At 39.6% G+C, this 275,860-nt stretch overlaps 5 protein-coding genes across 20 annotated transcripts; 2 read left to right on the top strand and 3 right to left on the bottom strand.

Annotated features, from left to right (window-relative positions):
• Positions 1-5,637: 5,637 nt before the first annotated feature.
• Positions 5,638-30,317, bottom strand: MARCHF7 (membrane associated ring-CH-type finger 7). Of its 8 annotated transcripts, none has more exons than XM_059475692.1 (10): positions 30,191-30,317; positions 24,440-24,590; positions 20,202-20,360; positions 17,961-18,144; positions 16,214-16,381; positions 13,496-14,609; positions 13,066-13,235; positions 11,725-11,834; positions 10,232-10,345; positions 5,638-6,544 (listed from the first exon to the last, which is right to left on the bottom strand). In XM_059475692.1, the coding sequence occupies exons 2-10, from the start codon at positions 24,578-24,580 to the stop codon at positions 6,293-6,295; spliced, it is 2,412 nt and encodes an 803-aa protein (XP_059331675.1). In that variant the 5' UTR covers positions 24,581-24,590; positions 30,191-30,317; the 3' UTR covers positions 5,638-6,292. The 8 variants fall into 8 exon arrangements, 6 of the variants coding, with proteins under 6 accessions (XP_059331675.1, XP_059331676.1, XP_059331677.1 ...); XM_059475693.1 differs by lacking the exon at positions 30,191-30,317 and adding an exon at positions 29,861-29,902; XM_059475694.1 differs by lacking the exon at positions 30,191-30,317 and having other exon boundaries at positions 13,496-13,649; positions 13,815-14,609; positions 24,440-24,605.
• Positions 30,318-61,406: 31,089 nt separating this feature from the next.
• BAZ2B (bromodomain adjacent to zinc finger domain 2B) lies at positions 61,407-172,631 on the top strand. The gene is made up of 37 exons (XM_059475756.1): positions 61,407-61,443; positions 86,655-86,697; positions 113,365-113,520; positions 119,055-119,216; positions 119,584-119,777; positions 122,507-122,716; positions 123,366-123,764; positions 125,981-126,587; positions 127,703-127,999; positions 130,013-130,073; positions 130,607-130,715; positions 130,972-131,073; positions 135,865-136,075; positions 137,011-137,103; positions 137,219-137,280; positions 142,109-142,174; positions 142,916-142,981; positions 143,634-143,678; positions 143,935-143,967; positions 145,155-145,220; positions 147,583-147,723; positions 148,474-148,728; positions 149,480-149,694; positions 151,101-151,175; positions 156,303-156,546; positions 158,158-158,220; positions 159,431-159,575; positions 162,178-162,842; positions 163,347-163,623; positions 163,778-163,933; positions 164,403-164,563; positions 165,464-165,774; positions 166,160-166,295; positions 168,107-168,253; positions 168,972-169,234; positions 169,866-170,009; positions 171,173-172,631. Exons 3-37 carry the CDS (start codon positions 113,367-113,369, stop codon positions 171,324-171,326), a joined length of 6,489 nt encoding a protein of 2,162 aa, XP_059331739.1. The 5' UTR covers positions 61,407-61,443; positions 86,655-86,697; positions 113,365-113,366; the 3' UTR covers positions 171,327-172,631.
• A 2,325-nt stretch (positions 172,632-174,956) lies between these two features.
• WDSUB1 (WD repeat, sterile alpha motif and U-box domain containing 1) lies at positions 174,957-190,859 on the top strand. Of its 3 annotated transcripts, none has more exons than XM_059475997.1 (11): positions 174,957-175,332; positions 176,705-177,114; positions 180,310-180,494; positions 182,870-182,962; positions 183,669-183,762; positions 184,032-184,065; positions 185,752-185,792; positions 185,876-185,982; positions 186,907-187,086; positions 189,140-189,274; positions 190,450-190,859. In XM_059475997.1, the coding sequence occupies exons 2-11, from the start codon at positions 176,717-176,719 to the stop codon at positions 190,602-190,604; spliced, it is 1,422 nt and encodes a 473-aa protein (XP_059331980.1). In that variant the 5' UTR covers positions 174,957-175,332; positions 176,705-176,716; the 3' UTR covers positions 190,605-190,859. The 3 variants fall into 3 exon arrangements, with proteins under 3 accessions (XP_059331980.1, XP_059331977.1, XP_059331978.1); XM_059475994.1 differs by having other exon boundaries at positions 185,638-185,792; XM_059475995.1 differs by having other exon boundaries at positions 174,957-177,114; positions 185,638-185,792.
• A 141-nt stretch (positions 190,860-191,000) lies between these two features.
• Positions 191,001-253,688, bottom strand: TANC1 (tetratricopeptide repeat, ankyrin repeat and coiled-coil containing 1). Of its 7 annotated transcripts, XM_059475990.1 has the most exons (29): positions 253,601-253,671; positions 252,949-253,168; positions 243,207-244,461; positions 242,709-242,844; positions 238,322-238,396; positions 224,903-225,106; positions 220,976-221,077; positions 218,120-218,241; positions 216,968-217,157; positions 213,404-213,661; positions 212,705-212,824; positions 211,385-211,666; positions 210,354-210,505; positions 208,910-209,141; positions 207,725-207,891; positions 205,889-206,496; positions 204,505-204,613; positions 204,170-204,292; positions 203,105-203,341; positions 202,303-202,488; positions 200,346-200,424; positions 198,834-198,967; positions 197,969-198,092; positions 197,680-197,855; positions 196,533-196,665; positions 195,624-195,715; positions 195,044-195,190; positions 194,464-194,564; positions 191,001-193,602 (listed from the first exon to the last, which is right to left on the bottom strand). In XM_059475990.1, exons 5-29 carry the CDS (start codon positions 238,380-238,382, stop codon positions 192,240-192,242), a joined length of 5,502 nt encoding a protein of 1,833 aa, XP_059331973.1. In that variant the 5' UTR covers positions 238,383-238,396; positions 242,709-242,844; positions 243,207-244,461; positions 252,949-253,168; positions 253,601-253,671; the 3' UTR covers positions 191,001-192,239. The 7 variants fall into 7 exon arrangements, with proteins under 7 accessions (XP_059331973.1, XP_059331970.1, XP_059331975.1 ...); XM_059475987.1 differs by lacking the exons at positions 243,207-244,461; positions 252,949-253,168 and having other exon boundaries at positions 210,354-210,508; positions 253,601-253,617; XM_059475992.1 differs by lacking the exons at positions 242,709-242,844; positions 243,207-244,461; positions 252,949-253,168; positions 253,601-253,671 and adding exons at positions 233,272-233,373; positions 234,543-234,608 and having other exon boundaries at positions 210,354-210,508; positions 238,322-238,385.
• Positions 253,689-264,992: 11,304 nt separating this feature from the next.
• DAPL1 (death associated protein like 1) lies at positions 264,993-272,194 on the bottom strand. Its single transcript, XM_059476332.1, has 4 exons — positions 271,988-272,194; positions 268,445-268,532; positions 266,777-266,840; positions 264,993-265,262 (listed from the first exon to the last, which is right to left on the bottom strand). The coding sequence occupies exons 1-4, from the start codon at positions 272,031-272,033 to the stop codon at positions 265,143-265,145; spliced, it is 318 nt and encodes a 105-aa protein (XP_059332315.1). The 5' UTR covers positions 272,034-272,194; the 3' UTR covers positions 264,993-265,142.
• Positions 272,195-275,860: the final 3,666 nt, after the last annotated feature.

The following is a 275,860-nucleotide window of genomic DNA, read 5'->3' as shown; positions in this document are numbered from 1 at the left end:
GAGCTTAAGCATCCAGGAAGCATTTATCGACTCTTATCGGTATTATCAGGGAGTGTGAAGCAACAGGATAAAACTACAGGAAGAAATAAAATGTGTAGACCTCATTTACAGAACGTTCTGCAGACAAGTCAGAGGTTAAAACCAAACAAGAGATTTCCTGGAACATCAAAAAGTCAAAGGAATGTTTGAATAATGTGTAAGTTAATGAATATGCATGTAACCTCAGCAATGTAACAGTATATAGTGAACATGTTTTTAAGCTACCTCTGTGCTCTTTGGCTGTGTGCTAAAAGCATCCCAGTGCTGGATTATTTTGTCCTTTTATCCTTTATAAACTTTTAAAAATTTTAAAGAATGAACTCTGTTTATCACATCAGTGAAGCTTAAGCTGATCTGCATCCAGGTGTTTTGGGACCTGCTGGGGCAGGCCATCGAGGTAAGTGTGGGGCTACTGCAGTGGAGGCCAAGTATTTCAACACAATAGCATAATCAGCAACGTTAATTAATTTTGTGTTCCTCATGCAAGCCTCAGCCTTAAGAACTCTACCAGCCTCTAATAGGATTAATAATACGCATAGTAAGTGTTACTAGTATTAATATTTGGGTAAGAATTGTTAGTGTTAACACTGGTACTAAGTATGTTAGCTGGTATTTACTGTGAAGCTCTGCTCTCCCACAGTATGACAAGGTCCTGAAGCTGTTCTCAGGTGCACAGTTAGGTGAGCACTGCTGTCCTTACCACGATCCCCCAATGGAGCCATGCTCCAGAGACGGGCAGCAATGAATCTGCAGATGCCTTCCCAAGGTGACAGAGCTCGCCCTCCTTCCCATCTGCAGTCAGGGGATGTGAAGGCAACCATTGCTGTCCTCGGCTTCATCCTCTCCAGTGCAGCCAAGCACAGTATAGACAATGAGTCTCTGTCAAGTGAGCTGCAGCAGCTGGGACTACCCAAAGGCAGGGGAAGCCCTCAGGGTGGCACCATCAGCCAGACCTGCTGGGATGTTGCTTACACTTCCCAGCCCTGCCTTCTTCACACCCAGATGGAGGGCAGGCTGCCTGCTGTGCTGTCCTCCATCACCTCCCTTCTGTACCATCAGTCCCCGGGGGCTCCTCAGGTGCTTTGGTGAGGTTTGGCAGCTGCAGGTCTGGTGTGAGCAGAGGGATTCTTCTCTTGTCTCCCCTCATGAGCAAAGCATGCCAGCCAGCTGTGCTGTTTTACATGTGACTGACCCACAAAATTGCAGGAGACAGAGGACTCGTAACAGGTGCAGGACAGGTTCAAAAGGAACTTGGGACAAAACCTCTGTCAGTCCAAAGGGACAGCAGAGCTTACCTCTGCTTACAATAATCCTCTGAAGAGTGGAGTAGTGTTTGTATGGAAAGATTACTGGGGGTAAAATCAGAGGAAACTAAGTTACATTTGTATCCTAACAGGAGTTATAATGGGACAGAAATTTTACGGTAAAATACAGGTGCTGTTCCCACGATGGAACTGGGTTGGCATGCTCCACGATGATTCCCCATACAACCATAAGCACCTGCTAAGGAGGGGTGCAGTGGAATGGAGATACCTCGACCAGACTCTGCCAAAATCCCTGGCAGCAACTTGATGGTACTTTGAAGCTGATTAACTGCATAGCAGCTGTGAGAGAGGTGTCTTGCTGCTAAGCCAGCAACATGGCAAAATTGCTTTCCTCAGATGAACGTGGTTCATTATAGCCTAATTATAATATTAATGCACACCTCCATCCCAAAGTTAACTGCCTCCAAATTACAACAACCTCTCGTTGGACATGAGCTCTATACATTTTTGGCTGTATCATTGAAAGTGAAGTGAGAGGATTCTACACCAATCAGTAGCAAATATATGCATGAGCAGAGTCACTCAAGCTTCACCTAAATATAAAGAAATACTATAAAAGTAAGCCAAGAATGGAGAAAAAGTTAGTGAAGGCTCCATCATAACTGCTGGGACCAGTCAATGGGCTGTCTTCTCCCCTATAGGAATGCCTGTTGGGTTAGAAATGCACTCTCTGCCTGCTGAATATTTTTATTGGGAACTACAGCTTGTCTGGATAGTGCTTTGAATAAGCTTTTGCAGTCAAATACTATCACTGACAGATACCATCACCAAGAATCCCTGAACCTTAACCTGTCACCATTTTATATTTATAAAGAGTATAGTTCCATAAACTGTTCCATAAAATTCCAAAGTGGGACTCCATGGATGCTAGCAATTGCCAGCAGCAGGTAACATATTCAAATAAGAAGTCCTACTGAGGGGTAATAAAGTGGGAAGACCTACTGAGGAGTCTCCATTACGTTCTTGGCCTATTTCCGTCAATGTCAGTCAGACTTCCCCCCAATCCAGCAGGACTGCTTAACGAAGGGTCCCCGTACCAGGATGCCGACAGACTGGTCAGGCACAAGGGTCTCGGCGTTTCTGGGGCACTGACAGCTGGGCAGCTTGTTCTTCCTGCGATTTCTTGAGCAGCGAAAGTGCTCCATAAGTGCTTCTCAAGTAATAGCCTCCTGTGAAGGACAGCAAGGAAAGAACTTCTCAGAATGGTCCCAGTCACAAGTACAGGCAGTTTTCTTTGATATACCTAAATATGCACAGGGAAGCACCCAGCCACACACATAGATATGAGAGTCCCTGTTGCAAAATATTTACACACAAAAGTAAAACAGCTCACTGGCTTGCAAAACACTGGAGGGTGTGTTCAGAGAGATGCAGTGGTTGCATGTGCTCCATATTACACAGCAGTGCCCATGGCTGGTTCCTCTCATGCTGAGGAAAGCTGATTACTTAAATGACTCCTGAGTGCTTACTCCTCCACTCTTGGAACACCAGCTTTATTCTAAACAATTTCCAAACACTGTTTTAGTTTCTTCGCAAGCTTTGGAGGTGGATGAAATAAACATGGCTGTTCAAACAAAGTAAGACAGTCAACCAGTGTTCATCAACTTGAAAGCAACCACCCTCAGTGGCAATAAAGCCACGGCACGTTTGTTACAGCGTGAGGCGGCGGCACCCAGGGAAGGCGTGAGGTCCCGGCTGCGGTACGGCACGTTTGTTACAGCGTGAGGCGGCGGCACCTAGGGAAAGTGTGAGGTCCCGGCTGCGGTACGGCACGTTTGTTACAGCGTGAGGCGGCGGCACCGTGCGGAAGAAGCCGCGCCGTGCGCGCGGCGGTCCCGGGGCACTGCGCGTGCGCAGCTGCGGCCGCTCCCTGCACGCCGCGGCTCTCCCGAGTCAGCATCACCTCCTGTCAGCCAGCAGGTGGAGACAGCGAGCTGCACCAGACGCAGCTCCCCCGCGCATGCGCAGTAACTCCCTGTGCTGCGCGTGCGCCGCTCTGAGAGTCGTCGCTCGTCCCTTTGCTCTTTTGAGTCCTGCCGCTTACGTGCACGCATTTTTGCTGGGTGTTTTTATGTTTGAGTAGTTTTATTACTGCTTTTTAACTGCGCATGCACGGCCCTGCAGAGTTCGTGTTCACGGGTGGGATCCTCTGTTGTTATCTCGTTGTATTTCATATTTCTAGAGTCCCGTACTGTCCCAATCATATTTCTAAAGTCTCGTACCTTCTGTGATATTTCTTGGGGGCAGTTCTTCATAGTACAGACTTCTTCTTCTGCTTGTTGCTGCTTCTTAGCCAGGGCTCCTTCCAGGCTCTCCCTGACTGGCCAAGCCCACCCCCTTTAATCCCAGTTATCTTCACTAGCTACAGCTGCAGCCCAATGAAGGACATCGAAGTTGCAGCCCATCAAAAACAACCAGGGCTTATCAGGGCAAGGCCTATATACAGATATTCAAATACAATACAGATATTCAAGTACAATATTTCCCCTTTTACTTTTAACAATTATACAAATACAATACATATATTTTACTAGGACTCCTACTATAATCCTCTGTGCTGCACACGTACAGCCTTCTTATCTGCAGCGTTAACGAGCAGAAGAGCCCAGCCTGTGCTTAGGTTTGGGAGGAACGCATCAATGCACAAGATGGACATTTCAAACAAGGCAGGTCATTGCAGTGCAAACACCCCGGCAGGTGAGGGTGGCACAGAACAAAAGACTACTGCACAGTAGCAGAAGTCAGAATTTCCAGTAACGTGGAAAAGTATACTCTCCTTCTCACCCCCAACACAGAGGCCCAGGATAGACACTTGGAGCACATCCGGCAGAGCACCAAGGCGCTCTGCAGGAGCCACAGCCCTGAAAACTCACGGTGGCACTCAACACCTTTGCATCCTGTCAGCCTCACAGCTCTTAACTGGCTCCAGGACGGGATGAGGCACTCAATCCTGCAGCGTGTTCCCATCAGGTATGCCTATGAATTGCTGGAACCAGCAACCAGCCACAGTTATTCCTTATGTCTTGAAACCCTGGGAACTAGCAGGGCGCGTGCATGTGCGGACAAGACAAAATGCATGTTTGCACAGACACCTGCATGGACACAACGTGCGGTGTGCTAACAAATATCCGCTGGCATGGACCCACAAGAGCTTGCACAGATAGGTGTGCCCATAGACAGAGATTTCACAGCACAGCTACATAGATGACAACTAATCTGGCTGCTGCCAGGGTCCACCCATTTGCAAGGCAGCCCTCCTTGGAGAAGGCAGCTGGGTCTGGTGGCACCATTCTTCCCAACTGGTGCAATCAGACCCTCTACTCTTCACCAATTCACCTGGGTATTCACCCATGTCACCGTTTCTTTTGCAATAAAGCTCAACAAGGCTGTAGAACATCGAACACAATATCACTTCAACCACATTTGTACGTGGAGCTCCTTACATCGCTCACCTTCGTGGAATGGTGTTTTGTTACAAAGACTGAGGGAAAATTTTTTTAAATATCCTTCAAGTCATCAATTTATTAGGGTATCAGAACCCATGCTTGTAACTCTAAATGTATTGAGTGCATATAAAATACTGATTGCTTCACTGTATGACATTTTATTAAGCGGTACCATCTACCTCAGCAAGGATTGAACATTTATTATAAACTTCAATTCACCTTCTTCATAAATGAGTAGGAAAAATCTTCACATATGCCGGGACCTTCACTTTTCAGATTAATGTCCTGGAGCTGTATTTCAACTAATTACTGAATAATACTCGTAAGTGCTGGCACCAAATGCCTAAAGTTACCAGAATGGGCATAGAAATCTGCAGTTTCCTTAGTATTCCATTCTTTCAAGTCTTACAGATCACAGCCCAACTCATGTAATGCTAGCAAAGGTAACTCTGCAAATCACGAGTTCATTTCAGCTAGTAAGGCACATCCTTTCCTCTGCACAAGTTAGTTTTACTTACTGCAACAATAAACTAAACTCATGGCATTTCAACATACTGCACTCTTTGCCAACACATTGTTTACTGAGGTTAATTACAAAACTAACATGTATCTGTAGGACATACAATTCCAATACATGTTTAAGAATTTATTGTACCACCATTTATAGAAAGCATTTCAATCCAAAATGGTCAGAACTATCTTAAATATCTGGGTAAGAATTCAGAAACATTAGTGAAGATATCCCACAGACTCCAGCTTTCTATGTTTTCAAGTGTAAGTTCTGGTAGATATCCACATTTAAATGAAATGGACAATACCAGCAGAGATGCATACCTCTTTTGTCTTTATTTATAAAGAAGTGACAACACTAGAAAACACACTGATAACCGGTGCTTTGAACAGTGAAGGTGGGATCTAAAAAAAGTCTGATTAAACTAAACAACCTTAGGTCTTTATCAAGTTGCATATCTGCCAGGAATGCTGAAATGCAAGAGTTCACACCTGCAATATTCCATAGTGGAACAGCCACATGATATCAAATATAATCTCAGATTTCCAAACTGGTACATAAAAAAAGCCATCACCAAGTATTAAAAGACCACTGCAAGTTCTTATTGCTTTTTGAGTTAAATAATAGTCTTCATATAAGCCTAAATCCAAACAATCTCTACGGTATCTTGCTTATCCTCCGGTTCATTCATTAACAATGGAAGCAATCAGTTATATGATGCAGCAAAAGAGGCATTTAGGAACACCTTAACAAAACCTATTTAAGTACACGGGCATCCCCACCCTCCCCCTGAAACCCCCTATAACCACTTAGTGCCAGTACAGGAGCAAAACTCGGTAAGACAAAGCCAGAAGTCTGACTACAGTAAGAAGAAAACACAAAGGGAGATAGAGCTTCCTTAAATATTCAGAATCTGATGTCTTCCAAAACAAAGTACAACATCCTCATAATTTAAAAAGGGAAGTTGCTCTCTACGTATCTAATCCGCACACATGCTGAGTAGTTCTCAAGTCTACTGAGCTCCACTGTGCAGCAGTTGATTTTGAATTCAACAATGCTTCAAAAACTACAGTAATATTCAATGCGCATTTTACTAAGGAGAGGAATAAAACAAATGCATGTTGATGTTGTTCTTGCCAGTTCAGCATTTCTGCAGCAATTCTGTTTGTTTCTTGCAGTATGAAAGTTCTACCAGCATCAGTCTTCAGAGTCATCTTCAGAAGCTGTTGGAACAACACAGTGTAATCAGAAGCCTTGACAAAAATGTGTGAAAAATTAAAGCACTTTAGGATGAATAGAAGAAATAAGTGATTTTATAATATTAAATAGCAGATTGCAATACCCACCCAAACCTTGAGTAATCACATAACTTAATTCTTACATGCATCTCATGTCCTAAAAATGCAGCATTTTCAAATCAAAACTCAACAGAATATACAATATGCTGTGTCCTCCTACTCTCCTTCCTCAAAATAAGAGGGAGAAAACTTAATTAAGCCAGAGATTCAACTTTTATGTAGTGCTTAGCATGGCTAATTCCAGCAGTAGTCAGAGGAGGATATACTCAATCCATGACAGCAGCACCCAACCTAAGTTAAAATTAAGTTAAAAATTTGGATACTTAAATACCTAGAATGATCCAGCAGTGTAAACAGACTCTTACATTTTTTTTATATATATATCTTAATGCAACCCGGGCCTACTTGGAAGAAGCTCCTCTCTCCACTCCAGTCCTTTCAGCATATGCAAGATGAACACAATGCCCGCATATGCACAGGATTTGTCGTTGCAAGGTGAGTCAAAAGACAAATATACACTTGTCAACTATGGTAGAAAAGCCCATGCACACATCTACATTAGGTTTGCAACATGTTAGCCTCTCTGTAACAGGAATTTAACGTGTCCTCTTAAGCCAGGTCTGCAGACAAGAAAGTATTTATAGTAGAGTAACATGTTCCATTCCTGAACACAGAAAGAAGGAAAGTCTGACTCCTTGCTTCTTCAGTTCTTGGAAGAGAAATGTAACTGAAGCGCATCAATAATAAATCTAGAACTCAGTATTCCTCACCTGCAAGTTAGAGGCTGAATCAAATACAGACTGAACTAGGGAGTTAAATGACACTCATTAATTTTTCCTCTAGTAAGGATGCACATAACTTAGGAATGAATTCATAACTCAAGTCTACTTTTGACCACTCTGAATGCAGAAATAATCACCTTGAACCAGAACTCCCTCTTTCACACACACACACACACACTCCCTTTCTTTATAGTATTCCAAATGCATCCTGTGTACTGAAAACCCATATGAAGTTGACAGACACATGCACACTATGAAAAAAAGGGTAGACCAACTACCCTTCTACTGCCTATTCAACATGCTCAGAAATAGATCCAGAGTACATTTACCAGAAATTTAGATGTATCAGCATATAGTGTTGAATTTAAACACATTAAAAAAAAAAGCCATTAGATGAAAAGTAGGCTAATCCTTTGGTTTGCCAAAATTGGCAACCTTCTGACTTCATTCAAGAGGTCTGACAGATCTGATCAAGGATCCCACACAACCAAAAAGTGTGTATGAATGGAAAAAACAAAGGGGGGAAGAGGGCAAGAAAAAGAAAAAGAAGAAAACTGGCAACACAAGTGTCTAATTTAAATACAGTAATTCAATTCAATTAGTAAAATTCAATTCTAAATGTTTCTTTCATACTATTTTCCTACTTTCTCTTGTAAAAGGCAGCAACCTGAAGGTCACCATTTATCCTGTAATTATGAATTACCAGAACTACAATAACCAAACTGTAACTACTAAGGAATTTTGTTATCGATTCCAGATAACACTACTGTGGTCTAAACAAGTCAGTGCTGTTGGGAAGTTAATAATGGAGAATTAAATTGGTGCCTCCTCAGAATAATTCTACTGATGATGGAAAAAGCACTGCTGAGTAAGGTTTTCAGTAATCATGTTCAGTATTATGAATCTTGGCAAGGAGGATTGTACTCATTAGCTTTGAGTTGATCTAGTGGGAGGGGAGGAAAAGAGGGGAAGCACCTACTTTCAATATCTTCCATATGTGCCTGAAGAGTTCTTGCAAGGTTAATAAACTAGAAACAAGGCAGAGAGAAAGTAGTTTAAAAGTTGCAAAGTTATCTGCAGAAATTTGCAACAAGTTAGCAAATTTTTCTTCACTTTTTACATCCCAAAGCTTCATGACAGATCTTGGTTACCTAACCCATTTGCCCAACTTCCAAAAAACAATGAAATTTAACATAAATCCCCACACACTAGGCTTCAAATTGCTATTACACAGTTATTTCAGCTGCAAAATGTTCATGGTAGCAACTTGTGACATCATGCTCTACAGTCTGTAGAACACATCGATTTTGAAAGCAGCAAACATAAACAAGTGTCAGTTCAATGAAAACCATTCCTAGAAACTCTGATGCAGAGAAAGAATCACAGTAAGGACTTGCATTAGTTAAATCCATTTCATATAATTCACAACTAATATGACAAAACAGAACCCTCTAAATGAATGTGGTTCAGGAAAAATTCATAAATACACTTAAGTTCTTGTTTATAATTAAAATCTTAAGAGCATGATTACTATTGGGCACAGTGGTGGTTTGATGTAAGAAACACATGGTATCAAAATCCAAAGCCAAAATTCCTACGATTAAAAAGTCTCAGCCAAGTGGTTTTCGTCACTGCCAATCTTCATCACTGCTTCAGTTAAAAGCCCAGATACTGAGACACAGCTTGATAAGAGTTTCCACTCATATGCTTGATATAAAATATTATCATTGATGCTCTCACTAGTTTAAAATGCAGTGTCACACACAGAAGTATGTAATGCCTCCTCTGATGGGAAACCAGTAAAAACATATTCTGCAATACACTCAAGCTAACAATCTGTGCTGGATGCTGACTACAATTATATCATGTGTCTTCTATATCTCTACACTTGCAGCACAGAAACTGGAGCATGGAATACAAGCTCTATGTTGGATCTGTAGAGGAAAGAGGAGCATGCTCTAATACATTAAAAGATTAGATAGAGCACAGTCCTGCCTCTTCCAAATATCTACTACCTGCTAGCAGTCAACCATTCCCATATGCACAGGAAAAGGTTAATACTGTCACTCCTTTGTAAGAAAAAAGCCCTAAAAATAACTGGCTTTTCAGGAGCTCAGTCGACTAAGAGCACTGATTAATTATCTAATATCAAATAAACATGTAGCAAACTGGATTTATGAGTGAATCACTGTGCAGAAAGAACTCTGTATGCTGATCTCTTACTGGTTAAAGGTGTACTTAACATGTCCCTAAGCTGGACCTTTCCAGCAACGAGAATGCAGTCAAACGCACCTAATAAAGGGTTTGGACTAATGCCAGAGAACTCACACTACAGCTATAGGCTGTTGCAGAATGTTAATATTCAAGTACACATTTAGATGTACTCTGGCCGACAAGCACTAGTCTAGTGCACTAGACAAGCACAAGTTCTAGTCCTTTGCAATACAGACTTGCATAATGAGAAAAATTAAACAAATCAGGTAGTCCAGCATTCTTAACTGCATGTTTGGCACAGAGAGAGGTTTTGCATAAATTCACAATAATCACGACAACATGTATGCTAACTGTATGCTCTGTGCTAAATGTGTGCTAACTAATGAATTACCAACAACTTTGACAGAAACTATTCTGTAGCAGAGTACCTGCAATTATGTAGTACCTTCAGCTTCCAATCAAACACAGCACACTGACAAGCACAGCCCATTTTAAACCTAAATTTGTTTTAAAAGTGTGTTTATTGGGTATCTAGCTCCTAGGTCACTTAACGTAACAATCTGCTTCAAAATTCTTTGTATGAGTAATTCCTGCCAGAAAATCACTGCATACTTACTCTGACACGTGTGCTGGCCTCATTTGCAGTTCCTAACAAATCAGAAAAGCGCTGCTCGCATAAGTGTAACAACACTACAAGGTAGAGACCAGAGCTGATAAATTCATAGTCTGCCTTAAAGGAGATCAAAAGAAACATTCAGAATGTCAGTAATACATCTGCATATATTATTCAAGTAGAACAACAATTAGATTTTTAATGAAATCATTACAGAGTTATCTCTAGTTGTTCGAAAGAATTAGGAAAATGTAATACTAAAAAATTTAAGTTGCTGAAAAGCTATTTATACCTCTGGTCCTTCCCATCCACCCCAAATCTAACATGTTATCCTTGAAGATAAACAGAGCTCTACAAATTAGATCTGTCAGCCTGATTAGTTCAGAGGAAAGAATGTGCGAATCAGAGTATTATATCACTTGGGGAAATCAAACCAGGATTGCTGGTTTCTTCTCTGTGGTCTCAAGGCTTTACAGAAAGCCAAAATAAAGGAATATATTTTAAGAATGTTAAGATGTTATAAATATTTGAGAAATTCCTTTACCTGCTAAGATAAAAGAAAAATTTTAAAAATGCTACTGCTGAACAGAAAATTTAGTCAATTCTTTAGGAAAAAAATTCACAGTTCTTATTTCTATTAAAGTGCAGTGACAGCAACCAATAAGCACTAGCACTAAAACAAGATGTCTTGAGAAAAACTTTTCAGAGACTTCCTCGATTGACAGGAATTCGAGTACTAGGGTAAGAACTTACTTTAAATAATAAAAAAATTAGAGGTTCATGTTTTGCCCCAAAATTGATGTCACTTGACACGGATTCTTACAACTTGGTATTTTCTTTAAATATTTCAGGTAAGCTAATAGCATTAATCTTCATATATTGTCAGATTACAACCCAGAGAATAGCGAAAACCCCTCTGAATAAAGTTCATTAAAAACACCAGATTTGTGTTATTTACTCTTTTTTTAAATACTACACAATCCAATGGGTCAAAGATATTCTATTTTAAATAACAAAAGTTATACCAGGGGCCTTTGATTATTTTTAAGTTAGGAAATTATTTGAAGGAGCAGTTAGAAACTGCTAGAACAGAGGTTAGTTTCTACCACTCTAATGAAATAAAAGAAACTTGTAATTGTATGTTTAAAACAACTGCTAAACTGTGTTCAAAAACAGCTAAAAGTGACAACAATGCCTGACTATGAAATTCAATATAATCACGCTAGAATTCACACTGCACCTATGTGGCACAGACACTGGATTACAAAGCTAGATGACAGATATGCAACTAAGGAAAGAGGTATGTTACACTTACTGAAAGCTCAGCTGTAGGAAGCATAGCAGGAAGGTAGTGGTAGTTGGAATGTAGTTGATCCACATTAAAATTACTTTATATGCATAACAGCCCTTCTGAAATGGAGATGCATTTGGCTTCTCTAAAGACTGCCCTCCCAGCACTAAAGCAACACTTACCAAATAAGGTAAAATATACTAACTTGTTCATTTGCATGTGCCCTATAAAGTTCATGAATGTCAAAGTCTTCCAGATTGAGATGCAACTTCTCTTTGCACAATTCACAAGTTGTCACTGCTTCCAAAGAAGAACCTGGTGGGGTGGTGGGCAAGGGGAAAACTCAGTGTCAAGTTTCAACAGTCTATAACATACAACACACTCATATAAACATTAAAAACTCTACGTAATTTTTGACTTTATTTTGCAGAGCAAGATTAGAAGAAAAGCAAGCCTCTAATAGGAATGTAGTGACATCTGCTACTGTCAGAATTTAAACGCTGTAGAATGTTTATTCTCTATCCAGCTGCACCTATTTTGCCTCACATTCACACTGGGAATTAATATGCATCTTCCTGCAAGTATGGCATAAAATCGCTTCTGGGGCTTTCTGAATTTTACTGTGTAATTCAAATACACACAAAAGTAAGAATAAATACACCACAACAAAGTTATTGTTAAGTAACGTTTTGTCTTAAGTACCAGTTTTAAAAAAGACTCCTCCATAAGCAACAAGATGAACAAAGCAAGTTGATAGCGGACTTATGTCTTCATATATAGCTAAATAATTCAAATTATTTTTCTTCTACAAGCTGAGGCTTCTAAAACATCCCTTTACTGATCTCTGGTGCTGAGCAAAAAGGTCAGATACTAGCACCTTCCTTTGGTATAAAGTATTTCATGTATTCTATCAAGCCACCTACTTTTAAGAATACTGCAGGTAACAGTTACAAACCAGTCAATCAATCTGTTACAAAAATATTTCTACAGCATGCAATATCTGAAATGTTTCTTAAAGATTTATATATGCACTTTTAAGTAATTTTTGAACAAGCATTTTTAAAGTGCCTTGAATGGGAGTTAGTATCTTTAAGAAAAAATTAACATACTTTAGTTACAACTCAAAATAATTTCTGGATTTTCAAATTCCTATCACTGCTAACAGTTAGCTCAGCTATAGAAGTCTTGGAAAAAAGCACAATCATTTCCATAAGGAAGGGTGGGGAACAAATGCCACTCAAAGTGGTACCACTGAAGTGGCAGAGTAATTCTAAAGCTACACTTCTGCAACGTTATCTTTTGTTCAATATCTTAGTAGACAACCCCAAAAAATGCAGTTCTCTAAACAAAAAATACAGTTCTTGCAACTACTCACATGAGAAGCTGCACAGAACACAAAAAGCCTGGAAGTGCCATACTACTTTTTGTAGCAGCAGCAGTTTGTCCCCACTGCTCGCTTTCCAACTAAATACCCCAGTAGGTGCAATTCTTCCAATAAGCCTCCCGGTATAACTGGAAGTCCACCTTGGTCTAGAGTTTGCTTTACCTGAATTTATCTTCGACTGCAGCCATTTTTTCATGCACTCCTGGTGAACATACTGCAGACTTCCAGTGCATTTGCATGGCTCTATTAAAAGGTTGTCAGAACTTGAAGAGGACATCTGACAAATTCTGCATATGTCACCCTCTTCATCTTCAGAATCTTCTAAAAGCAGGCTGAATAGGATGCAATACCAACAAACGCTGTGACATTTCACGTAGGACTTTTTGAAGAAGGACTTTTTCAGAATTCCACTTATCAAACTGTTCTCAAATGCATGAGAATTAAAACAAACTTCTTCAAAGACAAAAGTGAGAATACAACTGAGTTGCCACCTCCTCTACAAGAAAGTTTTCTTTTAAAATCATGATTGCAGAAAGCCCTCTCAGATTAGAACAGGTACATTTTACTGTTCCAAAAGAACATACTAACTTACCTTTCCTTTATTTTCTGGAGTCTTTCCGGATCTCTTGAAGGTGGTATTTTAGACTTGCCACTTTCTTGTCCATCAGACTGATTCCAGCCAGAGGGAATAATATCTACAGTTATCATAAGATTGTCAGACAGACTGCTTCCTAATGTTGGAGGCACTGCAAAGCGAAAGAGAGAAGCAGGCAGAATTCCTGAACCTCTTCCACTGGAGGCTGAATCTGGTGGGGAGGCAGTAGCTGTAGAAATAACAGATACTGCAGGAGTTGGTCTGCCCACAGAACACTGAGGAGGGCTATCTGATGCTTCAAGAGAGATGCCCTCACCTGACTCTCTCCTTCTAAAGACATGTTGTGATCTAGCAGTTAAATCAGGGGTAGAGATCCTTGCAGATTCATCTCTTCCTTCTCTTCTTCTTCTGGAAAAGAGAGGTGTACATCTGTTCCTCAAAGAGGACGACAACCAGGATCCTGTGCTCCTACTTTCAGTGTCTGGTCTGTAACTTTCCCCATCAGAATCAGAGCTGCGATTCTGTGAAACTCCTGATAAACCCCACCTTCGTCCAAGAAAACTGAACCCCTGAGAAGTTTCAGATGACTGAAGTCCTGGAACCCCCGGAGTTGCAGCTCCATTACTACTTGACAGAGCAGTAGCTTGAACTCTTGGGACCGCTGTTGACTCTTCAGGGCCTAACGATCTTGTATGCAATGGGTCTTGGCTAGACCTTCGAGAGAAAAATGTGGATGACATACTAGATGCTAAACGAGACAGCAGCTGTCTGGTTGTGCGCCTCCCTTCACTGTCAGCTGCAGACTCATTCAATGACCTCTGAGAAGATAAAATCCTTTCGGAACCACTTGAGGAAAGCGTTTCATCTCTAATGGCACTAAGAGAAAATGCTGGCTGCACACTCCTCTGGGGAGATTCCAATTCATTTCTCCTTTGTCTTAAAGAATAGCTGGATCTTGAAGAGCTCACGTTAGAGTCTCTGTTGAAAAAAGATGGCTGATGATCAGAAGGCAACTGGCGGTTCATGGGTGCATTCAGCCTCAAAGTGCTTAAGGAGTTTTCTTTTGGTCTTGCTCCCTCTGCGTATGAAGAGGCAGGCCTGTCTTGAAGATCTGTTGCAGAAAAGCAAAGGAAAATACTATGATGATGCGCACATACACATCAGGAAACATGCAAGGTTAGGTTCAACAGGGCTCTAGGCAACCTGTCCTAAATGAAGATGTCCATGCTCACTGCAGGGGGATTGGACTAGGGGACTTTAAAGGTCCCTTCCAACCCATACCATTCTATCATTCTAACAAGAACGTCTTCTGTAAATGCTGCCTGAGCATCTCAACACACTGAGAAGAACTCCACTGTAAATGAACCATAGTTCACATGAAGCAGCTGAGGTGGCTAGAGCCCTTCCTCAAATAGCTGCACTGGGTGGTTGTGGGCGGGAAAAGGGGGAAGAAGAAACAAGCATGGACAGATGAAGGTAGGAAACAGAAGCTCTCTATGTAGTCTCAATTTTAAAACTTTCATCTTTGCAGTTTTGGTGACTTTCTTTTAATGGGTTCTGCATTGCAATCACAATTTACTGCTCAAAATGAGCTTTATTTATCTGGCAGATTCCAGCTAATGAAACATCTGCACAGATGCCAATCATCTACCATATGCTTTTGATTACACATCAGGGAACACAGTTGGGAGTTTTTTAATAGCACTTAATAGGACCACGACTGCTAGAAATGCAGCATAGACAGTACAAAGCAAGGCTGCTCCCCAGTCCACTTCTCCCATAAGGCTCTACCAGGTAGAGTAGCTGAACTGTCCACTTACTAAAAAGTGCTACGAGTATAATGACATTAAAATATACTCTTCTGTCAAGGCAAGACTCCAGGACAAATGCTGAAAGTAGTTTTTAGCTTTTCTGCTTAGCTTCTATACTTAGAAACGTGGCATTTTCTTTAACTTCTGCATTACAAAATACAACTAATGCATCTGCAAAAGGTTGCAGATCAAAACTAATGGTGAGCTTCCCCTGACACAGCTCTAGAACATCACAGCACTCTGAACAGAAAGTGAAAACTACACTGCTGAAGTCCTTACTAGTCCTAGCAGTTGCCACGAGACAAACCTCTCATGTCAAGTGTGTGTTTATTCATTTTTATTCTCAGTGTCCTAACAGTTTTCCCTAATAACCATTTGAGAACCCAAACAAAAAGAGATAATATGCACCTTTAAGAAAAAGTTCCCTGGGTCAAATCAACATTATTTCTCTTCACATACCTAAATACAAAGACATTTTAAGACAAATAAGAAATGAGCTTTACTGAGTAATCACAGAGTTACAGTGGCCATCATCAACACCACAATGCATCTACAAGCTAGACCATACATATATCCTTCAATGGTTTGGTCAACGCATGGGAAGTGGCCAACCAATTTTATTTAAAAGGATACTTTAACATCTATTTTGTGTTTGTGTTTTGAATAAAATGTTAAAAAAACATGCCCAGCGAAGTTTTGTATGTTCCATCCCTGGAAGTGTTCAAGACCACACTGGATGAGGCTTTAAGCAATCTGGGATAGTGGAAAGTGTCCCTGCCCATGGCAGGAGGTGGAACAAAAGGCGCCTTCCAAACTAAATCATTCTGTGATCCTATGAACATGTTAAGGTACTAAAAGCCATACAAACTGTAGGTTTATGAGCTTTCAGTTACACGAAACATACATGTTGAAGGTGAAAAGTCACTGTTTCTATAGCTGGGATCCAGCAGGTTATTAACAGACAGATCTGTTCTTCTTTCTAACGGTGTTCGTTCTCTAACCAGATCACTTCCAAGGGAGCCAAGCATTACTGATGAAGATCTAGGAATCCTACTGCATCTCCAGGAGGAATCTAGACAGAAAAAGTAAATAGATCCCGTTTTTGTAATCATCTAAAAGTCCATTAAAACTGGCACTTATACAGACATTTTTGCTATTCATATCAAGGGTAAGTTTAACATTGCCACTAGGCTGACCAAGGACCCAGCTGCCAACATAAAGCTAAGTGCACTCTGCTTATGCAGGCACTTACTTCATCTTGCAGAAAGTTGGCTCTGAAAGCTAAAAAGTAGTAATACTTTTGTGAAGAGTCAGACCCATTAATACTACTACAAGATACAAGAGGAAGAGAAGTAGCATCTTGCTTCCTAATGGTAGCTAGTTTTTAAAAAGGTTTCACATTATAGCAAAACAGCAGCTTAAGACTTAGCAAATACTGCCATTCCACTTGACATTACTTAAATGAAATTTCATTTCTCATAAAAACAGCTGATGAAGCTTAAATGCAGTTTAGACACAACTTCAAGAACAATGACTAGCACTCTCCTTGTTCATATTACAGAGTAAAACACTTCAGCGTAAAAATGGGTCTTGGTTTTTGTTAACAGCTACAACAACTACATAGCAAGCTGTATATACATCAGCTGGGGACAAAACTCTAGTTCCAAAAGAGTCTTCAACAGCTCTGAAAAATTCACCTAGATATCACTTCATTGCTAACTTAGAAAAAGAAATTTAAGCACTCATTGGTCAGCAGTGTGACAACCAACCAACATAGAAATGGAAAGATAAACAGCCCTACACCATGAGAAATGTTAATGGTTGCAGTTTTATTAACAGAGTAAGAAAGTATCAATAATACTGAGGTTTGAGCAGGAATTTATTAATTTTTATTTGGATATCTATGCAATTCCATAAGGTTTATTAAAAAAAAACATTAATCCATACTCACAAGGGTAATCTGAATTAATTTAATGATCTTTATCAAAATGGTTTAGAAATATTTTTAGCATAAGGTTTTGGCTGTTATTTCCTGAGCTTTAGACTTCTGCTGGCATATTGCATAAATTCTGTCTATCCAAGTTTCATGAGCTTTACCCACAGCTTCAATGAAAATCTCAGGTTTTCCTGAAAGAGCTCCTAGAGAATGAGTTCAGGCCCTGCTAAAAAAGGAACACTTTCTTCCCCAACCCCCTAACGACAGTGCTCTACCAAGCCCTGATGCAGTGCTTGAACATATTGCTAAGCATGGTAAAGATTTCCTTTCTGCTGTCCCTGGCACACATTGATGTATCAACAGTATCTGACTCATGAAATAAGAGCAGCTGCACGCATTCTTTTCTTGACATCCTAACCAATGAAGGTATGTTTGAGCTACGAAGTTCAGCCTGACCACAAACGGAATAGGTACAGGTAATAATTCTGAAATGGTATGAGTACAACTGGACTTTCAAAAGACCATGTAAACATCATACTCGGAACTTTGGACACTGTTATCATTGTGAACATACTTTTCAGACAGGCATAATTTTTCATTCATTAAGAAAGATAAAGGCATAATATTTGAAGCAAGTCTTTTAAAACTTGGTAAAACCTCATCTTACTACTCAGACAATTTTGATGTAGCTCAGCTCAAGGAATCAACCACTCACCTGAAAAGGCAGCCAAGCCATTACTTCTCGCAGAAGAGGTAGATGTACAAGATAGTTTAGGTCTCTTTGAATCACTATCTTGCTGCTGGCTATGCAATCTTGGACATGCTCCCATGTCCCACGCTCCCTGAGTTCTCTCAGACTCACCATAAGATCCAGATGTGAAATGAGAGGAAGATGTAGACTGAAATAACATTAAAAAATAAATTACATAGTGCATCAGATGCACTTACACTCCACAAAAGTGTACATAACGTAAAACTCACAAACATTGTAAAGAATAGCTTCAGATACAAAACCTTTTCTTTAAAAATAAAGTAGGAATTATGCTTGTGCTCTTGATTAGTATTTCTAGGTTTACTCAATACAGTCCTACCAACAAAACTCAGTTTCTGTAACATTCAACATTTTATTTCCTTTCCAGATAGATGTGGCTTACAACAAAAAATTGTTGCAAAAAGGGGGAAAAATTATATTCCTGGCCTGTAAGATGCTATAAACACAATCAAATATAGCTTTACAGATCCCCAAGGGAACACATCTTGCTGTCCAGAAATGGCCAAAACTTACTTTTTATCAACCTAAATATATAATTAGCGAAGGAGTGAGCTTCAGGAAAATTGTTTGAAACAAGTATATTTTGATTACAACAAGCTCAAGCACAACTGAAGGACTTCAGAGTAAAGAACATGTATAAAGCAACTTTTGCAGTGTACAGCACCGAAATAAAACAGTCTTCAGAAATTAGCACTATAGGACCTAGAAAAAAAAGCTTGGAATAGCCTACAAAGCTGTTTATCTGGTTACTTACAGTTAAGGCATTCATCTTCTATTTTAAATACTTCAGGTTTATTTTTTTCATATAAAAAAGAAAAAATTAAGCTCAATCAAAAAGCTGAATTGAGCTGTTTGTCTTTCCAGAAACTATCCACAACCAAGATCCTTTAAAGATCAACCAAATTAGAGTACATAATATCTGTGGTTTATTTCTACTTAGTTATGGTTTTTACTAAGTTTAAGCCACAACTTCTTACTCTTTCACACTAAGTCTTTTAAGTATTTCCCTCATCTCACCATAAAAAACAGGGAAACAAACCAACATTCAGAAACCAAGTACAAAGACAGAATACTTTCCCTTACTAATCTTCTATTTAACATATCACTTTTATTTCAGTAATTTACTACTTGATATGTGGAATTTTCAGAGTATCTTCTGCAAGGTTCACTTGCATTAGAATTTACTTCAAGAGAATAATCAACTTTAATTGGGGAAAAAATGGTTTTTACCTTGAAAACCATAGCACTAATTTAACTAGATATGTAGACCACTTAGAAGCACAGATTCCATTTGCATTTAAACTACAGGTAGACACCTACCATGACCTCCCCTGAAGACCAACACATGCACACTAGTTCCTCCCTCCCCACCCTCCAATATCTCAGTGTCTTCACCTTTGACTCACCTAAGAAAACCAACACCTCTTTAATGATGCGAGCCCAAACATCTTTCCCTTTGAAAGCGAGTAGAATTTTTATTTCACTATCGTCCCGCCAAACTTGTTCACAGTTTTCTGCTTTTCTTATCTTAATATTTCTACCATGCTTTAAAGTATTCTTCTGTCACTCTACAATGCATAAGCATGCCACAAGCAAACTACTTTATTCTTGGGAGTAACCACGGCACATTGCAGAACCCAGTTAAGACAAACTCTCAGGGCCTGAGTCTTGAATCTCAAGTAACCATTCTTTTGCTTGTAAGTAAGAACAATCAGACTATGAACTACACCTCGCAAGTAAATGTCCTAAAGTAGGTCTCCAAACCCATGAACTTTGTGTTAACTCACAAAGCTAGCACCACCCAAGAAACACACCCCCACCCCAGGAAATACCTGAGGGAGCAAGTGTAAGTAATATGAACTTTGCCATCCACAGGTCTATAACTTGTCTGAGATTCTAATCACCCCCTCCTTTTTTCTTTTTAAATGGACTTTTACAAAGCTACTGACTTTAAATGTATTTCTTAACTCTTAGTAAAACTAATATACATCATTATTTTCACCCTCTGAATGTTTTTAAACACTGCTATCTTCTAGTTTTTGCTCCAACTTGAATTAGTAAGATCTACTTATCTAAAAACATTACAGAGAGCCCCTGCAGGCAGCTTTTCAGACTGGGAAGACTAAAGTAAAACTCTGGGGTTTCAATCTTTTTTACCAATTATCACACATTAACAGTTCTCACCAATCTGCCTCTGCTTCCCAAAAATCTTCCAGAGTGAGGGTGATCAAGTGTCCCTGAGTAGCGCGTTGGAGACGACGCTGTAAGCTTCCAAGGAGTTTCACGGGTGTCCCTTTCTCCAATTCTCCAGTCTCTACTGGAACTATTCAATACACCGGATTCCTGAAGAACAACGTGATTATCATATGCATCTTGTAACTTAAAAATAACTCAGTATCTGGTCTGAGTATTGAAAATACAGGGAAGTGGATGCAGTAACAAATCTGGGAACATTTATTAAGAAACCTTGAGGGACAGCCAAGAAATGAAACAGGCTTAGAGAGAACCACTGGCAAAAGGGAAGTTTTGTTATTCCGTTTTTTTAAGTACTTTATAGCAGCTCCTTCATCTGTCCTCTGTTTTGAACTAGGACAATAAAAAGACAAAATATAAGGCTTCTGAGGCATTGGCCCTGACTTAGGTACTGCAGCAACTGAGCAGAATTAAGGGCCTGATTTTCAAGTGTTATGCAAAAAACCCCACAGGTGTAGAAAGGGTCTCTATGACAACAAAAGCACCTCTATGGCCACTAAAACAAGCTGAATTTCAATGAATAGGTTATAACTGAGGAAAGAGACTGCAATTTCATTTGCTCCATAGAATAATAATGGAGATTAGCAAAATTAATAGAAATAACAGAAATGCAATAATTTTATTAACACTAAGCAGCATTTTTGAGTGATTATTTGTCCATTCTCCTTCTATGAACTATGAGTACTACAAACACAGTAGTTGCTGTCACCATTTCTTAAAAGCAACAACCAAGCATTCAAAGCCAAACCAAAACAATACAAAAATCTCAGCTTGTTTTCTTTCTTCATTTCAGCTTCAGATTATTTAAAATCCCTTGTCAGAATTTAACAATTAAAGCTCTACATAAGGTATTCTGGCTATGGTGTGTGTTTTCAGCAGCTGAAAAATGTTATCAGGAAAACATTCCAAACAATTTTATTAACTGCTCTTGACCCTATGCCTCCACTGCAAAAAAAAAAAAAAAACTTATAATTCATTTGTCATAAAATGTTTACTATGTTGAATCATAAAGGATACAATTTTCTTTCTCATACCATGACACTAATTTGATTTTTTTATTTTAAAGTTACCTGGCAACAACACTATATCCCATACATCTGATTAGTTTACAATTAACCTCTTTGTTATGCCGCCTCAGATAAGCAGGGGCTAGTACCCAGATTGATCTCAAAAGTGCATGACGTACAATTCCATATGTACATGAAAAAAAAAAACCCAACAAAACAACAAACCCATCCAATAGAAACCTTTCATATTTGCTAGCCCTAATCAAAACCAAATATAAATTTGACTGATCTGTCCCAGAAGTTTTTGCGTTAACTTATAATCAAGTGTTCTCTCTACAGAAATTCTGTATTAAAAATCCAAGTCCTCCTTATACCTAAAGAATTACTGATAGTTCAAGTTTTTCTTCTAAATGACAAATGTTTAATTATTTGTAACTGAACTAGATCTTAAATATTTTATGGTAGATTTCTTAATGGATTAACAAAGTGAAAATGCCTCTCCTTTGTATTCCTATCTGACTGGACTTAAACTTTCTTGCTCTGTAATCTTAACCTGCCAGCAATAAGGCAATTTGTTCCTTCCAGCTCTGTAAATACCAAAGGTTAGTCAAGAGAGGGAGCTTCCTACAGTTTTATCACTAAGCACCAGTGTTGTGTAATGAGTTCTCAGACTACCTTCTACAAACTGGGAGTGGAAAAAAGGGATACAACATAATCTTTTATACAAATATTTTCCCTGCTGTTTTAACTGGCAAGTGTTATGAGATCATTCCTCAGCTCAGAATCACTTTGCTCAACAGGAAATAGTCAAATGAATACACAGTGCAGTGAACACACTGCAATTCATGTAATAAATGAAATAATTAAAGATATGTTGTGTCAAAATCTTTTAACAGCACTAGTTCAGCTGAAGACTTGTGATCAATGGCTTTCAGTACACGTACACTGTGTGGACTGTGTCCACATATCTCTACAAAAGAGTAAGATTGTTCAATTTGCTTTTGCTGAGCAGCCAGACAGCAAAAAACATGCAGGACTCCAAAACACAAAAATTACTGACAACTGCTTCCCCTTGTACTTTCAGCCTATATATTGTAGCCTATATAACAACAAGCACATGCATGCTGAAGATTACAAAAATGTAACACACACACAATTAATTGTGCTAAAAATAATGTTCTACTACTTGTAAAACTGTTTCTCAAAAAGGCATTATATAATACAATGTCCCAGATAGCTTGCCAGCAGGGACCAAACTCCTAACCAATTTTTTAAAATATGAACATTTAATCACAGAGTTAAGTTTCTGCAATTTCAAAGACCAAAATGGGCTTACATTTCTGGGCCCAAAATTGAGGTGAGAACTGCTGACAGGAGCACAAAAAAAGTACTAAGATAATTGAGCAAAACTGCTATCTGTTGCTTCCAAGTATCAAAAATAATTTCTACAGTAGTTTTATCTCTGCTTCCCATAATACCCTCCCAAACTGCAAGTACCTGCACAGCATGAATACCTCCTCTTGAGAACAGCTACCCTTCCCCACAAAAGTAGTTTGGTTAGTATAAAATGCTGCTTGTGAAATGGCAAAAGGCCTTTTTTAAGTCCCATGCAGTACACAGAAAGCCCAGCTGTACTAACAAACTGACATGACAGGCTCATGTGAGTCTCTGTTGGTTTTGCGCAGTGTGGCTTTTGGTAGCTGCCAAAAACCTTGGGGGCCAGAGAGGTGGCTTCTGTAATTAGCTGCTGAAAGCTTCAACTATGCTCGGCAGAGCAAATCCCTGATGGCTCTGAAGATGGATGGGCTGCTGGTCAAGGCTAGGCCAATTAGAGATGGTAGTAACACCTCTTGTGATGACAGATTTCAGAAATCAAAACAAAAGAAGGGATGCAATTTTAATTTGAGCCACAACAGATTAGAAGGTGAGAACATGTGAGGGAAAACAACACAGTGACACCAAGGTCAGTGGAGAAGGAGGGGGAGGAGGTGCACCAGAACCAAGATTCCTCTGCAGGCTGTGGCGAAGACCATGGTAAAGCAGGTTGTCCTCCTGCAGCCCATGGGTCCACTGGGAATGCAGAGATCCGCTCGCAGCCCATGGGGGAGGTGCTCACACTGGAGCAGGTGAATTCCTGGAGAAGGCTGTGATTCAGTGGCAGACCCGATGGAGATAGAGGGCCCCTGCTCCCAGGCTGCAGCAGCCTGTCCTTGGAGGCCTTCATCCTGTGGAAGAGTGAGCCACGCCACAGCAGTTTTGGGAGAACTGCTGCTCATGAGAATGGACCCATGATGGAAAAGTTCAGAGAGAACTGTCTCCCATGGGAAGGACCCCTCAGCCTCACAGGGGAAGGACTCTGGACCCTGAGCCAAGTGGAAGAAAACCTCAGGTGAGGAACTGACCAAAATCCCATGCCCTGTCTCCATGCACTGTCACTGGGAAGGAGGGAGGGGCTGGGAGAAGCAAAGGTGGTTTTCAGGGATTATTTTACTTCTTATTATCCTCCTCTGATTTTATTAGTAATAAATTAACTTTGTACCTTTAAGTTAAGGCTGTTTTGCCCTTGGAGTGTTTTGTCACAGTCCTTAACTCATGAACCCTTCACTAAGTTTTTCCCTCCTCTGCCCAGCTGTAGCAGGGGAGAGTGAGTGAGCAACTGTTGTGGATGCCTGGCATTTGACCGGTGTCAAACCACAACAGAGTCTAAAGCTCATCTTCTTACCTTTTCAGAGTATAAACACAGGAGGTGCTGCAGAACAGTATAGCCTTGTATGACAACATACTGTACTTTTTGCATCACCAACACATCAGGTATAATGCCCTACATGTGTCAAAGTTCAAACAAAACCCTCACGTCTCCCTCAACAAAAAACTCCATTTACCCAGATTTAGGATGGCAGTGGTTCATAAGAAAATAGATCCATATTATCAGAATGCCCTCTCATTCATTAAACAGCTGATTTCTAAAGGTGCAGCTACAAACAAGAGCAGGTAAAAGCAGAAAATCTAGAATTACCAGTTCACTGATTACTGTCACTGGCCTGGTTAGTAAATTCTTGCATTTTAGAAATTTTTTTGTCTAAGTTTTGGGGCTTTTCTTGGTTAAAAAAGACATTTTTAAAATTATTTATACTTTAAAAAAGGAAAAAAAAAATACATTACCTGGTATCCAGATTCTAATCTCCATGAAGATTCTCTTGTACTATATGCACCAGATAAACTGTTTCCAGTTCTAGATCCTACAGGAGAGCTGGAAGGCTGAAGAGATATCCTGCGAGGAATTCTTGAGGGTTTTGCCTCCATCCTTTGTATCCTGTACAATGACATACTGATCATTTTTTTCTCATGGAAGCAGGGAACTCATGCAAAATAGGCACAGGTCATTCTGGGTGTAACATAAATATGACTCACACATACAAATATTTACACGCTTTGGTCTGACTGCATCAGCAAAATGGGGAAAAAAGTTCTTATCCTAGTTTTTGTAACCTCTTTACATCTCCCATCCCTCATTAGAAAACTACAGTCCCTTTTATGATTTGGTTACGATATATTCTTGCAATTTTAAGTGTAAGAGGTACTCCTTTAAGAACCACACAGCACTCATATTAACGCAAAATGAGTCAGGAACAGATTACTCAGATTTCTCAAATTAATATATTACATTTTTGCTAATGAACTGCATCTCAACACTTGCAGAAATTATATTCAGATTTATTCCTCAGGGTTGAAATTATGAAACTTCACCCTCCTGTGAAAAAACACATCTGCATCTATCTGCCTTCAACTTCTACAAAGACAGCTCCCAGGGAAACTAACATAGGCAAAGGAGCACAGGTTATCTCATAAGTGTATTCATAAATTGACTTCTCACTTGCTGAGTGTTTATGTGCCTTTTGCTCTTTCTAGGCATTTCAAAAGAAATGCTCGTGCCTTTTCCACATGAGATGTGCTCCTATACTCATCCCTGCCCTTGAAACGGGATCTGACTTGATGTTTACCTAAAACTCAAGACAGCTAGTTTCTTCTTTCTCAGGACAGTAGAGACAGAAGCAGACCACAAACGTTAGCTCTTAAAAAAAATTTAAGGAAACTGCAGTATCCTCAATGGTGTGGTACATGAAAAATAGCATGACACATAACAAACAGATGGCAGAGAATCGCAGTGATACAGAGTGATTTGCCAAAGTGGTACAGTCTATTTAACCACTTCTAATTCTGGCCTACCCTTTTGAGAACAGGAGTAAACTATATTGATTAAAAAAAAACCCCTATCCATCAACAAAGCACTCTTTTTTCCCACAATTCAGTCATGCCCATCAGTATCACATTCTGCAAAAAGCTGCTACATCAATTCTGACACACTTCATGTCTGGCTTCAGTTTCAAGGTGAGTCCACATATTCAGGACATTTAATCTTTGCTCAAGTCACGCTGAATTAAATATTCTACCTGGTAAAAGCCAATTAGTTTGTACAGAACTCCACCGACCTAACAGTATGGACAGCTGAAGTTAGTTTCCTTAACCACTGCTCTCATGCATGTTTATTTGTTACCTAGCTATACAAGAGCAGCCAAAACGCTTAATATTGCAAGTAGGACTCTAAAGTATACCAGGTTTAAGTGACTGTTTACCTTTGTGTACAAAAGAACTACTGGCCCATATTACAGAGGACATCTGCTTCTAGACCACCCTTCCAACAGCAATAACCTGTGTTTGCCAAAGCCATCACCAGGTAAACAAGATCTGGTTAAGAATCTAAAATGCTCACTTGCCCAACTTTGCATCAATACACTGAAATAATTAATTAAATTAATTTCCCAGATTACATTTAAAACCTTTGGTAAACATTCAGCAATTTATGCAATTCTCAAGCTGCAAGCACATCTGTATCAATACGAATTTTCTAAGCAGTAGTCCAGAGTTCAAAAAAAACCAGTTAATTGTGGAAGTTTAAAAGAAATTGATTACAAGCCTAATTATCTAAACTACAGCACTTCAAGTGGATCATAGTTCAGTAAAACATAACAATCATATTTATTTTCAAACTGTAATGATAGTTAATTTATCCTTCAGAGTAATCTGCCGTGATGTGGTCTACAAGTTTAGTACTAGTATGAAGCTGCAATGAGTGTAAAAAAGTAACTATCAACGCTGCAAACTATAAAACTAAAATATCACAATAATATAGACTAGTGTAGGCTAGACAGGACAGCCGTACGTCTTGATGAGATCTGACAGTCAAAGCAACGTTCGTCTGTGTTTTAACCTGATATAAAATACAACGAACAAACACACAAAATAATGGATCCAAGTCTGCACTATTAAGTACTCAACAAAGAGTGCTGGCATTATCTCCTCTATTATGGATCATTCTGTTTCTGAATTACTTTGTTTCAGATAGGTGTGGAACCAGATGAATTAAATAGCATAGATAAAAGTCAGACATGGACACACATGGAAAATGCAAAGGTTCTAGAAGGAATGGAAGTTCTCATTAGTAGGAATTAATGTCCAGATGAGTCAGCGGAGTAGACAGAAGCGTAAGACAACTTCAAAGACTAAATTATAAATCATCTAATACTAATAAAATTGCTTATGCACCATCCACAGAACAGATTAAGAGCATTCAAACAGAACTGGATGGGGTGGAAGACTGGACACCAGAGCCAACTACCTGCTAAAGATGAAATGGAGTCCAAAATTAGCAAATTCCTTCTACAGATGTACATAAAAAGGCACAAGACTAATTTTCTCCTTCAATGGTAGCCCCAAGAGGACAGACAATGTTATTCATCAGCTTAATCTTGTAAATTAGCACAGGTCGTGATTTCAATCCAAGTATGTCGGGATAATACTACCTGTAGAGTATTTCCTTTCTACAAGTAAAGAAATCTTGCAGAAACTATAACCAAAAAAAGGTGTTTAAACCAACTTAAGGCAGCACAATAGGAAAGGCAAAATTTAATGCACCAGTTTATGTATACAAATTGTGATTCATTTCCTGCATACAACCTTAATTTTTTTCTGCAGTCTTTGCTTCAGCCAGCAAACAAGAGGATCTGCTATAAAGATCAATCAGAGTAACATAAGAATAAGCATTTTACATCCGCCATGTCTGATGCAGAAGTGAAAAGATGCTGAATAAAAGGCCTTATGATCTAGGCAAAGAACTTCAGGTCAAGGAAATCAGACTTTCCCTTTCAATAAAGATGTTGTTGAGATGAGTAATTTTTAAAAATCTGCTGCCCAAGAGCTCTTCAATTTCTGGGCATCCATTATAAAATTTATTTGCAATCCAACTAGCAGAAATCATAGAATAGTTTGAACTGGAAAGGATATTTCAAGGCCATCTAGTCCAACCACCCTGCAATAAGCAGGGACATCTTCAATGAGATCACATGGCTCAGAGTCCCATCCCACCTGACCGTCCATGTTTCCAGGAACAGACGATCCACCACCTCTCTGGGCAATCTGTGCCCATGGTTCACTATGCTCATCATACAAAATGCCTTCCTTTAATTCACTCCTTGTCCTATCACAACAGGCTGTACTAAATGTCTGTCCCCATCTTTCTTACAGGCCCTTTTTAAGTACTGAAAGGCTGCAATGAGGTTTCCCCAGAGGCTTCTCTTCTCCTGGCAAAACAACCCAAATTATTTCAGCCTTTCCTCACAGTCTTACCCAGAGGAACAGAGATGCAGCTGAAGTCAACGGAGCCATGATGCCCATTTACTAGACAGACAAAACTAGATCTAGGCACCTCACCTCTAGTGATCAACACTAGTAAGATGTCTTTTGGGTCTTGGAACTTTTTCCCCAGAGTTCTCCAAATACCATTTTAGGCACTGCAGCTTGAAAGCCTGAGATGCAACTGTCTTCATAGGTGGTTTGAATACAAACAAAACACATACAAGGCTTATGCTGAATCATAGCAACACAATGAGGTGGTTATAAATAATGTGAGCATGTTAAGCTATCACAGAGCACAGGACAGAGCAATACAATGCTCTCATGCTAAAAAAAACAACCACACTATTAAAACCACAATAATACTTGTCTGCAAGGGGAATATTGAGCTTGTATACAATATTTCAGAATGAGAATGGTTTCATTTTATGGTATCATTATCTTAAGGGTTTTCCTGAAGAAAAACACTCAAAACCTCAAACATTTTGTTTACACACATAGGAATTCAACAAACCCCAAGTGGTAATTAACATGCTATAGCAAGTTCTGTAATGACAAAGTAGATACCTCAATTTATGCAGAAGGTAGTGAGACCAAAAAATACTTAAATGTCTTCTCTGAGGAAACAATAACAATTATCATGGAACCAGAAACTGGGTTATAGTCTGAACTGATTAAAAAGCCTGTTGTTGCCAAAAAGCAAAGGAATACCTTACTCAAATATCACACCTGATGTGCCCTTCATTGAGAACTCTCAACACATCAACCAGTAAAAATGCACTTCTGGCTTCTCTATTATTTTAACACTACTCACACTCATACCCAACAATAGAAAAATGAGAACACATACAGCAGAATGAGCAGCACTCTTCTTATCAAAACAACGTATTTCACCAGCTTATGCCATATTACACTACTCAGCAATCAAAACCTCATGAAAAAAATTGAAACAATTCTAGATCCTCCTGAAATAAGGGACATATGCAATACCTCTCAAAACTTGGTCAGAAATCAAGTTCTGAAATAAAACTTGTTAGTCATACCTGAGAAACACATGGCCAACTTGAAAAAGGAGGTGGAGCTGCACAGCCTATTTTGAGCACACAGATCAAATGTCCTGCCTTCTTTGATCTGTCATCCCTCCAACAGCCTTGTAAAAGACGAACTAGACCTAACACAGCTACCGATGATAAAAGATCCAAGCAGTCCTTGAGGGAAAGCAATGCAATCTCAAAAGACAAAACCAGTTACTATCCTTAACTGTCCATTTTTATACCCCTTTACAAAAAGGGATTGACAAAACACAGAGAGCAAATATTTCTCTTCTGCCTTGACCCTCTCTATCAATAAAAGAGGAGCAATTTCAGGTAATCGCGTCTAAGAGTAAGTGAAGTGTTTGCCAGCTTCCATGATTACTACCAGTTTTAAGCAACCTTGTACCCTCCATTAGAGGGAAGCATAAGCTTCACTGCCTGCTCCTAAATTCATTCTTCTAGCTTGGAACTATGCACTGACACTTCTACCTAAGACTCGAGCTCTCATATCTACATGTTTTTGTGTGGTTTAAAATAAAACTATTCGTAAGATTTCCTCCCGAGCAACCTCGGGAGAAAACATGCTCACGTGTCTTCCTCGGAGCTTACAATCACGTTTTAATGACAAACGAGACAGAGCTCACGAGTCTTTCTCTCACTGCAATTCCTCGTTACGGCTATTTTCTCAACCTTCAATGTAGTGAAATTGACAAATAACTCGGGAGCCTCTCAGGAACCTCTCAGGAGCAAGAACATTTACAAATGTCGATGGCTGCCCACGCTGCCGCGGCTGGTGCCCTAAGGCTGGGCTGTTCTCGCAGCCAGCAGGTGCTCTGCAGAGCCGCCGAGGGCATCTCACCTCCGCCGCCAGGCCCCGGGAAGCGGCTCGCACGGCTCGGGCCCGGCCGGGCCCCGCGGCCGCACCCGATCCCGCTACTCCGGCAGCATCCGGCCCCAACGGCTGGGCAGAGGCCGCGAGGTGGACGGAGAGGAACAAGCTCGCCACGAGAGCGGGCAGGGAGCCGAGCGGCCGTTGGCGGCGATGGCGAAGAGAAGGCGGATGGGCCGGCCCCGGCACGGCACAAAATGGTGTCCCCGGCCCTGGCGTGAGGCCACCAGGGCGCGCGGGGCCCCGCAGCAGGCGCGGCCCGAGCCGCAGGCGGGCCCACCGCGGGCGGTCCGTACTCACCGTCACGGCCGGGCCGCCGCGCAGGCCAGGCCGGGCCGGGCCGAGCCGCCCGCTCGCGGCGCTCCCGCAACACAATGGCGGCGGCGCGAGACCGCCCGACTGCCCGGCGCGGCCACTCCCAGCTCCCGCGAGAACTGCTGCCGCGCGGGCCGGTCCCGCGGAAGGGGCGCGGCGGGGGCGGAGCCCTGAGCGGAGCCTGAGGGCTGTGGGCGGGGCGGAGCCGCATAACCCTCCAGGAGCGGCAGGATTCGCTTCACTATGTCCAGCAGCGTCTCCCGAGGCGTCCGAGGCGTCCTCCGCCTTCAGCCTGAAAACTGCATCACGCTCTTTGAGTTTTCTGTCTCTGTCACATTCTCTTCCTTGCCTGAACCCTGTAAATTAATTTCCCCGTCTCTCGTCACCGGGTACACCCGGCTATCCGTGAAGGACGCGGCGGGATGGGGATGTTGGGCAGAGCCCCCTGAACAGAATTGCAAAGCAACAGAATTGCCGTTTATTTAAATTGCATTGCGGCCTCAGTTATGTCCTCTTGAAAGTAAGACATTGGCAGCCATTTTTACTTGAGGGGAAGATGTTGCGTGATGTTTGAAATCAGGAGATAATCTTCCCAAATTCTTAAAATGCTAAGTCTTCACATAATCACAGCATTTAGATTAGCAATCCTAAACAAATTATGATTTCCAGTGTCCCTGGCCACTACAGAACGTGGGAGAGACTTCACAGTGTGTTTCTGAGCCAGGCCCTGAAGAAGGCAGGTTATGTTATTACTAACGAGTCTAGACTTGTATCACAACTGTCATGACCTTCAGTGATCCAATCTCCATCTGTCATCAGTCTGCAGCGGGCCTTTCCTGAATCCCAGTATGTGGGATTAAGTGGTGAATAAGTGCCATAGATCATGCTTTGCAAGTAAAATAAAGGAGTGTGCAACAGTAGCAGGCTGGCTATTCTTTAAGGGAGGATAAAAGGAAGAAAAAGAAAAGAAAAAAGAAAATTTTAAAAGGGAAGAAAAACACAATCAAGATACCCTGGCATGGGGCTACAAGACATACAAATTCAGTGTGTCCATGTCTAATAGGTCTGACAGATCTGAGACCTGTGTAAGACCAGCCTCGCTGGTTAGAAACTAAACAGTGGTGCCTAAGTTGTACACCATCCAATTGCTATGTTTAGCAACATCCCTGATTCTCTTTCCATTCATGCTTTCAAATATGTTTGGATTGTATTGCATTTTATTCACTTCTTCACACAGAGAAATAATGGGCAAAGTACTATTTAATTGGAGACAAAGATGAAGAGCTCAGAAGAGCTGTATAATTGAGCTGGGAAGAGAGGAACAATGGAACAAAAATTGATAGGGAGAGAAAGGCTGTTGGGTTTTTTTGCTGATGGGCATGTTGCTTTTCACCATCATGCCAAGAGCAATGCTTATTGGACTTGGGAAAATCTTGTTTATAGCACCCAGAAGCAGGCCTACTGCCCCAGACAATACCATTTATTTGGCATAACTCTCTCCGGGGGAAGAAGACAGCTAGAATTGGTTCATGAATGATTCCAGCAGTAGCAGCTACTCTTTTTTCTGGCTAGCAAACAAGAGCACTTACAGAAAGAGCACTTGGATCTATAATAAATCCAATCCTTAAAGACGTCATTCTGTGTTTTAGTAATGCACAAATCAAGTGTTATTCACACTTGAAGTGTGAAGTGTCTGTGTGAATGAGGAGGATGAAGCGTATGGCCTTCCCTGCAGCCAGGATAGATCACAGCCACCACTAATCAAGGGCATTATGCTTGTCCTTTTAGAAGCTAGTTCAAAGGTAAGTGTGGAAAGCCCCATCCAATACAAAACTTCAAGAGGTCTTCAACTCAGGATTTACTGGGAATGCTAAGATGTTATACCATTCATTGCATTAGCCCTGTCCAATGCAATGCACAAATTGTATTTGTGGAGGGTTGATGAAATAACCTTTTAGAAACAATCTGTGAACTCTGTGAGCCATTTGCTAGCTCACAGAAAAAAAGAAATTGGACTGTCACCTGAGTTCATGAACTTGCTTTTTTTGTTTGTTTGTTTTAATCAGCATAATGGATCAAAAGTCTAGCCTGTAACAACTAGTTTAATTACAAATATACAAAATCAGGAAATGTTAAGACATAGTGTTCAATACTACCACATAGTACAAAGACTTCTCTACATTCTGAATCATTGCTAAAATAGGACCATCTTACAAACATGCATATAGTTTCGGTTTCGTCTCAGGGAAAATATCTAATATTGGGCATTAGTAGCTGAAGTCACAAATCCTGTGTAACTGTGCTCGTAAATGGCAAAGCAGTACATTTAAAGTACCTCTGCTTTATCATGTTCTTTAACCATATCAACAATATGGAAACAGGCAGATTTAAATCACATCATTATTAACAGTTACTATCCTTAAATGTCTAGTCTTACATCTCTTCACAAAAAGGGAATCACAAAAGCTGTTTTTTCCACAAATGGCTAAACTTCTTCTGGTATCTGTCCTTCAATAGGTCATAGTCTGGAATGTTAGGATTATCAGAAATCAGTGTTTATACTTATCCCTATTAGTAAGTCATTCTTCAGAAAAATTCACTTTTAATAACCATTTGGAGATCGTTTCCATAGACTTTTTGTTAAATTTCTGACCAAACTGCGAGAATCTTATTAGAGAGCACATTTTTTAAAATGTGATTTAGACTGCATCTTGAATATTCATTTGTTATGAAGGATTTCAGGCAATATCCTAAGAATCTTAACCTTCGTCTTAGAGAAAAGGAAGCAAAAAGGTCTCAAATCTAGAAAATGGATTTTTATATGGCAAGTTATAGCATAGATGATCCTGAATATTACAATAGCCATTTCTGAAGGTGAGGGGCAGGAAGAAGACCTCCGTGGATAGCAGCCATTGTGTCCAAGATAAAGGAAAATGCATCCTTGAGACAGAAGTCCATTTATTCAACATGCACTATGAAATACAGTTTTTAAAATACATCACCTGCCATGGCTGTGTGGCTTAGACAGCAGAAAAGGAATAGGTTGAAGAACTTGCAGGCAAGACAAAAAACCAAAACAATCTTAAATCATCCTTTTAATGTGTTTTTTTTCTGCACTAAAATGTTACTTTAGTTTACACATGGACTTTTTCTTTTTACTGTGTCAGCTAGAACAAGGACTAAGAAGATAGTCCCTATGGTTGATGCTATGCACATTCCTGGGGCTGTCTTTAATGAATTGAACCCTTGCCTTTTCTTCTTTCTGCAGACTGTTGTGTTGGGCACTGGGCAGGCTCGCCAGAGCAGTGGCCACAGCTCCAAGGCTGCCTGAGCTCCAGGAGCATTTGGACAATGCTCCCAGGCAGAGGGTGGGATTGCAGGGGTGTCTGGGCAGGGCCAGGAGTTGGATCGAGGATCATGATGGGTTCTCCCAGCTCAGGAGGTTCTCTGATGCTGTGGGCACTAGAGCTACTGAGCATGACACTAAGTGTACTAGAGGTTCCCTGGTTCCTAGCCTGCCCTACGGGGTTGTGGGCTTGCTCCTGGCTGACTTGCTAAACAGTAGGTCTGCACCATATAGGTTGTACAGAGCAAGGAAAACTGGGATGTGAAGAAAAGCAGAGTTCATGTTCAACTGTCTAAGATAAACATTACACAAGAAAGATTTCTGAAAGTGGATGGTAAACCAGAAAGCTGTCCTCAGAAAATAAATCCAAATCACAGTTCATAGCTTAAACAAATATGGTAAATGTGGTGTCTGTAAAAGTCTCGTGATCTCTATCCAAACTGTAAGATAGACGCTGACATAAAAAAAAAAAAAAGGAAAAAATAAACATTGCAGAGAATTTAGAACAGATTAAGGCATAAAGAAACTGTAATACTGACAGTGAGAAACATAGCATAATGCTTATAGAAATAAATAATTTTTTTTTTTTTGAGGCAAGGTTAAAATAACTGCTTTTAATTTTTTGATACAGGAAATTAATTTAAAACCTAATTTTGATATAGGAAGCTTTTTGAAACTAAAATACTTTTTAACATTATCAAAATCAAGCTGTAATGATTTTGGCCTATATGGATCCCAGTTTTATAAGATAAAACACTGTGGTGCACACCCATATTAAAACATATTAAAAAGGTTTCCTTTCCCTCTTGTTGTTTTACTTTATAAATTTATACTTTTTTAATATCCATCTAAAATCATTGTCCAGGGTTCCTGAGAATTTTTTAAAGCATAAATAGATTTACTTTATCATGTTACCAATTTAATTTAATCAAGAAGCTTCTTTGTGCCTTCTGAATCACATCAGTGTAAAGTAAAAGGCAATTAAACCACATTAACAGATTAATTTTATATGTGTTGCTATACCTTGGGTAGACGGATCAAGTGTACCTGTATCTTCTTTTGAAATTTTAGGTTTTGGCTAAACTTATATTTTGGAAGCTAAAAGAACGTGCACTTAAAATTACAGAAATCATTAGAATTTTAAAAATTATTCAGCTCTATTTTTTAAAGGTGATGAGTTCTTTTTTTTTCCCTTGTAATTACTATTTCTGGAATTCTAATACTATAGAAAATGTCAATGTTTTAAAATCTTTCATTACTTCTTTTCTTCTTCCCATGTTCCAAGTCAGGAAGAAGACTAAAGCTCTGTGAAGCACAAAATTGTACTTCTAGTACAGTTTTATTCACCAGGGAGCTCTTACTGCTTATTTTAAAGAACACTGATCAGAATGCTTCAGTTGGTTTGTTTTCTCAGAATACCTACATGCTCTTTCATTCATTTTTGTGGTATAACCAGTTTTCTAAATAGAGACATATAAAGTTAAAACAAAAAAACTACTCAGAACTTCAGCAGACATCTGAAACAACTACCTTTTCCCTTTCCAATAGCTTTATGTTTAAAAAGAAAAATCTAAATATTTGTATACCTTGTGTATACCTTCCTAATAAATAGGAAGAATTCTTCACCTTAAATCACATATGTCAATTGTTTCTCATTTTTGCAATAGAAAAACCTAATAGTAAAAAGTCACAACACGTTTTAGAGAAAAGAGAGTGTTTAGACATCAGTGTTTTCTTTCATCTTCCTATCCAGGAAGATGTCTTCAACCCAGGCTAAAGCAGTGGAAATTACTCCACTGGAGATGAAAATATCTTTGTTTATTGTCCTTTATCAAGAAATTTTAGCTACTAAAAGCTTGGATAGCCTTAAACTGTTTTTCTATATACCTATTATAAAAATGTAATAGTTGCACAAAACCGACACACATATACATATATATATATATATATGTGTGTAAATATATATATGGGATTGAAAGAGTTTTTGAGCAAGAATAATAGCAGTGTAAGATTTTACCAAAATCTGAGCTCTGCTACTGAGGATAGTATGTAAGTAGGGTGGGGAATGCAGGAACACAATATGTTTTACTTCCGTTGATGAGCTGGACTGGATTCCAGATTCAACATAATTATTGTTATTGTCACATGGTGACTAATTCAGTGTTAAAGTAGAGAAGGAAGTGGGAGGAGCAAAACATCAGGAATTATTATTACAGTACATTCAACAAGGAGTTCATTCTGCTTTTCCTGTAATTGGCAGTGGAATTGTCTCAAAAGTTGTCTCCAATTAATTTATTGATTTACCTTAATTTTTATGTCAAACACTTTTATGGGTAGAAAAAAATGACTGTGATTAAAACATAATTAAAACCAGAAAGCATTTGCAACTCTTGATGAAACTAAACCTCTCTCTTGCTCTTGCTTTATGATTGATGAGATTAATATCCCTTTCTTAAGGTTCCAGTAGGAAAAAATGAAAATGAACATCTGTGTTTTGCTGGGCACTTAATAGGACCAGAGTAAATCTCTTTCTCTTGTGCCTTAAACAAATGAGAAAATAAATATCAACTAGATTTGACTTAATGAATCATGTGTAGGATTAGGCATATAGGCCTTGTTTCTACTGTTGTATGTACTACGAGTGTATTTCACCTGTGGAAAGAGGCTCAACTCCCCATCTGGCTGATTTTTTCTTTTGTTTTGATTTTTTTTTTTTTTTTTTAGGTTTGCTTTACAGTGCAGATGTGGTAGATACAGTGGTGCATTTAAAAAATAAAAATCATTCTCATTCATTTAAAACTAAAGGGTGCCTACCATAAATATAACAAAGGCCTAGCTAGAATTTACATGAAAAGTGATTTACATGTAAAAGTCCCTATATGCTCCACTGTGCCCATTTTTAACCAGCTTAAGGTAAAGAAATTGAAGGAGAAAATGAAAGGATTTTGTTTTGATCAAGGACAGGGAACCACCAGTTGGCAGAGATGGGAAGGGAGAAGAAGGTAAATGAGGTGACAGTCCTGCATTTGGATAAGGTATTATTCTTGGAGGTTTTTATCAGGGAGGCTCATATGGGTCTGAAACAACGTGTCTTCACCTTTGCCTCACACAGAGGGGACTGGAAATAACGAGAACACAACATAGCCACTGCCAGAAACAGTTCGAGAAGTGAAAATTGACTTCATGGGATATTTAACACCAGAGGTATTTTTGCAACCTTAATTTTTTTACTGGTGCTATGATAGGTGCTGCCCATGTTACACAGACTGTGAGACTGGACACCCACAGAGTTTGTGGAAAGGAACACCAAATACCAGACTTGCATTTCAGAGCTATACATCAAAGACAGGTAGTGGCACACATCTTTATGATGACTGGTTATTTTATCCTCACAGACACATCCTGTAGTAGTAATTCCAGAATTTAGCTTTGTGATGTGCAAAAAAAAGGATTCTCTTGTTGTTTTCTTAGAACTCATTATCTGATAATTTAATTTGATACTTCCCAATTTCTGGAATAAGTGAAAGAAGAAGAAACTGTTTCATTTTCAAGTTCTGACTTTATAGATACCTATCATCTTGACTTTGAGTTTTGCCTCTCCTGAATTACAGGATTCTAGTCCATTTTTCAGTTTGTGAGTTCTTCTGTAACTTTGAACATCCTTTTAGTTTATTTTAGTGGCTTCTGTGAAAAAACATGGGATTTCCCTCTTGTCCAACAGAGTTCCAGCTGTCTCCAAGACAGACCCACTGCTGCCTAAAGCTGAGCCCATCAGCAATGTTGGTGGTGCCTCTGTGATAAAATGTAAGAAAGTGTAAAAACACTGTGGAGCAGCTGGGTGAAAGTGGAGTGAAAAATGTGTAATAATCCTGCAGACAACCAAGGTCAGTGAAGGAGGGAGAGGAGGTGCTCCACACACCAGAGCAGAGATTCACCTGCAGCCCATGAGGAAGACCATGGTGATGTGTGTTGAGGCCCTGTGGACTATGGAGGACTCCACACCAGGACAGTGCACCTGCAGAAACTGTGCTCCAGGGAGAGGTGACAGGAGCTGGTTTTCTAGCAGGATCTGTGGCCTAGGTGGGAGAGGAATGGGGTGGGAAGGACCCACACTGTAACAATCTCTTCCTGAAGAACTGAGATAATTTTCTTCATAGTAGCTCATACGGTCCTATGGTTTGGATTTGTGATGAAAACAGTTTTGGTAACAGGAATGCTTTATTGTGATAGTGCAATCCTCATTCCTCATCCCCACTGTGCTGCTCATGGGAGAGGAGGTAGAAGAGTCAGAACAAAGGAGTAAAGTTGAGGCTGGGAAATAGGGGAAGGGAAGGGAGATTGATTTTCATTTTGGCTTTGTTTCTTACCATCCTGTTCAATTTTAAATTGGCAATAAATTTAATTAATCTTCCCCCAGTCAGTTCTGTTTTGCCCCTGATGGTAATTAGTAAGTGATCTGTCTGTCTTTATCTCAAGCCACATAATTTTTCATCTTATTTTCTCCCCCTGAGCTCTTGAAGAGGTGGAGTGGGAGAGTGGTTTAGTGGGCATCTGGCAGGCAGCCAAGGTTAACCCACCACACAGACACTGTTGGAAAAAAAGACTGTCTTGGATGCTCATTTTCTGATCTGATATAGGCAGACTTGTTTGTTTATTCCTTGAATGTTCCATAAGTAGGAAATGTGTCAAACTAAATCTCTGTCAACTACTGACTTTTTCTTTCTCACAAGTATGAGTTTGATAGCTCTACTGGGAAGATGGCTCTATTACTGCTATGCACATACCCCTAAATAAATCTGTATCTTCCTGCCTGGAAGGACTGAACCTGAAATCTGAATCTCTGGTTAGTTACATATGGCTTTTTCATTTGAGGCAAGTTCATGTGAAATTTGGCAAGTCTGAAACAAATTAATTAGATTATTTCCTTTCTAATACTGTGCCCAAACCCATTGGGTGTCTCACATGCAGTGCCTTACATAAAAAGGGATTAGTTTTTGGTCATATTACCTTGATCTGAAAAAAGGGGAAATTTTTATGTGTTATTTTGTGTTCCAGCTAGTGAAGATATCTTCTCAAAATGCATAAAGGAAGAGACAGTTGTTAATAACCTTCACTTCTTTCTTTTTATCCGCAGTCTCAAGGGTCACTTTTTGTCCTCTCCTGCATGCCAGGATGCATGTGTGATCCAGAAAAGTTCTAAGAGCCTTGACCCACTGCCTGAGAAGTTGTGCAGAGGGGAAAAGGATAGGAGGGTTACCCAGGATGGAATTGCGAGTTGTGAGTGTTGCAAGTGAGGTAGCATGTTCCCACCCTGCAGATCCCGTTTGCTTGGGGGTTTTTGGTCAGAGCCTTAGGAGAAATACATAGTCCTTATAGAATACAAGGCCTATTGCCTTTTTGTGTTCCATTTAGAAATCATACCCCAGTGGCTCAGAGGGCTCTGCTCTTCATTGTGGAAATCAAGATGTAAGATTCAGGAATAATTAAATGCAGACTTCTCCTGTTTCACATGAATCTTAATTTCATAACTTTGGCTGGGTTTGGGTTTTAGGGAAACAAGAATGGCTTTGTCTTCCACAGCTTCAAGTAGTTTATTTCTGTTTGTTTTTTTTTTCTTCCTTCTCTTAATTTTAAATATCAAATACAATATGAAAGGCTTTCATTTAGACGCTTTGTACAATTTTTGACTTCTGTAAATAACGAATTGGTTTTATCCAAAATTTGGTTTTATCCAAATTTGTACAGCCTAAATAACAAATATATAACATCACATTTAGAATAAGAAAACTTGGATTTTACATTTTAAATCAGATTCTTAATATAGTTAAGTAGCACTTAACCTTTTCATTCTTAGAGCTTGAGACTACTAACAAATCTATTGCTTCCAAAAATAGCCAAAGGAGATTTGGCTACAAGCTGTCAAAACAAGAAATTATCACAGCTAGATGTATCTGCTTTCTTTGCAGATGTTTGTTGAGTAGATGGGAACTAAAATGTTAGTGAAACAACTGCATTTTTCAAACCACAATTCAAATTAATATTAACATAAAAACCTTTGGTGTTCTGACTGATGGTTTAGTTGTGTTTTGCAGAAAGTCATAGAAAGAAAATGCATGGCAGACTATTAGCATATTCACTTCTAATCAAAGATGTAAAGGATAAAAAAATTCTAAAAATACAACCAGTAACATTTTACTTCTTAAACAATGAACTGTGGGGGAAAAGGCTTTTACAATGGGAGCAGCTCTGAATAGAAGCTGGTAGAGCCTATTTAGAAGACTTTTGTGTGAATCCTATGCTGAACAAAATGTGGAATTTAAGCTGTTGTTAAATGCAGATAAAGGTCAGAGATCATGATTTCCAGAGACAATTGTTTGGAGTATTTCCAACTTCTTTTATGTACAGGACACATGTGCAATGCAAAAAAGTAGACAAGTCACTGCAAAATAAGGTTTTCTTGGCAACAGAGAAGAATTTACTGCTCCTAACAAAGACCAGCATACAAATGGGTTCAAAATTCAGACACAGACAATTGTTGGTATAAAGAACTGATGATAAGCATTTGTCTTGCATCAGCTCGTGGGTAGGAAAAGGATATAATGTAATTTTTTTTCCCTAGGAAGTTGCCCCTGTGTCACTGGAGTCCTTTCATATGAGTTCACACTTAGAATCTGTAATTTGAATTTTTAGTTATAAGCATTTACAGAACCCGTAGTTCATAAATACTAACATGGCTTGTTATGTCCTGTGGCACTCTGTGGTATGGAGTATCCCTTCGGCCAGTTCAGACCCGCTGTCCTCAACATGTTTCTCCCCAGCTTCTTGTGCACCTCCTTGCTGACAGAGCACACGAAAAGGAAGAGTCCTTGACTTAGGATGAGCACTGCTGTGCAACAACCAAAAGCATCAAAACATCAACATTATTCTCATACTGAATCCAAAACACAGCAGTCACTGGACCAGCAACTGAGAAGAAAACAAAGTCTGTCCAGGTTAAACCAGGACACCTGTGCAGACACTGACATCTCTTCATATCCTAAGAAAACTAATATTGTGTCTAGTATCTGCTAGTGGTGTGATTACTGAAGTGGTTCTGCAGACTTCACTCAAGTAAATAAGTGATATGTAACTGACTAACACTAAACTTATACTTACAAATATTACATCCTCTGTAAGACAGCCTGCGACATTCTTTCTTAGCTCTCTGGACTGATTATCAAGCAACAGCTCTGATAGGCTGTGGGGCTTATGGATCTTCTCAAAAACCATAATGGTTAGCATACTCATAAATATTTGTAATACAAGTTGTTAAAAGCAGCAAAAAAAAAAAAAAAATTGATAGGAAGATACTGTCTGTTCCAGCACTGTGTTTCCAAGTTTGTAATAGGAAGTTGGGCTTGGATACCACTGACACATATTAAAATGTATATTTTACAATTTTTTGAAAACATATGGTTTTCTCTGGAAACAAATTTGGAATATCTGTTTTCACTGGTTTGGAAATGTAACTTTGTTTTTTTTCATTGATTACCTTGAGATGTGGCACTCTTCTGGACTAACTACAGTAATTTTTTTATTTCGGAAATACTGAGAAGCCTGCAGTCAGGTTGCTTGTATAATGTATGCTGTATTTCTTGTTCCCACTGAGACCTGTGCAAAACGAGAAAGCAATTTAATTTCCTTTATTTAAATGTACATAGTCCTAATGCTTTTGTATAAATGCACTAAAACTTAGTTCTAATTAATAGCAATCTAATTTACTCATGAAAAACAAAAAGAATGGACGGACACTATAAAACAAGGACATTGTACTCAGCCAAAAGGTTTCAAATAGAATGGACTATTTCAGCTGGAAGAAACCTACAACAATCATATAGTACATCTGCCTGACTTCTCAAAGGCTCACCAAAACTCGAAGTTTGTTTTTAAGGTCACTGCCCAAATGTCTCTTCAATACTTGGGACATACACTCCCTCTCCAGGAGACCTGTTTCAGCATATGACCACCCTCCTGGTAAAGAAATGTTCCCTCATGTCTAGTCTGAACCTTTCGTGGCACAGCTTTGAGTCATTCCCACACATCCTTCCCTGGATCCCAGGGAGAAGAGCACAGTGCCTGCTTCTCCATGTCCTTTGCTCAGGAATTGGTAAAAAGTCCAGCGGTTGCTCCTCAGCTGCCCTCTCTCCTGCCCAGACAGGCGCAGAGCCCTCAACTGCTCCTCCCAGGATGTGCCTTCCAGCCCTTCACCAGCTCGGCTGCCTCCTCCAGCAGCATCTGAGGAGCTTCATGTCATTCTGCAACGCTGGGGCCCAGTGCTGCACATGGACCGCGGGGTGAGGTCGCACCGATGGTGGGCTCAGAGCGACCATCTCCTTTGGTCATCATCTGGCTCCTGCTGAGCTGCTGCCACCCAGCACCCACGGGCTGGGAATTGAAAGTGTAACAGCCACTGATGCTCCTATACAAGAAGTAAATGAGGAACACAAATGCAAATACTCAGTTGGAAACTCAGGAAACACATCATTAGGCTAAACACAGGACTGCCAGATTATTCTTACATAATTGTATTGGTAAGAGGAATTAGCTGCGTAATACAAGAACTGCATCGCTTCATGATCAACTGATCCTTGCCTAGGAGAGGTAAAAAGCAAGTTCAGTCTCTTTCTAGGAAAGCTGTCCTTATCTTTCATGAAATGTCCTTACACTATTGGCTAGGTTGTGTATACAACAAAATAAGGAGGGTGGGTTCTGTCATTTTAAGCTGCTATGTAGAAAAACATTGAAAATCATTCAATATTCATGAAACCAGGAAACAGAATTATTTCTTTTAAAACACCATTGCCTTTACTATTAATAATCACACCTATTCACACATGAACAGTTAGGTTTTTTTTCACAGAAACAAACTGTTCTTCTAGATAAAAAGATAACTTTTACATACATATTTTCACATCCAAGACATTATTTAAAAATTTAGGACATATTTGGAATGTTAATGGGCATAAATGAAGGCCTCATCCAAAATCTGGGTGGAAAAATTGTTTGAAATCACACTTTTCTTTTGCTGATCTATTATATTTTCTTCCCTAAGACATACAGATTTTTGTTGAACATATTTCTCTTGCCTTATTGATGCTTCCTACACGATCCATCATGTTTTAGCCAATGCCTTCATAATACTTTCATATTATCTGTAGCATGAAGCATACATAAACTGTAATGACTCAAAAATTATATTTTTGAGATAACTGCTGCTCTAATATAGAGGGAGAATCAAAGATAGTCCTAAACCCCAATATCATTCAAAGTTGTGAATAAACAGCACAGGAGACTATGAAAGCATATTTCTCCATTGGACGGACAGTGGTCTCCGCAAAAGGCCATCATGTTTTCAAAGGCCGAATTCTAATCCTTAGGTACAGAAGAGCAATGTAAAGATTGTTGAGACTTAAGTGCGTAAGGGGTCTGTGATCCTTGCGGGTCGCTTCCAGCAGAGAATATTCTGCGATTCCGTGGCGCAGCGCAGGACTCAGGTGACGCTCGGAGACAAATCGCGGCTGTACCTCGGCAATCCACCCGGTGGCGCCCGTCCCCTCGCAGGGCCCGGGCCCGCATGTCGTAGTTATAAAACATATCGGCTCTGCAGGAGGAAAATTGCTAAATACCTATAAAATACCTACTGCTTTATTAGAAATCCTGGAAAATAAAAAATCCTGGTTAAATAAAATGCATTTAGCCTTTACCTGAATTTCCAAGCCTAAAAATAAGAAGAATTTAGCCAGAATCAAATACAGAGCCAACTCCAGAATTCGCAGGAAATGGTGAGTTTCAGACCAGCAGGTGGGGCTGGAAACAATCCTGCGGGGGTGGCATTTATCAGTTAACCACTGAAACGATACACTGCCAAGATGTCATGTACAAAAACTAAAGAAAGCAATAGTACACCAATAAAACAGGAAAAAACTTTCACAATATTTTATTTACTTTAAAATACCCATATGTAGCTAGAAGTAAGTTTCTAAAACATATTCCAGGCTCAGTTCCTCTATTGCGTAATCACATAACATTATATGAGGTTTTTTCTCTCTATCTCAGAACCCATTTCCCTCGCTAAGGCAGCACGGTTTCTTTCCTCTTGTTGTAACCGTTTATTAGCACCATTTGACACAGTAGCACTGACCGGTGAGATCATAATCAGACACCTTGGGCTGCAGTAACAACTGATTTTGATGTATCCCAGGACGCTATTTCTCCATTCTCTTATGAAGACTGCTGTTTACGTGATCCTGCTCTGGAAAGCAACACATTGAAGCAATTTTATAACTGAATGATTATTGATTAACTGATTCCCAGTGATGTACAAAGAGGGAAAAGAACACACTGCAAGACAAACTGTATCATCCCAATCCTAGTACTCTCAAACTTTTAAATACCCTTTGAGAAATTGTTTTGTTGCAACCCATTATGCTGCTTTTATTATGTTATTTGTGCATACTTTTTGGAAGTTATATGAGAAGGAAAAGGTCACCTATTGCACCACTGAAATAGCTGAGTGTATATACTAAGGATAAGTAAGCCTCTTTCATGTTTGAAAATACCCATGGCATCTGCATCTTCTAATAAATGTACTACTTTTCTTTGGGTGCCTTGCTAATAAGGCTTGCATCCATGTAAATGCATGCAATTTCACCAGACTGCAAAACACCAGATTCGCCTTGTTTCTGTGTCATTATCAATATTAAAGATTCTTTTCATAAAATATTAGAGCCTTTTATTTCCGTTAGTCATAAAGGCTGATGCCACTTTATGCCTTCTGAGTCTCAATCTATTAAGAATTGTCAGGTTTGAAATCAGTCATGGATTTTTTAACTGTCTCCTGCTTCTTCTTCAAGCTCATGTGTTTTCTAATCTCAGAGTACAGCAAGAATTTAGCATTTTGCTGAACAAGTAATATTGCCTGGAATTTAAGTAACTGCCTGGAATTTAAGATTCAGTAAGAAAAATATTTACATTTGAGGAAAAGTGGATTAAATTATGGATTATTCCTTATCTGTGAAGTCAAAATCCCAGATTTAGGCTAACTCTGGAGAGCAAAATAAAGAACTCACAAAAGAAAGCTTATATCTGACATTTTTTAAAACATAACTCAGCGTGCTTCTATTTATTGTGCAGAATTAAAATTTCTTACGCTAAAAAATTTAGGTTCCCATGATTACGCTTAGCACAATTAAAGTTAGAATGTGGTTTATTTTTGGAAGGTATTTTTTATACATACAGCCTCTGCATTATTGTCCCTTCTTAAAATAAAAAACAAATACAGTAAAAATACTCGTAATTTCTCATCATTCAAGGCACATTCATGGCATTAGTTAAATAACTTAGTATGGTAGCTATCAAAACTATCGGTTCTTTTGTTTACTTTAGTAAATAAGCATGACTGCCAGTATCATATGAGGAAATAATGCAGAGAAAAGCAAACACATAACTTTAGTTCCATAACCAAGTTCTAGCAGTTGAAAGTGAGAGGTGAAAACAAAATACAGTGTACTCCTTTAAAACCATTGGTCTGCATTCCTCATTGCCAGTTCTAACATAAGTGGTTACAGGTAATGTTTATTTTATGATAAAGAGTCATTCAAACAATTCTCCAAAACCAATATATGCAATTAACATTGATTCTGGCCCTGAATCCAAATAGTGATGGAAGGAAGGAAGTGTCGGAAGGAAGGAAGGAAGTGTCGGAAGGAAGGAAGTGTCGGAAGGAAGTGTCGGAAGGAAGTGTCGGAAGGAAGGAAGGAAGGAAGGAAGGAAGGAAGGAAGGAAGGAAGGAAGGAAGGAAGGAAGGAAGGAAGGAAGTGTCGGAAGGAAGGAAGGAAGGAAGGAAGGAAGGAAGGAAGGAAGGAAGGAAGGAAGGAAGGAAGGAAGGAAGGAAGGAAGTGTCGGAAGGAAGTGTCGGAAGGAAGTGTCGGAAGGAAGTGTCGGAAGGAAGTGTCGGAAGGAAGGAAGGAAGTGTCGGAAGGAAGGAAGGAAGGAAGGAAGGAAGGAAGGAAGGAAGGAAGGAAGGAAGGAAGGAAGGAAGTGTCGGAAGGAAGGAAGGAAGGAAGGAAGGAAGGAAGGAAGGAAGGAAGGAAGTGTCGGAAGGAAGTGTCGGAAGGAAGTGTCGGAAGGAAGTGTCGGAAGGAAGGAAGGAAGTGTCGGAAGGAAGGAAGGAAGGAAGGAAGTGTCGGAAGGAAAGAAGGAAGTGTCGGAAGGAAGTGTCGGAAGGAAGGAAGGAAGTGTCGGAAGGAAGGAAGGAAGGAAGTGTCGGAAGGAAGTGTCGGAAGGAAGTGTCGGAAGGAAGTGTCGGAAGGAAGGAAGGAAGTGTCGGAAGGAAGGAAGTGTCGGAAGGAAGTGTCGGAAGGAAGTGTCGGAAGGAAGTGTCGGAAGGAAGGAAGGAAGTGTCGGAAGGAAGTGTCGGAAGGAAGGAAGTGTCGGAAGGAAGGAAGTGTCGGAAGGAAGTGTCGGAAGGAAGTGTCGGAAGGAAGTGTCGGAAGGAAGGAAGGAAGTGTCGGAAGGAAGGAAGGAAGTGTTGGAAGGAAGGAAGGAAGGAAGGAAGGAAGGAAGTGTCGGAAGGAAGGAAGTGTCGGAAGGAAGGAAGGAAGTGTCGGAAGGAAGGAAGGAAGTGTTGGAAGGAAGGAAGGAAGGAAGGAAGTGTCGGAAGGAAGGAAGTGTCGGAAGGAAGTGTCGGAAGGAAGGAAGTGTCGGAAGGAAGGAAGTGTCGGAAGGAAGGAAGTGTCGGAAGGAAGGAAGTGTCGGAAGGAAGTGTCGGAAGGAAGGAAGGAAGTGTCGGAAGGAAGGAAGGAAGGAAGGAAGGAAGGAAGGAAGGAAGGAAGGAAGTGTCGGAAGGAAGGAAGGAAGGAAGGAAGGAAGGAAGGAAGGAAGGAAGTGTCGGAAGGAAGTGTCGGAAGGAAGTGTCGGAAGGAAGGAAGGAAGTGTCGGAAGGAAGGAAGGAAGGAAGGAAGGAAGTGTCGGAAGGAAGGAAGGAAGTGTCGGAAGGAAGTGTCGGAAGGAAGGAAGGAAGTGTCGGAAGGAAGTGTCGGAAGGAAGTGTCGGAAGGAAGGAAGGAAGGAAGGAAGGAAGTGTCGGAAGGAAGGAAGTGTCGGAAGGAAGTGTCGGAAGGAAGTGTCGGAAGGAAGTGTCGGAAGGAAGGAAGGAAGTGTCGGAAGGAAGTGTCGGAAGGAAGGAAGGAAGTGTCGGAAGGAAGGAAGTGTCGGAAGGAAGTGTCGGAAGGAAGTGTCGGAAGGAAGTGTCGGAAGGAAGGAAGGAAGTGTCGGAAGGAAGGAAGGAAGTGTTGGAAGGAAGGAAGGAAGGAAGGAAGGAAGGAAGGAAGGAAGGAAGGAAGGAAGGAAGGAAGGAAGGAAGGAAGGAAGGAAGGAAGGAAGTGTCGGAAGGAAGGAAGTGTCGGAAGGAAGGAAGTGTCGGAAGGAAGGAAGGAAGTGTCGGAAGGAAGGAAGGAAGTGTTGGAAGGAAGGAAGGAAGGAAGGAAGTGTCGGAAGGAAGGAAGTGTCGGAAGGAAGTGTCGGAAGGAAGGAAGTGTCGGAAGGAAGGAAGTGTCGGAAGGAAGGAAGTGTCGGAAGGAAGTGTCGGAAGGAAGGAAGGAAGTGTCGGAAGGAAGGAAGGAAGGAAGGAAGGAAGGAAGGAAGGAAGGAAGGAAGGAAGGGCCACAGACAACCAGACTATAAATGAGCCTGCATGTTACACCTTCTCAGAATTTCTGTCACAGCTCATTTAGATAACAGTTCTAGACTTTCAAAAGCCCAGTGCCATCTGAAGATTCACACAGGATTTTTGAAGCCTGGATAAAATTGATGTTCAAAGCCTTGGGCTCACTGGTACCAATTTACCTGGCATAATATTAAGTGCTTTATAAGGATCCAGACTGCTGGGTTTGGCCTCAGACTAAAATAAAGGTTAAATTATGCCTTTCCACGAATTTTTTTACTAATAAGTTTGGTGCTTCTTGCAGTGACTTTTCATCAGATTGGTAGTTATTATCCTGACCTGAGATACTGGTGACATTGGTGGGGCTTTCTGTGCTCACCTTCCCTGACGTGCTAAGACATGGCAGTATTTTTGATACAGCATTTGGAAAAAAGTCGTGCACTGTGAGCTAAGACCATTGCCCATAGAAAAAATAACATTATGACAAGGGTAAAAAAAAAACACACTAATAGCACAATTTACTTAATCACAGTCTGCTTACTCCATCCAACTTCTGTTGCACATCTCTTTCTGAAGTTGCTAAAATTGTTTTCTGTGTTCTTTGCTTCCTCTATGTTGTATATACATATGGATTGATTTGGGAGTCCTCCAAATACGAAGTAGGATAGCTTGTTTAACACTATACTAGCCCAAATATTTATTTTACTTTTTGCCTGCTTTTGCCAACTAAATGTTTCTTTCCACTGGTACTTTATAATGACAAAAAGGAGTATCCTGTTAGAGGCAACAAATCAAGACTCAGGAGAAACCATCATAATTGTCAAAGTAAAAAAGAATAAACATGAGAAACTTGTGTCTTTATCACATGGAAACAAAGCTAATGGAAGAAAGCTTAGAAATAACAAAAAAAATGAAAAAACAGTCTCATTATTTTGAAGAAATTATCTAAATTTTGTACTAAAAATATTGCATTAAAAATTATATCTATTTCACTATCTTATCCAATTATCTACAATAAAAATAGCAATATGTATGTGTTCTTGGAGGAGTGTGCAATTGTCTGTATGCATCCATTAAGGACAGCAAAGCAGCTAGTACCATGCTGCTAGGAAACTTGCAAATGCCAGGAGCCAGCAGGCCTCTTACCTATTACCTGCTTGAAACCTTTCCGAAACCATTTATGGCACGTGGCAATCGTTTCCTTTGTCTAGATGATTGCTAAAAGAGTTTCACACCTGAGTATTGTATAAAGTAAATTTACCTGCTTAGTTTTAAGTAGTAAGCCAGTCTGTTAGTTTGAGTGCTTTGTGTTAAAGTATACCTTGAGAATTCTGCTCCTGCCGAGGAAATTAACTTCAAGTGAAGATTAGAGTAAATATTTAAAAAATTATTTTAAACAAATTCTGGTAAGATATTTCTTTCCATAGCCCTAAGTAATTTTTCCTCTGTTTATATTGTGAATAATCTTTTGCAGATATAAGAAACTCACAGCTCTCAAAAATACGTGTGTGGTTATGCCTGCCTTCTTCCTTTGTCCTCGCACACATCTGCCTCCTGCTGCCTTTCCAGTAAGGTTTACTTTCAACCTCTGCCATTCTTGGCTGTCACCCTTTTTAGACTTGAAAAAGATAGGAATAATTATGTAAGCCATTCACCAATTACTTTTTCTTTCATACTTACATGTCTGATGTTAACAGTTAGCATACATAAATTTCAGTGTTTTGTAACAGACTTCTTGTGAAATCCTGGGCAATGGATGTGCCCAGGTCTGATGGACAGGCTTTGATGGAAGGTGTGTTCTGAAAGGGGGCAACTGCTTATCTCTGCTTACCCTGTATCTGGAGCCACTGACCCCTGCAGAGGTGACGGTGTTTGCACCAGCATGGTTGAGACATAATTCAATTGTGCATTCCCAAGGAAATGAGGCTCATACAAATGCCTGCCAGTCCCACTGTTTACTGTCTTGACCAATTTCAACCCATTTTGAAAGACAGATAGAAATCTGTGTTCCTGCAAGTTTCCTGAAAATCAGTGTCTGTGCAAAAGCGAATGCCAAAATAATAGTAGCTATTTGAGTGATAAACTCAGGGTGTGTAGGAGTGGAGATTACTAGATCTGAGCCTGAACAGACAACAAGTTACTTGTTGTGACAGAGATGCTAACTGGAGATCCTGAGTGAGCAGTAAAAGCAGATAGCAAGAAAACTTGTTGGAGGTCTCATTTGGCGGTCGTATCTTTCCAGGCATGAAGGAGAGTAATAAGAATTAATACTTTGAGTGAAGAAAAGAATGCAGGATGCATATGCTGTATATTCTGGTTGGGACAAGCCTCCTGGCCAGCCAACTCTCATAGATTTACATTAGCATAACACATGTTGTCTACAGTCCTGGAAAGGATACTGAAGGGATCATGAGATAAACAGAACTACTGTGATAAAAGAGGAGTCAAAGGACAAAACCCCCTTCTTGATTGTTCTTTTAACTGAAAACTTGCATTTTGTGCAAGCATAAATATTCAGATTTCTTTTAATGACATCAGTCAACACAAATTAAAATAGCTCTATGGCTAGTGGAACTACCAAAGCTTAGTTTCTTTTCCCTCTCCAGAAGGCCACATTACAGCTTCTGCTGTAGTTAACAGAACGTTAATAGGAGACAGAGCACAGAATCAATGCAGAGGTTATTACATAGTTTTTTAGACTAAAGTATCTATTTTTAAATTCACTTTCCTTGAACAAGTTGGATTTTTAAATAAGAATTCAGCTTATGAAAGACTAAATATTTTACTTATAGAGACAAAAATATTCCTGAAATTAGTGACAAAATAAAATAGATTCACTACCTTTTCACAGAATGAGGACTTAGAGAAAATATTTTTGATTTAATTTGCCATGCTTACAAAGCAATGGTAATGAAAATTACCTTTAGATTGAGATGCAAAAGTAAAATCATTCTGTCAAAAATGCCAGCACTCTGAGAACAGGAACCTCTAATGAAACACCTCTCTAGTCATGGGTCTCAAACTGCTGTTGTGTAATTGTAGCAATGGCAATACAGATCAGATTACAAAGAGGTATTTTAAATAAATCTTAATGTGTTATTGCATTGACTGTTAATCAAGTGATCTGCTGGAAAGCAACTGAAGTCAAAATACAAAGCCAGATTATCATAGCTGCTTGTGTGTGCAAAATGAAGGACATCAAGCTTCTACTTCTTGTACGGTAGTAACACACACACTATTAAGGTACATGAGGAATTTATCAATTCAGAGACAAGAAGTAGGCTCTAAGCAATGATTTTTTTTAGAGGTGAAAATTAATCTGGAACAAGAGCAGACATGAATTTAAACCTATTCTTTACAATATGGTCATTAGGCCACATAGGAGACCATGTTTATGTGATAATTGATTCTGGAATAAGTAGTCTTGATTTGGCATGCTAGTTTATACGTATTAGGAATGATTTTATCAGTTTTCATATGTGGCATATTACAATATGTATTTGCCAACTTTGCTTGATTAGTTTGGATGCTCAGGTCAAGCATCTGTGTTTGGTGAAGATCTTTGCTCAGAAAACAGCTCTAAATTTCTGTCAATGGAAGTTGGTGAATACCCAATACTTTCAGAAAACAGGTGGCCAAACTGCCTATTTAGGTAATAAAGATTAACTATTGAACCTTCAGTTTAATAAAAAAACATTTCACGTCAGAGGTTGAGACAGAAGGCCTGCTTTCCTGAGTGGTTTTCATTTTCCTTAACTTAACAACAACTCAATATTTCATTCATTCTGTGGTCCAACTTCTGCAGCAACTGGCTCAGGAATTGAATAGACAACTGCTGCCTTTGTCTACTGCCCTAATACCCCACCAAACTACACTAGAATAATAAGCTCATGAGAACAAAGAGGCCAAACTGATGTCATGCCTGAGTTTTAGTCCTGTTTGTTCTTAGCTCAGAGAGCTTGTCTGTGAGGTCTTGAAAATATTTTTTTTTTGTTACAGTAGTAAAACGTAAAGCCCATCAAGTAGTACAGGATTATTTCTATAATATGTTAATTTTCAGTCCTTAGGCTTGCTCAGCTTCATGGATGACTGACATTTAATTAGCTGTCAACTTTGTAGTCCCCTTCAGAAAGATGAATCTTAGATTTTTGTCTATTCAGTTTTTCAAAAAATTTAAACTGATAGAATAAAAATCAAGATTGTAGATTTTCCCTTCTCCCCTCCAAAAGTCTGTTCTTTCTCTCTTTTTTTTTTATAGCTGCCAACCAGAATTTAGGAAGCCAAATGCCTCTTTCTTGGCCATCCAAATCTCTACTGCCCTGGAGTGTTCTTACACATACACATCAATATGTAGTTGTCTTTTGTGATGAAGCTCTTGTGCATATAAGCAACCCCAGTAGTGTCCTCTGGTGTGGATTTTCGAACACTGACAAAATATCTGGAATTTTGAGTGGCTGCACTTACTGTTCTGCATACATCTTAACATTCATAGGATTTAGATGATCTTTCACTCAAACCATCTTATGATTCCACACAACTGAAACAACAGAATGTGATGACAGTTCAAACAGATCAGATTGAAGGGGATCTCATAAACAACAATGTCCACTCAAATTAAGAACATATCGGCAGGTGTGGAAGATTTAATTTCCAGGGCTGACTGCATCAAGCCAAACTTTCAAGACCTAAGCTGTTTAGTGCACTAGTTGTGCTGGGATTTCAACTCAGTCTTAGTTGAAATACAACTAATATTTGGACTTGAGAACAAAAAGCCTTATTTCTCAACTTACTCAAATGGTGTAGGAAGCTTCGGCTGGCTAGGCCAAGGAACCTGCAATCCCCAACCCCCCAACTTATTTTGGTTCCGTTACCTTCAGCACACAAAGAAGACAGCCAAGAAATCTACAGATGCTGGTGACCGCAATTGAGGAGATCAAGGTAAGTCTCAGACTACCGTAAGAAGTAACTTAATAGATAATTAAGAGAGACTGGAAAAATATTGGTAAAAAATAATGCATAGCTCTAACAGCAGAAGCATATACTTTTGTACTTTCTATGACAGAAAATTAATGCTTGGTAGGAATGGGCTCACAAGTTCAGTGAACCCTTAGTAAACATCTTTTCTTAATAAATACCCATGAAGGAAAGGACAGACTATTGAGGACTTGCTTAATGATAGGTTTCAAATATAACTATGGGAATTCTCTGCTAGCAGTTTCCTTGACATCATCTAGACCTCTTGACTGAAGAACTATAATGATACTATTTAGTTACCTCTTCAAGTTGTCTGAGACTTACCTTGATCTTCCCTCTTGCGGTCATCAGCATCTACAGACTTCGTCTCTGTCTTCTATGCACACCGAAGTACACAGAATGAGATCATTTCAGGTCAGTCGGCAATGGAAAATTGCCTGTTGTTAGCAGTTTGTTCTTACTCTTAAACAATGTCCAATGCTGGAAAATCTTGTTGAACTGCCTCTACCAACATGAATTTTTGAGAGCAGATAGTACATCAAGCCTTTTTTAATAATTCTTTGCTTTTAATAATTACTCCAGCTTCTTCATAGTGCTTTGACAAAACACAGCCTTTTAAGAAGCAAGTACCTATTTGCCTTCTTTGAAGAAGAAGAATCCTTGCCAGTGAAGTAGGTGAGAAAATTTAATTGTGCAATAAACCACTGCAGTTGAGCATGAGGTCACCTCCAGTCAAATTTGTATGAGCAAAAACCAACTTAAAGCAGAAATATAATTTAATAGCCAAGATGGGACTTGGACTCAAGTGCCTCAGTCACTCTGCAGCTAGTCTCCAAAAGGCAGGGTGTGCTCTGTCCGAACTGCCTTGCTGTGCAACCGGGCTGTGAGGCCACGGCTGTCCTCGTAGCTGTGTCCCAGCACAGGCCGTTTCCGCTCACCTGCAGGCCGGGCCCCAGTGCAGGCCATCACTACCGGCCATCGTCGCTTCTCTCACGGGCCCGGTGCGGGCTACAGCGGCCCATGGGCGTGCGGAGCGGCGCCGGGGAGCCGAGGCCGGCCGTCTCTGGGTTCCCTCACGGCGCCGGGCGGTGACGCTCCCGCCGCGCTGCCCCGGCCGCAGAGGCCCGGCCTCAGAGCGAGCCGTGAGGGCCGGCGCGCAGTGCGCGGCCGGGCAGCGCCGGGCCCGGCGGGCGGGGAGGCCCGGAGGCGCTCTCTGGCGTGCTGCTGCTCCTCTGAGGGGTAACGCTGCCAACAGACGGGTCGGCTCCAATGTGTGCACTGTCTTCAACAGACGGACATTACAGCCTCAGCTGAGTGTGGGCCAAGGGCCATTAATATGGTGAAAAGATGCAGGGTCTTGTCATGCAGGGATACCTCTAGAGGTATTCCACTATTTGCCCTTTAAAAAAAAAAAAGTATTTTTTAAAATAACTGTTTAAAGTTTTTCCTAAACTGCTAAAGTACTAAAGAAAATGAGATTGAATTAAGTATATATCAACTGCTAAAAATACTGGGAAAAGCATCGAGGTTGTTTTTAACTCTTGCACTTCATGAATATACACAGTCTTTTATGAGATGCATAAAATGCAGCTGTATTTATATCTGCTGAGTATGAGTTAATGTAGACATTCAAGACTAGACGCTTAGAATGTTTTTGGCTTTTTTTTTTATTTCTCTGTTAATGTTAAAACATAAAGACACAAGAAGCATCACAGTGATCTTTATTGATTTCTGTGATTAAAATGTGATCAGAAACCTGAATTTTTAGAAGCTAAAATTTGGAATGACATACTTAATTTGAGAATACTACCTGTTACAGTCATAAAAATTTCAAACACGATATACCTTTTCCATTTATGATCATTCTTATGAGCTTTCACAGAAGCACAAAACACCACACCAGGAAGTGATTTAGGTAAGGCTTTGTCATAGAGATCTCTGTGGTGGATAGTAATAAATTTATGCATTTTTAGCTTTCAACAAATGAAGTTAATATAATCTGGAGGGAGAGAAGTGAAAAGGTACAGGAAAGGCCAAGACTGGATGTTTTGTGTTATCAACACATAAATGCCCGATTTCTACTATTCCAGTTACATTAAGTAGCTTTTTGTTACTTTTTTCTTTTGGTCTAAGATATCCCCAAATATGTAACAATAAATGTAGGGCGTTTAGAATTTTCATTAGTATAGAAAAGGTCCTTTTCATGCGCGCTTCCTTGCAAAGAAATGTTAGTTACTTATGTAAAAAACAGTTTAAAATTTCTATGCTACATGGTGCAGTCTTTACAGAAACTCTAAAAAATATTCAGGTTCATATTCAGATAGGTGCAATAATAATCTCTGGACCTGTAGTTCAGCTTTCTGTAATCCTGAAAGAAGCCTGATCTTTATTTGGGTTATGTTGTGACATGAATGGTGATAATGTTCTGAGAGTTCTAAGATAGTACAAATAGATGTGACATCAAACGGATGATGCAGAAAATGTGCTCAGATTAAGAAATAACAGATTAGCAAGAGATTCTGAAGACATGGCTATAAGATAATAACTTTTTTTTTTTAATGGCAATAGTATTGCATTCAGGAATATGATTTCTGAACTCTCTGGCAAATTGTATTATTATAAATTCCTAGAAAACTAGTTTACGGAATGTGTATTTCTTTATCAACATATGCAACTAATCATGGTACAAACCTATTTCTAAGAAGCTCTTTTTAATATTTGGAAGGTGGAACTTCACAGGATTTAGAATCACAAGCTTATGATTTCAGCTCTTAGTTCTGTCTACCTCAATCCTTGTCTATAAAAAGGACATAACCATTAGTATTTTTTAAATTTAAGAGTTACTGTTCATGAGGCAATGTATGAATATAACTTTTAAGAGCCATTGTATATTTTATGTTTCAATATAGCTCTCATTTAGAATATAATTTATGATGTTGGTGGAGGGAAATTAAATATACTAATGGATTGATTCTGTTATGCTAAGGACATTCTTGGACATTAGACCTCTGTATTTCCTTCAATTAGTGGCATTGCTGTAAAAGTCATTAACTCAATGGCTGAAGAGAAGTGTCAGTGCATTTATTCTCCAGCTTAGTTTTTTTTGCAGTAATCCTTGTTCCGTTTTACATATTTTCTGGTTATGGATGCATCACCAAGGTCTTAAAATATAGGAATGTGTTTATAATGTCTTTAGCAACATGGCAAACAGAATAAGGATAAACTAAGAGAAGAGCTAGAGACTGAAGAATCTGAACTGTGTAAGTAAAGCCAGGTTCCGTCTTGAAACAATAGGTTTTGCAGGCATATGAGACCTTAATTAAATAAAACTTGAACAGCATGCGTCTCTTAAAAAAAAGAACAAGCCAGAAACCCAATCACCCAACCAACTAAAAAATCTTTGTTCTATCACAGTATTGGTGTTCTGCATAATTGTGTTTTAATGTACAAAAATCATCTAGACAATATGCATACATTTGATGTAGCCTTAAAGGTAGCCAATTGGATGGTATTTTATGGGTGAAATTATTAAAAGTACACTAAAGGCAACATCATTGAAAGCCTACGTGCACCTTGAAAATGTATATACTGACAAAATAATTTGCCACAGGTCTTTTTGGTGCATACAGCACTATCTATGCAGTAGTATTATGCTGTATTTTAAATTGAGTTCATGGGCAATTAACTAAGGAAGGCTGTGCTGAATTTTTTGCAAGAGCTTTTAATCGTTGTGACCTGGCCAGGTTCCAAGTTGGCTAATCGCATAAAATTATTTCCTGCTTAAATATAGTTTGATAAGAGATGCCATCACTTCCTGTCCTAAACTATTGTGTAGTCTTGTCTGCTATGTAACAGCTGTTGCGTTCCACCCTGAAAGAGCTTCTTTTCACTTGTGGGTGCAAGTTCTACACTACATCCTTTGATCAAACTAACTGTAGTTTTGGTCTTGAAGAAGAGACCTTCGGAGGTCTAAGAAAATTAACCAAGTTGTTATATAAGGTATTTTGTAGACTTACATAGGGAAGGGAAAATGCCAAATATAACTAAATAGTGAAAAGCATCAATTTTTTGGAAGAAGATAAAAATTACCTGAATTTGCAAGTTAGTATTTCCTTGCTTTAGTTCTTCGAAAGCACCTAGTGAAAAAAGTATACAAAAGTAATCCCTGTTTCTTTTGTTTTTATGTGTGTCTTTTAGACATTTTAATTTGCAAAGATTTTGATAGAACAATGTGAGCTGTCATGATAATCAAAGATTTTCAATGCCTTATTTGCTAACATTGCTGTTGGTGAGGTTGGTGCTCTTCCAGTCAAACAGAAAAACCTACGTCTTTTCTAATGTGGAGGTAATTTATTGCCTGACCGTAACATTTAAAATGACCCTGTTTTTCATTAATTCCAAGGGTAAATATAACATCCTGGATATATGTCCCAAACAACTTGCAGTTGAAAGCAGCCTTGTACTTAAAATCCAACATTGGATCTGAGTACAAGTCAGACCCAGATATTTTGACTGTAAAATTTGACAGGAATATGGTACAGAAGGTACCTAGTGATGAACGTTTTTTTATCTCTCTACTTCCAAAGGGTTAATATTTTAACTGTTTCGATTGAACTGGCATTTCCCACTTTCAGAGATTTAATTGGTTAATAAAAATACTATTTTGGATCATGGACATGAAAGAAATGCTGGAGGAGCTATGGAAGGCAATGTTGGAGTATGAGACTGCTGAAATGGGATTGGCAGAACAGATCACAGATTTCCCTATCTTTTAAGATGAGCAAAAGTATCTTTTAACAATGTATGAGTGACAGGAAGTAACACATAGCTGCTTTCACCACTCTCCCAGTGAGATGTGTTGTAAGAAGAGTGTGCTTTCTATGCAGTGTGTTTGGTAAGTTGTCTGTAACACAGGCTGATGCAGAAACTCCTTTAGGAAGATTTCTAGGCTTTTATAGAATGTGTGAAGTCTAGATTCTTGCAGTCTAGATTCTTTTCCATCCTTCAGAAGTTCTTATTTTGGTACTTCAAATCTATGTTTTCTGCACACCAGTTATGACTGCTCTGTAGATTAATTTAGTTAAGCACCTCTGCCCAACTTCAAAACAAAATTTCCCTTCATACTGATTGTCAACAATTACACAGCATTTCTTAATGAAAGCAGCTTAGTGGTGAACATATTGATCCAGTTGCAAAACTATTAAATTAGTTTTATACTTCTTATAAACTTATGTTTTTAAAGATTCCTTGGCCTTTTGTACTTCGACCGTCATTCATTGTAGTGCAGTAGATACTCATTTGAGCACTCCAGGACAGCATAATAAAACCACATGTATAAGAGCATAAAGCCAGGGATACTTAGACATGCTAAATTGTTTAAATAGCTGTCAGAGAGTGGTAGCATAACCTCTGCAAATGCTTCCAAGTATCTGTGATGACAATAAACCTCCTAAACACAGAGCAAAGTCAGCAAAAAGGCTTTGCAATATTTTTGAATGTAATATTTTAAAAACAAATTGCACATCACAATTGAATGATGTATTCAGGGTTTTTTTTTTAAATCAACCGTTTAATTTTTTATTAATAGTATTCATTAAATGATAACTACTTCAACCCTTAATTGGGGATGGACTAGCCCTACCAGCCTTGTAAAAATGTTGTTATTTTTGATTGATAGTAACTTCCTGCTGGTCCTTACAGTGTGGCCAATCGGTTTTAATATAGTTTATGATAATAAAATGCATGCTTCGCAAACAGTGCATAGCACACCTGTTAACAGAATTTTATAATATAGTCTCTAGTCCTTAGTGAATACTGCATCTCCCTTTAAAATACTTACAAAGACTTTTGTTTGTTTAGGTGTATAAGAAGATCTGTCTAGAACAGATCCTGTTACAAGATCAGAATTTGGAAATGTGTGAGTTTTGCCTTTAGTGTAGCCTCACAAACGTCTGGATTGCTACAAATGAAGGGCTGTAAACCTGTGCTGCTAGGCTGTGCATAGTGGTGCAGAAGAGAGAAACCTTTTGAACTGTCTGTGCCTCTGGAGAGATCATTACAGTGAACTCTACCTCTGTGGTCCCACAGGAATTTTGGATTTGACTTCCAGACATTTATGCATGGTATGTAAATGGCCCCTGTGACATCAGTGTAATTATTCAAATGGGAGATTACATGTCTGTAAATACCTTGCTTATTTTATTCTTTTTTCTCCCGATTCAGCAGTTAAGATTAGGAATGCATTGATGCGTGCAGCTAGTTAAAAAAAATATCGTGATAGGGTCAAAAAGCATACCAGAAAATACTAAGGGAACTACAAAACTCTGGCATGGTGTATCTTTTTTATGGTATTTACATTGGAGGCCTGAAAATGCAAAGGCTAGGAAGCAAAAGAAAAAAAGAATCCTGTTTTTGTAGTATACATACTGCAGGTTGAATTTGCATTTTTTAAAATTGAGTATTCCGTCTTTCATACTGCCTGAGGGAGAACAGCCAAATTTGAAAGCTAGGGACCTTTCTGATGTAATAGTTAATCACTTTAAATGCATCAATAATGTCCACTAGCAACAGCTTCTGTTGAATAAGCATATTAAAACAAAGGAATTGTAATATGTTTTTTTGAAACCTTAGTACATTTTGCAGTAGTAAAACTGATTTGTTTGTGACTAGTGGAAAAACTGTAACTTTTTAAACATATTTTGATGTAGACTATAAAATATTATATAGCTACCTAAGACTACATTAAATAGTTGACCAAAAACCAAATTAATATTCAGCACAATGAGAAAGATATTTTTCATATTTTGATGACAAATATAATCCAATGGTGTAGATTTGGATAGTTGACTGAACTTTGTGAAGAGAAAGATGTGTTGGAACCTGTTGTTCTGTGCTCACAGATTAAATTCTGTCCTGCTGAGCATTACAGAAAATAAAGATTACATAACATTGTCCGAACATGCACATATTTTTATTTGTCACAAGATACTGTAATTCCTCTTAGTAACAACAAAAAAATAGATTTACAATGGTTATTTAGAGAGGTTGTAATAATACAATTTCTATTATTACTAGAATTTCTTTTAAATGTTAAAAGCAGCAATATTAAATATGCACCAAACATCCAGTAAATTTGATAGTGAATTATCTAAATCCATTGTTTGTTCCCCCTTACAAAACTCTGTAATCTCATGACTGACAGTGTTGTTGTATTGCAAAATGTGTGAGCTTTTGATGGATAACATTCTGAGCAAAGCAGCTGTTTATTGTATCTGTACTAGTTCTTATCCCACACTGTTTTTTAGACCATTATTAGTAAGTTTTGAGGTTAGAGAGGTACTGATCCAATCAAACATGTACAGAGCTCAGCCTCTGAGTTAATTAAATGTGGGTTAATAGTATATTATAAGGAAATCATTGTCCTTATTACAGTTATTAGGTAGTTAGTCAAATTATAGCTTCAAAGGAATGCAGAGCATGGAAAATTTTGGACTAAATTATGCATTTGAACCTTAGGCCAGCTTTTACTGTTGAGGCAGTTTGCTGCTAAAAGAAATTGTGTGTCATTGAAATTAAATGCCTGTCTGGGGATGGAAGCTTCCATTTTTTAATGAAATTACTAAGTGTGGTGTAGTGAAATGATTAAAATCTGTATTCCGGGAATGTGGTGGACAAAAAAAAAAAAAATCAATAAATGCTAGGAAACCTTTGCTGCTGGATGTGAATCCTTGAAATGAAATAGCCTGGTACAAAAATAATAATTAAAAACATATGAGCACATTAATGTATTTAGCATGAGTCTCACAAGACATCATCTTCACGAATTTTTAGCATAAATTTTGCTCTGTAATGAGAAGCTTTTTTTTTTCCTCATATCCGTGTTCGGCAGTGTTTTTGCCCTTCCCCCAGTGCTCCTGCACTGCAATCATTGTGCTTGCACTTATTATGTTACAAATGACCGAGGTAAGGCTGACATTCTCGTTGCATGCAAAAAGAGCTAGTCTGCCAGGCTTTTTTTTTTTTTCCCCTAATGAAGCAGCTTTGTGAAATCTCCCCATGTGTTAATACTAATGAAGATCCTCCAGCACAATTAAAATCGCGGCCAGTGGCTGAAGAGAAAACAGAAAACAATGGCATCTTTCTACATGTGCATATTTCTTTGTGCATAGATCGACTTTATTTAGAAATATTGTTGATTTTTAAAATGGTTATATGTAGTATTTAATAAGGTTAACAAGCTGTACACATTCTTGAATTCTGCAAGTATGTTTTTACCAACTCATACTGAAATCAGTTAGATTTTCTTCATTGCACTGCAGTTTAACTTGATGGTGTTAAAGTTATGGTTTGTAGGGAGCAGTCCTTGCGCTCTAGCAGTGTACTTTAACCCTGCTTGAGTTTGAGATTATGCCAAAGAAGGAAGAAAAAAAAAAAAAAGGAGGATACCATGTGTGTAGTGTGAAGGGTTGGTGTAGGGAAGCGCAGCTTTTAATTTTCTACAAACAACCTCTATGGATTGTTTCAGGCAAGGCAAGATGATTTGTATTTAAAAGATATGTTTTTAATTTAAATTCTTGTGTCAATAGCTGGTGAGTGCTAATACTTCCCCTTGATTTTAATTTCATTCTGGCACCCTTGTTGCTTTCTTTCTCTATCGAGTACTTCACGAACTCAAAAGTTGAACGTTCTTTAAAATGTCTCCTTTTGGATCACCTTATTTTGTTTGTTTCGTAGACGTTATTCGTTTACACCACAGAGTCTATTGTTGATTTATTATTTTTTTTAACCTGAACTTAATCTGTAGATTCTTAAGGTGGGCAACTTGGTTTCTGCCCCGGCCGATAAAGTCATCATTAAAAAATGACCCAAGGTGAACTGGAACTTTGGGTCGCTGTGCGAAGAGCGCGGTTCAGAACTTTCCGCAGCCCGGGGGTCCCGCAGCGAGCCCCGCGATCCCGCCACCCGGCCCGGCCACGCCGCCAGCCCCGCGGGGAGCGCCGGCGGTGACGTCACCGGGCCGCGGGGGCCGCGACCCCCTCCAGGGTCCCGCCGGCTGGGGGCGGCCGCCGTGCGCGCCGCCGCCCGCGCGCGCCCCCGCCCGGCTCCGGGGAGCGCCGGGAAGGGCCGGCCCGGCGCGCGCCGCCCGCACAGCGCAGGGGAGAGAGCGGGAGAGTGGGAGCCGCGCGCCCCGCGCACCGAGCGGCGGAGCTTCTCCCAGGTGAGCGGCCGGAGTAGGATGGTGTTCTACCGCGCCAGGGCTCCCCAGCCCGAGTAGCGTCCGCCTCGCCGGCCGCGTTCCTGCCGGTGCGTATCGCCCCTTTGTTGTGTGGGCCGAACGCGAGTCCCGCTGCGGGGCCCTGCCCGGGCAGGGCTGAGGGCGGGAGGCGGAGTGGCTGCGTGGAGGTGAGTCCCGGGGAATGGCCGGGGCCGGGGTGTCTGCAGACGGGACGGCTGTGTTCCGAGCGATTTTAAACTTTGCTCATGGCCGCACGCCCGTGCCTCGGCCGGGCGGTGCCGGTCACGTCTCTGCCGACGGACGCCCGCAGCCTCCGGGGCGGCGCGGCGGCTTCTAGCGGCCACCGGGCGGCTCTTTTGTGTGGCGCTGTGTGGTACGCTCCGCTGCCGGCGGCCCTCCCGCCCCGTTCCCTTCTTGGCGGCGGGCGCTGCCCCGCTCCCCTCGGTCGGGGCTGTCAGGGCGGGCGCGAGGCGGGGCCGCGCGGAGCGGCCGCGGGGCAGTGGCCGGAGCGGGCGATGCCCCTCGGCGGGCGACCCTCGGCCCCGCGCCGCCGCCGCTCCCGCGCGCTGTGAGCAGCCGCTCCTTCCCTCCCTCTCTCCCTCCCTTCCGCGGGGCGCGGCGCGGGCCGGGAGCGGGCGCCGCTCCGCACACCCGGCTCGCTGCGGGCCCCTCTGTCCGCGGCTTTGTGCGTGTGCCGTCCTTGGGAAGAGAAACAAGCAGCTGCAGCGCTGGGCCGAGTTGTTGAAATTTATCCCTTTGTGTATATTACAATATCCTCCATTTTTCTGCCCTCTAAACAACAAGCCTTTCGCCATCTTGGGCAAATTTTTATTTCAAAGTCTGACCGTCTCTTTTACGAGGGAACGAGTAGAAAACCTGAAAGCACTTCTGGATAAGCATTAAAGTTTAGGGAATGTTACAGGGACAGACAGTGACGTCATGTAAAGTTTAAGGGGATTTTTAAAGTCCAAGACTCTGTGCTTTCCCCTGGAATCCCTGATCTAACGTGTTGTAAACCACACTTTAAAGAGAAAGGTTCCTAGTCGTGCGCGCACGTACAGGGGACACTGAGAATACGCTTCCTTACCTGGTGCCTAGTTTCATAGCAGGAAAAGAATCGTGGCCCCACCCTCCCCCCCCTTTATTTTTTTTTTTTTACTGCCCCGGCCTTAGTATTTAATGTGCAATGCTTAATTGCTGGGTTATTTAAAAAAACGTTCTGAAGTTACTGTGTTAAATAACAAATTATCTGGAAATCTGCACTGGTTTTGTTTATGGAAAGTATGAATCTGATGTGAAGTTTACATGGAACTCTTGGTACAGAATCTTCCCTGAGAAATAAACAGAGTCTTCTTGACATGAGGAACATGGCTAAACAGACCTCCATTTTTAAATTACAGACTTGGAGGTATGTTTGGAAGCAACGAACTTATTAAGGTATATTATTAAAAGGTTCCATCTGTAAAGTACCTATAAATATTACATGTAGTTTGGGTTGTGTTCCAGGTACTGTATAATGTGTGTGGCTAAACCTAGTAACTATGCTTAACTCATTGAAAGAACCAACCCTGCAACAACTCCTTACCCAAAACCCAACAGCAAATCTCTTTTCCTCTGACTACAAGTTTTGCATCAGCTGTTGTGAAAGGGAGAACAATAAAAGGTACTGTTCAACGTGTTAATTTGGTTCTCAATTGCCCTTTTTTTGATCTTATGAAAGTTTTTCTGGTCACATGACTTGGTGAAACATGTAATTGGTAAGCAGTAATTGTTGTAGATAAATTTTTGTTTTTCCATCCTTTTTTCTATGCTTGTTTCACTAGCTCCATATTTAAAGTCACACTATGGAGAACATGAAACTACTTGTATTTAATTCACATTTTCTTAGTCTTCAGGATTGGGGAAAATATTGACAGCATTTAACATACAAAGTAATAGGAATAGGTGTTTGTCTTGTGCATCAAGACTTTCTATCCAAGTCAGTATTGAATGCTGTACTTAAAGTAGCTTTAAGGTTATGTTAGAACAAATGTCAGATTCTTACTTTATTTTTCTTTTCTAAATGCATCAGAAAGTGTGGTTGGATTTGCTATTTCCTGCATGCGTGAATGCTGAGTAAATGAAAATGTTTAAACAGTGGAAAGCATGTGCAGCAGGTGATTCTAAATTATAAGTTCAGTGAAGGTCTAGAAGATTGGATTGGTTATAAATGGTGAGCAACAGAGGATAAGTAGTTTCCAAAAATGGCAGTATAACTTTGACATCTCATAATAAACCACATACAAAATCCTGCAAAATCAGTAAACTGCATAATGTTAAGAAAATGGTAGCCAACGTAATTTTTGTAAAGTATATGTAGAGAAGGGAATTGTTAAGGAATCTTCAGTATTCAAGAAATTCTATGTTCACTTCAGGCAGGTGATGCTGGTTTAATAATAGGGTCTACCAATTCCTGCAAGCAAGGGGAGTATCCATATCAGGTTGTGATGAAATTGTTCGTAAACAGAACTCTCTGGAAAGTAAAAAAAAAAATCTTTAGAGGATCAGGTATTGTTTCCTTTTCATTCCTGATCCAAAGTCTGTTCTGAATGTCACAGTATAAGGTTTTGTGACTGTTCTGTATTGAAAATAAATTGGAATTGTGATACCGTGTTCTAGTTCCAGCCAGGACAGGGTTCATTTTTGCAGCAGCCAGGAGGGGCATGGCCAGCACCCTGTAGTTCTGACCACCTTACCTCTGTTCGTTGGGGTGGGAAGGGCAGGCAAGGCACTCTGTTCCTCTTGGGGAGAGAAGGGCTTTCTTCCAAGTGAAACTAGGGTATTATTGTTTCCGTGTGAATCTTTGGACGCTTTTTTGTAGTCCCTGTCATTAGTATTGTTGCTATTACTATTCGTTTTCTTGTCTCATTGCTGTTTCTGGTAAATTGTGCTTATCTCAATCTGATACCTTTACCTTTTGTGCCTCCAATTCTCCTCTCCGTACTGAAAAAGGGGAGGGAGCGAATGAGCAGCGCATGGTTTCAGTGGGAGCACTGAATGGGAGATTACCAATCCTGAACCGTGACATACTGGTATTTCTCATCCAAATTATTTTCTCAAACTAAATTCCACTGTGCTGGGTTCCTTACAGGTCTGTGTTCCCACAAAAAGGTAATTGTTTTTAAGATTCTTGTAGGTTGTCAATGCCATTGTAAAATTTTTTGAGTAGTGTGAGAGGGAAAAAACCTAAATGCATAGTTCATACCTTTTGGTGAAAAATTCTTGATTTTCTTGAACATGTAATAAAATGTTTTGCATTTTCAAAAGGTAGTCTAACAATATCTTTATATCATGAAGGGAGAGAGCGTTGGCTTGACCACTGTAGTATATTTGTTTAATCTTTATGTTGACCTTATGTTAAGAAGAAAGTTCTACTAGACTTTTTTGGTCTTTTTTGGGAGACACGTAAAATGCAAATGAGAAGGTAACAGAAGCCTTTCCTATAGATCCTGTTGCCCTTTTTAATGTTTTCTTTGTTTGCGTGTTTATTGTAGAACTGCATTGTAAGGGAGCAGATGTTTTGCAAAACATCCTGATGTGTTGCTTTTTTCTTCTGGGAGTGCATAACTGTTCCTTCTGATGCATCGATTTGACAGCTGGTTGATTTCATGAAATTGCTAAGAAGCCATTAGTGGTGTCATTGAATTCAAGTAGAACAGTCCCTCCCAGCTTGAACTGCAATTGTTAAGGTCTTTGTTGCTACTTTTTGTTCCCATGCAAGACGTAGAATATCAGAGTTGCAAAGAAAATTAAGCTTGTGCACCAGGTCTCATATCCCAGAATGAGGGGAAGGAGTACCTCACTGTAGTTAGTTCTATAATTTTCTTATAATGGTATATTTGGGAATAAGAGATCTTGACTGTTGGGAGGTATAACCAACAATGCAGTTTCTTACACCCTTCCTCCCTCCTCCCCCTGGCACATGGAGGGTTTCACTGTGTGAACATTCTGTGTTCAAATCCCTTTACTGTGATCGTCTCAGAGATGCTAATGTATAGTTATCTTTAAATGAAACTTAAAAGTGTAGATAATGGTGGAATGGGGTTTTTTGTTTGATTTTTTTTGTTTAATAAACAAAACAGACCTATTCCATTAGAGTACTAAGAGTGATGCTTAGTGTTTTCATCATGTAGATAATTTGGCCCCAGGGAGATTCCTATAGTGTACCAGTTTTCTCCCAAGTGTGGATCAACTTCTGAGTTAATACTGTAGTTTTACTACAGTACATTCAGTGAATTATGTCATACTACATTATAAACTAGTTTGTGATTGTTAATTGCCAACACAAGGAACACTGAAGCAGTTATCAAAGTTAGCAGTGATTTTTGTGGTAGTTTAATAGTTTACAACATTCTGAATGTAGACAAAATGTAGTAAGTATATGTTGGTAAACATGTTTTTAGAAATGGGAAGTTTGTATTGAAGAACATTATGCACTATTTGGAATCTAGGTACAGATGATCTTCCCCATTGCATCAAAGAAGGAAATGAAGTGTCTTTTTTTTAAATGGACATCTATGCTTTTAAAGATTTTTTTGTTATGCTACTACATTTTTACTTTAAAAACAGTTTTACTGTAAATAGCCACAAACAAACCAGAAAGGAATCACCAGAAGATTTGTATGAGGAAAACAGTAGGTTCTCATTAGTTTTTTAGTTTGTCTTTCTTTGGGCTTTATGAAAGCAAGACAGTATTAGTTTCACTGTTACAGAGATAAGGACTCTTGAAGGGTTTAGTCTTTTACCAACATCACAAGTAGTTGGTGGTGGAGGATGAGGAAAGAGCTGCCTTCAGTGACTTTAATCTGTAGTGTGCTGGGTAGTTGTTTCCTTGAAAACGGAAATGCGTGGTTTGTTAGCCCACAGTGTAATTGCTATGGGTAGGTAAGCAGAATGCAGCGCGTAGTCTTTAAACAAAACTGGAACCACATATTCATTCAGCCTCTGCAGAAGGGCCAGGCAAAATGCAGTATTTTGCCATTGTTTTGTTTCTTAATCATACAATTTTAAGTGGAAAAGAGGTATGTAGAACATATAGTCCAGTTAGCACAGATTTCACCTATTCGCTGTGTTAAGTTCTTATCCGAGTTCTTTAGTGTTTAAGCTATTTACTGTCCTAAATTTGCTGTTATATAGTGCCCAGGACTCCAGCCATTCTTTAAAAGCAAAAAAAACATGTATACTTCGTTAAAGTCCAATACAAAAGTTCTGCTCAGATTTAAATGGAAATAAATAACAAAAGTAGTAATTTCATGGTATAAAATAGATTTTTGTTTCTTTTTGGGAAGGAGAAATTGTGGTTTATTTTGTGGTGGTAGCATTTCATGAGACATCAGCTCTTGAGACACCAGATAGAAACTCTTGGAGAGTGAGGAGGTCTTAATGGTTGTTTCACTTTCTTTAATGTAGCAATAAGGAAGAAAGGATACAAGGGTTTTCCCAGTTTAGTTTAACAGAATTAATTTATGTATTTGACACAATTCCTAATACCAGTTCCTTCCCTTTTATAGAGTATCTTTCAGGTCGTTGGAAAAAGACCAATATCAAAACAAGTATGCATTTTAAAACTTTGCTTAGTGACAGATGATCTTTCAAACATAGTCTCTGAAACTTAGGAAAAATGTGCTGGGCTTGTCAGTGTCTGTATGATGCCTGTTGCCTTTAATGTGAATTCTCTCCTTTTACCTTGCTACCCAAGCCCTTCAGGGCCTCCCGAATGTCTTGTTTTCTGTGTGTAAGGGAAATAAGACTCCTTTCACTTGATGTAGGTCAGGCATTGTAAAGAGCTGAATGGGTTAAGCCTTGGTAGTTTGCAAAAAGAGATTGCAGAGATTTTTCTTGCTGCTGAGGGAGGAATCACCCAAAACCTTAACATTCACACTACTAAAAATGTAAAGAAGAAACTACCTGAAAAATTGTTCTACCTGATGGACTCTTTACATTAGCAATTAGCGGGACTGCTAAATTTAAGCATTTGTCACCAGTAATGTTTACAGTGTAAAGCCTTGGGAAAGACGGTGGGTTTAAAAATAATACAGCGACTGTCTGATAATGCTGTTGTCTTTTTGGAGCATCGCACAGAACTTAGTTCTGCTCTGGAATTGTTGCAAAGGATAATGAAAAATTTTCATTTTTTGAGTAATGATGAACCCTACCAGTATATTCTTACTCCTGTAAATTACAGGGAGTATAGGGTAGATTTTCTTTAGAATACTTAATACAGTAATTTAAAGGCACAAAATAATCTGCCTAGCTATTCTTGAACTTGAACCTCAGTCCTGAGTCTTTTGGATTAGAAGATAAAACCTGGAAATCTTCCTGAGAGTATTTTTTTCTTCACTGAGTACATAGATGATGTTTTTGGATTGTGACCCTATTTATTAATCAATTTGTGTTAATGAGTTAATGTTTTTCTAATGCTCAAAGATTCTTTCATAAACAATGCAGTCCATTTTAACAGTTATCTATTTTAGAAGAGTGGTATGTAGTATTCAAGTATAATCAGCAAAATAATTCCACAACCACCTCCTCAGCCCTCAGTCTTTCTGCAACAGGAAGCCAGTTGGACAGAAATGATTGCAGTGGTCCACTGGTGCACAGGGACATAATTGTGTGGATTTTGCCCCATTTTTTGTTCTTGCACTTTTCCACAAGCATGCGCTCATTAATCAAAGACACTGTACTGCTGAGGGCAGAGAGGTTCATCAAATTGGCAGCTGGTTTGGTGTAAAGAACAGTGTGCTGAAGCTCTTAATGTGCTATGACATAAATAAGTCTTACATCTTTGTATGCAAACCCTGGAGGTTAATACTGTATAATTCAGTGTCCTGTCTTTGTTTTTATGATGGATGTTTTTAACTGTTTGAAGCTTGATGCAAGCCTTCAAACAGGTCAGGGTAGACAGGCTGAGTGGCTGAAGCAAAAACTTGGCAAAGGGGCTTGTGTGTCTGCTGTGGAGGTTTTCTTTTGGCTTGGAGATCATTGTTGTATTGCCTGTGCTGTTGTAGGGGAGTTCTAAAGATTGACAACCCTTGCTGTGCTAATGGACTTAGTAATGAAATGCAAATAGTTTGGTCCTATTTGTTCCAACATTACTGCTGTTTGTGTAGCCTTAACAGAACTAACATGTGGAGCAAGCAAAAAACTGCTAGGATTTCCCTGTAAAAATGGTGCTGGGATTTGGCTTTAACATGAATTGGTTGCATAGTCATAATTTAAGAACAGCTGGTTACAGCAAGTGCATAGTCATTTGCAAGCTATTATAAACCATTCTACTCACACATGGCGACTGTGCTTGAGCTTTCTTTTTTATTGATTTACCTGCATTTGAAATCTGGTCACTGCAGCCACAGAGGCCCTTCATTTTTAGCTGTGCTTGCATCATAGAGCAACCTCTGTATTAAATATTTATTTTTAACTAAATGCTGAATAAAATGTTAAACTCTGTGCTTTGAAGAAACAAGGTGTAACGGTGAGCAGTGACATACATCTTAAACATGAAATCTTGTTATGTAAAGACAAAAAATGTGACATTAGCCAAGCTTTGTAGTTGTTTTGTAACGTTTGTTGTTCTGAATAAGAAATCCTTGTTAGATTTACCCGCTGTTATCTTGCTAACACTATAGTTGCTGATATATTTTTTTTCCCATGCATTGTATACCCAGTGGTCTTGGGGGAAAACCAAGAAGTATAACATGTGATTGTATTACACAAAATGAAAGTATAGTAAAATAGAAGTAAGCAGTCCTGTTGAGTATCCCATGGAGAAAATAATGGATGTATTAGGAAAGACTGTATTCTTATAAAGGTATGCTTATCTATTATTATGATGTTAAAAGTACATACTTAGAAATATTAGTTATTAATATATATAAGCTGTGATTTATATATATTAATATATATGTTAATTAATATATATAAGCTGTAAAGTTTATCTCCCTGCACTCAGTTTTGCTTTTCAGTGAGAAATCAAGCTTATGCAGAATAGTTTGATAACTTTTCTGTATTTTTGTTTGGCCTAGTGACTGGAACTTTTATAAGGAGTAATATAATTTTGACAATAAAAGTCAGTTTTCTTAACATCCTTAGTTCTTCTGGGAATAAAAGGGAGCCCAGAATTCCTGCTCTCCATACATCTTTTGATCCAGTACATTGTAAGTTGTTAATTTGTTACTGATTTATAAGCTGGCATGTAAAGAAAGTATTGCTGAGGAAAGTTGTAAATAAATTCTTGTTTCATATATATGGATCTAGGAAAATGGGAAGTCATTAAGGGAGGTTTCTCACTGTGTTAGTCAGCAAGACAAAAATATCAAACATACATGCCTGAAAGAGTCTAGTTTTTCAAGCTGTATCAGTTGATTTACTGAAAGATGTTATCACTCCTTACAACTCTGGTCTTGTCTGAGTAGTTACAGCAATTGAATAAAGGATAAACTGTGAGAAATGCAAACCAGCATTTTTCCATTGTATGTCTGATAATTTTTCTTTCTTGGAGTTACCTGTAGCACCTCACTGCTTCTTTTCAGTGTTGAAGAAAGAGCTAGATCAGAGGTAACTGAGACTACAGCTGTGTGGTTTGGGAGAGAAGTGGGGTGGAAGGGTGCTCAGTAGGTCCCTGGGGGTACCCAACCTCTACAACAGTTGTAATGCCAGAAACAGTTTGTTCATAACACGATTGTAGGAGCTTTCAAAGCAGCAAGAATTACTGTTTGGATTTTTGAGTGGTTTTAATTACTGAGTCTAATATTAGAAACAATACACGCTTCCATTTTGGCTCTTTCAGTGAAATTATCTTACACAGGAGTCTAAACAAGTAAATTGTTAAGGGTTTGGAGGGAAAGCCATGTGAAGAATGGCTGAGGTCTCTTGGTTTGTCCTGTCTGGAGAAAAGGAGACTGAAGTCAGACCTCATTGGGGTCTACAGCTTCCTCATGGGGGGAAGTGAAGGGGCAGCTCTGATTTCTGCTCTCTGTGATCAGGGACAGGACCTGAGGGAACAGCTGTAGCTGTGTCAGAGACGGGTTTTGGTTGGATATCAGGAAAGGTTCTGTCCTCAGAGGGTGTTGGGCACTGCCCAGGCTCCCCAGGGAATGGTCACAGCCCCAAGGCTGCCAGAGCTCCAGGAGGGTTTCGACAGTGCTCTCAGGGACAGGGTGGGATTGTTGGGGTATCCTGGGCAGGGTCAGGGTTGAATTCAATGATCTTTTTGGATGTCCAATACAGGATATTCTGATATTAGGTGATTACACACCTACCCTCCTCTTAGTAATCACTGACACTTAACCAACTGAATTTTTTTCACTGCGTTGTCAACAGAGACCATGTTAAAAAGCTACTGTCCCAAAGAAAGTATGAGAAATGGGAAGAAAGTTGAGATACCAAGTCTTGACTAAAGGGAGTGAAATACTGTGGATTATTGAAAAAAATCACAGAAATACATTCTAACAGTTATTATCTTTCTGGCAGCTTAGTTGAGAGTGCACTTGGATTTAGTCATACCTTAAATGTAATGGAGGATTTAGAGGATAGGGTTTTAGAATAGGTGTATATTTGAACACAAAATGGGTATGCCCCATTTTAATGACGTACTGAAGTACTTCTGTTTGGTGTTTTTAATATCTTTTTTTGTTTGTTTTAACTTGCCAACAATTTGCCAAATAAAAAATATCTGAACGGTTTTTATAGTTATATACTTGCCACTTAATGCATGTAAGCGTGTTTGGAGCAGTACATTTCAGAAATGAGAAAAAATGCATATGGAGAGAACATATTACTGAAATGACAACAGACTTAGTAAGGGTCCTTTATTGTTCAGCCTTTAATTGTAGTATTAACGCTGTATTTTTCTGCAGTTCTCTTTTCTTCTTTTCTAGAAGTGCTTTTCAGGCCTGGTTTTCCCCCTTTAAGGCTTAGAGGATATAGCAATTTATCTTCATGGAACCAAATGTATTTTTGAACAAGAATGGGAAGTACTGGTTCCATGGTAGAGCCTTATACAGAGGGCTACTTTTGAACTATTTTTTTATGATTTGCAAAATGTAGTGTGTTCATTATACAAACGAACACTCAAAGGGCATTTGGGGAAGGAAGGAACTCACTCTCACTTACTTTAGGTTAAAACTAATGTTAAATGCAGTCAGTTATAAAGTGCTCTTTTTCTCCTGGTATTAGGAACTGAAAGGAACAGATTATGCTATGTCATTTTCCTTTTATTTTTATGTGAGAAAGATACAGAGCAGCTTGAAATACTTGCCCATTTTTTGGGAGATGTTTTTCTATGTCAGTCTGTTTCTGGTTATGATTGAGGTAAATCTTTTGACTCTTGGAGATGCCAGTAAATTTTCAGTGTTAGTAGTTAAGATGTTATAGCTATACAGCATATTGGAAAGTTTATTGTGTTGATGTAAGTAGTTTATACAGAGCAGTGTTCAAATGTAGCCTGCAGTCTTTTTGCGGTAATGGAAATGATTTACGTGTTCTGAGAGATCCGTGAATAGTGTAAGGACTTTATGTTAAAACAAGTGTGGGCAATCACTTTAAAAGGATTTCTTGGCCTCTAAATGCTTAATTTTTATAATTGTGGTATTTTTTATACCTTGAAATGTGTTTAAAATAAATAGATAAGCAATTGTCTTAAGGAATGATCTGTGTTACGTGTTGTGGGAGACATTTGAAATGCATGTAAGTGGGATCTTTTTGTAAAGCTGAGTTACTTTTTTTGCTCCATGTGTCTCTTTCCCTTCAAGTACCTGTTGTCAACACGTAAAGTTTTATGACTGGGCTCACCTGTTTGTCCATGTGCCTGTCCATTCCATGCCGTAACTTTTGTTCATAATTTCTTTTCAGACATAATTGAAAGTAGGCTAGATATTCAACAGTTAAGTTCTACAGTTTTCTGAAAATCAATCACTGTCTTGAAGAAGATGCACAGATAAGACCTGCCAGCTGAGGAAGTGGTAGGGCCAGTATTAATGTTACTTCACCGATGCCCCAAGCAGTTCTCTGATTGCTCAGCGTGTGCCCACTGTCCAGCAAGTATGTGTGCTGTCAGCACTGTCCTTGCCAAGTGGATTGTTGAACTGGACTTGTGTTTCCTCATGCAGTAGGGAATTGCAGAGGACCATCAGAGGAGCACTGCTCACAGGAGAATTTTTCAGCCACCTCAAAAGTAGCACATGAGGAGACCTGTAGTAAAAAGCTTCTGCATGGTACCCTGTACAAGGGTTTTGTGCACAGTAGAATGCAGATAGTGAATACTAAATTTTACTTTCTTTGGATCAAAATTTTGTTCTTAGAATAAATTCAGTATTTTCAGTTAGAAAATGTTGGTCACTTTTAAGTAACATGACTAGAATGATGTTCACATCTGTAACTATGAGCAATAAGTACTCCAGTAATTTCTGTTGGTGAAAGTACCTTAGAATCATTCCCATGTGTGCATTATTTCTTATGGAGGGCACGCAGATAGTCTAGCACAAGTTGTACTGACTCGTTATCTTTCCAGTGCAGTATTACATGAGAGAACAAGCATTTGCATTTATGAAATGCGTGCACATAATAATATACAGTTTTCCAGAGCTTTCATTGTAGTTGAGGATTTTTCAGAACTGAAGTCTGTGAATGTACCAGTGCCCTGTGAAATGGATTGTGTGCATGTGTCACATGGACAGCTTACAGACAGCTGATTGCTGTTTCATTAATAAAAGCAGAACCTGCTTTTAGTGCTTCCTTTTTTAACAACTACTGCTTATGTAGTCAAATGCAAGTGAAAAATACAGCGTTTTAAAATATGTAGTCATAGTTATTTTTTAAAGCAGGTGAGGTGTCTGCCCTCCTCCACCACCTGCCCCCCCCTCCACACCCTGCCACATATTGTGGACTGGATTTCAGTGATGAACAAGATTCACTGTCATCCTGTAAATTGTAAACTAGACTAACTAGAGTCAGACTTGTTTATCAGATATTAAAAAGCCTACATAGATAGCTACTCTTGTTGTAGTATAAATCATACTGGTTCATGCATGTGGCAGTAATTAACTTCTGTGGATGCTAGAAAATAAGTTGTCATAGAATTGCTGAAAAACAGGTTTCAGTATGTTTTCATTTGTTGAACAGAAGTCAGGTCCTGTTACATCAGTATAAATTTAATTTTGAACAGCAGAAGTGTAAGACTACAATTTCTACAGGGCTTGAGGAGAAGCTTAGCTTCTTAAACAAGACATTTAAGTTCCTTTTTAAATGTTTTTTTCTTGTAAATAGATTATTTCATATATAAAAATGAATGAAATAATCAGAAGTTGCATTTTTAAAAGCAAATGGCCTCAGGATGATTAATTTTCAACTTGCCTGTTGCTTCTTTTCTGTTTTTGGTTTTTTTTTTTTTTTTTTTTTTTTTAATGAGCCATAAAGAAAAAGGCGCGGAGGTCAAATGATCAGTGATCTGTAGATATCAAACCGAAAGTGAGTAAGTGAGTTTTAGAACAAACTTATATCTTGACCGTCTTTCCTTCTAAATAAATGTAGTTTGTTAAAAACAAAAAGCTATTCCGTGATGGATTCTTACTAATCTGATTCAATGTTTCTTGTCTGAGATACTCAGATACTGGTTGATACTTAGGGCAATATTTTAAAAATATGTAGCATTTCTCTTTATGTTCTTTTTAGATGTACTCTGAATTCCATTAATAGCAGAGTTAAATTAGTGCTAAGCAGGGGTGAAGTTTCATTTTTGAGCTCAAGCTCCAGTCTTTAGGAGCTGAAAAATCAGGATATTCTTCTAAGAAACAATTAATTCAGACTTGCTAGCTTGTGGCCTCTTATCATGTCATACCCTGTAGTGGTCCTTTCCACACAGTTTTAAGGCCTTTTTTTTTTTTTTTTTACAGTATTTTGTCTTTTAATCAGTAGACAATCAACTTCCTTTTACAGATTCTTAAGTTATCTTGTCAAAACTGTGGTCTTATCCTGAACTACTTCTCACAGAGCAGAAGAAAATGCTTGCAACCTTATTTTTGCCCAGAAAGAACAGGGAAGCAGAAGAAAAATACTTTGAAACACAAGTTGTAGATTTTCAAGTAGGTACCCATTGTAGTATCTTCAGGCTGCTGTTAGCTCTCCAACTTGCAGAAACCTAGTAGAATGTCTAGTACATTGCATTTGTACTAGAATGATGCTAATATAATGAATGCAATACATGCTAATGGTTTGAAGTAAAAAATTATGACTACCACTAGTTCCTTATTTTTACACTCTATTTTCTGAGTACAATTCACAGGGTTCTTTGGGTTTTCTTTCTCCATTGTGTATGTGGCCAAGATTCATACAATTGCTTCAGCAAGACTGAAGGAATAGGGGCAGTGGAGAATCCTGACAGCAGAGCCCATCACTCACACCTAATTATCAATTTTATTTTAAACTAGGTAAGATTGCTACCTTGCATTACACTTTCAACTTCCAGTGATATCTTGTAGTCTATTGTTTTGCTGGCACAACACTATCGCAATATTTTTTGTTCATTGATACAGTGGAACTGGTATGCAAATTTTGTTTCTTTGAGCTAGTTGTTACCATAAATCTTTTTGCCAGAAGAATTACTGTTGTAAGCACACAGTTTGTGGTAATTGTGAGTGGAGCTGTGGCTGAGCCTCATTCCTAATGGGCTACAGCTGTGCTGGACAGGTGACCAGTGTTGAAGGCAGTGAGACAGGGAGTGCCGAGGTGTACTGACCAATGACAAAATGTACAGGGGGCACACAGGTGGAATGCATGTAAAATAAAGAATATAAAAGGTTGGACTGAAGAACATTAAAGGGCAGATGCTTGAAGCCTTTTTTGGTGTGGGTTGTGGCTCTGCCGTTGTTCCAATAAATTACTACAATTTGTAAGTTGTTACCAAAATTCTTTATGGCATTTCACTGTTCAGAATGCAGTTAAATGTGTGCTGAAGGACAGAGGTGAGGTTTGTAGAGTTGTGTGTGTAGCTCTGAGCTCCTCAGCATGGGACTACTGAAGTGCATCTGATAAATGGCCCTTAAGGAGTTGAAGGGTGTGAAGCATTTTAATTGCAAGGAAATAGAGTTTGAACTCCTCAGCCCAGAGAAAATGTTCAGGGGAATCTCATAGCTGTTTGGAAATACCTGTCTGAAAGGTGCAAAGAGGACAGAACCAGGCTCTTTTCAGTGGATCAGGACAAAGATGGGCACAGACTGAAACACAGGAGGTTCCATGCCATGTGCTCTGGGATTACCCTGCTTGAGCAGGGAGGCAGGACCACATGACCTTCTGCTGTCCCTTTCAGACTGACCCATGCTGTGAAGTTGCCCTCAAATATCAGGAAGCACTTTTTATTTGTGAGGATGGCTGCACACTGACATAGGTTGTCCTGAGAGGTTGCAAAGTCTTCACCCTTGGGAATACTCCAAAGTCATCTGCACACAGTCCTGGGCAACTGATTCTAAGTGACTACTTCAGCAAAGGCTTTGACAAGATGGTCTCCCTTTCAATCTCAACCACTCTTTGATCCTGTGTGTCACTTGTTCTATATTTTAGGATGTTTTGGTGAACTGTTTAAACTTACTTTATGTCAGAATGGTGCTAGGAGAGCATGCAGAGTCATGAGTTTTGACCAGAAGTGTAGAATATTGCTACAGTCTTGAATTAAGACTCTCAAATTCTGAGGTCTTTAGGATTCATTGAAATACAATGTGTGAGGATTAAAGTACAGGCTATCCAGTGTGATCTTTAAAAAAATAACTTTTTGTTGTTCTGCAATTTCTTATATTATACTGTTTTGACATATAATGCACAATGTCCTGAGATAGGAGGACTCCATAAAAGTGTGCCTGAAGAAAATCAACAACTATGTCAAGTACAAAATGGGTTTTTTCCTGCGGCTTTTATATCATGTTAGGAGAGAATGTTGACACAGATGTTTTAGTTACTTCATACTGAACTGTGTGAGCACAGGGAACCCAGAGTACCATAGGTTAAACTTCTGTTCTCTTTGCTGCTTTTCCTCAGAATAATAAAAAGGGTTGTTTTTTAGAGATTGTTTTATTATAAACTTAGTAGTAAGTTCTTCAGTTCTGTCTTTGATGGATTGCCTTATATATTTACACTGTCAAATTCTCCCTTACCCAAAATCTGAGGGGAAAGGGAGAAGGGTTGATTTTTCCTTAAGTAAAATTTGCTGCTTTGTTTTTTCCCTGAAAACCAACAGTTATTTCCATTCAAATTTATCCATGCCTAAACAAAATACTCAATATTTGTGTGTGTAGCTCTATTCTGTCAACTATATTTTGCATGCTAGCAGAGAGCAACATAATTTCTCTGTTCCAGAATTTTTAGTGATTGTCTCTGTTGCAGGATTTGCTTTGCCTTTTAGTTTCAGGGAAATGAACCCTCTGTAGCAGTACTCTGTATTTAGAAAAATCTGTGGAATAGACTTTACCACTGGTATGGATTTTTTGTTTTTTTCAGGTAGCATGTTGGTACTTACCATGTGATCTGTTAAATCAACTATATATGCCTGGTAGGTGGCTCATGTCATGCCCTGATGACTTAGGGATAAGCTACAGAAGATGTCCATTAGTACTGTTGGGTTTTTTTGTGATACAGGTTTTTTTAATTGCCTTTGATACACTTGGACCAATTTAAAGCCTTTTGTTGTTCCAGAGGAGTAATATATTAGAATTACTGTATTAATAAAATCTGTTAACTAGGGTTTTTTTCAATGGTTGTAATTCCATCATCAAATACATAAAGTGTATGTGTGTGTGTGTATGTATATATATAAACATACTGTCATCTTCAAAATTAGGAAAACCTGTGTTTCCCTTTGGTCTTTGCAATGCTAAAGTTAGCTTATCAGCTGCACTGCTTTGTTTTGTAAGGCAGTAAACTTTAATATAATACATGTTAAAAAACAAACAGAAAACCCCCAATAAACCCCTGTTTGTAATGAAACCCTCTATTTTTTCTTTTTTAACGGTTGTTTTGAAAAGTAATGCTGCCTAGTACTAGACATGTAACTAGGAAACACTCTGATTCATTAGCTTGTAATTTTTGTGATTAATCAGAAGTGTTTCGATCTAAATGTAGTGTTATGTAAACTGATAAAGATGACTACAAGATTTTTAATGTAAATAAAGTATTTTACTGAACATTGTAAAATGAAGATAAAATATTTGAATGAGACATGAGGTATTTTATTATCCCAGCTTCTTTGAATCCTGATCTGTTTTCCTTATTGTACTAGTTATATTACTAGACATTTGTTGTTGGCATGTTTCAATACAAGGCTATCCAAGTCAGATGTGAATATGTGCCTCTTCTGTCAAAGCATGAAGTCAGACTCTGGTTCTCAAGAGCAGAATGCAGGAGTATGCATTAGGAAATGGACAAGAAGGAATGTGGTATAGTTAAGGACTATGTGATATGTGAAGTAACTGTTATTCTGGTTGTTTTGTATGACAGCTGCCAGTGCAGGAGTCTGATTGTTGTCCTGGAAGAAAGAGTGAGAAGCCTAAAATGGTAGGGTTTTTTTTTTCCCTTCCCTGCTGAAAGGGAATGGTGTTTGAATATTGTATTATGTTGGCTTTGTGGATAGATGGAAACTGTAGGTCCCTGTGAGACTATTCCAGTGTCAGAAAATGTTACATATGTGCTTAAGGAAGATACTACTATCTTTGGCAAGAGTGAATTAGAATTGCAATAGATTATTGTTCTTCCTTAACGTGTATTTATAGGTAAATAAATATCTATGGGTATTTATTTTACAGATAAAAGCCATCTCTATTGCTAAAATGATCTTATTTGTTAAATCTGTTCCCGTTTTATCTGATGCACCTATAAAATATAAGTAATTATATGTAGTGAATGGTTTGATCCTGGCATTATCAAAGATATTTTTTCTGGAAATGGATTTATTCTTGTCCTCCAGTACTTCTTTGCCAAATAAGCCTTCCAGTACATTACTTAGGATTATTTTTCCCCAGATTTTAATTTGTGAGTTCTTCTTTATGAAAATCCATTATGTCCTACTTGCTTCGGGTTATGTGGTTTCTTGTGTACTTACGTGGAAAAATTATTTTATGTATGTGTAGTCCATCAAGAGAATAATTACAAGAAACTGTAAACAGTTCTATCTATGTTTCTGCCTCAAAATGCTGCTTCTGCATTAGGTTTAAATTAACTCTTCAGTGTCACACAATATGGGGAATCTTTTTCTGTCATGGTATCTTGGGCTCTAAACGCCAGGTGATTGGTGGGACAGGTTTAGCTGAGATATTGGGAAGGAATTCTTCCTCATGAGTGTGCTGAGGCCTTAGCACAGAGAAGCTGTGGCTGCCCCATCCCTGGAAGTATCCAAGGCCAGGTTGGACAGGACTTGGAGCAACCTGGGATAGTGGAAGGTGTCCCTGTACATAGATACATATACATAAACATATACACATATATACATACATCTTCGAAAATTTATTTTTACAAGTTGGATTAATGGTTTTGTAGACAGGCGAGGCAATGTTTCTGTGACTGATGTAGAAGTATAAAGACAGAAGATCTGGTACAAAGGATGTTTAAATGTAGCTGTGCTTGATAACCAATTAATTTCCAATTTCATTTGGTTGAAATGCTTTAGCATGCAGTGGTAATTCCTTTTATTGGAGAAGAGACAAAATGTTTACTGTTTGTCACATCACAGCATCTCAGTTTTGGAGATCAAACTGTTTTTTAAGGACCTGGAAATAATATCTTTGCATGGAAAGAGTTATCTTCTTGTTGCAGTTTTCAGAATAAGACTCTTATATTAGCTTGTGTACTTGACATAATCTAATTGTGAATCAAACCTATTTCATACTTTTTCTAACCATTTGTTGCTGGACTTCAGTGCTGGGAAACTTAATAAAAGTGACTTATTGGCATTTTAGATATGCCTTAACTATGTGCTGCCTCTGTGATAAACAAATTCCTAATAAAGATACCTGTACCATCATCATCTTCATCCTAATAGTCTCACTTAATTCCTGTGAGTCTTTATGGTTGCATTGCATTTTTGTTCTTAAGTAACTCAATCTATTAATTAAAAAAAAAAAAAAAGCCTTTTGAAACTTTCTGATAGCTTTGTTTTTTTCTTATTTTCTTCCTTTGTCTGATTTTTTCGTTCTTGCTTTCTCTGTCTTTTCTCAGCTGTGTTTGTGTCTGTGTAATTATTGCCTTTATGATACTGTCTAGGAGTCATGTACAATGCAGTGGAGCTTTGTCTGTGACTGGGGCACTATGCAAAACAATTCCTGTGTCTTTTTGGCAGACACAGTAATTGTCTGGAGCTGCTAGCTCTGCGAATACTGAAGCCATGTCTTGCTGCTCCCCTCTTGTTTGCAAGATCTTCCAGCATTGCAGAGCAAATATGCAGTCTCAAGGTAGCAGTCAGTCTTCAAAGGGAGGATCAAGTCCTACTAGTACAGTAATTCTTAGACTTTGTCTTTTTCTATAGCTTGAAATGGGTGTTAAAGGCTGAAATGGCACTTTGCTAGAAGAAAAAATTATTTTCACATTTTGTAGTTTTCTACTGAAGGTGACCACAGGAAGAGGAGCCGTTTTGGATTTTTACCGACAATGGTTTTTTTTCACTTTGTACTGGCATTATAGAGTTGTGAACCAGCATGTCCTCACTTGTTAGAGAGTAGCCTTGACACAATTTTTGTTTCTCAAATGCACGGAAGTGACACTTAGGGAGGTTATATGGAATGGCCATGCTTTTTAGTCCTAAGTGTGCCTGCTGATACCTGGAAGTGCTGAGTCAGAGAAAAAATCTGTCATGTCTGTAGAATGTGGGAGTTGAATGAAAACTAAGTAAAGTGATCCAAAAGCCTTTCAGCACTTTTGGGCAAGCTTTGCTAGAAGATCATTTCTTCACAAGTGTTGAATCTTGATCAAAATACCTAATTATGATGTAGGTAGGCCATGTCATAGCTGACATCTTTGCTTTCAGCCATCATAACAGTGAGAAGTCCTGTTATGGAAAGGTTCATGGCGTAAGTGTGTCTGATGTGCTGACAGAGCTTCGGCAGTCCATGCAGCTTTTGTTTCTTCCACAGTGCCTTCTTTTTCTGAGCAGCCAGGTGTTGGAATCTCACCTTGTTGAGCTGCACAAAATGGTCAACAATGTGAATAAACCCCCATAGCTCAGCTTTCTGAACTTTCTTGCTTTTTAGCTTGATCTAGAGAACAATTATGCAAAAAAGTGGTGTGTTTTGCGGGCATATTTTACCTGAAAAATGCAAAAAAGGACTTTAAAAAGTGGAATTTGTTTTTTAATACTACTGAACTAAATAAAGCCTCCAGTTGATGGTTTTGCTTTTGTGGTTTTTATACTGAAGCAGAAATAAGCTCAAAGGAGGACTGTCTTAATTCTTCACATAGTGAAGATTGGTATGGAGATTTTTCAGCATTCGGAGATCAAATAATGAACAATTGCTTTAGTATGAGAATTATTAATATTTTTCAAGTTTCAATATTTTCATTTGAAGATGGTCAAACAAACAAGTTAAAATTAATAGAGACTTAAAGAAATATGACAGTTCAAAGGATAATAAGGATTCTGTCTAGAAGGTATTTACTTTGGTATGATTGTACGGTTTTGTGCCAGGGAAGGCTTAGATTGGATGTTAGGAACAATTTCTTCCCTGGAAAGGGTTGTCAAACCCTGGCACAGGCTACTCAGGGCAGTAATGGAGTCCCTATCCCTGGGGGCATTTAAAAGCCATGTGGCACTTGGAGACGTGGATTAGTGGTGGCCTTGGCAGTCATGGGGGGGAACAGTTGGACTCGGTGGTCTTGGAGGGCTTTTCCAACCTAAGCAATTCTGTGTAAGTGGATCTCTGTACACAATGATTGAATATGAGAGATGTCTCCAGCTGCATTGATCAAATTACTTGGATAAAAAATATACAGTGAAACTATGTGTGAACCCCAGTCAGGCAGTTTGGGGCCAATTCATAGTTCCTGTGTACACCATTCTAGCAGCTAACTAACCTCTGTATTTCCTCTATGACTGAGAAGTATAGTCTGCCCACTGCAGAATCAGGTACTAACCTAAGGGTTTGTGTGGCTTCTTTCAAAAAGCAGTGCTGCCATACTCACTGTAAAAGTATGGCTTCTTGCACTTAGGACGTTAGTCATAAAAATGGACAACTCACATTTGCTGCTGAAAAGATGATTTCTTAGTACAGTGAAATTGATTTAACATTTCTTATCTTCATTCTGTTTATACAAAGTTAAAATGTGGGTAAAGGCCTTAGTTTTTCTCCCACTTCTAGAATTTTGTCTAAAGTAGGTGAAGAGTGGGCAGTTTTTTTGATGACTGATAAAATAATAATATGAGAAAACGTGGTACTTTTGGGGAGTAGGAGTTATGCCTGTGGTTCTACACATCATAATCTGAGGAATGTTCAATTGCAAATGACTGGAAGAAACAAGAACATCTTGAAGAAATGAAGCTGAATGTAACTAGATCGTATCAAAGATCCTTTAGAGTGTGGGGGTTTTTTTTGGTGGATCCCCACTTCCTGCCCCCTCAGTTGCATTGTTTCTGTTTAGAAGGTGCAGCGAGAGCTGTGAAGAGCTTATCCACTGAAGGGTTGTGCCCAGTGGGGAAGCATGTGACAACTGAGTCTTCATGGGCCAATACTTGAGAGAGTCACTGGGGTAAGTGTGTCTCTAGATGGGAGGCTTTTGTGCAGTGACTGTAGTGTTTCTCTTAGATGATTGTTGCATTGGGAACTCCTGGTAAGGCCTCATCTGGAATGTAGTTTATTTCTGTCTGTTCCAGAAAGATTATTCATATTCAAGAAGCATATTTGTAATATAGGTGAAGAGAACATACACTAGGATTTTGAGGGCAATCTGGAGATTTATACAAGAATTTGAAAGAATTTAAACTGCTTTAGTTTTAGCAAAATTTAAACCTTGCATACTTGTGACCCATGGTGCACAAGCTCCCAAAAAAAAAGTAAAGAACATAGAAATTGCTGGATTCAAGCAAATAGAGTGAAGCTGATGAAGAGCAATTTTAAGATGAAAACCTGAAGGATGTAAAGATTGGAGAAGGAAACTAAATTCGAAGGTGATATTTTATCTATTATTAGAAGAATTGTGTGATGTGGGATAGGAAGGAAGTAAATTTGACCCAGAAGTTATTTTCAGTTATGTGCTCTTTCCATACTGGTTCACCAGTTTGTTGAAGAGGGCAGGGGGAGAATTGCAAGTAGTCAAAACCCAACAATCTTTTAAACAAAATTAAAGCCAGAACCCAAAGTCTTAGAGAAGGCAATTGGTTTCTGTTACTTAAAAGTTCTTCATGCCAACTGATGCATAAATATGATGATGCAATACTGAACTCCTGTTGTACTATCAGTTTTTGAAATCATAAGGGATAATTTGGCTTTGGCAGTTTCAACATTTTCTGAGTTTTTTTTGGTTGATCTTTTGCTCTAAATTAATTTTTTTGAATGATTGGTTCTCCAACATTAGTTCACCAGAGGAGATGAGTCTTGAAAAAACCTGTTAAAGTATGTGTGTGTGGTTTTTTATATCAGGGTACTTTTCTAATACTATATTTGGGCCCATGACTTCTCTCTTTCTTTTGACTATTCAGTGGAAGGGGTTTTCAAGAAATATATTGTCATGTACTAGTCTTCGGTAGGTATTGATGACTCTTCTGCTTTTAAAACGACCAAAACTACTAAAAATGGCATGTCTTGTCTTACATAGAGAAACTTGCTTCAGTTTTTTTCAAATGTTCAGGTAAGTTCAAGAGAATAAGGGCCCCCCATTTTATCAAATGTTCTTTCTATAGGGTTTTTGGCAACTACTGGTTCCAAATATTAATAGAAGTATGAAACTGATTGATAATACTCCCTAATCTCACTTTCTCAGTCTTCTATAAATGCTACAACTTCAATAGCTTTCCCGTCACAGTAAGCTTTCAGAGCAGACAAGTTCTGAATTAATGAATGAAAGCCAGGAGGAGTGTAACCTCATAGCAGTGGTTTTTCAGTCTTTGTTTGCAATGTAATTATAAGGGCGCTAAGTTTTTAGAAGACAGGCATATCGTTAGTAGTATGTTTGCTTTGGAGAAATAAGCAAATTGCCAACAAGATAGAAAATGTCTTCCCTCACAGCTTTATGAAAACATTTTATTTTGCTGCATTTTGCGGTGCTTTCAGATACAAGTTTGGATTTAAATGAGAAGATGCCATTCCCAGAATGTAAACCAGTTATTCTAATCTTGCTTAAAAACCCACCTTGCAAAGTGATAAGAGTAACAAAGGTGGGAATTCACCTCATCCTGACTTCCCACTGAAGTCACACCTTAATTAGCTTCATATATGTGCTAATATTAAGCACAGGAAGCTTCCTTTGCCTTTACTTTTACACAGTAAGGAAATAAAGCAGGGAAGCCTGATTAGGTGACATTAATGTTGCATAGTCAATATTGAAATTCGAAAACAATAAAATCACTCTCGTCCATTGTAAGTGTCCCATTCTCCGTTGACCACTCTCAGGTTTCTGTTGCTGTTGTGGTTTTAGGTTTGTTTGTTTGTTTTTGTTTTTTGTTTTAAATACTCAACTTCCACCTCTCTCCATTGTTATTGAGTATGGAATGTTGGCTGTTTCTGGCCTTTTGTTCTTAATTTGCTTTAGGATTTTGTTTGTGTCTGAGGATATTTTGTTTTACACTTTCTAATAATTGGTTCTAAAAACAAATCAAAAAAAGAAACCACAAGCAAATGCTTGTAGGGCCTTAATGGAATAACTGGAAGTACTGAAAGGAAGAAGAAACTAGTGTCAAGGACTTCCAGTATTTGATAGTTAAATGGTTAATCCTGAGCTTGTCATGTTTGTGTGTGTACAGTTATGTTAAGAAAGAGAATATTTAATCTGAAACAATATTCTTTGGTCCATTAGCGTATTTTTTACTGTATGGAGAAGTTAATGTTGTGTAATTTCTTTCAGTTCATGCCAAATCATATCTTTGCTATTGAGTTTTACCTTGGTTTTCAGTTTAGGGCATCTGTTTATTCTGTACATTGGACACTGGGGCCAAAGCCAGTCTGTGTGCTTTTAATCAGGGAGCCGTAGTAGACCCTGTTTTTAAAACTATTTCATGACTTGATTCAAGGCTGAAGAAGCCGTGGCTGTGCAGTATCCCTGCCTGCCGGGTGCTTGAGTAGCTGGTTATCCTTCTTGGCAAGTGGCAAGCAGGAACCTGAAGAACTTTTTTTTGCTGCCTTCTGCTGAACCTCTAACCTTTGTCCCTAAGTTCAGGTCTTGGGGGACTATTCAGTGCCTTCAGGACTGATTCCAAACCCCTAATTCAGCAGTGTCACAGAAATGTATGTAGTCAGAAGTAGAATATACTTGCAGAATATTAGCTGAGAGCAAGTACTTGAGCTTTGAGCTTCAGTAATTGCAGGAAGTGCCATGTTTCCAACTTAAGAAAGGAAATACACCTGTGTTTTCTGCATTTGGGAAGACAATTCAGGGCTCTAGTCAGCCAGCAGGATGATTGAGAGTGTAGCAAAAGGCATACTTTTTTAAGCTTCCCCTCTCTCAAGTGTCAAGTTGTGCTCCAGTTGTTTAAATCGTATAATTACTGTGTGTTATCTTCTATCTTCTCCCTTGTTTTGGTTCCAGTAGGTTGGGATTTTTTGGTGGTGTCAAAGTATGACAGTAAACTAGAGAAGGTGAATATCAATGTTCAGGTTTCCCCTTGGGAGAATAAACATGATACCTTTCCTTTATAGGTTCTTGATGTTGCCACTGACTGTTGTGAGGAGTGTTTTGTTCTTGGCTGTCCTTTGTCAAGGGAGAAAAATAGCTATTGCTTTTCTGGCAGGCGTGGGTGTTTAGGTTGACATTGGTGGTCAGAAGAAACAAAAAAAAGCAGTTGGAGTTAATGCGCACACATTTCCAGGTTGTAATTTAAGATTACATTAAAAAAAAGTATGGCTGCAGTTGATGCAACTGCCTACCTAGATTTAAATTAGCTAGCTTGCCTAACTCTTAAAGAAGTTCTTACTCATGTAGATGACTGAAGTTTTGTGTTAGCTTATTTTTGTGCTTTCTTGTCTGTGCCACTGTGAGATATGTGAGCTTTATGCTCCCAGCAGTGTGATGCTGTAGAAAAGGATCTAGAGTAAAAATACCTGTTTTTCTATGCATTTGTTTTCTAAAAAGCATTCTGTCTAAAAGCTCTAATCAAGGCAAACCCAGAGAAAAATCCTGAAATGCCATTTTACTCTAGCATTTTGATATGTCGGCAAATTATGCCGCTTTGCTTAGTTAAAATTGTCTCAGTGTAGCTGCAGAGAGCGCCTCCAAGCTTTGTAAAGCAAGTCCACATTTAATTTTACAGAAGATATTTTTAAAGTATCTTTACATGTCTTCAGTGAAAAAAAAAAATCAGAAAATCCCAACAGTATTGGATTTCTATTACTATAGCAATAACATTGTTCTGAAATGGAAATGTTGCATCTGTTTTGCTGTTTTCGGTGTCCTATGCACTGTGTGTGAGCTAGGTGTTCAGAAAAACTTGATCTGCCCAGGGAGAAAAAAAGTCTGGGAAGTAAACAATCCAAACAAGTGCTGAAAATTATTTTGAGTTTGAAATGCAGTATGTGTGGTTGTGTGCTGACACACAGATGCTTCTGAATTCTCATAGCATGAGAAGAATTCGAAATCTGCATGCTAGAAGGCATCACTAATGGAATGAAACTCTGGTTCCATTATTGAAAATAACATTTTCCGTTGTTTCTTGGGAATTACTTTGCATTTTGACAGATTCCTTTGGCTTACTGTGTTTATCAAAGGGGTGCCTGTTGTACTGTATCATTCACAATTTAGTTATAGTAAAATGGGTATGTGTATTTAAGCAGATTGTTGCAAAAAAAAAAAAGTGTTACTATGTAAATTTATCTTCAACTGTTCCTCTTGTAATGGCTTCATATCTGGCACACAGTGCTTTCAGTGTGCTGGAAATGCCTCATGTACTTTTTAAAAAGAAATTTTAGTGTTCTGTTTGATGTGTCTTTGTCCTTGCAGAAGTTGCTTGATGACTCAGTTGATCATGAGTTGTTTTCTGTTTTCAGGTGGCTGAACAGCAATGTCACACAACTGACCACGTTGGTCATAGTAAGTAAGCTGTAGCAGTAAGCATTCTGATAGTTCTCTGAGAAGCAAAACTCATACAGGGAAAAGGAAAATATTATTTACTGAGTGGTCTAATGCTAAATTCTTCATCCGGGTCATGATTTCAGCCCGACATTAAGTACAGCCTCAGCTAAAACTTATGGATCAGTCTAAGTAAAACTTAGTCTGTGGGTGCAATTATTTTTGTGACTTCAGGTTTAGCTGTTGAGAAGGTCTTTAACAATTAACATAATACTGTTATCATTCTTTCTGGATTACTTTGTATGTAGGCTTGAAATATAAATTTGATAGCATATAATTTTAGTGTATACCTTTAATGGGTTTGGTGTCTCTTGTACAGTTTACAGAGTATTTAAAACTAATAGAGAGTTTGTGCTGCGAGGTGAATTCCAAAATCAGTTTTAGCAACTTTGAAAGGCATTTTGCACAGTCAGAGAATATGTGATACTTTGCTAGATGATAAACATGAGTTTTCTTGTATTACTAGACTGGGCGATAACAGTGGAGTTTTATGTCTTAACAGCGACCTTCTGGACCTCATCCCAGATGTAACTTTGCAGTTATAGAGGTGAAATGTGCACTGACAGTAGAGAAGAAAAGCCTAAAACAATAATTTGTAAGATTAAATTTAAAAGGCTCAGGTTTCAGAAGTGCTTTCTGTTCAGTGTGGAAGAAGCTGTGGCCGCCACTACATGTGTCTTAATATAATGTTTGTGGGGATGGCAGGGGCACCGCCTGCAGCTGCTAAATTCAAAGAACGAATTGGTTAATACGAAGAGAGCAGATCTAAACTGGAGGGATCTGGACTGAAATGAAATAGAGTACAAAAGAGCAGTTTTCTGGTGAACACATTGCTTGGCAGGCAGTGATAGGCGAGCAAGTAAGGGTGGGAGGTATGATAGCCTGCTATTTCAAAATCATGAGCAACATCCTGAACCATTAAAAAAAATCAAAAAGTGGAACTAAGAAACTCATTAAATAATTTGCAATAACAGAAATAGGAAGGCTTTATCTGTATTTAATGTTTAGTGCAGAATCAGCTATTGTGAAACTTCCTCTAATGTGGTGATGTACTGCCAGCTTCTGTAACCTTAGCTGGTTTTAGTGAAAAAGCCTTCATTTAACAAAAGCTTAACCCTGTTGTTTTTTTGTTAATGTGGTAATGTTTTTTGCTGGGATGTATTAACAGTGCTACTTTCCCAGCCTGCAGTGATTGGAAGGATGTAGAAACTTTATGGAAGAAGCTTCCAGTTTTGCAGAGGATAAGGGGATGGAACACATAATTGGTATTAAACATTACCTGTATGTTTGGCTTTGAAAAGCTAAACCTGCTAGCTTTCTGACTTGAGAAATTTTGTTTTAAAAAAAGTCCTTTACCTTGGAAAGGAGATAGAATTCTGCTAAGAACACAGGTGCATTGCTTGAGTTAAAAGTTTGTCCTGACTTCTGAACCCTCAAGTGTTACAAAGGCTCCTTCCTCCTTAATGCTCTGGGAGTTATTATCTATGAGTCCTACTCGTAGGGACAACAAGTCCTCCTCTGTGGGGCAGTTTTTCCTGGACCTCAAGTGTGGAACGAGAACTGCTACTGGCAGCAGCTGACCACTGTTACTCTGTGGAGTCATCAGGATGAATGCTGAAGAAAAGAGTGCCTTGCTCAGGAAAATGAGAAAAATGCTTCATAAATGGTCAAGTTGACATGCATGAATTTCCTCTCTTTAAGTATGCAGTTGGAGAAGAACAGGAGGAATTTATAGAAAGATTTATGCTTTTTGGTGAGTTTTCTTGTAGGCATTACAAAATAACAAAGAGAAACAATAGCCAGGTGTAGATATCTTTATTTCAACAAACTTCATTTTGATGCTGGCTGTTAGTACTAACACAGTGTGCCAGTTTATTTTCTTTGTATGTTTGTCCAACCATGCTTAATTATTTTCTGAGAGATGAAAAATATCAAGCCTCTGAATAATAATAAAAAAATATATCCTTAATAATCTAACATTTTTGTGAGTAGAGTCAGTTCTTTAGCCTACAGAACATACTGTCTTCGCTATGGAAGCAATAATAACCCTTGCATCCAAACAAAGAAATGGCACTTCAGTGTGCCTTGGGTTGTAACAAATAGGTCGATGAAGGGAGAACTTGAAAAGATTGGGAAAAATGGCAAGTAATAATTCCTTCTGTGTTGTCATTTGTGGTGTTGGTGGTTGGTCTGTTTGTTTGGTGAGATTTCTTTTTCTTTTCATGTTACAGTGATGCCGTTTTAGATAGTTCTTGTGGATGCCAATTTCTTCTCCCCAAATACAAATTTTTTTAAATTCCTAATTTTGTCTCCTTTTATTTGTACAAAAGGCAGCAGTGGTGAATTCTAACAGTCCCAATTTATTTGGAGAAACAGCTAATTTAGAATGTTGACAAAATACTTGAAATTTTTGCAGATAATACTTTCAAAAAAATTTTATATGGTTGTAACTAAACAAGTTATTAATGGCTATAATTTAAAAAAAGAGTTCAGAGTAAAAGATCAGCTCAGCAGAAGGCTGAGCAAAATTTTCTGGACTAAAGTTAGGAAATTAAGAAGAGAGGCCTCTTCGACAAAAATTGTCATGACAAGGTAAATGTCATGTTTTTGAGAGATGTTGCCATTACAGGAATACTGGTGTTGGGGTGAGTATGGTGATGAGCAGAAGCATCTTCATAGGTGAGATCTACACTTAGGGATTTTCCCCCCATTTTTTTAGAGGGGAGGGCAGAGGGGGGAAAAAAGAGCAAAGAAAAGCAACATGTTAGAAAATTCAGAAGTCAAGTGTCCTACAGAAAGTGTAAGTAGGGATTTAACAGGTTTTGAAAACGACCCATTTTCTTTTCAGTAACAAAGTATTCAGTGGCCTACTTTGAATTGGTGACTATGAGTGTGAAAGCAAACATCAACAAAAAATGAGTGTGAGTCTGACCCATGAAAGATTTAATGTATTTCAGTTTAAAATAAGGAAGCAATTTGCCAAGAAAAACTCTTACTTGAAATTTAAATGTAGATAAATAATAGCCTGTTTGTAGCTAAATAAAAGAAGACTTGCAGAAACAAGCAAGTTAGGCAAACAGTTTTTATTTTATTTTATTTTTATAATACCATCTGTTTTATCACTTGCAGCTTCTATATAAAAGAAAATTAACAAAAACCAGGATTATTGAACCAGAAGTGAAATTTGGTGAGTCTGGGGCAGCTAATGAGAAACTGTTGATAACAAGTTGGAACACACTTTACATAGAAGTAGGGAGGAAAAAAGAAGAAAAATTTGGTCATTTTGGGTTAATAGAAGTAGTTCTATAGTTTTATGGCAGTTTGAATTGGTATCAGTAGCTCCCTCTCCACAACTGTTCCCCTTCTCATCAAAAGTTAACTTAAGCATCTACATATATACCTATATTTGCCTTTTTACATCATGTAATTACTCAAAAAGATGCAGAGAATTTCTGGAAATGTCCATTTGGTTGTGGAAAAAGTGCCTCTGTTTTTATATTCCCCCAAAACAATTCTGGTGCCTACAGTACAAGGAAAATGTGAAGCTGCTAAAGTAGGTCTAGAGGAGGCCACAGCAGTGATCTGAGGGCTGGAGCCCCTGTGCTCAGGAGCCAGGCTGGGAGAGCTGTGAGTGTTCCCCTGGGGAAGGGAAGGCTCCAGGCAGAGCTCAGAGCCCCTGGCAGGGCCTGAAGGGGCTCCAGGAGAGCTGAGAGGGGCTGGGGACAAGGGATGGAGGGACAGGAGCCAGGGAATGGCTCCCAGTGCCAGAGGGCAGGGATGGGTGGGACACTGGGAACTGGGAATTCCTGGCTGGGCTGGGATTGCCAGAGCAGCTGTGGCTGCCCCTGGATCCCTGGCAGTGCCCAAGGCCAGGCTGGAGCAGCCTGGGACAGTGGGAGGTGTCCCTGCCATGGCAGGGTGAGACTGGATGGGCTTTATGGTCCCTTCTAAACAGAATCAGTCTGAGACTAGAAGAGGAGGCTGTTCATGGTTTGTGATAAGAATGTTTGAAAAGTAGCACTTTGGGGTTTTTTTAACTGTGTAGATGGATATACACTTAGCAAGCGCCGAAAAAATTTAAAAGCTTCCAAAACATGCCCCGCAGAACATGAGAATTCGCTTTCTTCATACACGTGTAACAGCTGGAGAGCTAATTACATCTTCTAGTAATTATACTAGAAGATGTAATATATAGTATTACTAGTATACTAACAATTAACATTGATATACTAACAATTTAGTATACTAACAATTAACATTGACGAAGAAACTAAAGATAATATGATTGTAACAGTTTCATGTGCTTGCAGTAATTATATTGAGCGTAAATGAAATGCAGGACAATTGCACCTTTTTTCTACTTGTTTTTATGTTATTATTTTTAGAAAATAATCTTATAAAAATTGGAAGTGGTTTATTGCTGTATGGTGTCTGCAAATGTGGTTAGTGTGTATATACAAGTGTGTACTTGTATATCCTATGTATTTAGATGCCTTTATTAGGTAAAACACCACGCTAGATCAAACAACTAAAATTACAAAAGTGAAACTACGAAAGGACTGAAAGTTTCAAGGAAAGAGTTAACGAACTGCGTATTTATCTGTGGAACAGATATTATTATAGTTTTATTTTAAAGTAATAGTCTAGATTTGATGTGTTGTAAGTTGTAATAGGAAGGCAGTTAAAAAATCAAAACAAAGCATATAGCCCCTTTACTGACAGTTTCTGTAAGACTTACTCCCAACTTTGTTAATGCTTCTGCTACAAACCAGATTTAATAATGGTTATCTGCTGAGGGGCAGATTCTAAATTAGTATTGTAAATCCACTGTTAGGAGGAATAAATGGTTTGTTAAACTTTACTGTACAGATGAGAACTGGAGGAGCTCAGATGTAAATTCAGTTTTTGGTAGTATCACCGTGTTGTTTAGACAGCTGATTTATCTTTGCAATAGCAACATTCTGTTTGCACAAGAAAGTGTTTTTGTTGTTCACAGTTCCTTCAAAAGTTTAAAAATTCAGAAATCTTTCCAAGTACATATGATTAGATAGGAGTTTTCACTTTGTTTGCTTTGGCTTTCTTACAGAAGGAAATGTTGTTAGCCTTTAAAAATAAAGCTTTGTCCACTTATGGGAAATGAGAAATATTTTTTTCTTACTGAATTTCAGTCATTATACAGTAGCTCTGAAATTTAGATGTTCAGGTTAAGAAGACATTTCTAGTTGACTATTGAAAAGATATTTTTCCATATGTCAATTGTTGGCACCTCCTTTCAATCTAATCTTCAGGAGTTTTCTGACTGATAACTCATCTTGAGTATTGTGTTCCTGTTTCAACTAGAAAGCTTGTTTTAATAGGACTTGACTAATTCACACAAGGAAAACTCCAAAAAGCCTGGTCTTTGTAAGGGCTGTGAGTTCAAGGAGGGCGGCGTATTGCATGTGGGGTATTTTTTTGCTATTTACCCAGACTACCATTGATAATTTTACTTTTGCTTCTTCAAAAGTTGAGATTGTAAAATAGGTACTTTACAGGTGTTATGAAGTAAATTTTTCATAAAGATGCTTGTAAACTTCATCTAGTGTTCGTATATTTTGCTCCTGTATACTTAGCATCTTGAGGGTTTGTATGGCAGTATTTGAAGTTCTGGTTATCATATGTGATTACATACATATTTGTAATCCAAAATTATTTATTCTGTGGTCCAGTTTCTCTATGAAATCAAGCTGCAACTTTGCTCGTTTTAAAATTAGTCTAGAGTACTGACATTCATCTGCATTTTGAGACTCCAGAAGTTGCTGTCTATGAGTGCCTGCATTAAAGTCATGTTGTAATGAGCCTGATGGAATATGTATTCTTGTACTTGACAGAGAGCGTACGTGTGCATGTATGTGTGCGTATATGTATATGTTAATGCTTAACAATATATATGTGTGTGCCTGATTCATTTTATTGATCCAGGTATAATCTGTTTTGTATGAGGACCTAATTCATTAGGTATTCTTTTAGTAAGTCAAGATTCTCTTTCCTCTTCTGACCTATCTCTAATCTGGATTTAAAAAAAAAAATCAGATTGTGTATGCATCAAGAGCTGAAAGTAGTTTTGCTAGTTTCAGTGGGGCTGTGATAGTTTATTCTGTGTAGTAGGTATCTTACCAGGCATGTTTTGTTTATAAGGGAAAGAATAAAGTAAATTGTGATGGCGTGCATGTACATTATGTAAATACAGATGTTTTCTAATGAATTTTTACATGTTTTGTCAATAGTCAAAGGTTTTCTTTTTAGATTTTTCAAAGGTAATTTCTTTAGGGCAAACACAACAGGGAAAAGGATGTATACAATTTAGTTTTCATATTCTTGCACAGTTCAGAGGAAGTAAAGAAATTATGTATTAGAGTACACCTTAAATGTGTATCAATTGAATAAAGCATGGGCTTAGATATAGTTGAGGGTTATATGTATTATCTGCTTTAGATATTTTACAGAGGTGATGTCAAGGTGAAAGCATACTTGCAGAATGGTTGGAAATCATTGATATTCTGACTCTGAGGCTGTAAATGGCTCTGTGGCAGATGGAGGCTTTGTCAAGGAAGAAAAATGGCAGCTCTGCAACATCATAGACACTTTTGCGTAGCAGCTCAGCACATAGCCCATGAACTTCCAATGTTCAGGAGTTCCTCCTGTGCTTTAATAAATTGTCCTCTAGTTTTACTCCCTAAAAGTAGATTAATGGTAGTCATTGTAATTCAATACAATTTGTAGTATTTCATTGTGAAAAAAGTATAAGCCTGCTTTATTGCTAGGTATTTAAAAGTAAGCTTTGAAGCATGCTTACAATTTCTGCATTGAAGTGCTAGTAATAGCATTTAACTAAGCACTGTGTACTGCTGAAAGTGTAGGTGTTAGTGTGCATGCATATGAGTACGAGTAAAGCACAACACAAAACCTGTATATGCAAACTGGGTATGTATATGTGTGTATTCTGTATGTCGGCGTGTATATATTTATGAATATTCTCTGGAATATTTGAAACACTATAAAATGGACAGTGTTAAATTTTGGAATATGCTTTTACTCTGAGTATCTATATCTGTGGTTTATTGCAGCAATATATAGAATTTTAGACTATATACTGTAGTAGCTTCCTATTTGGAGTTCAGAGATAATAAATACAAATAAATAAATTTCTGGATTAATGCTTTTTCTTATTGATAAAAATTCAAGTATGTTTTAGCATGCACTTGGCATTATCTTATTCTGTGTGATGTTGATACAGTTTCATTTATATTCTTGTCAATACTTTTAAAATAAGGGTTCACTTTCACTAGTGGAATAACTGGTTTCTGTGTTCTCATGCCTGTGAAATTTATGCCAAGTTGTGTGAGTTGTGAAGTTTTATGTTGTGTGCTTAAGGTATATGCATGATTGCCTAGTGTCAACAGTGATGTACCAGAATCACATATTTCACATGTACAGTAAATTTGCACATCTTGTCATTCTCATTTGAATTAAGACTGTATCATTTAGCAGTTTTCTATATTCTTAGCTTTCATATCCACTAGATTGATCACTAATAAAGCCTGTGATGTCAGTTGCTGTAATATGTGGCTTCAAGAGCCTCTAAGATCTTGTAGAAGATGCTCAATTGGACTGTTGATCTATATGACGTGGCAGTAAGTCATTGTTAAAAGTGCACGCTTTTCTCAGCTATCATCTGCCAGCCACACTCTTTAGCCTACTTTACAATTGTTAGTTTCAGAAAGCAATCACAGGAGAAAACGACCCATCACTTTCAGGGCTCAGGGTTGTTGCATTAGAACTTATTTTTTTCAGAGCCTAGAGGTCATATAGTCCTTGTGTTTAAATTAATCATGCCTCCTGTGTCTCTTCAGCTTCAGTCGTTTTGAGATCTAATGTGGATGGCTTCATTGCAGAAGGATAAATGCTTCATAATTGAGAGAAGCATTTTTGATAGTGTATGATAGTCTTCATACATCTTTTTATTGGGACGTGGTAATGCGTGAATGAGAGTAGGACCTCTTCATATGACATACGACAGGATGTTTGTATCCCGTAGCCACATATCTTTAAAACTGAGGAAAATGGAAGAAAAAATAAGGCCATGTGTTTCATGCCTTCAGCTTTCAAAGGCTCTTAATGACATTGGTGCTTGTTAACTTAGCATGGAGCTCATACAAAGACAGTTTATGGAAATTTTTGTGCTTTCAGTTACTTACCTAGTTCATTATGTCCAATATCTTGGTAGTATTCCTGGGCTGTATAGAGACCATTTGATACAACTTGCTCCAGGGTTGCTTAAGTCCATATTCTGACATGTGATTATTTTTGTCCTCTATTTTTTCAGTGGTGTTTTATGCCACTTTAAAAAGTGGCATAAAAGAAGTTTCTTTCGGACTTTTTTGATGTTGGGATGGCTGTTGTAACTATAGAATGCCTGAATGGCTTCCTTACATCCCCCAGATAAAATAAATTACAAATTGCTTCCATTTATTCCATTATAGTTGTGAGCAATTTTTGTATACTAGAGTAAGTAATTATTTGCCCTTTCCTTTTCATGGAGTTAGGGTTTTGTAGTGTTAATTAAAAAAAAAAAAGAGAAGAACACTCATACCCACCCAAGCAAGCACCATGTAATGTGTGACCCCCCCTCTCTCACCCACTGCTGCAAAAAAAAGCAAACCCTACCAAACAGGTCTACAAACATTTGTTCCCTATTGTTTTGTATTAGGTTTTGGTATGACTTTGGAGCTTATCAACAATAATACTCACTTGATAGTACCATATGGTCACAATGTGTTATTTGTATTAATTCAATAGAAAAAAAAATCTGTAAAATGAGAACAGTAGAAGAAATTAGTGCGCTGTATTCTTGTTTCAATAGTTTTGGGGTGATTTCAAAACATGGGTTTAATACTTTTGGAGCTAGGGGTGCAAATAGATTGCTTTTTATCTATGAAGTATAAGACAGCCTATAACCTGCAAAACCAAAATATAATATTGGTATAATGAGAGAAAAATGTCTTTTAAAATACATTTGTAATTTTTAATTTTTTATAGTCATCTCAGAGGAGTAGCATAAATAATTCCAGTTTGTATTCATCTCTTTTTCAGTAAAGTGTTTTATGTACCTGTTATATATAGCGCATACTTTAACATACTGTCACTTGCTGGATTGTTTTAGTTTTTTTCATCATGGTCTTGCATGTTCAGGCAAAGAAAATACACCTGTATTCATGTAATGATGCTTAATTCTGTCCTGTTTAATCATTAGATAAATAGAGAGGCTATTTTTCTAAAATGTGGTGTTCTGTTAAATTCTTGTATTAAGGGGTGTGCAACTTGAGCTATGAAAGTATAGTTTGTTCCGAGTGACAGCCAGTTTTTATTAGATGTTCCTGCAGTTTTACAGAGGAAATAAAACTCCTTTGTTTCTATAGTACCCGTTGATTTTTCTTTCAAGGCTACATTTGCAATGCTGATAGAAGCTGTGCAATTAGAATCTACATTTAGTAGTAAGCAGAGAAAGAAATTTTGTAAAATAATAGGGGTTATACATACAGTGTTTAAATATTGTGCAGTATTGCTGTACTTGAAGCACTGAAACCAAGAGGATAGAATATTTGAAAGGTCGAAAAATGAGAGAACAAATGATGCAAAAAGAAAATGACACTGAGGTCTTGGTTTAATACAAATGTATTCCAGGTTGATGGCTGATTTCATTAGCAAATCTCATTGTTATGCAATGTCTGTTCTTCTGCAGCAAAATGAATATTGTATTCTCAGAGTGTCTGTGTGTGTATGTGTACTTTGATGATAGATAAAGAATATTTTTATTATTGTTCCAAGCTTTAAAAACTTCTGAAATATAGTTTCAAAGTAATTTATTTTCAAATTTCCAATAATGTGGTAAATTAATGGTTATTTTTATGGAAAATAGCAGTTTAACTCTACTTCTATGTGCATTTCTCTACCTATGTGATCTTTTCTCCAAAATCTTGTTTGACCAAATAGCAATTAATACTTAATTTATCCCCCCAAGCACATACATGTAAAGAAAATTAAGAATATTGTTTTCTGTAATGCTTTTCAAAATGGATGATAGTAGTGTATGCAGAACATGGAAATAAACCTCATCTTGGTGTCAAATCTCATAAAACTCAAATGATTAAATTTTAATAGATTAGATTGAAAAATATCAGCAAAACTTTATGGTAAGATGTATCAACTTTATCATGAAATTACACTATTTGGTACATAGGACAGTGTGTTCCTTGACATCCTGATATGGTTTCGTTTGGGGTTTTTTTAGTTTGTTTTTTTCAAGTTGCTAGTTAAAACCATTTAGTAATGCTAAGAATGAAAAGGAGTATCCGAGAAAGCTTTGATACAGGAAAATGAAAATGTACTGAAATTCAGGGGTTTTTTTTCTGTGCTCTTTGAGTATTTATTCCATGTATATATATTTTGTGGGGTTGAAATCTAGTGGCAAATGTTTGAAATGCCACTAACTGAGTGAGTGATAGTTTGGGGTTTTTTGTAGTTCTGTGATGAGTTTTAGGTAGTGAGCTTGCATGAAGAATGATTTTGGGCACTGAGGTAATGCAAAGAATAAGCTAGTTTTCTGGGTTTCTGTGTGGCTTCTTATGTGCACTGAAACAATTCTGTACTTACTAGGGTTTTGTTAGAGGTGTATATAGTAAGGGTAGAATATGGCTCTTTCTGAGTGACATTCACTGGTAGCTACTGTGTTCATTTCAAATCTGAGATGCTGTTTCAGGATCAAATTGACAGGTACAGTGTTCATGCATTTTATAAACAATTCAATGAGGACCAAAGGGCCTTTAAAATAAAGCCAAATTGTGAGCAATATGACCCATAAATGTGACTGGGATATGTAGGAGGTAGAACAAAGGGAGGATTGTTGCCTCTATTCTCCTTGGGAAAGGGCACCTGTTTCCCTTGGCTTTGGTAAGGGAAATAACCACTGTTACAAGGATGCAGATTCCTTACTGTCAGTTGATGTAGTTGTTTTTGGTGGTGAGAAACTATTTGAAGTAAGGTAATCTGTCCCTTGTGATGCATCTTTGTTTTCAGTTTGGGGGCCAAACTTCAGACCAATCCAATGAGTACTAGTGGTACTCAGTGTAAGAGTGGAACTCAAGAGTGGGCTCCGTACAGTAGCATATGTAGGGAAAAAATGCTACTGAGTCTTGTAAATGTTGTCAGAGTCTGAATTTACAGGGATGCAAGTAGGACTTGCTTTGGTGTGCCATTGCATGAAGGTCTCTGAGGAATAAATGGTGGTTGAGACTTCTGTTTCAGGCTGAATGAGGGGAAGAAAGTTGGTTGTTGGGCCTATCCTTTGTGGACACTTCTGTCCTCCTGCCAATCTTTTGTAGTTCAGTTGGAGGTCACTTCTATTAGCTTGATAGATTTTTCTTGAATAAAAAGATTATTTAGAATCACTGTTATTCCTTAAGTAATGAATTATCCCTTTTGTGTCCTCCTTATTGGTCCATGCAGTTAATGTCAGAGTATTCCAGCTAAAATAGCTAGAAGCAAAAGGTAGACTTAATACTGCATCTGAAACTCTTATAAATAAGCATATTGATTTAATAAACTGCAGGAGGTTTATGCTCTCCAACACCATTGATGCAGGTTGTGTTCACAGATGACACTGGATTCAGGTATTGGGCCTGTATTCATAAATGTTTGCTATTTTGAGCGAGTAGTTCTGGTATGAACATGTGGTTTTTGCAACAATTTTGAAGTTGGATCAAGTTATGATACGAAATGTAGACCTCTGGCTTTGTTAGCATTCACTGCATGTTCCATAGGGATTACATGTTCTTCTCAAGTGCGTGTAAGCAACATTTACAGCTTAACTGCTTTTATATTTCTTTATCGCAGGGTAAACTGAGACCTTCCAAATCAAAATCTGTGGAATTGAGCTACCTCAATGAATATAGGTAGTTCTAGATAGACTGAAATCTAGTAGATGAAGTTTTCAGGATTTTGTAATTTCTTTATGACCATAGATTTAATTCCCATGAGCAGTATTTGAAATCTCAGTGGAGGAGCCCTTCAATATTTTACTTAATGTTATCATATGTATTATTCTGTAAAGATTTTAATTTTTTTCCATGGATGTAGTTTACCTAATCATACCCATAGCTAGAGTTGTATTCAATAGTATTTATATTTAGAATTTGCTATATAGAAAGTGATACTCTTAAGAAAAGGACATCTTTCACAAAGACAGTAACTCCACATTTTGAGGCCATGCCATTTCATGAGGGCAGGGGCTGATGAGTATTTAAGATACAGCTGGAGTAGTTGATTTATTATATCATATTAGGTCAGTTTCATGAATGTAATTTTTTTCATGAAGCTGAGGTGTTTGACCCACCAGTGTTTTGGTAGCCTGTAAAACTTGTGTCTGAGAACAATAGCTGAATCTCTCTTGCTGACTGACATAGAGGCAGTGTGTTATAGTTCAGTGTATTTAGCTTCTCTGATGGCTACAGTGATAGAAACTAGATCTGTACTTTTAATGTTTCACTGACTGTTACTGGACTAAGGTCTGATTGAGCCTTGGGTTTGGAAAATAAGTATGGACCTTTGCTGCTTCCAGTGGCATGTTTTTGTTTCTCTCTCCTTCATTGCTCTGTGAGTGTTAAACAGCTTTTCCACACTAAGTATTTTTCACATTATAAGCAATATGGATTGAAACAATTTTAAAAAATCATAGTTTATGAGCTATTACTTTAACACGTGGAACTATTCTGTGTGATTCTCCTGGAGTCATGCAAGAACCAAATTATTCATAGCTGTATTTTAGCATGCAAATTTCTGATATTAGCAGATTGAGTATTCAGATCATGGTCTCCTAAATCTTGCAGTGGAAGTTTGTTTGCAGTGATACTAGTACCAAACTACCCCAATTAAATACAATATATATTGCTTTTTAAAACAATTTTAAGGCTACTCTGAAGAGTGCTGCTGATAATCTTTGTTTTTGCAAAGGCTTTTCTCATTTGATGTTTTGGAATTCTACTGTTCTCTTCAGAAAACCTGCACACGGTGAGACAGAACTACTTTTTTGTAAGACGGGAAACAAAAAATCGTGTGAATGAAATGCTGAAGTTTTGGTGTAGTTTAACTTAAGGCAAGGAGTTAATATGCAAGTGTCTGATGAGGAAATTGTGGCTGCACTAGTTAGGTCTGTAACAATCACAGCCTGCAAAATTCATCTTGGTGTGTTGTTTTGATTGTAAAGATCCCTCTTAATGTATCTTTGGCTGTTTGGGAGATTGTGAGTACGGAATCACTCCTTCATTGGCAGAGGCTGCATTTTCACTGTCAGTGTTTGCTGATACAGATGAACCCCTTCATATTTCTTGATCTTTCCAGTAATGCTTTCTGTATTTTTTAAATGAGTTTCCTTTCTTTCTTTCGTAATTGTGAAAAATGGCTGCCAGGTATTTCTAACATTGTTATTAGAAACTTTTTTGGTGTCTTGTTTCTTGATTTGTTTTTTCAGACATGTTGGTTTGGTGTGTTCCCCTGGTTGTCTTTGATGCTGCTAGATTTCTGAGAGGGAAGAATTCATTGGTTGATCCACTGCCCCCCAGCCCCTAGTATCTCTGCATCTCTCTACTGCCATACAAATGATTTTTCTTGGATTACATGTTGTGGTTCAGGCGCTTGCGCTGTTATTTTTGGTCACTGTAACAGTTTCACTTGTATAAACAGATTGTCAAATAAGTTAGCTATATTGATCTCTTGCAGAAATTCTGTATTCTGTTTTTGGACCAAATATTTTATTCTAATTGCTTAGGAGAAGTGAGCTTTATTTCTGTTAGTGAAGGGTTTTTTTAGGTGGCGAGTGTTCTTATTTATTTGTTGGGGATTGCTTTGTCTTTTTTTTTCCCCTTTTAATTTTCATAGTAACCTAGGACCCTCTTCAGTTCCACCATGAAAATACAGTTTTTAAACTGAAGCTTGTGGAAATTAGTTTTTGGAATGATTATAGGTAGGGAACAACCTGTAATCTCTTCTCACTGAGTCATTGCCATATGTTTAGTCCATATGCGATTATTTGATTTGTACAGGAAAAGTTTTTGGCAGTTTCAAGAAAAGTAATTTGAATTGTTTTTCTTTTAAAATAGTGTTAATTAATTTTTATGATTTCTGCATTTTGTTAGTAGATTTAATTGTGCTTAAATTCACATGCTGTGATTAGAGTTTGTTTTTCTTAGTTTCAAATTTTTCCAGGGTTGTTTTAGGGTATAGTTTTGTAGCACTTTTACTTACCAAAATGACTTGGAGAGCAGTTGGTTCTGGAGACAGAGAGAGTGTTTGTGTGTGTGTGTGTGTGTGTAGATAGGCATAATTTACATAAAAATAGAGATTTTCCTTGGGCTTGGCATAAATGAGAAAACAGTGCAGCCTGGCACTGATACTTATGTAACACTGTGGGAAAACTTTCCTTTATAGTTCAGTTGATTTTATGTTTTCCTGCTATTTTTTCTCCTCATGTAATTAAAGTGCAGATAAAGCTGCATACTTTTCCTGGTTTTGGTCCGTGAGCAGCTGTGTTACTGGTGATCCAAGTGCTCCACCTGCCTTTCAGTTTGTTTACCAGGAAATCAAGATGTGTAAACTGCAGGAAGCGCTGTTTGACCCTCTCCGACAGTATCTCATTACAATAATTGCTAATCTCTGAATAAGACAGCCATGTTTTGTGTGTAACACAGAGGGAGCTTGTGGTAGATTTTAGATGCTTCCTTAAATACAGCTTTGTCAATGCTTGCTTGGATTTCATTTTCAGGATAGCTTTTGACAATAGGCGTCTGGCGACCTTTGGGCTCAGCGAACTCGGACATGATAGCATGTGTGCTTTCTTCCTTCTTGACTGAAAAAGAAAGCAAACAACAAAAACCTCCAAGACCAAGCCCTCGGCTTGTTTTGGAGTGCTGTCACTGCTCTGTAGCGACAGGATAATGGCTACTTCCTGATTAAACCCCTCTCCACAGTAAGCTGTTTGTGTTCTTTATGTATTCTCCTGTAATGCCAAGTGTTCAGTGCTTTTCTTCTGTGCTTCCTTCCCCTCCTTCCCCCCCCCCCCCCGCCCCTCCTGGCCTTCCCTGGGTTAATCGTTTGAAATGTTTATAGATTGAAGAATGCAAAAAGAATATATAGAATAGCAAATTTTTTGTTTTAAAATTCTGAGACAACTGATGCTTCTTGTAATGCTTATCTGGCAGTAGTGATGAGGAAAAACCTGATTTTCATGAGCTTAAAAAACCCCAAACCATTGAAGTCTATTTAGGTTTCAGCAAACTAGTATTAACTTTATGAAAAATTCTGATGAATACTCACTGGACAAATGCAGTGACATAGAATGTGTGTTTCATGCAAATTCTAAAGTATTGGTGTTTTCATAATATTTTTATCACTTCCAGAACTGTTTTCCTGTCTAACAAACTTAGTCTTCAAATAAAGCAAAACAGCCATTTTTTCAGCCTTGTATGATCATGTGAGTACTGTTTCTATCTTTATTAGAGTTGATGTGTTATTTTCACTTTAAGTAATTTCTTGGCCCTTGCTGCTGAGGACCAGGTGAGTGTGAGCTATCACTCAGTACCCAGGTGTGGTCTTATTTTTCTCAAGACTATCAGTCTAACAGATTTCTTGTTGTCAAACAATGGTTACAGAGTGTTTGTGGTCTTACCTGACTTGCTACATGGGTCTACAATTTTTTTATTCTTCTTAAGGTTGGTCTTGTGTTGTGCTAGTATAAATGGCATAGCATTTGCAGTAGTGCTGTATGTACCATGATGAATGTTACTGGCGTTCTATAGCATATAATACCAGTTTGTGTTCTTGGTCATTTTGTGGAAGTTTAGAAAAGCGCTAAATTAAATTTTGCAGTTCTAATTTAAATTAATAGTAAAATAATATTGTGTTCTTGGTACCAACGACTTTTTTTCTCCTTTTATAAACTAGATCATGAAAAACCTTGTAATGAATTCCTAACCAAAATAGTTGTTGCTCTTCAAAAGTCCACTTTTTCTATTATCGTATATTACATGCAAATAAAAGGATGTACAATTTCATTTAGTAACACAGTATATCCACTATATTAACAGAAACTGGAACCAAAAATGAAACATGGAGAAAAACTATAATTCTGTTAAAAGAAAGAGATGTTTTTTATAATAGATGGGTAAATAAGACATTGAATTAAACAGCTGTTATTAAAAAACTTGTAAAGTACACAGCGTATATGAGAAATCTGTTTTGTTCACTCTGTGAGAAAAATAAGTAGGTGAGGAACAGTGTTCCTTCAGCTTGAGGTAGAAAGAGGTTTTTGGACATACTTGACCTATTAGTTCACATGAGTTGTTAGCTATAGAGAAAAGGGTGTGGACAACGGAGTGGATAGAACATGTAGATACAGGTCTGTTTTAAGGAGAACAAGGCAGTAAAAATGCCATGGGGAAGAAAGGAAGAGGGATTCAACATATATTACTTTTTAAAAGGGTTCTCTTCTTGCGGGGTGGTGAAGACCTGGTATTTGGAAGCCATTGATTTGAACTGTTTTCCCCTCCAAATACTTGTGCTATATTCTGAGGATTGCTGAGGAATGAGTGCCATTCTCTCTGAAACTATGACCTTTTCGTCTTGAGAACACTGACTGAAAGATAAAGGATTTACAGGATAGCCATAGGTTTTGTACAAATGCTGCCTCCCTTACAAGCCCTTTAATACTGGTATTTAATTTGGAAGCCAAATAAACTGGAGTACTGTCCTATCCTAATGTCTCTTGCAGAACAAGATTCTATTGATTTTTTTAACAAAATACTGAATTGCTGCTGTTAATAGTTAAAATTTATATAATATGATATTCCAGATAATTTAAGTAGTGTTTAATATTGACTATGTCTATGAAATGTCCTAGTCTGAGGACCAGCAAAACATAAATATATTGTCTTCCAGCAGGCTTCCTTGCTGTCCAGCCTTCTTCTTGTGCCCCTGCTCTGGGTGTTTTGAAAAGGTTTCCCTTGCTACTTGTAATCCTTTTGCATATTCTGCCTCTGAAGACACTCTTAAAGCTTGGTGCCTCACAGCTGACCTTGTTGGCTCAAGCTTCAGCTTAATTTACAGCACTTATTCCTGCAGAGCAGGTAGAGCAGCCCTGATGGGAGCTGGAGGAGCTGCGGTGCCTGGGCTGCCTGGGGGAAGGGAAGTGTGGGAGGCAGCAGTGGCCAAAGGATGCGGCTGTTTGTGCTGTGCAGGGAAGGGCAGGTGCTGACCCTGGCTCCAGCCCCAGGTCCCCACGGAGAGCTTCAATTGAGAGCTGGCTGGCGGGAGTTGGGACTGCTTCGGCTTCTTGCTCCCACACTCCGTGAGACAGCCCCAGCTTTATCTGTCAGATATGACCATCATTGAATGCTTGCCTTTGCAGAGTGCCCTCAAATTTTTAAAGAATGGCTTATTTACAGTGTGTATCACTGTTAATCTTTAAAGGGTTTTCGAGCTTTGCAAGAAAACAACACATGGTGCACAGCAAGAGTGGACTCGTGCTTTAACCAGTGTTCTTTAATCATGTACGAAAATGTAATGTTTAGCATGTGGCTTTGTTAGAGCTTAATATCTAGATACAAGACTTTTGTTTCGAAGATGGAAGTATGGATGGCTTATTATCTTCTTTCTTTCCAGTTTATGGAAATAGAATTGCGATCTGTTTGGGTTTTTTGTGTCTAGGCACATATTTTAGGTTTGTAAATAATAGCAAGATGTCAGATTTGCATCTGCTTGGTTTGTAAAAATAATGTTGTGAATGGACTCAGCCAGAATAGTCTTCTGACACAGTCATACCTGCTGTGGGTTCTGTTAAGGCTTAATTTTATTTCCTTGTGTCTTCAGACCCCATTATTTTTCTTTCTAGTTATTCTATTTACCTAAACTTTAGTGGACTCTGTTGTTGTTTTCTGGGGGTTTTGTTTTGCTCAAATGTCTCAGGTTTTAAAAAAATCATCATATCTTTCCAACTGGAAGAAACAATGAACAAATAACCTAAGAAGGATATTTTGGAAAAGGGAATGGATGCCAGTGATGAAGCTGACTCAAAACAGTGGCTGTTATGGCATGTAACGCTTCCTTCAAGAGCTGGTTCTGGGATTCCAAAGAACCATGAGAGTGTGACAGCATGAAAATGTGGAAACCATTTATCTGTGTCTCAGCCAATTAGTGGGAACTATTACATTCCTTCAAGATGACACCACAAGTTGCTTTTAGAAGTTCAAAACTGAGGAATTAGCATTCCTCAGCGATAAGTTTTTTAATCAAGGTGCCCGAACTCAGTCATTGATGTGAGAGGCTGGTAGACTTCTTCATTCTTCCATGGGCTAAAACTAGTTTTCGCTGGCATTAGAGAACCTAATGTACAATTTAGATGTTTGGGTTTTTGTGTTTTTGCTTAAACATAAAATGATATTAGTGTTAGAATAATCAGACTGAAGTTTGATGCTATTCTAAAACAAAATCAGGACCCATTGCAAAGCCTAAGGCTGGTACTGGAACACATCGAAAAGATTTGTTTCTCCTGGATGCTTTTCTGAAACTCTGACTTGGTACCCATAATTCATTTCTCATCAGAGTTTGCTGGTGGTCATAGTTTTTAGCAGTATTTGAAGGACTAGAATAATAACTTAAATTGTTAGGATTAAAAACTCCCAACAAACAAAAAAACCCCAAAAATCTCTAGACCATTTGTTAGGAATGGTCCATTTGCCTACCATCCTTGCCCCTGTGTACTTGTTAGAGTGTATGTGGTCTGTAAGTTTAGGACTTCAGGGTAAAGGAACCCTTTTTTCAGCATCTCGTTTTTTACTGGGCAGTGCCCATGGACTTGTTCTGAACTCGTTATTCTGACACACATGGCTTTCATGCACCCAAATAGATATTAGATTTGTAGTTATTCTTTCCCTAGATTAATTTTCCTTTAGATCATGTTTTAAAGATGAACCAAAGTTTTCTTGATGCAGTAATTTCTTTATGTTTTTTTTCCTTGCATAAAGCAAAATAATACCAAGTAGGAAAACCACATTGTTTGTTGTGACTCCTTTTGAAAGTTCTTATACATATATATATATATATTAGAGACAATACTTTAGGCTTCACAAAGTTACGTGCTGGTTTAATGCCTTCTGTTATTATTTGGCAAAGTTAGGCAAGATTCAAATATAGAAGTACTATATAAAGCATGTTTGGCACAAGCACTGTTGAATGTTAATGATGCCTAGACAAGCCTGTGGCAGCTTTTGCTGTCAGGGGTTCAGCAGGGCACTCTCCCTCGGTAGGTGTTTTCTCCAGCTCTGATCGTGCCTGTAATTGGAGCTAAGCCTCAGTCTTGAGCTTGAGATCAAGTCTGGCTTTTGAACTATGGGAAGAGGTGTACTATACAATGGCTAAACAGGAGTTTCTGAGTGGCAGAATACCACCTGAAAAGTAGAAAATTTGCCTTGGACAGGTTAAAATTCAGATTTTGAAAAAGCACAGAAAAAAAAAAGGCATTGACATCAGCTGTCCCAGTTGTTTTACTGATTTTTGAACTACTGTTGCATAGGATTTATATTCTTGGGGTTTCTGTTCTTAGGGTGGGTCAGAACCACCCTAAGCAAGAATTTTTGCTATGTATTTAAAAAATGTTGTATTGATTATCAGTATGCAAAGATTAAATAGCGCTTCATAACTTTAAATTTATAGAAGTAGTTGTAGATAGTTTGTTCAGTGCCCTCACAAACTGAAGTAATAGTATAAAATGCTAAGTCTTGCTTCTTTAGAAGATGCAGTAGAACTAGAATCTGGTGCAAATGAACCCCAAGTTATTGAAGTCTCATAACTAGAATATTAAAAAGAAGATATGTGGGGAATGGAAGAGTGGGCTTTTACATTGAAACCGGAACTATGTATTTAAGGTGAATGGTTAGGCATGAAAATAAAAACTGATATTCATCCCAAGACAGTATAAAATATTGCAGTGATCTGTTTGTTTTTTAGGAACAGAAGGATTTGTAAAACCTCATTTCTGAAATGCTAAATCCTTTGTTTTGGTTTAATGACAAAATCTGGTGAATTTCCCTCTTTGGGGCATTTACCAAACTGATGCCAGAGAATCTTTGCCTTTGAATGTTCTTCAGATGATATTATTTTAGCCTCTGCAGTTAAGACAAGAGTCTAGACTTTGCATCAGTTTTATGTGGCAGCACTCTTTATTTGCTGTTTGGAATCTGCTTAGAAGTGTTGGAATACAGATGTGTAGTGCCGTCATCTCCACTTCAGGAGCGGAATGTCCGTAAGCCTTAATGTCTGAACAGAGTTGCGCTGTACAATTGCCACCCTGATATTTGCATCCTGACTGCTCCTCTTTTGGTAAAAGGAACTTACAGGATGGTTCCGTTCTTGTCATCTGAAATTTGCTGTACTGTAAGTGGCTTGGGCAGCTGCTTTTGTAGGGTGAGCATTCCTGACTGAAAGTGTGTTCATCTGTGTAAGAAGCTAATCCCACCCATCTGCTTCTGTGTTTTGAGGGTGATGGTGTCAGCTTCTCCTTTCCAAACCCAGCATAGAAGTGAAAATAAGTGAAGGGATGTGTGTTCTTAATAAAAGTGGTATCTGCTAAACATGGAAGTATAAAGTTGATAACCTCATACAGAGGCAATATGATAATGCAGATAGATTTTATTTTAGGAGGGTAGGCTTTGATTAGATGTTAGGAAGAAATTGAAGGTGCTAAGGCACTGGCACAGATTGGGCAGAGCGATTGTGATCTCCCCATCCCTGGCACTGTTAAAAGCCAGGTTGGATGGATCTGTGGGCAGCCTCATCCAGCGGAAGGTGTCCCTGCCTGTGGTGGTGTGTGTATGTGTAATGAAATGAGCTTTTAAAGGCCCTTCCAACCCAAACCATTCTGTTTATATATTTGTTTAAACCAGACTCTTAGTTTGTTACTCTGGGTTTGAAACATTTAAGAAGGCTTGGGTCGCTTCAACATTAAGTACCTGTCTGTGGTGCTGTGTTGCCCCATGGATACTTAGTATGGCCGTATACTTTTTGTGGTACAGATTGGATAGGTTACATTTTTTGCCCAGCATTATGCAGCTTTCAGAAATAAATTCTGAGGTTTGTCCTGAAGTGAGGCTTATGAAGGATTGTAGTTTAACCTGACTTGTGTACCTCTCCTCCTTCCATGGAATGTAAAGGAAGTGACTTATAATGCTCTCTGTCATTTGTGACTATTCTTTCTTTACCATGATCATGAAAATTACAAAATGTGCAAGTGCAGAAATACTCAAAGTTACGTTTATTTCTAATGGAAAGCAACATGGTTACTTGTTTATTGATCTTAAGAGTTGGGTCTGCTTTGAAGTGGCTTTTAGTAAGTCACCTGATCTGGGTAAAGTTAAAACAAATACATATGGAATTGTAATCTCTATGGGATTTTAGGAATGTTTTGACTGTTGTGGATTCTAATGTGATAAACAATGAGTTGTCATATCACCATTTGAATATGGGTGATGTGAGTCAGGGGAAGGCTATAAAGCCCATTTGGAACATAACACAGGAACGTGCAGTCTGCCTCACACAGTATAACTGGCAGTAAAGTATTAAGTGTATTGGTGCATAAAAGTGTCTTTGTATGATATCTTTGAAACACAAGCCAATCATGCTTTTGATTGACAAAAAAAGGTTTTATTGTGGTTGTTGATTGAATAAAAGAAGTTTTGTTATGGTGGCTTTTTTCCCCAGAGAATTTTACATAAAGTACTTAGTGCAAATTATTCAAAGTGATATAATTGCAGTGACATTCTGCAAAATTTGCAATATGTATCAGTTAACTTGGATTTTCTGGTTTGTACAATATTTGAGACAGTGGATCTGACTAAGTGTATAGGCACTTTTATTTGAGTTTAAAAATCTCAATGTGTAGAACACCATAGCAGCAGTAGACTGTGTGTTGGAAGGTTTGTGACGAGGCCTTGTCGGCAGAGCATGGAGCATCAGCAGGAGCCTCTGGTGGCCATTGTGTAAGGAGCTGCACCCATTCCTGTGGGTACCTCACTTCCTTCTCACCTGAGGTTTGGTCAGCGTGCTTGCTTGTTCTGTGGGTATTTTTTGTCACACCGCTTGTTTTGAACCCACTCCTCCTTGGTTCTGTGGCCCTTGTGGAAGGTGTGGAATGCACAGGTACTGCATGGCCTGCTGAGTCACCTCTGAGCTAGCACCCATGCTCTGTGTTCACCTTCTGAGCATGACCTTTTTGGACACTGCATTTTGCATTTGTGATGTGCTGCACTGTGTGTTCTGGGACTCTGATGTGCTTCCCTTCATCCCCTGCAGTATTTCTGGCAGGGGAGCACTCATTGACACAAGAACTAGTGGCAGACTGACAGTGTTATTATGATGCAATGAAATACCTTGCTGTAAGGCAAGAGCATTGTGGGACTCTTCTATAGTTTGGGGTCAAAATTTTACAAATTTCACTTGTCATTGAGAAAAACTGAAGTGTATTTTTACTCAACTTCTTTTTTCACTGTGTTAGAGGTAATAATTGAAAAAAGGAAGCAGTACATGGGAATGTAGTAGTTAAACTGGAATTTGGAGATGAGTTTAGTGTTTAGATGTCTTCAAAGCGTACTTCATAGTATTCACACATCCCTGCTAACATTGATAGGATAAGAGTAGGAAAAGAGTTTCTCTTCTGCATTAGGGTACATTTCCATGAAGGTTTTGAGCATAGAATAGATAGGTGATTGACTGTAAAGAAATTTCAACCTGATATATTTGAAAATCATTTGACTGTTGTTTCCTTCAGTAAATATTTTTTTTAGTGTTTCTATTTTTACTAAACAATAGTAATTTTTCCCCCCCAAAATACAACATTTTTCCTGAGTAAAGCTTCACATACTTCCCCTCTTTGTTCCTTTTTACTAAGAGATTACTTTCTGTTTTCATTCATAAGTTGCATTAATGATGATTCTTCACCATAGGAAATTCTGGGAAAATAGCTGGAGTTTCAGGCAAAGCGTTGGGAGGAACTGACATAAATCACTACACCAGGAAAATTTTAAAAAGTAATTTTCTTCTTAGTTTTACTTGATGATTTTTGTCTTTGACAAATATGAGAGATTAATAAATGGCAGTTCATAACTATTGACTGACAAAATAACTCCAATGAAACAAATGTCTCACTTGAGGTTAAAAAGGATATGGATCTGTTGTAACTGGTATGGACTTTTTAGTCACAGAATGCATTAGGTCTATAGTGTAATTATTGCTGATCCTGTCTAATGACTGTTTTGGGGATTATCTCTTTTGGAGTTAGCCATCTGCTGTGGTTAGAGTAATTAAACATAATTAAGGGTTAACTTAGTTTGAAATCAAAACTATGTATGTCTCTAGGAGAAGAATGTAAATTTCTTCCATTCAAAATAATTCTGAAATACCAATATTCCAGTTCTCTATTAGAGACATTAAACAAGCAGCTAAAACAAAGTTTGAAAAAGCACCCTCTCAAAAAGACCTCTCGGACCCCTACAAGCTGAAATAAAAGGAGCAGGGTGGGGGTGAGAGAGAGAGGAGAGCCTTAAAAGGGCAGCTTATTACTGTTCTCCCAGTCCTTATTTGATCAGACAGATGGCCTATGTTAGTTAAAAGCTTGCAAGTATAGCTATATTTACTTTTCTGTATTTAAAAAGTATTGATTTGCCAAGGATGTCTTATTTATGACTCAAGTATAGAGTGCTTGTAGGTGGTTCCTAACTATGCTTATTTATAAAATACTTCAGATGTTCACATCTGAGAAACTCCAGGCCTGTCAGCCTGACCTCAGTGCCCAGGAAGGTTATGGAGCAGATCATCTTGGGTGCGGTCACAGGCGGCACATGCAGGAAGCCAGGGGAGCAGGCCCGGGCAGCAGTGCTTTGGGAAAGACAGGTTCTGTCACACCAACCTGATCTCCTTCATAGCCAGGTGACCTGACTAGAGAATTAGGGGAAGGCTGTGCATGTGCCTGCCTGGACTTCAGCAAAGCCTTTGGTACTGTCTCCCACAGGATTCTCCTGGAGAAACAGGCAGCCCTTGGCTCGGACGGGTGTACTCTTTGCTGGGTTAAGATCTGGCCTCCCCCCAGCTGGTTCGGAAAAGAATTTCCTCAGAGTCAAGTGGAAAAAACCTGTTGATTTAGCAGGCAAAGCACTCCCCCAGCACAAAAAATGAACAGTTCTGGATGACAAAACTCATTTGCTGCTTTGAAGAGACGACAAATTCAGAAAGTCTCTGGTGGGTGGTTGCTCTGTATCAGTCCCTCTGGCACTGGGAAAGGCTGCAGAGAAGGCCCCAGCAGGCTGCAGAGTGTGAGCTCTTGGTGTTTCCTTGGGTTCCAGTCTGGAGCAGGTCCGAATGGTTGCAAGAAAAGGGAAAGAAAAACAGTCCAGGGAAAGCTCCGACTGGCTTTTAGCTAGCTAAACTAACTAACTAACTAAAAAGCAAAAGGAGTGTGGTATCCATGCCCAGACATCTTCAGTGCTCCCGCAGACTGTGGAAGAGGAGTCCAGTCTCTGATAACAAAAATCTGCACTTCTCCCCGCCTTCGCTCTCAGCCAGTCTTCGGGACACAGAATATAATATCCAGCATAAACAGAACACAAACACAACGTCACCCTTGGACATTGATTCATGATAAATTGGACTGAAAAGAGTAAAAGCAGTGAAGTCTTTAGGCGCTGTTGAGAGTGGAGTGGCTGTTTGCAGTTGGTACCCCAACTACACCAGAGGGTAGGCAATTCTGTATGACAGACTGTACCTCCCATGTTAGCAGTATAGTAGTATACTTTGTTCTGCTAGCCTGCAAAGCCTGGAGACTTTCCTCATGCATACCGATTGCAGTGTATAAAAACTATTAGTGACAAGGAATGAACAATTTAGTTGAAATGGGCGCAGTGTATCTTCACAGTATTTTGTGTTTCTCCATTGATTTTGCTTTTGTATTTGCTGTGGCTTTTTAAATTTAATTTTTACTGTCTGAGACAACCAAGGATCTACTTTCTGGAGAGGCAGGTAACAGGTTTTATGCTATCTTTCAAGTGTGCATTTGTGAAGTCACTGTTTAATACAGCTTTGGATCAGAAGTGCTGCTTAACATACCAGTTTTCTAAGTTGTTTAAAATAGAATTTAGAAGAGTGGGTCTTTCTTGTGTATTTGGCATTCTGCTTTACAAAATTTCATTTTCACTGGGAATGAGATTTTATTAGTTGTTTCATTTAGGTTCAGTTCTTACCCCTCAGGTTTCAGGTGTAAATCTGAGAAAGGGTGTTGCCTGTGTCCACGAGGGAGGGGAGACTCCATGACAGGAACAGGTTTCTTGGAAGTTTCCCAGTTAGGAGTTCAATGTGCTTAGTCTCATGGCATTTTTAATAGGACAGGGACTTTGGAATTTTTTCTCCACCTTATTTATACTTGATCTTGACTCACCATCATCTGCTGCTCTGGCAGATTGAGTCAGACAGTCTGTTGATGCTGCTACCACTGTGAAAAGACATCATTGGCATGGCTGCACTTCTTAAGTATTTGAGAAACCGCTTTACGGAATATGCTGAGTTGGAAGGGACCCACAAAGATCACTGAGTCTAACTCCTGGCCCTGCACAAGTCTGTCCCCAAGAGCCACACGATGTCCCTGAGAGTATTGTCCAAACACTTTTTCTAGTGTTTTTAATAATAATAATGTTACTGTCTGTTTCTCTTAAAATACACATGCTTGTTCCATGAGATAAGTCTGGTGGCTTTGGATTTAGACAATTCATGGCACAGATAAATGTCTTATTTTGTATGAAAAGCTCACCAGGAAACAACACCACCACCACCAGAAACTCCTAGCAAATTACAGGAGTTCTTGTTCTTATATTATCTCACCATAATTGCTGAGTCTTTTCTTAATTTAAGAGTCTAGATATGGGCATTTTGGCATGCAGTACCGGTTGTTTAAAGTTGTCTGTCAGAGGGCGGTGAAGAGCAGGGCTGTTCTGCAAGGAGGAGTAAGCTGGCAGTTGAGGATTACACAGGCAGGGCTTTTGCCTACTCCAGCACAATGCTGCTCACGCGGTTAGACAGAATAGTGGAATCTGTCATGCCCAGCATCTGTCTGGTTGCCTGATGAGAAGTAACAGAAAATGGGAGCTGATGCCATCCTAGAGGGCAGCTATAACATGTGATGTAGCCAAGACATAGGGGCACAGGCAGGCTGCAAGAGTGACGGGCTGGCTCTGTCCAGCCTGAGCTGAATTGGAGCTCCTGAGCACAGAGTGTGGTAGAGGCATTCAGGGTAAAATGTGATGTAACTCTGAACAGCAGTACCAAATTCCCACAGTTCTGCAGCTCTGCTGAGTTCCCTGACAGATGGGTGCTGTTAGTGGGATGTACCTGTCATGGAAACCTCTTGAGAATTTAGTGCAGATCCTGAGACACAGTCAGCACAGACTGTCCCTTGTGGTTTCCCGTGCTGCCATAGAAGACAGATATTTATCTTCTCTCTTCCAGATATGGAGTCTGGAGAGCGGTTAACGTCCTCATCAGTCTCCTCTACTACAGCTGCTTCCACTCCAGCATCTTCTACACCGTCGGTCACTTCAGAAGTATCGAAAGGTGGCCTTTCCTCTGGAGCCGCGACACTGAGCTCCACAATCAACACGTGTGGTAAAAATGACTCAAGTCTATATTGCAATGTCATTGTAGTGTTTGTCAGCACTTGTAATCATTATTACAAGTAAAACGTAATAAGGTTGCACAGATGCATCCAAGAAAAATGTCTGAGGTTTTTTGTTTTGCCAAGTGGCGTTCATTTGCTGTGAATACATTTTACATAGGTATTTACTTATTGAAGGAATGAAATTAATTAAAAATTACTATTTAATATGTGGAAAAAAATTCCGTTTGCAAGGCTGCCTTGAAAGTGAGGATCAAATAAAGGGTTCGTCTAGCAAACTCTGTGCCATTTTCAGATTAAGTTGTAATAATCAGCTTCTTGAACGTACATCTTGTTCTCATCTTTTAAGTCCAGCCCATACTGTAGTTTTACATTTGGACGAGTAGTTTCTTCTAATGGAGCTTGAAATGGAAAAGATAAATGTCACAGTCTTGGGTAATCTTGACTAGAGTGAAATATCTTACCTTGAATCAGAAATATGTATGGAAGATTTCTCCATGCAAGAATCTAATTTTTGTGATTGAAACTCCCATTTCAGCTGAACGATGCAAACGTCATCCACAGAACAAGAAATGGTAAACTCTTCCCTGCTGTTTCTCACTTAACTGTTCATAAACAGATCTTTTTTTGGAGAACATTGTTTCTGTTAGGCTGATTCTTGAATGATATATGGTAAATAGGAAGTTTTTTCAGCTCAAATTAATGGTATTCTCCTGTTTTCAGAAAAAACTCTGTTCTCGCAGCAAAATGAGCAAAAGTATATTCTCCAAACTGATACAACTTGATAATAAGTAATGGTAGATTCCAAGTCCCCAATTTCTCCTGCATTTGTTTGTTTGTAGCTGCCCCAAGAAACTGAAACCGGAATGTCTCCAGACCTAGAGTTATGTCTCAACTATTTATTTTAATTTCTCTAAAATCAGCCAGAAAATTCTTAACTAAAACTCTTCTGGAATAAATAATGAAGTGTTTCATTTTCCAGTACCCCACTAAAGATTCATCTCCAAAAGAATTTTTGGTCTATACTCATTAGCCCATGCCACTTAAAATGGGTTTCTTTGGTGGTTCCTAGAATGTAGCAGGAGTAAATTTCCATATGGCTGTGAATGTATAGTCCTAACCTGAGGATTTCTGTGACTCATTTACCTCTCCTTGCTGCTTTTGCTGTATGCATATTAGGTTCTGTGCATTTATAGGGATATGTACTTGGTCTGCCAAAATACAGTAAGACTGAAGCAGATGAATAATGTAATAAAGGTACTAAACTGGCAGTTTTGTTCTTCATTATGAAACACAGCTGGTTCTTTAGTAAAGGCCTTTTAAAAATTCTATTCTCGTCTTTTATTTTTAAAAAAGTGTAATTTCTGTCTGGTAGCTAATAGTTAAAAAGACTGATAGTAATTACCAGCATTCTTTTTTTTTTTTTTTGATGGTCAGATTGTTTGCCTGGCTGCATCTGATGTTTAAGAGCATACATAATTTTTCAAGGGCACTTTGTCTTCCTAAAACCAAGCTGGAATGTAGTTTACTATCAATACCATCAGTTTTATTTATGAGTACGTCTGTTTCGCTGCTGACACAGTGCACTGTGGTTTACTGTTGTATCCACTGTGAAAAGGTTCCACCAAGTGTTTATGCTGCCAGCCAGCTGCGTGTCTTGAATTTACAAGATACTCTGTAGCCAAGATAGACTGTATACTAGCCAGTTCTAAACTGCAGTGTTCTTCACTCCTGTAATATTTAAAAAAACCCAAAAATGTCTGCCAAACAGATAATTGAATTATCCTCAAATTTAAAAATGCATTTTTCTAGTATCTAATAAAATAATTTCTTAAGAATGAGCAATTATTCTTACTAAGAGAAGGTAATGCATGTTAATGCATGAGATTAGAGAGGTTCTTTTTAGCCCAAAAAGATCTCTTTATTTTCTTTGGAGCAATCAGTAGTCTATTAAGTAGTCTCTGCAATAAACTTGATTGCATACCGTGTCAGGTGCCCATGATACATGATGAGTTAGAACTGGAAGTCTTTATGCTTTGCCAGGGAGATTAAAATACACGTAAATTATTTTGGCGTATTCCCAGGTTAGAAAGACAGAGCACCTCTGTGAAACCATTGTGGAATATATCACATACTGTTAGTTTAATTGATTAATTTGCACTAGTTCCTGAATAATTAAAGCATTCTAGTCTAGTGAACAGAGATTTTATTTGATTTCTTCATATCCACCCATTGCTGAAAATGAGGTGCATTGGAAAAGTAAATTGCCTCTGGAAAGAGGTTTACATTCACCCTCATGAGAATGTTATCAACTTTGGAGGAACATAAATCAATAGCTTTTTCTGTAAATAAAACCATAATTCAGTGTTTTGTCTTTATGAAAAGCAATAATACTAGTGTGAAACCATTCTAAGCTGAACATTTAAGCTGTATTGTTTTGATGTTATCAGAGCTGGAAAGTCTTTAATTTTTATTTTTCAAAAAAGGGAAGTTCATTAACTTTTTATTAAATACCAAAACTTTGTTTTTTCTTGGACCAGAAGCTGTTTTTGTTAGAGCAAAATTGTTCAGTCTTATTTGGAGTTCCCTATTTCTCCTTAATGAGATCCATAACAATTTTAAAATTGTGTACATAAATGCACAAAGTCATTCTTTGTTAGTAAGAGACCAGGATTGTTGAAATGTATTTTGCCCTTTGGAATAATGCTTTCAATCATTTATCTGTGCAGTGGTTAGTAGAATTTAAAAAACTGTGCTCAAAAATATTTAACCTATTTAAAAGTAAGACACGAATGTTAAGGACTGAGATTTAATATGAAATTTACCTATGCAGAGCATGTTTAAGTTTGTAGCTTCAAGAGTGAACATTAAAATAGGAAAATTAAGGAAATACTATAATTATTTGGTAAGCAGACTGTTAGTATTTTCATGAGATAAGAAAGAGGGGAAACGTCATTACAGTTCAGTGTAGTGTTACAAGACTTCTACCATTTTTTGTCGGTGTTTTATTACTTCCACATGTTTAAATGTGTATTTTAAAATGGATGACTTCTCTTTCCTAGATACATTAGGTAATGGTTTAGATAGCACATTTAGTATGTCTTCTCTCAAGGCCGTTACAGTGTGTAGTATAGTGTACAGAAAGCTGCACTTTCTCTGTGATTGATGAACAATCTCAAAGATTCTTTTGACTCTGAAAGTCTTCAGAGTATTATGAAACTTTGCAATGCAGTGTTGCTCATCAGCATGATTGGGAATCGCCACTATGGTCTGTGAGAGAGAAGCATTGCGGAAGAAGATACATAACTGAGGTTTGGGTTGGTTATGGTTGGTTTTTGGGTCTTTTTTGTGATAATTTACAAAGTGATGTTAAAGCCATTTGAACTAAATTCAGCAAGTGTAGACCTGAAACATGATGCTTTTAAACTCATGTTAGGAGCTTAGACAAATACTCTACACATCACCTGCAATAGTTAGCATCAATGAAGTGAAAATCCCTTCTTGTCTTGGAGGAAGGAAAAAATGGCACCTGAACCAGAAATGTGAAATCAGTAAGAGGAATTTCCCTGCACTATGTAGTATTCCCATTATGTTGCCTTGTAGTTGCTACCTTGTAGTTGCTAATAAATGAAAAATCCTAGTGAATGCCCTTGTGTTCCTAACACCTAATAGGATGAGTTACTACAGTCAGGAACTCATTGCAGAATTATTCCTTATATACACAAACACAGTAATAATGTTTAAAACATGTAGAGGGAGAAGTAGGATTAGTAAGTTAATGGTTTGTGTGTAGAACTCCACCAGAAGCATGGTCAGTGTGTAGGGGCCTTTGTTGCTAACGGGAGTCTTCTGGAAAACAGGGAATGCTGGTCTTTCTTATGCTGTCCTTTTTGATGTGAATGCTCTTTCTATTAAAGGATGGCATGCATGAATTTAATGTTCTGTGATGTCAGTCTTTTCCTGCTTTTTATCTCCATTAGGGACTACATTGTTCTTCTGGTTATGTATGCTTTTACAGTCTGAGAATTCCATTATTTGTTTTCTGTACTTGTGTTCAGGCTATCTCTAAAGCTGTAGTTCTGGAACTCCTATGAGATTTCCTCTACCAGGATTACAGAATTTCTAGGCCTTTGATTTTTGTTTGTCATCTTAGCTATTGTATATTCTTACTTTGTCCTACCCTGTGAATATATGCTGACTTGCCTGCTCTCTTCTGTGCTGCCCTTCCCCAACCTTCCAGTGTGTAGCAGCTCAAATAACTTCTCTATTTACTCTTTTCTGGTCACTTCCTCTGTTCATTTTCCTTTTCACGTATTTTCCTTTCTGTATTGACTTCAATATCCTTACTGTTTAAGGTAAGCATAGGTCTAAGTATGCTTACATTTTGCATGTAATTTTTAGTCTGGTTCATCTAGCTTTAGTGCTCCCACTAAGACCACATTGCCGCTCTCTTCTCCCCTGCCTCTCACCACCACCCTTGCCCTTGAAGAGGGCTGGAGGCACAAAAAGCCAAGGTCACAGGTCGAGATAAGTACAATTTATGGAAACAGAGATGAGATAAGAAAACAAATATTAACATCAGCTGTACTGACAGAGGATATAAGAAACAAACTGTTCAAATGGAACCCTGCCCATCCCAACAATAGACAATTACTAACTTCTGCCACTGGTGCGCCAGCTGGGAAGAGAGCCCTTCTCCCTGGAAGAGTCCCTTTCACCTGCCAGTGATGTGAGACTTATTCAAATAACCTTTGGGTCCTGGCCATGCCCCGTCCCAACGACTGCAAAAACTAACCCTGTCCTGGCTGGAACCAGGACAGCTCTTCATCACATCTGATCTTCATCTTGTCTTTCAGCCTCCCAGTCTGAGAGATGGCATAATGCATAGTGAAGTTAGAAGCAGATCACCAGTTAATACTAGGGTATTTGAATAGGGCTGTTACAGGAAAAAAAATAGAGGCAGTTTTTTTTGCAATGCAGTGTCAAACTCAAGCATAGAAACCTCTTGCAGTGGCTGTAGAGTTACCATTGGGTAGCTAGCAGTTCCTCTGTTTAATAGATGTTCTCATGGGGAACAGCTTCAGATGTGGTTTTGTGGTGGAGGCCTCGGAGTATTGCAAGACTCAGATTGCAGAGGTGACTGAAAGCTGTTGTGTTACTTTGTAGTTCCAATGTAGGAAGAGTGCTGAGATAATAATAAATGTTGAAGGTGAATACTGATACAGTTCATAAGACTAGGAGTTTCACTTTGGGGTGATCAGTGTCATATAGCTTTCTATTAAGTATTAATTTTCAGAATGCATTTAAGTAAAACTGCATTGCAATCTTTATCAGCATGGCTTTAATGACTTAAGACCGGAGTTGCTTCAAGAAATGTATGTCATTGAGAAGTTCCTTAATGTTTTGTTTTTACTTCTAGATTGAGTAAATCTGCTCTGAATAAGGCACAGCAATATGGTTACTGAAATACTTAAATACAGCATTAGAACAACTGAAGTTTGTTTTTATTTCCTTTGTGGTTCAGAATGGTGGCGAATAGCAGACACACACTCTCGTCCTGGGGCAGCTTTTTTCCCACCGCTCTTGGGAATTCCCACATTGTTTGCTCCTCCTGCACAGAATCATGATTCTCCTTCATTCCACTCAAGAGCTACAGGAAAAAGTAGTCGGAGTAATACTGACAAAGGTAATGGCTGGAAGTAATCATATTGAACTTCTGCACATGCAGAAAAATGTGGAATTTGACCTTTACTTTCCTTATTCTTCCCATTCCTGAATAGTTCCATAAAAATTGGTTCTGTTAGGTAAGGATGATACATACCAAGTATGTGTTTGGCCTTTAAATCATGGATGCTCTGTATGATTAAACTAAAATAACTCCAAATCAGAGTGACACTTAGATGACAAATTTTAATATATATGGCAAGTAGCTTGTAAGTATCTAGGATCTTGTTACATGTCTATGGAACGTTAGGTGACTGGAGCATTTCAAAGAAGTTATCTGTTACTACAGATTTATTTTAAATGTCACTTTGTAAATCTGTCATCTTTAGGTATGAATGGATCACTGAATGGCAACAGTACCAGTGCGGTCTCAGCTCTGAGCACATCCGTGCTCTCCACTAGCATTGCAACATCGGCAGGACCAGTGAAAAATGTGACCTCAGGAGCTGGGGGACGCAAATACAACCAGGAGCAAAGCAAAGTTCAGCTTTTGGACACCAGGGCTGACAAAATCAAAGACAAGGTAGATGCACTGAAAGAAACTGAAGAGTCAGACAAAAAAATTGATACGCTAAGTGTTCTGCACACAGGAGCATTTTTAAGCGTTCTTTCTGAGTACAGAATGTTTTGGGTTCTTCTGATCTATTAGAGCAAGATCTGTCTCCCTGTCTCTGTAGGGATGTTTTGCGTGTATTGGTGTTTGAAATTTTTAAAAATTGTTTGGGGTTTTTTTGACATACTTATGAACAAAAAGGTTACTATTAGTGCTAATTTCACAAGTTAATAAGTTAATAGCAGTGTCCAAAACCTTGTTTCATTTATCTAATTTTTTAAAAATTGTATTTTTAACACCAGTATTTGATATTATTTATTACAGTATATATACACATATTATTTATTACAGTATATATACACATATATATTGGTATTACGATTATAATATTATTGATTACTTCTATGGATTTAATTAGGTTTTCATATATCGTATAAAACCAGAAAATTTTTAGATGTTAAAAGTGCTTTTCTGTAAGCCATTTTCTATTTATCAGAAGAAAGAACTATTATTCACTGCTATGTTTCAGCAATAATCTTAGCCATGTAATATGAAAGACATGAGTAGTCTCAGTGAGTTAGTAAACCTTATATACTGACCTAAGCTCTCTAAGAACTTTGCTGCTCTTGGAATCAAAACTATTAAAGCAAAACACAGAAAATGGTGTACTGGGAAGGTGATTACTGTCAGAATAAAAGCTAAGGGAATAATTCTCTACCGATAGCCATCTAGGCCAAAATCTTTTTCTTTCTTTATATCTATTTATTTATTTTTGTTTTGTGAGTGAATTGGCTTTCTTGCTTTCTTTCTGTTACTGAACTACATTCAGTTACCAAGTCCAAATGTTTGAAGGTGAGAGGTTGGCATTTTCAAAGGACAGCTGGTGTTTGATATATCTTCGTAAAAATAGGGGTTAGCACTGAAATGGCTACTTATAATTGTGTAGTGATATACAATGTTTAGTATATGGATAATAGGAAAATTATTAAGAATATTTTCTCTCAAAACACTCTTCATGTTCAATAGTTGACACCTTTTGGAAGTATTAAGCTAGTTAAAAGTATTTGGGAAATCGTTGACTTTTTTCAGGCTTAAATGTTAAAAATTACTCTTTCTAAAATTCTGCTTTTATCCTGGGTATCTACATGCAAAATTTATCTTTCTTTCTGTGGTGCAGCGGTAAAGTGTTTCTGTATTTCTGACTATTACTATTACTACAGTTGGGCAGGGTACTCATTACATTTCTGTTTTACTACTCTAAACACCTTCCCAAAAGGTACTTTTTGAATTTTTGCTTTATTCAGAAAATTTTACTTATTTTTGGCCATTGTTTGTTTGTGTTGTTGGTTGGTTGGTTGGTTTGTTGTTTTGGTTCCTTCCCCCTATTTCCTGTCAGGATGTCTGTCAGCATTGTTGTCTTCTCCTTTGTGTTACCTTTCATCTTTAAGTATAAATTTGATGCTGTTGATAGATTTCTTGATGCAAGCACTGATTTCAAACTCCAGTTTTATTGACTAAATACTGAGGTGCTACAAAAGGATGGATTTGATGTGCAAGTACCTTTCTTAAGAATGTTGTGTTCCATATCTTGACTTTTAAGTCCTTTGTCTCATGCCAATAAATGTCAGGTTGTCTTTTTTTTAAGTTCCTCTAGTAAATTTTGAAATACTGAAATGGAGCTTTTGTTCCTAATCTTACTTGATATGCTGATGTTCATAGCTTCTTTTCTTCTGAAACTTTTATGAGGTAAATGGCATTTGTCAGTGTAATGATTTGAGCAACCTTTTATATCAAAACAGAAATTACTCCAAATGAGAACTCTAATATGATGATGATTATGGTTATTAAAGCTGAGCTTTGTACAAGTGATGTTGTGCTTTTAAATTTCTAAGTGTAAAACTTGTCTTTTCTTAAAAGCATGTCTTATTTTAAAACCTTTTAATATACTTTTCTAAAAGTTCTTTTATTTAGGGTTTTAGTTTTTTAGTATTAATTTTCTGATTTCATCAGTCATCTCCTTAGTTGTAATTTCTTTTTAGGGATGGTTTCTAAAAAAACCTGCTAAAATATTTATTTAGTTTTAGGAAAAAAAAGAAAAAGGCAAAGCTGATACCAAGGTGTTTTTACAGTTGATGAAAATCTAGGGTTACTTTCGAAATAATGTATTTGTCAGAGTATTTCAGCAGATTCTGGTCCATTTTTCAGAAGCAAGTCCCAGAAGCAATTTGGTGAACATACTCTTTTCAGTCCTCAAGACTCTACATTGCTGTACAGCCCATACTGTGAAAGTAGCTAAATGAATGCATCACTGAAACTTTCGATAAACCTAATGTTTGTTGTTCTTTCTGTGCTAACCTGTACCACAAGTTTTGGGCATGAATTTTTTTGTAATTGGCACATTCTGTGGAGGTTTACTAGACCCAAATTCTAGGTCAATGTTCTAGGCCTAAATTTGGCATTTTATGCCAAATAATATAAATTTGATGTAGTAATATCAGCAGTGGTCAGAAAAAGACTTCAGTGGAACTTTGTGACTAATTTTAAATTTTCATCACCTTGTGAAGCACTTTTTCTTTAAGCATTGCAGATCACTTTTCTCCAAAGTCTCACTCTTCTTTGTTTCAAAGATTATGTGTCATAATAAGATTACATAACAGATTAAAATGGAAGCATTAACAGTGAATTCATCTTCCTGGTAGAAGCCCAGAAAAAAAGCAGTGGAAAGCTCGAGTAACAGCGACAGTGATTCGGGCTCCTCTTCAGACACCTCAAGTGAAGGTGTAAGTAGTAGTGACTCTGAGGACCTAGAGGAAGATGAAGACGAGGAGGAGGAAGACCAGAGTGCTGAAGAGAGTGAAGATGATGAATCTGATTCTGAAAATGAAGCACATCACAAAAGCAAGAACAAGGTATAGCACCTCACTGTCCTGTCCACAGTCTTGTTGCTAGAAGCTGTTTGTGACAAGTTGACCTGCTCATGTCTGTGAGCAAATAGTCAACAATTATTTAACTGCACATTAATAAATGCTAAGAATATCATTTTAGGTTTGCTTCAGCATTTCCTGTTTGTGGGTTTTTTTGGTTCTTTTGTGTGCTTGCATGTCTTTGTATTGCTGTTCTTTACAGGGATTTTACCGTTGGTAGACTTATTTTTGTTATGAAGTAGGCAATACAAAGAAATTAAGTACTGTGTGGAGGTAGTGAATTGAAAATATATCATTGTGGATATTGCTTTGGCAGTTACTTTTTTCCTAGTAGAATGCCTGCCTTTCCCTAGTAGTAGAACAGCAAGATTGGAATCTTTGGTATTCTATTAGGTTTACAAACACATTTAAGAACAACCATGGTTTAATACTTGTTCTCTAGTAAACATTGTTGTAACATGCTGAAAGTATCTGGGTGAAAAAACTGAAAATGAACAGTAAATATATTACTGATTTAAAAGTTACTATTCATCCTCTGCCAAGACTAGTGTAATTGTTTCAGGGAGATATGTTTAGCCTTTTTAAAAGGATCTTTAACTTATGTAATGAACACTCAAAAATAAATATTTTGCAGGTGCTAATGCATAGTGGTGTAACAGATGCGAAAACCGATGGACAGAAGTCACAGGACAAGTCTCAAGAAAAAAGAACACACCAGCAGATACCTCTTGTGTCTGATTCCCAGACTCACTCATCATTCCAGTCCCAGCAGAAGCAGCCTCAGGTTTTGTCACAGCAGCTTCCGTTTATTTTTCAAAGCTCTCAGGCAAAGGAGGAATCTGTGAACAAACACACAAGTGTAATACAGTCTACGGGATTGGTTCCTAATGTGAAACCTTTGTCTTTGGTACATGAAGCCAAAAAGGAGACCTATTTAAAACTCATAGTTCCTTCCCCTGATCTACTCAAAGCAGGGAATAAAAATACCTCTGAAGAATCTATCACTTTGACCAGCGATGTTAGATCTAAACGGGTGAGTGAAGTTTTTGATTATTTGCAACCTGTGTCATCTACTTAAAAAGGCATAACATTGTGCCATCAAACTCTTTTAAATATAGTGTATTAAAATTATAAGTATATATATTTTCATAATCATGGGAGTTTGTGTTTTTAGAGTTGATCTGGATTTCTGAATGGTGTAAATGAACTAGATTGTGTGGGTCATGCATCTCTTAAGAACAATGTGCATCTGAAATCAGTAAGAATAAGAATAATAAGAAAACTGTAAATATCAAAATAAGTAAATTGTGTGGCCTGGATATTTTTCCTATGCTTCTATGTTCAGTGAAAATACTTATTTAATACTTCACCTATCTAGTATGTAAGCATGACTTCACTTTTTTTCAAGTTTGATAGTTTCAAGTCAAAGCAATTGAAATCACCTATTTTAACCATGATTCTAAACAAAGAAGCTGAAACCCATCAAAAAAAACCAAACATGCTCGTTGTAATGTTGAGTTTTGTTTGCTCTTTAAAGACAGGTGTTTATGCACTGATAGCTGTAGAAACTCAGTATGGCCATTTCAATAGTTTTTTTAGAATCAAAGAGTGGCCTGGATTGGAAGAAACCTAAAGCTGTACCCTGTCCCACCCCTGCCATGGCAGGGACCCCTCCCACTGTCCCAGGCTGCTCCAGCCCTGTCCAGCCTGGCCTTGGGCACTGCCAGGGCCTGCCCACCCTCCCTTCAGTTTATCTTCCTTTTACTGGTCAGGACTGTACCATAAGTTTATGTCTGTCTTAACAGTTCTGTGGCTTCTAGAATTTTTAAATCCTCAGTTTATTTATTTTTTAATAGTAATTAAGGTGACTGCTGATGAATTTTCTGTTTAGTGAGATTTTAATGGGGATTCGAAGAGAATAAAAATCTGTCGTTTTACAAACATCGAGGCTCAGGATACATACAAAAATAAATATATTAAAAATACATTTACAGAGGCAACTATTATTATTATTATTATTATTATTATTATTATTATTATTATTATTATTATTATTATTATTATTATTATTATTTTCAAATTTTGTTTTAAACTAGTAGTATTCAGGAGTAGTAAACTCAATTCTGATGCACAGCTAACCCACAGACCCTCAGTGGGAACTGAAACATCCTTAATTTTTATTGCTAGACTAGAAGATAAAAACTGTTTTTCCTTTCCAATTTCTTGTTACTACATAAAATTCAAGTAAGCTTGTCACTTACCAGGAGTAGCTAATTAAATTATAATTATGATAACATACATCTTTGCTATTGAAAGAGGCTTCTGCTTTCACATTTGAGTCTTTCGCTGGTGATAAATCACACATTTAGTAGTTTGATTTCTCTAAAACTGTTACTGGAGGTATACACTTTGTGAATATGTATTTTAGAGATCTTCATAATTTCTTATTCAGTTTTAAATGTTAGTAACTAGTATGGTCTTTGACTTAATTTTTAAAAATTGTTTTTAAACTGTACCATCTTTATTCCTTTTAATTGTATTGTCTTTTGATGTGAGGGTTTTTTTTCTTTAGGAGAGTCTTTAGACTAAAGACACTGTAAGCTTTACATGCATTTCTGAGTTATTACTAAGTTTTACATTAATAATTTCAAGTGCTACTCTTTCAGTTAAACAGTTAAGATATCACAGCATTTCTGAGTAGTACCTTTTCCCTCATTCTTTTAAAGAAATTTTTTCTATACCAAGAGTCCTCTGTTGGTTTTCTAGTATTGTGGCCATTAGTGTGTTTTATTTACCTAGTGCTTTAAAGTGAACAAATTGTTAAAGATAGCTGTGTGTTCACTAATGGGATTTTTATACACTGAATTAAGTTATAAGAAGAGGTTTTCCTGTGTTGATACACAAGAGTAGTAAGTATCTTTCTAAAAATGACCTTTTTCAGAATGTTTAATACCTTTATGAAATTCTCTGTCTAGAGCATTGTAGCAGGTGAGAAAACTTCCCTCAATAATTTGAATCAACTTCATCTTGAGTTCGTCTTTCTCTACTTGATTTACAGTGAAAAAATCATGCAAGACTTGTGTAACCAGTAGTTAACTCATCTCTTCTGATGTACCTAGTATCTGCATTTGGCTTTCTAAAAATGGCTTAGCAGATGTTTAAAATGTCGTAGAACTTACCTGTCAGAATACCAAAGAAAGCCAAACAAACACTTCCACATTTTATTCCTCTATCTTCTTATTTCTTTAGGAACAATACAAGCAGACATTCCCAGCACAGCTAAAGAAACAGGAATCGTCGAAGAGCCTGAAGAAGGTTATCGCAGCTTTGTCAAGCCCCAAACCAACATCTAGTTCACCAGCTCATCAAAAACTCACATCCTTGGAAAACAACCATTCTAACCCATTCCTGACAAATGCACTTTTAGGTAATCACCAACCCAATGGAGTTATTCAGAGCGTCATCCAGGAGGCTCCTCTTGCACTCACTACGAAACCGAAACCCCAGACCAAGATCAATGAAAGTGTAGCCATTTCTAGTAGTGCCCCCTTTTCTTTGCCAATAAACTTGAGTGCATGTGGGAAAAAGCCAACTGGTAACCGTACAGCTGTTATGCCCTCTACCTCTCCTGTGTTACCTGGTTCAGGAAAGGATAAAGCAGTCAGCAATAATGCAGTAAATGCAGTAAAACCACAACACCGCCTTCATTCTGCAAAGCTGGTGGTGGAGCAGTTCAGAGGGGTAGACTCAGATGCCCCCAGCAGTAAAGACTCTGACGACTCAAATGATGATGACGACGATGATGAAGATGAAGATGAGGACGATGAAGAAGATGATTCTGATGATAGCCAATCAGGTGGTTTAACCTTTTTAATAGGAAAAGCAGAAACTTAATTTTTTTGCATTTTGAAAACATGCATTTCCCACCATATTTTAAAATAGGGGCCAGAAATACTGGGCCAGCATGGCCCCCACAGTGCCCTACGCATATTGTTGAAATTAGCACATGTCCCCATTCTCCATTGTGTCGTGTCCAAAAATCATGTTTGGGGTGTTCAGATACTTGGTCAGGTGTCCTGGGGAGGTGGCTCCTTAGTCTTTTGGAAAGGCTGTCAGAGGCATGCCTTCCACATTAGTCACCCAGCCTGCAGCTTGATGTGACAAAGTGCTCAGGAGGGGATTGACATTAAGGCTGATTGATGGTTGATGATCCTGGCAGACAGAGACCAGCTGCAAAACAGGTTTCCTAGCCAGAGAGGGACTAAACAAGGGCCTTTGTCAAGAGTGGCAAGAAAAGCATGTTTCTATGCCTCATTCAGGAGCACAGTAGTCCTTGAGCAAGTAATTGGACAGTTTTAAGGGCTGCAGACCAGGCTATGCAATTTGGACTGATAAGGCCTGTTTTAAAGAGTTGACTGTAATACAGTCACTGCTTTGTCTTTTGTGCTGATATCCCTTGTGTCCAGCCTCCACGTTCATCATTCTCTTCCCCCTCTCATCCACACACCCTCTACTAATCTTTTTATCTCAGGATTGTATCTCACCTTTAGTTCCTTACTCTCTGACACCTTTCAGCCCGTATCCAGTTCTGTTGTTTTCTTCCTCTTCATGATGGATTTAATGCCTGTGAAATGCCCTTCCTGGGGTAATGTCCAGCTGCTGCCAGTCTAACAGAAGGATTTTCTGTAGCTCATTCTGAGGCAAACAGTCTTGAGATACTGCAGCTTCTGTCACTCATCTGTTTCCATTCAGAAGAACAATGTATTATTGTGCAGAATTACTTAGTACTGTCATATTTGTAGTAACTTTAAATCTTAGGTAGTTAATTAGAAGCTCATATTTTTACTCAAGGGATGTTATTAAAAAAGCATGTATAATAAGAGAAAAGACTACACAAGTGTTAGGACTTTAACGTACTTGCTAATAGCTTCCAAGTCATAATGTGCCTTTTGCCACACTTTCTTTAAACAGAGTCTGACAGTAATTCTGAGTCAGATACAGAAGGGTCTGAGGAAGAAGATGATGAGGATGACAAAGACCAAGATGAATCGGATACTGACACTGAGGGAGAAAAGGCCCTGCTGAAACTGAATAAAACTGCATCCTCTGTGAAGAGCTCTTCCATCGGTCTTACAGCTCATTCTGCCCCACTTAATCTCCAAGTAGCCAAGACATCGAGCTCGGCGCCAGCTGCCTTGTGTCCTGAGTCCCAGCCTGCAGTGTTCCTCGGGACAGGGGCCTCCACCCTCACGCCAAGTACACACTGTGGTATCTCACTGTCTTCTCTTATCCTACTACCATGCGATAGCTAAGGTCCATGTGTTGTGAAAGTAGTTGCAAAAATAGTCCAGGTGCTGGTTTTTACCCTCAGAACAGCGATTCCCTGAACTCCAGGGAAGTGGCAGAGTCACCCTCACTTGAGGTTTTCAGATGCTGGTTGGTCAGGGTGCAAGTTAATCTTGGCAAAGCTTCCTTTCCCAAGGAAGGCTGGAGCAGGTGTCTTTTGATGTCCCTTCTGACTTTGGCTGTTGGGTGACTCTGTGATCTTTTCATGGGTGTTTGCAGCAGTCATTAAGATCTGTCAGCCAAATTGCAAGTTCTCCAGACTAGAACATTACACATAGATGAGGACATTTTAACTTGAGTAGTTATTTAGAGGAGATAGAATTAAATATCCAGATTTGATATTTATTACGTTAAAACTCTTAAGTCTTTGGAATTCTCCATTTTATTTTAAACTAGTTATTCTTCTGATTTCCGAACATTCTGGTTTATGTTCTGAATCTTCAGTTTTTGTCCCTCAACAAAATTTGTAACCATATTTTGTTAGAGCATAATTTTCTAATAAGTCTTCCAAAATTCTCATTAGAATTTATGGATTATGCACAAGGAATTTTTTTTAGAAGTTCATGGGAAGTACATTTAGCATTTGCCTGATATTATATAGTTCTTACAATCCATCATTTGGTGACAGTTTGTAAGATTTAGAAATTACTATGGCTACAGTAAAGAATGCATTTTTGAAAGTCACATTTCTTATTTGTGTGGTAACAATGAAATTAAGTCCCATATTTCCTACTTTGAATTAGAGACTTGCTGTTTATTAACATGGGTGTAAGCAGATTTTTTTAAATGGGGACATCTGTTTATGAATAGTTTTTTATATTTGGATTCAGTGGAATAGGAGCTTCACTCCATGTCATATACAAGGGCATTAGCTTTGAAGAAGTATAATGTAATCTACCTAATATTTATCCCAGAAGCAGGCTTGTTTACTGTACAGTTTATAAAAGATTTCATATGGATTAGGAGTAATCCAAATGGGTAAGTTAAAAAGATGATGTTTTTCTCAAGAATCTGTGTTGATTTGGGATGTTTTGAAAAATCTGATAGCAGATTTTACTATTTACAGGAGTAGGAGGTAGAATAAATTTTGTCCTTGCTTTATGTATAATAATACTATTACACCTAAGAATCACCTAATAAGAATCAACACAATACCACAAAAATATTTTTGTGAAACTTTTCCCTAGAGGTGGTCAGTCTCTGAAGGAGTCTTGTGGTCTCTTCTGTGTATCTGTTTTGAACTGGACTTTGTACTTCACTTATATTTGGAAAAGCAGCCTCCTTCCCCGCACTGTGACCATTCAAAATAATGCAGTAGTCATTCACGTTAGGCTAAGAGGGCGGACCTGTGTCTGAATGCTGGGAAAGCCTTTCACACTAAAAAAACCCACATTTGGCAGTTGTCTCTGGGATGCTATTGATTCAGTTGCTTGACAAGCACCAAACAAAACATCTGTTTGAACTGGGGAAAGCTGAAGTAGTTCTGAAAATTTTCTGCATTTGACATTTGACTGCAGTCTATAGGCAGTGCTCTAGGAAGACTAAACCTATTAGAATATGGATCTTTAAAGTAAAGTGTGTTTTTATTTGCATCTTCTTCACTGAAAAAAAAAATTTATATTAACTTGTCTAGAAAAACAGGCGTGCAAGGAATTAAACTAACAATATTTGAGAACACTAAACAGGACAAGCTGATAGGTATGGGATAGTTAAATTTTCTATTTACAGTTTCAGAGGATGAGGTTACAGGAACTTAGAGGAAAATGTATTTCAGAAGAACACTTCCATTAGTTTTCTTGGTACTTGAGGTACATAATGACAAGAATGGAAAACAGTTCTCTTTTGTTTTTGGGGATAGAAACATAAAAAGTACATTTTAGGAACATGTTTTCTTTTGTAAGCTCTGTTAGGTATTAATCAATGATTCTGTTTTAGGTATTTCAAAAAGACGAAGAGTAGCAGATGAACGGGAGCTGCGTGTTCCTCTTGATTATGGGTACGTTATGTATGTACCTGACTTTCCTTAGAGGGACATAATGCCTTCAAAAATCCATTGGTAAAGAGATGAGTTTAAAAAATTTTGAGGCTGAATACTAAGGAAAGGGCTTCAACAATTTAGATTTGTGACTCCCAGTGACTGTGAATCTCTTTAAAAAGTGTCAGCGTATTTCATATGTTAATTTTTGTGCATTAAATTTACTCTTTTGCAAATGATCCGTCTCTTAGCTGTTTTGCTTTGGAAATTAATCCTAATGATCTGAGCCGACATAGACTCCAAATAAATCCCTAAAGTATAGTTCTAAGCTGTTTAAAATCTGTTAATATGTAAGTCACTTGATATAAATAAATTCATATATTTAGTTAGTTTGGACAATCTACATGATAAAATTTTCTGGTTTGGTGTGTTTGATTTATGATACTCTAGTCACATTTTCCTCTTCCTTTTTTGTAGAATTCTCTTGAATTGACACAAATTACTTGTTTTTTAAAAAGTGTATTGTTGTATGCAACTATTTCATATTACTCTAGCTGGCAAAGAGAAACCCGAATAAGAAACTTTGGTGGTCGTCTTCAAGGAGAAGTAGCATATTTTGCACCTTGTGGAAAGAAGCTGAGACAGTATCCTGAAGTAGTAAAGGTACATTAACTTTTTAACTTCTGTGTTCTAATGTTAGTAAGCATGCTTGCAGTTAAAATATTTCTCTCCAATAGAGGTACTTATTTTCTGTGATGTGAGGTGTAATGTAACTCAGTCTGTTACTGATTTGATGTCTTATAAATGCGTATCCCTTTGAGAGAACATGCAAAACATTACAGTCACAAAGTTAGCTGTGCATCAAAGCTGGGTTGTAATTATTTACAAGCTGAAGTGGAAAAATATGTGATTTTTTCAGTATCTCAGCAGAAATGGAATAATGGATATCTCAAGGGACAATTTCAGCTTCAGTGCAAAAATAGGAGTGGGTGACTTCTATGAAGCCAGAGATGGACCGCAGGTATCCACTTTTTAAAAAGTAAAGTTTTTGATCCAAGGAGCATTAACTTAAGTTTAGGTAAAGTAATTTTTGCTACGATCTGAAGCATTACCTGTTTTTAGCTAAATATTTCTAAAAGCTGCACGTATTCTTAACAGCAGTTAGATTGACACATGGAGAGCTTGATCCTGGGCTGTGTTGAGAACCACATTTCAGTGACTTTGCCCAGAGGGTGCTTTAATGATCAGCTCTGAGCCTGGCTTGGTCTAGTTTGAAAACTCAGAGCTGCGTATTTTATCTTAGCATTCAGGTATTTCTGAATTAAGACTTTGTTTCTTCTTTTATTGTATACAGCCTTGTATCAATAGTAATTTATGTGTAGATGTTAAATCCCACTCTGTTAGTGTGTTCATAATATACGTATGTTTGTATGTGTGTGTTTATATATATGTGTAAATTACATATTTATATACAAGTGTCTCCTGTATCAAGAATACTCTGTGCATCCTAAAGCATGACACTTTTACAGAGGGGGATGCAAAACTATACCAGTTATGCCATGCAGTGGTATAACTGTTGAACGGTGTGTAGATAAACCATACCAGGATAAGTAAAACTAAAATTTTAAGGAAATTGTTACTGTGTTTGTGCCTGCTGTGTTACTGTATTTTGGCCATGTTGCCATTTCTTCAGCATGTGCATGAAATTTTTTTTATTTTTCTCAGTGAAGGTGTTTGCTTCTTTAAGGTATAAGTGTTCTGAACATGTTACTAGCTCTCAACAGTCTTGAGTTCAGGTTTGAGTTAAGCCTGATGTTCTTGTAATACCTTGTAGAAGTATGTAATGATAGTGTGAAATGAAATTGAATGTCTTTAATGAAAGCTTTAAAGACTGAATTAATGGTAAGGAGCTACTTCTAGGTGGGCTTCCCGGTTTACAGGCTAAAACATTCCTAAACTTACTTCATGTTTGGTCTTCAACAGTTACAAGTTCCCGTAGTTATGAACTTCGTTATGTACCTGCACGTCTTGACTGAAATAATTCATTTTACTGTGATGCACTGTAATGGCAGGGTATCTGCTCTCTTTTTGCCCTGTTCTATTTTCTTTGTCTGTTACCTGTATAACTTCATTAGTCTTGTCCCCTTCTTTAGTTATATCTGTCTTCTCCCTTTAATTGATTTGCAGTTTGCCCTGTGATTTATAAAACTTGAGAATGAAGGCAGTGTGAGGGGAAGATTTCTACAGGCAAGACTGGCAATGTGAACATTAGTTTTGCTTACATATCATCATGAGCTTTGTACTGATGTGGTTTTTGATAGGTTCCATTGAGACTTGGGTAGACAAAGGAGAAGTTTTCTTATTAGAAAAAGAGACTCTGGGCAGCTTTGTCAAATGTGCTAAGATGTGTTTACATTTTATGTGTGAATGATGAGTTACAAAACAATGGAGCTACACTCAGGCTGATAATATTGCTTAGTGAAACAGTATGTGGCACTGATACTTTATAAAAAGAGCTTGCACCCTCTTTACCAAAGTTTTTTGAATCATCCAGATTCAAAATAATATATGATAATCATATCCTCATGGATGTCTGGAGGTAATTCGAGAAGTTTTTATTTCAATTTCAATAATTTAAATAATTATTGAAATTGAATAATTATTAAATAATTTCAATTATTCTGTATAGCCTTTAGTGATTATTCTTCCCTTCCTTTGTTACACATTTCTGTCATCTTTTGGGACATGCAACATGTGCTGGGCTAATTTTCACACAGCTCTAAGATGAAACAAGATGTGAAAAAATTATCTTAAGGCTAAATCAGTATTATTAAAGATTTACCTATAGCAAGGCAAAAGTACGAGGATTTCATTCTTCTGTTAGTGCCTGTGTTTCTTTCTTGTGGTATGCAAACCACCAAATATTATGAGTTATTCAAAGCAGTGTTTGAATACTGTAAGAGAAGCATATCTGGCAGAAGTGGGCCACAAAGGAGTAGGATTAGAAGAATTATTGAAGTTTGGCAAATGTGAAAATTCAGTGACTGGACTTGGAAGCTTTAAACTGCTGTAATTTAGAAAGTTTGGTATGAATGTGATTTGGGCTGATGGAATAAACATGGGTCCTCATGAATTTAAGTAATACGTATAGGATGTTTGTCCTATTCTGAGTTCTGCAATTCAGTTTGGAAAGCAGTGTTGTTAACTTTTCCCCACAAATCTAATCTGAAATTTAAGTGGGTTTTTGCTTCTTGCAAAGTGCCTATGTTTTTGGTCATTAGCTTGATTAAAGGGATTTGAACTTGATTCTGCTTTCATGCATAGTTGTCTGGTGTCTTTTTGGCAAATGTCCTGATGGCAGCACAGTATTGTGGTACATGGGTAGATGCTTGAAGGTGAGAAATTGAATAAAGTTATTATTTTTATTAGTTTGAACAATACACCACAACATTTCACAGTGTTATTCCCCTTTTTTCTCTTAATATTTGAGTAGCAAAGCTTCAATTTTATGGAAGCCTGTGATTCTCCTGTGTTAGGGCACAACCCCTGTATTTCATCTTTGAAATGTCAAAACCCCAGAGTTTTTGTACATTTTTTAAATAGAACATTCTGACTGTACATTCTTTTAATAGAAATTATTCTGGGTTAGATTTTAAAAATTGTTTGAGCACAAAATAGAGATGGTCAATCAACTCTTGCTTAACCCTTTATAGCTTTGTTCTGGACTATTTTTGTCTTGTCCTCTCATAAACTTGTGAAAAGCTGTGCATCCGCAATGGCCTTTGACAGGGCAATAAACTGTCTTCTCCCGTCCCTTGAAGCGCCTGCTCCTTTTGCTTACTGAGCCATTGCTCACTTCATTTGATGGCCTCTAGTTTCTCTTTCAGGTAGCATTAGGAAAATGTAATAACCAACATGTTGTCTGGTACTAATGATCTGGTACACCTCTTACTTTTTTGTGATGTTTATTAATTATTGTTAGTATCATTAACTGCAGAAAATACAAATACAGGGCAAAAGCAATCTCCATTGCCATTCTAAGGTACTTTTTGAACTAGGGCTGCTTCTCCTGCTCTTCTTTGATTTCTGTTTTGCCTCCCTTGGCATGTACATTTTATGAGATTAGGTTTTCTAGGTTGGAAGTTGGTGTAGCTCGTAAGTACAAGTATTAAATCTACCTCAATAAACTGAACCCGTGAGAAACTGCAATTCAAGTACTAGGCAGAGAAATAAAAGTTACACTTAAGTAGTACTCTTCAAGATAGTAAGGGAATTAACTTCTAGTCAAGTGATACAGGTGAATATTTTGGGTTAAAGTCCTTAGGGGTGATGCATGATGATGTGGTACACATTAATGATGTGGTCTTGGTTCTGAGCAGTGCATTTTCAGAACATAATTAATAACAAAGCCCTTTGGAATGTGTGCAAACCAAATGTGACTTGTACTTTGGGGATGATCTTAACTGGGAATGATTCAGACTTGAGATAAGTATCTTTACAGATACTGATAACTCCTTTGAAATCTGAATGTCTCATTAACAAACTGCCATTTCTTTTGCTGAAGTTATGCAAAACCTTTGTAATTGTGAAAAATGAGCAGAAATAATTAAAAGACAAATTAAAAGAAAAAGCAGAAATCATTTATGTTGTGGTACAGTAAATTGGATTTTAGGGTTTATGTACATATAAGTGTGAAAACTAAAGCACTCTGAATATATTTCTTCTGAACTGATAACTTAAAAAACTCATTAAATACCATCTTTTCTTCTTGCTCTGAGCAGACATTTTCAAAATTTTTTACAAACCTTGCCTTTTTAAGGCAAGTTATAAAGAAGTCCTAAAGGATGCTTAGCTTGCAGATTTTCACCGCATTTGTCAAAAGCTTGGGGAAATGGTAAAAGAGGTTAAAATTTTGAAATACTGTTGTTCAATTAAACAGACTTACCTAGACGGTACATATTTTCTGCTCAGTAGACACAATAAACTCTAATTTTAGTGGCCAGTTAAATAAAGCTATTCCTTTGTGAGAATTAACTTGGATATTTTTATCAAGAAAGTATTTTAGAATCTGCTTTTGTGATGCCTCAAAATACTGCAGGGCATGCTTTGGTTAGAGAATATAGTTCATGTAGTTTTAGATATGTAGATGCTTAGAAGTTACTTTTCATTGATTCAAGCTGGTGCAGAAACTGTTTTGCAGCGAGTGAGGGGAGAACTCAGTTGTACTAACTAAAACTGGATGATTAAACGCATCTGTGTTTTCTCAGCTCAGTTGCTGAGCTCTAGACACTCAAAAGCAATATTTGAAAATACATTACTGCCTTTACTTGTTATGTATGCCAGAATTTCTGTAAACACGCTCTGTTGGAAAACAGCACCTCATAGCTTGACACATTTTTTCATTCATGTTGAATAGTGGGTTATATGAAAGCAGAATATTATTCATAATATTAAATGAAAGCAGAAGTTGTTAAGTTTACATAATTAGGAAAAATCTGTTTGGCCCTTTAGAAAGGGTTGAACAATTTGATTTAATGAGAAATAATTAAAAATAACACAGTAATGGCATATCTACTAGGTAAAAACTTTGCATATGCTTGAATAGTCTTCAAAATCTTTCTTAGTGGTGGAATTTACAGAAGTTCTTAGTGATAGTCTCTCAATAGATAGCTTCTGTGCATCATCAAGAATTTGTCGTGCCCAAATAATACATCACAGCACTTGCATATTTAATATCTACAACTCACCTTCGATTTCGGGTTATTTTAATCTGTGTTTGTAATTCCTCGTTGTGGAATGTGTCAATTGAAAGGGTGTGCAGTGGTGTCTCCTGAAGGAAGAGGAGGTCGTTCCCCGCATCAGAGCCATGGAGGGGCGCAGGGGGCGGCCCCCCAACGCGGACAGGCAGCACTCCAGGGAGGAGCCGCGCTCCCGGCGCCGCAAGGGCCGCCCGCCCAACGTCGGCAGCGGCGAATTTCTGGACAGCGCTGACACCAAGCTTTTGAGGAAGCTCCAAGCTCAAGGTAAGAACTGTGGTAATATTTTCACAAAGAGAGGGTGTCAGTATATAGAGAGTTAATATTTTTCCTATAGAAGAGTGATTTGTCTCACTAGGATATTAGTATACAGCATTTTATTTTAGGTATTTGTTAGGTGCTGTTATTGAAGACTTTTTGATAAACCAGTAACTGGTTTATCAGTATAGGTTTTAAAGAAGGAAGTGCATACGTAAAGACGTGTCTAAAAGCTTACTCTGTAGTTACTGCTCAGGAAGCTGACAGTGTTTTGGGGAGTTCAAGCGTGCAGGTCCTGGACCTCAGTCCTTTGAAAAGGAAGCTAAATTCATCCTCCAAAACATCTGTCCTACAGTTGGCTTCTATGAGTGTGTCCATAAACAGTTAATTCAAATTTCAGAAATGCTATCACAGGGTTGTAGAATGCTTCAGGAGGTTACTTATTAGCATAAGAATGGCTGACTTTAGGTAGACACAGGAAACAGGCATGTGGCCCAGGTGACTGTGTTCTTGCTCCATTAAGAAATTATTACATAATTACATGAGGTGACTTGTAAGGAAAACTAATTCAATGCTTTCTGAATAAAATGCTGATTTAGTAGTTTTGAAAAAAATGTTTTCTGCTTTAGAAGAAAGAGGAAAATGTTTTTAAAATAAACCAGCATAATTGGTATGATTCTGTCACTTAAATAATTTTTTCCTCTGAAACTAGTATTTGTTTTATATAGAAAGTATCCATGATCATTTGCACTGTTCACATGGTTACTGATACATGATGTGCCATTAATGGTAGTTCATAGAAAAATTTTGTAGACGCCAGTGTGTGCAAAACAAATCCTCTGTTTGCGCTGTCTTTACGGCATACAAATGTCTGGAACATGAACTGTATCTTTATTGTTGGACAGCACTGTTTTTATGGACTTAATATATTCTTTTTCTAACAGAAATAGCTAGGCAAGCAGCACAAATAAAGCTACTGAGAAAGCTTCAGAAGCAGGAACAAGCACGAGCTGCCAAAGAAGCAAAAAAACAGCAAGGTAAGTACTACTTGTGCAAGGTTGTGCATGCTAGGGGATTATTTTGAAAAGTGTTTATAAAAAATTACCTGTCTCTTGCCGTGTTCTGCTGATATTATTTGCTTTTGTTTGTTAGCTATTATGGCAGCTGAAGAAAAGCGAAAGCAAAAGGAGCAGATAAAGATAATGAAGCAACAGGTAAATTATGCAATTGCTAAATAAGTTCTTTAATGATATTTTCATTATCACTCAATAAGGTGTATTTCAGATATTTAGTAAATTACTAAGAATACTGATTGCAAAGGGTATGTTTTAAATCTAGTTTTAAAGCACACACAGTGTATTAAAATTACTGTATTAAAATTGTAAATATATTAAAATTCTGAACTTCATTAAATCCACCATTAACCTATGTCCCCAGGTGTCACATCAACACATCTTTCAAATTCCGCTAGGGACAGTGACTCCACCTCTAGCCTGTGGCAGAGCTAGACAACCCTTTCCATGAAGAAATGTTACCTAATATCCAAGTTAAACCTGCCTTTATGTGAGGCCATTTCCTCTTGTCCTGTCTCTTGTTCCAGGGAGCAGAGCCTGACCCTCACTTGGCTGCACACACCTGTCAGGGAGTTTGAGAAAGCAAGAAGGTCCCCCTGAGCCTCCTTTTTTCCAAGCTGAGCCCCTTTCCCAGCTCCCTCAGCTGTTCTTGGTGCTCCAGCCCCTTCCTCAGTTCTCTTGCCCTTCTGCTCTGGACATGCTACATCCCCTCCACGTCTGTATATGATCTCAGCATCCCAACACTTGGAAAAAGTACTAGTATTGGTTTTCCTGTAAGTGACATGGGAAGAGGACAGAGATGCTGCTTGCCAGTGTAGAGAGAAAATTCATGTGGTCAAAGCTCAATTGAAGTTGAAGCTGCCAGAATTGTGGGGGACAACAGAAATAAGTTTTTTCAAATACAATAATGACAATCCTCGTTGTGTTTATAAATTGGGAAATGAGGGGCTGAAGAGCAGCTGCAGGAAGGGATCTGGGAGCCCTGGCTGATGGCAAGTGTGGTGTCAGTCAGCAGTGCCCTGGCACGCAGGAGGGATATCTTTGCCCTGGAGGGCATCAGGCCCAACTTTGCTGGCCAGAAAGGAAGGGCTGTGTCCCACTCTGCTCTGCACTGGGGTGGCCTCACCTTGAGTCCTGGGGAGAGCTTTGGCTACCCCAATATAAAAAGGACAGTAAACCATTAGAGGCTATCCAAAAAAGGCTGTGAGGATTGGGGATGGGACTGGAAGGGAAGCCTTAAGAGAAGTGACTGAGGGAGTTGGTCTGTTTAGCCTGGAAGAGACTGAAGGGAAACTCAATTGTGGTGGTCAACATACTCTGGAGGGGCAGCTCTGATCTCTGCTCTCTGTGACAAGTGACAGGACTTGAGGGAACTACTGGAGCTGAGTCAGGAGGTTTAGGCTAGGTATCCGAATAAAGGCTGACCAACCCAGAGGGTGGTCAGGCACTGGGCAGGCTCGCCAGAGCAGTGGCCACAGCTCCAAGGCTGCCTGAGCTCCAGGAGCATTTGGACAATGCTCCCAGGCAGAGGGTGGGATTGCAGGGGTGTCTGGGCAGGGCCAGGAGTTGGATCGAGGATCATGATGAGTCCCTCCCAGCTCAGCATGCTCTATGATTTTATGACATCTTGAAGTGTTAAAAAAAATGAAAATATTAAACCCTTTCACATTTTTGAAATCCAGGTATTAAATCCTGACATTCTTCTTTTTTTTTTTTTTTTTTTTTGAGTAGTAAACCTGAACTGGTGTTACTTCAGGCTACCTTAAATATTCCCTTAATAGATAATAATTAATTCTTGTTGGTAACTGTTTAAATATTTTGCTTTTTTCTTTTTTTAAGATAGTGCTCATTGTAGTAGGTGTAGAGCTAGAAGCTGTCACTCTACCATGTATGAGTTACATTAGAACAGGCTGAGAGCTGGGACTGTTCAGCCTGGAGAAGAGGAGGCCCAGGAACATCTTGCTAATATTGCTAAGTACCTGAGGGGAGGTTGCAAAGAGGTGACTTATCTCAGAAGTACCCAGTGACAGGAGGTTCCTTCTGAACATTGGGAAACAGTTTGTCACCAAAGATGACAACTGAGAACTGGAGCAGGTGGCCCAGAGAGGCTGTGGAGCCTCCCACGTGGATTTTCAACAGCAGCCTAGATGTGGTCTGGGTAACTGGTTCTAGGTGACCCTTCTGGGGCAGGGGAATGTGGACAAGGTGACTTCAGATGTCCCTCCCGGCCTCAGCCAGTCTGCTCTTTTGTAGATCATGACAGTTTCAACCTGTCCATTTCTCAAGGCAACCCATACTTGTTAAAGAAAAGTAGCACACTATGATTTTCAAGTGGTCCTTACATTCCGAGGGGTCCAGGGAGCAAAAATTTTTAAATTGTCAAATGTATCAAATCCAGACCTTGTTTGTCATCATCATATTCCTTCTTGATGTGTAACCTGATAAAATTCATTATTTCAATGTGCAGAGTAGTTTCTTCTCTGATACAACTCTTTATTCTGATCTCTGCTGAAAAGTTTGTTTTGTTTTAACTCTGACCTTAATGGAGTTGAGAGTCCTGCATTTTGTCCACAATAGCGCCCTGCAGCATTATAGTCTGGGGACGGTGAGGCTGGACAGTGTCCAGGCAGGAAGGGACCTGGGGGTACTGGCTGACAGCCTGCTGAACATGGGCCAGCAGAGTGCCCTGGTGGCCAAGAAGGGAATCAGGAATGGTGTGGCCAGCAGGAGCAGGGAGGTCATTCTGCCCCTGTGCTCGGCACTGGTGAGGCCAAACCTCGAGTGCTGTGTCCAGGTCTGGCCCCTCTGGTTGGGAAGGACGTTGGGATGCTTGAGCATGTCCAAAGGAGAGCAACGATGCTGGAGAGGGGCTGGGAACACAAACCCTGTGAGGAACCCCTGAGGGAGCTGGGGGTGCTCAGCCTGGAGAGGAGGAGACTCAGGGGTGCCCCCATCACTCTGCACAGCTCCTGGAAGGTGCCTGTGCTCAGCTGGGGCTGGGCTCTTTCTCCAGGCCAGAGGTCACAGTCTCAAGCTGCACCGAGGGAAATATAGGTTGGATATTAGGAGAAGGTTTTTTACAGAAAGGGCAATAAAGTTCTGGAATGGTCTGCCTGGGGAGGGGTGCAGCCACCATCCCTGGATGTGTTTAACAAAACCTGGATGTGCCACTCAGTGCCAGGGTTTGCTTGAGGTGCTGGGGCTGGGTTGGACTCGATGCTATTGAAGGTCTCTTCCAACCTGGTCATCCTGTGAGAGGGTGTAGCACATGCTTTCAACTTTTGCACTGTTTTGATTTAAAGTATAATGGGGAATAATAGAGATTTAAGGACCATGCTGTGAGCTTCACATGGAAGCTTCATGTGGAAAAAGTTCAGCATGGTCTGCGCAAGGCCTCTTGAGTTAATTTTATTGATAAGGTTGTACGGTGTTGGACTTCTCAACAGTTTACAGAGCTCATAAACTGGAGTTTAGACTTCATGGAGCAGCTCTATTTGCCGGAAAACTTAGTACATCTTTCTCATCTGTCATTGCTCTTTTACTGTTAAATATTATAGACTGTCTTTTCTTAGGAGCTTGGTTTTGGTTACTTTACAATAAAGTATATACATCACTATGTATATACTGTATTGTATGTATCACTATGTGTCACTGTGTTCTCCAGAGAGTAAAATTTTAGAGTGATCCCTGTTCTCAGATTCTAAGGCCAGCTCACAAGAAAACAATGTATTCTGTACAGATGGGCTTTACTCATGCTGTTGGGAAAGCATCTGCTGTTCCAGAGAAGCTCATTGAGCTTCTTTTCAAGCTTCTGGTCCAGGCTTCCCCCAGCTTGCAGGGCTATTCCATGATCTGGATTTTGCTATTAAAACTTTACAGAAAGTCCAGCTGGATGGATGCACTTTTCTTCAAAATGGTCCTTCCTAGTCACTGTGGATCAGTCAGCTCTTTTGAGATAATCGCAAATAATGTGCTAATGAATTTTTAATAGCTAATTTAATAGACAAACCTATGCAGCACAGGTAGTGTGAAATGATTCCAGTGTTTGCAATGATTGCATTTTTCAATCAATGTAATAAGACTTGGTTCAGATTTTAGGAATTAATTTATGAAGAAAGATATATTAGAATATGGTTGCCCAGCATCCATCTGTGGAGTGTATAACTGGATAGTTTTTTTTCACCATGATGAAACATGCTTAAATATGTTGTAGTACCCATGGTTCCTGTTCCAGTTACTTCTTTTGTTACAGCATGTATACAATTCCATCACTAAACTGCATACTAAAGCTTCCAAAATTAGCATTAATTACCTGAGTGCTTTAAATATATGGATCAACTGAAGTGTACTTAGCTGAGCATGTTACCCAGGTTGCATGTGGGTGAGTGTTCCTGGCTGACAGAGCATGGGCTTTGGGTTTTTCTGAGCTCAGCTCACTGTGCTGCCTGTGGGACCATAATGGCCTGAAAGAGGCTGTAAGAACTGAGGCACAAACAGCTTCAGTGCTTGGACAGACCTTGCTATTTCTTGATCAAAGAGATCACTTCAAAACATCATGTATTTCATGGCATAGCTCACCCTTTTGTTCATTCTTAAGTAGCTTCACCATTGTCAGCTGGAATTGGAATACTCTAGTTTCCTTACTTGGTCATTAATCTGGTCCTTTTGAAGGTGTTAAAAAAATAATAAAAACTTTGACAATTTAAACATGAGCACCCATGCATTACTAGATGTGGTTTCCTTCAGGGTTATCCCAGACATCTAATACTAGTAAAATTTCTGAACATATGGGCACATGACTAAAAGGCTGAAAGTCAATAATAAAAAAGTATGTATAAACTTTGTCATTTTTAAAATGTAAAAGTAAATGTATAAAAAAGTATAGTATGTAAAAGTATATGTATTTTTTTAAAAAGTATTGTTTCCTTTATATATATTTTTTAAAGAAGTAACTTTCTTACCCTTGTAGGAAAAAATTAAGAGAATTCAGCAAATTAGGATGGAGAAAGAACTTCGAGCTCAGCAAATTTTGGAGGTACAAATAATGGCTCAAATGTTATTTTTCCATTGCCATTCTAAAATGTATTTTAGTAGTCACACATGTAGTTAGAAGCGCAACTAAATATAGCAGCTCTAATGACCATATTTCTGAAGGCCAGTTCAAATATGTGTCTTAAATTATTTTTCTTAAATGATCACCATAAACTGTGATCCATAATCTTACAAATATTCACACTTGGGCTCATGGTTTTCTGTCAGAATAGTCTTGTGTGTACATAATTTAACAGCAGAACAATTCCTTAGTTAGAGAAAAAGTTTGCAGTAGTAGGATGTACAATACAATGCTGTGGGTGTGCTCTGTATGAAATGCAGTGGGTTTAAAAATACTATGGCTGTATTAGAGTATACTCTACAGGTTTGCTAGTGTAGTAGCAAAGATAGATTGCTAATTTTCAAGTCTCCATTGACATAAAAATTAATAGTAATCTCTTCGCTGTTTCTGTGTTTACCTGCCTTCTTAAGATAGCCAGTTTTGAGTGAAACAGTTTTGAGTGGGAAATTTTGGTTGAAATTTTTTGATTGAAATTTTGGTTGAATTTTTTTAAAAGTAACTGAAATGTGAATTGATTGATCGTGAAAGCTGCATCACAGATTTCTTGCAATGTACACAATAAGTGATGATGTTCTTAACTTCTAAAGACACATAACTTTGCTTCTAGTCAGATTATTTTCAAGTTGTGATTGTGCTGTTGTGTGACCTGTTTTGCATGCACAGGCAAAAAAGAAAAAGAAGGAAGAAGCAGCAAATGCCAAATTATTGGAAGCGGAAAAACGAATAAAGGTTAGTTTAGAGGAGCTCCAAAAACAAGAACTGTGTTATTATATGTTGTAGTGTGATGTAACACAACTCAAATAATTATTCATAATGTATGTAGATGTATAAAAGCAATAGATTTGGGAGGCTGTTCATTGATAATGAAGCTGTACATAGAGACAGCAAATAATGACATGTATGTATCGTTATAAAAAGCCATGAAGCATATGCAGAGGAGTTTGCGGCATACACACACAGATATACAGAGACAGTACTTTATATGCCAACCATATACCATGGTTGGCATAACAAAATGTTCTGCAGTAACATTATTCACAATATTCTTTTAAGCACACTGTATCAAAAAATGATGTTTCTTGGCGAGCATAGTATTTTCTAGGCTGTAATGCATGCAAAACTACAGAACTCTTTTACAAATACTGGAAAATACAGTGTCTGTGTGTGTGTATATAAGTACTGTTGCTGCTTCGGCATTCTAGGTGTGTTCTAACATGGAACTCCCAGCTCACCAGACTTACTGTCATGTATGCTGTGTATACTTCTCTGTAAGTTAGAATTTAAGTCAGATGTGCTGTTTTAGTGTGGTAGAACTGTGCAATGTCGTAAGTAAATTTTTATTGATGTTTTAAAAAAATACACTTCTGTTCTTCTGTTGAAGGAGAAAGAGATGAGAAGGCAGCAGGCCGTTCTTCTGAAGCACCAGGTTGGTATAAGTTTGGTTGACCAAACAGACAGAATGCCAATTGTCAGCTACTACTTTCAGTTGGAAGGGGGGGGGGGGGGGTAGAATCCTCAAAATATGCCCTTTTTAAACTTCTGGGTTTGATTCCTGCACAGATTTTCTTTTGCCTTATGATTTTTTGCTTTGCTTTGGTATTGGGGTCTTTTGGGGGATTATAAAGTGGTTTTATGACTTTGTGATTTCTGTTTCATAATGTTGTGCCAACTCTTTCTACCAGGAGTTGGAGAGGCATAGACTAGATATGGTATGGGTATGTTTATTTTTGTACATCTAACACCGCATTGTGATTTGGTTGTGATATGGTTGTCATAGCAATGCATAAAATGTAGCACTGGCTGCTGTCATATTACATACTGCTGCATGGCTTTACAGCACAGTGCATTGCATACATCTGCTTGTCTTGTCTGTTAAGGAAAGAAAAACATGTCTTGAACATGTGTATAAATTGAATGTGGCAATAACTAAATGTGGTTTTTAACCAGGGATCTATGTTACTGATGTCCCAGTAAAAATCTGACTAGTATATAAAATTAGGGATTGATGCAAAATCACTAGGATGGTCACTTGGATGATTTTTGCAAGCCTTGTCCCATTCACTGGGAATGAGTCCAGACATTTTAAATACCATTTGAATTAACCTGTTTTAGAAATCAGGGTGATGTCTTCCCCTTGTAAGATACTGAGGAAATAGCTTTCAGTTGGTGGTAAATACATAATGTTATAAATATACAATGAAATATTAGAACGTAATCTTAGCCTCACTAAATTAGATGATAAAATTCCTATAGCCTTTACTGGGGCCAAGATTTGCTCTTCAGCTCTTAAGCTGAAGGAAAATCCCCTGTACTTAGTGCCTTAAAATACTGCTCCTTAGTGTATTTGAAGCTACTGACATAATTTACTGAGGGATAGGCATCAGTAAATGCAAGTGTTGTTGCATATGTATATGCACCACTACTGGTTTGATTAAAACTGATCTAGAGCTTATAAAAGTAATCATGTTAATTTGTTGCTTGGTTAGAAAAATGTTAATACTTGCAATGTTTGAAAAAACCAGTTTAAAATTTCTGCTGAATTGGCTATTGAAGAAGTAAATTGCAAGTTCCATCATAGCAGATGTAAGGTAACTGACCTGTTCCAGCCAACCATTATGCTTTTTGTTCTGCCAGCTTATGAAGGAGCATCACAACTGACCATAAGTAAATCTGTATGCTTCTTATTTACACTGTCTCCATGTTCATTGCTTTACCTTTTTGCTTTTGATTGTTCTTGTATTTGCTTTCTAAACCTGAACTAAAACATGCACAGACTTGGCCATTCTTGTCCTATATTTAGTATTTACTGTGACTTGTCTATTAATGCTAAATTTGTTACTCTGCTTTTTTACTGATTTGAAAATGTGGTTTAGTTTTGCTCTAATATTACCCGCTTCAATAGGAACGAGAACGGAGAAGACAACATATGATGCTTATGAAAGCCATGGAAGCACGTAAAAAAGCAGAAGTGAGTATTAACTCTGAAAGTTTGAAGTTCTCATAGTTTTGTTCTGCAATCATCTGTAGAAGAGCAATGTCCTTTTACATTATGTATAATTTGATTTGTGTACATTGCAGCAGTAGGACAAGAATCATTAGGCACAAATTGGAATACAGGAAATTCTGTACAAACTTAAAAAACTTTTTTACTTGGAGAGAGATGGTTGAACATTGGCACAGATGGCCCAGTTTTGAGAGTTCTGGATGTTTTTGAGAAGAAACAGAAGTAAAATACAAAAAAACCCACAATTACTCATTTGCTTTTTGGTTTACATTTATGTATTTCTGTATCCTGGGCCTTTTTTTTAAGTCTATATCCTTAAACTTTTGTAAATAAAGTGCAGATAATGAGGATATTGAAGTAAGATAGCCATCATTATAGCAAGTAGTTGTTAAGGAAATTGTCAAAACTTCTTTCTAGGATGTATTTGCAAATTTCAATAAATGCAACTGACCAAACCCAAGAAAAACTGAATAATACTTCATTACAAGGAAATAGGGGAAGATGATACCCCAAGCACCCATTCCACTGTTGGAAGTCTGGATACCAGGCTAAATGGTCATTTAGTCTGATCCAGTGCTCCAATTATATTCTTACTCTAACAGATATAGAGCAGTGTTTATTTCAACCAGTAGAAGTAATATTTAAATAGATTTATGAAATATAGTACAGCCTAAAGTTTTCAGTTTTAATCATAACTATAAATTTCTGTGTGGACACATAAATATCCATATATACATCTCTGATTTTCTTCTGTTGTAGAGCATTTCAAATTGGCAAAAACAAGTTGTAAGCAATGCCAGCTGACCTTGGGACATTGACATAGGCTAAGATAAAAGGCAATAAACCATTTTGTCCATTGGGATTTTTCAATACAAGATGTGTCTTATGAACTCAGGGTAGATAAAGAGGGCCTGCGTTGGCAGTACAGAGGGTGCTTACACAGCTGTAGGGTAGCAAGCAAGTGGGCAGATGGGTAGTTCTGAATGTCAGTGCATTTTTACTGCCAGTGTAAATTTACTGGTCCAAATATGTTCTTTGTGTGTAACATGAAATTTGATCTTGCTTTCCACTAAAGACTGTAGTAGTAGAAGTCATGATCTCTGTGCACTCACAGTGGTTATCCACAGTTGTCAATAGTGGTCTGATAATACTCCATGTAGAATCAAAAGGAAGAATAAAAAGTCATGGGGCCTGCCAGAACTCTACAAAGAAGTCAGTGGTTAATACTGACCTACAAATGCAGCTGAGCCCTGACTTAGTATTGCCCATATTCTCATTGTTGCAAAATATGGTGGTAGTAAATGGAAGAGACTAGAGTGACCTCTTAAACTAATAGAATAGTAGGGAGTGGTTCTGAGTAATGGGAGGCGTCTTAGCTTGGTTCTTTAGCCCTTCTGTGTCCACAGGTGAAAAGCACATGCAGCATCTTCAGTTTTGTATTGTATCAGGTTCTTGAGTGGAGGCACATGCACATATGTGTGTTTGTTTATACACACAGTTCTGTGCTCTGAACAGGTGGTGCTGATGTGTGGCAGATTCCATACATTTTACACTCGATATTGGTTGCACAGTGGTATGTGGGCAGTTGTGTCATCAGGACAGTGGATTGGCAGCAGAAACCCTGGCACTGGGGATGGGAAAGGCCATGGGAGCTCTAGGTTCATTGTCTTGGCATGTTACAGAGTTGGTGCAGTATTGGTGTGACTCCACTGTGGAGAGTGTTGAAGAGACAGTAGATGCTTGACTTCTCACTTGATAATGTGTGTGTTCTTTATAAGACATAAAGGACAAAATGTTCAGTTTCAGGTTGCATGCAAAGTGTATGGTAATTCAAGGCCAGAAGCTACCTGTGTTTGAAAAGATTGGTTGTGTTTTATAAGGCATTCATACCTAGTTTATGCATTATGGGACTTTTTCAGCCATGTATTGTTCAGAGAGGTTTCTTGAGTGGTTTCTGCTGTAGCAGGTGCAGATTAACAATACTGGGGTGTAAGCAGAGCCTTTAAAATCAGGTGCCTTGCATGGCAATTTTTTGCCATATTTTCACTCAGTCATCTTTCTTAAATGGTACTTGAAAGAGTTTTTCTTTGCAAACATACTTAAAACCTGTGTTTCTGTGGACAGGAGAGAAAAAAGTGAATCTTAGATTGCTTTACAAATTCAGTGATTTTGTGCTAGTTTTCCCCTCCCCTTTACTCTAATGCAGGTTCCTTAATTGATGTGGCGATTCTTAAGGTTACAGAACTAGTGTTCTTCAAATTCTTAGATTGTTCCTTTGTAAGTTTAATATGTGGGGTTTATTTTTTTCCCTTTAAATTCTCTTAAGGAAAAAGAGCGGCTAAAGCAAGAGAAACGTGATGAAAAAAGATTAAATAAGGAACGTAAACTGGAACAGCGAAGATTGGAATTAGAAATGGCAAAGGAGCTAAAGAAGCCTAATGAAGATATGTGCTTAGCAGACCAGAAGGTAATCACAACTACGTAGACTTACTTTCTTGCTTCTTGTTTTTGTATTTTATAATTCTGTCAGTAACTTTCTTCTAGCACTCACACTCAAATCATTCAAGTTTTAATTGAGGTAATTAGAGAGCTATTTGAAATACACACAAATACAAGATACTAGAACACTACACAGTAGCATATGTTTATGTAAAAGCTTTTTGTTTAAAAGAGGCCTGCTTCCTAAAAGCGTGATTGCTTTTTAAAAATTCTTTACTCAAGCTATTTTTACACCAGGAATGTGCATCATGTCTCAGTACACAGGCACTATATAGTTACTAGAGAACTCTTACAAGTTGTTGCTCAAAAAGAATTACTCTCCCAGTCTTCCAACTTCTTAGTTTTTGTCCGTAAGAACTTGACGAAGGTTGGTTGGAGTCAGAGTCTGTTCCAGAGAAGTTCCTTCCATTTTCCCTTAAATAGTTTTACACTTCCTTTTACAGTAATTTGGCTCAGAATAGATCTTTACAATGTCTCCTGGCCAAAAAGGAAGTATTTTGTAATCTCTTGCCTTGTGTAATTTGTGAACACGTAAATGTGTTTCAGCATTGAATGGGCAAGGGTGCAGGGTACCCCTTGGAAGGAAGGTTGCCTGTACCTTCCAGCATTGTCATGCTGTAGGTCAGAAGGAAGTGTCAATCAATTTTCCCAGCTGTTATAAAAAAATTTCTTTTGAAATATGCTACCGAATCTTTCACTTTTTTTCTTTGCTTTCCAGCCTTTCCCAGAGCTGCCTCGCATCCCAGGCCTTGTTCTTGATGGAAGCACGTTTTCTGATTGTCTCATGGTAGTGCAGTTCCTGCGTAACTTCGGTAAAGTTCTTGGCTTTGATGTGGCCATAGATGTTCCCTCCCTGAGTGTTCTTCAAGAGGGTTTGCTCAACATAGGGGACAGCATGGGAGAAGTACAGGACTTGCTTGTGAAACTTGTCTCTGCAGCTGTGTGCGATCCTGGACTTGGTACAGGATACAAGGTAAAAAGAAAAAATCCATAGTAAACACCCTGTATATACAAATGCATTCTTCATAATGTGTCTCTGACACCTCTCTCCTATGGATTTCTTTTGACTTTCTTAATTATTTTCTTCAGTGTCATGGTTCTAATGTTACTCCAAAACTTTGTGTCCCATCAGCCTTCCCATTTTCCAGACATGATAAATTTCAGTGCATTTTCTCTTCACACAAACACACATCCCATTTTCATTTGGATCTTTTTTAGGGCACTGTCACATCTGTGGCCATGTCTTTAACTCCTTTCCAACCATTCCTTTGCATTCTTATCCTCATGTTATATTCTCAGGGAATCTTGCTATTTCTTTCCTTAAGGTCTGCTGTCTAGGTCACTGCATCAAAACCCCAATTAATTCATGACTCTGTTTCTTACTGGCCTTCTTTTTCAGCTTTCTTCCACTCTAGAGTTCTTCATAGTATCATTGTACACAGCTGTATTCATGAATTTTCAGATGGACCATGCCTTTGTACATGTAATCCATTTAATTATTGCTAATATTATCTCTGTTTTTAAAAACTTAGAGGTGAAGGCATTCTAATTTGTTTCTGTATTTAAGATTTACATTTGAATAGTCTCAGAGAATAATCATGTTTGATGTACTTATGTAAAAATGCAAACAAGCCCATACTGTCTTCTATGAACAATAATATAGCCTACAAAGGAAAATGGTGTTTTTAAAACATAACTGTTTGAAATGTCTTTGTTCTTTTTAGGCTAAAACTATTCTTGGGGAACACTTACTGAATGTTGGTATCAATCGAGATAATGTGTCTGAGATTCTGCAGATTTTCATGGAGGCTCATTGTGGGCAAACAGAGCTGACAGAGAGCTTGAAGACAAAAGCTTTTCAGGCACATTCTCCAGCTCAGAAAGCATCAGTGCTTGCTCTTCTGGTCAATGAGTTAGCATGCAGCAAAAGTGTAGTAAGGTAAGATTTTTCCCAAACAGGTGTGTGAAAATAAAATCATAAAAAATGTTGTAGTTCAGAAATACTGTGTATTCACTGTATTCTGTTACAGGGGGACTACTTATGTTCTTCTTACAATGAAAGCTGAAATTGGTTGAGTTACTGCTTCTTATTTTTATGTACTGTTGATATGATGGAAGAATATAACTTTTCCGTGTTTGGTCTGTAATTTTGTTTTCGAAGCTTGAACCAAAATTTCTCTAGCAATTTTAGGAATAAAAGATGAGGTTGATTGCCAAGAAATTCACTAGGTATTGTAGGGAATAATTTAGAAGAGTTGTTCAAGGCTTCTGCAGTACACTATTTTCCCTTTTTTCCTTTTGTTTTTGAAGATGTTTTGAAGATGTTTCTTTAAGTAGGGTCATAAGGTGAGGTGGCAAGTATCATTATAGTAATTCAAGAAAGTGTATATGTTGCATTTGTGGTCAGTAGTGTATAGTATTTCATAATTTTAAATCCCCCTTATGTTCAACAACTTGTCAAAACCCACCAATGTGGAACAAAAAGTTAGGAAATGCCTTTTTCTGGGATACCTGTTCTTCCACAGACTGTCTATGCTGAAGTGTATCATGACCTAATTGAGTGCTGCTTTGTTTCTTGGTGTATTCTGCTGGGTTTGGTACCCTGTGCTGCAAAAGTTAATCAGGGTCATGTAAAGCAGGAATGGAAGAGATGCTTCAGGTTTTCCGAAGTTGGAAGATAGCAGAAATGGGCAGTGCAAGTGCTGTGCATCAACTGTTCAAGAAAGTTCATGTGTATCAGTCAAATTCATCATAGAAAGAAACTTCCTCTTGTTGCAGATGACTCTTAGGTCCTGTTTGTAGAAATGATCACTTAGAACTTGAGTTTCTATATTTTGATCATAGAAACAACGGTAATCTGGTGAATTGCTGAGGCCAGGATGTCTCGGACACGGGCATGCAGGTGGTGGCTGCACCAAAGCCCTCTTTTTGGTTCTTCAGTTTCTGCAGCGAAAAGTGAATGTTGGATTGTAGGTCCCAGAGATCCTAGGTAGAATACTTCAGATGTACCAGTGGTAACTGTTTTTTCATCACAGGGCTATGTGCTTTCTGGCAAAGACATTTGGAGGCTTGACACTGAACTAGAGCTATGAAAAGAAATGTTGAGTGCCATGCTCCTTGTGGAAAGAAAACTGAGTGATATCGGGGATAAAGACTGACATAAGTACAGCAGTGTGCTATATTGGCATTCCTAGTATTGTGATTTCCTATATTTAAAAGTATTTATTTTGAAATTTAAGGATTTCTCAAAACATAGTTATTTGAGGGAAAAGTGTCTATATGTAATGTCTATCAGAAAAAAGATACGTAAGTTCACGGTTAATGGATTATTTTCATCTTTGACAGTGAAATTGATAAAAACATTGATTATATGTCAAACTTAAGGAGAGATAAATGGATGGTTGAAGGCAAACTTCGGAAGTAAGTTTCATTTCCTTAAATATTACAATATTTTGCTTTTTTGCCTTTGTTCACATACACTGCTCTATAGGGAATTGGTTCTAAGCATAAAATCAGCCGATGAAGTTACAGGTTTACCAAGATATTAGTAATCAAACTGCTTAATTAAGACAGATGTGGGTTTAGGATGTTGCAACACCAGTCTTTTACAGTCTATTAAAGATGCATGAGATTCAGAGGGTTAGTGTCACTCAGATTTGGAGCAAAGTCAAGTCTAATTTTGTATTCTTTGGAGGAAACAAAAAACTTTTAATTGGAATATTAAAGGAGCCATACAATTGTTATTGACATAATCAAAGTTTATTTGGACCTACCAAAATTTCCAGTGTTCATTCTGAAAGGCATTTTAAGACAATGTGATTTTCATACAACAATTGCCAATTGAATTTTGCTAATTTATGTTATCTTAGTGTTTCTCATCTGTCAATGTCACGTCGTTCCCTATAGCTAGGGATCATATGTAGAATGGAAGCTTTGAGATATTTTTTATATTTCTTATATTTCTGTTTAAGGTAAAATTTGAACTTCTTAAAGGTTGTCAGTTTCATATTCACTGTTCTCCCATCCTACAAGACAAAATTCCATACAGCAACCATACTGGCTCCAACTATCAGGAAGCTGGACGGCATAAAGTTAATGAATCACAGGGGGTAAAAACGCATAGCCAGACTCTGCTTTTTCTTTTTCTTTGTCATCTTTCCCTCTTGCTAGGAACGGTAAATCCTTTCTTAGTCCTTGCTTTAGGTACTTCCATTTCTAATCTTATGTCTCCATTTTTTCCCTTTAATGTATCTCAGAAAGAAGAAGGAAAGAAGTAAAGAAGAAGGACAAGAGGGAGGTAGATGAAAAAATTAGACCAATAAAAAGACATTTTCTACTAATACTACAAATCCCAGTCTGCACAGAGTTAATGTATTTTAACCTTTGGGTTAACCCAGTTACTTTTTTCCTGTCTTCATCTGTGTCCCCTCTATGGGATATGGTTTAAGAAGTGTTTATGAAGTTCTGATGTAGCCAATTTACCATTAGCAAAATGGGACCCTTCCCTGTTCTTGTCTTCTTAGGGCCTGCTTAGTCTTTCTCTCCCTCCATCAAACTGTAAGTACTTGTAGATGTAGGATCTTCCCTTTTCCTTATAATCTCTCATTTCTTCCCTGTCAAGTAGTGAGCATCATACTCTGAAGTCCCAAGCTCGTCCTCCTTGCTACAATAATTTTTCCATTTCTTGGAATTTTGCCTCGTGTGTGGATTTTGGGGTCCAGTGGTGCTCTCCCTATTTTTGAGTGCAAGTACTGCAGCAGAGCTTAGAAAGGTTGTTCTTCTGCTTCTTTGAATTCAATGAGCTTGATTCACCTCTCTCAATCTTGGATTCAAAATTATTGAGTTTTCCACTTTTTCTGATGAATTCCAAGAAGGTTCTAGCAGACTCTTCTTCAATCAATTTTAAACAATATTTTCTTCTTTATGATGTCAATTGTGTTTTCCATAAACCCTTACAACTGTTCTGGGGCTTCTCTGAAATGAAATCTGTACACATCAGTCTTCTTTTTTGCTATTTTTTTCTGCTTCCAGACTTCATTCTTACATGTTGTCTTCCCCATCCATTCACATCTTGATCTAATTTTTAAGCATGCTAGTCCCAAGGAGTTTTGCATGATAATAACTGGTTAGTTGAGTGCTCGCTGTGAGATCAAGAGCTGTAACCTCTTTTCACATGCCTGCAGACCTTTGTGTGCCCCTCAGCACGTGCCCCTCCTGCGGGAGGTGTGTAGGGGATGAGTAACGGAGGCTGAGGAATGGATTTATGTAGTCTCAGCCTGTTTGGCCAGTGTTTGCTGTCATTAATCTTCAAACCACTGTGTCCAGGTTGGCTACAAGTATATTCAAGGGGGATGAGAAAAGATTCTATCTGCATCACATGTGTTCGATGAAGGAGGTTTTAATTTTTGCGGTTATGTTCTCATTTTTTAAGGACATAAGCTGGGGAGGAGGGCAAAAATAAATGCAAAAGCCTGTTCTTGACAGATGTAAATAAGCAACAGTAAAATCCCAGGTTGGGAAACAGAATCACTGTATTTTGTTTTAAGGGATGCTTTGCCTCTCACCCCTTTCCCCACTCTTCCCTCCTTTTCTCCTCCTTCCCTCAAGGATCTTAATAAGTGTAATGTAGATGGTTGGAAATTTGAGTTCTGAACTGCCTGGACTGTTTCTGCTTAGCTGATCTACAATGAGAGGTTGCATCTAATTCCTTCTCTATCACATTTTGCTGTGAATCTTGGTACTAATCCCTTTTTTTGTAAAGGTGCCTATCTCATATCATCAAGTCATCTTTCTTTGTGCTGTCTGTGTGACAGCTGTGGTCAGACTCTCACGTGAGATGATTCTGTGGTATTTTTTTTATACTAGATAATCAAAGTCTCAGCATCTCCTTTTCTATTACATGTCTTCTCTTTGGCATCTCTTTTGTAGTGAGATTAACATAAAACTGAATAAAAATGAAATACTGCCTCTTAAAGAATTAGATAATAATAATTTGGTTTAATAACTTGTTTATTATAATAATTTGTTTTTATAAAGGACTTGAGTTTTTCACTGCAACAGTGTTCTTTTCACATGCCAGTGTTTTGGTATGCTCTGTGTAAGTTAATTTCTGTTGAATGAAACCATTTCAACTGTAAATGATGATGGTATATGAAAACCAGCATCACTAAGAGGAGAAATTGCACCCTGAGTTTAGGTAGGAGATGCTAATGCTTTTTTACCAAACTTTAATTTTTTGAGATGCAAGGTGAAGTACGTGAAAAGTACAATGTTCAGAATTTCTTTGCCTTGGTACTACCTACTACATACATGCAAAAATTATGGGGGAGGCATGAACACTAAGTCAGAAGGTGAATTTTCCTTTTGTGATCTAGTTAGCATTATAGTTGAGATTAGAGCAGGCTTAAGTCAATTATCTGGTTCTCTGATGGGCCACCCACTCTTTTTACAGGTCAGTAGACTTCATGATTCTCTCAGCAGTTGCAGATGCAGGTTTGGTCCATACCTGAAAGTGAGAAAGACAGAACAGTTTCCTAAGTGAGGGTTTTCTTCTCTCAGTGAGCCATATGTCTAGGCAACAACAGAAAATCATGCTGCTTCTTGAAATAACTGTACGTTTTTAAAGTTATGCTGGCATTGGTTTCTGCCTCTGCACTGCTTTGAGTAGGGACTGCTGCCTTCTTCTGCTTGTGGTGCTATCAAAGAAGAGCATCTTTGGTTCATTTGCATGCTTGTTGATTTGCAGTATTGTGCAAGCTTCCTTTAGTGCTTGACAACATTACATCTTTATTTTTGTTTTCAGCAAAAGTAGCCTTTTTTGTTTCTTCTGATTTCTTTTAGGTATATGAAAGAGGTGTTGGCAGGTCATGGAACATTCGCTTGCCAGCTTTATTACTGAGTTGTCTTCAAGAAGTGTATGTAAATTGTCTTTAAAATCATCCAGCACTGCAGCAAACAATCCACTCATTAACTAGTGATTTTGGTAGTTAATTCCTGTTTATTGGCAGGAATTTCCAGTCTATGTGAAGAAGCTTGAAGTTACCCTCTTGAAAAGGAAATTAATTTTCTAAAAAACTTAATCAATAGCCTGAGTGGTATTGATGCGCAGTGAGACTGAGGGTTTTTGCACAATACCTGAAAATGTTATTCGCTTCCAAATTCACTAAAAGGCTTGAGATTTTTTTAAACATATTTTAAATCACTAAAACAGGCAAACATCCACTTGATATGGAAAAAATAAATGTATAAAACTTTATAAATTCTCCTGTGGAGTAACTAGTGCATAAAAACCCAACCCAAAACAACAGCAATAACAAAACCATACCAAGAAACCAAAGCCCAGAAGTTTTCAAGTCCCTTTGATGATTTCTTGGCTAACAGTCTTTTTCTAAAAAAAGCGCTGCTCCCAGTTGAAGAGTGACACCTTCATTTCAGTTTGTGCTGGTGAGAACTGGCTCTGGTTATCAGTGTTTTAGAAGGCTGGTTCATTTGTCAGTATTCCCTGGAACGAGTACTTGGACAGCACTCATTGTACTTGTAGCTACTTGCTGTATGGAATATTGTTCTGTAGGATGGGAAGAGAGAGGAGTACGACAAGGAAAAATTACGTCCTGGTAATTGTGTTTGTCGTTACCGTTCTGCTTTTCCCATCCTACCTTCTTCAGTCATCTCTTTAAAAATCTTTGTCTTTTCTACACGTTTATGATTCTCCTCTAAGTCAGTTGCGTTTTTGGTCTGCGTGATAAGTGACTGATTCAGCCTGGCTATATACACCTCCTGTGGTTCAGCATGTTTGCCTGCAAGCTCCCTGATAGGTGGAACTGTAATTTTTGCTGTGTGGAATCTTGTCTTATAGGGGTTTTATAGAAGAAGGAGGTCTACTACAACCATAATAACTGGTATGTAAGTTTCCCTTTTCTTTCATAAAAGGAAAAATGACAGTTTGAGTAATCTTTAGTTGTTGAGGTAACTAAAATTCCCCAGGAAAAAAAGTGTATCTTAAAATAAAAAGCTCAGCTAAAGGACTGAGGTCAAATAATATTTAAAGTTCATAAAAATCTAAAAATAAAAAAAAAATTAAAAATTCAATCAACCTGCTGTTGCCGTGCAGTGTATAGAATTTCATACTTCCAAGTGAGTCTTTTTGCTTTTTTCTCCCTGACAGTATACACAAGTATTTTGTCATCATGTTCTTAAATGCATTAAATAAAAGATAAAGAGGTTGAAATGGTTCTTTCTTCTATATCGTCTTTCCTGACTTCTCGAAATCCCTCCTGTGTTTCATTTCTTCTGAACAGTTACACAGTAAAATTGACCTGGGAGAAAGAAAGTCTATTCAGGATGGAACCACGAGTAGTAAGGGTTTTATAACATCAGTTTTTCTTGTTGACTAGTGACAATAAATATTGAGAAAATTCAGTGTCATGATAGATCAGAAGCTCTAATTCAAGTCTGAAATGTATGATTTTCTTTCAATCTCATAGGAAGAGAGGTATGTTTATGCTACAGCCATAATCCATCATTTCACGCTTTCTCGTGTGTTCCAAGGCTTAGAATCATTCATGCCAAGAAAACTGGTAAAAGAGATGCTGCGGGGAGTGGGGACGGAGGCGAGGAGCCCCATTCCTTGGAGACGCCCGCGCCCGGCCGCAAGCGCCGGCGGAAGGGAGGGGACAGCGACTACGACGACGATGATGATGATGACAGCGATGATCAGGCAGATGAAGATGATGAGGATGAAGAGGACAAAGATGATAAAAAAGGAAAAAAGGCAGAAGTTTGTGAGGATGAGGTGGGGAATTGTCAGTATAGTGAAACTTTATTTGCAAATAAGTTAAAACTTGTTTTCCTTCTGTTTTTCTGTAATATGGCACTGTTATCCAAAAAATGTTGCCATAAAAAGGAGGGAAGAATAACTTACCTCCAGTGTTTTTAAATTTTGATTAGTTTTTATTATTTTGTTAACTAAAAAATGAACAATGCAGTTGCCTTTAACATTCTCTGTTTTGAAGCTTGAGTGATCTTCTTGTGCATTTTTTTCACAACTTCCCCCATGTAATCACTGCCTGACTTTATTTGATCACAAGATGATAAATTTTATTTGTCAGTGTCAGATATAATATAGGAAGTATCAACGAAAGATTTTTTACCTTGTTGAGCTGGATTTTAATGGAAATGCCCAGGCTTCCACTGGATGGAACCTTTTACAAGGTACAAGCAATAGAAAATACTACGTTTTCAAGCACGTGATGCAGCACTGGGTATTTTCTGTTTGCCAGAAAATTATCCATTCATGCAAGGTTCGAAGATTTTTAAGACTGCTTGAACAATGCATGTATCCAACAAATGTGAACTCAGATGTTTGCATACACCCTTAATTAGAAACCCAGCTAATTTCTAGTGTAGGAATAGCTCTCAGTGCTGCTATTGTGGATTTATTTCAAGTACTAGAATTTGTATCAATGGAAGAGACTACCTTAGAGGAACAGCCCAAAGTACTTAAAAATAATTCAGAATTTTTAAAATATTAATATTTAGATTTCTAATCTCAAGTTGATCCCTCAATCCTTTTCCATCTTGTACAATCTCTTATGTTGGTGCACTGGGCATTTCATAGCCAAAATTCCAGTAACAGTACAGAAATTAATTTTCTGATCTACCAGAAATTCCATCGCATTTGTATTCTATGTAGTATTTCAGATGGCCTTACTCTGGTACACTTTTACGAAGCCAAGAAATACAAGACTGGTATCTTATGGTGGAGATAATTTTGACCATATTCTTTTGGAAAATTACTACTATCTCCAAAGGTTTTCTTCAACTAAATTAAAACTCTTGTCATGGAAAAGACTCTAAACAGGCAAGAAGAAGGCAACTACAGACTTAAATCATGAACTCATTCCTCTTAAAAAATCAGCAAGATTGAAGCTGTAACTTTTATAGCAGAGTTGTAATTTCAATGTCTACAATTTCACATAGACATTGAAATAAAATGCAAATGTGGACTGACCAAAGACTTACTGATAGGATTTTAAGGGATGCCATTATTTCATGCATGAGAAACACTTAAAATTATTTTGACTATCTAAAAAGCTTCATAGAAACTAAATTCTGTAGTATTGTGTTCATGCACAAACTGATTTACTTCCAGTTTTCAGCAAACATGAGCTTTCTCCTATGTCCATGTCTGGGTGGTTTCAAAATATTCAAGGTGTGTCCTCTTCTCAGTCGTGTTGTTGCTAGTGAAATATATTGCACAAGCACACAATTTGAACTTATTTTTTCTCTTTAGTATTTTCCTCTCATTTTCTGTTACATCTTTTTTCTGTAATAATGATAAGACATAGTGGTACGATTTTATCCTGTAATAAATATGGTGTGACAGTAGATTTGGTGATTATAGGATGACGGGGATCAGACAGCAAGTGTTGAAGAATTAGAGAAGCAGATTGAAAAACTGACAAAGGTGAGAGATCATGACTCTCTTTTTCTACTACAAATGTGATCACTGGGTGTTATGAGTTACTATATTAAATGTAAATTTCAGTGCTCTGAGTTAATATAAATTGAAATAAGTGTCTAGTCTTGTTTTGTGAAAGTATGAATAACACTCCAATTCGTGACACCTGAACTGTGAGTTTTGTCCGGTGGCACTAAGTAGAGGTCACTCAAAAGGCAGTTAATAGCAATAGTTGATAATATATTTGCACTTCAGACAATAATGTAATTTTTATCCAGATCTACTTCACATATTCCTGTTTGTTGATCTTAGAAAGTGATGACAAATTTTGTATATCAGAAGCAATGGCTTCACTTATACAATGAATTGTTGTTCTCATGCCCTTCTTTTTATGCTGATTTCTGCCATTGTGCTCCAAGCCAATACAGAACTGTCTGGGCTTCACATTTTGAAAGAAGCAGCAATAGAATTGGAAGAGCAGTATAAATGAGAAAGTTTTAATGTTGTATTTAGGGGTACTCATGACCCATATTTTTATTGTTCCTATTTGTCATGTATGACTTCATGTGTTGGTTTCCCTCATGTTCCAAATTGCAGTAAATTAGCAGTCCAGGATTCCGCCTGAGTCCCATCAGTGTGAATTTAGCAGAGCAAGAACTGAATAAACTAACTGAAGTTCTTGTTGGCCCCCCTCAAAGAGCTGTGTTATGTTCAAAGACAGAGTTTCTTTTTGTCTATTGCTGTTGTTATTCTTTTATGAACAGTTAAAATATCTCACTAGTCTCCCATCAACAGTTGCATTATCATCTGTCTTCAGGGCTCTGTTTACCACTTGCTGATGCTGTGTAATTATTAGGATTTCAGCTGTTCTTGTGCAATGATATCTTTCTTTAATCCACTGCTTTTTGAGAGTCAGGGATAAAAAGACAGGGTGCACCGTTGCAGTGTGTTTTTAGAGGATAAAGCTAGGTTTAGCCAGGGAGTACTTTAATGGATTTTTTTAAAGGAAGTTTTGTAAGTAAAATAATCGAGGCAGTGATTGCGAGTAGAATATCACACAGATACACACAGACACACCACTGTCCCGAGTCTCTGAGAGGGCCTCCTTGTCTGACCCTTGAACTTCTGTTCAGTCTGGCAGCCAGATGTTTTCTGTAATAATGAGATTTTCTTTTAACCGCCCACCGATTTATAATGCTCTCCCTTTTTTAAATAGCAACAAAGCCAGTACAGAAAGAAGTTATTTGAAGCTTCCCACTGTTTGCGTTCAATGATGTTTGGTCAGGATCGTTACAGGCGCCGGTACTGGATCCTGCCCCAGTGTGGTGGTATTTTTGTAGAAGGCATGGAAAGTGGTGAAGGTAAGAGCCATAAAGGAATGGTGGCACACACAGCCATACAAGGCCAGGACATTCTGCCCATCTCTGGAGGTGCTGGCTTTGTGCAGCAAGGTCTTCACCCTCAGCCAGATGGCCTCTGGCTGCTGTCAGTAGAACTCACCCCTTATGTGGTTCTCTGGTATCTCTTTCTGGTTGTGAAAGATCAGGTAATACAAAACAAGGATTGGTATTTTGGAAGTTTTCAGTTGTTATACTTCTACATGTTACGCTTTTACCTACCTGCAAAGTTTCTTGATTCTGAACTATTTCACCTTTCCCTATGGCAATGATCTCTGTGTATGAAAATCAGGAGGACCATAGAATGCAGAAAAAATTTTCATCCTCAGATTTTCTGCAAATACACAGGCTGTTCTGTGCATGAAAATAGGATAGATGGCTGCAAAGATATGACAATTACTTTCATGCAGTGAAGTATCTTGTTTTCTAATAAACAACATGCTTTAGTGTCTATATTTTACCAATCGATGTTTCTTTAGCCAGCAATTGCTGAAATCACTCTGCTAAAACTAAAATGTAATTTTGGGCTTGTGACAGTTATATATTAACTGTGGTTGAATTTTTCACACACTTTTAATTGGATAGATGCAGAAATTTTGTATCAACCTGACTTTTTTGTTGGTATTGGAATTTTTAAACATAAACTGTCATTTTGGCCACAGAGAAATCCTTTCTAATTTTCATATAGGTGAACCAAAACCTCATTTCTCTCACATTTTTTCCTTCAAAAAAATAAGAAAAATATCTGCTGCATATCAGAATTGCATGGTCTCATGCGAATTACATATTCTAGAGAACTGTTTAATTAACTGCAACAGTACAGCATAGTAGGAAATTTGAGCCTGGTTTGTGGTCCAAAAATGAGCCCTAGAACTTCTCCTGAATGTAATCTTGATGATCAAATTCTCTTTCTAAAATGGGTAGCATAAAAAGTACTTTCCTGTCTGTCTCTTGCTCCGCATTAAGTTATGCTCCGTGTTAGGAACGGTTTTGCACAAGTAGCTGCATACAGAATGTGCTGCTTGCATTTCTTTGGTTTGCCGTATTTCATTGTATTTTAACCAGATGAATTCCCAAACACTTTGGAAATGATACACAAAGAAAATAGTTTACATGTACTTACCTGTCTTAAAATAGTAAAAAAACGCACACAAACCAACCCACACAAAGTTTTAGCCAAGAGCTGTAGGGCAAACCTCTGTTTTTTAATGTTGTCTTAATGAAAGTTTAATCTCCCTGAAAAGGAAAACAGAGGTATTCTTATATTTTCACCTGCCTCCCTTTCCCCTCAGCTCTTAGTTTGCCCTCTTTATGTAAATTCTACACTTTATCTATTTCTAATTCTGTAACCCTAACCCTAAATCTTGGCAATAGGAGACATAAAGTCTTGAATGGTCTGTCCATTTAAACAAAACTTCTCTATCCCTTTTGTGTAGTCATTTAGTCATTTTCATGTTTATGCTGATACCTAAATTGTTTATATCTTGATACAGACAATAACTATGAACACATTTTTGAGTTTTAATAAGAGGGGATGTAACTTCTTCGTAGAAATTACCATTTTTCAGGAGCAAGTAAATATTTGTAGATGCACTTGCCATGAACTGTAAGCTGTGTGTTTATTTGTGACTATGGTATCTGATAAAATAAGGAGTTGGATTTTCTACCTCCTTCCCCTTATGCAATCAGTTCACTATTTAAAAGCATTTTATACTTTTAAAGACCTTTTGTCTGAGTTAGCAGTCAGTATAAGGGTAGAAGAGAAATAGTTAAGAAAGACTAGTAGTGCAGAGAAAAAAAAGTCTTTTCCTTTCATAAAAGCTAGATTTTCAGATTTTTTGCACCTCCTATGTTTGAATAAACTTGTTTTATTTTTAATCAGCTTCTGCTTGCCGTATTTTAAATTGATTAGATGTTAGCTGTCTGCTTAGTTGTGTGGAGTTCCAGTCATGCTGCGTGGCTCTTGAAAGAGAATTAAACTTCATAGACTGTTGATATTGTTTCACAGTTAAAGTTGTTAATGATTTGTATTGAAAGAAGTAAAATGTTTAATGTTTTGGTATTTGGGGAATATTTTTGTAACAGGAATTTTGGTTCTCTGTTTCATAGTTGGCTGTGTGTTTATTGAAACAATCAGTTGCAAAAATGAACTTAGGAGTGAAAACACTGCACTCTCTTGATATCACCAGAGAAGCTTCTTGATGAGGCATGCAGTGTTCTGCAAAAAGAAAGTTGGCAATAATTTGTCCTGTTCACAGACTTTGCACTGGCAAACCGCTTCTGATGTAGTACTGGATGAATTCAGTAGTGTGTTAGCCACGTTGAGGGGATTTTTCCTAGAGGTGTTTAGTCGTGTTTAAATCTGTATGCCTAGAAACTTGCTCCTTTGGCAAAGTGTGCTGTAAAGCGAGAAGGGATTTCATTAACAGCAGCAACAGCAAAGACATGGGAATCTAACATGTATTGAGCCAAAAACGAAGTTATTTTTAATTCAAACTAGGATTATAAGAAGTTCATAAAATAATTGATCTGTTACAGGTAATCTGTGTTTCTTGCACCTTTTTAGGTCTAGAAGAAATTGCAAAAGAAAAAGAGAAGTTAAAAAAAGAGGAAAGTATGCATATCAAAGAAGAAGAATTTGAATCAGAAGAAAAATTGCATTGCTTAGCTACAACTCACTGTGAGCAAAAGGAAAATCTGAAAGAAAAGGACAGCACTAACCTGTTTTTACAAAAGCCGGGGTCATTTTCAAAATTAAGCAAACTGTTAGAGGTAGCAAAAATGCCACCTGAGTCTGATACTATGTCCCCAAAACCCAATGGCAGTGCAGCAAATGGCTGCACATTATCTTACCCGAGTAACTCAAAAAACTCTCTCTGCAGTCTTCAACCCCCTGCATCACAAAGCTCTGTCGAGAAGCCTGAGTCTAATAATCTTTTCAGTCCTAATGCCAGTGGGACAGGAAAGTTTTACAGTTCTCCACTAATTCCAAATGATCAGTTGTTAAAGACTCTTACTGAGAAAAGCAGGCAGTGGTTCAGCCTGTTGCCGCGGGTGCCCTGTGATGACACTTCAGTCACCCATGTGGACACACCAGCTACTACAGCTCCACTCACTCCTCAGTCACATCCACCATCAAACTCACCCTCACCTGTTCCATCTCCTCTTCTGGGCTCAACCTCTGCACAGAGTCCAATGGGATTAAGTCCTTTTGCATTGTCACCGCTGCAGGTAAATAAATTAATTTTTGAATAGCTTGAATTTGCAGAGTTTATTTGGGCAGGATGTCTGTTCATACAAATTATTTCACAGACCTGCGATTATTGTATCTGCATTTTTTAATTTTTTTTTCTATTTCTAAATGTTAGTAACTAAATACAGAAATTTTATAATACTAGATTATGATGTATCAAGTAAGCCAATGTATGATATTTTGTACGTGCATTTCAGTAATTAATTTGGCTTTTAGAGTGTTACTGGTATTAAATGAAAAGCAAGTAAAAACAAACTAGTTTTTAGAAGTGTAACACACCAAACCCTACCTTTAGAGGCTGTTGTTTTTTAGCATTAACAGGGCCCTAATAAGTATTACATGTCAGTGTTACATGAGTTTTTCTGAAACTAACTGAAGTATTGAATAAAGGCTTTCTTTGTGTTTTGAGTATTGTTTGACAAATAGCATTCTAATAATAATTCAGGTTTCTTGGTTATAGTAATGGTAGTTGTGCTTTCCAGCAGATGAAGACAGGACTACCTATAATGGGACTTCAGTTTTGTGGATGGCCTACAGGAGTTCTTACTTCAAATGTTCCATTTCCATCTCCTTTACCTGCTCTTGGATCAGGGCTGGGATTATCAGAAGTGAATGGTAACTCATTCTTGGCATCTAGTGTTCCTGCAAGTAAAAGTGAATCACCAGCACTACAAGCTGAAAAAATAGCTTCTGCCCCTTCTACAGCAGCTGAAGTAGCCAAACCTGTAGATTATCCTAACCCAAAGCCTATACCAGAAGGTAAGTGTAATGCAACAGTAAGGTGATAATTTCTGCAGTGTCTCTATCATGTTACAATTGTTTTAATAATTTGCCTATTGATTTTCTAATCAGATCATGTGTGATCACATAAAAAAAGCACCTGCAAAGTGTTCATATGCTTGTCTTGATTTAGAAATGCAGTATGGATGGTGGAGGATTACTGATCCAGAGGACCTAAAATCTTTGCTTAAAGTGCTGCATCTCAGGGGAATAAGAGAAAAGGCCTTACAAAAGCAGATACAGAAACACATGGATTATATCACTCTGGCCTGCATCAAAAACAAGGATGGTATGTAGTTTATATTTGTTACACATGGTGTTGGGGCACCAGATAACAGATATAGAACTCTCCTGGGGTATGTTTAGCAGGAGAGTTAAAGTAGTGGTTGGAGAAAAAAGTTAAAGGTCTCCTCATCTGTAGCTGCATTTTCACCAGCCCTGTTCTGGAAACTTACTGTATTAGAGAAATGCCATGTAATGTAAATAGTTCTCGTGATATAAGTAATCTTCTTAAGCCTTAGTAACCTTCTGAAGCTCTTTCCATCTCTGTAACACTTGGCCTTTCCTTCCCTTTCCTGCCCTTAAATTGCAAGTTTGAAAGCATACAGAATTTGTTGTTCATATTGGGTATTTTAAGAATAGTATACTTTCACAACAGTTTTTCAGCATTTGACTGGAGTGATGGGTAAATCAGCTTGAGTTTACCAGTGCAATTGTAATGTTAATTAAAATACTAAAAATGTGATTCTCAAATACAGTTGCAATTATTGATATCAATGAAAATGAAGATAACCAGGTAACTCGGGATGTTGTGGAAAACTGGTCAGTAGAAGAGCAAGCTATGGAGATGGATCTTGCTGTTCTTCAGCAGGTGGAAGATCTAGAGAGGAGAGTTGCATCAGCTAGTTTACAAGTTAAGGTAAAACCAACTTTCAGTAAAATGTCTCTTTAAAATAAGTGGTATGAATTTAAAGCAGATAGCAGTCTTTGTGTATTGGTAAGTGCCTTCTTATTCCATCCAAATTGCCTACAAATGAAATAGATGCACTGTGCAGTATCATGGAGATTTGTGTTTGAAACATTTTATTGCAGTTCAGTCTTCAGCTGGAGATGCTCAGATTGGCAGTTCCTGGAGAATGTTCTCCTACAGTGCAGTTCCATGTACGTTTTGTTAACCTTCTCTGAATGCAAAGACCGTATTTCACAGAGACTGCTTAACTCTTGGGGAGGTTGCCACAGTTTTGCCTGGGTTGTGTGATTTTTGCTGTTAATGCTTTCAGAAATGTCTACAGGTACATCAGAATAATTTGCTTGGGTATTGTAGAGCCATGGAGAACATGTAATGGTTATGAGTGTGATACAGTTAAGAATTCTCTGGATTTTGAAATTTTCCAAGGTGGGTGTAAGGTTATCAAATTGCATATGTTTGGCTATAGTACAGGTGCAGTGTTTGGGATCTAGTTTTTGGCATGAGATGGATGTTAATTTCCTGTGTCCTGATACAGCCTCCTGAGCCTGATGAACAGGTAGACCTGTTCTGATGTTTCAGCCAAGAGAACGGGATACTTCACAAGGGGGTAAAAATGCAGACTGTTGCAGAAAGGTCCCTTCAGAAAGTCCAGTAATGCTTGTGTTTCTTGATTAATTATTTTAGTTCTCTGGATATTTTGGAAAATGTCTCTACAGATGGATTACAAGTAACCAAGATCTACTGGAAACAGCGCTTCAATTACTTAGCTTGATTCCATAAAACAGTTCCTCTGATTACACACTGAGTTAACAGCAACCAATAAATGCCCAAACCTTTCTATTGACATAGGGTTGGCTGTGTCCTGAACCTGCATCAGAGAGAGACGACTTGGTATATCGTGAACATAAGTCAATTACTAGATTGCACAAGAAGCACGATGGGGATTGTGCTGGAGGCGGAGAAGGCAGTGCCAGCTCTCTAGAGCGGAGGAGTGACAACCCTCTAGATATAGCTGTAACCAGGCTCGCTGACTTGGAGCGGAACATAGAGCGAAGGTATCTGAAGAGCCCCTTAAGTACCACCATTCAGATCAAACTGGATAATGTGGGCACAGTTACTGTCCCTGCTCCTGCACCATCTATTAGTGGTGATGGTGACGGGTAGGTTATTGAGATTAACTTGAAAAATTATTGTGCTTCTTTGCTAATTGGAGCCTATTTTCTTATTGCCTGTTATCTATGTACTTTCTTGTATGTCTGTGATCCATATGGATCATCTTATTCTGCATGGTGCTTTGTAAAGAATTTTTTGTTATGTTTGTTAATATTCTTGCAAAGTTATCTTACATTTAACTGGTTGTGACTAAGCTTTGAGGCACGTAGCCACAGTCTGTGCACTACATCAAATTTAGTTGCTTAAACCTTATACTTATTGGCTGTGTATGTTTTGTCATTGCTTGGCTTTCGGTGTGATAATGATTGTCTCACATTTAAACATGAACAAACACAGGTGTGACCTACTTAATTTGCTTGTATTTTAATGCAGAACTGAAGAGGATATTGCTCCAGGGCTAAGGGTGTGGAGAAGGGCGCTGTCAGAAGCACGCAGTGCTGCTCAGGTAGCTCTGTGCATTCAGCAGTTACAGAAATCAATAGCATGGGAAAAATCCATTATGAAAGTTGTAAGTATCTAAACTGTTTTTGCTGTATCTTGTGTTCCAACTTCAGACATTTTAAGTTAATGTATTTCTTATTACTTCACATAAAACCTCACAAAGTTAAACTGTACATTGTGCACAGATGAATAAGCCTAATGGAAAAGATTGTCCCTTGATTGCCAAATTCAGCATCCTGAACTTGCTAAGATAGAAAGCTCTTGTGAATGGTTACGTTATTTAAGATGGTAATTATTCTTTGATGATGACATAGAGGTAAAAGTCATCTTGCTCCATCTGATGAAATATACTGGTTCTAATGGAGTGTTTCTAACCTCACCCGTGACACAAGTTTTATGGAGGTTCAACATCATGTATCCTTCATTAGGGATTTCATTTTTCAGAAAGTTGAGATGCTCCAAATATGCAGCTTCTTTCCATGCAGAGTTCTCACAACTGAACATACAAATTAGTGTGTGAAGAGACAAGCTGAAATATCTGTTTCCATGTACACTCAGCAGGTCAATCTGTGTCAACTACATATATAAAAAAAAGCACATGAAGAGGATATGTCAAAATTTCAAGGACCTCTGAACCTCAAGTTCCTGAGCACAAAACTTGTTACTACAGCAGTAGTGACTATGATGTGATCAAGTATGATTAGCATTGTGTAGATGGTGGCAAAAGTGATTCTTCCATTTGTGGTCCTTTGCCTAATTTTTTAATTTCTGTCACTCCTATATAAATTCTAATTACATCTGGACAATTAAAGGATGATTTAAATAAAGGCTGTAATGTCAGACTGTACTTTTGAGTTTATATAGCTGTTAGCTTTAAGCAATAGCTTTAGTGCAAAACGCTTATGAATTTGGTAGGAGCACGTGAAAAGACATTGGAACATATCAACATGAAGTAATAATATTATATATATACTTCAATAATTATATCAGAAAAAAACGTATCCCTCTCAATTTGGTTTAAATATTCTTTGCATTTAATTACAACACAGTTGGTTAGAGCAGGGTGCTCATAACACCAAGGTCACTGATTCAGTCCCTGTATGGGCCATTCACTGAAGAGGTGGACTCGATGATCCTCATGCGTTCCTTCCAACTCAGAATATTCTGTGACACCAATAAACATTCTGCTGTATGTTTAAACATATGGTGTATGTTTAATATGTTTAATCATGTATTTGGTGAAAATATTTGAAGATTTTTTAAGTTCCTGAAAAATACGTCTAAAAAGAAGGTTATTAGCAAAATCACACAATGTATTTAAGAAAATTGGCAGTCCTTTAGATATTTTTAAGTTAGTGTGAATTTTAGGAAGTGCTGGGATCATTTGTTTTGCTTTACTGCATTTGTTCATGGTTGCCCTTGGATAAGATCCTACCAATTATTATGTGGGAATGCCCTTGTAAAATATAAATTGTCTTTATTAAATAACAATTTTCATATACAGTATGGGCATAAATGAAAAGAAGATTTCTGAGATAGTGTGTTTGGGCCAACAGGTTTTGATAGGTATACCTTTACTTCTCACTCACATTAATGAATTATAAAAAGTGCTCATCTTTTTTTGTGCTCTAGGGACACTGGTCTTATAATAAATAAATTGCTTTTCCAACATGTTCCCCAAATGTAGCCTTTAATTTAGGTCCTTACATACTCCGTATATTCCTCTATGGATATGAGCACTAGCAGATTCTGACTGAAGTAAAATGAAAGTATTTTTGAGAGTGAATTTATGTGTTTGAAGGAGAAGGGTAATTTAGGTACCATTTATGTGTTTCAAATTTTGAAAATTGAATTAAACCCATTTTTCATCAATTACAGTACTGCCAAATTTGTCGAAAGGGAGATAATGAGGAACTGCTGCTCCTTTGTGATGGCTGTGATAAAGGCTGTCACACCTACTGCCACAGACCCAAGATCAGCACTATCCCAGATGGGGACTGGTTCTGTCCTGCCTGCATAGCAAAGGTAACACTCCTGTCAGGATGAAGGGGCTGGAGCAAGTGACTGGTTTATTATGTGGTAGAGTTACAGGTCTACCAGTGCTTTTTTCAGTGAAAATAATGGTCTATATATTTTATGGGGAGCTCTCATTAAATTATGAAATTAGTAGTTTTATTTAACTTGTATTTTAGTAGCAGTAAAGGCTGTAGTTTTATTTGTTCTCAACTATGGGTTTTTAAATGTAAGTAGGTCAGAATTTTCATGCTTATCCAATACCATAATTTTTCATTGCTTTTTTAAAAATTATTCAGTATTTGTCTTTGAAATTTCATCATTAAGTGTTGACAGATCAATGTGTCAGGTTCTGTTTCAAAAGAAAAATCAGAGAAAAAACATTGTGTTTTGGTTTTTTTTGTATGTTTGTATCAGTCATTTAGTAATGGACTAATGTGCTAATGTTTGTCTAAATGTACGCCAACTTGGTTGTTAGGAGGTATTGTTGTACTAATTTGAATGCCAAGTGCATTTGTATTGTCACAAGTTGAGAGCCTAGGTCATGAGTACCAGGAATTTCTGCAGCCTTATTTGTCTTCAGAGAAGAGCAAAAAGTGAATAATCTCTAATATTAAATATTTAATGTATTTTGGTGCTTCTGTTTCTGATCTTCATTATTGTCTATCAGTGTTAACAGAGGTTTCTGTAATTTCTAGGTTATTACTTATTTCAGTTGTCTCTATTCTAGGCAAGTGGTCAAACTCTAAAGATAAAAAAACTTCAGATTAAAGGTAAAAAAAGTAATGAACAAAAGAGAAGCAGGAAATTAGCAGGGGAAACAGAGGATGAAGACTCTGCAACTACAAGCATTGCCTTAAAAAGAGGAAAAACAGACCCTAAAAAAAGAAAAATGGATGAAAATGTTTGTGTAAGCCAGTTAAAGCAAGAAACTTGCACTGCTGTTAAGAAACCTAAGAGAGATGGAGACTCCAAGGACCTGGCTATATGCAGGTAAAGTGTCAGATGCTAAATTTAGGGGTAAGTCTTATTGAAACAAGTAGTACTTGATCCTTTTTCTCTCTGTTCTGGGAAACAGGAATGCTGTTCTTTGACAAACGTACGTATCTATACACGTTGTGTGTGTGTATGTATGCATGTATACCTGCACACATGAGTGTCTCGTGGAAGAAGAGCGAAGGCCAGCCCCAGTAGCGGTGGCACTGACACCTTTCTCAAGGGTATCGAGGACAATGTCCGCTTCAAACGGGCACACGTGAACCATCTGCTGTGGTAGCATTGCTGCTCAGCCTTGTCACACTCCTGCAGTTTTGACTAAAGTCAGTTTTAGCAGCTGGTTTGCAAATGGTTTCCACTGAGGATCATAGTTGCAGGACCATGTTTTCTGTGGGAATGTTGATTATTGAATTTCATCTCACATAGGTCGCCTGGAGAGAACTTAATGCTATATTAGTTACTTAGTTGTCTGTGTCTATGTACATTGTTCTCAGCCTTCAACAGGGCGCAGAATGAAGTTTTCCTTTTGTAAAGTTTGGCAGTTCATAGGAATTCATGTAATAATGAAAACACTGTGAATATATGAATAAAATACAAAAATACTGATTCAAAACCTTATCTTATTTAGTATGATTCTCTCAGAATTGGAAACTCATGAAGATGCCTGGCCTTTCTTACTTCCTGTAAACTTGAAACTTGTTCCTGGTTATAAGAAAGTTATTAAAAAACCTATGGACTTTTCTACCATTAGAGACAAGCTAACTAGTGGACAGTAAGTAAATCTATTGTAAATTGTACTTTACATTTTAAAAATATTTAAACACTGAAATACAATACATGTTTAAAATCAGCCAAACTATATTGTTCTGCTCTGACACATCTGTGATTACTTTTACAGTCAAAATAGAAATTCTTCATTGTATGCTTTTATCTTTGCCATATCCAAGTGAAATAGCATGTTGGATTGGAGAATGTGAGGAACTGGCTGAAAAACAATAAAACTGCCAGGTCAAATGCACCAAAACAATCAAAAGGAAGCTTTTTTCCTGGAGACCCCTTAGTGTTATTGCGTGTCAGAGAGAACCAGCTGTGTAGGCTTTAAGCTTCTGGAGTCCCTGTAAATGATGTGGCTGTGAAGGGAAATGCCATCTCTCTTGTAGGTAACACTCCTGTAATGGTGGTTAATCATTTTATAGTCCTAAAATTAAACTGCATGGATTCTTAAAAGAGAAGACCACATTACATACCTCTGTGTACCTTCCCTCCTTGTTAATATCCCTGTGCTCTAATGAATCTGTGAAGATGGACCCTCTGCAGTGTCTGTTGGCTCCACACAGCAACTTCCCTAGGATAGCACAAGAAGCTTTTTAACCTCTTCAGACTTTTCCTTCCATGAATATGAGATTTAAATGCTCCCCATGTGTTCATATCACTAGACTTGTAACTTCTATTATTTTTAATAATTCCTGTGAATATTGGAACACTCTTTTGGCCATTCAGGGGTATATTCAGGATAATAAAAAGAATGAGCAAAGACAGTGATCACAAGATTATTTGGGCAGCCTTTTTTTGCACACATTTGTTCCTTATTTAGATAAATTAAGCTCTACTCAACATTTTGAAAGGACCCTGAATGCAAGAATAGATGCATAAATGAAAAACAGCCATAGCATTTTAGCTAGAAAGCTGTTGAAGAGAGGGAGGAATTTGTTTTCTAAAAGTTTGTTTTCGAGTACAGGCATGAAATTCTACCTTACAAAACTTGTGAGGAAAATAACAAAACTGACAAGAGAGTATTTCCTTTCACTGATGTTCATTTTCTTGTTAGAAATTCTAATTTAAATTCTTACTTAAATATTTTCTCATTTAGTTGAAATATTTTTCCTCTGTGATTCTCTGTGTTCCAAAAATCATTCACTTTTTTCTTCTTTTTAGGTACCCTAATCTTGAAGCATTTTCGCTGGATGTCAGGCTTGTTTTTGACAACTGTGAAACTTTCAATGAAGATGATTCTGACATAGGCAGGGCTGGCCATAACATGAGGAAGTATTTTGAAAAAAAATGGACAGAGATTTTCAAAGTGAGCTGAAGCTACTAGGACTCTTTTTTTCTTTTCTTTTTTTTTTCCTTCTTTTAAATGAGGACTGATAAGACCAGCAATGTGAACTGTATTTACATGGAAGTGCAAGGCACATACGTAACTAATTTTTTCCTTCAGAATATCACGGAGTTGTGATACTAGTTTTAAAGGCTTCACTCCTACAGCAACCATGGCCCCTTGGTTATTGGATTGTGTGTTTTAACAAACTAATTTAGGTAGAACAGGGAAGCACACCCAAAGAATTTCAAAGAAAGGGGTGTTATAGTGCAATAGCAATTTATCAAAACGCACTGAATATTCAACCACCAGAGCTCTACTTGGGGAAATGGTTCTCTTTTCCCTTTCAATAAATATCTATTTTTCATTTTTTTACTTTGTAGTTTATTTTTTAGTGAATGTATTTAATTTTATGAATTATTTATGATTATACAGCATTCAGAATCTTCGTTTTCTGTGAAAAGGAAGAACTAGAAAATTGCTTTAAATATTGAAAATACAACAAGGAATGTTTTAAAATATAAAACAAAGCCAAGTAAAACTGTTTACACTGATGTGCTGTGAAGGCACTAAAAATTAAACTTTACTGTAGAGTTACAAGTACATTTATATATATGTTGCTGCATCACTTGTGTAGTTAAATTGTATTTCAAGACAGTGAAGAAAAATTGAGACATGTATATACTGTTCATTATTGTTTATATTAAGTCTTGTTTTAAATATGTATGATGTGTACATATTGTTTGCAGACATTATTGTTTATGCCTTAGGAGGATGGTAGCATTTTATTTTAGTCTTAAAGTAATTATAGCTCTATGGCTTGTACAGTAATTATCCTCTACCAACACTGTGGAGTCTCCTTAATCTTGGTAGTGCCTGCCTTTAAAACAGGGTGTAGGGGATATTAGTTTTCCATTTTTCTATTTTGTTATATGATTTCAAGCCCCCACGGCCTCAAATCCAAGTATAATCATTATTTGTATCCATGTGGAAGAAAATTGTGACAGTTTCCTACGCACACAGTATTTTTTCATAGAAACATTTCCTCCATTTGCCTTGCCACAGAATAACACAAGAAGACATTTGTAACCACTGTGTTTTATCTACTGTGTGTTGTGGTGGCCTGTTGGGGCAAATAGATCGGAATTTTTTTTGTACTAATGTAAGAGTACTTGAAGTTTTATTTAAAAGAAATGTTGTGGAAAGGTAGCATTCTTTTTCTTTTCCCTTTTTTGGAGTGTTATTTTTCACTAGTATGTGTGGCACGGATACAATAAAAGACTGTTTTGCAAACCAGATTTTCTTGACAATTTTAATACTTCAGGTCCTATGTATACAGGTTTTTTGGTTTGGGGTATTTTTTAGATAATATCTTGGGAGTCTTGCATTTAACATTGAGTTCTTCTTATGATGCAACTAATTCTCTTGGGCATTTAATAGTAGCTCATAAGGAAGCAATTGCCAAGCAGTCAGAGAGAAGTTCCCTGCCTGTAAATAATGGAGGTGTGCAAGGCTGAGATCACTGTCCTTACAGACATGGAAATGCACATGTTTGGTCATGTTCCTGAAAACTGCTGTCCTTGTAAGGTTCAGTCCCTTCTTTGGCCTGTAGAAGGGCATTAATCATACTCCTTGCTCTGACTGAAGAAAATACAGAAATTACAAACAGATATTGTGGAACTGCAATATCTGCGTTTCTCTCAAAATAATGTTGGGGTGTTGGTTTTTGCTTTTAAACTAGGTCTGCTGTGTTTGAGTCTTAGTGCCTATTTTTTAATTAATGTTTCCATTGCTCTCCCCAGAATATCTTGTTCTGTAATATTTACTTTATTACAAAGTTCTGTTAGAATAATCTTTATTACTTTGAATAAAAAAATCACATTTGGGTGTCAGACAGTCTTACATGCTAACGTGAACTTCCACACTGGCTGCTCTGTGCCTTTTCATGACCTTTCTGAAGACTTCAGTAAGGAGGTTTGCTGACATGTACCAGAGATGTGAAGATTAATCAGTGTTTTGAATTTATGATGGTAAGCTTCTAAGAAGATGTTATAAATATGCTTAGGTAATTGACAAATCTAGTTCTTCAATGATTTTTTTCAGATTTTGGGCTGGTTTATGCTTTCTCTGCAATACTAGACCCCGGTTAGTTTCCTGAAATATCAGACAGGTCACTAGCTACACTACATATAATATCTATAGTACAAGTTGCATTTTTTTCAGTTTGTATCCCAATTCAGCTGAACAGCCGGGAAGGTGGCAACATCTACTCCTAGAGTGATGACAGTGAGACAAGCATCACCTCTAACTTGACATGGCCAGTGTATCACTTTCCTTGCTAACAGCCAGTGTCTTCATTTCTCTTGCAGTAAAATTAAATTTACAGGAAATATAGTATTTGAATAGCCAGCTTGAGTCATGCATATTCCCTCATAGATCCATAGAAAAGAGCAGGGATTTAACCACTAGAAAAATGTTGGTAACGTTTCCTCTTTGTTATTTTCTCTCCTGTTGATGTTTGTATGTTTTCTTAAGAGGAAAAATTTTCCAGTGTGCTCTCATACTTTCTGAACAAACATGACCAGTCTTAGTTTACAGAATTTATTCTGAAACTTTCAGACTTACTATTTTATAAATACTGTAATGGTACTCAATGAAGAGTGCTATGGTGGAGTGTGAGTACTCTTTTGTCTCTTGTCATTTCTTTGGCAAAAATGGGATGATAAAAAAGCAGCTGAAAATCAAAATACGTATCTTTAAAGAGGTCTAAAGCCTTCTTTTTAACAGTGGTTGTCACCTAGGATTCAGAACAGTGAAAGACCAGGCTTCAGCCGTGGATCACAGAGTGTGCAATCAAATAAAATGCTATAAAACACGGAAGGCCAGTTATTTACGGAATGCTTCCTGGGCGCAGTGACTCCGAGAAAAGTGACTTTGTCTCCCTCAAAACGTGTAGGTGCCCCGGCTAAACCATTTATTATGTGTAAGTTGCTGAGCGTGTATGTGAAGGCGGGGGGAGAGGGCGATGGTGTAAGTTCCTGACGGCTGCTGGTCCTGGGGGAGCACTCTTTGCTGGAACTCCCCTCGCTCTGCTCGAGGGCCGCGCCTGTGGCGGGCGAAGGCCGGGCTGAGGCGGTCACCGTGTCCATCTCACTCGCAGAGCGCGGCCCCGCTGCCCGCTCGGACGCGGCTGGCGCCCGGCAGTGCTCTGACGTGAGGGCGCGGCAGTGGCCGGGATGGCGTCCGGCCCCGCCAACGTGCCACAGGCGCAGGGCTCGTGCCAAGGCAGGCATAGCGCCGGCGGCTGTTGCGCGGCTCCGGGCCGGCGCTGAGGCGCCGAGGGCTGAAGGTCGCACGACCCGCGCCCAGGCCGTCTCGGGGCCGGGGCCAATGGCGGCGCTAGAGTGAGAAACGCAGCTCCGGCTCCCCCCGCGGCCGGCGCGCAGTGGCGCGGCCCGGAGCGCACCATGCCGGGAGGCCGGGGGAGCCCCGCGCGTGCGCAGCTCCCTGGGCCGCGCGGGGTGGCCGAGGCAGGAGCGGCGCGGGCGGGATCCCCTCACGGCCGGCCGGGGGCCGTGAGTGGCGGCCGCGGGGTCATCGCGCAGCCGGGCAGGGTCTTGTTTACCCGGCACGTGCCACTGGAGCTCGGGGCGACTCCGCCGACCTTCCTAGCGCGTAGCGCGTCCCGGCCGCGCTGCCGGCGCCATGGGTTGGGTGGGGCTAGGCTGCGGGAAAGAGCAGTAGGGAAGTGGCTGCCAGCCGTGTCGAGATTTTCTGCAGCTGTTCCCGTGGGCCGGTGCTGCTGGTTTGTGGATTATGAGAAAAAATACGTAATTGCCAGAGATGATGCTGTGGTGCTGAACATCTCTCTGGTGACGAATGCTCCCGCTGCTCCTAGCTCCTAGCTCCTAGTCGATTTATTGATACTGAAACCTCTTGTTCTTAGGTTTGCTTTTCTGCAGTGAGCTCCTGAAAGTCTCCTGACAGTGAGATCAAGGTGCCTTTTTCAGCTCATCTTTCCAGATGTTAAGTTTTCTCTGACCTCGTCAGAGGTTTCTCGTAGTTGAAGAAAATACGTATTTTCTTTCTGCAGCTATGTTATTGATACTTCTTCACTTGTTTAATGGTTTTAGAGTGGTAGTAAAACTGAGCATCCTGAAGCTAAAGTAGGTAGTATTCAATGATCTTGTCTTTAATTAAATCGATGTGCCATACACTGTCTGAAGAGAATGAGTATTTTTTCCTTACATATGTACCTTTGTGTCTGTAGGTTATATGTATGTACCTCTGCATATGTGTGCATACATTTATACATACTTACATGTCCACATACATACAAAGGTGTGTGTGTGTGTGTTTCTATGCAAAAAAAGTGAGAGTATAAATAGTTTTGTTCGCTAATGCCTCAGCACTGAAGTTATTATTCAGAATGAAGCACTTATCTAAAACAGCAGACTATTATATAAGTTAACTCAATATAAATAGTATTTCTGGGTTTTCATTATAAACAGCTTATAAGAGCTATAGGTACTTCGTTTTGGCTTTGTGCATTTATTCTCAAGGAACTTGTCTGTGATCTGCAGCATGGGGAATAACTGATTGGAATGTACCTCTTTGGGGATTTCCTGGACCTCAGCAGTGTAAATCACTTGTCTGATACAATTTAAACTAGTTCTAGAAGTTTTACATCCTGAAAAAATGCGTGTGAAGTTCACATTGCCTTTTGTTGTTCTGTGTAGCAGCAAATGCAATTTCTGGAGAGGTTCTAATGCTGATCACACAATTAATATTCACATTTTGACTTAAATGTTTTGGTCAGGCTGGTCAAACTTTGGATTGGCAACACAAGTATGTGGTGTTGCGCTGATGTTTTGCCATCAGTAGCGTTGCTGTCTGTGAAAGTAAGCAGAAGGGAGCTCTTGGACAAATTCAAACAAAAAGGGAAAGGATGCAAGTGAGGACAGGTACACTGGGAGGACTTCAGAGAGGTCTTTCGGGCAGTCAGGGGTTAGGTTGGGAAGGCCAAGGTTGTGCTGTGAGGATAGTGAAGCCCTGGCACAGGGTGCCCAGAGAAGCTGTGACTGCCCCATCCCTGGAAGCATTCAAGGCCAGGCTGCATGGGGCTTGGAGCAACCTGGGATAGTGGAAGGTGTCCCTGCCCATGGCAGGGGGTGAAACTGCATGGGCTTTAAGGTCCCTTTCAACTCAGTCTGTGATTTTATGATTCTCTGCTTAAACAATGCTGGGTGAAAGACTTACTTTGCAAATAAGTTTTTTTTTTCCTTTTTTTTCCTTCAGAAGTTGTCTTGCTAAGGTAGTATGTTTCATTTACAAAACAGGAAAATTAAGTCTGTTTAAATCTTTTTCAGATTTTTTTTCAAATGGCGACATTAATTCACACTTTATCAGATCACAGTGATGATGTCAGTTACTGTGCCTTCTCATCATCGTGCTTGGCTACTTGTTCCTTGGACAAAACAATCCGTGTTTATTCTTTGAGCGACTTCGCGGAGCTGCCGTACTCGCCTTTGGAAGGCCACACGTACGCCGTGCACTGCTGCTGCTTCTCGCCGTCGGGGCGGCTGCTGGCCTCGTGCTCCACGGACGGCAGCTCGGCGCTGTGGGACACGCGCGACGGCCGCAGGCTGGCCGTGCTCCCGCAGCCCGGGGCCAGCCCCGTCAGGGTCTGCCGCTTCTCTCCGCAGGGCCCCTACCTGCTGGCAGGGGCGGCGGACGGCAGCGCGGTGCTTTGGAACGTGCGGTCCATGCAGCTGTACCGGTGAGTGCCGCCTGCTTCCTGACAAATATTTGTTTTGAGGTGAATATAGTTCAAGCAGTATGCTCTACAGTGTACGAGATACGTAGACTTACACCACTGATGGATATCACAACGAAACGGGGATAGATTTAGATAACCTAAAGGTTATCGATAGGAGAGGGAGAAGTGCTAAGTAGCTTTTTGGTTTTTTAAGTTAATGCAAACTCGAGAAGCTTTAATTTTTACAAGGTTATCGTACATCTGAATCCTGATTTTTTTAAAGTTAATTTCATTGATTTAACATGAGATCAGGATGCATTGCACACTGTATGCATCCGGTTTCTAAGGGTTGGGTCAGCAAACTGTGGTACATAATACGCAGTTAGTGTGACTGTACTATGTGCTTTATATTGCATTACACATAGCAGTATAAATTAAATGTTTAATTATTAGGAGTTTGGTGTCCAGGAAGGTCTTAGAAGCTTGCTGGTAATCCAGCAACCAGAGTTTGGAAACTATGGACCTGTCCTGAAACTGTACATTTTAAGACATCAAGTGACTGAAAGAAGTATTGGTGCTAAATAGGTTAAGCATGACAGCATTTCACATAGGATTCCAAGAAACATTTGAAGCAAAGCAGATGAGTATATTTATTGGTGTTGCATAGTTAAAGGCATGAATCTTAGAGCTCTCTTCAGAGTCCTCCTTTACATCTCTGTCTTTCAGTGAATTCTTTAGGCCAGTTGTAATCTGTACTTGGGCAGGACATTATTTAGGTTTTAGGGCTTATTGTCCAACTAAATTACTGTCTAAAGTTCGAAAAATAGTTAAGAATTTGAGCCAACTGATGTTTCACTCGGGATTGAGGGAGCAGCTGTTTCTGAAGGACAGAAGTGTTTGATGTTGGTAGTTCCCTGTCAAGCATGTCCCTCATTTTGTGGCCTCTTTGCCTTCCACAGCGGTGATTTATGTGGGAAACTGTGCAGTTTTTCAAAATTATTGATTATAGTTACTTGAAATTTTGTAAATCTGGAAATTTGTCCATAAATTGTCCAAGATTTTTGCCACCATGTTTTTTGTAGTACATAAAGAAACACTGAAATGGTTTGTGGTAGTAAAGAGGTACTGATAACCTATTTTTCCTAGTTTTATCTTTCAGAAAAATTAGGAAGTTCAGTCATTAGTATTCTGAAATCTGAGGTTTTGAGACATTGAGAGTGAAGAGATCTTTTTTTTTTTTTATTCAGAATGCTTGTTGCTGAAGGGAAAAACCCAGAAATATGAAGACAACATTTCTTACAGTTGTATGTTCTTAATACATATGAAGACAACATTTCTTACAGTTGTATGTTCTTAATACATGCAGTGGTGCATATTTTAGACCTACGTCCTAATTTTCCTCTAGTTGAATGGTGGATGTATAATGACTACAAAGAAATTATATTGTTATTACAAGCAGAAATTATTCTGCTTTGGTGTTTTCATTGTAGAGAAATAAGAAAAAAATTTAACATTATGATCCTATCCCCTTCAACTACTAAAGGTTCATTTCAGAGTGTTAACAGGCCAGAAGAAGTCAACTTCATATCTATTTTGGGATGTGCACATGTGTATGTATTTTCAGCTGATGAATATTTTTATTGTGATTTGTAATTGCAGGTAGGAAAATGCACATGTGCTGATTTTAATAGTTGAAATCAGTATAACATAGAAATCATCAAAGTACTTAAAAATTATGTAACAGGAAGTTAGTTAACCATCTAATGTCAATCTGTGGTCCTCTGTTTCTTTGAAACAGTTGATTGTGTTGATGCTGAAAATGAGAAAACATTTTACTACACTCTTTTGTCAGTTGACTAAATATATGGATGATAATTATAATAAAATTACATAAAATTTGTTCCTTATCTACTCAGCTGTTGTAATTGGCAGTTCAGATTGTGAAGTAAGGTGGCTATTTAAATAAGTTCTATGGTGCCTGTAAATAACAGGAAAGAAGTTTGTGTGTATTTCTTACTGGTCTCTATTTCCTGTTCAGTAGTAAGTTACAAAACTGGTATTTGGCCTGCAAGTTTTAAATGCATGCACAATGCTATTTATTTTACTGTTGCTTTCAGAGCAGAGTCAGCAACTTCTTGTGTGAAAGAATGAAATTTGTAAAAGCTACACTAAAGAAAAAGGATTCTGCCTATAAAAATGGGAAGCACTGTAGTGGAGTTGATAATATTTTTAATAAAAGAATTAAAGGAGACAATGCTTTTTAGAAAGTTGTGGATCTGATTAGTGTGACATCGAGTAAAATTTGACTTTTCTTCTGTGACATTAAGCTTGACACCTCTGGCAGTAAATAAAATTTCTGTCAGTAAAAGAGCATTAGCAGCTGTTCTGCGAAGTATGATGACAGAGTAAATAGTTCCGTGATTTTCTCCCCGCACTCAAAGACTCAGCTGTGCATGCTTGGCTGGATCTGGTGTCCATTAAAAGGAGTGAGACTCTTTCCATTAGCTTTAGGTTATCAGATAGTGTAAAGGACATCAGGTTGACCCCACTTCCTTCCTGAGGGTTGACCACACTTCCATATCTGCTAGAAATTTTCTTTGAAGGTCAGTTTTGCAAAGTGCTTTGGCTGACTTAATTAAAATACATAATTTCTTTTCCATCTTGCTTTCTCTTGTGTTCAAGTGGTGCAAAATTAATCCTACATCATAAATCACCACGTATACCACTCAGGGACACCTTATCATATGGACTATTAGGTGTTCTCTTTTGTCTCTAAAACAGAAGAACTGTCAGTCTTTTTTCCCCCTTGTTTGTGTACATGATGTAAATCTGTGTTAATTACAGTTGTATATTTATCTTTGACTTTTAAAATGTATCCTGCCATAGAATTTTAACAGTTCATTGTGCCTTTTAAGTGTTAAATCCATGCAAATTGTCTTTAGTTTCAAAATTATTTTATCACTCAGTTAAAATTATTGCGTTGGGCCTCCATCTAATATTTTTCCTCCTGCTGTCAAAGAGCCGGTCTGGTCCCTGCTGCAGAGCTCATTTTGCTCTCCTTTCGTAGTTGGTTTGAGTTTCTTTTTCCTCTGTTAGCTAGTTCCAAAGTGCAAACCATAGAAGAGTTTGGCTTATTGCCTCAGACTGCATTTGAGAGGTCACTTTGCAGAACCTTACCTACTCTAAATTCAAATCCTGTGTACTCTTGTTTTTCAGATCTGGGAAAGTTAAAGATGGTTCTTTGATGGCTTGTGCATTTTCTCCCAATGGAAACTGCTTTGTCACTGGATCATCTAGTGGTGATTTAACCATTTGGGATGATAAAATGAGATGCCTGTATAATGAAAAAGCACATGATCTCGGCGTTACCTGCTGTGATATTTCTTCACATCCAGTATCTGGTTAGTTATTCAACTCATCAGAGGAGGAACATTTTAAAAAAGAGATGTTTATTTCTCCCTAGCTCTTGTTTTTGTATTATTTTTGCCATTGGTGCTCAAGATACAAATGACCTTGTGATGTTTTGGAATATTCTGAATATTCTTAAGTAAAGGTTGTGGTCAGGTTGGTGGCAAGGAATGTACTAGGTCAACAGACAAGGTGATAACTTTGAGTAGCTAATTGCCCCCATGGCAGACAAGGGTGTTAGGAGATGCACTGTTTGGTTACCATTCCCACTTGTCTCTTTCATACTTTGGGTCCCAAGGAGCAGGACTGGATTAAAACAGTGCAGAGAGCTGTAAATCTAATAAGCTAAATGCTTGAACTTTGGAATATGAACAGATAGGCTATTTTCCTGCACCTGACTTTGTCATTTAGAGGAATCTGGGGAAGTAACGAGCCCAGAATCTCCTCATTCCACTAAGATGTTAAAAGATCTTGGAGCTGTTTTAACATTTGATCACATAGTCATTTGCTTCTAATGGAGGTTAGGAAATTGGGAAGAAATCTCTTTGTCAGCTTTAGGAAGTAATGAAGCAACTTCACTTAACAACCTTGTGTGTATACTTTTGTGCTTTACAGATCTTCATAAACATATTTAGGCTTTTGTATTCAGAATACACAAGCTGCCCTTTCAAAGGCCCCAAAAGTTATACCTGAGCAGCCACTTGCATCTTCAAGTGCTGAACCTGGCAATAAGTACTATTGTGCGTGTACCACCATGTCTAAGGAGGTGATGCAGAGCAGAAGAAAACAGGAGAGAAGCAGTGGGAAAAAAAGCAGGAGGAACCTGAGGAAGAAGGATGTGAACATACACTTCAGAACAGAGAATTAGTGATTGACAATACCAAATCAAACAAATATATGCCCTCTGAAAGGTGTAGGATCTTACTTGATGAAAATACTGCACAAAAAACTCCATCATGAACTAAGAGTTGCATCTGAGAGCAAAACATATGTTGCAGCTGAAACAGATCAGAGTGTAATTTCCACCACTGCATTTCATATTGAGATGATTCTCTTGGTTTAAAAATTACAGCCTTCTGCCAAGATAAACAGGCAACAAAGCAGGTATTTCCTGCACTGTGGATTTGTTCTGGCTGATTTCTGATAAGTTTTGATTTTTTAATCTATATATTATTGAAAGTCAACATACTTCCTTTTGTGTGTTGCTGTTTAGTCATCAATGGTTGAACCTTCTGGGATTTTTGCCAGATTTAATACTTTATGAAATGCATACAAGTAGTGCTTATCCAGATCAATTATAGATAGTTTTAAATTGAGACTCTCTTTACCTGCTTAATTCAGAGCAAGTTTTGGTCCAGAGTGTCTGATAGGTTCTTTGTGCTTTAGGCTGTAATAGGTGGTTTTTCTTCTGCCTTTGAAGTGGATTCAGTCACAGTTGCCTAGGAGCTCATGGGATCTAGAGCTGTTGTGGTGGAGTTTGGTGGAGTTTACCATCTTAAGGGATATAGGTCAGGTAAGGAATAGAGGCAGGCTCTTGAACTTTAGGAAGGCAGACTTCCAGCTCTTCAGGGAGGTTGTCAGTGGGATCCCCTGGGAGACTGCCCTCTGGGACAAGGGAATGGAATGGAGTTGGCAGATCTTTAGGAAGGTCTTCTACTGAGTGCAAGAGTCAGTAGAAGACTGAGGATGTGCTTGCTTGCTTCCTTCTTGCTGCCTATTAAATATCTTCATGAAGATATTAAATAGCACTGTTCCCAATACAGAACCCACCCACAGACACCACTGGTCCATTGGGACTCTGAGCCATTCACCACTACCCTGAGGTTGCAACCATCCAACCACTTTCTTATGCATCTAACAGTCCAGTCATGGAACATGATTCAGAAATGTTCATAGCCACTGAATCCAGAAGGGAAAGCTATAAAACTATTGTTGTATTTCACACTTAATGCAGTATTTACTGAGTGTTTGGCTGACTGCAGTCATGAAATGTCAGTTTATAAAAGTGAAAAGTTGAATGTGTAAAAGTATGAAAATTCCCTGTCAGATACTCACAAATTTTGTATGTGTATGTGGTTAATTTTGAGAATTGCGCAACTGTAGAAAAAATGGATACAACCATATAATTCAGATTTAAAGACTCTAGTGGTATAATCAGAGGATTCAAACATTTCCCACCAAGAAAGTTTAAAACACGAGCACAGCTCTGGTCTTAATCTACTTATTCAGAAAAGAGTATAATGATACCTATTTCTTACGTCCAAACTGTTTTAGAACTTCTGCAATGATTTTTATGCTGATGTACTTTACTGATGTGCTGTTATTTTCAATGTTTCTGACTCCCATTTATGTATTTTAATTTTGTCAGTTAGTGAAAATGGATTCAAATACTTCCAGATGGCTTCCTGTGGACAAGATAATCATATCAAACTCTGGCTTATTTTGTTTGCAGATTTCTCAGGTTTGTATAGAAATGTTTTTTGGATTTACCAGTGTCTTAGGTCTTTAGTGACAATTTAAATCAAAAATCAAATTTGTACTACAGGATTCACAGCAAAACTAACCACAAATTGAAAGTTTTCTTTTAATTATTAGCTGGAGAACAGCTAAGGCATTCAGCACTTTGTGATGCTGTGCCATGTAGATTTTATTTAGCAATCTATTTAACAAGTATTGTAAGTAAAGATTTTAAAGAAATTCTACTGTGGCCTTTCAGCGGATTGATAGGTTAAAACCTCTTAATCTGCCTGGCCAGGGAGAAGTTTGTTTTCATGTTTCAGTATATCCTGGGCCTTGAATAAGAGCTGGAGAAAAGAATGTTGGCTCCTGCAAAAACTACAATGTAGAGACTAAGTAAATTACCAAAAATATCTTCAGTGGGTGCTTTTCTGTAATCTCCTTCATAAAAAAGTGTGTAAGCATTAATACTGTGTGTCCAGATACACATTTAATTATCTAAAACCTTGTGAGACATGCTAAGACTACAAAGTGATAAAGTTCGAGATATTAAAAGGGGAAGTTGTCTCTGTGATCTTTTTATCCCCTTTTTTGTAAACAGTATGTCACAGAGTCACATCTTCAGTGGAGTTTTGGGCTTCTTAGAGCAGCTTGTGTTATACCTTGTCAAATATAGCCATATGTAATAATTTACCTTTTTGTTTTTTTAGGTGTTCAGTTAAAATATAAATGCACACTGAATGGGCACTCTGCCCCAGTTCTGGCTTGTGCATTTTCATGTGACGGACAGATGATAGTCTCGGGGTAAGCAGCACCTTGTTGAAATGTCAGGCTGTCCAGGTTCATGCTTTAATATTATAAAACAGAAAGTTCAAAAGAGTTAAAAATTTCTAAATATTTATTATCAATAATTAGGGAATAGTTCTGTGACCTCTAGAGCTGTTGAAGTGTCTTTACAATCAGTCTGTGTCTTGTAGGTGATTGAGTTTGAAATCTTGGATTGTGGAGAAAGTTAATGAAACACTTTCCTTTTCCTTCTCTGCATCACTTTCATGTCAATGTATTTTTTTAAGGTCTGTGGACAAGTGCATCATAATCTATGAAACTGTAAGTATAGCATAATACCAGAGGATATGTTTGGGTTGTCTTTAAGTACAAGTTTCTTCTGCAGTGTCGTAGCAATGAGAAAATACTAAAGAATACAAATTATACGAAGCCAAATGCTTACTGTGCGTTTGGGGGCAGGAGGGGAAGGAGTCTAAGGAAGAATATCTCCTGAGAGCTGATCAATCTTTCTCACTTTCTCTTTACATTGTGAGGATTTGTCAATTGATTTCTCTGCAGCAGGGTGTTACTCAGTTAATTCCATACTTATGAGTGTTACAAGATTCACATTGAAACAGAAGGATTTTTTTCTTATCCTAACTTTAGCTTTGCTTCCAAAGCATGGAAGACTGTGACTTTTGACATAAAATCAGGAATGGTGAACATAGAAATTCTGTAGTTAGTTATATGTAAAGTGCAAATAGAAGCATAATAAAGAATTCAAGAAAATTTTTATATTAAGCACAATATCTTTAAAACCTATTGTTTAAGCATTTTCTATAGTAACGTTATCTCCTTTATGATTCACCTGTAAGTGATAAATATACCTGTAATACTTTATAGTATTAAAAATAATAATTTTGCTGAAAATGAAGGATGAACAAATTTTAAACTTCTTCAGCTTGCTCTGCACATACTTGTTGTATTGATACAATTTTTAAATTAGCATTAAAGTTTTTCACCAAAATCACTAATACAATATCTGCAAAGTTTTTGGCCCAGTTATTTTAGTAGTTTAGACAGGTATATAAAATGTCCTCTAGAGTTAAGAAGCCTCAGAAAATGGGAAGATGAAGGAAACCACAGCCTAAATATTTCTTAATACTGTTCATCAGCTTTTGTGGCCTTAGGTTTTTATCAAATGGGACAATAACTTTTCTAGTTCTGAAATTCTCCTTTGGATATACTCAAAACCTGCCTGGGCACCTGCTCTAGGTGATGCTGCTCTAACAGAGGGGTTGGACTGTATGATCTCCAGAGGTCCCCAACCATCCTGTGATTCTGTGGGGAAAAGTAGGGACAATAAACCTTTGTGAGAGGGAGAGAGATTTCAGCCTATATTCGGGAACTTTAATCATGTTGGACAGCTCAAAATAGTGGAGTGCTAACTGATCAAAGTGATTCAGAATAATTTTGCTCATCATCTTTCCAACCTGTCTGTACCTGTAATGCTGTTTTTCTTAGGAGGGAAAATCTTTCCATAATAAGTTAAAACTGCCAAAATTCAGGAATTTAATTTTTTAGTTAATATTTAGTGGCCAAATAGAGAATAGGCCAAATAGATGTGTTTAATTATTGGTCCAATTGAAGGCTTGTGAGTTGACCCCCACAATGACCCTTTTGGTCATTTCTAATACAAGATTTATAGAAGAAATGTCTTTATCTACACAACCAACCAGCCAATATGGATTTAATTCAGTCAGTGTTTCCAGCACTCTTCTCCTTGCATGTTCCACGCTGGCTGATTGTGCAGGGGAACAGTGCATCAAATAGGGGCTTAAAGCAGGAAATTCAAGTTGCATTTCTGATTCTGCTGCTGATCAGCTTTGTCGAAGTTGTGTAACTTCTCTGAAGGTACCTTCTGTCACCTTTCAAGAAGCAATATTCCCTATTTTGAAAGGAAGCAAACAAGTGAAGAAACACTTTTTTTATTCTTTAAGATTTAAAATCACAAAAACTGTTTTACAGAGTACTGGCAATACCCTTCATACTTTGTCTCAGCATACAAGGTAAGAAACCAGCATGATTATTCTGTTTCATAAATAAAAGAAATCCTTTTCTAATGAATTCTCAGACTTTTTTTTATTTGTAGATATGTTACAACTTGTGCTTTTGCACCACGTAGTCCTTTACTTGCCACAGGCTCAATGGATAAAACTGTGCACATATGGCAGCTTGACCTTAAACAACCCTGTGCAGGTCAGTGTGTGAGGTATTTGAAATCTGTTCTTTTAAATTCAAAACACCTTCTGAAGATGCAAAAATCCCTCATTCTTGCCTGCACTTAATGTGTAACATCAGGATTGTGTGCATACTTTTTATCTTCTAAATAACCTGACTAATGCCCAGAAGAGGTATTCTCTTTTTGTTGTTTTGTAAAGAAAAAAATACTAGACGTATTTTAGTTTTATTAATTTGGTCTATCTGTTTTTCTGATATTTGCAATTGCTTATTTTTTGGCATTTAAGAGGTGAATGTTATTGCCAGTGTTGAAGCACTTCTTGGACACCTGTAATTTGTGACGAGTTGCAAATACGCTAATTGCAAGCGTAATTGTCAATTAGAAATGCACCTTACCAGTTGTTATAGGTGAAAAACTAATTGTACAGATGACATTAGTGCTGTTATTATAGGGTAACTAATGGTACAAATTACACCAGTACCTCAAGTGTTTGGAACAAAGGTACATTTTGTCTTTTTTCAAAGCACAACAGTAAGTTTGGATTTTGGTGTGCCTTCTAAGGATGTGCAAGGTGATTCCAGTGTCTGCTAGCACTTTTCTGGTTGTTTGTTAAATTCAAATTTGACAGAAGTGTAGGCATCTAAGAGAATAAATTCCTCTAAACTTTGAAAATTGCCAGGTAAAAGGTAAACCCAAATTACTGCCCTCCCTCACAAAAGAATCTCTAAGAAGCATTTATTTTCTTAGTTGAAGAATGTATAGTACTGAGAACACTTAAAAACAGGATCTATTAATGACATTGTTTCTTTGAACTGAGAATTTCATTGTTGTTTGCTTTTGGGGGGTTGTGGTGAGGGGTTTTTTTTGTGTGGGAGGGAGGATAGTGTTGTTTGTTTTTAATTGGGTTTGTTTTGTTTTTTAACTCTTTTTCATTTTCAAAGGAGGTACTGTAGAAAATGAATCAAAGGTGGCTGTTGAGGACTGGTCAGAGGATGATGTTTCAGCCTGGCTCTGTGCACAGGATTTAGCAGACTTTGTTGGACTTTTCAAAATGAATAATATTGATGGCAAGGAACTACTGAATCTTACTAAGGAAAGTCTTGCTAATGAATTAAAAATTGGTAAGAGTATTGAAATCCAAATAGTTTTTAATCTCTAGAGTACTTTGAAATGTTGGAATGAAAGCAAGTTAGGAGTTCCATACATGGATTTTTTTTCCCCTGAAATGCCTTTTTTATTTCATTTCCAGGGTTGTTAAAAACCCCCTTATTTTACATTGTCCACAGTATTCCTTTTTTTTGTGTGTGTTTGCTTATACCTGGAGACATACAATGCAGTTCCACTAATGATACTGTTAAATGGTCTTACCTGATTTTGTTTCTGTTTTCTTTGTTTGATCTTGTATTATTAAGCTGTGGAAAAGGAATTTCAGCTTTTCTCTATAATTCATGTTTCTCACTTTGGTAAATAGGGTAGTCTATAGTTTTTCCTATCTGTCTGCAGAAGTGCAATGTTGAGAATTGCAGGTGGTCACCAGCCTTGAACAGTAAAATTCCTAAGTGTGCATTTGATGATGGCTTTTGGTAAGGACCAGGCAAAGCTTGCCTGGGTCAGACAATTTCTAGTACATCAGGTTCTTACACTGTGCTATTGCTTTATTGCAAAACTGCGATTACATTTTAGAAGGAATCAAAAGGAAGCACTATATTAATCATGATTCCACAATGGTCATTATGAAATAAGAACATTTAAAATAGTGAACTGCACTGGAACTTTCAAAATGCAAGTTCTCTATTAATTTTGATGGCCAGATTTAGGTGTAAATTAGGTGCTAATACATTCGTTAAAGTGAGGTCAAGTATGACAAAAGCCTGAATGAGGTAAGAAACCTATTAAAAAGTACAGTTGGATATTTTTTGTTGTAGGAAGACTGCTCCCATTTGTGTGTGTGTATGTGGAATTGGTCCATATTGGATCATATTATCTCTGTGTAACAGCTGGCTTTTTTGAAATGTAGAAATAACAGAAATGCTGGGAATCTGACAGGCATTGTCATCCGTGAAAGACACTTGGCTTCCTCAGTTTATGCAAACATTTTCCTTAGCATTGAAGTAGCATAAAACTTTGTTGCAGCAATTGCCAGCTGAGGCTAATCAGATAACACTGACTAGAAAGTTCTGTGGGAATTGAATGTAGTGTGACTTGCTACAAAGAGAGTTCTCTGTGGGGAGAAGGTATAGAAAGGTATAGAAATTATGGCCTCATGTATCTGACTTAAAAAATTGCTCTCTATCTGCCATAGTTCAAGCATTTACAAAGTAGGAAAATCCTATTTGCCTACAATGAACAACATTTTTCTGTGTTATTTATATTCCCGTTTAACTAAATTTTAGGTGTCTACCAGCATACAAATTCTTGAATGAGCATGTTCTTTCTTTCCTTGATAACATGTTTTCTTTCCTCTGAGACTGTGATGTAAGATCTTGCTAAAGACCTCTAGAAGTTTTTCACAGTCTTTGCAGTTTGGAGGACATCGGTGTGCTTTAAAAACCACAGGCTCAGGCACATTTCAGGTGTGCCTTTGTGAGCCCCAGACAGCAGTGCTGTAGAGCAGGTGTAGTGTATCAGAGGTGGGTATGAGCAGGCGTGTTGAATGCCAGTGTGAAGGCGAAGGGAGATGCAGTCTGTGCGAGGTGCACAGCTGTGCCTTCCCCTGGCACTGCTCTGTGCTCTGTGCCCAGGCCAGCCCTGCAGTGTCCCGTCTGTGCGAGGTGCACAGCTGTGCCTTCCCCTGGCACTGCCCTGTGCCCTGTCCCGTGCCCAGGGCAGCCCTGCAGTGTCCCGTGGCAGGCTGTGGCTGCGGGGCAGCGCTGCACTCACACTCTGTCGGTCAATTGCACGGCCCCCAGGCCACTGCTCTGCCATGGCTCTGCTGCACCTCCACTGGTTTTACTGCTTGTTTTCATTACTCCCCAAAGTTCCTGTTGCACAGAAGGAGACAGAACCTGTGGCAGAGCTGACTGCAGTGGGAGCCAGGGCTGGCTGCAAACTTTTGGTTTAGGGGGTGGTGAGATGGAGCTATGTCTCCTGTAACATAGATGCTGACTATTGCAAGACCTGACCTCTTTGCCTTACCTGCTGTGCTGTCGACTTCATGTACAAATAATTTTTCAGAGTCTCTAGGCCTGCGCAGTAAAGTTCTCCAGAAAATTGAAGGACTGAGGATGACAATGACCTCAGTTTCTGTTCCTGATGAGTTCCTATGTCCTATAACAAGAGAGCTTATGAAAGATCCTGTCACTGCCACAGGTATGTCTCTACGTGACATTGACTAAAACTAATTACTTGAGGGTAAAGATAGGCCCGTTTTTGTAGTTTAATTTGCTGAATTACAGGTCTGATATGGAGAAAAATACTGTATCAAGCAACTCCCTCCTTTTCTTAATGTGCCTCCCTTTATGTGCCTTTGTAAATATAATTACAAGCCTAATTACAGTGTTGGCTCAGTAAATGCAAAATGGAAGTGTGCATTCATTGGGGCAAAAAGGAAACAAACAAACCAGCCTCCCACAAAAAAAAAAACAACAACAAAAAACCAAATAAAAAACCACCAACAACAAAAAAACTAAACAGAAAAAAACCCCACAAAAACAACCAAAAAACTCCAGGCACACTTCTGTGCTTAGCACACTCCAATAAATGCAGCAGCCATTGGAACTGTGATATGTCAGCAGCATAGGATGTTATGTAGTTAAAACATTTTATAAAGACCTATTGTTTTGTAGTTCTATTCTTGGGGGACGAGGGGAAGGGTGAGCATACAAACATCAGATCAGTATATATTTTTTTTTGTTGCTCTGTAAACAGTAACTAACTTCATCCAGTTCTGAGGTATTAGGCAGACTTTTGAGAAGTAAAACAGCCAAAATATGAAGACATTTGCTAACTGCTGGACTGATAGCTGCTTTATTCAATAAGGAGTAAGGAGACAAGAGGAGGGGCATAGGGCCCAGGCTTGTATTCCACCACAGGTATTCCTGGGGCCTAATTTTTGCTCTTTAAGGATCAGATGGTTCAGCTACAAACTCTAAGAGCCAAAGTCCTGAACCTGGGCAGGTGGTGAGGGCTCTGCCCAGGCACAGCTCAGGGCTGGGTCAGCCAGGTGGACAAGGCTTTAGCTGTGTTAGGCAACTGATGGTAATGAGCTTTTATTTCACATTATGGATCATTCAAACTGAAAAGAAAATCGTATTTAACTTGTGCATAATATATTTTGGTGCTTTGCAGGCAGAGATAGATATATGAAACTAGACAGAACTGTTTATATCCACAGTAAAGATTTCACATACAGTGTACTTAGTCTAGATCTCAGTTTTCGTGTTTGCATGTGTTTATTTCCTTACTTCCCTTTTACATTTAAACTACACAGTGCCACAGTGCCCAAGCCTCTGTAATATGAGCTTGTGTTGATGGTTTCTTTGCAGATGGCTATTCCTATGAAAGGGAAGCAATGGAAAACTGGATCAGCAACAGACGATCTAGTCCCATGACGAATCTTCCTCTGCACTCTCTTATGCTCATACCAAATAGAACACTAAAAATGGCCATTAGTCGCTGGCTAGAGACTCAGCAGAAATAGTTAAACCACTTAATCTTGAAATTGTTTGTTAAAATTAATGGAAATTTTATGCAGCTGGAGGAATTAATTGTATCAGAAACAAATGGAAAGCAAAACTTGTATTTCTCTTCTATCTGTGGCTGGCTCAACCTTCACTGGTGGAAACTCCCAGAACACCTTTTAAGTTCCTGGTAGTTCTACTTTGTGGTATTTCTGTTTAAGAATCAAGTATTCAAACTCAGTTTTTCAAATAAAATTTTCTTATACTTTTTACTACGTTTATGAGTTTTGAGTGTTCATCTTGCCAAGTCAGTCTTTCAGAAGGTAAGAAATAGCAAAGTACAGGATCTGTATTTCTTTTTCTACTCTAACAAACCAAAATGTGTCTTTCCCTGTTCCCCATTACTGGACACGTAGTTGGAAAAGCTGGGAGAGAGTGTCTCCTGTAACCATCAGGGACTGCATCTCATCCCACAGGTATATTAATAATCTTTATTTTGTATGGAAAGAGTACAGTAGCTGTGCAAAAATAGAACTACAGGACAAGACTAATATGGAACTTGTACAAAATATCAAAGAAACAGTAAACAATAAATAAGCTAAAGTGTAATGATACAAACTGCAAAAGGATGTGTAGAGCTGGGTACAACTGTTTACAGAACACTGTAATCAAGCATGATGGGAAGAATATAAAGCTGAGCACTCCAATTGAATTGCACTCATAGGAATGTCATTGCAGCAGTTCAGTTTCAGTATGTCCTTGCCAATAAAAATCCTCATTTCCTTAAAAAACCAGCATCTCAACTTCATCCTGTCATGCAACTGCACATACGCTGTTCCTCAAACTTTCACGTTCACTCCATCCCTTTCTTGGGTTTCCCATAAAAACATTTACTAAGCATTTAGTTGTTGTACCTTTTCACAAATAAACAATAAATCATTTTGCTTTAAGATAGCACCCAAAGGTGATTAGATACCCTATATAAAGTGCGATTATTGTTAATAGGCCATAATAGTGTGTTCTTCAGTGCAATAACCAATATGGTCAAAGCCTCCCAATACACATGCAACTGTCACTCATTTTATTTAATTTCTTCTATTTACTAAAAATAGTTTTATTTACACATCAAAGCATGGCTGCTTATAGTTTACTCATACACAAATTATTTATGCTTCCTAAATGTACATCATGCAACCCAAATTAGATCCCACTAGAAAAGTGATAATTTGATTTGAAAAAAATGCATGCATGTACAGATCTGAGTATTCTGCAGCAGATTATCGCCCTCAGCGCTGCTGTGAGACACCAGCACGTAAGCATTTGAGAGGCACGAGTACTATGTGCGAGATGCAAGAGAACCAAAAGCCAAGACTGAAGCCGTATGTGAAAGGAAAGGCTTATTTAATGGTAACATGTGATAGAAAGGATTTCTCTGCTCGAGCTCCTAGGCCAACCTAATTAAGTCTTTCTACACTAATTTGTTATTCCAGTTACTGTCACTGCCCTGTGGTGGTAGTAACAGTTGGAAGTGGTTGTATCCCATTAAAGACTGCTCCCTGGGACCCAGCCATGCCGAGGCAGTCAGTGTTTTGTAGAGCAGTCAGACCCTGTGATGCTGTGAGCCAAGTCTACCCTGTCAGCGTACAGAACAGTATTTATACATTTGATTCAATGAACGAGCGCTTTGGTTTTGCCGTGGTGACGTGACTGAGGTGGCCGTCCTGAGTGCTGTGGGATGGCAGTTTGGCTACAGCATCAGGGTATAAATGAGAACCTTGGTTGGGCGATCTGCTCTCTGTACAGTGGGAAGGGGTTTGGCACATGCGCTCCTCACGTTCTTTTGCTTGTATGCTGCTCTGGCTGCCTTCTCCAGGGGCAGCGCCTGTAGAGGATCCCTTAGTTGAGTAGTGTTTAACTGAGAACTGCTCCAGGTTGGAGGGCTGAATGCCTGCAGAAGCAACGTTTGTGGACAATCCCTCTGCTGCCTGAGAGTGCCAAGGGCGACTAGATTGTGTGTTTTGCTGCTGAAACCTTGCAGTCTTGTCCATGATTCCCATAAACGGGGTATTGCGAGGTCGGTGCTCAGTGCCCTGAGCTTGACTGATGTTGGTCTCCTTGAGTCGAACATCTGGGCCCAGCCCCTTAACACTGCCTGACAAACTGCTGGCTGCAGTGAAGCTGCTTGATGAGCTGGCAAGAATCACACTACTGGATGGAGAGCCAGAAGAGCCACCACTGGGTACAGGGCTTTGCTGCCTTGAGTCACTGAAATTCATTGGAGCAGAGGCTGGTGATGTGTCACTAGGTTTAGATTTACAAGCAAAAGAACGAGAAGAGAGAGTCTCATGATGCTGTGGATGTGAACGCTGGCTAGGCACAAACTTCTCATTGTGCAGTTCAGCAGCGGGATCTGTGGAAATGCTTCCAGATGAAAATATGTTTGTCTCATCCACCTGTTGACTTCCACAGTGCCGGATGGGCATGGGACTGTGGGAAAGATGCTGCAAAGATGATTGTGGCTTGGTGCTACCTTGACTGCTTCCTGGTTTAGATCCAGGCTGGATGGAGCTCAGATGCTGATTCGTTTTTACAATCTGTGCCTGCTTTGTTGGCTGCATAATCAAACCTGGCTCTCTCAGGTACTTGTTGCTTGTTCTGCTTTGAGGAGACACACACTGAGCTTTCTGAACACCTTCTTGAAGGGTCCTGCTAAATAATGAAGCAGCAGAAGAACACTGCAGCCTTTGTGGAGGAGAAACAGATTCACTGGGGTGTGGCAGGTCATCTTCCCTGTCTTGAAGATTGAAGTTATCGTTCACACCTGATACACTTCCTTCCTCCTCATTATCTGAATTGCTGGTGTGTTCAAGCAGCTGTGGACACTGATGCTTCTGTTGCTGTGTTCTCTGGAACTGTTTGCACTCCTCTTCCACCCGAGCCAAGAGACGTTTTATCTCCTGATTGCTGGGGCATATCTGAGTGGCTTCCCGTAGGTCAGAGAGAGCAGCAAGTAGTTTTCTGTTTAGGAACAAGTAAGTAAATAATGAAAACTGGGGCAAATCTGTGTCCCAGCACTGCCTACTATTAATCCACCTCCACCCTTTTAGCCAAATGTCCTGATTTGTTGCTTCCTGCTGCAGGTGGTGACAAATTACAACTGGAAATTCTCCACCTCAGGAACTTCTTAACTAAGGTGGAAACACAGACTCAACCCTGAATGTTTCCCTAAAGTATCCTGATACCCCATGCAGGCAGGCAGAAGAACTCTCTGCTGGGAACACCAGGAACTGACAATTTGTCTCACAAGCTCTTCCACAGTTACCTCTAGAGAAGGGAACCTGCTGAACTCTGCTGCATGACCATTTATTGATGTTTAGAAAAGATATAGTGAATCAAAAAGGCACCTCTTCCTGTACTTCAGCTACACCACTGTAGTTTGTTATTCTTTCAACCTAAAGAGATAGTTCCTCCTCTCTCCCCTTATTTTTGTCTTCAACTGCTGATGATTCATCATATTATTTCCTATCAAAGCAGCCAGTAATAAACTGTAAGCTTGGCAATAAATAATAAAGTGCTGGAATTGGGTGGCACACTGCTGGTCACATTCTGCTGAGTCATGTGGAGCAGCAGACCTATTCACTGTTACATTTAAAATAATCCCTCTTCATATGAATTTGTTACTTTCTGGACTGTCTCATAAGTACTTACAAAGTATTCAATATCACTATTTGGATGTGGTTGGCTTTATCTGATAAGAGAGACCCAGTAGAGATGTAAAGGGCACTAAAAAATAATTTTTTCTTTGCAAATTTGAAATGCAACTAGCAGAAAAGAACAAGTTATTAAAAATGGCAAGTTAAAAAAAAATCTCTGCAGTACCTGCTGTTCCTCTTGGCTCTCGCTCTGGCATAATAGGCCTCGTAACACTTAGGCTTCAGATCCAAGGCTTTGGTAGCAAACTCTTCAGCCATTCCAAAATCCTAAGAAAGGAATCAAACACACCATTACAAATTGCCAGTCACAGCAAGCTGCCAGCTGCAGGTCATGGCTCCAGGAGCGCGGCCAGCGCACGTGGCAGAGGCTCCTGCCCCAGGCTGCAAGAGCAGGTATTTGCTCAAAGCACACAGGGGCACAGCCATGGCACCTGGCTGTGCTGGTTGATAACAAAGGTAGCAGTGTTTTGCATTCAGTCTTTTAAAAGTACTACAAAGGTCCAGCAGTTCATCATTCCACAATAACTGCATGATGTAAGACCAGCTGTAACAGATCCCCCACGACAACATGCCCTCATCTTATAAGCCACCCATGTATTGACATGATAAAGCCCAAGATCAGGATATAGTGAAAAGGATTCTAAAATAGTACAGATGCATGTCCACATACAACAAAGCAATGCAGTAGGATATAAGTCTCAGATTCCCAATGCTAGAGAGGCAGCAGACTAACAGCAAGAGCTTACATTTGTTTTGCGGCGACACCGTGACAAGTTCAGGTATAATGAAACTCTCAGCTCAGTGAAGGCTTTCATTTCCTCACCAAACCCTTCCCTTGGGAATTTCCTCAATGCATACTGATAGCGCTGTGCTGCTTCCCTCATCTTGCCTTTCTGCAAATTTTAGGGAACAAGAGGTTTTTCACAAATGTCTAATATTGCAATACTGTCCAAAAAGCATATTTATATTTGATATCTACCAAGAGATGCCCTTCGAGTAGAAAACACAGAGATTTTTTAAATAAATATACACAGTGTGAACTACACTTTAAAAAAAGCACAGGGAGAGCCTGCATGTTAATCACAGTTTGTATCCCTTTCTGAACTCAAATGTTTAATGGTATTTGACAAAGAAAATATTTGCACTAATATGTACTACTACTAGTACCAGAAAAAAATCATATAATCTGATATATTACTACTCTGTTTTAAACAGATTAGTAATATGTTAGATTATATAACTGAAAAGGAGGTATAAAGGCATTCAGTCTACCTTCAGGCAGAAGTCCAATGTTCTGCTGCCAGAAAAAAAGAAAAATCCACCTACTTTATAGAGTGTATTTCCTTCTTCCATCAGCTTCTGCAGAAGAATCAGGAGAATATCGGGTTTGGAGGTGGCCATTGCCCACGCTGCATTTCCTGCAAGTTAAAATTTAAGGCTCTGTGACAAAAGGGAAGCAAGTGTGTTCCTGCTGTCTACCACAGTAGAAAGCCTGGTCCTACTTCAGCATATATTCCACCTACATGGAACCAGTATTACTATGATCATCATAATTAGGGTGTACACATTTAAAATGCATCTATGCCACCACCTGGACAGCAGCCAGGTATTAGATGGCCTGATATATTTCACCTCTGTGAAGGAATGTATAGAAGTCACAATTAAATTCAGGCCTAAGTAAGAACCTGTATTTGATCACATTTACTACCCAAATAATATGAAATAGTGATTCAAATGTACTAAATATTCAGTAATTATCACAAACACAACTGCATCATATACTTGCCTACTGGCAATACATAATTTACATTTCTTTGGCCTACCCTTTGCAAAAATACACAGTTTATAGTTTATTAGAAGAACGTTATTTAAAAGTAAAACTTCCTAATCTAAATCATTAATAGTGCCACAATTATGTATCAGTAATAGCACAATCACCATTTTCTTGTCTTAAGGCAATATATTAAGGCAGAGTAACCAAATACAGTGACTCCTCCAGACCTCACCATCAGCACACATCAAAGAAGGAGCAGAATAAAAGTCCTTGTGTTTCCTCACTTCTAAAGGGTGTCCTGTGTGTATGCCTTTAAAGGAGATTGTTTATCCTAGGTGGGCATCTGCAAACCAGACAGCCTGCAAAAATCTGGTGTTTTATTTCATCTACTTTACAGAAATAACTAATTCTGGCAGAGCAGAACCCAGTTGTTTGTCATGGTGCAGAGCAGTTTCACTAACCCAGCTTGGCTCCCTTTCTCAGCAGCATGACCACAACTGAGGTATTGCGGCAGCCAATCGCTCTGTCCAGTGGCCTCATGCCACTGTGGTCCACGTGCTCAATCATTGCTCCTTTCTCCACCAAATACTGCACCTGGGAGAAGAAATGAAACATGCTTTGTAACATGGCTTCTTGTATGAAAGGCAGACCAAGGAAATATTTAAGGTACCATGTAATTTTCTTTGAAACACACTGAGCATATGCTGCTGAGTAGAGCACAGCCATCTAAAACCCACCAAAGGCACAACAGCACAGGCAGGCTGGAGGGAAGCAGCAGTTCTTTCCCATAACTATTACTTGCTCAAGTGCCACCAGCAGTGATCTTGTAAGGGAAGAGGCACCAACAGTCCTGCCCATGGACAAGCCCCATGACCCAAAGCCATGGGCCTGCACAAGGACCTCTTTACTGGCGTTGTCCCAGTCCCAGCCTGGCCAGCAGCTGAGCACAGACCTACTGAAGGGACCGGTCCAGGCAGGGAAATGGGAGCTGGCACTCCTCCAGGACAACGACCTACAGCAAATCCAGGGACAGGAAGGAGCCTGGACACCCCTCATTCTCCAGCAGAGCCTCCAGTACCAGGGTCACAGGCAAAAACAGTGTCTGAAAACTGCCAAAGCCACTATGGAACCTGAGGACTTACTTACAATTTCAAGTTAATTCAGACAAAGGCTGAATGGGACAACATGCCATAGTGAGTTACATGCCACAGCAGCAGCTGAAACAGACCTTGTGTATGCAAGCTGCAGAAACACAGGTGTGAGTGAGTGTGGGAGGCTGCGTGTGCTGTTCTAGTTCCTTGCTGACCTCTTGGATCTGTCCACAGCACACACAGACCTGAGTGTGCCCTTCCTCTTCTTAGGGTATTTCATCTACAAAGGCATCAACTGATCAGGACCCTGAGAAGGGATCTCTGTGGGTTTGCAGTGTAATTCTGGGCTTCTATCTAGAAAATGCTTTCCTGAACAAACATTTTCACTGCAGTCAAGATGAGAGCAGTGTAACCCTCTTGGTTACTTCCCCAAATTTCCTATTTTGGTAGGCAATATTTTTTGTAAATCCTAAATTTTTGTAACTTTTTCTTGAATGTTATGTTTTGTTATACTTACAATATCAGCATCCCCATAAAAAGCTGCCAAGTCTAGGGGCGTTCGTCCATTTTTGTCTGTCTGATCAGTTGCTGCACCTTTCTCTACTAAGTACCGAACTACTTCCTTGTGGCCTTTCAGACATGCCCAGCTCAGAGCTGTCAGTCCTTCCTTGTCCAGAGATGAAACAGTTGCACCTGTAAAATTAATATGAACTTTGTTATGAAGATTCTCTGTTTAAATGGAAAAATTCCCTAACTCACCCAGATGTAATCCCTGGTGCAGCTGTAATCTGCTATTTATTTTCTACCTTCAGAAAGGAGAAATTCCACAGTGCTCAGATGTCCTTCACAAGAAGCCACCATCAGTGGTGTCCGGCCTTGCTTATCACTTAAATTCACATCAGCCCCATGTTCCACTAGAAGTTTAGCAATCTGAAACAGAAATTATAAATTTAAAAATACATTCCATGCACCAGAGGGGGTTTAGATTGGATATTAGGAGAATTTGTTAGAAAGTGCTGTCCAGCCCTGGCACAGGGGCAGGGGTGGAATTCCCACCTGCCTCATCCCTGAAGGGATTTAAAAGCCACGTGGGTGTAACACTTCAGGACATGGGCTACTGGTGGCCTTGGCAGTCCTGGGGAGCAACTGGCCTCGATGGTCTTGGAGGGCTTTTCCAATTTTACCAACTCTATGATTTTATTAAGTTGGCAGATTGAGATTTCAGCCATAATATCATGAACTTTTAACAAAGAGGACTAAGGTAGTATTTATGGCAATCACTGAGAAGTTCTATGTAGCTCAAGCCCTGACTGCAGTTCAATGCCTTCTCCTGACAGGAGAGGCCAGCATGAGGGAGGCTTCTGAAACCAAGGTTCTCTCTCTGCACAGCAGCAGTACAGAAGGTCTGAAATCACCTTTGATCTTGGTCTAGGAAATAAAATATTTTAAACTCACATTATTTTTCAGGTATATTATAACTAAGACTGTTGTGACGCCAATGTGCTTTTTAAGTTATTTCCAGGGATACAAAGGGTTTGGAAGCGAAGCTTCTGAGCATATCCCTCTTAACCAAATGCAAACATGTATTAGAAAACTGACACTAATTATGTTCACAACTAGAGACGGGAGGAAGCAGGGGCCACCTCCCAGAGGACCCCAGAGCAGCCAGACCTGGCAGTGGCCGTGCCGGACGGCGCAGAGCAGCGGGGCCGCGCCTCTCCTGCTGGGGCTGCTCACGGCCGCTCCGTGCCCGAGCAGTGACCGGCACACCTCCAGCTTCCCTCTTCCTGCAGCAGCTGTCAGGGCTAGAGAAAGCATCTGCATCAACATCTTGGCTTGCTTGGCCTTTGGACACATGCACAATATGTCAGTGTTACTGAATCCCCATTCTTTCAGCTTTTCACTGTGACACTCACTGAAAGCTAAAAAGAACAAAAAAGAAAATACTTTCCCCATCATAATTTTTCCCCTTCTTCTATTTTGCTCATATTGTGTTTTAAACAGGATTTGAAATTTAAATTTTGTTATTTGTATTGAAGCCCCACCAGTCATGCCAACAAGTATTAAAAAATGAGTTAATGTGTGACTTATGCAAGAATCAGCAAAGGACTTGCTCCTCCAGCTTCTAAAGCCTAGTAACTTCCATTTTTTTCTAAGAAGTGAGTTAAATGGTGAATTTTCTGTTATTCATTTTTATCATTTTCAAACGTGGTCAATTAGATTTTTTGTTTAAAATTCCAATGAAAGTAAAGGAAATTACAAACAGTCAAGGAAGAAGTACATTTTTCTTTTTTAGCACTTATCTTACCCATTCCCTCCTCAGTTGATGAAACTGCACTGTGCAACAGTTATAACAACTGTTTAGAGCTGAACAACTGGAAAGTAACTGTTATGGATATCAATATTACAAGCAAGGAGTTGAGTCTTGTTCAAAAATCCCCCTTTTAGGGAGTTCACTTCCTCAGTGAGTGAAGATTCCCAATGTATTATGCAAGGATTTCAATAAAAAGTACTGACAGGAAAATACTGAAGAAAAAATTAACTTAGAAACAGATATATGGCTTTTGGAATTTGCTGGATTTGCAGCGAGGGGCTTGTACACGTGCAGGAACAAAGCACATGTGCTTCTCCAGGAGGTGAGAGGCCACTGACCATCATCCCAGTGCTGCTGCCCTCCCTCGGCTGTGACCATGGCACGGAGATGCCACTCACAAGGCACACCAGGGAACTGCAGCGACCCCGTTACAGTCCTCCTTAAAAACCACATTGGGCCTTGCCCAGGTGCCCAAAGGCAGGTCTCTCCTTCCACTGCCTAAGCAGAACAAATGAGGCTATGGCCCAGCACTTCCTGAAAACTAATGATATTTAAACAAAGGTTCTCAGACAGAGAATCCCATAAAATTCCACACTAAAACTTAAGCACTGTATTTCCAAATTTAACTAAATTTTCCATTTAGTTAAAAAGTCAGTAATTTACAGTAATTTTAATATAAAATAATCTTTCAATACTTGAGATGCATAGATTCAGTAAGTTAAAACCATACTTATAAACTGCATTTTATTATTAAAACTGGTATTTTCCATTATTTTTATTATGGAGAATGAAATTTAAAAAGTAAGATTAAAAACTCCTTATTCTTAAATTAGCAATGCTAATTATGAAACACACAAGAAGGGAAATACCTGTTTCTCCCCACAAGGCATCAGTGTCATTGATGTCCATGTCATGGTCTTTTTCAACTGTTAAGATGTAATGAACCACCTGCCAAAACATTGAGCAGAGATGGGTGAGCCACAAGAGCATCAGTTGTCACTCACATGACACAAGGGAGAAAAAGATGTAAAACAAGTGAGAGTGCTTCTCTCTCAATGCATATAATCAACAGAAAAGAAAACCAGTATTACTCAAAACAAATTCAGTAGGACTTTAGAATGACTTTAAGACAAGTGAATGTTATTGAAAACAATTTTAAAAAAGCCCAGTGCTCTTCTGTGAATTTGCTGTTTGGCATGACTATGATTTAATTAGTTCCCATGTGGCATATATAGAACAGAATAATCAAAATAAACAATGGCAAAAATAAAGCCTCCCAGTTCAGTAAGGAAACTCCAGATCATCTAAAACAAGAGAGCAAAAATGAGAATATTTGCATACATTTTGTAAAATGGTGATACCTAGGTTTTTCCTCCCATATTGCTTATAGGTTACCTGTTTTTCTAAATTTCTTCCCAGAATGGTCTAAGCACATGTCAATAAATGGTAATTTTTAAAGCTGAAATAAGCTTTAAATTAAGTTTTGCCATGTTTCTACAATATTAAGGAAATCTGTGTTTTGAAACCACCTGCTAAAAGATCATTAAATGAAAACTTTTTCTCAAGACTGTTTTAAATAGATTTTCTAATGGGGCACATGGTCACTGAGGCTGCAGTCAACAGGTGAGGGAGGAGAATCATACTAACAAAGTTTGGGATGCTGCAGGAAAAAACAAAGGCAGGAAAGGAGAAAGGATCTGTGTGTTTTCAGGCTGTCTGAAAACTGTTGTATACAATGTATGGAAAATCCTAAGATTCAAAATGCTAGGACATAATTTATTAAAATTTATGAAACACACAGATAATTTTTTCAGCTAAGAATACAGCTTCTTAATGTCTTAAAATAGAGAAAGATGGACATTTTTCAGGTATGTATTTATGATTAATGTGATCTCTTTTGTTGACATTCAGGAGTTGACTGCTTTCATTTAATCAGTGGACAGCAAACAAGAACTTTCATGGGAGTAAAGGAATGATCCATTCATCTAAGTTAACCACAGCTCAGAATCCTCAAGTTTATATTGTAAGACAGCAATGGCTCATTTACCATATAATAAATTAACTGCACATAGATATTTCTATATTTGGATCATCTAAACAACTTCAAAGACCAGACTATCTTATAGCAACTTAAAACTAGATTTAAAAGAAGTAAATATTGAAACAGCTTCATTGAAGAGATTTTGTTTCCATTTTGGCACTCACTACAAAACTAAGTCCTCCTGTATAGTTGATCTTTATTCATATCTTTACTTACCCATTACTTTTCTATCAAGTAAAATTTTACCATTTATTTTCCCAATGAACAGAAGACATACTTGTATTACCTAAATATCTAAAGCATTTTTAGTACTTCTTATGTGTTTATTTTTAACACACACATTTATTTTTAGTGTTCCCTCCCAAATTTCTGTCTAAAGTGACACTGAGCTGAAGTCTGTAAGTTGGCATGTGCATCAAGCTGAAAACTGAAGCCTGTGCGATTACATGCAATGAAAAATTGGAAGAAAAAAATCAACCTGAAGTAGAAACATACTTGGGTGAATCAGTGACACAGAAAGTCATCACCACTACTAGAGATTTAGGACTACTTCCAAGGACAGGGAGGACAAAGTAGACAGAAAATTACATATAAACAAACCTTGAAGCAAACTGAATTATCAGATACTCAGCTAGATCATTTAAACCCGCTGCTAATATATACTACAATAAATATCAGAATATTCAACTATTCTTTCCATGCCTCTTTTAAAAGTAGCTGCAAGCACTGTTGTACAGTTCGGACAATTTCCAACAGATCTGGGAGAACCTGTATTTCCAACCCACCTGGCAGTGCCCCATGCTGGCGGCTGCTGTGAGAGCCTGTTGCAGTGCCTGGCGCTTCCTCAGCGAATCCTGTTCTTGGGAGGGAGCCACCCAAACCAGGCCGAGCAAGAACTCAAGGATTCCACAGTGCCCTCTCAGTGCACTGTGCACCAAAGCACACTGGCCCTTCTTGTCTGCAAGGTCAGCCTGAAGGGGAGAAAAGGGAACATCTGAGGTTAAAAGATGCAGTGAAAGGCTGTGGAGAGTAGACGCTTCAGGGCACTATGAGAGAGCAGCTCTCACTCCTGACTTTCAGGACAACGGGGAACATCTGGGGAATTACAGGCCCAACAGCCTCACCTGAGCAGCTGGGAAGGTGTGAAAAAACTAAACCCAGAGAGCACTGCCAAACACAGGAAGGACAAGGCGAGCAGGACCAGTCAGCATGGGCTTGCCAAGGGGAGATTGTGCTTAGCCTGCTGGACAGCCAGCAGCTCTGAGGGGACCAAAGGGTGGGTAAGGAGAGCAGGGGATGCCCTTGACCTTGACTTCAGAGGGCCCCAACACTCTCTTGGTAACAGTCACTGACAAGCTGATGACAACAGGTCGTGAAAGTGCACAGTGAGGGGCACCCAAAACTGGCTGAACAGCTCTGCCAGAGGGTTGTGACCAGTGGCATGTGCAAAATGCTTCACGGAAGTCTGGACTCATCCCACAGGCCTCTGCCTGAGAATTATACACGTAAGTAATCAATAACAGCTTTTTTAAGCCTTTGTATGACTCTTCTAGCTGCAGGCTTGGCAATCTTTGTGCACCAGCTTACCTTTGCACCTTTTCTGCACAGCAGTGACACGATGTTCATGTGACCTGCAGCAGCTGCGTAACTAAGGGCTGTCATCCCGTTTTCTGAAGTTCCATCAATAGCAGCTCCAAACTCGAGTAAAAGAGTGACCACTTCTTCATGCCCAAGGTGTGACTGAACACACAGCACTGGAGCATTATTCAGTACTTCAGTTCTGTAATTCACATTTGCTCCTGCCAAAATCAGCAGCCGACTCACCTAAAAATTTAATTTAAACAAAATAATGTTTTGCTCAGATTTGTCTGAATTTGATATCTTGATCAGGTACTCGTTTGTAATGTCCTAATTTTGATGCAGATTTTACTGGCAGACATCAACTTTAACACACATATAGCAATACACCAGTTTAAAATCTTCTATTAGCAAATATATTATTGTATTACTGAGCACTGCACTCCCAAGAGAAGACCTGTCTCTCCCCTGAAACTCACTACTCTCATCACAATTGCATGTGTGACTTGCTGCTACTCTGCAACTACCTCCATTAAGAGAACCAGACTGGATAAAAAGAAAATCTCAAAAAGATGACCAGAGCATGCACGTGTGCATTTATGTACACACAAATTTCCAGTTAAAAGCCTTAGCAGTTGGCTCAAATTCCAACTGACTGACTTGGATTTTGCTATCCATCATCTGGGGATTCAAATAACAGTGTGGAGTTGTGGAATTTAAATCCCTTCCTCTCACAGTATTTTCCCCTTTCACAACTGACACTTTCCCACAGAAGCAAAGAGCACTGAGCTCTGCCCAGCAAGGCCATGTGGAACATGTGACCCCAAAACTGCAGCCACACACTCACCTGTGCTACAGAGCACAGCCACAGAAGAAAAAAAATAAAAACCCTTCTTTCCATCAATACTATCAAGGAAAACTGATTTGAACTTAGCTTACAAAAGTACATGAAAGCTTGCCACAAAGAAGTTCAGATCCAGGTGCTTTTCTGCTGAAGGGTTACACTGACTTCAGCATTCCCCTGCCCAGTGCCAGACAAAGCACTGGCTGTACAGCCCTGCTGACTGTTCTTACCTTCACGTTGGGTGTGTAGATGTTTCTTAGAGAAGCCAGGGCTGTAGACAGTCCATCAGTACTATAACCAATCCACAAGGCTTGGAGATGACTGGAAGAAATTCCGGTCCTTTTACTGAGACCCTAACAGAAATGAGAAACAGGAAATCTCTCTGTAGAATCAGAAATCCTATTTTAATCTACAACTCAGTATCAAAAGAAATAAAATCTGGATTGACAGCACTACCAAATATTTTGCATAAGCTCCCAACAAATTATTCAAGCAAGTCAGAGGAGAACCTCTACGATGCACTCATATGAATAGGTCATAAAGCCTACTAAGCTGCAAGCTTTACCTTGAAAATATGAGCTTTAAGTATATGATGGCCAAGTTCCATGGTTTGTTGGCGGTTTAACTTTCCCTCCTGTCGAGAAAACATGAAAGCCAGTAGAGCATGTCCATTCCTAATAAAAGGGATTAAGAGAGAACAACTTTCATAATTGTACTTCAGTAAATGCACATCTTTATGCCTGTTATAACAGTTCAACTTTGTCAGACTATTGAAACATACCATCATATCTAAACAAAATTCTTTCCATAACAAAGTAACGCAAAATGAAAAACGGCAAATTTTGAAGATGAAACACTCCTGGTATTTATTTCTGTGCTGTCCCCTCGCAGGGGGCCTGTGCCAGCTGTGAAGTAGTTTACATATTGCTCCCTTTTGCATTCTCAGAGCCAGGAACTGCAGGCATGTCAGAAAGAAGCCAATCCTTTTAGAAGCGCAAGATCTGAATGCTTGTGAAATTTGAGCGAAAACATGTATTTAGTAATTCTGCACCTATGTTAGTGGTGGTCAATGTTCTAGGAAACAGTGAGAGCAGCACAACCCTGAGAAAAGAAGGTTATCACATACTGTTTGTTAATCAGACTATACACAGAACCGGGCAATTAGCCATATGTTAGCTGGACTCTTCACCTGAGGGGGGAAGTTGTGGGAAGTGACTTCTCACCCCATCTTCAGACATTTCTGAACAGAACTTTCCACAATCCGAAGCTTTACCTGGGCCCAGGCAGCTCCCACTGCTGCTGGGGCAAGCGTTGGGAGTTCCCAGTGTGGTGAGACCAGGGGTCCACAAGGCTGCAAGCCCCCAGGCCCACCGACAGAACTGGTTCTGTTACAGCCACTTGAAAGCTCAGACAAGTCTTGGGCTGGTAATAATTTTAAATGTCAGCATTATTTATTCTTTTGTAAAACGCAAAAGCTGTAAACCCCAAGCAACATGAAAAAAAAAGGAAAAAAGGGGAGGCGACTGTGAGAACATGACAAACAGTAACAGCCACTGTCTCCAACTCAACCACCTCTGGCTCTCAAAGTTACAGAACAAACTAGAACAATGCCAACAGGATATAATTACAGCACAAAATGTCTCATTATTTTTATGTTTAAAAAAGCACAAATGATCTGTTCCTTCTATTTCTGCATTCTACATTACATAGACAAGGTGCTCCTACACAGGATTATAAACAATTTTGCTGTGTTAATAACAATACAGCACTAAAATTTCTCCATGAAGGTATCAAAGTCAGATGCAAACTTCTGACTTCCACAGAGTCAATTATGCATTGTAAACTTTGAATCTTAAGTCACATTACCTCTAAACATGCAAAAGATTTCATTTTGGAAAACATTAGGTGTGCTTGCACTTTAACATCACCTCTTTCCTTTTTTAATTTACCTTGGCTCACATAAGAAGTCAGTATTTTCACCTTCTGCTCTCCAGACAAGCCATTCCCTGAAGGAAGGATGGCAGAACATGCGTGTTTTGTCACGTCTTTTGATCAGAAAACACGAAAGGGCTTCCATCCTCTGGCTGAAGTCTTCCCACTGTTGTTCACTGTTTATTTGTCCTGCATTAATAGCCTGGAAAATCTGGTCATCTGTCATGGGATGCAGGGATGCCAATGCCACATTCAATATGGGCTGAGCTCGCTCAAAAGCAGAGTTTGTAATGAACTTCATATTGCACTGCAGTAAGTACAGCTCTGACAGAGACACAGGAACAACCTTGTAGCTTGCACTTTTGATTACTAAATGACCTTTTTGGAAAAGATCCAGAGTGAGTTTCAAATAGAGATAAGATCCCAGGCTTCTCATGATCAGGTGGTTACTCACTTTCCCAATTGTAGCTGCATCAGCTTTTCCATTTAAAGACATGTTGTTTATAATTTCCTGACTGTTATTAATTCTGTACTGAATATAAGCATTCAAATCATCATGAATTCCTTCGTTGTCTGGAAAATTATCCAAGGATATTGCAATAAATGGCAGTGAACTTATCACTTCCTGTGAGGGAGAGAGGGGAGAAAAATAGAAAAAAAAAGCAAACCAAAAACATTACAGTATTCCAGCATTAAGAACTCAACGATGCATCTCTGCTACATTTCCCTTCCGTAGTGAGTACCAGATTAAAAAGGAATTCAGTAACCCTGAGATGGTTTTGCAAATATTGCCTCCTCATAAGAGGTAGAACAGTATTTTTACATTTTATCATTTTTTCATAGGAAGGTCTCAAATATTTCACTGACCAAACTCAACAATTGAAAGGGAAGAAAAATGACCACTTCACAGTCAAGGAAATGGAAAACAGTTACCAGACCCTAAGACAGGCCAGGGAAAGAGGGAGGCAAAAGGAATGATCTATTAGGCAGGAATGTTTTATTGAGAAGTATCACAAATGACAAGAGAGAAAAGACTCCCCTTTTCAGTTCATCTTCCAGTAACAATGTACCAGAAAGGTGCTGTGCACACATCCCCAGCCCCTTGTGCCTGAAGGTGCAAGTACCAAGCACAGCACAGACATTTCAGCAGGTTCACCAGAACACACTTTCATGCTTCTGTTACACAGAATACTTTTATGTTTATGTAAATGAAGATCCAAAAGACCTTTATTTAAAAGAAACACTTCTGCAACTTCTAACTGAAACCAGAAAGTTCTTACATAGAGTCCTATATTAGAAAGGTTTAGCAAACATCTCCCGACCTTCACAACACAAAAAGGAACTATTCGACTTTATGTAATTAAATGGATTTCAAAACATTGCACTTTCAGAGTAGTGAGATGTTTTAAGCAAAGACATGCTTCTCCAGTCTCCGGAGAGGGAATAGTTTCTCCTACATAAATCCCTTTTTAAACCCAAAACTTAAGTTGAGAAATAAACTCTTCAGCCACACACTCTGAGTGCTAGTGGTAAGAAGGCACAGAAGAAATAAACTCTTGGAGACTGTACTGAAGCACAGCTGCACCTTAACACTGCACTCCTGAAGTACAAGGGAGCAGACTCAAATTTCTTCATTTCTTATATTAGCAACTCTACCGACAGCTGTAATAAAGTGATTCACAATGGAAAAGGCCTCCAATATCGCATCTGTTCACTGCAAATAAACATGTAATGAAGGAAGGAAGAAAAAAATCAAGAGACTTTGAGTTCCTCTAAACCCAGTATTTTCATAATAATGCAGCTGTGATCATTTGGTCTTTGAGAGTAAGAAAAGCATTAAAAGGTGTTTTTACCTGGAAATTAGTTCTTACAGTCACAATGAGCTTCAGCCAGGGAGGAAACTTATAGATTATACTTGTGATAAATGAAGAAATTGTGTCACCATAATCAGGTTTATGAAATTCAGCATCATTTAAACCATCTACCAAAATTATGTAGTCTTCCTCAGGAATTTTCTGCTCTGAAATTTGAGAATAAAAAAAGGAAAAGATAAAAACACATTCTCCCTTAAAGCGACTCACCTTTATCCTCAAATTCCATATGTCAAGAAACAAAAATGTATCTTTATGCACACCAGTATACATCTTACAGCATTTAAGCATTATTTAGGAGATTAAAAACAACACTAGAAGACTAAAAACAGTTTAACAGGAATGATATACTCTGTTCATTTGTAGGCAAAGCCGCCATTCTGCGACACATCAGGTATGTGCTCAAGCTGGCATCTGCTGGGAAGCAGCTGCTTTCAAGGGGAGTTTGCTAGGGCTTTATTAAATACAAAAATCACGTTGCTACATGCTTTCTTTTACACCCCATACTGGAGGGAATGGTGGCAGCTGTGTCAGGGGAGGGTTAGGGTGGATATCAGGAAAGGTTCCTCCTTCCCTCAGAGGGTGCTGGGCACTGCCCAGGCTCCCCAGGGAACGGTCCCATTCCCAAAGCTGCCGGAGCTCCAGGACCATTGGGACACCACTTCCAGGGATGCCCACGGTGGGATTGTTGGGGTGTCTGTCCAGGGACAGCAGCTGGATTGATGATCCTGGTGGGTCTTTTTCAGCTTAGGATATCCTGTGATTGTTGGAAAACCGCCACATTCATTTTAAAAGCAAGCAAAACCTACATCCACTTTGCAGATGTTTAGGCCCAGAAAACTAAAGTATGTGACAAAACTAAAATGCATCTTAAAACAAAATCCTTTAATGTGAATTTGCCAGCTTTAACTTCAAACTAATAGCTGCCTCCCCGTTTTCTAGCAAAAGAAGTAAATATAAAGTTTCTATGACCTTTAATATGTTTCACAGAATTTTAATTTAAACACCGATCACCCATTTAAAACCCGTCTATTATTGCTACAAACAACTAGCACAATTAAGGAATACCTTTGTCCACGAATGTTCTGCTTTATTTATTTTTAATACTTTTCTCTAATATTTATGGAGTTTAGATTTCATTTCCAAATCACGTCCTGCTTAACGTACCTCTCCTGAGGTTTGAAAGCGGTTCCAACACTCCCCTTTTAAAAGCTGCTGCTGGATCCTGGACACAAGACCTCAGGCTCAGCATGCTCTGCAGGTGAGGCTCTCTGATGAGGAGGTCTCGGTACGCTGTTAACTGATGTGAGCGGCAGAGCAGAGCTGCCACGCTGTGCACAAACTCGGGCACGAGGCACGTGTATGTGTTATCAGCCTGGCAGTAATGATAAGCAACGACCTGCAGAATTACAAAGTGAAAAGCATTACTCTGTCAGAATTTTGTCTGGTTACTAGTTAGCGCAGTTATGATAAAGTGTTTTTAAATTTCTCTCTCAACTACAAAATCCTTTTCAGTGTTAAGATCCCACACTGTAACAGTCTCTGACAGTCTGGGTCAAACACAGGGAGGAAGGCAATGAAATAGGTTTTTGACCTTGCAGGGCATGCAGAGAGGAAAAGAAATCAAAGTATCAGATTCTGGCAGGAAAACACAACTTGAGTTTATGGCATTTGGATACAGTGGGTAAGCAGCTGATTAACTGAGCACAAAAGTAACCTGAGGGTCTGACTAGGTAACCTAGTATATGTAATTTAACAACATCATGTCCCACACTGTAATGACTTAAGGACTAATTTGATCATCAGGCAAAAGTAAATTACAGACAGCTATTAAAGACATGCTTACATAAGCAAATGGAGAAATATGACAACTGGCTTTATTCCGAGTATTTCAAAGCTGTGTATTACTTAAAAATAAACCAGGCCGTAACCCATATTTCTTTGGAGTAAAAAACCCCAAAACAAACTGCAAGGAAAACATGGCATTGACAGCGAATAAAAAGCCTCCACTTCAGTAGTTTTCATAACACTGCTTCAAACTAATATGTATCACTTTAAAGACTGCAAATGTTAAAGATCTCATGTTTTCCCTACAATTATTCATATAAAATATGCAACTCTAATTAATTTTACTACTTAGGCAAAAAATAAAACACCTAACATATTAATCTAATACAAAAATGACTTCAGGCTTTCAGCGGATGTAAAATAAAACTGCATTCAGACTCAACCTGTATCATAGCATATAGATGGGTTATACAAGAACCAAACATTTTTTCTTCCCTGCCCCCCCCCAGCCCTAATTTTGCTTTTCGAAGGTACACTGAGCAGCTCCCTGCAGAAAACATACAGCCCCTTTGGCAAGGAAAGGACCCCAACCTCCCACAGCCACACAAAATTGATGAGAAATTGTTAAGGTAACTCTTTCTAAGACCACGCAGGATTCAGGAGATCACCTGACAAGTACAAGAGGCAGGCAGCTGATTCCACCAGCCAAACAGAGCCATCATGCAGAGGCGTCCGCAGCCTCCTGGGGGCTCTGCAAAGCACACTGACCTCCAGGTTAGAGGGTTCTAGCACACTGAGCGTCTCTTAGGAAGTGAAAACTCACCTTGGAAGCGAGGCGTCTCACAGAATCCCCTGCTTGAGTTTTGTATTCAGGAGTACCAGGACAGGTCAGAGTCTTCATTGTATTGGTGTCACCTGACGGAGGGGGACACGGGGCTAACTGGCTTAAGGGAATCTCCTGACAGGAGTCACCACCTGCTTGTAAAAGGCAACAAATACAAGAGAAACCAAATTTGCTGACAGGAGATTGCTTTCTAGGAAAACACCACAGATTATCTTACTGCTGAAGTAAAACTTGAAACTGTGCTATACCATTATAAAAGAAGCCTGCAACTAAGTCTGATAAATACAGTCATGCATTTGTAACTTTACTATTTTAAAACAACTCAACTGACTTTTAGATCAAAACTACAGAATTACGGAAAGAAAAACCACGCTGATGTGAAGAGTTTCCTTCAGAAAATGACACATACAATGCCTCATTTAAACCACTAGTTACTATATGACTGCACTCTTGGGAAATTTATCATTGTTATTATTAGTAATAATAATATTTGAAGTGTCAGGCAGGGAAATAGCAGTAATGACAGTCTCACCATCCTTCCAGTTAATGTAGGCACTGGACTGGTCTGGTGACAGGATGCTATGGATCCCAGTAGAAGACAGAAGGGGTTTCTCCACAGCTTTATTCTTACCTCTACAAAAATTCTATAGAAAGCATACACAGTGGGTACACAGCAGGAAAAATACTCACTGCTCCCTTTCCAAACTTGTGAGAGAGAAAGCCTGCTGCAGTCACATCCTCAGAGCTTGGGGTACACACTGCCTGACAAGAAGAAGAGATCCTGCACACTGCCTGTGTTATACCACCTCTCTGATGGGCTGAGCCTACATTATGTCACTTTGAAGCTATTTGTAAGAACACAAAAGTTTAACTCCTTCCTTTACTCATTGGAAGAAAAAAGTGTTTGCCAAAGACTTGATGAAGCCTGACTACCTTAAGCCAAAAAAGCAAACGTGTGACTCCTGATGTCAGCACATTAACCCAGACCATTACCCAGAAAAAGAACATACTTTTAGGAGATGAATTTGGGCTGTTGGAGGCTATTTGTCTCATGCGACTTCCATGGCAGCTGAGTGCTACCAGCCGGGAAATGACTGCAGTCTTCCCAAATCCCACATTTCCAGTAATGACTGCTCCCTTGCTCTCTGCTGGGTCAGGATTCTGCAGTTTTTCTTCAATGGTGTCAAACAGCCATTCTCTTCCAACAAACACGGAGTCTGTGGTTATGCTTGGCACCTCAAACAACAGCGGCTTCAGCAAAATGTCCTGAGGCTTGTAGGGGATGAAACGAGCTGAAAAGATGTGCCAGGGAGGAAAGTTTACCAGAAGAAACTTGACATGCAATCAAACAGCATGGTTTCAGAAGGTAACATCATTTAGAAGCTTTGTTACTATCAGTCATAATCAGATGAATTCCAGTGCTTTCACCAGGAAAGCAATAAAATAAAATCTGATTGTCTCAGTCCAGGTCATCTCCATAATTTTTGCATAAATTAAATTGTAGAGGAGAGAAGCTACAGGTACAATCTATCTTTTTACAACTGAACACAATTTAGTAAGTTGTAGAATCCAAAAAGTTTTCTTAATAATGCATTCATAATTTTACAAATTGGGAAGCACAGTTTTTCAGTTTAGAGTGAACTATGTGCTGAGCATCACAGTTAGGTCTTCAAATCTGTAAAGGCATTTACAGAGAAACAGAAAAAGGTACACAGAATAACATAATTTTTCTGTTTTAAAAAAAACTCTTAAGTAATAAAAAAAATTACCACCTTGTTCTTCTGTACTTTTCAAGTTATAGGATCAGTAGTTACACCTTTGATTACTTTGATATATACATCTGGGAAACACTTGATGACTTAGGAAAGAATTTGGGTTTGATTGCATAAAATACATTAAAATTTACAGGAATAATAATATTTACCAATAATATGCTCTAAAGATTCATTAGCCAAATGTAGTGTTACTCAACTTCTGTTTCAGCATTAATCTATGACTGTGAAAAGCCAAAAATGGAAAAGGGCAGCATAGCGTCTACATACGATCCTCAGGATCAGTTTAACTAGGAGTTCACCTAAATTTTTCTGCCTTTAATTGTTATTGGTTGTAACAGATACACACACACATTCCATCTCTAAACCATAGCATAGTGCAGGAAAAAGAGTAAGCAAGCATCTTGCTGGCAGACATGCAGTGACTTGTCAGGAGCACTCCACAGTAACACCGTAGGTCAGGGCTGCTCACAAAGATGGCAGCCCAGCCACGCTCCAAACTGCAGAGGGAATGTGTGACTGTGCCAGACATGCAGGTGTAAACATCTCTGCCTTTACCTTCCTGCTGCACTCTTCCGCCAGCGGTGTTGTGCCATGGTAAGCGAATTGAAGTTCGTAAAGGAGTATTTCTTTGTCCATCCAAATAACTCAAATCTTCCAATTTGGTTGAACTTGTTGCTAGAGTATTAAAGAACTGAAGCTTATTATTCTTTCAACACTAATTACAAAGAATGTTATTATTTATTACAGTCCTTCATCTGCATGTTACTTACAGAGCAGTTTTTCCAGACAATGGCAACAAAGTAATTTGCATTACAACATTTACAAAATGTGTTTCAATCAACTTGACTAAAGATTTAGTTGGGTTTTTCCCAGTTTAAATGGCCCTCAGTTCTCCCATTGAGGGAGTTCTCTTTTTTACTGTAGGAACAACCACATCAGCGAGGTAAGAAGTGTTAGAGCACATTCAGGTATTACCTGCTAATACACCACCTGTCACCAGGCAGCGTCCTGGAATAACTGATGGACTTCTGAAGTGTTTCAAGAGCCCTGACCTAATCAATACCTACCAAAAAGCATGCTAAGAGCCTTCTGGACCACAGTTTTAAACAAATGAGGTAATGCTCATCTATTCAGTTCAGAGCAAGGCTTTTTTCTTTTTATCCTATAGAGATACTTTCATGCTAACAACAGAAAGATTCAAAATAAATGTCCTATCATCAAGAACACCCTTGGGTTTTGACCTCAGGACTTTACCTGCAACGGAGTTTGGACGAGGCATTATTAAAGAGGCAGAACTCTGAGTGTAAGATATGGGACCCTCTCCTGTTGGTACTTCTTTTGGCAGATTCTCAGAAGAGCCAATGGCTTCCTCTTCTGCAACTGGTGAACAATTATCTGTTCTTCGATCACGGCTGATGCCTTGGTGTTTTCCAGCTCTGAGACTCCCATCCTTACTCCATTCTAAGCTGGATCCACTACGATCATCATTTTCTGATGAACTTGTTATAGTGGCTGAAAAAAGAGGGAAAAAAAACAGTAAAGTCAGAAGAATTTGACACACACATAAGAATTTTCATTCTCAAATGGCATTGTGAAACATAAACAACAAGAATTCAATGTTGTTCAGAGGTCCATCTTACCTAAAATACATAATCACATCAGGATGACAATGGCCTGTACTCATACCTAGCAAACCAATCTTGACAGAAACCTTCCAGCAAGTAAGCTATTTACTGTTCCTTTCCTAAGCACCTACTACATTTCACTGTCACTAAGAGCAAACAGGAGTAGATGTATGATGAATCAGAACAATTGAGTATATTAATAAAATTTCAGATTCTATTAAACATATTGATTTATGTTTTTAAAGGAGTGCTGCAGTATAAATTAGAGGCTCAAATAAAGGCTTGGGGGAAAGGGGGCATTTTCTGCTATGAAAATTTCCTGTGCTAAGCAATAAGGAACACAGACCTAGAGAGACCCTCAGGTAAAAGGCAGCTAAGACCACTGAGGTGTTTTTGGATGCTGTGGTACAGAGCAGCAGCTTCTGTTGCTGCAGTGACTCCCTGGATGAGAGACAACACCAACTGCATTATCCAGTGGGATCCAAATGTTCTAGTTTGGTAGCTGAGGGTTATCAGTGTGTACTTGTGTGAGATTGCATTTAATCAAGGCCTCCTGCAATAATGTGAAGACTTTATATATTCCTGAAGACCTACTTGAGTAATGTTTGATAAAACTATGCTAACCTCCTTGCCTAATTAGGAACACCCTGCAGATATATACTTTTTGCATTACTAATACTGAAACCACTCTGTTTAACCTAAATTTTTTTCAACTACTTACATTAAACTCTCACAAAATAACTGAACAACAAATATTTATTGAAGATTAAGCCAACACTCAATGCATTTTGAACACTTTAATGCAACAGAGGAAAATACAAAATAGGATGAAAGGGCATCAGGATAAAAAAAAAAAAAAAAAAGAAATCAATACCAGTTCAAACTATAATACCTGTGTGAACTCTGGGTCCTTCCCAGACCACCAATTTAAAAGTTAAAGCCATATTTGTGGCTATTCTACACTCAATTGGCCCATTCTTTAATGAAAACATTCTGGCATACTGGGCTGCTAACAAAATGCAACCACAGGGGTGGCTCCTGCAATGCTGAGCCTGGTCCAGTCAAGGAAGGACCAACAGATCTTCCACACCAGCTGCACTGAAGCTTCAGCCATGCAGGATGGTGAGGTGCTTGTACAGCTCTGTGTTCCACCAGCTTACGCTCACATTCATAAGAAATAGAAGATCGGATGCTTCAATTCAAGAGCTCATATTCTAAGAAACACCAATAATATGACATACCATTTAGAGGCAGTAGAAGAAAAAACCCAACTTTCCAGGCACCCCATTAATCTTTGCACACATTTAGACTGTACTTCCATATGACAAATTTATTTTATTTTTATTGTTGTGTCAAAAAAATCTGGCTCCTCCTGAAGTATGAAATCTTTAAAACCTTGATTCCTCTTGGAGTGAAGTGCAGCTCCAGGAAACCCGTCTGCTCAAGATTTCCATCCTGACACAGCAGCAAGGATCCAGCAAAGCTTTTGTTTTGGCCAGCAGCCCAATCTTTTCTCCTGCTTTGCTCCTTGCTGAAGTTTAAAACTTGCGTTTGCTGCTACTACATCAACTTCAACAGAAGCAAAGAAGAATTCAACTACAGCAGTAAAACACTGGAAAACTAAAGGAAACCTGAACTGTAAGCATAAAAGAGGAAAAGAGAGAAAAGATCGATTTCCCATCAGTCTGCTGGTCCGGAAAACATTGCGGGAGTAGAAATATAAAGAAGGCCCACATAAGCAGCATGAAGGAGTAAGGTATGTTCATGGCTGGATGAACTCTGTCAAAGTCATCAGAAAACACATACTTGCTGAACAATTTGAAATGCACATTACTAATAACAAATGTGAATGCACAGACATACTTGTATGTAAAAGGCAAAAGCACAGGTCGCTTATCAGAAAGGTGCCTCTTCTTTCCCTTCTTGGTTTCAGGCCTTTATAGATGTAAGGGGTGCTGCCATGGGTACCAAGAGATGGGGTGTTCAAATTCCTCTGGAATTTGAGACACGAACGGCAGCTCTGCAGAGGAGCGGCGGATGACTTCCACGCGGTCCCGCAGCCACAAACCACACATAATTGACTGAAGGAGCCACCAGCAAGTTCCCCCTGCTCTTGCACTCAATACACTCATCCCTCCTTTTCAGTAGCTCAGTAAGTAACTTTTATCACTGTTCTCTAAAATATTTTCTTTAAAACACTGGTACTTACAAGGTAATGTAGTAATGATGTTGTCATGCCAGTACACTGTTCAAAACAAATATGAGGCCATTCTGACCTTATTTAGAGCACAGACTATTTCAAGCTTGTCAAGCTAGTATGTCAGGCTAGTATGTTCACATCAGTATCTACATTTGTGCTCTTTTTCCAAAAGCAACAACTCGGATATATCCTTTTCTTACATCAAGATGTTCAGGCTATCTCAAAACTAGATCTTATACAAAGTGATCAAGCATCAATCTGACATGGAATGAGTACACAAAATAACTTCCTTCAACTGAAACGCTTAAGTTTTATACAGGAGTCTTTTGATCCATGACAAACAATGTCTCTTAAGGTAACTGACCAGTAAAAATGATTTTTACTCAGCTGGTTGGTACAAGGAGCTGTTAACAGTTGGGCTGTGAGGGTGGCAGCCTCCAATGGTCATGGACTCCCCACACAAGATGCACATACACCCTCAATTCAGCCATCTTTCAACAGAGGATCACACCATTTCATCTCTTCCACGATGTCCCATATTAGCTTCATTTTCATGCCAATTACTCAAAAGTCTGCACTTTTTAAAAACAGTTTAATTTAGGCTATTCTCATAAGAAATCACACCAATTATTGTTCCCTCAGCTGGAAATTAAATCAACTTCAAGCCCTGCTGTGCTTCTCCATTATGAAAAGCACTGTTAAGACCTCTGGAAAGGAAAAGAAAAAAGGCATAATAAAACAAGAAATGGAAGAAAAACAGAGGAAAATTATTATTTCAAAGGAAAAAGTGGAGAAATTAGAACCGCACCAGGAAAACAAAAGGAGAGAAATGCACACATAACAGCAGCTGCTGTAGCCAAGAACAGGATTTCAATCTTTCAAAATGGGATCCATAGACAGTGTAAAACCCAACATGGTGACATAAAGCAGCTGCTCAGCCTTGCACAACTAAGAGGAAACTAATTTCTACAACGTGCTGATGAGAATGCTCACCGATAATGCCACTGTCCTTGCTCTCCAGGGTGGAGCTGGGGGTGCTGATGGTGCCACAGGGACTGCCCTTGTTGGCCGCTGCTTTGCCGGCGCAGCTGTTGAGGGTGGAGCAGGGGCTGTCCGTGCTGGGCGACGTCGTGCTGCTGGTGAGGGTGGAACAGGGACTCACGCCTTGGCTGGCGCCCACACCCTGCCAGGGAAGACCAAGAAACACTCACTGCACAGCAGGCAGGACCCTGCTGGGCTGAAAACTAGACACCTCCAGCTGAGGTAGAGTAAGAGCAAAGCAAAGAGCTCACTTCTCAAGTAAAAACTTCTAGAAGTGAAAGTTTTGTCTTGACTGGGAATCTTAATCTTTCATATTACTCTTAAAAAGTGACCCCTGAATTAAAAAGGGATTTTCACAGTTCAGTAAAAAAGCTCTAGTGAGACAGATCTCTTCTCTATTTAACACTTCATTGGATACCCCTCCCCTCCACTTCTTGTATTTATTCTTTGAGTTGAAAAAACCTAGAACTATAGTCTTATTAATTTTTCACTATCAGTGTGAAAACCCAAACCGAGGCACAAAGATTTAGGAGGGCTGGGACTAAAAGTGGAGAGAGCAAGGGGGAGGAACAGAGGTTGGTAGTTACTGTGAAGTTTTAGTTAGCAGATAAGTTTCATGTGGATAGTAGCTGCCTGCTTCACTGCAATCCCTCTACCCCAAATGACAGAGAAGGACTGTCTGATTGAAGTGAACTTCTCAGGAAGAAATAAACACACTCCTCTCCCCAAGTATGCTCCCATTTTAACAAAATGCTGGCCTTCTCCATTCCTGGAAATCACTGCAAAGAGAAGGCAAAAATTTCCTCCTAAATACTAAAAGCAGAGCAAATTCTAGAAGCTATTCACATTCATAGTAGACTAGATTTAACATCCAGAAGTGATTAGAAATCTATTCAGTTTGTGTGTTTTGAAGATGTGAATTGGTCTTGAATTCTTGAAAACAAACACTTGTTAAAATTGAAATCAAATTCTATTACTGTATTACTATTTAAATGGTTGGTATTTGGGCAGATACCAAATAACTGCAACTAGCAGATAGACAAAATAAGATTAGTCCTCTCTGAAACAGGATGAACATTAAAAGATTATATTCCATTATCCTACCATAACTTCACTTTTCTCTTCCATGTGAGCAGAAGTTGGGATCCCTTCTCCCAGTAAAAACCCCAGTCTTGTCATCAATTCTTGTGCTGCAGGAGAACAGCTTGAGTCTTTGTCAGGCTTTGCTTTGGATTGGGAGGAAAAAAGTTCAAGGTTAGAGTCTTATTTGGGAACTACTAAAAGAGGCAGAAAAAGTACAACCAAATTGTCCACCAGACGTTTAATTCCTGGAGGGTCTTGGATCCTCTGCATAACTGCACAAATCTAGGGGAGGAAAAACCCACCTGCTAGTCAAACCAGAAATGTTTAAGTGCAATCAGTTCATCACTGGACTCATGACCAACACAACACAACAATTCTCCTAAGAGCAGTATTAACTCAATGCTACCAAAGCTTTGTAGCAAGCTGAAATTCTGTTTCTGTCATATAAAAATGTGAAGAGTAGAGGTTAATAACACAGATGTTTTGTAATCTCACAATTAACACCAGAACTAGTACCAAAAATTTTTGTTTTGCTTGCTATGCAAAAGATGTGACATTAGTTCTAAAAGTCTCAGCTCTTCTGGTGCCAAGATATTTAGTTTTATCAGTACCGTGCTTTGAAATGTCTTCCAGCATCCAGATATAACAAGACAAAACTCAAAATGAGGCAACCTGCAACAAAAGCAGCCAAGCACAGCTCTGCCGTTGCACACACTCTTGCAGATGGCATCTCACAAACAAGCATTTCCAGCCCTTTTCCTTCTATTATGCCAGCAATCTGGCATCACCCACCAACCTGTGACCACCTGCTCTGACAGGAACATTTACAGGGCATTTATTTCTTTCATCCATTACTAAAAAAAATATATACATAGGCCTGTCCCATCCTCAGCTATAAACAGCTAATTAAATAAGGAGCATCATCCTACCACTTGGAGAAGAAGCTCCCAGTAGGAGCTACCCTCAGAACTGCCAAGGGGGACACTGAGGAGCAGCTGTATGGCCACTTCCCAGCCAGCACACCAGAGAGCCAGCCGAGACACCCAAACAGCTCTAGCACTTTAACTTTTGGAGATGTCGTGCAACAAACAATTCCCAATTGCTACAGAGTGCCTCAGCAGGCGAGAGAAGTAGGTGCCCAGACTAAGGGATGAATTTTAGGAGAGGAGATAAAAGGCCCTCAGCTGCAGCACCTTCTGCCCCACCACCAAGAGGAGCTGGGGTAAGAGGGCAACCCACAAAGCAGCCCAGCTGAACTGTCTCCTGGCCCTCCCTTCACAGAGTCACTGAGCCAGATCAGCATCAGAACAATTTTTAATCTCCGTGAGGAGTATGTAGTCTCTAACCATGTAAGACAGCTGACACTCAGTGGTAGCTGCAAACAGCATGTTTTTCCCCAGGCTGCAGTCTGGAAGAAAAACACAAAATAACAACTGTAACTGAACAGCCGACCACAAGCACTGCTTCAACAATGGCCCAATTTTATGAGTGCCGTAAACCCCAAAGTTTGCAAACATGCGCAGTACCAGTCAACCCTCTGTCTTTATTTCACTGCAGCTCAATGCCTACTTGAATGCATGCATTTCTTAATTTTGTGGACAGCTTAAGGTTTTACTCTGCAAGATTGATTCTCACTTAATCCCAAAAGAAGGAAGTCAAGGAAAGTAGATAGCAAAAGATTTTTATCTCAGAAGTTTCACAAATTGACAGGTCTTCAAATATTTGCCTGGAAATTATATTTTCTCTTTAAAAAAGCCATTTTAAAGATTACAAGTAATCTTTAAGTCACAATCCTGGAAACTACACTTTGTGAAATCAACATCTTCATTCTTCTCTCAAAACTACAAAAATTATAATATCTGACAAGTCTGACTAAATGTTAGGCAGACTGCCAAATTCAGTCAGTAACAGAGACCAAAGCTAAGAGCCCAAGGTGTTCAACGCAGCATCCACTGTTCGAGTCTTGAACAGCAGAAACTGGTGCTGATCTCCAGCAGCCTCAGCCTCATCACCTGGGAGCACAGCTCTGTGAGAGGAGGAATATTACAACATGGTCACCCCTCAAATTAGAGGATGAAGACTACATGCTGTCCCAGCTGGACCTCGAACTTTAATGCCAGCACTAGAAGATGACTGTGAAGATGAAGGCACAAGACCAACCAGGCCAACTATACTATATCAAGTAGATATCAAGTGAAAACAATTTCAAGTATTTCTACTTCTGCTACTAAGCACCTATATTTTAGAAAGAAAACATTGATTTTTTTAAATGGTAGTTTCCTTTAAAATTGAAACAAGAGGAAGAAAAGAAAATTTTCACCTGGAACATCATCAGTTATATCCACTGACCTTAATGAGGTTAAACTTAAAAATTAATCTAAAAAGACATGAAATATACTGACTTATGCCATGACATTTGCTGTAAAAGCCACACTCTCATGTACTAGCCAGTTTAACCAACACGAAACTTTCCAAGAACACCAATTAACTTTAGGGAGGTGGCTTCTCCCAGCTTTGCCAACACAGGAGTTAACTGTTACGGCCTTAACCAGCACACTTTTACAAAATTTCTAAAATGAAGTACTGAGAGGAATGCAAAGCTACACATTTGAGTGAATTTATAATAAAAAACAAGTTCAGAAAAATGCCAGAAGATACATGGCAGTCAATGACCCTGAGACATCAATTTGCCTGCAGCACATGAGCAGCCCCAGGAACTGAGACAGCTCTAAAGACGGTGTAAGTGTAACATCAAGCAGCCCCTCCTACAAAAGCCTGTTCCCAGCACAAAAGGAGGATCTCACCCCACAGCACATGGCAGCACAGCCGGGCAGACAGACACTCAGCAAGCAGACAGACAGACAGACGGACGCTCACCACTGGCGCTGGGCTCTCCCGGCTCCGGCCGCCTCTGCAGGGCCAGGGCTGCCTCCCCTGGCACCCTGGGGCTCTCCACATACTTGGGCTTCCTGACCAGACCTGCAACGGGAACGAACGGAGCATACCCAACTGTTTCCACACGGACCACAGAGTTCCTATGTCCTGTATCTATCCTCTACGATGTAAAAAAAGCAGAGAAATTACTTCTTACACGCACAGCTGTTATCACAAAGATCAGCGAGCTGCTGTACTTCCACTCTCGTGAGAAACACATGCTCCAGGCCTTTCAGAACACAAAGGCTGCTAGAAAACAAACCTATTGTATGTGGTGTGTAAGCTGCATACTGCATGTAACCCCAGTAGTTGGTCTCCCTACTCTTCTCAGTACTGATGTGTAACTCAGGACTACACCTTGGCTCTCAACCATGCCTCCTCCTGCTCTGCACTTCCCACACCAACAGAGCAAAACCCCTTCAGGGAGCACTGCAGGGGGACTGCAGGTCTGATGCCAGCTGTCCCACATTGACCTTCATAAAGAGACTTTCCCCCTCCCTCCGTTCAGGTCTTCAAAAAGCATCCTTCTCCCTGGTTCAGAGTTCAAGGGCACACCAAAGCTCTCTCATACTTCGTTTATTAAAATCCCACCCTATATTTAGGCTGTGGCACTTCAGTCACATTAAGCATCCCGTCTTTCCTTTTGGCAGCAGCCTCAGATGCTACATTAAGTCTCTGAAAATGACATTGATTTCTTGCTGTTTTTCCTGAGCACTTTAAGACTCATGACTGTTTTTAAAGAAAAGCTGCATCTCTCCTCTGTGGCCTCAGGCTCCTAGGGTCACACTGCCACAGAGCTGTGAAGGCCTGGCCACCCCATCACAGGGTAACACACATCATTTGCCCAGAACGATCTGACTGGATCCATCTGTTCTTTCAGATTTCCACCTAGAAGTGCAATATAGGAACATGGTGACTACCTAATTTCTTAGCGAAGAAATACTGGTGAGGAAGTGTCAGTCCTATATGAACACATATTTATATCTCTAGTAGAGATTCTCGAGTCAATTTCACTTTTTACACGATCAGGTCGGCACCAACACCAGAGGGGGCTCTTCCAACGCTACTTGTCTAACAAAAATAAAGGCCATTGGCCCTGGTAAAAGCAGCTGAAAATGCATTCCTTTGAAACAAAATCCCATTCTTTAGGGGAGACAATAGTCTACACCTGTCATTTGTAAGCAGAAGTATAATCAAACATATCAAAGTTGGACAACAAAAAGCACTCATTCTAAAAGAACCAAAAAGACGTGTAGCAGTTGTAGAATTAGATCAACACAGGAAGATCTTCAGGATGTATTTTTAACACTCATGCTTTAAGCTGTGAAGGAAACCCTTTACTGAATTTTGTTCCTCACAAACTGCTGTGGAAGTGACTTAACAGTAATTGCAAATCCAATATAAAACACTGCAACAAGTAGAAGAATTCATGGTAAATTTATTCTCATGCACTAATCTAGAACAGGACGCATGAATTAACCCTTGGATGAAAAGGACTCATTTAAATGTGAAGTGTGTCTGCAGAACAGCAGCTCTTTTACAGAAGTGTAGAGTGGCTGAATCAGGTCTGACAGAATGTTCATCTGGGACAGCGCTTTATCAGCAGCAAATTTGCAGAGGAATCTCAGTAAGGGAAAACACACTCCCTGCTATGCTCTCGTGACTGCTGCTGAGTGCCTTATCGTGTCCTGAGAAAAAAGTGGCCACTTGCTCTTTAGGAGTTTAGATGGATTTTTCTTCCAGGAACTAACTCCAGCCTTTCTCTCACACCCTGTAACATCAGCAGCTGAACACAACACTGCCAGACACAGTGACTGCACTGTCTCCTTTTTACAGCTGCCTTTCTCCTAGGCAGACAAACATCACTCCAGTCTATCACCATAACTTCTCTTCAGGGCCATCCCGCACCAACAGTCATTCCTGAAGCCTGTTCTAGCTTTGCCCTAAATCCAGTGCAGATTTTTAAAGCTGGTCTCCTCCCAAGGGGAACAAACTACAGATTTATACAATTCCATACCACATCTATTATTTTGCGAATAATTCTTAACGCTTTTTTGACTGCAGAAGAGCTGATGTCTCAGAAGATCATTGTAACTTGTGCAGCTCCATCGTTTCCCTCTTGTCAGGACAAAGTGGATCTGTAGCTGTACTGACCCCAGAGACTGCCTGATGCAGGACCCTGGAGCTGGGACAGCTTAGTGCTTGCAGGAGGAACAGTTCCCAGGGCTCCCATGGGCAGGGCACACAACTGCAGCCTGAGATTAGACCAGTTCTCTGACCTAGCCTAGTCTCAAGAATCAGTATGAGGATTAATTTGCTTATTAATTAGAAGTTTTAATTGAAGTTTAAATTCAAAACTTACTGAAGTTCTGTTGTACACTTATGCAAGACTCTCCTAGGACTCACCTCCAGCATTCACTGATGGAAATTCACTGATTTCCAAGGAAACCTTTCTCTGTTAAAGCATTATCGTATCATTAATGTAAGGAAAGCAGCAAACATTTTTTTCAAGTGCAACAGCATCATCTTTCATTCATATCTTAAACTCCACAATCCATTTTATTAGAACATCCCTTATAAATCAGTATATTCATTCTTTTAGTTGAGCCTCCTAAATCAGACTACAATCAACTATTACCCCTCTAAGAGAACAAAAACTGGTTTACCTGCACACCTGTTAAGATAACCAATCCAAACAATGCTCATTCTAGCTTTGTAGTAGAAGCAGCTCAACTGGAAGGACTGAAATTAGAATGTTGTTCTACCACTGCTACAACCGAACTTCAGAACACTACTTCAGCCTCCTGTGCAGTCCTTTCTTCTTTCACTCACCATATCCAGAAAGATCTGTAACTTGCTGTCATGCTAAGAGACCTCTGAAATCAGGACAGTAGTACAGTCCTGTTACTACCCCTGCCCCAGATACTAGACAGCTAATTTATATTGAATCATCTTCCATTAGCTAGAGTTTGGTGAAAGTCAAAGGAATAGCACAATGTTTCTGTCAGCCTCCTATCATCTGGTTAGGTTTTTGTTCAAAATAATGACGCATAAATGCCAATGCATTCCCAGCACTGTAGAATCACAGGAAGTCTTTTCCCTTGGGTGTAGGTCACAGTGGAATGACTCTGCATTCATCATGAATATGGCTTTTCAGTCACAACTCATCAACTGTTCAGCATTTTCTGTGCTGACAAAGCCCAGCTTTTGACACTCTGTTCCCAGACCTTATAAACTCAAACCTGTTGAGTGTCTCCACAGGCAACAGGAACATGGAGAGTTTCACTTGTCTCTCCCACACTGACCCGAGTGAACCCAAGTGATGATGGTGTGCTGGAATGATTTCTATGCACAGAATGCTGATAAAAGGAGTCCCATGGAGCCCCATATTTAGTCTGGCTCCCATACCAGTGGGTAGGCACCACTGAGGATAAAACCGCTGAAAATGAACAACTTCCTTGTCACTTCCACAGCAATTTATCTAATAATACATTTGTGTATGGAGATACAAGTAAAATAATTGAACTGCAACAGCCACAAACAATACTCACTCTTACACAGTCACTAACACATGCACAAAGCTTTTTTGCAGCAGTCCTTTACCTGATTAACTAACCATAAATAACCAGGTTTAATCATATTCAGACACTTCAATATAAGTATCTGCAACACCAAATAGATTAATTTTTTGCCACGTGAAATAATATGTTCTATTTAATAACCAATTACTTTTTTAACCTGGAAACATGCACTACTTTTATTCTTGTTGCAAAAGTTTAACATGATTTTACTAAGTTATTTTATGCAGAATTTCTCAATAACTGAGTTAACATGTTATGAAGATTTTAGTTGCTCGTTGTTCCATCTTACCTGGAGACTTCTTGCTTGCTCTTGCCTGCATCAGATAGGACTGTCGTGGCAGCAGAGGCGAGGACGGCAGTGACATTGAGACTCCTTTGGCCAAGTTTGTTCTGTAAGTGTCCTGGGAGCCTGGCTGCTCGCCACTGGGGAAATCTGCATTGTGGCCAGATGTTGCTCTAACCTGCGAGGCATTCTCTGGGCAGTAGTCACCTGCTAAAAATAAAATCTTGTCATCTATTTGGTGATGTGCCAAAATAAACAGCCTAGAGTTGCACTGAAATATAAGTATTTAACACAAGAAAACACTTGCCAGCAACAATTGAGCATGACTCGCACTACTGTGCCACCTCCACTGCAAAATCCAGATAACCACTGGGAAAATGTAAATACACAAGTAAGCAACATTCCAATTGAAAGTAAAAAAGAGAAAAAAAGGGGAAGAAAAACCTCACTTTCAACAGTCAGCACTTTTCAGACTCCATCCTTAGGGTCAACATCAAGTTCCCTAAGAACATAAAAGTATTTTTCAAACTGAAAAGATGTTTTAGCATCACTGCATTAGCACCTGAAATACTGTTTACTTAACTAGTTAAAGGAGGGTTGGGTTACTCCTTACATGTAATGAAAAGGTGGATTACTAATACGTACAGTTAGAGATGGGCAGTCTAAGATTTGCTTTCCCATTTTCAGGGCTAGTAAAGAGGTTAAAGATTTCCCTTCTCTGTTCTTTTGAAAATTAAACTTCTACAACAGCCGATTTAAACACAGATTTAACACTGCTGATATTATTTGTTTCAAATACAGAATATGTGAGTTTACTTCAAAAGGTGTTGAAAAACACAGTTGAATGGTGATACAGCTAAATGTAACTAGAAAATACTGGAATTCCTGTTAATAGCTTTTTACTAGCCACATATACAGGCTGCAGTTTGGAATTTGTAAGTATTCCAGGTGGACTGCTGAGGGGTGGGGGTGCAAAAGGGTTGACACATCCACCTGCAATTCCTTCATTTCTATTTTCCCCTTTATGATGGCATAATCTGTGTAATTCATTGCCTTCTTAGTAGACTTTCAAATTTTGAATTAATTTACTTGTCTCTATTGTATATGAAACATTACAACATGGAAGACAGTTGGATGGAGCTAAATAGCTCTAATCAGTAGGTTAGGAGTATTTGATCATGACAGTAACAGGAAAGATATTTTACAGTCAATACATAGAGACGCTACTGTATCTTAGGAATTTTTGTTCCAGCGGTACTCTGTTTTTTCTTTTTCCTGATGCTGTGGAGAGCAGGCTTCCATGACTAAGATTCTAACAGCAGTATGACTTAAAAGACAAAAATTTAAAATGTGTACCACAGAAATTCTCCTTTTCATTAATTTCATTACCTAATTTTATAATAAGCCTTTGCACATTACCACTCACATCGCCATGGTGTTCACACAGAGCAGCTCTTTGGAGCAAAACCCACACCTTGAGAAAACCCAAGGCTTCAGCCTAAGGGTGTTGTATCCTCAGTGATGGTCAGCGTATTTGAACAGTGCTGCATTCTATTGAAGCAGAAAAACCCCGGTGTTAAGTGTAAAATGGTTATGATACAATGGAATAGCAGACACCTATTATACAAATAGCATTCCAAGAAAGGAGGAACAGCACCCTGCTCCTCCAAGCCTTTTCTAAAAGGCTGTTAGTAATAGACCAACGCCACACCCGTGAGCTTAGAAACCATGCACACCAGGAACAGCAGGGAACCAGCAGAGCACGTACACCACAGCCCCTGGAATGCTGCCCCAACCACGGGCACAGACCAGCTCTTCCCCAGAACACCCCGACAGCCCAAGAGCAGCTCCAGTGGAAGCCTGGCACAGCACATGTCCCTCGCTGAACAGGCCGAGGCTCCCTTCGCTCAGCAGGGACAAGGATAGGGCCGCTCCGAGGCTCCCTTCGCTCAGCAGGGACAGGGACAAGGATAGGGCCGGCTCTGAGGCTCCCTTCGCTCAGCAGGGACAGGGCCGGCTCTGAGGCTCCCTTCGCTCAGCGGGCACAGGGCCGGCTCCGAGGCTCCCTTCGCTCAGCAGGGACAGGGACAGGGCCGCTCCGAGGCTCCCTTCGCTCAGCAGGGACAGGGACAAGGATAGGGCCGGCTCTGAGGCTCCCTTCGCTCAGCGGGCACAGGGCCGGCTCCGAGGCTCCCTTCGCTCAGCAGGGACAGGGCCGCTCCGAGGCTCCCTTCGCTCAGCAGGGACAGGGCCGCTCCGAGGCTCCCTTCGCTCAGCAGAGACAGGGCCGCTCCGAGGCTCCCTTCACTCAGCAGGCACAGGGCCGGCTCCGAGGCTCCCTTCGCTCAGCAGGGACAGGGACAGGGCCGCTCCGAGGCTCCCTTCGCTCAGCAGGGACAGGGACAAGGATAGGGCCGGCTCTGAGGCTCCCTTCGCTCAGCAGGGACAGGGCCGGCTCTGAGGCTCCCTTCGCTCAGCGGGCACAGGGCCGGCTCCGAGGCTCCCTTCGCTCAGCAGGCACAGGGCCGGCTCCGAGGCTCCCTTCGCTCAGCAGGGACAGGGACAGGGCCGGCTCCGAGGCTCCCTTCGCTCAGCAGGGACAGGGCCGCTCCGAGGCTCCCTTCGCTCAGCAGGGACAGGGACAAGGATAGGGCCGGCTCCGAGGCTCCCTTCGCTCAGCGGGCACAGGGCCGGCTCCGAGGCTCCCTTCGCTCAGCAGGGACAGGGCCGCTCCGAGGCTCCCTTCGCTCAGCAGAGACAGGGCCGCTCCGAGGCTCCCTTCGCTCAGCAGGTACAGGGCCGGCTCCGAGGCTCCCTTCGCTCAGCAGGGACAGGGACAGGGCCGCTCCGAGGCTCCCTTCACTCAGCGGGCACAGGGCCGGCTCCGAGGCTCCCTTCGCTCAGCAGGGACAGGGACAGGGCCGGCTCCGAGGCTCCCTTCGCTCAGCAGGGACAGGGATAGGGCCGCTCCGAGGCTCCCTTCGCTCAGCAGGGACAGGGACAGGGATAGGGCTGCTCCGAGGCTCCCTTCGCTCAGCAGGCACAGGGACAGGGCCGCTCCGAGGCTCCCTTCGCTCAGCAGGCACAGGGATAGGGCCGGCTCCGAGGCTCCCTTCGCTCAGCAGGGACAGGGACAGGGCCGCTCCGAGGCTCCCTTCGCTCAGCAGGGACAGGGCCGCTCCGAGGCTCCCTTCGCTCAGCAGAGACAGGGCCGCTCCGAGGCTCCCTTCACTCAGCAGGCACAGGGCCGGCTCCGAGGCTCCCTTCGCTCAGCAGGGACAGGGACAGGGCCGCTCCGAGGCTCCCTTCGCTCAGCAGGGACAGGGACAAGGATAGGGCCGGCTCTGAGGCTCCCTTCGCTCAGCAGGGACAGGGCCGGCTCTGAGGCTCCCTTCGCTCAGCGGGCACAGGGCCGGCTCCGAGGCTCCCTTCGCTCAGCAGGCACAGGGCCGGCTCCGAGGCTCCCTTCGCTCAGCAGGGACAGGGACAGGGCCGGCTCCGAGGCTCCCTTCGCTCAGCAGGGACAGGGCCGCTCCGAGGCTCCCTTCGCTCAGCAGGGACAGGGACAAGGATAGGGCCGGCTCCGAGGCTCCCTTCGCTCAGCGGGCACAGGGCCGGCTCCGAGGCTCCCTTCGCTCAGCAGGGACAGGGCCGCTCCGAGGCTCCCTTCGCTCAGCAGAGACAGGGCCGCTCCGAGGCTCCCTTCGCTCAGCAGGTACAGGGCCGGCTCCGAGGCTCCCTTCGCTCAGCAGGGACAGGGACAGGGCCGCTCCGAGGCTCCCTTCACTCAGCGGGCACAGGGCCGGCTCCGAGGCTCCCTTCGCTCAGCAGGGACAGGGACAGGGCCGGCTCCGAGGCTCCCTTCGCTCAGCAGGGACAGGGATAGGGCCGCTCCGAGGCTCCCTTCGCTCAGCAGGGACAGGGACAGGGATAGGGCTGCTCCGAGGCTCCCTTCGCTCAGCAGGCACAGGGACAGGGCCGCTCCGAGGCTCCCTTCGCTCAGCAGGCACAGGGATAGGGCCGGCTCCGAGGCTCCCTTCGCTCAGCAGGGACAGGGACAGGGATAGGGCTGCTCCGAGGCTCCCTTCGCTCAGCAGGGACAGGGATAGGGCCGCTCCGAGGCTCCCTTCACTCAGCAGGGACAGGGATAGGGCCGCTCCGAGGCTCCCTTCGCTCAGCAGGCACAGGGCCGGCTCCGAGGCTCCCTCCGCTCATGGGGGACAAGGACAGGGCGCTCCGAGGCTCCCTTCACTCAGCAGGCACAGGGATAGGGCCGCTCCGAGGCTCCCTCCGCTCATCGGGGACAAGGACAGGGCCGCTCCGTGCCCGGGGCAGGCCCAGGGCTCCCTGGGGACACTGCGGTGTCCCTGCCCTAGCGAGCCCGCGGCAGCTCTGAGGAAGGCACAGACGCGCGGCCCGGCCCGGGAGCATCCACACCCGCACCAGGAACCTCCTCTGTGGCTGCCTCCAATTCAATTGCATGCGAGATAACGAGGGGTGCCAAGCTTTTTACATGCTTACATCATCCTTTACTAAGTCTCTAAAATAATTCCATTTAATTCTGCACTTTCTATTTTGTGTAAACTGGACTGATGTCCAATCTCCACATTTCATCCAAATAACAGGAAAATTCCCGTAACATATCTGGCTCTACACATGACAAGACAAACCCAAAATTACCAAACTTGTGGGATTCACCCAGTAATAGATTATGCTTCCCACACAGCAATTTAACATTAGGGAAACAATAGTAGAAAAATGCATGAGAAATACCTGTCAAAATACGATCTGTTAAAATGCCCAGATACTAGTAGATGCCACACAAACACAAAACCCCAAAATTACCCCAGAAAAATACTTTAAAATTACATGACATTGCCAGGCATCTACCAGAGTATAAAGCAGGTTGCATCAGTTCTGGAGTGGAAGTTTGTAAAACAAACACATAAGGGAAGGTCTTGTGAAACCCCACGTCCATTTTTTTAAAAACTCTGAGTTGTACATTTTCCACTTCCAAGCAGCCTCTGGACAAAAACCTTGCGCAAGCATCAATCAACACTGGAGTTCTTACTCAGTGGTCAATGCAACCACAGAAACAAAAAGTTTGAAAAACCACACACAAAAATCTTGGAGAATGAAAATCAAATCCCAGTTTAGCTGCACCGAAGGATGCAACTGATTGGCATAATCTGATTACAAACTCCTTTTTTTTTCTCTTAGATACAAAGAGATACAAGGATGGCCGACTACAGTAATAATTTTATAGAGCTTAATATTCTAAAAGAGAACTTGAATTTTAAATTCAAACTAATCCTATTTGATAGGGAGGATAACTAAAACAGAAACCTTCACACCTGTCTGTATCAGTATTAAACATTATAAAATGCATCTAATTCTTCATTCAATATAAGGTGCTTAGAAACCAGAAGAATGCCACCTACATTACCAAAATATGTGTAAACTGAGTTTGATGCAAATGTGGAATTCAGATCACTTTTTAACATGAAGGAATAGGACCACTACCTTTACAGCAGTGAGAGCTTGAACAATGAACATGCAGCCTCTTTGATCCTGGATATTGAGAGCAGCCACAGAGAAAATTATGTTCCATGGATTCCCTCAACAAGCCCTTCTGGGAAAGCCTGTTTTGTCTTTCTCTCCCTTAACCTTTCTGCTAAAGTGAAACACAACTCTCAACCCACTTGATAAAGAAATCTGATATAAAATCATGCTACAATGGAAGAAATCCTCAATTCTGGAGTTCTGTTTCAGATGTGTTAAAAAGAAAAAAAAGCGCAGGATGCTGCTGCTGACCAAGGCTCCCTGAGAAACCCACAAAGTGAAGGAAGGACACCACCACATCCAACACTGATGTGACTACACACTAGCACTGACAGTCTCAAAGTCCACTCTGCTCCACAGGATGTGTTTCATCCTAACAAATATTTAAGAAAGGATGAGACCTTACAGACAAGTTCAGAAGGCCACTACATGTGGGAAAAAGAAAACAGTTGTAGGAACAAGGAAAGCCATCCAAACTGGGAAGTCCCTTCCAGAACAAGGCATCTCTACGTCTAAGCAGTAAGAAACTGGGTAAGGATTATGAAATCCAGTGGGTTTGAAATCCAGTCTTTCAACAGAACTGACAGGCAAGTGTACACAGAACTCTGTAACCTGGCTCAGTGACCAAGTGTGAGGTGCTTCATTTTTATTGTAAAACACTAAGCACTGCTCTTGAAGGGCTGTGTCTTTGAAATGCTTACATGCATGTGTGTGCTTGTACACACAGCCAGCCCAGCCTCAGGAGGGCAATCCAGGAGGCTTGGGGAGTCCAGTGTCCCATGCAAACACTGACCAGGAGCTGCAGAACCACTCCTGCCAAGTGGAGCCATCCACGGCCAGCCTTCTGGGACAGGACACAGGCTGCTGGCATGGCAAATACACACATGAGGGGAGAGCGGCATTTAATTCTTTTGCTCTCGAGGCTCTGGGAAGAAAAAGAGAGAAACTAGCATGGAATGGGAAGAAAACGCATTACAGCCTGAGTAAAGGAAGCAGTGAAGTGCAATGAGTGACAAACAATCCAGCAAAATTAGAACAAATGGTTTAAATGGCCAACCTTTGCCAACTCTGCTTGTACTTGACATTATTTGCTCACTTTCTGGCATTTATTTCTGCACCCTGGATTATTTTATCAGTACACAAAATATTAACATTCTCCTGTAACTCTTTAAAAAAAAAGAAAGAAAACAGGGAAAAATAAAGGTTATTCAGGTCACTGAAGTAATTTGCATATGTGTTTCAAGGGCAGAATTTTTTTTGAGGGGTGGTGTTTATATGTACATGGGATACATCACTGAAATTAGCTTCTGAAAAGACACATTAAATACTGAGTGCTCAGCAAAAAAGCTTAAGCTCTTAAATAACTGACAAGAGCAGCTGAAAGTGGGCAAAGCAACACAAGATAATCAAAACCAGCTCCATATTTTAAGCATGAAACAATGCTTCCTCTGTTGCAAGGTATTTTTAGAGTAACAACAAAAAAATCAAACTGAAACTTAAAAGTATTCCATTCCAAGTTCAATGTTCAAAATGTTAAAATTCAAAGCCTAATATCACAGAGCATTTGGACAGAAAAAGCCAACTGAATTTACATATTTAGATTGAAAAAGGCAAACTTATTTTATTTAATGGCCTTTCAGTTTTCCAGAACGGTACCTTGATGCTGTCAGCTGGGTTCAGAGTGTATTAGGCCAAAATGCTGAGTCAGATGCAATGCAAGACAGGGGTGTTAAAAGCTGCATTTAGCTGACCACAGGCAGCTGAGAATGAAACCTTTACTGCTACAGGCAAGTAATTCTTAAAACACTCAGTTTTAAAATAAAGATTAAATAGTGGGTCTGGGTCTTAAGAAAAAAATAGGCTTTTCTGCACAGCAGCTTCACTTTTCAGAGTAGCAATTTAGTTGCCACTAGCAATAAAAACAATAAATAAAAAACCAACCAAACAAAAAACCCCCAAAACCAAAAAACCCCAAAACCCAGTAACAGTGAATTTCAGTACATTTCTGTTTATCATTCCAAGTGCTGCCCCAGTGCAGCACGTCAGGCTTGTAACAGGGGCCTTGGCTGAAAGGAAAAGGAGAAAGTAAAACGGGTGGTGGAACCTCATACAAGCGATCATAGCTCATGTCTTCCAAAGACATTTTACTTATGAAAAAGAATACAAAGTATAATCTCAATTTCTTAATTGTATCTGATTATGTGAATAAAAGAGAGGAAATTCTGAATTCTCATATTTCATCCAACCTGTTCAGTATACAATATTCCTAAAGGACAAGGCAGACAAACAAAAGTAACTAACGATATGCCAGTCTGCAATGAAACATAATGCAGAAATAAAGCCTCCATTCCATACAAACATTCAGAAGTCTGTATACCCATACTTAAGCCAAAGATACTTACACGAAGATACCAGAATATAAGAAGGAAACTAATGCAAACGAAAAGTAAGTCTCAAAAAGTATGGAAAAAAATTAGGTCTGATCTATCAGATCTGAATCAAACAAGACACAGGAAAGATTTATTAATATGGACCCTTTTTGCAGACCAAATAATAAAAAAAAAATCGAAATATTCAGGCAACTACTGAAAGTCTGATGTTTACAAATCCATAAGTACTTCAATAACTTTTATTTCAGAAACCAAAACCACCCATCTTGTTTGTCCAAATTCTCTGCCTTTAAAGCTCCATGTTGCTGCATTCTAAACATCATCTTTTTGTTGACATAATAATCTGTCTCTTGTTATTTGACCACTACTATTAATATCTTACAAGCCCTGAAGCTGGAAAACCTCAAAGTCCCAACTACTTACCACACTGAATTTCTACTGACATCAATAAAGTTTCCAGGCACACCATGCACTACATTTGATGTTCAACTTCTGATGGGATTTAGTGCAGAAGAACACTGCAAACTAAGCACAATACTGCCATTATTCATGTTCCTTCAGGCCTGATATTGGGTCAACAGAATGACAATGGTCACGCTACTACAAAACCATCTGAAAAAACCAAGTATGTTCTGTAGAAACTTAATATACAGGATTTTATTTTCTTTTTAAATTAAAATACATTACATGTATTTTATACTGAATAAGCTTTTGCTTAGTTAGAAAAAAAAAAACATTCTCAAATGCAAGCGAGTTGACGACTTTGGGACAGTTTAAGAAAACAAATATAATTATATACTGGAAAGCAGCTGGCAGTACAGAAACCCAACAGGAAATACTAATAAAAAATTTATCTCTGAAGCATTTTTAAGCATTTAAGAATTAGTAGCTCTGTAGAATTTCTAAACCAATCATAATTGAGAAGTACTTTTTGTTTATATTCTGAAGCTTATTATGTATATTCTTTATACTATCACCTCTTCTAGGCACAAACAGGACTTACAGGTAACCTAGTAGAACTTGAACAACAGTCTTCTGGCCCTGATTGCTTGAACTGTGTCACTAACACACAAAATTTCTATGCTACATTAAAATAAAAACAGCCAGCTGCTTTCAGCTGAGGCCAGAGGCAGAAGATCTCCTTGTGGTTACAGAGGTCAAGTCAAAAACCTCAAGGAAATAAACTGGTTAACAAGTAAACCTCAACTATGAGAACACAGCAGGAGAGAGAGCAGAAACACACAATTCCATGGTAGGTAGGTAGAAACGCAGGGCAGAAACAGACCAAGAGCTGGGATTACGGGATTACCTTAAATGCAGAAAATAAAGTCCATTAACAAAGCAAAGCAAAAGACAAAGAGCAAGGAACGAGAACACACACCCTCAGCAGACAGCTCTGCCACGTCCCACTGGAGAGACACCTCCCCAGCAATCTCTAGAGGACTTGGAAACTTTGGAAGAGTTTAAAGAGATAACATGCATTTGATGACAATAAGCTAACAAAGAGGAGACAGCACCACTTTTTACTTGTTTCTGTTTACTCCCTTCCTGTTTCAAACATTGCCCAAACCGTTTTCTGTTACTTTAAGGTTACAGGCGCAGACTGTGGGTTCTTCCCCCTCAGGTTCTGTCCTTTACCAAGTATGTAAATCACTAATGCAAAGAAGGACAAGAGAAAGGAAAAATCAACTTACAGATAGTTATCTCTGTTGTATGGAAATAACTATGTCTGAAGGGATGTAAAGACAGGTTTCTCCATGCTGCAGAAAACCAGAAAAAATCTGGATACAGAAAAAGTTTTATGTCTGTGTAAAAAATTTAGTTTGTTTGAAATTTTGTTCATTTGGCACATCTGTTTACCTAAGTTGGACACCAACCACCTTGTCTTCAAATCCACATTTAGAAATAACATCCCTAAGTTCTGCTTGCAAAAGCTGCTCTACACGTAACTTGCTGCCAACACAGCTCTTTTCACCTGTGTTTGTGTATGTTTGCACAAATTGATAATTACATACGTGCATGTTTAAACACACTCATTTTGCTTCACTTAGATTGCATCTAATTCTACAACAGCCACCTACCTACCTATCAACACCTCCCAGCCACATCCAAATAAATCCATTTTAAAATGGGTTTATTACAAAACTGTTGTAGAAGAATTTCTACTGAAGAAACTTCAGGGTCTGAGCCCAACTGTGTATCCATAACTACTGCTTTTGGTGCTGCTTGAGGTATCATTTTCCCAAAAGTGACATTCCCACGTGACAGCCTTCCATCTGATCAAGGCAGAAGTTCTCTCTACAAAGACATTCTACCACTCTTTAGCAGAGCACCTGTCTCTCTCAAAGTATCAATACTAGTTCTTGAAACCCTATTTTTCAAGATAACCCTGAATTTAGGAATTTATTAAAACCTTCAATGAACATTCCCAGCAGCTAGATTTCAAAAGTGTTACACACAACTTCAGCTCTTAAGCCCTTATGTCAGGGCAAATGAGAAATTCTATTATTAAAATCCACACAAGCTACTGTTAAAACAGTTAGGGCTGTTTCTTTTTGTCCTTTAACCCTTTTACACATTTTAATGTTACAGCTGTGCCTGCCCTCAATCCAGAAAAAAACACCACCATTCCTACTCATATGAGTTCCACAAGCCTACCAGCTGTAAAACCCATAAAATAGAGTTAACACACAAACAGGAAGTTCTATTCAGTAAAACAGGAATCATCCCACTCAGATCTAAATCATGCAGACTTCCAGGCGTTCCTTTCATGGAACCCACGGGACAACTGGGGTTACTTCAGTTTAAGAATAAGCTGCTGCAGCTTAGCCTAACGCCCTTTCAATGTGACTCCAAATGGTCACGTGTGGTCAAGGCGCAGCTGCACCTCATCACTCTGGTGTCCCTCCTGCGCCGGCTGGGCTGCCCACTGTGACCCACGGAGATCTCACTGCCTTCTAGCTCCTCAGGATCACTCCTAAACCATGAATACACTGAAAAACGACCACGCAGTCTTCCCAGCTGCGTTCAGGGTGGCCCTACTGAGATGCGCTGTCTCCTTCCTCCCAAATTTGGAAGCTCTGAAAAACCTGAAAAATTTCTTAAAACTTCATCAGCAAAAAATCAAGGCCATGTGCCCACAGAGCTGAGAGAAGCATCTAAATTTACTACTGCACTCCTCTCTCCAACAGCAGTCTGAAGAATGGCCATGGCCATGTTAACAGTCTTATCTCTCTAGTCAGCTCCCATCGCTGGGGTGCATTGCTACTCTCTCCAGACAGCAGGAAATTTTAAGCTGTTCAGTTTCTCCCTGTTTTCAGTTTAAAGATCAGGGAGATGAGTGAGCAAAAATAAGCTCTACTAAGATCAATGTTCTTTGCCTTGCTTCACATCTTTTCTAAAAGTGGAGAAATGTCTTACAGCTGGAAGAATTGGAATGTCCTTTGGAACAACAGAGAAAGCTAATAAACTGGACATAACTTTACAGAAAGTCCTGGTGTAACACAGAACAGAATAAAATGCACACGTCTCTTCAAACTTTTCACATCATCTCTAAATACAAAAAACTACAAATCTCTGAAATCCAATCTATCAGTTATTTACTTCCTTTTAAAAAGTTGCTCCTGAATTCCTCCTTGCTCTAGCTCTCACCAGTTAGGCACTATTCACCAATTTTTCCCAATACTTGGTTTCCATAACATCTAATTAACATGTGAAGCTCTAGAGCTCTGCTTAAAAAACAACAAAAAACCCCACACAAATAAACAAACCCACCAAATCAAAAATTAAACCAAAAAAGCTTCCCACACTCTAAATCTTCCCTTGCTGCTCAGAAATACAGCAGGATTGTATTTGCAAAAACAGAGAAAAATCTTCTTTTGCACACATTACTACAGACAGATGTCATGAGATCCTAAAATAAAAGCCATGCTTTCTGACCTACAGGAAAAGGGTTTTTCCAAGCTTCAGATTTTAATCAAAGCCTGGTCAGAGCTCCATTCTGAACAGCCCAATTTTCCTTTTGAGCCAAAACCAACTTCCATCTAGTATTTTAACAAAAAATGTACCAGTGAAAGCCTCACCACAGGAATCTTTACCCCACTCTGTTTAAACAACCCCAGCTGGTAATTTCAAGTCAGCAGCACACACAGAATTAACAGAATGCCTTTCGTGTTGCTATGTGATCATTTCTGTGCATCTCTGATCTAGTGTCAGTGTTTTTTCTAATCAGCATAGCTCCCATCATTCAGTCATTTAGAAAGGAACTGTGGCAGAGCGAAAACTTCACAAGACCACAGAAATTTCCTGAAGAACAACACATTACCTGCCAGATGAACTCAGAACCAGTTTCTGCAAAAGAACAGTGAAAATACTCTCCCCTTGTAGGACTCAGTGTAACTGCATAGTTTTAAAAGCTGCAATGCAAGACATGTATGTAACTTGCTTTCCAAGAAAACAGGATTGTGTTGTTTTAAAGGTTCCAATAAACAAGGATGTGGCACCTTTATTATGCTCTGTTCTTTATACATTTAAGAAGTATTCAGATTTATTTGTATTTTACTCTGGGGGTAAGAAGTTCATGTTGCCAAAGACCATAAATTTACTCTAATGGATAGTTTAGGATCAAACTCATCAGAAAATCAGAAATGTTAGTCTACGTTAATAGTCTGAAGTTAAAAATGTAACTCTGAAAAACAGGTCACTTTCACTCAGGCCCATGAGCTCTCCAGCCACTGCAGCAAAGACTTCAGCATGCCAGGCACAGAGCAGGCATGTTCACATCAGTCACCAACACCTGCACATCTACAGCTACTGCTCCTCCTCAACAAGCATTGCTGGGCCTTCCTTACCCTTGAACATGGCAATGAGAGCTCTTAGTTACCCTTCTTCCTGGAAGGTAATGCAGGTAAGTAGTGGCCTACTAAATTTATGGTTAGTATTAAAATAAGTTTTATTTTAAGTAAGATTTGTTGATAATGATTACTTTTACCTTCAAAAAATTTCTGTAGTTAAAGCAAAAACTAGAACGTAATAGAAACCTGATAACCAGCTTAACAGCTTTTCACTAATTCAATAATTGTTTTTCAAAGGACATACATAATAAAAATTCTATTGCCCATAATACATAACCAGTGCTGAGTTTTTTGTAAGGTAAGGAATAAGCATTTTAAAGTGCATTTCTGTGGTCAGCAGGCCTGGCCCCAGGCCATGTAGGAGCTGGCAGCACACACAGCCTGCTCTCAGTACTTCTAGGGCAACAACCACAACCAGCTGCTGTCCCCGTGCTGCCCGCTGGAGATGCAGCAATAACTGCACTGGAGCTGCCTTGCAGGCAGGCCCAGAGCTGCAGCTCCTGCTCCCCGGGCAGCAGCTGGGCAGGCAGACAGGGAGCTGCTGCACCACAGGCTGGACAGTCCTGGGTTTGCAGCGCTCACCTCACCTGGGGTATAAAACATCACAGTAATACTCATACCTGGGTCTTTCTTGGTCCCTTTGCCACCCTCTCGGCTCTTTTTTAGAACGGCCTTTAACATTTTAAATGTTGCTCCTAGAGAATAACAGAGAGAAACAAAAATAAATGCAAGGTCCATTCCCACAAGCTGAAACAAGAAACAGGATCAATACAAATAAAACAGTGAAGTAATTACGAGAAACCTTTTGGTAGTCACATTTATTTCTTACAGCGTCACCTGGTTAAGCAAAGTGGTCATGCACAAGAAATGTTTCAATACTTGAACTAAGCAACTAAGAGTTTGCGGTCTTCTGGTCCAGAAAAGTAATGCAGCATTCTCCACATTCCACATCCAATTGCAGTTACAGGGCTAGACCTGAGTAAGTTGCTCTAAGATACCCCAGCAAAATAAACTAAAATCAAGCCCTAACTTCTGACCGGAGTTCAGCCGCCTGACTGGCGGCAACGGGAGCAGCCTGGTGTCAGCTGGGAATGCCAGCTGCAAGGCTGTACAGCAGGGATAACAGCAGGGATAACACGGTGCCACCCCACCTGTGCCCACACACAGCACACAGGGCAACTGAGCAACACACTCCTCCATCCCCACGGCACACCAACAGTCAACCTCAAGTGAGCAGAGCCTGACTGCAGGTGACTGCACATTTCAGAGAAGTATGAAGTACAAGAAAAATGTACTTGGGCTGATAAACCTGAAAGACAATTCTTTCACAGAAGTAACTTCAGCTACAAAGCAAGGAAAACAGAATGGAAGCAATTATGAAGATCACTTCTTTCCCAAAAAGCTTTCTGGGAGCATCTGACAACTGTAATTGCATTTGTTTTCTCTATTGAAAAATTCAAGAAGTATCTCATTTAAGAAAACCTTCGGTACGGAATAACGCAACAAGAAGGGGGGAAAAACGTAACCTGACTATGCTGTCTTATGTAACAGACTGCCATGAACCCCACATGACATCAACAGGAAAAGTAGAAGTCTTCCATCCAAAAACTGGATTCCTCAGAAAGTTCTCTTTATTTGATGGAATAAAGCAGAGAAAGAGAAATCAGTACAACAGAATTGTTCAGCTCCTATGAATAACCTGAAGCATACGCAACTAACAGTACCCAGAAGGCTGGAAGGTCTCCAGGGCCTGGATCACAGTGCCCACGCAGCTCTGCGCCAGCCTCACGCAGGTGGCAGCCAGGCAGGTCCCCGGGCAGGCAGAGGCTGTGCCCAGGGTGGCACCACACAGACGCTGCCGTCCTGCAGGGCCAACAGCCTCTGCAGCAGCTCCAGCTGCTGCCCAAAGCATGGAGATGAACCAGCCCTCCCCAAGCTCAGCATCACGAAAACGGAAAAACCTCGCAAACACACCCCCGAAACTGCATCATCTAACCAAAACATGAAATACACTGAAAGGAAATGATTTATGATTACTTACTGGATAAAAAGCAAAATAAATTTATCAAATTAAGCATACAAAAACCATCCACCATGTTAGAAAGCCTGCATTAAGCAATGGTAGGACCTGAAGGCGTTAATGAATTTCAGAATCTAAGAAAGATCCTTTACATACATAGCTAGAATAGAGTAGCAAGGGGGGAGGAAAAAAAAGGAAGACCTGAAAAGTCACAAATTATATTTAACTGTCTTATTTTGCAAATACAAGTGTGAATTTTCTATTAACCAGGACAGACAGGCTTCATATAGAACTGCAAGTCTACAGTATATGTCATTCCTATTCTTAGAATATAGATAAGGGTTAATGAGAGACCAAATAAAAGGAATCAAGGACAATTCCATCCTAGATTTTCTCTTTTTGGAATTGAGGCCAATTTCCCTACTGTGCAAAGACTTCTTCAATGATCTATTCTAACACAGAACATGACTGGCATGCAAGATGGTTGCTTATTCAGACCACAATCAGTGCAGATATGAAAGCTGCCTACTACCTGGAAATAAAGTCCACTTCCTTCCTTTTCCCCTATAAAATGAAATACAAAAATAAAGATAAGTACTTCCAAAGCAACTCACCTTTTGCTATGTGAGTTATGCACACAGAGAGAGCTAACCCTAAGGGCTGCAACAGCAAAGCAATTGCAATGCTCTTTCTTTGCAAGCTGAAGGGTATAAAAAATAAACTTAAGTAATGCTAAAACCACCACCTTGGGCCCAGTACAACATCATTCGCGTTCCAGGGCATGCAGGTGAACGCTGAGGGACTGAACCAACTACTACAGCTTAGAAATACTTCAGACGATGTTATCAAAAAGTAAAAAAACAAAGCCAAAAGATATACCAAAGTCATTTGCACCTACTGTGATGCTTACTGACACACATGCAAAAGCATTTCAGCTTCAGGTGACGTATTTCTTCATACCCACAGTTCACACCACAGTAACACCAATTAAAGTGAACAGAAATAGTGTGCGTTTATGATTTCTCATCCCTTGAATCAGGCACAAGATGCTAGATTTGTTCTGTTTTAAAGATAACTGTATTAATAGGATATTTTACAGTAATGCTGGCACGTTGTCTTTCTAAGCACACTGCACTTTCTTCTCACAGCTAAGCTGAAGTAGGAAAACTCCTTCACTCAGACATCAGGAACCCTTTCAGCTACTGCAATTGCTTCACTTTGGTAAACAACTCCAATTCATGATTTCTTAATTCCAATTTTTAAATTCTGCCATGAAACCACTTGTTTGGTGTTTGTTGGGTTTTTTTAAAGATTTAAAAACTATCATTCCCATTTTAAAATGGGTATTAGATGTGGACTTGTTATCCCAGAGTCCTAATAATAACCATGTCCCAACAGAACTCTTCTGCTTGTTGAATTGAAGACCCTGTCAGCTGCTGACAAAGGTGGACTCCCAGCTCACACCAAGATCATTTTCACATGGATGCTGTCCTCCCACCAGTTCAACTGCTTTCTTCAGAGGCAGAGGACATTCCATTCCATACATGCTTCCTGCTCAGAGCATGAAAGGAAAGGGCAGAAAGTCCCTTGATTCAAGAATTTATAATGATCAGCTTCTTTATGAACAACTCCAAAGTATCGTCAGCTTTATAAAACACAAATCTTAGCCCATGGAAAGAGTCAGGAGCACGGGCACATGCAACAGTTCATGTCTCAATCTTTGTAAATTAAGTACTTCATTACCTGAGGAATCCCCTCTGAAAAGCAGAGATGGAAAAATCTCCCCACATTTTCACTCAGCCTGCAAGTCTCTCCTTAAAACTCAGCAACTTCCTTGCATGGGAGTATTTTCCATGTAAAACTCCTGCTGAAGACACCAACATCAGGAACGAGATGATTCACAGCTCCTGTTGCACCTCCCTGGCCTTTTGGAGAGGGTTATTTTCAAGGATCTACCCACAGGAGTTCATCACTACTGCAGAGGTCAAATAAACTAATCCCACATGGCAGGTACGCACCTGAGCTAACGCCCACGGACTCCTGACATTACTACCCACAGCTGTGTTCAAGCTTCCAGATTTAGATCCTGAAAATCAATGAGCACTTATTGGCAAAGAAATCCAGGGTAGAACATCTTAGTCTACTGTCCGCACAGAAGTACTTAAGTATTTGCCACCTTTCAGTGTAGGATTTATGAAACACATACTTCAAATAATCTGTATTTTTAAAGTGTACTTTGCATTTTTGAATCCAAGGATTCAAATCTTTGAATCCCAAAATCCTAAGCTTCAAAAGAAAACTTCATTTAGTCAGAACTGCTTTCACTGCCTACAAATACATTTAGAGTGTCATTCTATGTATCACACAGAAAAGTTCCAACATTTCCCTTTTCTCGCAAATTCAAAGTCCTTTTGTTGAACTGCAGGTTTCAAACAAGAGGAATATACAGCAAAAAACCAATACTTAAAGGAGCAAGGTATTACTGATCCAACAAATCAAGTAAGTAAAAAAATCCTTCAAAATTACTACATTTTGTAATAAACAGAGGGCACATCCCATGATATGCGACTACTAATTCATGAATGAGCAGACACTTGAAGAGAATAGTGTTTTTACTTTTAAGACACAATTTCCAGTGAGAAATATTTCTGTTATGATTATTCAAATGCATGAATGAAAATGATAAAGCATACACTGGAGAGGTCTGTCCCCGACCCTTTGTCCCTAGCCAAGTAAAAAGTGGCATATATATATAATGTTTCCAATACATTATATTTAGCCAGACCCACTAAAGTTAAATTGTTATTATTGAAATATTTTTATACAATCCCCTAAACAATTATGGCCTTTACCCTTTGTAGGCATTTCTCATGCAGAAAGATCAATCTAAGTACAAAAGAGATACAATACAGATACAAAACTGACAAGCCATAGTACATTTGCATCATTTGCTCTTCACTCAATCATCTAATCATTATTAAACTTACCAGTGAGACACTCCACATTTTCTCCCTCTCATCTGACCGAGTGAAAGCTATGCAGCAGTTTAAAAGGAAACTGCAAAACAACAGCAAGGTTTCCAGTTTGTTGTTCACTTCTCAAGTGGAATTATGCCCTGAAGCACTATTAAAACACAATAAGAGGTGAAAGATGAGGAAGTGTGAGAAAAACCTCATTATCATATTAGCTGTTAGAGTGTGCTTCTGCAGTAGCTTTTTCCCCACCAGTCTAGATCTAGATTTAATTTCTCAGATGCCAGAGACGTAACTATTATGCCCTGCAATCACCTAGTTTTCTGCTATGTTACTCTTTTACCAAATTGCTGATTATTTTGGCCAGTATCCCCAAGGGCTGCCAACACACAGGGGAAAAGCTGGTCGCTTCACCTGACTGCTGTCCAAAAATCTTGGGCAGGTGCCAGACACTGCAAAAATCACTCTTTATCGTCTTTTCAGAGATTACTGCTCCCCACTACTTGTACCCACCCTGAAGCACTGAAGCAACTGATCTGCGCTGAAGCAGATGGAGAGCACTCACAAGCCAGAAGCATCCACTCCAAAGGTCACAAGCCCCTGTCTGAACCAACCCGAAGGACTCAGCAATCCTGCAGATGGAGAATCACGAGTGGAATCACCCGGCTGGCACACAGGAAAGAAGAGCAGCAGCCGCCAACACAACCTGAAAACCTTACCTGTTCACGGCTTTTCTGACCACAGCACAGGTGTTTTAGATTTTTTGTTCCCATTCTGCTGAGACCCTCCAGAGAAAAAGCCAAGACCACAGCCATCTACCTTCTTCTACAGTCTTCCCTTTCTTCAGTTATGACTTACAAAACAAAATTAAAACTAACTAATCCAAACAAAATCCCAAACAAGGTCAGTATTATGTCCAGAATACAAAAGAGGTGACTTTTTTCATCATCACAGCTACTTTGCAGGTTTTCAATTAATCTAGTATGCCTGAGATTTTAATTTTTTAAATAAACATTACACTAATGACAGCTGTATTTCCTTGAATGCTAACATAAGACGGTGCTGGTAAAGCTTCTTTCTATTTTAGTTCCTTATCACATCCTTATTTCCAAATCTCCTATATTCTTCATCCTTATCAAGTATTTTCAGGATTTTATTGTCTGCTTTTTCATGGAGTTCTTCTCCTGTTTTACTAATAGTTTTCTCCTAACACTACAAATCTATATTCAAACACACACCGGAAAATGCACCTGTATTTGGTGTGAATCTTTTCTCCCCCACGTCAGCTACCCTTAGAAATTCTGGGACAGTATGTTTACTATAAACCCAAATCACAAAATACCTGATCTTGAAATGGCTGGGAATCACAGCCCCTCACTTTTTCTAGAAATCAAATGCAGAGCTCTATCCAAAATCTGTACGCAAACAACACATTACTTCCTGCTTCACAGGCAGAGATGAACATATATATGATTATGTAAACACTTTTGAAGGTTTTAATATGGCTTTTAAAATACACTACTCTGATGTCAAATTGATATTTATGTTTTCTTCCTTAGGATAACTATCCTCAGCTTTAATTACCAGAGGTAGAGTGATACGTGTGCAACAGCCTGAAATATCCAAAATGACAGAAAGGAAACATTAGCACTCACTAGGACTTTGATAAGGGCAGTCACAGAATGGTTAAGGTTGGGAAGGACCTCTGGAGGTCATCTGGTCCAGCCCCCTGGTCAGGGCAAGTCACACAAGAAAATCTTGGAAACCGCTATCAAAAATACAAAGCAAAATTACTTCCTTCAGAGAACATAACTGTCTAAATTGATCACTGCGCTGGATTTGGCTTAGACAGTTAGTAACAATTAATATAACATGACAGTACCTCCTGCAACCCTCCTCCTCCCAAAAATAATAAAAGAAAAGCAAGTGCTAAGTGACCCTAAAATGTGGGAGTGAGCAGCAACACAAGGAACACAAAGCTCAAACATACTGGACTATCCAGGACACATCAGCACAACTGCACAACTACACACATACACAAGAAGAAGGGTATATATCTTTGTGGACAAGTAAATGAGCAAACTTTGGAATTAAACATTAACATTTTTGAGGATGCCTAAAGAACAGACATGAAATTCACATAATCCAGAAAGTATGTTGGGTACCTACATATATTGCCTCTAACGTCAGAGCATCTCAGAACACATGACAGCTCATAGCAGCCTGCAGGAAGGGGAACAATCTTATTTCCATTTCACCTAAGGGGAGCAAAGCCCCGTTTTCTCAAGGTCGTACTGGTGGAGCCTTTACAAGATGGCCACTGGGGTCAGCCCTGTGCTCCTGCTGCATTGTGTCAGATGGGATTCATCTGCTCTGTGCTTACAGAGGAGATGGCGTAGGAAAAAAGAAGGCTCTCACAGCAGATACAGAAGGAAGGAATGCCACTCCCCCAAATCACAACAAACTGTTAGATTAGCTTCGCTATTTCCTGAAATCTCACTCATCAGAACGAGGCAAAGCAAAAATATTACTCTCCCTGCTTTCCACCTCAGATCCTGGGACGATGCCTTTTTCTGTCTCTTGTGAAATGTAAACCTTCCATTTTTAATTACCCGCTTGTGTTGTTTTATGGACCAGACTCAGGCATTCTCCTGTAGTGCAAAGCACAAGCAAGCGCTCCGTGTTCTCCCCACTCCCTTCCCTTGAATCCCCCTCAGTGCAGCGTACAGTGCAGGGCACGGAGCCCTGCTTTCAGCACTAACATCGGCCGTTGGCACGCTCCTGCCCCTGGCACCACACACAGGGCCTCCCCCAGCCCCGGCTGGCACGTGTGGGCTCTCCCGACACACCGAGCCCAGACCAGGGAGGTTATTCACATGAACCACACACAGCCCTGCGGTATGACCTAACTCCTTGTCAGCCCCTGCAGAGCTCAAATTAACGACAAGAACATGGAATACCCAGAACATCCCAGAGTTCACTCAAGAAAATTAAAGGCTTGCCTATACAAGGGGCAAAGAGCTTCACATTCATACCCTCCTCCATCCTGCAATAACTCCCTGGTGTAGACAAGATCCTACATGCTCTTACCAAAAATATTAAATAGCCGGCAAGCCCGTATTTATTAAAATTTTACAGTTGTCCTGTTGTTTTCAGTAATTAAACAGCCAAGCACCACTACAGTTTCTAACTCAGATGCCAGAAAGCATTCCTTCCACAGGAAAGCGTCCAAACCAAATAAATTTAAATCCTCACAACCAGAATTTGACTACTAGTGGAACACAGACTTTTACACTTAAAAACCCCAGTAATTATTCATTAAAATCTTAAGTCTGTGTAAATCTTTACAAGTTTGCCAAGATAGTGCATACTGCCTCCCCTTAACCTGCTCCTGAGACACCTACAAGCCCACGGTACATCACATGAGTAGAGTCCACTGATACACCAAGAGAAGCAATGCAACGCCAACAAGAACTCATTCAGGTAAAAATCCTGCCAACAGAAGAAATACTGCAAAGAAACAAAATTCAGTTTTTCTCCTGGGGAAGGCTGAGAATTGAAGAAAGGAGGCTCAAGCAGGGCTCACTGAGAAGAAAAGCACCTGTTTTTCCTATTAGCAGAGATGATGAAAACAGGTAGACAGTAAACTTTTTTCTACCAGATGGTGGGACAGTGTGAGATTCCCCAAATGCTAGTGAGGCAGATGTTTGGGACGTGCAAAAGGAGCTTTCTGGAGAAGCCCAGATCCCCAGTGAGACCCAAGGCAGCTCTGGTGGCACGCACAAGAGCCTTGGGGGACCTTCTGCGCGGGCATGGAGGAGCAAAAAGAGAAACAACTCCTCCCTGACAAACCATTCAGCAGATTCTTCTGATGCAGACTTTTACCAAGCTTTGAACTCCAGCACAAAAAAATAATGTAATGTCACTTTTTTTCTTCTTTCCTTATTGCCTTAAAAGGACAAAGTGCAACACTTCTGGTTGGGGAAAAAACCCAATATTAATTAGGTCTTTTTTCCCCCTCAGACTTTTAAACTATGCCCAAAACCTCAAAATGAGTATAAAACACTTTATAAGCTGCTGGTGACATACCACAGTGGCACAAAGAAAGGCTTAGACAGAGAATAAATAAACAAAAACATACACACCAGCTCTGTATTGCTAGAGTTTTGAATATACCAGCACCACTGAATTCTGAAACTGCACAACAGATTAGTACATGACACTAGAAGCCACAATGTTCCTATACTCCATTCTACCTTTGCCAAGTACAGTTTATCTGAGAGTAAAGCAAAGTCTTCCCTTTATGGCTTGTCTCCTATCTTTTCAAAGGAATTTTTGCATAAACATAAACATTCTGTATCAGTAGTTAGGAAGCGCTGGAAATTTTATCCTATCATGCCTATTCTTTGTGGCAGCAATATTCCGCTTCAAACTTTCAATTGCTGGAAAATTTTGTAGAAAAATCTAGGAAGTCAGTCCTTACTAACACAAAAAAAAAAAATCCCTTTGCAACCTCAGTGGTATTTGGCCCAGTGTAAAACAGACCTAAATAATCAACTGAACTCAAAGGCATTTCTGGTGTAAAACACAAAACCAGTCTCCATAAAACCCACACCGAGAATATTTTGTGTTTTGTCATTCTTGTTCAAAAGCTACAACAAAAAAACCCCAAACAACAAAAACCCCCACACAACACAGAAAAAGAGTCAAACCCAAGCCTCTACCAACTTCCACCTCATTTAAATTCCAAAAAGCAAAGGTTATATTGTGCTTTTATTTACTCTTACTTGGATATTGTTCAAATACTTAATTGTTAAAGCATGGTCAGAAATATAGATCCTAAGGAAGGGGACACCTGCTAAGACAGAAATGGATTAGTTGAATTGTAAATGACTGAAAAGAGAAAAGCACAGTCTTTAGACTACACAAATTCTAGTATTTTTCTAGATAACACAAAGCTGAAGGAGATAAAATCTGAACTGTCTTTTCAGCAAGTAAACGCCTCTGCTGTTTTAAGAGGGATAGCTTTGGATTTAACTTAAAACTACCAGTTTTTGACAAGTTAAAAGACATATCTACTACTTCATGTAGCAAAGTTCCACCAGAATCTAAGACAACATTTAAAGATGTAAAACCACTGTGACCTACCCAAAGGTCCACAGGCCCGACTCCATCGTGGAGCTGCAGAGTTCACATTTACACACAAACACACACATCAAAAACCTCCTGTCAGGGCGTTTCCTGTGTGCTAACAAGCTCCAGCTTCTCTCCTGCTGGAGCTAAATTTAGCCATGACTAAGATCGAGTCTTAAAAAAATAAAAAGGAAAGCAAAAACCTCCTAACAATAAACAACAACAACAAAAAAAAAACCCACTAGCAAACACAAAAAAACAACTACTCCACATACACAACTGCAGTGTAGCGCAGCAAACATTTTACAGAACCCTTTGGTCTTAAAGCAGTTAATTATCAAATATATGAAATACGCAGCAAACAAGCAGCAGCCCCTCACCCTATACACATCTGAAAATGCACTTTAAGGGCTCCAAAGCACAGGTGACCCCAGCTCTCACTGCTCAGCAGGTGTATGTGACAGCTGGTGACATCCACAGGGCAGGCAGAGGCTCCACCGCGGCCAAGGGTGCCTGGCCATCGGAATTAGAGCACCCACCACAGCCTGCATCAAGCCAAAAAGATTTCTTACAAAGTCTTCAGGCTTTGCTGCAAACATTGGAATTCTTGAATATGTTAATTACAGATTTGTCTGATCTAGATGGGGCACAGGCAGGCAGAAAGGTACGAAACAACTCAGGGACAAGGAGCTTCAGCACTGAGGCTCCTGCCTGCAGCCACGCTCTCCCATGGCCACACTCCACACTGCCCCGTGTCCTGTGTGCCTGTGGATTGTCCTGACCAACCCTTGGGATCCACACAGGATCCCACACTCCACACTGCCCCGTGTCCTGTGTGCCTGTGCCTTGTCCTGAGCCACCCTCGGGATCCACACAGGATCCCACACTGCCCCGTGTCCCGTGTGCCTGTGCCTTGTCCTGACCAACCCTTGGGATCCACACAGGATCCACACAGGATCCCACACTGCCCCGTGTGCCTGTGCCTTGTCCTGAGCCACCCTTGGGATCCACACAGGATCCCACACTGCCCCGTGTCCCGTGTGCCTGTGCCTTGTCCTGACCAACCCTTGGGATCCACACAGGATCCCACACTGCCCCGTGTCCCGTGTGCCTGTGCCTTGTCCTGACCAACCCTTGGGATCCACACAGGATCCCACACTGCCCCGTGTCCCGTGTGCCTGTGCCTTGTCCTGAGCCACCCTTGGGATCCACACAGGATCCCACACTGCCCCGTGTCCTGTGTGCCTGTGGATTGTCCTGACCAACCCTCGGGATCCACACAGGATCCACACAGGATCCCACACTGCCCCGTGTGCCTGTGCCTTGTCCTGAGCCACCCTCGGGATCCACACAGGATCCCACACTGCCCCGTGTCCCGTGTGCCTGTGCCTTGTCCTGACCCCCCTGAGGATCCCCCCTGGGCCCTGACAGCTGTGACACCTCTGTGTCAGGCGGGCTATGCGCCACTGTCACCTGGCACATCTCTTATGTGGGGTCATTCTGATAGAGCTGGGCCACCAGGTATCTCTTCTTAAAAATAAGAAGAGATAAATTCCACTGCCACTTGCATCACTAATCGGCGGGAATTCTGCTGCAGAGTGAGATGAGACTGCGAACAATTCTACTGTAGGTTGTGGTGTCTATTTCTCTTTTAAGACCACCCTGTATTACAGAACTCTAAAAGATGGAGGAAATCTGCATTTAATGATAATCTACAAGTTCTAATTTGCATCACCATGAATTAAGGGCAGCTGATATAAACCACTCCCATACTCAAAACACATATCTGTAACTTTGTATATATTTTATATATTGTATATATTTATTATGTAGTTACAATATTTAAGATAACTACAACTTTAAGCTGCATGTAGTTTTCCAATTTCATACACACCTAGATACAGCTGAATTCCCTAATGCACATGAGGAAGAACTAGATGACTTCAAGACTATCTGCATTCACAAAATTATTTTGGTCATTTAGACTGCAAAAGTGCCTGAGAAGTGCTTCACAAAGAGTGCCTCACCGAGTCAGTCACCTCACAAACCCTGCAAACCATAACCCTGCACCTGTTGACACAGTGTTTACAGAAAAAGGTCAGACAGGCATAATTCAGTGAGCGTTGACACCAACTTCCACAGCATGAAAAGGCAGCTTTTGACTTGACCAGACACTTAAATTTCAGCAAGGGCTGTGGCAGAACTCAGCACTGCCATCACTGCACATCACTTCTGCAGCCCAGCAAGAATGTCAGGCTGAGGTGTCACACCAGCCACGAGGCTGACAGCAAACTGTTCTCTGCCAGCACCAAGGACTTGTCCCGTGGGACCAGACACCAATGGGACACTCACATCTGTCCAGCTGGCTGATCTGCACAGCCAGTCACTCCAAAAGCCAGAGGAGCTTCTGCTTTCAAACTGGCACCCTCATTAGAAATGAGTATTCCAGATCGAGAGGAGAAAATATTTGAAATATTAAATAGATGACACCACCTCAGGAAACGAAGCCCATGTGCCAGCAATGCTCCCAATCACTCAGTGGAGAAATACCTCTCACAGGCACAGCTGCCTGGCCCTTTGTTCCCACACTCTAACGAACATCCCTCAGGCACAGGAGTATCTCCATACTTTACACAAGGAGGCCAAGCACTGAAGCTAAGATATTACAAAATCGAATATTCTAGTAACAAAGTACCTTTACAGATTAGGCCTATGGCATAGCAAGCCTCCTCTTGGTGAGAGGGGGAGCAAAAACAAAATTCCAGAAACACAGCAAGGGAAACAGGACTTTCAGAAGTTAACGTCATTCCATGAACATGAACTAGAACGAATATCCTTCAAGAAGCAGGAATGACAATGATGGATGAAAAAAGCCCACACAGTGATGTATCACCTACACAAGCACAAAAATCTGAAATCACTACCCTGGATAAACCTCTCAAGGTTTATGAAGCTAAAACAGGGAGGGGGAACAAGAGGACATTTTAGCTGTGAAAGGAGACGAAAAGCACCCTGTTTGACTGAAGCACAAACCAAGTGAAATATAAACTGTGCTCCAATTCAGACTCTCCTTCACTCCAGTAAGCAGGAGATGGACACCACAGGAGACTCCAAAATATCTGTGGAGAGCCCAAACACAGCATAGAGATCATCCCCTGAGCTCTACAGTTTTATACTTAGATAAATAATCTAGTCAATTAAGCATGCTGAAATACCTCTACAGAACGATTAATTCAGTCATGCTAAACAATGAATTTTAAAAGCAAAGGATAGTAGGAGACAGCAGAGCAAACAGACATATTAACGTTAGACCACACAATAGATATTCTGCATTAATGAGCAACTGATCCCTTTATTTACTTCCCTTCAGGATAAGATCAGAGAGGTTAAGGCTCCACAAAAACAAACTTATTAAAAATAAATAAATAAATAAATAAAATAGGCACTTATCGAACTAAAGTCAAACACAAAACCAAACGTAGTGAGGATCACGTAATGTTCCAGAGGTTGCTTCTGGGGTTTCTTCAGTTTGGTGTTACGCTATGCCTTCAATACCCAGAGGTCAGTTTTCTAACAGTGGTGCTTCCTATACACAAACATATTGTTAAGAAATAAGACCTTACACATTTGGTAGGCCATATGCTGTGATTTTTATTTCCATTGCAGCAGCTTTGTGATAAAAAAACTCTCCAACCTCCACATCAAGTCTTGGGAGCTGAAAGCAACAAAAAGGCTTGAACTAACCCAGTTTTCTCAGACTTTCCCACACATAAAACCTAAAGCTGACCTTTATCTATTTTTCCGGAAAATATGAAGATCTAGCTCCTGACAGAGCCTGAAATACCACTTTTTAGTCAAAACAGCATCCCAACATATAAACCTTAATTTTAAAATAATGGGTATAAATTACAATTTACAGATATTTATGGATGTCGTTACAAATAACTAACAGATCAGGCTAATATTCTTACACGCACAGGAGTTTGAAAACTTGCTAAATAATCTTCCACCTTCAAAGAAAGGTTTAATCTTGATAAGGGGAAGAAATTCAGCTAAAGAAAAACAAACACCTCTGCTAAGACTGCTCAGCTGCCTTCCAACATATAATTCAGATCACAAAGTTGCCATGGCATCAACTTCAGGACTGTGGTCATACACACAAAATGTCTTTTTTCCTACATACTCTTATGGGAAGCTGAGCAACTCTGGCCATGAAACAAATATGTTTTGGCTCTAAAGCAGATATAATTCATCACTATTTGGACATTCCAATGGTTAGCTACACTGAGAAAGCAAGGCAACCAGAACTTCAGAGCATCCACATAAATGAAGCGTTGAATGCACTATCCAAACAGTGGCAAAAAGAAGCAGTACTTATGTCTACCTTGCTCACTGGCACTATTTAATAATATACTACCATTTTTCACTTAAACAGCACTTATACAGCAGATCAGAACAAATGGGAAAGGTTCATTTTTGGCCACTGTATAATAACAGCGGAAGGAAATTTTCTAGGATCTAAGGCATCACACTTATTTCCCAAATTCCCTGGTATTTTCAATTTTTAAGTATCAGGCTATTTTTAAGCAACAGTTATCAAAAATACGAAGTAACATAGGACTTCTGCATATACTGAATAATCCTGCAAAACTCTGAAGTAGGCTGGATGAGTAAAACATTTAAAATACTCCAGACCAGCGAACAAACCTCTTGCCAACTGTTTTTACACCCAGCAGTCACAGAAGCCCAAAGTAAACCTCCCACATCCTCAGCTGTTAGCTTTCCAAATGGTGCAAAAGCAGCGGCTTCGTCAGGAACCGCCATGCAAGGCAGAGCAGGCGAGTGCCACTGCCACCCGCGGGGCTGCAGAGCGGGGACAGGGGCAGGGGACACATCCGCAGCACACCCAGGCGCATCCAAACCTCCTTCCGTCCCCGGGCTCTGACCTCACACAAAGACATCTCCAGACACATTCTGTTTTAGAAAACAGTCATTCAGGACCCAGTCCCCTATCTAACAAATATGCATTATGAGGCTATGGCAAACAAATGCTGAGAAATCAGAAAGCTTTAAGAAAGTCTGCTTCAAAATACACCGTTCCTATGCACTATCAGTAACTCACGTATTAAAAACGAATCAGCTTATCGTTTTATCATTTTATGCTTGAGATCCCAGCAGGAACACTGAAGACATCTAGGGCAGGCCCTTCTGCTCCAGCCGTCAAAACAAGGTCGCTGCCCACAGACACGCACGTGTCCCGTCCCGTCCCATCCCGCGCAGGGCCGAACCCGCAGCCCGGCTCTGCCCGGGCGTTGTGCCTCTTCTCAGGGGCTCTTCCTCGCCTTCCAATACCGAAACCAAACACAAACACCACCAAGAAAGCAAGTTTTGAAGAAAGCAGGTTTCCCCCCCCCCCCCCCCCCCCCCCCAGATCTTTAGTGGTAATGGCATGAAAACCGCCCCAGTCACCAAAACGTGACAGTGCGGGCCGGAGAGGCGGAAATCCCGGCCGGGCCCCGCCCGGGCAGCGCCTCCCCCGGCCCGTGCCGGCCCCGGCCACCCCGGGCCACTGACGAGCGGCGGGCCACCCCGCGGCCCCGGGCCGCGCCCCTCCGCGCCCTGCCCCCGGCCCGTGCCTGCCCGACATGCCCGCACACGCTCCTCCGCCACAAAGTTTCAGCGGCGGCTCCGCGCCCGCCGACCCCGCGCAGCCCCCGGCCCGGCCGGGCGCGGGGCGAAGAAGGGAAGAAGAGGAAGAGGCAGGGAGGTCTCACCCAGCGGCGGGCCCGGCCCCTCGCCTCGGGCTCCGCGCGCGGCCCAGCCCGGGCTGCTCCGGGCTCCTCCGGGCTGGGCAGGCGCGGCGGCGGGATGAGCTCACGGGAGGGGCGGCGGCAGCGCCCGCCCCCCCGCGGGACGGGCTGGGGCGGAGCGGGGCCGGGCTGGAGCGCCGGGTGAGACGCAGCGAGGCAGTGCCCGCTCGGCCCGGCCGCCCTTCCGCGAGCCGCGGTGCCGCTCCACCGACACCGACCGCGCAGAGCCGCGCCCGGGCCCGCGGACCGTGTGCCGCTCGGAGCGCCCCACCATCCGTGCGCTCCGCCCGGCTGAGCTCTGCTCCTGGGAACCCACTGGCACCGCTCGGGGCTGGGGGCTCCTGCCCCGAGCCCCGCGCCGGAGGCCATCCACTTCCACCAAAGCAGCTTTCCGTCAGGAACACGAAAGTAATCGCGTCGGAGCTTATAAAGGCTGCACACGGCAAAAGACGAGTGGAATGTAAGTAGTATAAATAATAACAGCAGGTCTGGAACAGACTGCAGAGAGAGGTTGTGGAGTCTCCCTCCACAGGTGCTTGTATTGAAGAACCGTCTGGACACAATCCTGTGCCATGTGCTCTGGGATGACCCTGATGGATCAGGGAGGTTGGACCAGATGAACCACTGCGGTCGCTTTCAAACTGACCCATTCTGTGATTCTGGTAAGATCTCAGACTGATCCAAGTTACTTTCTGAACTGGACCACACAAGGCATTTCTGACAGACAGATTTGAAATGCCAGGTGTAGGAGGAACAAGGACAGTGGCCCTGCCCACAATACAGAAAAAGACAAACTGCGTCCTGGAAAGCAGCACCTTCAAAAGGGTATGGGGCTGCCACAGCAAAACCACATGACATCAGCGCTGCTGCTCCAAAAGAAGCCAGTGTGTTCTTTACCTGTACAAATGAGGGATCGCAAGCACGTGTAGAGGTGGCATTACCTCTGAACAGCATTCCCAATCTACCCATCCATATTTTCCAAGATACTGAAGAATGAGAGACTGCAGAAGAAATCCACAAAACTGATCTGAAGGCTGAACATAATGCCGGACAGCAAGAGTGTTAAAATATTTAGCTCCTCAAAAAGACATTTCAGATGGTAGCTTATGAGAAAAAAACTGAGGTGCTGGTAATTTTACTGTGGGGCACCCATGGTAACCCCAATAAGCTGTAGCAAAGTAGCCACCAAAGAGCATTATCTATGGCTGGGAACGTCACATGTAGAGAGATAACTGTCTTACATCAATGGCGTTAGCATTGAAGTGCCTGGTGGTATTAACTATGTTAAGTATAACATAGGTTTCACAGTGGTGATCTGCATGCCATTGTTATGAGCACATCAATCAAAAATGTCAGCAGAAACATTCAGTGGATATGTTTTTCTCCCCCAACCTGAAGCTGCTTGCTTCTTCCACCCCAAGTGTCCAATATTGCAGCTATTCCCTGCATAGAGGCCAAAGTGCTTAGCTTTGCTACACACAACCTCTACAATTTCATATAATTAAATACAAAAAGATATCGTCCTCCCACCAGAAAAGAAAATGGAGAGAGAAACCAAAATACATTTATAAATAAATAAGGATTTGCTGTTTTCTGTGCAAACTCTAATTGATTTTCATATGTAATTCATCATGACAAAGCAAATATGAATTTAACTGCAAAATTACAGTGCCAGAATATTCTAGAACATTTTCTACGCTATGCAAGCATTTCACAAGATGTCTTCCAATGTGTCTGTAAGGAGCACAAAGACAATCCATGTATGTGTTCAGAAAGAAGCAACAGGCCGATACACAAGTAGCACAATGTTCTCTGCAGAACATTGGCCATAACTGCCTTGTTTGGTGTCAGAAGAGCAGAGGAACTGGAGACAAAGCCCTCAGGGTGAGAAGAGCAACAGCAATAAGTGACCTTACTCTTCTTTCACTGTCACTTCAACTTGGTAGCTGAAGATTGGTTCCAAAACAAGGGGAGAAAGCTGTATGCAACCTTAGCCAGCAGCAAGTGTACAGTGTCTTTTCTCCAGTGGAGAATCCTCTTAATCACATTCTCTCCCCTACATTTTGCCACTGTGATGAGGCCTATATCTGGAAATAAAGGAACTTTCCCTCTCAGAAGAAAAGTCAAAAGTTTGGTCAGCATTTTATGATTTTGTCTTCGTGTCTGAAATCTGAGACAAGAAACTGAGCTATGACTCCACTGTTGTTGGATCTATTCCTCAGCAGGTCCAGCACCAGCACTCTCTTCCTCTAGATATGAACCCAAAAGTTTTGAAATAGTACTTACAGTCAATTGGATTTAGGTCCTGCTTCACAGGAAAGCTCACAATGGATTCTGGTGCTTCCCAATTTGTCTCAGTAGAGCAAATGCTTTTGATATCAGGAACATAAAGATTTTTGCTCCCATCAGTAGCTTCCTTCTGGGAAGTATTTAGCTCACAGCTGTTCTACTTTAACTGTTCTGCCTTCTGCTCCTTCCACTCATTTGTTCAGATGATTTATCCATTCCTAGCCACTGAAATTCTTCAGCTCTTCTTTCTTCTCACAAAGGTTATGGCTCTCCTCAGTCTCACACTTATCATGCAGGCTTCTAGTAGTTTTTTTATTTTAGGAAAACAGGAATCAGATCATACTGAAATAGAATGGTAGCAGTGTTCATTGTATTAACATATGCTGGGAGCTAAAGAAATTCAAAATCAGACTTTTCCCCCTTTTCAGCTCAGCTTCAGTGTTATCTTAATTCATGCTTCTCATCTTAACCTACTATTCCAGTTCTTAGTTTTGGAAGGTGCTTTCAAGGAAGGTAATTCGTAAATTTCAGAGGTTTCCATTCCATGTAGATGCTTTTATCCCAGCAGATTCATTCTCATGCAACATAATAATTTGGTATTAAATCCTTAATTTACTGATTTTAAGGTAGTAGATTGTCATGATTTTAAACCCACCTGGAGATGAAACACCATGCAGCTGCTCCCTCAACCCACTTTCTTCACCCCCACCCCAGTGGAATGTGGAGGAGAATCAAAGTAAAACTTGCATGTTGAGATAATAACAGTTTAATAACTGAAAATAAAGTACAATAATAATGGTAAATAATAAAAAGGGAAAAAACAAGTGATACACAATGGAATTGCTCACCATTGGCCGAATAATGCCAGACCCCCCGCTTCCCAAATTTAGATAGACCCTTCTGGGTACCTCCCCCAGTTCAGAGACTGGGAATGAAATTCTATGGTATGGAATATCCCTTTGGTCAGCTTTGGTTACCTGTCCCAGCTCTGCTCCCTCCCAGCTTCCTTTGTGAACCTCCTCACTGGCAGAGCATGACACAAAGGAAAAAAAAACCCTCCCATTTGTGAGCTGTACGCTTTTTAGAACAGTATATGAACTTCAACCAGCAGAAGCATGCAGTGTAGCCACTTCTACCCGCCAAATTCCTAAATTCCTTACAGCCTAGCTCTGCTAAGTGTTTGGACATTCTGCCATCTCCCTGTCACCTCCTTTATTGTCTTTTTTATTCATTGCAATTCAAGGCATCAAAACTAATTTTAGAACCAGCAGCTAGAACTTTTGACATAATTGGAGAGCTGCTTGTGGCATATTTACAGGTACTGTCTACAGAAACCTCAACAGACTTTACTGGAGAAGACTTCAAATGCACACATACCAGAGATTTGCAACACACCTGTCACCTGTGAACAGCTTCAGCAAAATCAGTCTAAATTTGTGGTTTTGACTTGTTTTACTTTTTAAGGCTGAGATCCACAAAACAAAACAAAAGTTTTCAATTTCAGCTATTTTTTAATAGATAACATGTTTTTCATTATTTAATATTTCTTGATTGCAACATATAAAAAACAAATATTTCAGGCTTATGCAGCTTAAGGCTAGCTCAGTTTGCTCCAACTCTCTCTTTAACTTTGAAAAAACATACTCAACATGAAAAATTTAAACTAGAAAGAATTTAATAAAGTTGTGATCAATGAAAGTAGAGAGTTGAATTTGAATTTTAATATCAATCTTCATTGTAGTGACTGTTCTATTTCAGTATATGGTAATTGCATATTTTGCAACTAAAATGATACCTATTATATAAAATATTTTTATAATAACTTAAGAAAAGTCTTAATAATTCCTTTACATAACGACAACATCTGAATTGCACTCCAGAAGTCAGGCTCAAATATAAAAGAAATACACTGTGTCTAGAGAGGGGTTCAGAAACTTCATCTCTCAATACATAACTGTTGACTGTGGGATGCTATATCCAGCTTTCTAACGTTGCCTGTTTCATGGAGCAATGAATTTGCTATGAAGTGACCGCATTCAGAAACATACTATGTAAGCACCTACAAACTGAGAAAATCATACTGAATGTACTCAATACCAACACAGTCTGCACTCTTTCCTGTTCCTGGTGCTGCCTCACCTGTACCTGACTCCAGCTGGGAACCCAGAGACTGGAGGAAGGGTGGGGAGTCTGATACCAATTTTTGTTACCATGGAATTATGGTACTATGGATACCCTTTGTATCTTCACAGCTTCTAGGTAGTCATGTCCCCCATGAAATACTAAATGAGGTTTTTATAAACTTACCTATTCTTTTTCTTTAAAACTTTTCCAGCAGATTAAAATACACCTGCTTGGCAGAAAACAGCAGCATTTCTGAGGGCAGCTCAGCTGGCAGAGCTGGAACAAGCTGTAGGCATACAGCAACCTCTTGTGGCAAATCCACTACACATGTAATAATTAATAACCTTTGAAACTGCATAAGAGTCTTTTGATATTATTTATAAACCTCTATAAAATTGCTTTAATGAACAACCGGAGAGTTGGAGAGTCTCTGTTAGCTGAACGCTCAACAATACTCTGTTGTCATCTTACCACAAAAGTTCCATACCTTTCTGGTGATTTCTCATGGACAGCTCCTCACAGCACTGACTCCTTCTGCACAGCCAACAAACGCCAGCTCTCTTCACCACCAGCTAACCCACTCTTTTGTAGCACTCATGCTTATTGGACAAAGCTGTGGCCTATTAAGGGCAGGCTTGTTCCTAATCTTTGGTAATTAGTACAGCTGCAATTCTTTAGGGGTGAGATTACCTTCTGCACTATCTTTATTTTCTTACATTCTATCCCCCCATAATACTCAGACTTCAGAGCTGTAGTAGTTCTCCTCTTCAATTCTGGAATTAATTAAACATTGGTAGCCCATTATAAATGCAGTATCGGACCAAAAATTCTGCCAATAATAGAATCTAGAAATTTTTCATTAAAATTGAGCAAGAGTGGCATAATGGCCACAAGTAGAATCTGTGGCCATGTATGACAAGAACCATAAACATACTATAAAAGTACACATTCCTCCAGCCATCTCACCAGCTGGCTGTCCTGTGCAGGCTGAGGAGGAAAGGGCAGCGAGAAGGTGCAAGGAGGGAAGAGGAGAAATGACAACATGTGAAAACAAGGGTATTCAACAAGAGCAAGATTTTCCAAACCAAGAGGCGCCTTCCTGGGAACACGCTGTGGGAAATGCACCCAACAGGAACAATACGAGTATGGCAGGTGAGACTGATTAGACCACTGAATTTGGGTTGTTTGGGTTTTTTTTACATTGTAGAAATAAAGTCTTCTATCCTGGAATTAAAGGCAAACTCAGGAAATTATCTGACTTATGTATGCACCGCTTACCAGGACTTTTGGGGCTGATATGGCAGGCAGAGGTTACTGTGTTAGAAATTATTTGCAGATTTATGCATACCACTTAGAGAGGAACAGGCTGAACAAGTACATCCTGGAACGCATAAAGGCTCTGAACAACAGCTAGTATTTGTTTATTAAAATTAAGTCTTGTGCTGTAGCTCCATTTTATTGCAACTTCCCAGTCTCACCATGTGTAATTTCTTTGCCATTTCATCTGTTGCAGTTTCACACAAAATTCAGGAATCCCTTCATCTCAATTCAGGCCTTGGTCTATTCACTCAACAGCATATCCTGTAGCTCCTGCTAGACCAGTGACAAGCTGCACAGTCCTGAATTCCCAAGCAGCTCTGTCCAGTACCACCCAACCTAGGAGCACCAAATGCTTAAGGGTAGAGTCTCTTCCTTGCCCCAGAGGGAACTCCTCCCTGCAGAGAAGTCCAACAGATTACGTGTGTCTCAGGCCATCAAACAGCACATGTGACATTACCAAGCTGACAAAGACAATGAACCAACCAACATGTACTGAAATCTCTTTTCACAGCTTTCACTGTCCCTTGGCTTCCCATCTCTGTAAGGTGTTTTGAGGGCTACAGCTAATAACAACTGCATATTAACCAACATGGTGTCCTCCTATATGGTGAAACAAAGATCAGGAGCAGAAATACTTTCCTGAAATCATGTCATTCTCACTGAATGCCTACATTGTTTGAAATAGTCCATGAAAAGCCTGAAAATAGTCTTCCTGCAGAGGTTTGATTTTTCTAGCAAATCTACTGCATTTGTTATTTATGTGCTGAATTTGGTGGCAATTCTTATTTAAATAATGAAAGCTAAGTATTACAGCTTGAACTAAATAAAACAAACTCCCTGCAACTGAAGGCACAACAGCCTCATCACAGTATCATCAATGATGCTGCAAACACAAACTGGACACCACCTGACTGAGCAGGACATGGAACAGAACACTTGCCAGGATTTCCTGATCTGCAAGATTCATCTTCTAGAAGAGAAGATTGCACCTGCTCTACATTTGGCAAACACACAAAACAAAGTTTATCAAAACTAGACCTCCTAGGTTCTTGTCTGGACCTGTTTTAATATGTGAAAGTTTTACCAGGCAGCAGCTGGAAGATCCTTTCCATTCCAGCCTGCTCTCTGGCAGGCCATGGGGCACTCCCTCAGCACCCTGCAGCAGTGTTCCACATACAGGGGAGCCCCGATGCTGCTGCAGGGCGCACCTGCATCTGTTGGGTTGGGTGGGCTGATCCAGCTCAGACACATGGGCTGAGCCCATGCTGCAGAACTCCTGTTTGCACACAGACATGGCCTTGCCAGAAACTCGAGTTACTGAGTGTACTTAGTTCATCTCTGTGGGACTGCACTTTCCAAGTGTGCACTGCACAGAGCAGTGCCTAGGGCTTTCTGACAGAACTGTTCCATCCCCAGCAATCCCTGTATGACTGCCTGATTTGTGCCACAAAAGGGATTTACTACAGTTCCCTTCTACACCAAGCACATCCCTCCTCTCTGAACGTACTGCCTTAAACAGTTAAATAACATTCATACAAAGCAATGTTTATAAAGGCCTGAAGAATCAGACCCCTACAACTTTTCCCTAGTTATTGATTTTCTTCAGAAACAAAAAACATAAAGATTAGAATTCTAAAGATTTTACAAACATTCTTTGTATAGGGAACATGTATTGGCCATCAATACATTAGAGTGCACTGTGCTAATTTTGGCTTTAAGAGCATGGACAGTCATTTGACACATGGACAGCTTTGACTCAAGTCCTGTTTGTTCACTGACATTCATATCAGTACAGTATTCACTGCCATAGAGCCAGCCTGGGGAATAGAAGTGTGCTGTAAACAATAGAAAAGCAGACTGGTTTCCAAATCCCATACCTACAACTTCAACACCCATAAAGTATATTGCTGCTGTTGTCCAGGAAAATACTGATAGTATTTCACAAGTGGCTATCAGTCAGTTATGGAACCAGAGATAAAAAACAGTTGTCTTCAAAGGAGAAGCAGTATTTTTTCTATTTATTCAAGCTGTAACCAAAATATTTATTGCACATGCTACTTATCACCACCTCCTGTGACCATAATTTAATCCTTCATCAACACAAGGGTATTTACATTTGATGGGTGGATGAAAAGATGCAGACGTTAGTGTTAAATAGCAACACTAACTCTGGGTAACCTTCCCAGGATCCCTTCATTTTAGAGGGAGTATCTCATATATTTGCAATAGCTTTCCACTGCAGTCATGTGGAAAGTGCACTTTGAAAAGAATCCTCATTGACTGTATAACCATTTTTTGAGTGTCACCTTTCACATTAAGCATGAAGTTAAGTATAAAATTTTAGTGTACAATTTCACTACTCTGGTTATGCATGGAGCTGAAGCATATTTAGAAGATGGGTAGGATTAGGATAGGTATAGTTGGGTTCCTCTCTTGAAAGAAACAACCCAAGAAAAAATTCAGATATGCTGCAAAATGATGGATGGATCTACACATGGGAAAGCCACTCAGACTTCAATGTTTCATAGTACAACAGAATCAAGTGCAAAAGGCTCAAAATTTTTTGCCACCAAAAGGTGGGATTGTTGATATAATATTACCCTGGTTAAACCTGTTTTTGTTATATGACTTTGGGACCACCATAATGTGGGACTAACATTTAAACTCAAGGTAGATATTACTGAAACCAAAACAATTACATCTGCCCCAGTCAAAGAGGATGAGAAAATTCAATCCCCACAAATTTTTGAAATTAGACCATGTGATCAAAAATGCAGATCAGCAACAAATGTTGTTTAATCCACCTTGGTTTCTTAAACGTATAGAACTAGTAATGCAGATTAATATTTCTACACTTAAACCAATGTGGTCACCATCCTTAAGTGCTTCCCATGCAAGACAGCTTGGCTACATGGGCAAAACACCACAAGGAACAAGAAGATTTGTGACTGGAACCACAGGGAGTTTTAAATTGTGCAGATGCTGAAGTACTTATAAATAACCCGAGCACAACCACAAGTGATTTAAGCAAATTGTGACACCCTCTGTGTCTTCTCTACCAGCATTAGAAACTAATAAATGGCTCTTATCTGACACATTGCCTCAGTGGGAAAGAATCAATGAGCGAGCTCATGGTTGATCCCAGAGGCACTTGGTGCAAACCAAGGTGAAGGTTCTTTTTCTCTCAGCTACATCTGAGCTCAGTTGTGGATACAATCAACAGCAGCAGCAGCAATTTTAAGAGAAGGTGAAGAAGGCACCTCCATCCACTGAACTTCAAAAAGTAATTTGGAATAATGACTGAATTTGCAAAGGAATTCCAGTCTTGGTGGCATCTAGTAATTAAAATACCATCAATAGCACAGTCCTGGTACTAATCCATATAGGAGCCTCAGTGTCCATCACTCAGTCACTGCACTAGGCCTGAATCATAACCGAGCCCTACCCCAGAGAGTTTCCTGTATGCCCATGAGGAATGGCAAACCATCACTGTGTTAGTACATGCACTATATGGGAATAGGGACTCACTTGAGCACTAACACCAAAGCCCTGACATTCATCTTGATTCAGAATGGCGTTTGTAATTTTGAAATCCATCCTGAGGAAGCTCATGAACGTGTACTTTAATATATTGGAAAACTAGGTTCTTATATGAGAATAAATTGTGGCTTCCTATTTGTAAATAACCTTATTGTAGATACAGATAATTACTCTAATGTTTGTGTTCCCAATTTCACCAAAATCAATGGGTGGGATTTCAATTATTCAGTTCCTGTCACATTATTATCAGCTATTGCAGTATAGTTATATGCTGATCCCCTGTTGGGATGAATCTCACTTGAGTAAGAAAATTATTATAGCCGGATGATCTGCATCAACTGCTGAAACAAGTTCAGAAGAATGGATAAAATACTTTGATTACTGTCCATCGTGATGCAGAAAGCACACAAGGGCTGGAACAAGTGAAAAGTGTCCTACCACAGGGGTGGTAGGACACTTTTCAGATGGTCACTAACCATCACTACAGGGAATTTAAATGAGATGTCTTACCTTGTTGCTCTCCTAATACTAACCCTATCATGTTTTGTCTTAATTGTAGCACTATTTATTTGCATTTGGGAAATTATGAAGTAATTGATTTACCTGTCAGCCCCATGATTCTTTTCAGGAAAATATGTGACAGTTCCAAAGTGAGACTTATGATATGTATAAGAAGCATCATAAGTACAGAAGTGGGGAACTGATGAATAACAGGAACAAAGTTCCAAATAATAAGACAGAGAACAAAGCAGTTAAGCAATGGAAGCAACAGCCACAGGAATGTAGAAAACAGAAAATTGATGTCCTATGTCCTATGTCCTTGAAGGGGAGGAAACAAAAAGATCACACCCTTTTTTTTCAGGACCTTATATGATGGGCCAACAAACCCCCAGGTCTGACTGCTTCTGTGGTGAGAACTTGCCCTTGCCATGCACTTTCCTCATAGGATTATAATGATAATAGTAAAAGCCACATCTCTAGCTCAGCCCCCTCTGCCCACCAAGAGCCCACTGCTCACTGAGCACATACCACGACGTCTTTGGCACTATACCTTGAGACTGAAACAGAGAGAAACTTCACTGCATGGTTAAGTTGCTGTTAGCAAGATCTGCTTGGCCTGAGACTGTAACCTATAGGTGTGCCTGCCTTGGTCATGTCTCTGACAATTCACCACCCAGCACCCCTTTCTGCACACAACTGTAAACAGATCAAAAACCTCCACTCTCTGTGGGGATCAATTTCTTGCACACCAAAAGGGTCAAAGAATCAGTTTTGTGACAATATTCTTCTGCAATCACTACCTTAGAAAAAAAAAATAAAGGTCAAATTCTGAGTCAGTGCAGCTCCACAACCAACTCCCAACAGCAGGACAGTATTATCCCCTGGCTCTATTGTCCCTGCTGTCACTGCAAGCAGGTCATGGCTCAAGGACATTGCCTGGACTGGGATTTACACTTGTTCCTCCCCATTTTTAAGCTTGACCCTTCATGATCGTACTTTTCCAGGCAGTGCCAAGTCTCATACACCATTCTAGCAAGTCCAAACTCCAGTCACAGCATTCTCTGCACCTTGGCTCCTCCCTGCTACCTGCCCTCCTATGCCAAGGGTTCAGCTCCAAGTCAGGCAATTCTTTCCTTTATCCACCCCAGCTCCAAACAGGTTCAAACAGACTTTTTCCACTCAGTTCTTCCTGCTTGCTGGATCTCTGCAGAGGAGCTGGTTTTCTTACAGAAAGAAATGCAAACAAAAAATACTTCTTTCATTGCACAGAAATCCTTCACAGAACTTTGTGATTTATTTATCATGCAGTAAGCCTCAGGCCTGCATTCAGCATGGAAAACCTCAGGCTCAATTGAAAGAAGCCCCATGTCTCTCAGTCATGCTTTCTTAGAATCAAGTTCACATCAGCTTTGCTACATTAAACTAAAGAAAACCCCAAAACAATAGGGCTGACAGTTCCCATTCCTTCACTCAAAACTCACACACTAATTGAAACTTAGACTTTTTGGCATTGAGTAATTACTACATACCAGTAACACCAGGTTAGACAGAAGCCATGATATTGTAATAAATCCTGAGTACATTTAGTAACTCTTCTCATATTTTATTGTCAGTAACAGAAACACAGCAAGATACAAGGCACACAACTTTTGAGCACTTCACCACAGTGTGCTAAGTGCTATATAGAATAGAAACTCACTTTTAAGTAAACATAAGTGTTTTACTGATTATCTTAACATTTCCGTGGCTGTTGAATAATGTAAATTCTTTTAGGCAGTATGAACTTCTCCAAGGTAGGTTGTGGCTTTTGGTGAGCCACTTGTAATGTTGCTGCATGCATTTTGTGGCTCATCTGTAACATTAAAGGGGGAGAAAAAAGTTGTGAGAGAATACAGATTTTCAGCTATTCTCTTTCTAAATTTTATCCTATTAAAGTAGTTTAAAAGGAGCAGTAAAACCTAAACCCACAAAAAGTTCAAGTGATCAATACACAGAACTCATGGTAACTTGGTACATTTAGTTATAATTTCTGTTTTCAAAGTCATATTAGTCTGACTACCTTTAGGGAATTTTTGATTTTTTTTCTTCCCTTGTTTGGTAGCTCAGAGAATGAGCTTCCAAGATAAAGAAAACACAGCAAATAATCAGTATGTCAGAGTTAACAGTAAGTTGAATCAAATTCTTATTTTCCCAGGTTCAAAATCATAATTATTACAGTAACTAACTATCACATTCTAAAGTAGCAAGGAAGTTTCATGTACAAGATTGTGGAAACCAGGAGGAGAAGGAAATGGTGGGTCAGAACAGAGGGGATGAGGACAGGTGGAAGAGAAGGAGGATGAGTTGTATCTGTTCTTCATTAAAAAGTCTAAACAAAAATTCAAGATTTACAGGCTAAATCTATAAATACAACTGTTGATAAAAGGCTTGTGTTGAAATTATGCAACTGATGTTTTACTGAGCTCTAGGGACGAGGAACTCTTGTAGGCTTCAGAGTCTGAACATTGCAAGCATGTAACAAAGAGATGACAGCTGTCAGATCTTCATATTACTATGCAAACCAAAGAGCTGCTTGTGAAATCAGCTCTTCCAAAGGGCAGGTGCAAGTCTGCACCAACAGCCTAATAAGACACAGGACAGGAGCTGTAAGCATGTGATAAAACAGAAGGGTCTATCAGCAGCTGTGGGATACAAGATTTTACAGGATCCCATAGTATTCCTAAGGGAGAAGTCAAAAGGTGCTTGACTGAGTGATTTCAGGCCTCAGCTGAAACAGCAAGATGTGGGGCAGCAGTAGGACATGCTGTGGCTGTTGTCTCGGGGATCATTCCCAGAGCAGGACACTGGACCACCATCCTGGTGTCCCCTGCACCTGCCAGTCATGCCACCCACCTCCCTCAAGCAGCTCTTATCTCTGCTGGACCCTTATAGAAGCTGAAGTGATTTCCACGGTGGGATAAAGCACTGAAGACAAGGTTTTGCTCTGCACTGTAATCCCAGCTTGGCCAGACACTTAGATGCCACTGGTAATTCTTCCCCATATTTCACTAGAGCTAGCGCACTGTGCCACGTTACAAGCAGGACACAGCTCGCTGCCTGGCTGTGCTTCTCTGCACAGGGAGCACAACTACCCAGGGCACGTTGCAGTAACTAGGAGTGGAATCAGTAAGGAGAGAAGCCCAGGTACTTTTTAGCCATCTAGCAGCTCAGCCACACAACCACTACAGAAATAGGTTATCCCAAGAACATTTAGTGCCAGATGAAACACCTGCAACTACCAGACACCAGTTTAAGGAAATTTCACTTTTTAACGTTTTTTTCCTGTTTAGATTTATAAAGAAACCCTGACTTTTCTTTCAGACTTACTTTGTTCAGTGCTTCTGCTACCAAGACTCCCATGTTCTGAGGTTTTGTAAAACTGACAATAGCACTGTAAAGCAGAAAAAAAGTATTTAGCATTTCCATCTCACAAAAACACACAAGCATTTGTCACTTTCATTTTCCAGACTTAATACAAAACATTTTCCAATATAAATTTAGGATTTGGAGCTAAATCTTTTCATCACGTTAAAAACTATGTCATATCAAAAAAGGCATGCTGTTTCAGAATGGAACAGCAGACAATCTATGACAGACTCATATTTTTGTTCAGATATACAAGAAACTGTATATGAAATATCCTTGAATATCTCAAAAGGAATTTTTTTTGTACACTGTGAAATAACTTCTCAGAAGCTGAGCAGTTATATCCTAATCCACAAAACATTTTCTTGATTCCAATCTAGACCCGTGAAAAAAAAATTTACCCTCTGCTTTTGGAGAGTGTTTCCTTTCACAGCAACTATTTGTCAGGCAAGAGCTTTTTTTTCACAAGATTACCCTATTAACCTCTCCACATTCCAATGAATATGTTACCATGTTATTATTCCATGTTACCAATATTCCACACATAAACAAATCTGTGGATATGAAACTATTTACTTCAGCAACAGGAAGAACTTCAGATGGCACATTCTTCTGATGGTACCATTATATCCACTGACACATCTGTAGCTTAAAATGGAGTAGGGAAAAATCATTATAAACCCCAAATGCCATAAATGTGACTCTTGAAAAAGCAGATATTGCTTAAGTTAATGATTCTGTGGATTAGGCAAGGCATTTCCTACCGACATTTCAATTCAGCAATTGACAGTTTGCTACACTGACAAATATGTTATTTAAGATCTGTTTATACCATTAGGTAACTATGTCTATGGAGAAGACAGCTGCAAAATTACACCCAGACAATTGGCAACAAGTGAAAATAAAAATCTTCTAATCCCAGAAGAAAACAACAACAACAAAAAAATTCTGGAACATCACAAATCATTCAAATTTTACTGGCATATCCTTATTTTGGTTAATTTAACTTTTTGTTAAGTGACATTTAAGAAAAGTGCAGGTATTTAGGAAAAATGTTCAGTCTTTGAAAAAGCTGCAAGAAAATACTTGTTTTAATGATCACATCAACTGGTGGCTGTTATTTTATTCAAAATAGAAGTATGCCTTCATTTTTAGCACAAAACAGCTTGGTTAACCTTATAAAGTAGCAAACAGCAAAAGCCAAATTAGATCTTAGATTGAAATAGGGGGTATAGCCTATACAGGAGATAAGACTCTTCCTCAGGCGAGTTGATGTGGGTTTAATTTCCTTGAGAATGTGGACAGCCTGAAGTTCACTCCTATTGCACTGGAAACTGTTTGACCATTCCTTTATTAGGCACAGGTATGTAATACATTGTTTTAGTTTCTGTTCCATAAAACATGACAATAGATATGAGATTCAGCCTTTGCCTTTCATTGCAAGGCACTATCCTTGGGTTTTGGGGTTTTTTAAGTCAATACTTATTTCAATATCAGTATTTATCTACAAATTGCACAAGATAATTTAAGAATTAAACTCTTGTAGAATAAGAGTTTTCTTTGTTTTCAAGATCATTACCTATGAACTTGAGCTACAGGACAGGGGGAACAGGCCCTGCATTGTAATACCTTGACTTTTCTTTTCCTGGAAGTTTAGCATTTTTCTCAACAGGTCCATTTTCTTGCTTTTTAGACACTCTCATACCTCCAGCTTTAACTGCAAGAAGAAAGTGGAATGTAAGTAAAAATACCTAGAGAACTACATACCACATTACATACACAAGAAGAGAATAATTTTACCAGAAATCATTAACCAGAAATCATCTTTCAGTATTTTGCTCCATGATTTACTTGTACACACACTTACACAGGAGTAACCAAAGAGATGCAGCAAAGGCTTCAAAATTCTGTGTCACAGCAGACCCAAATAAACTTCCAGATACCATAAATCAGGAAATCAAGAGTGGTTTCAGGCACCACTAAATATATTAAACCTCAACACCTTACTATGTTAATATGCATTCTTCCCCAGAAACTATTACATCTCCGATTTGTATTTTAAAAACAAAAAAGAAAAATGAACACCATCTGAACACTTTCAGGTTTTTGAACAATGTGACTAAGCAATAAGGGCTTCATGATCAGTTCAGGATATCCCAGAACAAATTTAATAATGCAGATAACAACCAGATGTATACTCATCTTGTACTTGTGTTCCAACATGTTTAATTATATTTTATTAACATATCTGCCAATCACAAAACCAATTAGTACTAATTAGGCTACAGGCGACCTAACAACAACAATTTAAGTTCTGAGGCATATCTGAAAATTGAATTCTGAGCAAAGAACACAAAGTTATCTAAAATATTCTCTTGAAAGAAATACTTTCTCCCTCTTCAGGAGAGCATTTTAAGTTTTAAAACTGTAAGTAAGAAAGAAAAACCTTAGTGTTCTTTTCTCATCCTATTGAGCAGGTTGCTTCACCTCTCAGCAAGACTCCTATTCTGATAGTGAACAATCAAGGCTAGAGTTTTAATTTGAGGGAAGGAGAGAATAGGGAAAGGTTTCTAGAATTACTTAACCAGCAAGCATGAGAAATGCATTTGTATCCATCTGTAACTAATGCCCATTTTCTACCAAATCTGACTCCTGACCATGTATTTCCTGGTTGCAGGTTTAATTTTAGAAACAAAAATTCTCCCTCAGTCATGTCCATGGCAGCTTTATAAGACCAGAGTTATGCTATAGCTAGACTTGGCTTTTCTCTCTTCCTAAAATGACATACATACAGTGCTGCATAAGCAGCAAATTCTTTGCCCAGCCATCTTACAAATACACTGGAGACGTAGACTGAACCTAGTCCTTCTGGCAGCCTAACTGCAAAATTAAAAGTATCTGAAATGGAAATTTCAACCGTTTGTTTCCAAGTATCTACCAGCAAAGAGAACTGAGACTCTAAATACCCTCAGCTTACAAGGTGTGAAACTCTTCCTTGTCTTTGAGGCATCTTCAAACTAAAATGACAAAGCACGTTAAAAAAAACCCAAACTAAACAACCACAAACCAAATATCAACAACAAACCAGACCACACACAAAAAAAGCACCCTGGCATCTTTCAAGATCTCAGAAATCTTCTCAACATAATTTCTCTTTATATAAATTCATCCAGAACACAACACAGGTTATCCCAAGTGTTCTCCCACACACTGATAGGCTCTCATCTTTTTAGGAACCAGTCAAACCACAAACAGGAAAACCACTAAAATTTTAGAATTAGGTAAAAAAAAATGTAACTGAACCTAGACCTGCAGCTTTTGGTTTGGGACCTTCCCTCACATGCAGGATTGGCAATTTCTAGATACAAGCATTGTTTTTAGTTTTAATTTAGCAGGGCAAGGACATCCAGACAGAAGCAGACATTTTAACACTAAGAGGCTTTACACAAAACACAAGGGGAGCTAGACAAGGCGGAGAGAAATACCCAGCGTGGGAAGAGATACTGAAACATGGACAGTCTGGAATTATGTCTATTACCACTAGGCCCACAAAACAATGTTATCTATAGTGATTAAAAATAACCCGTGTTCCTTGCCATCTCTGCACTGACTTGGAACTAGCCACTAGGAACAGCTGTCCCACCTGTTCACACACATCCATGGTGGGGGAAGAGTTAAACATAGATGCGTCTGGGATGCACCACAAAGCTGTTTTGAAATTTGCTTTCCAAAGCAATAGAGAGGTATGGCAAACTTTTAATACAGAGTTCAATTTTGTGATTTTTATAAGTGACCTGTTAGCAATGTAATCCAACAGTTAAGTGACAAAATCTTTACTAATTTCCATTTTTAAAAGACCATGCATTTTTAAAATAAAACAAGAAAGTAAGGAGGTACACTCCTTTTTATGCTCCCCTCTCAAAAAAAAAAAAAACCAAAACAAAACCAGAAAAACAAACCAACAAAAACTAACAACAGCAAAAAAAAAAAAAAAAAAAAAAAAAAAAAAAAAAAAAACATAAAAACAAACCCAAGAGAAAACAAAGCTTGGCTGAATACTGGTCAGAATAAACCACTTACTCTGCTACCTCCACCCCTCGGCCAAGCTGGGCCCCACTGCAGTCACACATAAGCTTCACCAAGACTTGCTTGGAGACTTGCAAGTCTACAAGTTGCAGAATACTATCATGCAAGTTCAGAAAGACCAGTACCTGCTGCAGGTCACTGACTGCAGCAGTTTAAAGCCCCTTTCAGGTACAGCTCAACTGTCCCTGCCACACACACTGAAGTCCAGGAATGGACTAGAGACAAGATGAAAAATTTATTTACATCCCAAATTCATGTAAAAGTATGCTAAAAAACCCTCCAAACAAAAATATTTCTAAGAAAACAAAACCATTCTATGGGGTACAGGGAGACAGACAAGTATGTGCTCCTCAGGCACTAACTGCTCCTAATAAACCGAGGGGAAGTCCCAACTAGCTTAAAGCCTTGTAGTGATGGTTCCTCAAGTATCAAAGGCTGAGCTGCAGTGGCCGTCCCTGCAGTGACTGTCTCCCATCTCCAAAGGCTGAGCCTGCAGCATCTCTGAACAGAACAGGCACACAGGGACACGGCTCACTCACTGGTGCGTGAGAGACAGCTCCTGGCATGGCCCAGGAGCTGCTCACATTGTATGCATTTACACGCTCCCCTAACAAACACAGGCGCTACTACACTCACCACTACGTCCTTAAAATAGCAGTACTACATCCTTAGAGCCGCCACACAGACAGAGCGGCGGCTGGAACAGCACGCTCGAAGGCTTCCTCACAGAGAGATCTATCTTGGGGGGGGGGGGGACCTCGGTGGAGGGGAAGTAAGTTCTTCACCTTACTACAGGAGGAGGGGGATACGGCAGCAACATTAAACACAGACATTAAACATGGACACCCATTTCTCTCGCTACATCTCAATAACGCCCGAACACCGAGCGGCGCCAGCCGCACACACGCCGACCGAGCGCACCCGTGATGGGGCGGTGCGGACCTGCTGGGAAGAGCGGGCCGCGCACCACAGACTCGCCTCCCCAATTCCCGGTCCCCTCCGCGGAGCAGCTGCATCTGTGATCAGTGTGGGACAGTGCGGCGGCAGAGCCCCCCACACCGCGCCCGGAGCGGCCCCGGCCCCTACCTGCGGGAGAGCGGCGGCCCGGCGGGACACTCTTCCTCAGCGCCATGGCGGAACCGGGAGCGCCGGGAACCAAGCGGGGCAGGCCAGGGCAGAACCACGGAACCGCGCAGGAAACCGCGCACCGACCCGAGCGGCAGCGCCTTCGGCGGTTCGGAGTGCGCGGGGCGGGGCGGGGCAGGGTCCTGAGAGCGGGGACCGGTGTGAGGGGCGGTACGAAGCCGATAGTGAGGGGCGGGAAGCGCTCTGAAGGGAGGTGTGAGAGGCGGAGCGGTGCGAGGGCAGGTGAGAGAGGCGGGGGGCGGTGCGAGGGCAGGTGAGAGAGGCGGGAAAAGGCGTGAGGGACGGCGTGAGGGGCGGGGAGCCCTGTGAGGGGCGGGACTTTTAAAAACGTTGCTAGAGTCAAAGAACTTGATTTAGTGAGGTAAATCTCACCCGCTTCAACCAGTAGTATCTGCTTGAGACAAGCAAAACATTGTCATTCATATGCCCTCTTTTAAAAAATCCATGACCTTAACAAACGTTGACGTTTTACGCAACATGTTAGAAACACAAAACCAGAAAGTAGATACAGCTAATCTGGAATTATTTACTGTATAAACTCCTCAACATTTTCATTTTCGGTATTTAAAATGACCAAAAAAAAACAAAAAAAAAAAAAAAAAAGGAAGGAATTATCTATAATGTTTACCATCTATGTTGTAAATTATACTGCGGATGAAGAAATCTTCATCACAAAAGTTGTCAGTTAGTTGTCAGTTTCTGGAAGCAGTCAGTGGCTGTAAGGTTTTGTATTACTACCCCGGTGCCGCCGGGTCTCCAGAGGGATGTGGCGGGTGCCGGGCAGGTGTGAGGCGGAAGGCGCATCCCACGGCGATCTCACAGCGCTCCGAGGGGATGTGCGCGCCCCGGGGAGGGAGCGCTGCCGGCACCGGCCCGTGCTGCGCTCGGTGGTGCCGCTCTCGGCCGTGCCGCTCTCGGCCGTGCCGCGCTCGGCGGTGCCGCTCTCGGCGGTGCCGCGCTCGGCGGTGCCGCTCTCGGCCGTGCCGCTCTCGGCCGTGCCGCGCTCGGCCGTGCCGCGCTCGGCGGTGCCGCTCTCGGCCGTGCCGCTCTCGGCGGTGCCGCTCTCGGCCGTGCCGCTCTCGGCCGTGCCGCGCTCGGCGGTGCCGCTCTCGGCCGTGCCGCGCTCGGCGGTGCCGCTCTCGGCTGTGCCGCTCTTGGCCGTGCCGCGCTCGGCCGTGCCGCGCTCGGCCGTGCCGCGCTCGGCCGTGCCGCTCTCGGCCGTGCCGCTCTCGGCCGTGCCGCTCTCGGCCGTGCCGCTCTCGGCGGTGCCGCTCTTGGCCGTGCCGCTCTCGGCCGTGCCGCGCTCGGCCGTGCCGCTCTCGGCCGTGCCGCTCTCGGCCGTGCCGCGCTCGGCGGCTGCTCGCGGTGCCCGCCGAGGGAGGGCGGCCCTGCCCGTACTGCCGCCGGCTGGGCTGAGCTGCAGGCAGCTGCTGCAACCATCATGCATAATGTCAAAAAGATTTTCCTAGACTGCTGTAAACATGTTCTGCTTTGCTGTGCTAAAGCACTTCATCACAAAAATTTGCTCTTTTAGGGATTTGAAAGCAAAACACAAAAGAAGAAAAAAAATTGTCAAGTCTCATGATTTATTTGGAATTGTCTTATTATTGGATGTCAATGATTAAAAAAAAGGACAGAGGGAATGTAAAAATAGGATGTAAGTCGAATCTGAAGAAAGGGGAAATGAAGTAAAAAAAAAAAAATGGAAGACAAAATAGACTAAGAAACCAGTAGGTATTTATAGCACAACAACCACCTTATGAGTGACTACTGTTGGCTTGGATCTTTAAAGCAGAAAAAATGAAAGGACATCCAGTCTAAACTAGATCTCTCTGATATTTCATTCTGTATGTATGAGGCAGGAAATAGTTTTGAAATGCAGCAATTTCCTCCCTAGAAAAGCAACTTACTTTGCAAATATTAAAGTTGATAGTGCTGCAAATCTCTGCCCATAAGCATTGAGCCTGAAGTGGATGATGGCAATTTTGATTGGGAAAATAAATTCTTTCAGGTAAAATGATCTGCAGGAGAGAGAACAAAAGAACCCTACTCTGAAGTACTTGGCCAGGAGTAAGGGGTTTTGATATTCATGTTTCTCTCCCTCAGCAGAGAAATAGTGATTTTTTCAGTTTGTTTACCTGAGCCGTTTGTTACTGCACAGATTGGAGAGGTGAAATTTCATTACTTACCACATAAGGCAGTCATGTAGTGCAGCTTTGGTGCGCTGCCTAAAGCATTATAATGATAAGGTTTAGTGCCATTGTACATCTGTTCTAGGAATTCTTGGGACAAGCATGGGAACTTGGTTTAAATAAGAAATTTTAAGTTCATGTTGACTTCCTACCATATTAAATATAATATGCCATTTCTTTTTTTCTTTTTCTTCCACCCTCTTTACTTAATTTCCTTTGTCACTTGGTATATCTTTAAATCAGAAGCTGTTGTGAAATGAAACCATATTTATATAGTACTTTTTGGTGCACCTTATTCTTGACAGGCAGCCCTTGGCATGACCTCAACAATGCCACTGTGCCAGCTTGGATTTTTAAACCTGATTTTATGTAATGATTTCATTTATTTAGACTTTTTACCTGTTGGAAATTGTTAGACTGGTTTGTCTGGGTGAGAAGAATTAGCAAGAGAATAATCCTTCTGTGGCCGTGGGATAGTGCAGTTGAAATCTCTTGCCTTTCCTGCCATCCTCAGTCCCATTTCCCAATCACATAAATACCAAACTTCAGAGATGTTCATCTGATGCTGGGGATAGATTTATTTTAATGATAGCAATTTGTAAATGACTGAATTAAAAATGAGTTTATATTGTAATGGTTCTATCTATTTTCAGAATGTGTTTTTTTTCATAACAGAGGCAGATGTGGGAAAGCCTGGGGACAGACACAGAATTTTAACTGTGATAGACAACAGTCATTTAAATTTTCCTGAGTGGTGATCTCAGCATCTCTCAAATTCCTGGAAATTTCTCCTTTATAATCTATGTTCTACAGGCAGGTTATTAGTTGATTGCAAAGTTTGAAAAGTCACTTGGCAGGAACAAAAATCACTATGCTCCCAAAGCAGACTGTCTGTTCTAATCCAACTAACAGCTATTAGCATAATTATACCCCAGTGTCGTGGGATGACAACCAGACATAGCCCACATCTAAAACAAGCACTTAGCACGCAGACATATGGAATACCTTCCTCATGTGTCATATTTTAAATCACACCTCTCTGTTGTTAAGATCTATTGCTCATGACTCTGCAGTATTTTCCCTTCTCTGTCTTATTCCCAGTATTTCTTGTTTTCAAATGTCAGAATTACTAAGTTGTGGCTACTGATACAAACCAATACTGGTTTTAAATCTGGCAACTGAATGGTGAAATACCACTGCTGCTTTCTTAAAGTCAATGACAGGTAGGCAATACTTTTTTCAGATTAGTCAATATAGCTGGTTTTAGATGAGCCCAATGGAGACAACAAATATTCTGGGGCAGGTATATAGCACTTTTTGTTTTGTTTTGTTTTTTGTTTATCATGCTTTAACTTCCCCCACCCTTGGTTTTATTTTCTGTTCAGCACAAAGTTAATAATATTATGAGAGATCATTTGTGTTGTGTCTAAAGCAAGGAGAAGTAAAGGCAGATGTTTTCAGTGGGGTTTGTACTGATATAATTTTTCACTAGTGCATGTAGTATATATTTGATAAAATCCGGAGGATATTTCTGGCTTCACATCTGTAAATCTTGCCTGTTTCTTGTAGGAAAACTGACAAGTTCAGGTCTTGGTTCTGATCTGGATGCTGGTTGTTTCTC

The sequence above is a fragment of the Ammospiza nelsoni genome, chromosome 7, assembly GCF_027579445.1.
Source record: "Ammospiza nelsoni isolate bAmmNel1 chromosome 7, bAmmNel1.pri, whole genome shotgun sequence".
NCBI lineage: Eukaryota > Metazoa > Chordata > Aves > Passeriformes > Passerellidae > Ammospiza > Ammospiza nelsoni.
The sequence above is the reverse complement of the archived record's forward strand: the minus strand, read 5'-3'. Positions and strand labels throughout refer to the sequence as shown.

Bases quoted from the DNA above. Each gene is read 5' to 3' on its own strand.
- TANC1 (XM_059475988.1), bottom strand. From the start codon at position 238,382: ATGTTAAAGGCCGTTCTAAAAAAGAGCCGAGAGGGTGGCAAAGGGACC. The intron at 218,242-220,975 runs GTGAGCGTCCGT...CCCAATCCAAAG, and splicing joins GGGAGAGCCCAGCGCCAGTG to CAAAGCCTGACAAAGACTCA. The intron at 213,662-216,967 runs GTGAGCATTCTC...CTCTTTTTTCAG, and splicing joins CAAGGACAGTGGCATTATCG to CCACTATAACAAGTTCATCA.
- BAZ2B (XM_059475756.1), top strand. From the start codon at position 113,367: ATGGAGTCTGGAGAGCGGTTAACGTCCTCATCAGTCTCCTCTACTACA. The intron at 130,716-130,971 runs GTACATTAACTT...TGATTTTTTCAG, and splicing joins AGTATCCTGAAGTAGTAAAG to TATCTCAGCAGAAATGGAAT. The intron at 166,296-168,106 runs GTAAGTATCTAA...CATCAATTACAG, and splicing joins AAAAATCCATTATGAAAGTT to TACTGCCAAATTTGTCGAAA.
- MARCHF7 (XM_059475691.1), bottom strand. From the start codon at position 24,604: ATGTCATTGTACAGGATACAAAGGATGGAGGCAAAACCCTCAAGAATT. The intron at 13,236-13,495 runs GTAAGTTAGTAT...CATCCTATTCAG, and splicing joins CTCCAGAAAATAAAGGAAAG to CCTGCTTTTAGAAGATTCTG. The intron at 6,545-10,231 runs GTAAGTATGCAG...TTGTTCCAACAG, and splicing joins AGGCCAGCACACGTGTCAGA to CTTCTGAAGATGACTCTGAA.
- DAPL1 (XM_059476332.1), bottom strand. From the start codon at position 272,033: ATGGCGCTGAGGAAGAGTGTCCCGCCGGGCCGCCGCTCTCCCGCAG. The intron at 268,533-271,987 runs GTAGGGGCCGGG...TTCTTCTTGCAG, and splicing joins GGGCCGCCGCTCTCCCGCAG to TTAAAGCTGGAGGTATGAGA. The intron at 266,841-268,444 runs GTATTACAATGC...TCTGCTTTACAG, and splicing joins CCAGGAAAAGAAAAGTCAAG to TGCTATTGTCAGTTTTACAA.
- WDSUB1 (XM_059475994.1), top strand. From the start codon at position 176,717: ATGGCGACATTAATTCACACTTTATCAGATCACAGTGATGATGTCAGT. The intron at 185,983-186,906 runs GTCAGTGTGTGA...TCATTTTCAAAG, and splicing joins CCTTAAACAACCCTGTGCAG to GAGGTACTGTAGAAAATGAA. The intron at 189,275-190,449 runs GTATGTCTCTAC...GTTTCTTTGCAG, and splicing joins AGATCCTGTCACTGCCACAG to ATGGCTATTCCTATGAAAGG.